This window comes from Homo sapiens, chromosome 5 (assembly GCF_000001405.40).
Source record: "Homo sapiens chromosome 5, GRCh38.p14 Primary Assembly".
Taxonomy (NCBI): domain Eukaryota; kingdom Metazoa; phylum Chordata; class Mammalia; order Primates; family Hominidae; genus Homo; species Homo sapiens.
The window spans coordinates 69,133,162-69,349,293 of record NC_000005.10 but is presented as its reverse complement, the minus strand read 5'-3'; the positions used below and the strand labels follow the sequence as shown (position 1 = coordinate 69,349,293).

At 43.2% G+C, this 216,132-nt stretch overlaps 5 protein-coding genes, 1 long non-coding RNA gene, 2 other non-coding genes and 2 pseudogenes across 53 annotated transcripts, besides 15 other annotated features; 4 read left to right on the top strand and 6 right to left on the bottom strand.

The window, feature by feature from the left end:
- Positions 12,958-13,252: a silencer, noted in NCBI's record as "tiled region #11525; HepG2 Repressive DNase matched - State 13:Ctcf, and K562 Repressive non-DNase unmatched - State 13:Ctcf". NCBI's record gives its function as "represses a minimal TATA promoter and a strong SV40 promoter by Sharpr-MPRA in HepG2 and K562 cells {active_cell/tissue: HepG2 | K562}" and the evidence as "EXISTENCE:reporter gene assay evidence [ECO:0000049][PMID:27701403]".
- On the bottom strand, positions 14,675-15,428 carry CHCHD2P2 (coiled-coil-helix-coiled-coil-helix domain containing 2 pseudogene 2; annotated as a pseudogene).
- Positions 16,493-76,255, top strand: CCDC125 (coiled-coil domain containing 125). 33 transcript variants are annotated; one of them, XM_011543258.3, is made up of 13 exons: positions 16,493-16,645; positions 28,714-29,057; positions 35,248-35,309; positions 38,090-38,176; positions 41,266-41,343; positions 42,392-42,477; positions 45,365-45,447; positions 49,167-49,282; positions 54,394-54,501; positions 56,932-57,106; positions 63,827-63,957; positions 66,260-66,404; positions 75,815-76,255. In XM_011543258.3, the coding sequence occupies exons 2-13, from the start codon at positions 28,754-28,756 to the stop codon at positions 75,853-75,855; spliced, it is 1,416 nt and encodes a 471-aa protein (XP_011541560.1). In that variant the 5' UTR covers positions 16,493-16,645; positions 28,714-28,753; the 3' UTR covers positions 75,856-76,255. The 33 variants fall into 33 exon arrangements, with proteins under 33 accessions (XP_011541560.1, XP_047272857.1, XP_047272855.1 ...); XM_047416901.1 differs by lacking the exon at positions 75,815-76,255 and adding an exon at positions 68,156-69,435 and having other exon boundaries at positions 16,493-16,529; positions 35,251-35,309; positions 56,947-57,106; XM_047416899.1 differs by lacking the exon at positions 75,815-76,255 and adding an exon at positions 68,156-69,435 and having other exon boundaries at positions 16,493-16,529; positions 35,251-35,309.
- On the top strand, positions 35,341-36,476 carry CFL1P5 (cofilin 1 pseudogene 5; annotated as a pseudogene).
- Positions 71,864-114,499, bottom strand: CDK7 (cyclin dependent kinase 7). 12 transcript variants are annotated; one of them, NM_001324069.2, is made up of 13 exons: positions 114,253-114,408; positions 113,841-113,900; positions 98,463-98,549; positions 96,843-96,876; positions 94,625-94,692; positions 93,766-93,834; positions 91,141-91,251; positions 89,358-89,476; positions 86,990-87,089; positions 80,001-80,087; positions 76,253-76,402; positions 72,604-72,751; positions 71,864-72,187 (listed from the first exon to the last, which is right to left on the bottom strand). In NM_001324069.2, the coding sequence occupies exons 3-13, from the start codon at positions 98,463-98,465 to the stop codon at positions 72,159-72,161; spliced, it is 918 nt and encodes a 305-aa protein (NP_001310998.1). In that variant the 5' UTR covers positions 98,466-98,549; positions 113,841-113,900; positions 114,253-114,408; the 3' UTR covers positions 71,864-72,158. The 12 variants fall into 12 exon arrangements, 11 of the variants coding, with proteins under 11 accessions (NP_001310998.1, NP_001311006.1, NP_001311001.1 ...); NM_001324077.1 differs by lacking the exon at positions 98,463-98,549 and having other exon boundaries at positions 114,387-114,499; NM_001324072.1 differs by lacking the exon at positions 98,463-98,549 and having other exon boundaries at positions 94,627-94,692; positions 114,387-114,499.
- Positions 82,992-83,492: an enhancer, noted in NCBI's record as "H3K27ac hESC enhancer chr5:68561629-68562129 (GRCh37/hg19 assembly coordinates)". NCBI's record gives its function as "activates a minimal SCP1, AML or CMV promoter by ChIP-STARR-seq in naive H9 embryonic stem cells {active_cell/tissue: H9 hESC(naive)}" and the evidence as "EXISTENCE:reporter gene assay evidence [ECO:0000049][PMID:30033119]".
- Positions 98,234-98,734: an enhancer, noted in NCBI's record as "H3K27ac hESC enhancer chr5:68546387-68546887 (GRCh37/hg19 assembly coordinates)". NCBI's record gives its function as "activates a minimal SCP1, AML or CMV promoter by ChIP-STARR-seq in primed H9 embryonic stem cells {active_cell/tissue: H9 hESC(primed)}" and the evidence as "EXISTENCE:reporter gene assay evidence [ECO:0000049][PMID:30033119]".
- Positions 98,735-99,235: an enhancer, noted in NCBI's record as "H3K27ac hESC enhancer chr5:68545886-68546386 (GRCh37/hg19 assembly coordinates)". NCBI's record gives its function as "activates a minimal SCP1, AML or CMV promoter by ChIP-STARR-seq in primed H9 embryonic stem cells {active_cell/tissue: H9 hESC(primed)}" and the evidence as "EXISTENCE:reporter gene assay evidence [ECO:0000049][PMID:30033119]".
- Positions 111,946-112,446: an enhancer, noted in NCBI's record as "H3K4me1 hESC enhancer chr5:68532675-68533175 (GRCh37/hg19 assembly coordinates)". NCBI's record gives its function as "activates a minimal SCP1, AML or CMV promoter by ChIP-STARR-seq in naive H9 embryonic stem cells {active_cell/tissue: H9 hESC(naive)}" and the evidence as "EXISTENCE:reporter gene assay evidence [ECO:0000049][PMID:30033119]".
- Positions 114,158-114,686: an enhancer, noted in NCBI's record as "H3K27ac hESC enhancer chr5:68530435-68530963 (GRCh37/hg19 assembly coordinates)". NCBI's record gives its function as "activates a minimal SCP1, AML or CMV promoter by ChIP-STARR-seq in naive H9 embryonic stem cells {active_cell/tissue: H9 hESC(naive)}" and the evidence as "EXISTENCE:reporter gene assay evidence [ECO:0000049][PMID:30033119]".
- On the bottom strand, positions 119,136-131,534 carry KGD4 (alpha-ketoglutarate dehydrogenase subunit 4). Its single transcript, NM_033281.6, has 4 exons — positions 131,423-131,534; positions 122,893-122,956; positions 120,907-121,094; positions 119,136-120,086 (listed from the first exon to the last, which is right to left on the bottom strand). Exons 1-4 carry the CDS (start codon positions 131,462-131,464, stop codon positions 120,069-120,071), a joined length of 312 nt encoding a protein of 103 aa, NP_150597.1. The 5' UTR covers positions 131,465-131,534; the 3' UTR covers positions 119,136-120,068.
- Positions 128,685-129,309: an enhancer, noted in NCBI's record as "H3K27ac hESC enhancer chr5:68515812-68516436 (GRCh37/hg19 assembly coordinates)". NCBI's record gives its function as "activates a minimal SCP1, AML or CMV promoter by ChIP-STARR-seq in primed H9 embryonic stem cells {active_cell/tissue: H9 hESC(primed)}" and the evidence as "EXISTENCE:reporter gene assay evidence [ECO:0000049][PMID:30033119]".
- Positions 130,958-131,252: an enhancer, noted in NCBI's record as "tiled region #69; HepG2 Activating DNase unmatched - State 1:Tss, and K562 Activating non-DNase unmatched - State 1:Tss". NCBI's record gives its function as "activates a minimal TATA promoter and a strong SV40 promoter by Sharpr-MPRA in HepG2 and K562 cells {active_cell/tissue: HepG2 | K562}" and the evidence as "EXISTENCE:reporter gene assay evidence [ECO:0000049][PMID:27701403]".
- Positions 136,936-137,145: an enhancer, noted in NCBI's record as "active region_22641". NCBI's record gives its function as "activates an Ori minimal core promoter by ATAC-STARR-seq in GM12878 lymphoblastoid cells {active_cell/tissue: GM12878}" and the evidence as "EXISTENCE:reporter gene assay evidence [ECO:0000049][PMID:35858748]".
- On the bottom strand, positions 138,937-159,711 carry CENPH (centromere protein H). Its single transcript, NM_022909.4, has 9 exons — positions 159,526-159,711; positions 157,444-157,499; positions 154,599-154,647; positions 153,503-153,577; positions 152,185-152,241; positions 146,725-146,788; positions 146,324-146,375; positions 140,935-141,098; positions 138,937-139,587 (listed from the first exon to the last, which is right to left on the bottom strand). The coding sequence occupies exons 1-9, from the start codon at positions 159,657-159,659 to the stop codon at positions 139,495-139,497; spliced, it is 744 nt and encodes a 247-aa protein (NP_075060.1). The 5' UTR covers positions 159,660-159,711; the 3' UTR covers positions 138,937-139,494.
- Positions 159,638-159,932: an enhancer, noted in NCBI's record as "tiled region #51; HepG2 Activating DNase unmatched - State 1:Tss, and K562 Activating DNase unmatched - State 1:Tss". NCBI's record gives its function as "activates a minimal TATA promoter and a strong SV40 promoter by Sharpr-MPRA in HepG2 and K562 cells {active_cell/tissue: HepG2 | K562}" and the evidence as "EXISTENCE:reporter gene assay evidence [ECO:0000049][PMID:27701403]".
- Positions 159,638-160,099: a biological region, named in NCBI's record as "Sharpr-MPRA regulatory region 51".
- Positions 159,660-159,779: a silencer, noted in NCBI's record as "silent region_16077". NCBI's record gives its function as "represses an Ori minimal core promoter by ATAC-STARR-seq in GM12878 lymphoblastoid cells {active_cell/tissue: GM12878}" and the evidence as "EXISTENCE:reporter gene assay evidence [ECO:0000049][PMID:35858748]".
- On the top strand, positions 159,817-167,840 carry LOC112267932 (uncharacterized). Its single transcript, XR_002956215.2, has 2 exons — positions 159,817-160,303; positions 167,292-167,840. It is a non-coding gene; the product is annotated as an uncharacterized LOC112267932 (long non-coding RNA).
- Positions 159,860-160,099: an enhancer, noted in NCBI's record as "active region_22640". NCBI's record gives its function as "activates an Ori minimal core promoter by ATAC-STARR-seq in GM12878 lymphoblastoid cells {active_cell/tissue: GM12878}" and the evidence as "EXISTENCE:reporter gene assay evidence [ECO:0000049][PMID:35858748]".
- A 3,208-nt stretch (positions 167,841-171,048) lies between the features above and the next one.
- On the bottom strand, positions 171,049-182,144 carry CCNB1 (cyclin B1). 3 transcript variants are annotated; one of them, NM_031966.4, is made up of 9 exons: positions 182,011-182,144; positions 181,216-181,386; positions 180,951-181,121; positions 177,842-178,024; positions 174,885-175,043; positions 174,181-174,417; positions 173,757-173,897; positions 171,945-172,055; positions 171,049-171,770 (listed from the first exon to the last, which is right to left on the bottom strand). In NM_031966.4, exons 1-9 carry the CDS (start codon positions 182,029-182,031, stop codon positions 171,663-171,665), a joined length of 1,302 nt encoding a protein of 433 aa, NP_114172.1. In that variant the 5' UTR covers positions 182,032-182,144; the 3' UTR covers positions 171,049-171,662. The 3 variants fall into 3 exon arrangements, with proteins under 3 accessions (NP_114172.1, NP_001341773.1, NP_001341774.1); NM_001354844.2 differs by lacking the exon at positions 171,945-172,055; NM_001354845.2 differs by lacking the exon at positions 174,885-175,043.
- LOC124901203 (small nucleolar RNA U13) lies at positions 173,367-173,470 on the top strand. The gene has a single exon (XR_007059167.1). It is a non-coding gene; the product is annotated as a small nucleolar RNA U13 (small nucleolar RNA).
- Positions 181,499-182,464: an enhancer, noted in NCBI's record as "NANOG-H3K27ac-H3K4me1 hESC enhancer chr5:68462657-68463622 (GRCh37/hg19 assembly coordinates)". NCBI's record gives its function as "activates a minimal SCP1, AML or CMV promoter by ChIP-STARR-seq in primed H9 embryonic stem cells {active_cell/tissue: H9 hESC(primed)}" and the evidence as "EXISTENCE:reporter gene assay evidence [ECO:0000049][PMID:30033119]".
- Positions 181,889-182,118: an enhancer, noted in NCBI's record as "active region_22639". NCBI's record gives its function as "activates an Ori minimal core promoter by ATAC-STARR-seq in GM12878 lymphoblastoid cells {active_cell/tissue: GM12878}" and the evidence as "EXISTENCE:reporter gene assay evidence [ECO:0000049][PMID:35858748]".
- SNORA50D (small nucleolar RNA, H/ACA box 50D) lies at positions 188,355-188,486 on the bottom strand. The gene has a single exon (NR_145732.1). It is a non-coding gene; the product is annotated as a small nucleolar RNA, H/ACA box 50D (small nucleolar RNA).
- Between the last annotated feature and the right edge of the window lie 27,646 nt (positions 188,487-216,132).

Sequence of the window (216,132 nt, the reverse complement as noted above, 5' to 3'; positions counted from 1 at the left end):
TACTAGTGGGTGAGTAGTATATCACATTTTGGTTTTGATTTACATTTCTCTAATGATTTATGATGAGCATCTTTTCATGTGCCTATTGGTTTATCTTCTTTGGATCCCTCATCTTTTTAATGTTTGCATAAAATGGCATTAATGAGGCTAGGCCCAGTGGCTCATGCCTGTAATCCCAACACTTTGGGAGGCCGAGGTGGGTGGATCACCTGAGGTCAGGAGTTTGAGACCAGCCTAACCAACATGGTGAATCCTTGTTTCTACTAAAATACAAAAATTAGCCGGGCGTGGTGGTGGGTGCCTGTAATCTCAGCTACTTGAGAGGCTGAGGCAGGAGAATCGCTTGAACCGAGGAGGTGGAGGTTGCAATGAGCCGAGATTGCACCATTGCACTCCATCCTGGGCAATAAGAGTGAAACTCCCATCTCAAAAAAAAAAAAAAAAAAAAAAAGCCATTAATGATATGCCAAGTACCCAGGCACTGTGGCTCACACTTGTAATCCTAGGACTTTGGGAGGCCAAGGCGGGCGGATGACTTAAGCCCAGGAGTTTGAGACCAACCTGGCCGACATGGTGAAACACTGTTCCTAAAAATAAATAAATAAATTAATTAATTAAGTAAATAGGCCAGGCCGGGCGCGGAGGCTCACGCCTGTAATCCCAGCACTTTGGGAGGTCGAGGCAGGCAGATCACGAAGTCAGGAGATTGAGACCATCCTGGCTAACACGGTGAAACCCCGTCTCTACTAAAAATACAAAAAATTAGCCAGGCGTGATGGCAGGCACCTGTAGTCCCAGCTACTCGGGAGGCTGAGGCAGGAGAATGGCATGAACCCGGGAGGCAGAGCTTGCAGTGAGCCGAGATAGTGCCTCTGCACTCCAGGCTGGGCCACACTCTGTCGCAAAAAAAAAAAAAATAGGTCAGGCATGGTGGCTCACTCCTGTAATCTCAGCACTTTGGGAGGCCTAGGTGGGAGGATCACTTGAGCTCAGAAGTTCGAGACCAGCCTGGGCAACATAGTGAGACCTCGTCTCTATTTAAAAAAAAGAAAAAAGAGGCTGGGCATAGTGGCTCATGCCTGTAATCCCAGCACTTTAGGAGGCCAAGGCAGGTGGATCACTTGAGATTAGGAGTTCGAGACCAGCCTGGCCAACATGGTGAAATCTCGTCTCTACCAAAAATACAAAAACTAGCCAGGCATGGTGGTGCATGCCTGTAATCCCAGCTACTCCGGAGGCCGAGGCAGGAGAATCGCTTTAACTCAGGCAGCGGAGGTTGGAGTGAGCTCAGATTGTGCCACTGCATTCCAGCCTGGGCAACAGAGTGAGACACTGTCTCCAAAAAAATGAATAAATAAATAAAAATAAAATAATAGCCCAGAGTGGTGGCATGCACCTATAGTCCCAGCTACTCAGGAGGCTGACGCAGGAGGATCACCTGAGCCTGAGGAGGTCGAGGCTGCAGTGAGCTGTGATTGAGCCACTGCACTCCATCCTGGGCGGACAGAGTGAGAACTTGTCTCAAAAAAAAAGACATGCCAAGTTTGATTTAATCAGTCCTCTCACTAATGGACATTTAGGCTGTTTCCAGCTTTTTACTATTACAATGATGCAAGAATAATAAAGAGTAAATATATTACTATGACATAAACTTCTAAACACATTTCAAAAGTGAATTCTTTATCCACATGACCACTCTCTGAGGTAGATGTTATTATTATTTCCATTACAGGAACCAAGGCACAGAAGAGTTAAGTGGCTTATCCAAGATAATAGCTAAAAAGTATTAGCTTCAGTGTTCTATCTTAGGCAGGCTTTCACTCACTAAGTTGTGTTCCCTAATGCATATGCGTTATGCATATGAGCAAGTTTATCTGTTGAGTAAATTCCCAAAGACAAATTGTACGCAAGCTTAACATTTAGTAGACTAATTTTTTTTCTTTTTTTTTTTTGAGACAGGCTCTTGCCATGTCACCCAGGCTGGAATGCTGTGGCACCATCATAGCTCACTGCAGCCTCGACCTCCTGGGCTCAAGTGATCCTCTGACTTCAGCCTCCCAAGTAGCTAGTGAAACCCTGCCTGTACAAAAGATACAAAAATTAGGCCAGTGGTTCATGCCACTGCACTACAACGTGGGCAACAGATGAGGCTGCATCACAAAAAAAAGAAAAGAAAAGAAAAAAGAAAAACCAACAAAATTAGCTGAGTGTGGTGGCATGTGCCTGTAATCCCAGCTACTCAGGAGACTGAAGCGGGAGAAGCGCTTACACCCAGGAACTCGAGGTTGCAGTGAGCTGAGATCGCACCACTACACTCCAGCCTGGGTGACAGAGTGAGACACCATCTTAAAATTTTCAAAAAGGCCAGGCACGGTGGCTCCCGCCTGTAATCCCAGCACTTTGGGAGGCCAAGGCTGGTGCCTGAGGTCAGGAGTTTGAGACCAGCCTGGCCAACATGGTGAAACCCTGTCTGTACTAAAAATGCAAAAATTAACTGGGCGTGGTGCTGGGTGCCTATAATCCCAGCTACTCAGGAGGCTGAGGTAGGAAAATTGCTTGAACCTGGGAGACGGAGGTTGCAGTGAGCCAAGATCACGCCACTGCACTCCAGCCTGAGCGACGGAGCAAGACTCCGTCTCAAAAAAAAAAAGGCCTGGCCAAAATGGTGAAACCTCCTCTCTACTAAAAATACAAAAATTAGCCGGGCATGGTGGCACACATCTGTAATCCCAGCTATTCCAGAGGCTGAGGCATGAGAATTGCTTTAACCCAGGAAGTGGAGGTTGCAGTGAGCTGAGGTTGCAGTGAGCTGAGATTGCACAACTGCACTCCAGCCTGGGCAACACAGACAGACCCTGTCTAAAAAAAAAAAAAAAAAAAAAAAAGCAAAGAAATCTGCACATATGGGCACATTTTTAAAAATGTTTTCTTTTTAAAGTTTTTCCCCCGCGCCCCCCACCTGAAGCTGACAGTAGTTGATGGGCCATTTTTTTATTTTGAGACAGGGTCTTGCTCTGTCACCCATGTTGGAATGCCATGGCATGCTCTTTGCTCACTGCAGCCTCAATCTCCCCAGGCTCAGGTGATCCTCCCACCTCAGCCTCCAAGTAGCTGGAACTACAGATGCTCGCCAGTACACCTGGCTAATTTTTTAACTTTGTGTAGAAACAAGGTTTCACCACGTTGCCCAGCCTGGTCGGGAACTCCTGGGCTCAATGAATCCTCCTGCCTCAGTCTCCCAAAGTGTTAGCGTTACTGGCGACAGCCACCGAGCTCTGTGGCAATTTTTGATGGAAGTCCAAAGGCAAGTCAATGGGGGAAAGAATAATCTTTCAACAAGTGAAAAAATTTAGTGTCTTGGATTAGAAAAAAGATTTTTCTGATAAGACACAAAAAGCACAAACCATAAAGGGACTGATACATGGGACTTCAGCAAAATTCATAACTCTTTCTCTCTTCAAAAGACAATGTTAAGAAAATGAAAGCACAAAGAGCCAGGGCAGCAGTGCTCACCCTAGTCCAAACTACTCCCAGCTACTAGGGAGGCTGAGGTAGGAGGATCACTTGAGCCCTGGAGTTGAAGGTTGTAGTGAGGTATGACTGTGCCTGCAAATAGCTACTGCATGCCAGCCTGGGCAACATAGAAAGACTCCATCTCTACAAATTTTAAAAAAGAGAAAGAAGATGAAAGCACAAATCACAGATTGGAGAAAATGCAAAATGAATATCTGATATCAGGTGTGTATCTAGAATATGTACAGAATTATCAAAATAATAAAACAACTTGATTTAAAAAAATCAACAAAATCGGCAAACCTTAATCTAGATTAACAAAAAAGAGAAGGGAGGGGATATCACTACTGACTACGGAAATCAAATGGATTATAAAGGAAAACTATAAACAACTGTATGCCAACAAATTAGATAATTTATATTAAATGGACAAATTCCTAGAAATTCACAAACTTCTGAAACTGATTCAAGAAGAAATATAAATTATGAATAGGCCTATAACAAGAAAATATAATAAATTAGTAATTTTAAAACTTCCTACACAGAAAGGTCCAGGCACAGATGGCTTCACTGGTGATTTTTTTAAATTAATTAATTAATTTATTTATTATTATTATTTTTTAGATGGAGCTTCACTCTTGTTGCCCAGGCTGGAGTGCAATGGTGACATCTTGGCTCAGTGCAACCTCCGCGTCCCGGATTCAAGCAATTCTCCTTCTTCAGCCTCCCGAGTAGCTGGGATTACAGGCGCCCACCACCACACACAGCTAATTTTTTGTATTTTTAGTAGAGACGGGGTTTTACCTTATTGGCCAGACTTATCTTGAACTCCCAGCCTCAGGTGATCCACCCACCTTGGCCTCCCAAAGTGCTGGGATTACAGGTGTAAGCCACCACACCTGGCGATTTTTTTTATTGTTTATAAAGAAAAGAGGTTTAATTGGCTCATGGTTCCACAGGCTATATAGGAAGCATGGCTGGGGAGGCCTGAGGGAACTTATAATCATGGTAGAAGGCCAAGGAGAAGCAGGCACGTCTTACATGGCTAGAGCAGGAAGAAGAGAGAGCCACTGGTGAATTTTATTAAATGTTTAAAAAAGAGCCAATACCAATTATTTTAAAATTTCTCCCAACAAATAGAAGATAAGGGAATAATTCCCAACATATATTAAAAAGTTTACATTCAGGATGAATTGCTGTTGGCCCAGCACAGTGCCTCATGCCTGTAATCCCAGCACTTCGGGAGGCCAAGACAGGCAGATCACCTGAGGTCAGGAGTTTGAGACCAGCCTGGCCAACATGGTGAAACCCCATCTCTACTAAAAATACAAAAATCAGCCAGGGATGGTGGCAGGCGCCTGTAATCTCAGCTACTCCGGAGGCTGAGGCAGGAGAATTGCTTGAACCCGAGAGGTGGAGGTTGCAGTAAACTGAGATTGTGCCACTGCATTCTAGCCTGGGCAACAGAGCAAGACTCCATCTCAAAAAAAAAAAAAAAAAAAGATGAATTCTGTTAAGTTGAAAAATAAACAAATAAATAAGGCTGGGCATGGTGGCTCATGCCTGTAATCCCAGCACTTTGGGAGGCTGAGACAGGCAGGTCACCTGAGGTCAGGAGTTCGAGACCAGCCTGGCCAACGTGGCAAAATCCCATCTCTACTAAAAATACAAAAATTATCTGGGTGTGGTGGTGGGAGCCTGTAATCCCAGCTACTTGGGAGGCTGATCCAGGAGAATCGCTTGAATCCACGAGGTGGAGGTTGCAGTGAGCTGAGATTGCCCCACTGCACTCCAACCGGGTGACAGAATGAGACTGTGTCTCAAAAAAAAAGACCCGGCCGGGTGCAGTGGCTCATGACTTTAATCCCAGCACTTTGGGAGGCTGAGGTGGGTGGATCACGAGGTTAGGAGTTCGAGACCAGCCTGACCAACATGGTGAAACCCCGTCTCTACTAAAAATATAAAAATTAGCTGGGCCTGGTGGTGCATGCCTGTAATCCCAGCTACTCAGGAGGCTGAGGCAGGAGTATTGCTTGAACCTGAGAGGTGGAGGTTGCAGTGAGCCGAGATTGCGCCACTACACTCCAGCCTGGGCAATACAGTGAGACTCCGTCTCAAAAGAAAAGAAAAAAAGAAAAAGAAAAGAAATTAGCTGAGCATGGTGGTGCATGCCTGTAATCCCACCTACTCAGGAGGCTGAAGCAGGAGAATTGCTTGAATCCAGGAGGCAGAGATTGCATTGAGCCAAGATCGCACCACTGCACTCCAGTGTAGGCAAAAGAGCAGGACTCCATCTCACACACAAAAAAGAAAGCTATCCCATCTTCATGCATCAGAAAACTTAACATTGCTAAAATGGCAATACTTGCCAATTGATGTACAGTATTAGCACAATCCATATCATAATTCCCAGCTGGCTTCCTTGTAGAAACTGACAAGCTAATCCTAAAATACATACGGAAATTCAAGGGACTCAGAACTGCCAAAACAAAGTTGCAGGACTCACATTTCTTGATTTTCAAACTTACTACTAATGCCACATTAAGACAGGGTAGTACTGGCATAAGAATAGACATATAGATTAATGGAATAGGATTGAGAGACCAAAAATAAGCCCTTATATTTATAACCAATTAATTTTCATAAGCTTGCCAAGACAACTGAACATAGAAAGAACAATCTTTTTTGTTTGTTGTGTTTTGTTTTTGTTTTTTGTTTTTTTGTGTGTTTGTCTTTTTCTTTTTTTAATTATACTTTAAGTTTTGGGATACATGTGCAGAACGTGCAGGTTTGTTACATAGGTATACATGTGCCATGGTGGTTTGCTGCACCCATCAACCCATCATCTACATTAGGTATTTCTCCTAATGCTATGAAAGAACAATCTTTTAAACAAATAGTGCTGAAACAACTGGATAACTACACACAAAAGAATAAAGATGACGCCAGGCGCAGTGGCTCACGCCTGTAATCCCAGGACTTTGGGAGGCTGAGGCGGGCGGATCACCTGAGGTCGGGAGTTCAAGACCAACCTGACCAACATGGAGAAACCCCATTTCTACTAAAAATACAAAATTAGCCAAGCGTGGTGACACATGCCTGTAATTCCAGCTACTCAGGAGGCTGAGGCAGGAGAATCGCTTGAACACAGGAGGTGGAGGTTGCAGCGAGCCATGAGTATGCCACTGCACTCCAGCCTGGGCAACCAGAGCAAAACTCCATCTCAAAAAAAAAAAAGAAAGAAAAAGGAATAAAGATAAATCCTTTCCTCACACATACACAAAAAGTAACTCTAAAGCTCTAAAGGATCACAGATCTAAATGTAACAGCTAAAACAATACATTCTTAGAAGAACATATAGGAGTAAACCTTCATCAGCCTTTGTGAGGCAAAGCCTTCTTAGGTATGACACCAAAAGCATAAGCAACTAAAGAAAAAAATAGATAAATCAGACTTCACCAAAATTTAAAAACTTTTGTGGTTCAATAGACACCCTTAAGACTGTGAAAAGACAACCTACACAATGGTAGAAAATATTTGTAAATTATATCTGATTAGAGTCTAGAACTCTAATCAGATAACAAATTATATCTGATTAAGTAAGAACTCTTATAACTTAATCATAAAAAGATAAATAACCCTGTTGAAAAATGGACAATGAAATTTAATGGACATTTCTTCAAAGAAGATATGCAAATTGCCAATAAGCACATAAAAGATGCTCAACATCATTAGTCATTAGGAAAAATGCAAATTAAAACCATCATGAGAGATTGTTTCACACCCACTAGAATGACTAAAAGCAAAAAGACAAACAATAACAGGTGTTGGTGAGGATGTGGATAAATTGGAACCCTTACACATAACTAGTGTTAATATAAAATGGTGTAGCCACTTTGAAAAACCACTTGGCATTTCCTCAAAATGTTAAATATAGAGTACTATATGGCCCAGCAATTTCACTCCTAGTTCTATACCCATGAGAAATGAAAACATACACCCATACAAAAACTTGTCCATGACTGTTTATAGCATTATTCATAATTGCCCAGAATTGGAAACAATCCAAATGTTCATCAACTGATGAATGGTGTAATTCTTTTTTTTGAGTTGGAGACTCACTCTGTCACCCAGGCTGGAGTGCAGTGGCACGGTCTTGTCTCACTGCAACCTCCACCTCCCGGGTTCAAGCGATTCTTCCACCTCAGTCTCCTGAGTAGCTGGGATTACAGGCACTCGTCCACACCCAGCTAATTTTTGTATTTTTAGTAGACATGGGGTTTCACCATGTTGGCCAGGCTGGTCTCAAACTCCCGACCTCAGGTGACCCGTCCACCTCAGCCTCCCAAAGTGCTGGGATTACAGGCGTAAGCCACCACGCCCGGCCTGAATGGTATAAGATAATTGTGGTATGTCCATAAAACTAAATATTATTTGGCCATAAAAAGAATGCAGTACTGGCTGGGTGTGGTGGCTCACACCTGTAATCCCAGCACTTTGGGAGGCCGGGGTGGGCAGATCACCTGAGGTCGGGAGTTCGAGACCAGCCTGACCAACATGGAGAAACCCCATCTCTACTAAAAACACAAAATTAGCCAGACGTGGTGGCACATGCCTGTAATCCCAGCTACTCGGGAGGCTGAGGCAGGAGAATTGCTTGAACCCAAGAGGCAGAGGTTGCAGTGAGCCGAGATTGTGCCGTTGCACTCCAGCCTGGGCAACAAGACTGAAAATCCATCTCAAAAAAAATTAAAATAAAATTTATTTTTAAAAAACATGTGCTCAGGTAACAAAAAAAGACAAAAAATACATGTACAATGCTGCTAAACTATTGCTTAACAAATATATGCCGAAAGTCTTTAAAAGCTATATGTACAATTTGAGTACGTCTCAAGTAGCTGGGATTACAGGCACCTACCACCATGCCTGGCTAATTTTGTGTTTTTAGTAGAGACAGGGTTTCCCCATGTTGGTCAGGCTGGTCTTGAACTCCTGACCTCAGGTGATCTGTCCGTCTCAGCCTCCCAAAGTGCTGGGATTACATGTGTGAGCCACCGTGCCCGGTCCAAAAATAAATTTTATATCCATGCCTCCACAGTTCTAAATTTTGGAAAAGTTTTGACAAAGAAATCAGGGTTATCTTAGAGGTTATCTTAAAGTTTTTTTAAGGGGGACAGGTGGGAGTAAGCCTTGAAATATTTTTAGAGTGAAGACTGTTGTTTTAAATACATGTCAGAGTTTTAAGTGAAGAAAAATTATTTTTGGTTTGCAAAAGCTATTTGATGTGCCTACTCTACCATAATAGATACTAGGCAAACTGACTTTAAAATTATAAATGTATTAATCTTTTTTTTTTTTTTTGAGACGGAGTCTAGCTCTGTCACCCAGGCTGGAGTGCAGTGGTGTGATCTCGGCTCACTGAAACCTCCACCTCCTGGGTTCAAGCGATTCTTTTGCCTCAGCCTCCTGAGTAGCTGGGATTACAGGCACCTGCCACCACGCCTGGCTAATTTTTGTATTTTTAGTAGAGACGGCGTTTCACTGTGTTGGCTAGGCTGGTCTTGAACTCCTGACTTTGTGATCCACCTGCCTCGGCCTCCTAAAGTGCTGGATTACAAGCGTGAGCCACTTCACCCAGCCTATGTATTAATCTTTTAAAATAATCTTAAATCCTTGAGCATCTAATGTGCACATAGCATTGACCTTATTTATAATCAGGAGAAATTTTAGAGCCTCAATTTTAAGTCTCGTATATTTCCCAGTATACCTAGATATGTTTACTTTTGGGGTATAAGTGGTTAAGGCAAATGTGAGCTGGATCTGGAGAAGAGAAAGAATAAAGAGGTTTGTCACTGCGAGGAAAGTGTTTATTACTTGTCTTTGTTGTTAATGCAGAATGATCTTTAGACCCAGCAGTTTTTTGACCACTACCACGTCCCTTTGGTTATTCCAAGGTTGTAGGATATTAGGAAATAAAACCAAAATTATTTCACCAAGGTAATGAAGTTATGATGCAGCATGTTTTCATGGGGTTATAGGTAGGTAGCACCCATCTCAGAAAACCACCAGGAATAGGTAACAGTCCCCAGTAGTAGCTTTCTAAGCCCACAGGGCCATTCCTGTTGGTTTCCACTTCCATGACTTTGCTCCAGGAATTCCTTTGGCCTACAATGCCTGCTTGGTTTCTCAGTAATGAAAGCCTGCTTTTCTTTTGTTCTTTTTTTTTTTAAATTATCAGGGATTTTATTGATTTTACAAAGGATGATGTAGTTTCACTGACACTGCAGTATAAGAAATATAACAGCAAAAAGATACTGCCTTCCACCTCCCCCAACCCCAAGAACTTTCAGTAATGGAATTTCAGACTAAACCTTTCCTTTTATTTTCTTATTTTCTCTTCTCTTCTCTTTTTTTTTTTTGAAACGGGGTCTCACTCTGTCACTCAGGCTGGAGTGCAGTGGTGCAATCTTGTCTCACTGCAACCTCCACCTCCCGGAGTGATTCAAGTGATTCTCCTGCCTCAGCCTCCCAAGTAGCTGGGACTACAGGTCCGCACCACAAGGCCCAGCTAATTTTTGTATTTTTAGTAGAGACGGGATTTCACCATGTTGGCCAGGCTGGTCTCAAACTCCTAACCTCAGGTGATCAACCCACCTCGGCCTCCCAAGGTGCTGGGATTACATGAGTGAGCCACCACGCCCAGCCAGACTAAACTTTTCTAAATGTCATGTGGAAGATAAAATTATTTGTACAAATGTTTTCATAAATATATTAAAGCATTTCAACACCTAGCAATCCATTACTAAAGACATTAATTTAAAAAAATTATTGCAATATTTGGTGCCATTATATAATGGAAAATAAGGTAAACATGCAGACTGTATATAGTCTAATTCAATTAACAAATATAAGGAAAACCTATTAGCTAAATTTCTGGCATTTTTGAAGAAACTAAAATCAAGTTAACAGCACCCCATGGTCTCAATGTAACAGGAAAGGGAAGGGATGCTAAAACCCACCTCCTTTGATAACTTCCAAGTAGATGACCATCTGGCCTGATTTGCGTGGGATTGAGGGTTATCAGGATGTGGGACATTTAGTGTTAAAACCAGGGCAGTCCTGGCCCAGTAGGGACAGCTGGTACTCTTCACCCCTCCAGTTCTTTTAAAAATGTGTGCAATTGGCCAGGCGTGGTGGCTCACACCTGTAATCCCAGCACTTTGGGAGACCAAGACGGGTGGATTACAAGGTCAGGAGATCAAGACTATCCTGGCTAACATGGTGAAACCCCATCTCTACTAAAAATACAAAAAATTAGCTGGGCGTGGTGGCGGGCACCTGTAGTCCCAGCTACTAGGGAGGCTGAGGCAGGAGAATGGTGTGAACCTGGGAGGCGGAGCTTGCAGTGAGCCGAGATTGAGCCACTGCACTCCAGCCTGGGTGACACAGAGAGATTCCATCTCAAAAAAAAAAAAAAAAAAAGTGTGCAATATCCACATTGCTTTATTCTGGGACTTTTCTGCTTGCATATAAGGCTCTCCAGGAAGTCACGAAGCTGCATGATGGCGGGGCTGGAGGAATCAGCCACATCTCCGGGGCATCCACCTCTTGCATTAGAGGTGTCTTCAACTCTATCTTCAGGTGTCCAGGCTGCCACCAGGTAGCTAACAAAGAAATGTCCTGGGTGACTTTTGTCTTTGGTACTCTGTGCTTTCCCTGTTGACATCCTCAGCTCCTACCTCCACAGGCCTCGCACTGTATTCCCTGTGGCTCATGCCCGTGGACACTCTCTACAGGGACTTGCTCTAAGCACACTGTTAACTAATTGACAAAAATGCCAGCTATTGGCCGGGTACGGTGGCTCATGCCTGTAATCCTACCAATTTGGGAGGCTGAGGCGGGCAGGTCACCTAAGGTCAGGAGTTTGAGACCAATCTGGCCAACATGGTGAAACCCTGTTTCTACTAAAAATACAAAAATTAGCCGGGCGTGGTGGCGGGCACTTGTAATCCCAGCTACTCGGGAGGCTGAGGCAGGAGAATTTCTTGAACCCAGGGGGCTGAGGATTCAGGGGGCTGAGGATTCAGTGGGTCGAGATCGCGCCATTTCACTCCAGCTTGGGCAAAAGAGCGAAACTCCGTCTCAAAAAAAAAAAAAAAGGCAGTTATTGAAGCTCAAAGTGTGACCTCTTCTAGGAGTGTTGAGAGGTTTTAAAACGGCATTCTTAGACCTCAAAAATCTTTCAAAGACACAAAGCTAGACAGTAAAAATTGTTAGCTCTGTGAAAACCATTAGCTCTGTGAAAACCAAAGTGCAAAGCACTTAATAATAGCAATAGTTGTTTCTTACTGTGAACCATGTGTCAGGCACCATTCTAAATATTTCACAAACAATTCATATAGCAGCCCTGTGTGGTAGGTACTGAATCAAGCCAATTTCACAGGTAGAGACGCTGAGGCTGAGCTTGGTAATTGTCAGAGCTTGATTTGAACCCAATGCCATGCTTATATACCTCCAAAGTCAGGCTCTTTTTTACTTCACGATGAATAGTTTTTTTTTCTGATATCACACACACATACACACACTAAATATATATTATATATATAATGTATATATTATATATATTATGTATATATTATATATATATATATGATTTTTGTAGAGAGAGACAGGGCTCACTGCATTGCCCAGGCTGGATTGCAGTGGTGCAATCATAGCTCACTCTAACCTCAAACTCCTGGGCTCCAGCAGTCCTCCTGCCTTAGCCTCCCAAGCAGCTAGGACTATAACTATGCTCATCCAATTTTTTTTAAGAGACAGGGTCTTACTATGTTGCCCAGGCTGGTCTTGAACTCCTGGGCTCAAGCAATCTTCCAGCCTCAGCCTCCCAAAGTGCTGGGATTACAGGTATGAGTCACCATGCTGGGCCTCACATGTTAGGTTTTAATGAGGTCTCTTAGTTTGCCGCTAGGATCAAGTCCTCTCTCTTTTTTTTTTTTTGAGACGGAGTCTCGCACTGTGGCCCAGGCTGGAGTGCAGTGGTGCAGTCTCAGCTCAATGCAACCGCCGTCTCCCGACTTCCAGCGATTCTCTTGCCTCAGCCTCCCGAGTAGCTGGGATTACAGGTGCGTGCCACCACGCCCGACTAATGTTTTGTGTTTTTAGTAGAGATGGGGTTTCACTGTGTTAGCCAGGATGGTCTTGATCTCATGACCTTGTGATTCACCCACCTCAGCCTCCCAAAGTGCTGGGATTACAGTCATGAGCCACCGTGCCCGGCCTCAAGTCCTCTCTCTTACCTCTCACTGATTCAGCCACATACAATTATTTTGATCACCTGCTATGCACCCATGGTGTTCTTGGCACTAGGAATCCTGCTGTGAGTGAAGCTGAGCTCCTGCCTGGGTAGAGCCTGGGCCACATGGGTCTCCCAGCTGTGCTTTGAAGTCACTGTCAAAAGTCCTGGGCACTGGAGAATTTCATGTGTCTGTTGCTAAGGCAAGATGCCAAATTCCACATTTGCCTCCAACAGGAACAAATGTCAGTTTCCACCAAGCCCCACCTTGTTCAGGTGACTCCTGTTGTGAGTCTTTTCATACCATCTCCCCTTCACCCACAAGTGCCACCAACAGGCAGAGGTGGGGAGCTGGGTTTGGAGATACTGGTCTGATCCTTAGGTGAACTCCTCTCCCCTGATGTTGCAGGAGAATGGGTGCTCAGATGGAGAATCAGCACTCTTCTCAGGATTGGAAGGTGCTGTGGCTGGGGGAGTCTGCATTATGTTCTGGGCTGTGAGCTTTTCCAGAATTCTGCTCCACAGGCACACATCTGCTGTGTATGTATTTCATGGTATAAATCAGATGTCCCTGAGTTCTCTAGTATTGAATGTCTATGTAAAAAGTGTCTAGCCCCAACTGAGGATGCTGGAAGTCTAGTCTGTTAGGAGGCCCCTGAATATGTGCTTGTCTTGTGTGACCTTCCAGGAGGTGACTCAGTTCTCTTTTGTTCTGTTTCTTGCTCTAGGCTATTGCTCCATTTTTTTGTAGGTCATCTCCTGCCACTTCTTCTCTAGGGTAATGCTGTTTGCAATACACAGTTCCTTGTCTTGGTTTCCCAAGCATCTTAGTTCTGAAAGTGAGATATGGGCTTGTCTGGGACGTGGGGGACAAAGATCAGGTGCCTCCACAAGTGACTCTCCTCAGCTCCCAGCCAGCTGACAACTGCATGGACTGATGGTCTCTTTCTTTCCTTATCTGCATGCTGGTTTCCAGGACTTTGCGCACCCTGAAGGAGCCTCATATGACCCAGTAGTTTCATTCCTAGGCAGCTTTTATATCTTTTATCATTTTTCTAAGCTTAAGACACCTTTGGTCAGCCACGGTGGCTCACGCCTGTAATCCCGGCACTTTGGGAGGCCAAGGCGGGCGAATCACCTGAGGTCAGGAGTTCGAGACCAGCCTGACCAACATGGAGAAACCCCCTGTCTACTAAAAATACAAAATTAGCTGAGCGTGGTGGTGCAGACCTGTAATCTCAGCTACTCCAGAGGCTAAGGCAGGAGAATCACTTGAACCCGGGAGGCAGAGGTTGCAGTGAGCTGAGATCTCGCCACTGCACTGCAGCCTGGCAACAAGAGAAAAACTCTGTCTTTAAAAAAAAAAAAAAAGACTCCTTTTCTTTCCTCATTAATTTGGCGGCCACGTCTGTCCGGAACTTGTGGGACGTCCTCGTCTTCATCAGGTTGGCAGATACTCCAGCATGGCCTGCCGGCCGCCGAGGCCACCATCCACAGGCTCAAGGGCTCCGTGGTCGCTCCTTCGTGCTCCCGCCTCCAGAGGGAGCCAGACAGTGCATCCTTGCAGTGGACGCCGCCCGCCCGCAAAAGCCTGTTTTTCAATGACTGCCTCTACCTCTGAACCTCAGCTTAGATTTCTCTCTCTCTCTCTCTCCCTCCCTCTCCCTCTCTCTCTCTCTCTCTCTCTCTCTCCCACCCCCACCTCCTCTTTTTAAGACAAAGTCTTGCTCTGTCACCCAGGCTGGAGTGCAGTGGCGCGATCTCGGCTCACGGCAAACTCCGCTTGCCGGGTTCAAGAGATTCTCCTGCCTCAGCCAAGCAGCTGGGAATACAGGCACCTGCCACCACGACCGGCTAATTTTTTTTTTGGAAGAAAATGACTTTATTCTAATTAACTCACAAAGAATAAAATCATAACAGCTAGTTTAAGGAGGCCACACAAACATTTGCCCTGTCACAGATTCTACAGAGTAGGAACACCCCCCTTCCATTTCAATTCTGAAGCAAGGAAGCTAGGAATGACAGGAGAGGTTTAACTCATGGTTACACTTTATACCCTCACTATCAATTCTATTTTTATACTAAATTAACTTAGTTATGAGAGCTGATTTTCCATCTCTCCAGGTTGAACTTCTTGATTAGGCCAATCCGTTTGCAAGTCGGCACTGTTTCAGCACCTCATTGAAACCCTCACAGAGCTTGATGTCACCCTGGTTCTGGGCACACTCCAGAAACTGATCTCATAGAAGCAAGGCTGCTGCTGCTGTGCCGGCTGGGTTCCCTGAGGCTCCTGGTAAGTGATGTCAGGCCTCGCAGGCTCAGCATTACTTCCTCCCCTGAAAGCCCCAGTAATGGCGTGACCCACAGCAGAGCCCACAGCCACGCCAGCTGCAGTGGTTGCCATCTGGGCCATCAGACCTGGCTGCCGGGGCGCAGCAGCAGAAGAGCCAACTACAGATGGGGGTGCCGCTGCTGGTGGCTGAACGACTGGTACTGGCCTGGGTGCAGCTCTCATCTGAGGGGGCCTGGCTGGCCGGAGGGGCCATGCGGGAGGTGCGGCTTCGGCTTCCACGCGGCATCCTAGGTACGCGACGGCTCGGCCTCCGGACGTGTGACGACCGGCTAAATTTTGTATTTTAGTGGAGATGGGGTTTCACCATGTTGGCCAGGCTGGTCTCAAACTTCTGACCTCAGGTGATCCACCCACCTTGGCCTCCCAAAGTGCTGGGTTAACAGGCGTGAGCCACCGCACCTGGCCCGATCTACCCTTCTCTTACAGGATTCCTAGAGACTTAATATTTTGGTTTTGGTTTGTTTCTTTTTTGAGACAGGGTCTCCACTCCGTCGCCCAGGCTGGAGTGCAGTGGTCACTGTAGCCTGGATCTCCCAGGCTCACGGGATCCTCCCACCTGACGGCCTCCCGGCCTCCTGAGTAGCTGGGACTACAGGTACGCACCACCACACCCGCTACTTTTTAATTATTTTTTTTTTTTGAGACGGAGACTCGTTCTGTTGCCCAGGCTGGAGTGCAGTGGCACGATCTTGGCTCACTGCAAGCTCCGCCTCCCGGGTTCACGCCATTCTGCCTCAGCCTCCTGCGCAGCTGGGACTACAGGCACCCGCCACCACGCCCGGCTAATTTCTTGTATTTTTAGTAGAGAAGGGTTTTCACTGTGTTAGCCAGGATGGTCTCAATCTCCTGACCTCGTGATCCACCCGCCTCGGCCACCTAAAGTGCTGGGATTACAGGCGTGAGCCACCGCGCCCAGCCCTACTTTTTAAATTTTTTGTAGAGCGGGGTCTCACTATGTTGGCCATGCTGGTCTCGAATTCCTGGCCTCAAGCGATCCTCCCGCCTTGGCCTCCCAAAAGCTGGGATTACAGGTGTGAAACCCCGCGCCGGTCTGAACCTCAATGTTTGAACCACCAAATTTTACCTGTATTGACACAGGCCCCGTCTTGTTGTTTTTCTAAATCTCATGTCATTGTTTGCATATTGGTTACCCGTGGTTGGCTTTGGAGCTGAAGGTGGACAGAGCTAACATCAGGTTGCACACAGGAACACAGTGAGGTCGCGAAAAAGTAGCGCGAGCTGCCTCCATGGCCCAGGGCGACCTCACCGGCGTTTCCTGTCTGGGACTGCGCCCACGCGGTCACGTGGTGGCCCGGAGGACGCGCGGCGGCAGCGGCGCACGCGCACGGAGAGGAGGCTACTTGCCAGGTGAGCGAGCTGAGTGGGGCGCCGGGGCGGTAGGAGGGTGCTGTTCGCTGAGCTGGAGTCCGGGCTCCGGTCCCCGCCACGGACCTTGAGAGGGTACCCGGGGTCAGACCTGGCAGGTGGGAACCGGGAGTGGGGAGGACCCAGGGCAGGGGCGGGATGCGCAGATTCGTGGAAACTCTGCAGGTTGTGGACAAACTGCCCAAATCCTTTTCCCTGAATGCCAGTTTAATGGCCTCGTCTGATAAGAAAAAAATAAGAAATAGATTTCAGAGACCCTATTTCTCTCTCTGCCTCTCCACCTGCTTTACTTTTTTTCTCTTCTGTTAATTTTGAGCCTTATAAAACTATAGCGCCAGTATCCTGGTTTGGATCCTGAAACAGAAAAAGACATTAGTGGAAAAAATAATAAAGGCTGTGGTTTAGTTAATAGCACGTACCCATGTTAATTTCTTAATTTCGACAAATTGTACACAAATGTTGACATTAGAGGAATTTGGGTAAAAGGTACACAGGAATTCTTAGTACTATCTTTGCAATTTACTGTACATCTAAAATTATTCTAAAATGAAAAGTTAAGAAACAAAATCCTAAAGCAAAGTGCAGCAGGCCATTGTTCACCAGGGAGGGCTCAAGTTAGTTCCTCTTTGTCATGGAGTTAGGCATGTTTGACCAACTTGTTTGCTAAGGCAGAGTTGTCAGGCTACTGAATGTAGATTCTTCTGTCCAAAGGTTTCCGGGCAGGAATCGGTTTTCTCTTTCGATTCTGTCAAATATCTTTGGAACACATGTTGTGCATAAGCAAACGAGACACACAAAGTCTCTGCATAAGGGAATATACAGTCAGTCTAGGTCAGGTAGGAAGTAAGCACTATTAAAAAGATTCAGTAAAACCTCCCAGAACTGGGAAGACTCAGATGTGGAAGAAATCACATCTGGTCCAAGGGAGTCAGGAAGGCTACTGGAGGGAGTGCTGTCCTGAACTGAGGGGGCTCTGAGAAGAAACAGCATTCCTGGGGTGAAGAATGGCACCAATAGAGGCTTGCAGGTGACCAAGCTGAGCTGAGGGAGGAGCCCTGGGAGCAAGTGCAGTTCCTCTTACGTGGAAGCGCAGAGTACATCCAGGGAGTACTGCCAGATGAAACTGGAGGTGAAAACTGTAGCTTTGTTGTAGAAAACAGGGTGACACTTCAGTTGGATACATTATTTTTATTTTTATTTTTTTGAAACGGAGTTTCGGCTGGGCGCAGTGGCTCACGCCTGTAATTCCAGCACTTTGGGAGACCGGTGAGCAGATCTCCTGAGGTCTGGAGGTCTAGACCAGCCTGGCCAACATGGTGAAACCCCGTCTCTACAAAAATACAAATATTAGCCGGGCATGGTGGTGGGCGCCTGTAATCTCCGCTACTGGGGAGGCTGAGGCAGGAGAATCGCTTGAACCCAGGAGGTCTAGGTTGCAGTGAGCCGAGATCGCACCATTGCACTCCAGCGTGGGTGACAGACAATAGTGCTGTCTCAGCTCACTGGAACCTCCACCTCCCAAGTTCAAGCGATTCTCCTGCTTAGCCTCCCAAGTAGTTGGGATTAAAGGCGCCCGCCACCATACCTGGCTAATTTTTGTATTTTTAGTAGAGACGGGGTTTCACCATGTTGGCCAGGCTGGTCACAAACTCCTGACCTCAGGTGATCTGCCCGCCTCAGCCTCCCAAAGTGCTCGGATTACATGTGTGAGCCACTGTGCCCAGCCTACATTTTTTTTAAAAAGGAAAACAGGGTGACATTGACTACAATTATACATGCCATGGGAGCCATGGAATGTTTTACAGCAAGAGAGAGACATCATTCGGTTTGCACTTGGATATTATTGACTTGGCAGCAGTATGTAGGTTGGCTTGAAGTAGACCAATTAGGAAATTATCAGGCTAGCCTTGGGGAATTAAAGAGACGTTCCACCAGGGCAGTGAAATTAATGTGCAAAGAATGACATAGTTTGGGGAGATTTTTTTGGGTCTAGAAGACCTAGCAACTGAAGGCATGTGAAGACCAAAGAGGAAAAAACAATTCCAAAGTTTTGCTCCTGAGTGTTTTGGAGCATAGTTGATGCATTTGCAGAAATAGAGGACTCAGAGGGAGACCTGGAATGGGGGCTGGGAGGATAGTGAATTTTTTTTTTTTAGATGGAGTCTTGCTCTGTCACCCAGGCTGGAGTGCAGTGGTGCAATCTCGGCTCACTGCAATGTCTGCCTCCCGGGTTCAAGCGATTCTCCTGCCTCAGCCTCCCGAGTAGCTGGGACTACAGGTGCACACCACCGTGCCCAGCTAATTTTTGTATTTTTAGCAGAGACAGGGTTTCACTATGTTGGCCAGGCTGGTCTCGAACTCCTGACCTCATGATCCGCCCGCCTCAGCCTCCAAAGTGCTGGGATTACAGGCATGAGCCACCGTGCCCGGCGGTGAATTTGTTTTTGAGCAAGATGTGCTTGGATTGCTGGTGGAATATCCAGTTGGAGATGTGTATTTAAGATTAGTAAAAGAAGCCAAACATTTACAAAAGGGACAGGAAAAAGAAAAAGAGCCTTAGAGGACAGATATGAGAAGATATGAGTCAGGGAAGGAGGAGGATCAGATTTCTATTTCTAGGGGCTTCAGGAGTCAGGTGGACCTGGACTTAGTGAGTCAGTAGTGTCACAGCTCCTGCAAAGGTAGAGGAGACTGAGGAATGAAACTTGATCTTGGATTTATCTATGAGGAAGTCACTGGTCATCTTTTAAAGAGTTGTTTTAGTGGAAAAGTGAGACGACTGCTAACAGACTGTAATCTATTCATCCTACAGCCTTTCCCAAGTGGCCAGAGGACTGGACAAAGAGCCAGAAATATTGTTTCTAGTCCTGGCTCTGCTGCTAATTACCATTGTATTTGGGGCAAGTCACGTATGCCTGGGCTGGAATAGAAAAAAATACATCCGAGCTGGGCTCGGTGGCTCATGCCTGTAATCCCAGCACTTTGGGAGGCCGAGACAGGTGGATCATCTGAGGTCAGGAGTCCGAGACCAGCCTGGCTAACATGGTGAAATCCCATCTCTACTAAAAATACAAAAATTAGCTGGGTGTGGTGGCAGGCACCTGTAATCCCAGCTACTCAGGAGGCTGAGGTGGGAGAATCACTTGACCCAGGAGGCAGAGGTTGCAGTGAGCCGTGATCACGCCATTGCACTCCAGCCTTGGTGACAAGAGCAAAATTCCGTCTCAAAAAAAAAAAAAAAAAAAAAGACTTGAATCCTGGCTGGGCATGGTGGCTCACACCTGTAATCTCAGCACTTTGGGAGGCCGAGGCAGAAGGATTGCTTGAGCCCAGGAGTTTGAGACCAGCCTGGGCAATATAAGGAGACCTCGTCTCTACAAAAAATACAAAAATTAGCTTCTACAAGAACAAAAAAATTAGCCAGGTGTGGTGGCACATGCCTGTAGTCCCAGCTACTCGGGAGGCTGAGATGGGAGGGTCACTTGAGCCCAGAGGTCGAGGCTGCAGTGAGCTGTCACTGCACTCCAGCCTGGTCAACAGACTGAGACTCTGTCCATATAAAAATAAATACTTTAATCCTAAACGTTGACACATCTATTTTAGACAGCATATATTGATATGTTGGTTCAAGTCGTCTTTTAAAAGTCAAAGGTAGGCCGGGCGTGGTGGCTCACGCCTCTAATCCCAGCACTTTGGGAGGCCGAGGCCAGCGGATCATGAGGTCAGGAGATTGAGACCATCCTGCTTAACACGGTGAAACTCCATCTCTACTAAAAATACAAAAAATTAGCCGGGCGTGGTGGCGGACACCTGTAGTCCCAGCTACTCAGGAGGCTGAGGCAGGAGAATGGTGTGAACCCAGGAGGCGGAGCTGGCAGTGAGGTGAGATGGCGCCACTGCACTCCAGCCTGGGTGACAAAGCGAGACTCCATCTCAAAAAAAAAAAAAAGTCAAACGTATAAAGTATGAAGGAACCTCTGTGTTTATCTATTCAAGATTACCATATAGTACAGAATCAGCTGTAGATATTCTTAGATTTTGTAGTACTGTTAAAATACAATATTATAAAAATGGTATATGGAAAAATACTCTAATCCTACTAATTTATTTTTATCTTTTGTTTTTCTTCTAATCTTTGTTCTAGTACAGACAACTTTGAATTCTGCTTTTTATGTTTTACACTTGTATATGTGAGCATTTATCATGTTGCTGCCTAGTCTATACTACATAGTATTTTTATTTTTATTTTTATTTTATTTTTATTTTTTGAGATGGGGTTTCACTCTTGTTGCCCAGGCTGGAGATTATTCTTAAACTATGTTAAATACACTATAACTCTAATACTTATTTAATTAATTTTGTTTAATTACATAGTATTTTATAAAGTTGTTAAACCAAGATTTAACTATTTCTTTATTGTTCAACATATTTTATTATTTTCTAATTTTGTCCAATTAGAAATTAAATGGTAGAGTAAATTGCTGAATGCATTGAACATAAAACAGGCATAAATACAGACTCATTTTAATTTAAAAAATTAAAACAAAAAAAGTCCAGGCTTGGTGGCTCACGCCTATAATCCCAGCACTTTGGCAGACAGAGGTGAGCGGATGGCCTGAGGTCAGGAGTTTGAGACTAACCTGGCCAACATGGTGAAACCTTGTCTCTACTAAAATACAAAAATTAGCTGGGCATGGTGGCAGGTGCCTATAATGCCAGTTACCTGGGAGGCTGAGGCACAAGAATTGCTACAACCTGGGAGGCGGAGGTTGCAGTGAGCTGAGATTGCGCCATTGCACTCCAGCCCTCAATAAAACCAAAAGGACACTTTTATTCCTAGCAAAACCTAATAGTCTGGAGAACATGTTCCATGGAGCACACTTTGGAAAATGCTGATACAGAAACAATTTTAGAGCTCTGAAGAACCAAAAATCTAGTCCCCTAAATTGACAATTGAAGAAAATAGTATTCAAATTCAATAAACATTGATTTGGCTACCATAGTTGATTTCAAATATATCAGTGGTGCCCAAAAATGTCCCAATAAAGTAGTTATGCTTAAACCCCTGTTAAGAAATAAAACAGGCTCTAAGAAGTTAAATGACTTACCCAAGATCAAAAAGTGGCAAGTGGTGAAGTGAGATTTGAACCCAGACCTCTCGAGTCAGTGCCTTCTCCGTTAACACATCCTGCTGCTTCCCTGGTCATCAACCCTGAATACATTAAACTGGTTGGATAGTTTAGTGACTTCAAATATTTTCACTTTCTTGGAAGTAATGTGTTTCAAAAGTGAAGTTTAATTTGTATGGTATTTCATGTTACCTTACTATCAGCATATAAAAAGTGGGAGAATAGGCCAGGCGGGGTGGCTCATGCCTGTAATCCCAGCACTTTGGGAGACCGAGGCAGGCAGATCATGAGGTCAGGAGATCGAGACCATCCTGGCTAACGCGGTGAAACCCCATCTCTACTAAAAATACAAAAAATTAGCCGGGCGTGGTGGCGGGCACCTGTAGTCCCAACCGCTCAGGAGGCTGAGGCAGGAGACTGGCATGAACCCGGGAGGCGGAGCTTGCAGTGAGCCGAGATCTCGCCAGGGCACTCCAGCCTGGGCGACAGAGCAAGACGCTGTCTCAAAAAAAAAAAAAAAAAAGTGGGAGAATATACAGTCAGCAGTCCCTGAAGTTACATTTTATTTTATTTATTTTTAGAGACAGGGTCTTGCTCTGTTGACCAGACTAGAGTGCAGTGGCGTGATCACAGCTCACTGCAGCCTTGACTTCCCACCTCAGGCTCCCGTGTAGCTTGGGACTACAGGTGTGCACCACCATGCCCAGCAGTTTTCTTTTTTTCCTTTTTTTGTAGACATGAGGTCTCACTGTGTTGCCCAGGCTGGTCTGAACTACTAGGCTCAAGCAGTCCTCCTTCTTTGGCCTCACAAAGTTCAGGGATTACAGACATGAGCCACCATTCCCAGCCTGAAGTTAAGTTTAAGAAACAGTAGGCAGGGATAAAAAACAAACAAAACAACAACAAAACCTCATTATATTCAACTCTGAATAGCAGGAAGGCGTACCCATGATGCCTGAATTTATGTGGTGCATTGAAAAATATTCTTAGCTAACTCTACAATTGCTTACTCTTTCCTTTTACAGCTTTTCCCCCTTATATTGACCAATTCCATTTTCTTCTCTGCTGCCTGCCTAATCCTGACCACACCCTTCTTAACACAGGCCAGAGGTTGCCCTTAACAAGCAGGAGTCTACTGCACTAGAGGTAAAACACAGCCTCTCAAGGGATTATTCTTTGATTCAATAAATATCTTCTTATCTACCTTGACAAAATAGGTAAATCTCCTTTTTAAGGAAATAATCTTGTAAAAGAACCAAGATGATTTTATAAAAATCTGGGAAAAAGTGGATCCAGAATCTGTTAGATGTTGCTCAAACTAGATATTTTAGACTTTTACTTTAAGTTCTATTTGAAGTCATAAATAATAGAAACTTGGTATACTCTGATGTTAATTTCATTGAAATTCTCCAAATAATACAAAACAGTGGCTAAGAGTGTTGGCTCTGACATCAGATATCTGGATTAAAAATCTGTCTCTGGGCCAGGGGTGGTAGCTCATGCCTGTAATCCCAGGACTTTGGGAGGCTGAGGTGGAAGGATCCCGTGAGGTCAAAAGTTCAAGACTGGCTGGCCCGAGACCCTGTTTCTACAAAATGAATTAAAAATTAGCCTGGCAAGGTGGTACACATCTGTAGTCCCAGCTACTTTGGAGACTGAGGTGGGAGAATCACTTGAGCCTAAGAGGTCGAGGCTGCAGTGAGCTGTGGATGCCATCACTGCACTTCAGCCTAAGCAATGAGCAACAGAGTGAGATGCTGTCTCTCTTTTTTTTTTTTTTTTTTTTTTTTTTGAGACAGAGGGTTTTGCTTTTTCACCCAGGTTGGAGTGCAGTGACACGATCTTGGCTCACCGCAACATCCACCTTCTGGTTTCAAGTGATTCTCCTGCCTCAGCCTCCCGAATAGCTAGGATTACAGGCACCTGCCACCACACCTGGCTAATTTTTGTATTTTTAGTAGAGATGAGGTTTCACCATGTTGGCCAGGCTGGTCCTAAACTCTTGACCTCGTGATCCGCCCACCTCGACCTTCCAAAGAGCTGGGATTACAGACGTGAGCCACTGTGCCCAGCCCGAGACCCTGTCTCTTAAAAAAAATCCATCTCCACTTCTGGTTGACTGTGTTACTCAGTCTCTGTCTGCTTCAGTTTAATTTTCGTACTTAATAATGGTATTTTCTTGCAGAGTGTTTGTAAAGAATAAATATAATCTAAGGCACTTAAAACTGTCTAGCACATGGAAAGCAGGCAACAAGTGCTAGGTATTATTACATCTTTTTTTTTTTTTTTTTTGAGACAGAATCTCACTCTGTTGCCCAGGCTGTAGTGCAGTGGTGCAAGCTCGGCTCACTGCAACCCCTGCCTCCCGGGTTCAAGCCATTCTCCTGCCTCAGCCTCCCAAGTAGCTGGGACTACAGGCATGCACCACCACACCTGGCTAATTTTTTGTATTTTTTAGTAGAGATGGGGTTTCACCATGTTGGCCAGGCAGGTCTTGAATTCCTGACCTCACGTGATCCGCCCACCTTGGCTTCCCAAACTGCTGAGATGCAGGCATGAACCACCACACCCAGCCTAATGAGTTTTGATAAGTGGCCACTGTGGTGAAGATATAGAAGTTTTCCATTACCCCAGAAAACTTCCCTCATGCCCTTTGTGGTCATTTCTCCAATGCCAAGCAACCATTAATTTGTTTACCATCATTGTGTGTTAGTTTTCCCAGTATTTCATACAGTATGTGCTGTTGTTTATTTATTTATTGTTTTAATTAGTGATGGGGATCTCGCTATGTTGCCCAGGCTGGTTTCGAACTCCTGGCCTCAAGTGATTCTCACACCTCAGCCTCCCAAAATGCTGGGATTACAGGTGGGAGCCACCACATCCGGCCTAGTATGTGCTTTTTTGTTAGCGTAATGTCTGGGAAATTCATTGCATATATCGGAAATGCATTGCATGTGTAATGCATATGTCAGAAATGCGTTGTTCTTTACTGACAAATATATTCTGTTGTATGGACAGACCACAGTTTCTTTGTTTTACTGCAGATGGACACTTGGGTTGTTTCCAATTTTTGACAAATTGAGTGATGTATGAATATTCATGCACACATCTTTGTACGGACATGGGGTTCTGTTTCTCTTGAGTAAATCCTGAAGAATGCAGTTGCCAGGTCACATGTTTGTAAGAAGCTATCAAATTGTTTTCCACAGTGGTTGTACCATGTTTTACTCACATCACCAATGTATGAGAGTTTCAGTTACTCCACATCCTCAGCAGCACTTGGAATTGTCAGTGCGGTGAGGTGGAATCTCACTGGGGTTTAAGTTATAATTGCCTGATAACTAATGATGCTGAGCATCTTTCCATCCATGTATCTTCTTTGATGACATATCTGTTCAAATCTTTTAAGGGTATTTGTTTTTAACATTGAAAATATATGGCATTTTGATCCTAAAAATGACAGAAATTCCTTAATACATGGTCAGATTTATTTGGTGTCTACATAAGGTTTAATAGTGGAAGAATAGAGAGATCTCCACAACAAATGCAAGACTGAGATTAAATGTCTTTCGAAGTTTTGGAAGCAACTACTTAAACAGCAGGATATTTAGAGAAAAATGTTAGACATGTTTATACCCCCACACCCCACTTTTTTTTTTAATGAGCCTTGAGAGAAGGATGAAATATTTCTAAATAGCTATAGCAAAGCAGCTGTTTTGAAATGCCTGGTGGTGAAAGTCCCTCTTAACTGCACTCTGTCCTGGAGGCACAAGGTTGAGCATTTCTGCTTCTCCCGGCTGCTTCACTGTCACCAGGTAGGTGACTAGGGTGGTCTCCACATGGGGAGGGCTCAGTGATACTAGTTGATCTGTAGGCATTTTTGCCAGGAGAAGTTTTCTGCTGGGAAGAAAGGCAGGCATAACTCCTCTGTATCTGCTGTGGAGTCCTGCTAGGGTGCCGGTTTTGTTTTTCTGCCCTAAAAGCAAGTACAGTCTAACCAAACCTGCTGTGCGTGGCCTGAGGTGGGATAGGAGCTCCGTGAGTTCCACATTGGTTGATTCAACCAACCAGGGTTGAAAATATTTGGAAAAAAAAATCCACAGTGTTCCAAAAACAAAGACGAATTTGCAGGACTCAGAGTACGAGGTTAAATCCACGGGAATGAAGTGATGTATAGGCAGTGTATTAGATATTATACGTAATTTAGAGACAATTGAAAATATATATAAAGTACACAGGAGGATGTGCCTAGATAATATGCAAATATGATACCTTTTTGATTAACAAATTAACAAATTTTTTTTTTTTTGAGATGGAGTCTTTCTCTGTCGCCCAGGCTAGAGTGCAGTGGCGCAATCTCGGCTTACTGCAACCTCTGTCTCCCAGGTTCAAGCAATTCTTCTGCCTCAGCCTCCTGAGTAGCTGAGATTACAGGCACACGCCACAATGCCCGGCTAATTTTTTTGTATTTTTAGTAGAGATGGGGTTTCACCATATTGGCCAGACTGGTCTTGAACTTCTGACCTCAAGTGATCCGCCCACCTTGGCCTCTGAAAGTGCTGGGATTACAGGCATGAGCCACCGCGCCAGGCCGAACAAAAAATTTTTTGAGATAGAATGTTGCTCTGTAGCTTAAGCTGGAGTGTGGAGGCACAGTTATGGCTCACTGCAGCCTCCACCTCCCAGAGCCAAGCAATTCTCCCACCTCAGCCTCCTGAGTAGGCGTGTGCCACCAGCTAATTTAAAAAAAAATTTTTGGGCCAGTGCGGTGGCTCACACCTGTAATCCCAGCACTTTGGGAGGCCAAGGCGGGTGTATCATGAGGTCAGGAGTTTGAGACCAGCCTGACCAACATGGTGAAACCCCGTCTCTGCTAAAAATACAAAAATTAGCCGGGTGTGGTGGCGCGTGCCTGTAATCCCAGCTACTCAGGAGGCTGAAGCAGGAGAATTGCTTGAATCCAGGAGGCGGAGGTTGCTGTGAGCTGAGATTGCGCCACGGCACTCCAGCCTGGGCGACAGAGCAAGACTGTCTCAAAAAAAAAAAATTTTTTTTTTGTAGAGACAGGTTCTCACTGTGTTGCCCAGGCTGGTCTCAAACTCCTGGGCTCAAGCAATCCTCTAGCCTCAGCCTCCCAAAGCCTTGGTATTACAAGTGTGAGCCACCATGCCTGGCTAAGAATTTGAGGATCCAAGGAAATACACAGGGGTCCTGGAACCAGTTCCCCTTGAATTCCTTGGGATGATTGTATTTCAGTTTGTTTCTTTATTCCTCTCTTCCTTTATTCAGTTACTAAACAAGTATTTATTGAATGTAGAGTATATCTGCTCCCCACCCCCACGTGGTGCCTCACTCCTGTCATCCGAGCTACTCCAGAGGCTGAACTGGGAGAATCACTTGAGCCCACGAGTTGGAGACCAGCCTGGGCAACATGGTTAGACCTCATCTCTCAAACAAACAAATGAAAAAAAAAACCCAGCTGGGCGCGGTGGCTCATGCCTGTAATCCTAGCACTTTGGGAGGCCGAGGCAGGCAGATCACCTGAGGTCAGGAGTTCGAGACCAGCTTGACCAACATGGAGAAACCCCGTCTCTACTAAAAAAAAAATAGAAAATTAGCCGGGCATGGTGGCGCATGGTTGTAATCCCAGCTACTTGGGAGGCTGAGGCAGGATAATCGCTTGAACCCGGGAGGCGGAGTTTGTGGTGAGTCAAGATTGCGCCACCACACTCTAGCCTGGGCAACAAGAGCGAAGCTCCGTCTAAAAGAAAAAAAAAAGAGTTCTGAAATGTTAAATACTTATAATTGGATTGCAAGGGCATTTATGTGCGAGTGCATTGCTAGGATATTCATGCCTGTATAATACAGAAAGAAACTTTTTTCCCTGAAAAATTCAGCTTTATTATACAGTTATGCACCAAATTATGTTTCAGTCAATGACAGACCACATAGACAGTGGTGGTCCCATAAGATACTATTGTATTTTTACTGTTCCTTTTCTATGTTTAGGTATGTTTACATACACAAATATTGACCCATGTGTAACGATTTCCTACAGTATTCAGTGCTATACCATGTTGTACAGGTTTGTAGACTAGGAACTATAGGCTCTACCATGTAGCCCAGGGGTATAGTAGGCTATACCATCTAGGTTTGTGTATGTATGCTCTATGGTGTTCACACAACGACAAAATTGCCTAACAACACATTTCTCAGAATATATTCCCATCATTAGGTGACACATGACTTTACTGATGGGTTTTCTTCATTTTGTTTGTTAGGTTTTTTGTTTTTTTAATTGAAAATTGACAGATTATGGCTGCCTATATTTATGAGGTACAAAGTGATGTTATGATTTATGAATACAATGTGGAATAATTAAATCAAGTTGATTAACATATCCATCATCTCAAATACTTATCATTTTTGTGGTGAGAATATTTGAATTTTATTCTATGAGCAATTTTGAAATGTTCAATACATTTTTGTTATATTCACCATGCTGTGCAATGTATTGCAAAGGAAAAAACCTTATTCTTCCTGTCTAACTAGGACTTTGTGCCCTTTGACCATCATTTCCCCATTCCTCCCATCCCCCAGCCTCTGGTAACCACCATTTTTCTTTCTGCTCCTTTGAGTTTGATTGTTTTTTATTTTATACATAAGGAAGAACGTGGTATTTGTCTTTCTGTGTCTGGCGTATTACACTTAGCATAATGTTTTCTAGTTCCATCCATGATGTCCCAAGTGACAGGATTTCCTTCTTTTTCAAGGCTGACTAGTATTTCATTGTGTACACACGCACACGCACACACACACACACACACACACCCCACACCATATTTTCTTCACCTGTTCATCTTTGATGGACACTTAGGTTGATTCCATATCTTGGCTATTGTGAACAGTGCTACAGCAAACATGGGAATGTAGACATCTCTTTGACATACTGATTTCAAATGTTTTGGGTAAATATCGAGAGGTGGGGTTGCTGGATCTACTGATGTTTTCCTAACTACTGTTTTTCTTAACTACAGACAGCCCATTTTTTCTTATGATAAAGACGGCATTTGGCTCATGAGCAAGGTGGCAAGATCATCAAGTGAGTCAGACGTGCAGCTCTGGGAAACAGAAGAGGATGACATGACAGAAGGTGATTTAGGGTATGGCCTCGGAAGGAAACCTGGTGGGATTTATGAAATAGAATTTTCACATAGGTCTAGAAAAAGATCAGATGGAAAGAACTTTAGCCCTCCTCCATTTCCGAGAAAGGGAGAAGAAAGAAATGAAGCGAGTTTTCAGTATTCCAAGCATAAGAGCCAGCAAGATACATTCCCTCAAGTGTCCAGAATTTCCAATTACAGACGACAAAGTAGCACTGGTAAGAATGCTGAATTTCCTCTCCTTTCTTTCTCCTGTGCATAGTATCAAAGCTATAACCCTTCCAAAATCTAAAATAAATAACCATATTGGATTTTAGATTTTCTTTTTTTTCTGGACGGAGTCTTGCTCTGTCACCCAGGCTGGAGTGCAGTGGCACGCGATCTCGGCTCACTGCAACCTCCACCCCCCGGGTTCAAGCGATTCTCCTGCCTCAGCCACTGGAGTAGCTGGGATTACAGGCATGCACCACTACACCTGGCTAATTTTTGTGTTTTTAGTAGAGGCGAGGTTTCACCATCTTGGCCAGACTGGTCTCAAACTCCTGACCTCAAATGATTTGCCTGCCTCGGCCTCCCAAAGTGCTGGGATTACCGGCATGAGCCACTGCACCCAGCTTTTAGAAATTTATCTTTATTCATCTCTTGGGATTGGTGGTAGTATAAAAGTAGTTGATAGCCGGGCGTGGTGGCTCACGCCTGTAATCCCAGCACTTTGGGAGGCTGAGGCAGGTGGATCACAAGGTCAAGAGATCGAGACCATCCTGGCCAACATGGTGAAACCCTGTCTCTACTAAATATACAAAAAATTAGCCGGGCGTGGTAGCAGGTTCCTGTAGTCCCAGCTACTCGGGAGGCTGAGGCAGGAGAATGGCATGAACCCGGGAGGCGGAGCTTGCAGTGAGCCAAAATGGCACCACTGCACTCCAGCCTGGGCGACAGAGCAAGACTCCATCTCAAAAAAAAAAAAAAAAAGTAGTCGATGTTTATATTTCTAAATATTGTACAGTACAGTAGTTATGCATCTAATATATTAATGATATCTATAAATGATTACCAACCTTGCCTTTTTTGTGAAGTACTTTTTTTTGCAGTCAAATATTTACTGGGCATCATTAGGTGTCAGGCACAGGTCCAATTTCTGAGAATAATGTCAGTAAACAAAATAGACAAAGGCCCTAATGTCATGGATTTCACATTCTAATAGAGGAGATAGAAAATAAACCTGCAGGCCGGGTACAGTGGCTCATGCCTGTAATCCCAGCACTTTGGGAGGCTGAGGCGGATGGATCACTTGAGGTCAGGAGCTTGAGACCAGCCTGGCCAACATGGCAAAACCCCATCTCTACTAAAAGTATAAAAATTAGCTGGGTGTGGTGGCACGTGCTTGTAGTCCCAGCTACTCGGGAGGCCGAGGCACAAGAATTGCTTGAACCCGGGAGGTGGAGCCAAAATTGTACCACTGCACTCCAGCCTGGGCAACAGAGCAAGACTTTGTCTCAAAAAAAAAAAAAGAAAAAAAACCAAAACCCTGCAAATCAACAGATGTGTAACATTGGGCAGTGGTAAGTGAAGGGATAGTGAGTGATTATGGGGAATGGGGTGCTAGTATTTCAGGCCAGGGTTAGGAAGGCTTCTGTAAGGAGGTGACATTTTTTTTCTTTTTACTTTTCTTTTTATTTTTTATTTTTATTTATTTATTATGAGGTGGAGTCTCACTCTTGTCGCCCAGGCTAGAGTGCAGTGTCACAATCTCGGCTCACTGCAACCTCCGCCTCCTGGGTTCAAGGTATTCTACTGCCTCAGCCTCCTGAGTAGCTGGGATTACAGGTGCCCGCCCCCATGCCTGGCTAATTTTTTTTTTTTTTTGTATTTTTAGTAGAGATGGGGTTTCACCACGTTGGCCAGGTTGGTTTCAAACTCCTGACCTCAAGTGATCCGCCCACCTCAGCCTCCCAAAATGCTGGGATTACAGGCATGAGCCACCGTGCCTGGCCTTTTTCTTTTTTAAAAAGAGACAGTCTCACTGTGTCACTAAGGTGGAGTGCAGTAGCATGATCACAGCTCACTGCAACCTCAAAGTCCTGGGCTTAAGCAATCCTCTTGCCTCAGTCTCCTGAGTAGCTGAGACTACAGGCATGTTCCACCATATCCGGCTAATTTAAAAGAAATTTTTTCGGCCAGGTGCTGTGGCTCACGCCTGTAATCCCAGCACTTTGGGAGGCTGAGGCGGGTGGATCATGAGGTCAGGAGTTTCAGACCAGCCTGACCAACATGGTGAAACCCCATCTGTACTAAAAATACAAAAATTAGCCAGGCATGGTGGCGTGCACCTGTAATCCCAGCTACTCAGGAGGCTGAGGCAGGAGAATCACGTGAACCTGGGAGGCGGAAGTTGCAGTGAGCCGAGATCGCACCACTGCGCTCCAGCCTGGCGACAGAGCAAGACTCAGTCTCAAAAAAAAAAAAAAAAAAAAAAAAAAATTCTAGAGACAAGGTCTCACTATGTTACCCAGGCTGGTCTCAAACTCCTGACCTCAAGCAGTCCTCCCACCTTGGCCTGAGCACCAGAATGAAGGGGAGAGTAAGGCAGTGGATCTTTGGGAAAGGAGTGTTCCAGGAAGAACAGAGATGCTTCTGGTTATTTTAGGAGGTCATGAAACTCTCAAAAATTGTCAAAACAGTTAGTCTTAATTTATCATAACCAAAAAGAAATTATACCTTACCTTATGGAAATAATAAAATTTAGCATCGTATTTTGATAAAATGTTACAACTCCAAAATGATCGGGAGTCTGTGGATAAGCCCATGCCTGTACCATGGCACCAGCTGTTATCTGGCTAAATATTTTGTAATCTATGTTGTAAAACTTCCTCTTCTGAAACTTCCCCTCAAAGTTGAACAAACACAAATTAGAACAACATGAGAGTGATTTAAGAAACATGGTTTCAGATTTACAAAAATACGTGGTAGCTCGTGGTAGCTCAGGGTTCATCCCCATCCTTCAACATCCCTCTTGAAATCAGAATGGGATTATTTTTATATTTTTCTTCCAATTCCTTATTGTGTATAGAGAATGGATACTGTTTTGAAAGCAAAATGTTGGAAACTGAGCATGATGCTAAGATGCCTTTATAAAAACATGAAGATGCCAGGTGCGGTGGCTCATGCCTGTAATCCCAGCACTTTGGGAGACTGGGGTGGGTGGATCATGAGGTCAGGAGTTTGAGACCAGCCTGGCCAAGATGGTGAAACCCCGTCTCTACTAAAAATACAAAAAAATTAGCTGGGCATGGTGGCAGGTGCCTGTAATCCCAGCTACTTGGGAGGCTGAGGCAGGAGAATCACTTGAACCTGGGAGGCGGAGGTTGCAGTGAGCCAAGATCACACCACTGCACTCTAGCCTGGGCAACAGAGCAAGACTCCATCTCAAACAAACAAACAAACAGCATGAAGAAACACTGGGGTATAAATAAGATTTAAATAGTAATAGTATGAGTTCCCATTTTGTTGGGTTATGAACTTTTCTTTTTATTAAAGTTGGCCCTATCACTAATAGATAATTTCCAAAATACCACACATTTAATGGCTTAAAACAACACAAATTTATTATTTTACAGTTCTGTAGGTCAGAAGTCCCAAACAGGCTACGTCTGGTAGCTGATGCCTATAATCCCAGCATTTTGGGAGGCCGAGGTGGGAGAATCACTTGAGGCCAGGAGTTCGACACCAGCCTGGTCAACATAGAAAGACCACACTCCACAAAAAAAAGTTTAAAAATTAGCAGGTGTAGTAGTGTGCACCTGTAGTCCCAGCTACTTGAGAAGCTGATGCAGGAGCACTGCAGCCTGAGCAATAAAGCAAGACCCTCTCTCTGTGGGAAAAAAAGTCCCAAATAAATTTCAGTGGGCTAAAGCCAGGGTGTTGGCAGGGTGCGTTCCTTCTGGAGGTTCAGTGGGAAGACTCTACTCCTTTGCCTTTTCTAGCTCCAGAGGCTACTGCATTCCTTGGCTCATGGCCCCCTCCCCATCTTCAAAGCCAACGATGGCTGAGTCTTTCTCACATCATATCACTCTAACATTTACCTTCTCGTCTCCCTCTTTCATGTATAAGGACTCTTATGAGTACACTGGACTCACTTGGATAATCCAGAGTACTCTCCCATCTCAAAATCCTTAATCTCATCACATCTGCAAAGTTCCTTTTGCCATGTGTTCACAGCTTCTGGGAATTGGCATGTGGACATCATATTCTGCCTACCACAAGTATTAATAGAACAGAACTTGTCACTGCCAACCCAGAGTCACTCTGCCCTCCTTGGAAGCCTGTATCATCAATCACAGTACAAACATGATTTAGGTTTTGCCTTAGATACTGTCATGTTAATGAAATTTCAGAATAGCAAAGAAAGTTGTTTTGAGAAATATTTTTTCAAAGCAAACATTCTTCTCAATAAAATTTTTTTTTTACTTCCTATACTCTTGCTTATAACTTGCCACTTTAATTTTTTTTTTTTTTTTTTTTTTTACTGCCGTTGAGGCAGAAAGGAAAATGAAGCTCTTAGGAAGCTCAATTTAAATTCTCAGTTGATCACATTAAGGAGCAAATAATTGAAGTTACAGGACTCTTCTAGTCATTCTTTTTGGAAAGAAATTAAATTTAGGTTTTTTTTTGGTTTCTTTTTTTTTTTTTTTTTTGAGACGGAGTTTTGCTCTTGTTGCCCAGGCTGGAGTGCAATGGTGCGATCACAGTGTGCACTGCAACCTTTGACTCCCGGGTTCAAGCGATTCTCATGCCTCAGCCTCCTGAGTAGCAGGGATTACAGGCGCCCGCCACCATGCCCGGCTAATTTTTGTATTTGTTAGTAGAGATGGAGTTTCACCATGTAGGCCAGGCTGGTCTAGAACTCCTGATCTCAGATGATCCACCCTCCTCAGCCTCCCAAGGTGCTAGGATTACAGGTGTGAGCCACCACACCTGGCCTTTTTTTTTTTTGTTTTTTTTTTTGTTTTTTTTTTTTGAGACAGAATCTCGCTCTGTTACCTAGGCTGGATTTTTAGTAGAGACAGGGTTTCACCATGTAGACAGGCTGGTCTTAAACTCCTGACCTCAGGTGATCTGCCTGCCTCAGCCTCCCAAAGTGCTGGGATTACAGGTGTAAGCCACCGTGCCCAGCCTTCAGGTTATTTTTTTTATTTTTTCGAGACAGAGCCTTGCTCTGTCTCCCAGGCTGGAGTCTAATGGTGCAATCTCAGCTCACTGCAACCTCCGCCTCCTGGGTTCAAGCAATTCTCCTGCCTCAGCCTCTTGAGTAGCTGAGACTACAGGCAGGCACCACCATGCCCAGCTAATTTTTGTGTTTTTAGTAGAGATGGGGTTTCACCATGTTGGCCAAGCTGGCCTTGAACTCCTTACCTCAAGTGATCCACCCGCCTTGGCCTCCGAAAGTGCTGGGATTACAGGTGTGAGCCACTGTGCCTGGCCAAAGTTATTTCTTACATATTTATACCACTACATCATTCAAGCTTAAGCCAAAACACCAAAATCTATTTATTTTACTCACCAATATTCATGTTTTTCTTTATTTTTGTTTGAATGCAGTAATTAACCAACTCATTAACATCAGTTTTATTTTAGAGTCCTTTTTTGTTTTTTTTAGATAGTCTTGCTCTGTTGCTCAAGCTGGAGTATAGTGGTACAGTCATAGCTCGCTGCAGCCTCGAACTCCTGGACTTAAGTGATCCTCCCAACTCAGTCTCCCACGTAACTGGGACTCCGGCACATCACCACATCTAGCTAATTTTTTATTTTATATTTTGTAGAGACGGAGGTCTGTGTTGCCTAGGCTTGTTTCTAACTCCTGGCCTCAAGCGAGCCTTAGAGTCTATTCAAAAAATTTTTTTATTCAAAAGTACAGTATATGTCTTTTCATTTGTGAAATGTTTTACACTCCTATTTTTACCATAATTTGGTCTGTTATAATTTTTTTTTTTTTGAAACAGAGTTACTCTATCACCCAGGCTGGAATACAGTGGCACGATCTCCGCTCACTGCAACCTCCATGTCCCGGGTTCAAGTGATTCTCCTGCCTCAGCCTCTCAAGTAACTGGGACTACAGGCAGGCACCACCACGCCCAGCTAATTTTTGTATTTTTAGTAGAGACAGGGTTTTACCATGTTGGCCAGGCTGGCCTTGAACTCCTGACCTCAAGTGATCTGCCCGCCTCGGCCTCCCAGAGTGCTGGGATTACAGATGTGAGCCACCGCACCTGGTGTTCTATTATAATTCTCTTCTCTTTGCAATTTAGGGGATACCTGTATTTGGTAATTTGTAAACAAATGTCCTATGTTTAATTAGTTAAAATATTCAAAATTTTTCCCCTAATAGATTCTTTTCTCCTCCCTCCCAAGTAGATTCGAATTCAGAATTGTCAAATGAAGAATTAAGGCAATGTCTTAATGAAACTTTAGAGGTAGGTACTCTGGCTAATATAAAAATTATCAGTTTAGCTGGGTCCCAGCAGCGGCTGCAGTGCTCTCGTCTTCTGCAGCTCTCCATGCCCTCTCCTTTTTGCTTCTGGAAACATGGCCTCTGTTGTGGCTGTCTCTGATGGTGTCATCAAGGTGTTCAACGACATGAAGTTGTGTAAGTCTTCAACACCAGAGAAGTTGAAGAAGCGCAAGAAGGCGGTGCTCTTCCGCCTGAGTGAAGACAAGAAGAACATCATCCTGAAGGGGAGGGCAAGGAGATACTGGTGGGCAATGTGGACCAGACCATCGACAACCCCTATGCCACCTTTGTCAAGATGCTACCGGATAAGGATTGCCTCTACGCCCTCTATGACGCAACCTATGAGACCAAGAGAGCAAGAAGGAGGACCTGGTGTTTATCTTCTGGGCCACTGAGTCTGTGCCCCTTAAGAGCAAAATGATCAATGCCAGCTCCAAGGACGCCATCAACAAGAAGCTGACAGGAATCAAGCAAGAATTACAAGCAAACTACTATGAGGAGGTCAAGGACCACTGCACCCTGGCAGAGAAGCTGGGGGGCAGTGCCATCATCTCCCTGGAGGGCAAGCCTTTGTGAGCCCCTTCTGGCCACCTGCCTAGAGCATCTGGCAGCCCCACACCTGTCCTCGGGGGTTGCAGGCTGCCCCCTTCCTGCCAGATAGGAGGGGCTGGGGGAATCCCAGCAGGGGAAGGGCAATCCCTTCACCCCAGTTGCCAAACAGACCTCCCACCCCCTGGATTTTCCTCCTCCCTCCATCCCTGATGGTTCTGGCCTTCCGAAACTGCTTTTGATCTTCTGATTCCTCTTGGGTTGAAGAAGACCAAGTTCCCCCCAGGCACCCCAGTTATGGGGGGGCCTGTATTTTCTTTAACAACACCCCCACTCCCCACCTGTTCCTCCCCCTCTTCCCTTGCTGCTGACTTGTAACTGCAATAGTGACTCTGTGCTTGTCTGTTTAGTTCTGTATATAAATGGAATGTTGTGGAGATGACCCCTCCCTGTGCTGGCTGGTTCCTCTCCCTTTTCCCCTGGTCACTGCTACTCATGGAAGCAGGACCAGTAAGAGACTTTCGATTACAAAAAAAAAATTCTCAAGTGAATAAAGTCCATTGATAGATATTTTGTTTAAATGGTACCAAATCTGTGTGGAAGGCAAATTTTGGCTTTCCAGACATTCTTGCTGAACTTGAGAGCTCATCTTTTTCAACTGGCCTCCTCTGTTTCTTATCCACCTCATCTCTTAAAAGAAGCTACTTATGTAAACATGCCCACCGGTTCTCCTTTCCACCCCACTTCTCTTATCTCCTCCTTGAGAAAGTAAGTTATCACTTCCTTCCACCGGCCTTCCCCGTATGTGTGGCTTCAAACAATCTGACTTAATTTAACCTCATTAAAGTCAGAAGCCCAGAGTCTCAGGTGGCCTGAGTAGCCCACTGCCTTGGTGGAAATAGCAGTTTCTGCGAGGGGTGTCTGTCCTTTGGGAAATAGGAAGCCCACCTTACTGTGTGTTTGGGACTCTTCCCGTGAAAGCTACTGTATTTGGCTGCCGAGACAATGTACCACAAACTGGTGGCTTAAAACAGCAGAAATCTGTTTGCTTTTAGTTCTGGAGGCTGAAGTTTGAAACCAGAGTTTCAGCAGGCCGTGCTCCCTCTGAAGGCTTTAGAGGAGAGTCCTTTGCCTCTTCCTAGCTTCTGATGCTTGCTGCAATCCTTGGTGTTCCTTGGCTGGTAGCTGCAGAAATCCAGCCTCTGCCTGTCACATGGCCTTCTCCCTATGAGTCTGGGTCCAAATTTCCCTCAATTTATAAGGACACTAGTCATTGGATTGGGGCCTGCAGCTGCCTCCTCACCTTGAGTCCCTACATAAGGAACTACAACCTCAGTATGTAAACAACATGAAAGCCAACTGAGGCTGGGGGCAGTGGCTCATGCCTGTAATCCCAGCACTTTGGGAGGCCAAGGCAGGTGGATCATTTGAGGTCAGGAGTTCGAGACCAGCCTGGCCAATATAGTGAAACTCCGTCTCTACTAAAAATACAAAAATTAGCTGGGCAGTAGTGGCACATGCCTGCAATCCCAGCTACTCGGGAGGCTGAGGCAGGAGAATTGCTTGAGCCTGTGAGGCAGAGGTTGCAGTGAGCTGAGACCACGCCACTGCACTCCAGCCTGGGTGACAGAGTGAGACTCTGTCTCAGAGACCTTCCTGGTTCAAGCAATTCTCATGCCTCAGCCTCCGGAGTAGCTGGGATTACAGGTGTGAGCCACCATGCCCAGCTATTTTTTATTTTTTTAATTGAGACAGAGTCTTGCTGTCACCCAGACTGGAGTGCAGTGGCTCAGCCTCGGCTCACTGCAACCTCCGCCTCCCGGGTTCAAGCGATTCTCCTGTCTCAGCCTCCAGAGTAGCTAGGATTACAGGCATGCACCACCACGCCCAGCAATTTTTTTGTATGTTTAGTAGAGACGGGGTTTCACCATGTTAGCCAGGCTGGTCGTGAACTCCTGACCTCAGGTGATCCACCCACCTTGGCCTCCCAAAATGCAGGGATTACAGGTCACACCACCTTGCCCGGCCGAGGCTTTCAATTTTAGTATGTCTGGTTCACTCACTAAGTCTAGAAGAATTTTCAGCCACATTTGTAAGTGGTTTGAGCCAAGGGTAAATGTAGACTAGCCAAACTGATAATTTTAGGGTTGCATATCTTGCAGATAGGAAGACTAATTTTCTTTCTGTCCTCAGGAGGTAGAAATGTTAAAAACTGAACTTGAGGCATCTCAAAGACAACTCAGAGGTAAAGAGGAAGCATTGAAAATTCTTCAAAGCATGGTAAGAAGTTGTTTTTAAACTTTCACCATTTACACATTCCAATAATAATGTTGGTATGGTTTTAACTTTTAAAACCAAGGCAGAAGGACTTAATATAGTTGAGGGTTTTTTTAGGTATGTATATTTTTAAGAGCTTTATAATTTATATATCCTGAAGTTCACATGTAAATGTACACTACAATTCATTTTTACTAGATATAAGAGTTGTACCACCATCATTATAATCTAATTTTAGAATATTTCCAACACCAGAAAAGGGACTTGGTGCCCATCAGCAGTCATTCCTCATTCCCACCCCTATCCCCAGTAATCTATTTTCTGTTTGTAGATTTGCCTTTTCTATTTAATATAAATAGAATCATAAGATATGTGACTGGATTCTTTTGCATTGAGATTCTTTTAGTTAGCATGTTTTAGAGGTTCATACATGTCGTAGCGTGTATCAGTACTTTCTTCCTTTTTATTGCCAAGTAATACTCCATTGTGTAGATGCACCATGTTTTGCTTATGCATTCACCAGTTGATGGACATTTGGGTGGTGTATTAGTCCATTTTTATGCTGCTGATAAAGACATACCCAAGACTGGGGGAAAAAAAGAGGTTTAATTGGACTTACAGTTCCACATGGCTGTGAAGGCCTCAGAATCATGGTGGGAGGTGAAAGGCAGTTCCTACGTGGCAGCAGCAAGAGAAAATGAGGAAGATTCAAAAGTGGAAACCTCTGATAAAACCATCAGATCTCATGAAACTTATTCACATACCAGAACAGTATGGGGGAACCACCCCCATGATCCAAACTATCTCCCACTGGGTCCCTCTCACAACACGTGGGAATTATGGGAATACAATTCAAGATGAGATTTGGGTGAGGACACAGAGCCAAACCATATCATTCCACTCCAGCCCCTCCAAATCTCATGTCCTCACATTTCAAAACCAATCATGCCTTCCCAACAGTCCCCCAAAGTCTGAAATCATTTCAGCATTAACCCAAAAATCCACAGTCCAAAGTCTCATCTGAGACAAGGCAAGTCCCTTCTGCCTATGAGCTGGTAAAATCAAAAGCAAGCTAGTTACTTCCTACATACAATGGGGATGTAGGTATATAGCCATTCCAAATGGGAGAAATTGGCCAAAACAAAGGGGTTACTGGGCTCATGCAAATCCAAAATCCAGCAGGGCAGTCAAATTTTAAAGCTCCAAAATGATCTCCTTTGACTCCAGGTCTCACATCCAGGTCATACTGATGCAAGAGGTGGGTTCCCATGGCCTTGGGCAGCTCCGCCCCTGTGGCTTTGCAGAGTACAGCCTCCCTCCTGGCTGCTTTCACAGGCTGGCATTGAGTGTCTGCGGCTTTCCCAGGTGCACAGTGTAAGCCATGGGTGGATCTACCATTCTGGGGTCTGGAGGATGGTGGCCCTCTTCTCATAGCTCCACTAGGCAGTGCTGTAGTAGGGACTCTGTGTGGGGGCTCCAACCCCACATTTCCCTTCTGTAGTGCCCTAGCCCCGGTTCTCCATGAGAGCCCCATCCCTGCAGGAAACTTCTGCCTGGACATCCAGGCATTGCCATACATCTTCTGAAATCTAGTGGAGGTTCCCAAACCCCGATTCTTTACTTCTGTGCACCTGCAGGCTCAACATCATGTGGAAGCTGCCAAGGCTTGGGGCTTGCACCCTCTATATTCACAGACGGAGCTGTACCTTGGCCCCTTTCAGCCACCGCTGGAGTGGCTGGGACGCAGGGCACCAAGTCCTTAGACTGCACACAGCACGGGGACCCTGGGCCCTGCCCACGAAACCATTTTTTCCTCCGAGACTTCTGGCTCTGTGATGAGAGAGGCTGCTGCAAAGGTCTCTGACATGCCCTGGAGACATTTTCCCCATTATCTTGGGGATTAACATTTGGCTCCTCATTACTTATGCAAATATCTGCAGCTAGCTTGAATTTATCCTTAGAAAATGGGATTTTCTTTTCTATTGCATTGTCAGGCTGCAAATTTTCTGAACTTTTATGCTGTGCTTCCCTTTTAAAATGGAATGCCTTTAACAGTACCCAAGCCATCTCTTGAATGCTTTGCTGCTTAGAAATTTCTTCCACCAGATACTCTAAATCATCTCTCTCAAGTTCAAAGTTCCACAGATCTCTAGGGCAGGGGCAAAATGCCACAAATCTCTTTGCTAAAACATAACAAGAGTCACCTTTACTCTAGTTCCCAACAAGTTCCTCATCTCCATCTGAGACCGCCTCAGCCTGGATTTCATTGTCCATATCATTATCAGTGTTTTTGTGAAAGACACTCAACAAGTCTCTAGAAAGTTCCAATCTTTCCCACATTTTCCTGTCTTCTTCTGAGCCCTCCAAACTGTCCCAATCTCTGCCTGTTACCCAGTTTCAAAGTAGCTTCCACATTTTTGGGTATCTTTTCAGCAATGCCCCACTCTACTGGTACCAAATTACTGTATTAGTCCATTTTTATGCTCCTGATAAAGACATACCCAAGACTGGGAAGAAAAAGAGGTTTAATTGGACTTACAGTTCCACATGGCTGGGGAGGTCTCAGAATCATGGTGGGAGGCGAAAGGCACTTATAACATGGCAGCAGCAAGAGAAAATGAGAGAGATGCAAAAGCAGAACCCCTGATAAAATCAACAGATCTCTTGAGACTTATTCACTACCATGAGAACAGTATGGGGAAAACCACCCCCATGATTCAGATTATCTCCCACCGGGTCCTCTCACAACATGTGGTAATTATGAGAGTACAATTCAAAATGAGATTTGGGTGGGGACACAGAGCCAAACCGTATCAGATGGTTTCCACTTTTTGACTGATGAATAGTACTGTTCTGAACACTTTCTTTGTGTGGAAAATTCATCCATTAATTCCCACATTCATTGGAAAAGAGCCAAACCAAGATCTCCTGACTTTTGAACTATCAGACTCTCCATAAAAGGTGGTCACTGTGAAATTCTTATGTCAATTCATCTTAATTTTCCATTGCCTTAAAATAAAAGAGAACTTCATGATGTACATAGGAGTGATTACAAATTTAATTTATACTGATGCTAGTTTTATTTTTCTTAGGCAATACTGGGCAAAGCCACAAGTCATACGCAGGCAGTGCTTCAAAAAACTATGGAACAAAACAGATCCTTGGAGAAGGTATTTGGTGCTTTTAGTGTAGACTTATTGAATCCAATAAGCTGTTAAATATAATTTCCCTAAACTCACCATACTAATGGATCTGTCACTTGTGCCTACCTTCTGCTAGGTGTGCTTCAGTTCTGATGGTCTTCCCTTTTGGAGTTTACAATCTAAAACAGATTGTCATGTGCACAATGAATTCAGGTTATTTTTATTTCCCCATGTTAAGGTAGTAGGAGGCCTGCCAAATTGGTACTTCTCATTTCTTCTTCTTTTTTTTTTTTTTTGAGATGGAGTCCTGCTCTGTCGCCCAGGCTGGAGTGCAGTGGCGCGATCTCTACTCACTGCGAGCTCTGCCTCCCGGGTTCACGCCATTCTCCTGCCTCAGGCTCCCAAGTAGCTGGGATTACAGGTGCCCGCCACCACGCCCAGCCAATTTTTTGTATTTTTAGTAGAGACAGGATTTCACCATGTTAACCAGAATGGTCTCGATCTCCTGACCTTGTAATCCACCCACCTTGGCCTCCCAAAGTGCTGGGATTACAGGCGTGAGACACCGTGCCCAGCCCATTTTTCTTCTTAAAAAAAATTTTTTTTTTTAAATCCTTATCGTTGCCTGGCAGGACGTACGTCTTTCTGACCATCTCATCTTCACTATAAAGGTAGTTAGGAATCATCCTAGATGGTCATGTCTCCTGTGCTTGGTGTGTTCTCCCTTGATGGGACCATTGAGTTAAGATTTCCAGGAGTGGATTTTGCTTGAGGTCTCTACATGCAGCGGAGGTGGGCACTGAGAAATCTAGGTGTAGCAGCCCAGCAAATTTTGAAGGCAAACAATTTGAAATTTTTTCTATATTAAGTGAGTTTTGGCAGAGTTGTTTTGAATGCTAAAGAGGCATGTTATATGTGTTTGCAAATGTCAGAGATACTTTTAGAGCAATAATTAATTTTTTCTCTTTAAACCATTTCTGAGAACTGATTATATGATTTATTTCAGCTATTCACAATGTCCTGAAATGATTTATTTGTAGTAATTTGCCATGAAGGTACTATTTTCTTTCCATAGGAAATAAATGCCTTGCAGTGGGAAATAGAATTTGATCATAATAGATTTAAAAATATAGAGGAATCTTGGATCCAAAAATATGACAGGTTTGTATATTACTCCATTATTTTTCTTTGACAACCTTTAAAATCTATGTAATTCAAAAGTAATTTATGCTTTCTTCTTTGAGCCAAGTGCAAAATATTACAAAATTTTTATTGCTTATCCACTTACTAGTCGCATATTTTTGTTAGTGTTAATTTTCCTTAAAGAAAAAAAATAGCATAGGCTGGGTGTGGTGTCTCACACCTTTAATCCCAGCACTTTTGGGAATCTTTGGCACTTGGATCTGAGGATCACTTGAGTCCAGGAATTTGAGACCAGCCTGGGCAACATGTTGAAACCCTATCTCTACAAAAATACAAAAAGTAACTGGGTGTGGTGGCTTGCACCTGTAGCCCCAGCTACATGGGAAGCTGAGGTGTGAAGATCACTTGGGCCTGGGAGTTGGAGGCTGCAGTGAGCCATGATTGCGCCACTGCACTTCAGCCTGGATGATAGAGTGAGTCCGTGTCTCAAAAATAAAACAAAACAAAAAAACAAAAACCAAAATAGTATAAACTCTATCTTAAAATACAGTGTAAGAATTATTTTAGAATTGGAACTATTTGTTTTTTTCAAACAAAATCTTTTGAGGGGCTGGGCATGATGGCTCACACCTGTAATTTCAGCACTTTGGGAGCCTGAGGTGGGAGGACTGCTTTGGTTCAGGAGTTCAAAACCAGCCTAGATGACATAGCAAGATCCTCATCTTGTTAAAAAAAAAAAAGATGAAAAATAAGATGGTTAAGATGGTAAATGTTTATGTTCTGACAATCAGCTCCAAAAAGAGAAAAAATATCTTTGGAACAACTTTTATTTGTGTGAGTTTATTTAATAACTTTAAATTATACACTTACTATAAAGTCAGTCATTTCAGTTGGGTATGGTGGCTCACACAATCCTATCGTGGCCCCAATCCCTGTTGGACTGAACAAAGGGAGACGAACGTGGGAATAAAAATAAAGACAAAAGAGTATATTTGGAAGAAGGGGTCAGGGGGCTCCTTGCTCCAGTGAACAAGGGTCCTGAGCTTTTAGCACCCTTCGTATTTATTGAGTAAAGGAGATAGGGAGGAGGTGGTTGTCAGTCAGCTGCTTGACTCGGTGCAGGCTTGCACAACTGCATTCTCTGAACAGTAGTCTCCAGATGTTCCAGTAGATAACCTCAAGGAGCACGGCGCCAGAGAGTGACTGCCCTCAGCAAACCTTCTGGCGGCAGGTGCAGATGTGAGTTTGCCTACATCCTGCATTCATGATAAACAGTTTGCTGTTTGATCATATAGCCTCAGTGGAATGCTAAGTTGGTCACGATCCTCTGGCTTTCGGCTCTCTACATAATCCCAGCATTTTGGGAGGCTGAGGCAGGTGGATCACTTGAGGCCAGGAGTTCTAGACCAACCTGGCTAATGTGGCGAAACCCTGTCTCTACCAAAAATACAAAAATTAACTGGGCGTGGTGGCACACACCTGTATCCCAGCTACTCAGGAGACTGAGGCAGGAGAATCGCTTGAACCCAGGAGGTAGAGGCTACAGGGACCTGAGACTGGGCCACTGTACTCTAGCTTTGATGACAGAGCGAGACCTTGTATCCAAAAAGAAAAAAAAACCAGAAAGACTGAATAATATTCCATGTTATGTATGTACGCCATTTTGTTTATCCATTCATTCCTGATGGACACTTGAGTTAACTCTACCTTTTGGCTATTTTGCATGATGCTGCTATGAACATGGGTGTACCCTATGTATCTTTTTTTTCCATGAAATACTTTGTTGGTTTTTTTTTTTTTAGAGCAGTTGTAGATTCACAACAAAATTGATCAGAAGGTACGGAGATTTCCCATATACACAGCCTCCCCCACTGACAACATCCCCCACCAGAGTGGTACATTTTTTATAACCAATGTTGATACATCATTATTACCCGAAGTCCATAGTTTACATGAGGACCTGTGTATGTAAGTTTCTGAAGGTGACCTAAGCATATAGTTGAAATTCAAATGGTTATTAAGTAAAGAGAATGAGTATGCAAAATGGATGGTTTAAAAATATTTCTGGTTCTGATTATGTCTCAGCTAAGAAGGGTTAAGAGTATGTTTAGTCCAGGCGCAGTGGCTCACGCCTGTAATCCCAGCACTTTGGGAGGCCGAGGTGGGCAGATCACTTGAAGTCAGGAGTTTGAGATCAGCCCAGCCAACATGATGAAACCACTTCTCTACTAAAACACAAAAATTGGCCGGGCGTGGTGGCGGGCGCCTGTAATCCTAGCTACTCAGGAGGCTGAGGCAGGAGAATCACTTGAACCTGGGAGGCGGAGGTTGCACTGAGTCGAGATCACATGACTGCACTCCAGCCTAGGTAACAGAGCAAGACTCCGTCTCAAAAAGAAAAAAAAAAAAAAAGGGTATGTTTAAAATCCTGGCCGGGCATGATGGCTCACAACTGTAATCCCAGCACTTTGGGAGGCTGAGGCGGGCTGATCACTTGAGGTCAGGAGTTCGAGACCAGCCTGGCCAACATGGTGAAATCCCGTTTCTACTAAAAATACAAAAATTAGCCAAGTGTGGTGGCAGACACCTGTAATCCCAGCTACTTGGAAGGCTGAGGCAGGAGAATCACTTGAACCCAAGAGGTGGAGGTTGCAGTGAGCTGAGATTGTGCCACTGCACTTCAGCCTGGGCGACAGAGTGAGACTCCATTTCAAAAAAAAAAAAAAAAATTCTTACCACATTCCTTTAAATTGTTTTTATTTTTGTGATACGTGTAAATTCCAGACTATTTTGAAGTAGGAAAAACTATATTTAGATTTTTGTGTTCCAATTATGGCAATAAAAATATTCTCGCTCAGCAAGGAAATATTAATGTTTTAGTTATTTGAAAGCCACTTTTTTCCAGGCTAAACTGTGAAAATGCAGTCCTCAAAGAGAATTTGAAAGTGAAAACAGAAGAAATTAAAATGCTGAAGTCTGACAATGCAGGTAATGATGATTTTTGTATTAAGAGCACATGTATCAATAAAGATAACATGCTAGTATTTTGAAATAATATACATTAAGTATAATAGAGGGGAGAAATGTATCATTTAGGTTTTTTAAATTTAAGAAAATTTATCAAGGTGAAATTCACATAACATAAAACTATTTAAAAGTGAACAATTCCTGGCTGGGCACAGTAGCTCATTCTTGTAATCCCAGCACTTTGGGAGGCCAAGGTGGGCAGATCATCTGAGGTCAGGAGTTCAAGACCAGCCTGGCCAACATAATGAAACTCCATTTCTACCAAAAATACAAAAATTAGCGAGACATGGTGGTGCGCACCTGTAGTCCCAGCTACTCAGGAGGCTGAGGCAGGTGAATCGCTTTTACTCTGGAGGCCGAGGTTGCAGTGACCCAAGATTGTGCCTCTGCACTCCAGCCTGGACAACAGAGTGAGACTCCATCTCAAAAAAAAAAAAAAAAAAAAAGTGAACAATTCTTGCCAGGCACAGTGACTCATGCCTGTAATCCCAGAACTTTGGGAGGCCAAGGCAGGAGGATCACTTGAGCTTAGGAGTTTGAGACCAGCCTGGGCAACATAGCAAAACCTTGTTTCTATTAGAAACAAACAAACAAACAACAACAACAACAGAAAAACCAAAATTAGCCAGATGTGGTGGCACTGGCCTGTAGTCCCAGCTACTTGGGAGGTTGAAGTGGGAGGATTGCTGGAGCCCAGGAGGTTGAGGCTGCAGTGAGCCATGATTGTGCCACTGCACTGCAGCTTGGGTGACAGAGCGAAACTCGGTCTCGAAAAAATAAGTTAACAATTCAGTGGCATTCACAAAGTTGCCTAACCACCACCTCTGTCTAGTTCCAGACAGTTCCAGTACTCCAAAGTAAAATCTCCTACCTATTAAGCAATTTCTCCCCATTTTCTCCTTTTTATTTAGTTTTCACTTAAAGCAAAATGGTAGAGCACCTGATATTTGAAGAACCTAAGTAGAAATGATATATATGTGTGTATATAATTTATATGTTATATATCTCTTATATAATGGTCTACCTTACGATGAAAGTTGATGCAAGGATAATAAGATATTTAATGTTAACTTTTTTTTTTTTTGAGACAGAGTCTCACTTTATCGCCAGGCTGGAGTGCAGTGGTGCAATCTTAGCTCACTGCAACCTCCGCCTCCTGGGTTTAAGCAATTCTTCTGCCTCAGCCTCCTGAGTAGCTGGGACTACAGGTGCATGCCACCACACCCAGCTAATTTTTGTATTTTTAGTAGAGACAGGGGTTTCACCATGTTGGCCAGGATGGTCTCAATCTCCTGACCTCGTGATCCGCCCGCCTCAGCCTCCCAAAGTGCTGGGATTACAGGTGTGAGCCACCGCGACTGGCCTTTTTTTTTTTTTTTTTTTTTTTGAGATGGAGTCTCACTCTGTTGCCCAGGCTGGAGTGCTGTGACGCCATCTTGGCTTACTGCAACCTCCACCTCCCAGTTCAGGTGATCCTCCTGCCTCAGCCTCCCAAGAAGCTGGGACTACAGGTGCCTGCCACCACACCTGGCTAATTTTTGTATTTTTAGTAGAGGCAGGGTTTCACCATGTTGACCAGGCTGGTCTCAAACTCCTGACCTCAAATGATCCACCCACCTTGGCCTCCCAAAGTGCTGGGATTACAGGTGTGAATCACCATGTCCAAACTGATGTTAACTTTTTACATATTTTATTTATTTATTTGTTTATTTATTTATTTATTTTCACACAGGGTCTTGCTCTGTTGCCCAGTTTGGAGTGCAGTGACACAATCTCAGTTCACTGCAACCTCCACTTTCTGGGCTCAAGAGATCCTCCCACCTCAGCCTCCCAAGTTGTTGGTACTACAGGCATGTTCCACCATGTCCAGCTAATTAAAAAATATATTATTATTATTATTATTATTATTTTGAGACAGAATCTCACTCTGTCGCCCAGGCTGGAGTGCAGTGGCACAATCTTGGCTCACTGTGACCTCTGCCTCCCAGGTTCAAGTGATTCTCCTGCCTCCACTTCCTGAGTAGCTGGGATTGCAGACACCCACCACCATGCCCAGATTTCTTTTTTTTTTTTGAGACAGAGTCTCACTCTGTCACCCAGGCTAGAGTGCAATGGTGCAATCTCACCTCACTACAACCTCCTCCTCCCGAGTTCAAGGATTCTCCCGCCTTGGCCTACCACGTAGCTGGGATTATAGGCACCTGCCATCATTCCCAGCTAATATTTTTGTCTTTCTGTAGAGACGGGGTTTCACCATGTTGACAAGGCTGGTCTTGAACTCCTGACCTCAGGTGATCTGCTCGCCTTGGCCTCCCAAAGTGCAACATTAAAAAAAAAATTTTTGTAGACATGGGGGTGACTCACTTTGTGAGGGCTCAACTCCTGGGCTCAAGCAATCCTCCCACCTTGGCCTCCAAAAGTGCTGGGATTACAGGTGTGAGCCACTGCACCCAGCCCTAAAAATTTAGAGAAGAGGCTAGTTCTTCCTTCTTAGCAGAAATTAAAGAGGTGGCTTGAAGAGGACAAATCACAAGCCAGGCGCTGTTGCTCATGCCCGTAATGGCCAGTGCTATGGAAAGCCAAGGGGAGAGGATTGCTTGAGGCCAGGAGTCTGAGACCAATCTGGGCAACATAACGAGACTCTTCCTCTACAAAAAATAAACAAAAATTAGCCAGGCATGGTAGCATGCACCTGGTTTTTTTTTTTTTTTTTTGAGAGGGAGTCTTGCTCTGTCGCCCAGGCTAGAGTGCAATGGCGCAATCTCACCTCACTGCAACTTCCTGGCTGATTGGGAGGTTAAGGTGAGAGGATCCCTGGAGCCCAGGAGTTTGAAGTTGCAGTGAGCTATGATTGGACCACTGCACTCCAGCCTGAGTGACAGAGCAAGACTCTGTCTCTTACACAAAGAAAAGGAAGGAAAAAAAGAAGAAAAGAAAGGAAAAAAGAAGAAAAGGACAAAAAAAGCTCTAAATTAGGCCCTGGGGCTGAGAGCGGCACTTTATGCTGTGTCTTAGCTGAGTTGTATAAACGCCTCCAGCTGAGATCTGCACACACAGCTGGAGCTTCTCAGCACCAGGGACTCCAGCTGATAAAGATGTCTCCTGTGTGAGATAAGTTCAGGACAGAAGCTGCTCATGATCATAAGTCCTCCCCTTCTGTCCTACCACTCTACCCTGCAGTGACAGGGAAAAGATACTGTTTTCTGCTCTCCAGTAGACAGCAGGACCCCTCTCTAAATGTTTGGTTTGAGATCTTCTTGTGAAAACTCCTAATACAAAAACCTGATAGAGCTTGGATAGCTGGTATGTTTGATATGGATACAATATATGAGATCTCACCATCCAGTTTTCTCACTAACCATAAAGTCTCTGAATAATTTGCTTTTACATATTCCCTTTTGGAAAAATCCTACAAATTTTCCAAGAGGAAACAGGAATCCGACTTCAGTTGCAAAGTTAAGATGCTTTTCCATTAAAAATGACACCATCTCATCTAGTATTACATATATATGATCTTACGTGATACTCACTATTCTATCAGATAGGTTTTCTGAATGGAGCCCGATGTTGTGGGTAGTGTATTGCTTGTACGAAATGAATATGTCATGTTGGGGTAACTAGATTGGATGAGGGTGGAGTTAGGCTTCATAATGAATACTTTCTCATATGGCCCTTCCTAGTTTTGAATCAACGGTATTTGGAGGCCCTCGCCATGCTTGATATCAAACAGCAGAAGATGGCTCAGGAAAACATGTGCTGTGATAAAAGTGGCTTTGCAGAGGCTTCAGGTCTTGAGGTAGGTAAGCATGCAGGAAAGCTGAACAGAAGGGACATTTGCTACTTTCCTTTCTTTCTCCCATTGCCCTTGTGTACACATTGTAGGATAGCACATACTTAGCAATTTGAGGATGGGAGTGAGAGACGCCCCTGGGCCCAGGTTGGTTCTTCCAGTTCTGCTGGTTCCATGCCCTTCATACAGGACATTCTTGGACATGAGGGAATGTGCTGGCCACTTCTGCCCCGTTTATTTCTCATCTTTACAGTTCTAGCGGAAGCTGTGTTGGGTAATGTCTCACATGTGGGTCGGGGCTTACCGTTTGAGTGCTTTCATACAAATTGTTGTATCTGATCTTCATCGGAGTCTTGTGAGGGCTGCAAAGCAGATATTATCCCCATTTTAGAGAAGAGGAAACTAAGGCTCAAATTAGTTCAGTTACTTTCCTGAGGTGGCAAGGTCAATCTGTGGTAAAGCCAGGTTCAGAACAAAAATCTGCTGGTGCAATGCCAATGGCTGGCAATGTGGGAGTTTGGCTAATGAGGTCAGAAGGGGCCTCACAAAAAAATAATGGAGCAGTAGAGTGATAGGGGGCAGCCATGCACTTCTTGTAGAACTTAAGAAGGCCGGGCACGGTGGCTCACGCCTGTAATCCCAGCGCTTTGGGAAGCCGAGGCGGGCGGATCACAAGGTCAGGAGATCGAGACCATCCTGGCTAACATGGTGAAACCCTGTCTCTACTAAAAATACAAAAAATTAGCCAGGCGCGGTGGCGGGCGCCTGTAGTCCCAGCTACTTGGGAGGCTGAGGCAGGAGAATGGCGTGAACCCAGGAGGCGGAGCTTGCAGTGAGCCGAGATCGCGCCACTGCAGTCTGGCCTGGGCGAAAGAGCGAGACTCCGTCTCAAAAAAAAAAAAAAAAGAAAGAAAGAACTTAAGAAAAATTGGTAATAATAATAGCAAATACCTGCATAGTCCTGAGCAAGTTCAGATGATGTTCTAAGAACTTTACATACATTGACATATTTAGTCTACACAACTACCCCATAAAGTGGGTACTGTTAAAATCCCCACTTCACAAATGAGGTAACAGAGGCATTGCGGGGTTAGGTAATTTGCCTGGTGTCACACAGCTAGTGCGTGGTGGAGCTGGGATTTGCAGCCTGTAGACAGAGCTTAGAGTCTGTGCTTTTGAGCACCATGTTCTACTGCCATGGGTGGAAAACTAGTATAATAGCAAAAAGGAAAAATGCAAGAAACAGCTTAAAGAAAGTTTAGGGACAGGGTGTTTTATGATAGTCTCGAGTAGACTATGGGCCAGCCTTACCTCCAGCCAGGCAGGAACAAGGGCCCCGACACAGCTGGTGAGGGAGCACTGAGGTGAGGAAGTAGCACCGGGAGTCAGGGGTCCTGGCCGCAACCCGTTGTGATTGATATTGGCCCTTCCCAGGTCTTAGTTGCTTTTGGCAACCTAGGCATGGGAGATTATCAGGAGTAGGAAAATGAAAAGGGAAAAGACCTTTCTGCCACAGATCCACCATTTGTACATTCAGCTCAACTGAAAGCTCACTCCGTGCTTCACGGTTATCACTGATGTGAGAAAGAATGTTCCGAAATGGCCTTTACACTAAGGGAGGCAGTGGAATTTTCCTCTCTGAAAAGCCTCTTAAAAAGGATTGTATTTTATGTCAGCTCATCCATGTGAAAGTACAGCAACAGGGGCCGGGCGCGGTGGCTCACGCCTGTAATCCCAGCACTTTGGGAGGCCGAGGCGGGCGGATCACAAGGTCAGGAGATCAAGACCATCCTGGCCAACATGATGAAACCCCGTCTCTATTAAAAGTACAAAAATTAGCTGGGCGTAGTGGCGTATGCCTGTAATCCCAGCTACTCGGGAGGCTGAGGCAGGAGAATCGCTTGAACCCGGGAGGCAGAGGTTGCAGTGAGCCGGGATTGTGCCACTGCACTCCAGCCTGGTGACAGAGCGGGACTCCATCTCAAAAAAAAAAAAACTTTATTTTTAGTTTAATTTTATTTATTTTTTTGTTTTGTTTTGTTTTTGAGACAGGGCCTTACTCTGTAGCTCAGGCTGGAGTACAGTGGCACAATCATGGCTCACTGCAGCTTAGACCTCCTGGGCTCAAGTGATCCTCTGACCTCAGCCTCCCAGCCAAGTACCTGGGACTACGGGTGCACACCATTATCATACCCAGCTAATGTTTTTTTTTTATTTTTTGTAGAGACAGGGTCTCATGTTGCCCAGGCTGGTCTTGAACTCCTGGGCTCAAGCTATCTGCCTGCCTCAGCCTCCCAAAATGCTGGGATTACAGGCGTGAGCCACCATACCTAGCCCATATGAAACTTTAAAATATATGGGCCAGGTGCGGTGGCTAACGCCTGTAATCCCAGCACTTTGCGGGGGCTGAGGCAGGTGGATCACCTAAGGTTGGGAGTTTGAGACCAGCCTGACCAACACGGAGAAACCCTGTCTCCACTAAAATACAAAATTAGCTGGGCGTGGTGGTGTATGCCTGTAATCCCAGCTACTTGGGAGGCTGAGGCAGGAGAATTGCTTGAACCTGGGAGACAGTGGTTGTGGTGAGCTGTGATCTCGCCATTGCACTCTAGCCTGGGCAACGAGAGCAAAACTCTGTCTCAGAAAAATAAATAAATAAATAAATAAATATGGCACAGGCCAGCCGCAGTGGCTCACATCTATAATCCCAGCGCTTTGGGATGCCGAGGCAGGTGGATCATTTGCGGTCAGGAGTTCGAGACCAGCCTGACCACCATGGTGAAACCCCATCTCTACTAAAAATACAAAAAAAAATTAGCTGGGTGTGGTGGCATATGCCTGAAATCTCAGTTTGAACTTGGGAGGCAGAAGTTGCAGGGAGCCGAGATTGTACCACTGCACTCCAGCCTATGTGACAGAGCGAGACTCCGTCTCAAAAATAAATAAATAAGAATAAAATAAAATATATGGCACGCTATGTTGTGTAGATTGCCCCTGTGAAATTGGTACATACTGGAATATGTTGGGAAAGTATTTGTGGTTAGCTTTGTGTTTGAGACAGAGTCTTGCTCTGTTGCCCAGGCTGGAGTACAATGGTGCAATCTCAGTTCACTGCAACCTCTGCCTCCCGGGTTCAAGCGATTCTCCTGCCTCAGCCTCCCGAGTAGCTGGGATTACAGGCACCCACCACCATGCCCAGCTAATTTTTATATTTTTTAGTAGAGACAGGTTTCACCATGTTGGTTAGGCTGGTCTCGAACTTCTGAACTCAGGTGATCCACCTGCCTCGGCCTCCCAAAGTGCTGGGATTATAGGCATAAGACACCCTGCCTGGCCCACTTGTAGTTAGCTTTTAAAGTGGAGTTTTAAAAAGTAAAATTATTATACTACTTTTCTTCCAACTACAGTGGTCAACCAAGTATAAAAATAAAGGAATCAGAATCTAGTTTATTATTTATTTATTTTTGAGACAGAGTTTTGCTCTTGTTGCCCAGGCTGGAGTGCAAGGCATGATTTCAGCTCACTGCAACCTCTGCCTCCCAGGTTCAAGTGATTCTCCTACCTCAGCCTCCCAAGTAGCTGGGATTACAGGCATGAGCCACCACACCCAGCTAATTTTTGTATTTTCAGTAGAGATGGGATTTCACCATGTTGGTCCGGCTGGTTTCGAACTCCTGACTTCAGATCATCCACCTGCCTTGGCTTGCCAAAGTGCTGGGATTACAGGCATGAGCCACCGCGCCTGGCCAGAATCTAGTTTAAAGAGTTTATTCAAGTACAAAAGTTGAGGATGGATCACCCAAGGAGCCACAGATTCCAAAGAAGTCAGTGTTTTAGGCCGGGTGCGATGGCTCATGCCTGTAATCCCAGCACTTTGGGAGGCTGAGGCGGGCAGATCACGAGGTCAGGAGATCGAGACCATCCTGGCTAGCACGGTGAAACTCTGTCTCTACTTTAAAAATACAAAAAAATTAGCCGGGCGTGGTGGCGCCTGTAGTCCCAGCTACTCGGGAGGCTGAGGCAGGACAATGGCGTGAACCCAGGAGGCAGAGCTTGCAGTGAGCCGAGATCGCGCCACTGCACTCCAGCCTGGGTGACAGAGCGAGACTCCATCTCAAAAAAAAAAAAAAAGAAGTCAGTGTTCTAAAGTGTAGAAGTTTGTGCTGGCTTATATGGACAATGTTTAGGGAAGTATGGACAATGTTTAGGGAAGTTTAACAGAATTTCAACATCTTTTGATGGTATGGTTTAGTGCATAGTTACAGAGATATTAGTTGAGGTGATCGTTTTCTTTTGGGGAAGGTATATTTAACATTCCACACTGAAGATGTAACAGCCATGGGGTTCTTTTCGAAGTCATCTGCTCTGAGTTAGGTATAAGAAGATAAGACAGCTAATCTGTAACGGAGGTCAGTGATGGAAGCAGAAAGGTCTGGTCTCTGGTCTCTCCTCCTCATTTACAGAACAAGAGCAACGAGGAAGAGGGTTACTCTCTAATCTAGAAGCAGCATTTCAAACATGCTACCTGACTGAGTCTCCAGGGCTTAACTTCACCCTTGGCATAAGTTTGGATGGTGCTGAAGTTTTATTCTTTTACACAGGAATCAATCGTATTTTTTTATTTTTTTTAGGAGTGGAGGGATGACTGTTTTTCTCATTATATATTACAATTCCCTCGTCATTTCTGAGTAGATGACTCAGCTTAGAGGAAACTGGCAGTAGTGAATGCCGGGCATCAGGGCCACACTGTTACAGGAAAGGTATGCTGTGGATGTTAGCGTTAACCATATTGTTAGGCTAAACTCCTGCCAAGGACTCAGACCTATAGGAGAGTGGCGCCAGGATTAAAGGTTTTAAGAGTGAGATGAAGGAAGGTAAAATTCCCTTTTGTTTGTGTTCCAAGTCATGACATTCTTTTTGTCGTTTGTAGTTAATTTCTATTTGTATTCTGAGATCCCAGTCTCAGCTTTCTTCTATTTTGTTTTTCCTTTCCAGTTTTTTTGGATCAGATGCCTGAGTAGTAGTGTGCATGGGTATGTGTGTAAATGCCCCTGTGTTTGTGTGCAGCTAAAACAGTGTGACACTTAATAACAGGAGCAATGCTTTTCAATTTAAAGCTTGCGGTCCTCGGAGCCTGCCTTTGTCATGGGCCCGGAGGGAACCCCTGTTCTTGTGCCAGAATGGCAGCATCCACTCGGAAACTGCTTCTTCAGCTCAAACAAGAGGTATTGCGTTATCACAACAGCAAAAGCTTTAGTTTTGTTTCTCTGTTAATAGTAGAATAAATGGAAATGTTTGCAATAATTAACTTCATTTTAGTAGTTATTGCCTATGGAACTTATGCTTAGTTTTTATGTGATAGCATCAACTTATCAACTGGATTTTGTTTACCTGGTTCCAAAATACAAATATTAATAGTACTTGGGGCAGGGTGCGGTGGCTCACGCCTGTAATCCCAGCACTTTGGGAGGCTAAGGCAGGCAGATCACCTGAGGTCAGGAGTTTAAGACCAGCCTGGCCAACATGGTAAAACCACGTCTCTACTAGCCAGGCATGGTGGCGGTCACCTGTAATCTTAGCTACTTGGGAGGCTGAGGCAGGAGAATCGCTTGAATCCGGGAGGCGGAGGTTGCAGTGAGCCGAGATTACACCACTGCACTCCAGCCTAGGCAACAAGAGTGAAACTCCATCTCCAAGAAAAAAAAAAAAAGTACTTGGCATGATATTTGAAGCTACCTAAAGTCATTTGCCTAAGTTCATAATTAATATTCCTAAAATTTATATGTTCTCATCTATACATGTCCCTAAAATTACTATATAATAGAAGGAAAATGTACATTTATGCTTAAAATCACTAGGATCAGCAACACTGATTAATGGAGAGATAAGCATGGAATGTATTTGAACAGCAGCAAGGCACAGTGAAAGGAACCTTTGTCCCAGCCAGACCTAGGTTTGCATCTTTGCTCCACCATTTACTAGCTGTGTGGCTTTGGACGGGGTAGGTCTTAGTTTTCCTACTATATTAAGTGGAGGGTAATAACTACCTTGGATGATTGTTGTGAGGAAATAGACATAAAATGTTTAGCACAGCACCATGAACATGCCAGACATTAATTCAAATGATAGCTGCCATTATATTTGGTCTTTACTTACAAATACAGTAGTACATGGACCATAATTCTAAAATGTTTTACCTTTATTGAAGGTATGGAATTTAAAGTCCTTAGGTGTGGCAAACCACCATGGCACACATTTACCTAGGTAACAAACCTGCATCCTGCACCTGTATCCTAGAACTTAAAATAGAATAAAATAGGACAAAATTAAATTTAAAAAAATTAAAGTGTTTGGGTTTTTTTTTTTTTTTGAGACGGATTCTTGCTCTGTCGCCCAGGCTGGAATGTAGTGGTGCAATCTCGGCTCACTGCAACCTCCACCTCCTGGTTCAAGTGATTCTCTGCCTCAGGCTCCTGAGTAGCTGGGATTACAGGCGCCTGCCACCACTCCCAGTTAATTTTTGTATTTTTAGTAGAGACGGGGTTTCACTATGTTGGCCAGGCTGGTCTTGAACTCCTGACCTCGTGATCCACCCGCCTTGGCCCCCCAAAGTGCTGGGATTACAGGCGTGAGCCACTGAGCCCAGCCAAAATAAAATCTTTAAAGTATATAGGAAAGCCAACATTTGGACAGTAGCCATTCATTAAGAAAAGCATGAGGGGGCAATGGGTTACACCTGTAATCTCAGCACTTTGGGAGGCTGAGGTGGGAGAATCACTTGAGCCTAAGACGTCACAGTTACAGTGAGCCGTGTTCACATCACTGCACTCTAGCCTGGGTGACAGAGTGAGAGACCCTGTCTCCAAAACAAAAAGAAAGACCGGGCGCAGTGGCTCATGCCTGTAAACCAGCACTTTGGGAGGCCGAGGCGGGTGGATTACCTGAGCTCAGGAGTTCGAGACCAGCCTGGGCAACACAGTGAAACCCCATCTCTACTAAAATACAAAAAATTAGCCAGGCGTGGCAACATGCGCCTATAGTCCCAGCTACTCGAGAGGCAGAGGCAGGAGAATTGCTTGAACCCAGGAGGCGGAGCTTGCAGTGAGCCGAGATCACGACACTGCACTCCAGCCTGGGCGACAGAGCGAGACTCCATCAAAAGAAAAAAAAAAAAGAAGAAGAAGAAAAAAATAGAAGAAAAGAAAAACATGAGATTACATTGATCAAAGTCAAGGTCATCTATAAGACGTATTTGAAAGGTCGTATTCATCATTATTTTCAGTGGTGTGGTCTGGAATGGCCCAAAGCTGAGTTGAAATGCAGCCTTTGGTATCCTCTTATCTTTCATGCTGGGCCCTTTGTCCCAGGACTTGAGCAGGACACACACACAGGGCCTGCATGGGGTAGTGAGGTCCAGGGGTTAGGTTAGCAGGCAGTTGACAGGCACCACAAGGGAAACTGATAATCTGGATCAGAGTAAGTTGCTACTGCAGAAATAGCAAGCATTAATTAGCGTAATCAGATAAACTAGATCAGACCACAGGCAATAAACCAGTGCTAGGCAGTGAGATTGCATATGTTAATTTGATTCCCCATTCAGCAAGAATTGTTCTGGTTTTGCCTCTGACACCTCCCAAACTGTCTTTCAAAATCAGTTGGAAATTTTGCAGAAGAGTAAAGAAGAAGCTTACGTGATGGCAGATGCTTTCAGAATTGCATTTGAGCAACAATTAATGAGAAAAAATGACCAGGCACTACAATTGACACAAATGGATAAAATGCATAAAAAAGCAACAAAATGGATGAATTGGAAGCACCTTAAAGAGGATGGTAACTATGAATTATAATGGCAATAAGTGGGTGTAATTTTAGTTGTTTTGTTTATAATCCAAGTTGATGAAGCACACTTAATCCAATGTGGGCAAAAATAATTGAAACTTCACATATGGTTGTGGTTTACTTAAAAACTTAGCAACTATGGAAAAAAAGGAGTCATTGGATATTACATGTGCAGGTGAACTACTGGAATCCATAAACCATAACATAACAGGAATATTTATTTTCTAGTACTCTTCTGTTTCATTTAAATAAGACCATGTTTAGTGAAAAAACTTTACAATAAAAGTGCTAGGTGATTAAAAGGAAACTGCCAAGAAGGAAGTAATGTGAAAAATGTCACTTAAACATGACATTAAATGTATCTATCTAATTAAACTTTATTGAAATGTATGCTTTTGAGAAGGAAATTGAGGAATAGAGGAAAAACCTTAAGTTGGACAAATTAATAAAATATTCTTAGAAAAAATGAAGCAGAAGTTTAGGTTTAGGTTTTGGTTCACGAACCCATCAAAAATTTATGGCCAGGCTGGGTGTGGTGGCTCACGCCTGTAATCCTAGCACTTTGAGAGGCCAAGGAGGGTGGATCACCTGAGGTCAGGAGTTCGAGAACAGCCTGGCCAACATGGCAAAACCCCATCTCTACTAAAAACACAAAAATTAGCCGGGCGTGGTAGCACATGCCTGTAATACCACCTGCTCAGGAGGCTGAGGCAGAAGAATCGCTTGAACCCAGGAGGCAGAGGTTGCAGTGAGCTGAGATCGCGCCACTGCACTGGGCGACGGAATGAGACTCCATCTCAAAAAAAAAAAAATGATCAGTATTGAGTATTATTATATCTGTGTATTAAAAAATATATTAAAATAGCATGAGAGAATTGAAGTAGATCTTCCAGTATGAACAAAGTAGCTGTTATTTTTTAGAAATCTGTTTCTCTAAGTAGTTCATACCAATTTTTATTCATCAGTATTATTCTGTAGAATTCATATTGCTTCAGTTTAAAATGTCAAATTATAATTTGAAACCATTTATCAGTTGAGAAAGAATCAAGTGAAGTTTATAAGAATTTTAAATGTTTTGTAGAAAAATTCTAGGATGACTGTATTTCTAAATATTTTCTTATCTGTCAGATCTATAATTCTAACATCTCTTATATTCAGGTGAATTTAGAAAGACTAATACACATCTTGTAATATTTAAAATGATCTTAGGGGAACACCATCATAGAAAATATTTAAAATGGAACCTGTTGGCTGGGCGTCGTGGCTCATGCCTGTAATCCCAGCACTTTGGGAGGCCGAGGTGGGTGGATCATTTGAGGTCAGGAGTTTGAGACCAGCCTGGCCAACATGGTGAAACCCTGCCTCTACTAAAAATACAAAAATTAGCCGGGCTTGGTCGCAGGCGCCTGTAGTCCCAGCTACTTGGGAGGCTGAGGCAGGAGAATTGCTTGAACCTGGGAAGTGGAGGTTGCAGTGAGCCAAGATTGCACTACTGCACTCCAGCCTGGGGGAAAGAGCAAGACTGTCTCAAACAAAAAAAAAAAAAAAAGAAAAAAAAGAAAAAAAAAAGAAACCTGGCCATGTGCGGTGGCTCAGGCCTGTAATCCCAGCACTTTGGCAGGCTGAGGCAGGCAGATCACCTGAGGTCAGGAGTTCAAGACCAGCCTGGCCAACATTGAGAAACCCCATCTCTACTAAAAATACAAAAATTAGCTGGGTGTGATGGCACTCACCTGTAATCCCAGCTACTCGGGAAGCTGAGGCAGGAGAATCGCTTGAACCTGGAAGGCAGAGGTTGCAGTGAGCCAAGATTGCGCCACTGTACTCTAGCCTGGGTGACAGAGCAAGACTCTGTCTCAAAATAATAATAATAATAGTAATAATAATAATAATAATAAAATGAAAGCTTTATAGTAGATAGCCATTTTGTTTGAAATATTTATTTTCAAACAGTATATATTACTAATAGTATAGGAGTCAGCTGTCGTGAATTTTAGTTTCATTAACTAAGCTTTCCCCCTTTTCTTTGCTGAAAAGGGTAAGAAGTGATGCAGAGGGATGATAGAAATAGAAGCAGTAAATCAGAACTACAGAGTAGGGAAATGCAGATCATAGAAGCTACATGTTTGGAGTGTTCATTAGATGGAAGCCAGGACAAAACAGGAAAATATAATGTTTTGTAACACTTATTCTGAGAAAGTCATTCATATTTTCTTGAAATTAATTTCTAAAAATGTTTTCTGACACGAAACTTTTGAGAAAATATAATGGCTAAATTCCCGACAGTGTTTTAGTAGCTTTTTTTTTTTTTTTTTTGAGGCAGCATCTTATCCTGTTGCCCAGGCTGGAGTGCAGTGGTGTGATCATGACTCACTGCAGCCTCTACCTCATGGGCTCAAGCAATCCTCCCACCTCAGCCTCCCTAGCAGCTGGGACTTCAGGCATGTGCCACCATGCCAGGCTAAATTTTGTATTTGTTTATAGAGATGAGGTCTCACTGTGTTACCCAGGCTGGTCTCAAACTCCTGGGCTCAAGCGGTCCTCCCTCCTCGGCCTCCCAAAATGCTGTGGTTACAGATGTGATCCACTGCACCTGGCCAACAATGTCTTATAATAAATACAAAATAATGTATTTAGATAATATGGTCATTTTCTATAATAAACTCTTCATAAAAGCTGAAGGTACAACTTTAATGTTCAATCCAGGTTAGGTGATTTTGCCAGGGAAAAAGCTAACATGGTCCATGTATTTAGCCTTTTAGGAACCAGTGGAAAACACTAAGAATACCTGGTTCTACCACGGACCACAGCTATGTGTAGATAATCTTCCTCAGACACCTCCTCTCTCAGCTAAGCCCTTAATAGCAGTTGGATTGTAAAATCCTCTTTGAGGACAGCCCTGGTGTTTTGTGCTAATTGAAGGCAGATCTTCTTAGAAAGTCAGATTGTAAATATTTGTTTGTTTTGATAGAGGTGGAAAGAAAAGTGATGGGAAAAAGAAGAGACGAAGGGGAAAGTCAGGGTTAAAGTAATCTTAATCTTACGAATGCCTGTCAGACCCTGTCACCTGCCTGCAAGGCCTGCAACCCTGTGTGGAGCTTGGCCATTAGGATAGTGCAGTGTAGACAAAGCTGCATTTTTCTCAAGAGCTAGATTCATACTCATTTCAGCACTTGAGAATATGTGCATTTGATGTTCCATAATTCCTACCTTCCACAGTGTAAGAGACAGGGGAAACCAAAGTGTTTTCCTATTCACACAGCACTTACCACTCAGCTCAGCGCTTCTGACACCAGATGCTAGGGGTGGGGGATTCCCCACACACCAGCTGGGTATCCTATCATTTCCCTCAATTCTCACACTGTCTACCTGGAGTTAGAGTCAGATCCCATAAGTTAAAGGCTCAGTCCCACAAGATGGCCTGCACTCCAAATGCCAGTCAAAAGCACAGAGTTGTCTCTGCTGCTCCTGACTGACTGGCTGTATGTACATTGGGACTCCCATGACGCCCTCCTCAGGCTCCATTGATTTGCTAGGATGCCTCACAGAACTCCGGGAAACACTTCCGTTTACCAGTTTATTATAAAGGATCTTACAAAGGATGCAGATGAACAGCCAGATAAAGAGATGGACAGGGCAAGGCACGTGGGAAGGGATGCTCTCTTTGGCGTACCACCCCTCAGGAACCTCACATGCTCAGCTATCTGGAAGCTCCCCAGACCCTTTTGGGTTTTTATGGAGGCTTCATTACATGGACACGGTACATCACTGGCCATTGGTGATTACATCATTGGCCATTGGTAATCAACTCAACCTTCAGCCCCTCTCGCTTCCCTGGAGTTTGGGGGCTAGGGCTGAAAGTTCCAGCTTTCTAATCACAAGATTGGTTCCCCTGGCAACCAGCCCCCATCCTGAGGCTATCCAGGAGCCCATCAAGAGCCTCATTAGAACAAAAGATGCTTCTATTACCCAGGAAATTCCAAGGGATTTAGGGGCTCTGTGTCAGATGCTCCTAGCACTGAGGAAATTACAGTCTTAAGAATTGTGTGTTAGGAACTGGGGTCAAAGACCAACTATGAGAAAAGATTCACCTAACACCCCTATCTACTAGGATTTTAGGAGCTCTATGTCAGGAACTGAGGGCAAAGACCAAATATATATTTCTTATATTACAATATCACATTCAGCTATTGACAAATCTAAGGAAGATTCCCACAAAAAATGCAATTCAGAGGGGTATAGCTCCCAATCTCTGAGTTCCAGTAAGGCACTGAGAGAGACTGAAGGCAGAATTTTAAATAATTGATATAGGCAGGGCACAGTGGCTCATGCCTGTAATCCCAGCGCTTTGGGAGGCTGAGGCAGGAGGATTGCTTGAGCTCAGGAGTTTGAGACCAGGCTGGGCAACATAGGGAGACCCTGTCTCTATTAAAAAAAAAAAAATAGCCAAGTGTGGTGGTAGATACCTGTGGTCTCAGCTACTAGGGAGGCTGAAGTGGGAGGATCGCTTGAGCCTGGGAGGCTGAGGCTGCAGTGAGTCATGATCCCACCACTGCAGTCCAGCCTGGGTGATGGAGCAAGACCCTGTCTCAAAAAAAAAAAACCACCAAAAACTGATGGCCGGGTGCAGTGGCACGCCTGTAATCTCAGGACTTTGGGAGGCTGAGGTGGGTGGATCACTTGAGGTCGGGAATTTGAGACCAGCCTGACCAACATGGAGAAACCCTGTCTCTACTAAAAATACAAAATTGGCTGGGTGTGGTGGCACAAGCCTGTAATCCCAGCTACTCGGGAGGCTGAGGCAGGAGAAATGTTTGAACCCGGGAGGCAGAGGTTGTGGTGAGCCAAGATTGCGCTGTTGCACTCCAGCCTGGGCGACAAAAGCGAGACTCCATCTCAAAAAAAAAAAAAAAAATTGATTAATCTCGCACAGCTTTTATAAATCTATACAAGTTTGAGTAGTTCTTTCTCAGTTTCTCAGTGACAAGACTTTAATTCATTTTATTAGTATATTTCAGTAATCTTAAGAGGTACAGGGTGATACAGATTATTTTATGTTTAGTAACACTTAATATCAACTTTCTTTTTGATATGGCAGTTTAGACAAGTTTCCGGAAGTAGTTTATAGGCATACTTCTTTCTTTCTTTGTATTTTTGCTTTTGGGTTTTTTTTTTTTTTTTTTTATCTTAAACTCCTGGGCTTAAGCAATCCTCCAGACTACCAGCTTGAGCCATCACACCAAGCTATTTCTTTTTTTAGACTGAAAATAGGGACACAGATTCATCTACTCATCAAAGTGTCAGTTTCTCTGACTTCTGTTTGCCACAGCTCCTCGTGGAAGGGGTCAGGGCCGCCCTCGTCACTGTGGTCTGTCAGGATTGGTGGGAAGGGGATCTCCCCTCATCTGCTCTCAGTTTCCCACTAAACCACTTTTGGAGAATATTCCAAAAACATTCTTGAAATTTTCCTTGTACAATCTGAGATTTTATAACTTCTGCAAATTACTTTCCTTCAATGGATGAAGAAGGACATCAATGATGTCAGCACGTGAAATATTAAATATTATGCTAATACCTGAGCAGGGCCTTTGACAATTGTGGTATTTTTTGTTGTTGTCGTGATGGTGGTAAAATATATCTAAAGTTGGCCGGGCGCGGTGGCTCACGCCTGTAATCCCAGCATTTTGGGAGGCCAAGAGGGGGCGAATCATGAGGTCAGGAGATCGAGACCATCCTGGCTAACACAGTGAAACCCCATCTCTACTAAAAATACAAAAAAATTAGCCGGACGTGGTGGCGGGCGCCTGTAGTCCCAGCTACTCGGGAGGCTGAGGCAGGAGAATGGCGCGAACCCGGGAGGCGGAGCTTGCAGTGAGCCGAGATTGCGCCACTGCACTCCAGCCTGGGTGACAGAACAAGACTCCATCTAAAAAAAAAAAAAAATTATATATATATATATATATATATATATATATATATATATATATATAGTTTACCATTTGAACTGTTTTTAAGTGGTATTAAGTATATTCACATTGTAATGTAACCTTCATCACCATCCAGCTCCAGAACATTTTCATCTTTCTTTACAGAGACCCTGTCCCATGAAACAGTAACTCCTCACTTCCCCTTCTCCAGCCCGTGTGATTTATTATTTAATGGCACAGTTCCCTGAGAAGAAGGTAATGCTATTCTCATTTTAGAGATGAGGAAATCAAGCTGAGAAAAGTCACCCGAGGTCATACAGTTAGTAAGTGGCTGAATGAGGATTCAAGTCCAGGTCTTTGCTGTTCGGAAGCAGAGTTTGCATGGCTCAGAGGCCCCCTGTGGCCTGCAGACATGTTTTGTTAGGTTGGCTTAGTGTAGTCAAACAATAAGACTAGTGGCTGACATTTAGAATTGGAAGATGTCATGACAGATCTGCATTTCTGGCTGCTCTTGAAGACTGTGATGATCCAGTGACATGGACTGTGTTCTTGTGTGGCCTGTGTGTCAGCTGGCACAGAGGGGTGGCTGTGCCGCATGGCAGGGCGGCACTCTTGCTGCCTCTCACCTGCATTGCTCCTGGCTCTGAAGGCTGTGCTCTGCTCACTACATTCCACTGTGTGCTCCTGGACTCACTTGTCCTAGAGATCAAGTTACCTCTTTTGCTGGAAGTATATCAGTGAGGATATTTTAATGTCTCAGCTGGATTCTCATGTTCAATTTTAGGATTTCCATCACCAAGGAGTAAGAAGACCTTCGGGCAGAGACTGTTGGGTATGCTCCCTTCAGAAAACAGTTCTAAGAGGATGGAAGACCAGGACAGTCCTCAAGAGGTCCTTAAGATGCTCATAGATTTGGTTAGTGTCTTTGCTTTTTTTTGCAGGTTATGGTTAAGCCAAGCTTGTCCAACCCACGGTCCGTGGGGAGCATGCAGCCCAGAACAGCTTTGAATGTGGCCCAACACAAATTCGTAAACTTTCTTAAAACATTATGAGATCTTTTTGATATATATATATATTTTTTTAGTTCATCAGCTATCATTAGTGTTAGTGTATTTTTTTGTTTTGTTTGTTTTTTGGTTTTTTTGTTTGTTTGGTTTTTGAGACAGAGTCTCTGTCACCCAGGCTGGAGTGCAGCGGCGCGATCTCGGCTCACTGCAACCTCCACCTCCCGGGTTCAAGCAATTCTCCTGCCTCAGCCTCTAGAGTAGCTGGGACTGCAGGCGCCCACCACCACGCCTGGCTAATTTTGTGTGTGCGTTTTTAGTAGAGACAGGATTTCACCATGTTGGCCAGGCTGGTCTCAAACTCCTGACCTCAAGTGATCTGCCCACCTCGGCATCCCAAAGTGCTGGGATTACAGGCGTGACCCACCATGCCCAGCCAGTGTTAGTGTATTTTATGTGTGGCCCAAGACAATTCTTCTTCTTCCAGTGTGGCCCAGGGAAGCCAAAAGATTGGACACCCCTAGGTTAAGCTAATCTATTTGCTTCCTGTTAATTCAACTCTTTATCTCTCTAGACTTGCACTTGCCTTCTATGTCCTTTTCCCAGTTGGAGTACCAGACTCTACCTTCATGATCTTTATCTCCCTCAGCTCATCTTTTCTCGTCATTCATATTCTTTCTGTGCAGGTTTAAAGGCTCCATCTTGGAAAACAGGGGGCTCCTGTAGTTAACTCCAGCCAGCTTTGCCATCTACATTTATATATATACAGTTTGTGACAAGTCTGCCTGTTTATTGAGGCATTTTTAAAGTGTTCAAGGCATTTCCTCACACATTATATCCTTTACAGTCCTGCTACCCACATTCCACATGGAATGACTAAACTAAGACACTGAGACTCAGGTTATATGAACATACTTATCTCTAGACTGTTATATATTTGCATACAAATATATGAAAGCAATTTTATATACAAATAACTTCAACATTATTTTATAAATATGCACGTTGATATATTTTTTATATGTTGATATTATATACCTATATATACACACTTCATATAGATCTATATTTTCCCTTCATTTCCAGATGACTTGCAAAATTTTCAATGCTGTCTTCTGTTTTTTTTTTTAAAAAATTATTTTTAAAAAATAATCGTCGGGGCTGGGCACAGTGGCTCATGCCTGTAATCCCAGCACTTTGGGAAGCCGAGGCGGGTGGATCATGAGGTCAGGAGATCGAGACCATCCTGACTAACACGGTGAAACTGTCTCTACTAAAAATACAAAAAATTAGCCAGGTGTGGTGGCTGGCACCTGTAGTCCCTAGCTACATGGGAGGCTGAGACAGGAGAATGGTGTGAACCCAGGAGAGCGGAGCTTGCAGTGAGCCAAGATCATGCAACTGCACTCCAACCTGGGTGACAGAGCGAGACTCTGTCTCAAAAAAAAAAAAAAATTGTCAGCCTGGCATGGTGGCACACATCTGTAATTCCAGCACTTTGGGAGGCCGAGGCGAGTGGATCACTTGAGGCCAGGAGTTCGAGACCAGCCTACAAAAATTAGCAAGGTGTGGTGGTGCACGCCTATAGTCCCAGCTACTCTACTCGGGAGGGTGAGGCCCAAGAATCACTTGAGCCTGGGAGGCAGAGGCTGCAGTGAGCCAAGATGGCATCACTGCATTCCAGCCTGGGCAACAGAGCCAGACCCTGTCTTAAAAAAAAAAAGAATTGGCCGGGCACGGTGGCTCACGCCTGTAATCCCAGCACTTTGGGAGGCCAAGGTGGGCTGATCACAAGGTCAGGAGATTCAGACCATCCTGGCAAACACAGTGAAACCCCGTCTCTACTAAAAAATGCAAAAAATTAGCTGGGTGTGGTGGCGGGCACCTGTGGTCCCAGCTACTTGGGAGGCTGAGGCAGGAGAATAGTGTGAACCTGGGAGGCAGAGCTTGCAGTGAGTGGAGATAGTGCCACTGCACTCCAGCCTGGGTGACAGAGCCAGACTCCGTCTCAAAAAAAAAAAAAAAAAGATTCATGAATAACATGTAGTATAATGTTTGGGGATCAGGTGATACCTAATTTATTCATACTGATGGACAGATCAGTATGAATATTAGGGTTGAATAACTTGATAAAATAGTACAATACTCCTTTCTCTGAATATATTCTGTGATTTATTGACTAACTTGTACATGTTTAATTTCTGTGCATGCAGCTTAATGATAAAGAAGAAGCTTTGGCTCATCAAAGAAAAGTTAGCTACATGCTTGCTCGGGCATTGGAAGACAAAGACACTGCTTCAAACGAGAATAAAGAAAAAAATCCTATAAAAGAGAATTTCCCTTTCAACAACCCCTGGCGTAAGACTTCAGAATTCTCTGTTTTGGGTGATCCTATACATTCAAGTGTCTGCATTTTAAATTCTGTGGGCTGCATTTGTTCAATCCAGCACTCTCAAATAGATCCAAACTATAGAACTCTTAAAAGATCCCATTCTTTGCCATCAAGTATCATATTTTAAAGACAAGCCAGTTGAAATTGGAACTGAGAGTTGTTTATATCGAGATACTTTGAAAAATGATTTTGTAAATTTTGCTGCATCTTGAGAAGTTGTATGTTTCCTAGGTATTTCTAAATTTTAGGAGGTCACTTAAATCAAATATTTTCTACATTTTCTTTTTCTTCTTTTGAGATGGAGTCTTGCTCTGTCACCCAGGTTGGAGTGCAGTGGTGTGATCTCGGTTCACTGCAACCTCCGCCTCCCGGTTCAAGCAATTCTCCTGCCTCAGCCTCCCGAGTAACTCGGATTACAGGCATGTGCCACCACGCCCAGCTAATTTTTGTATTTTTAGTAGAGACGGGGTTTTACCATGTTAGCCAGGCTGATCTTGAACTCCTGACCTCAAGTGATCCGCCTGCCTTGGCCTCCGAAAGTGCTGGGATTACAGGCGTGAGCCACCACACCCAGCCTATTTTCTACATTTTCTACAAGAAATTAGTATTCTGTGTTGACATTTTATTTATAAATTACATTACTGTATTTATAAATTACATTACAGGCTGGGCATGGTGGCTCATGCTTATAAATCCCAGCACTTTGGGAGGCCAAGGTGGGTGGGTCACCTGAGGCTGGAGTTCAAGACCAGTCTGACCAACATGGAGAAACCCCATCTCTACTAAAAATACAAAAAATTAGCTAGGCCTAGTGGCGCATGCCTGTAATCCCAGCTACTTGGGAGGCTGAGGTAGGAGAATCGCTTGAACCTGGGAGGCGGGGGTTGTGGTAAGCCGAGACTGTGTCATTGCACTCCAGCCTGGGCGACAAGAGCGAAACTCTGTCTCAAAAAAAAAAAAAAACACATTACAGTGTTTGCCAACATCCTAAAACAAAAAATAATGATTTTTGGGAAAAACAAAAAATTATTTAACTATTTTGATTGACTATAGGGATCTTAGCTTGGCTAAATCAACAATATAGCAATGTATCTTAATGCTCTAAAAAGTAACAATACCTAGGACTGACTGAATGTTAATTTCTGGAATTCATTTATCTTGTTTTATTTGCCTTGTTCAGTATTTTTCATTTACCATATGAAGTTTAGAAATAACAATTTCCTTAAGTTAACTTCAATAAGACAGTTTTGATGGTGGGACCTTGGCAGAAGTATATTGAGTCAGTGCCGGCTGCGTTCATGGCTTCTTGTCAGGGTAGTAACATTTTGCAACCAAATCTGCACAGATTTGTAGCCAAGTCTACAAAGTGCTTAACAGCTCTTTTCATTGCATCCTGTGAGATGGTTGTGATGATCCAGGAAATGGGGTCTCAGGAATCTGAAGAAGCTGCCTGAGCCAAGGTGATTTCTAGGAGTTTTTTTGTTTGTGGTATGTGAATTGGGGTGTGTGGGGGTGGGGTGTGTGTGTAGACAGGGTCCCACTGTGTTGCTCAGGCTGGTGCCAAACTCCTGGCCTCAAGGGATCCTCCTGCCTCAGCCTCTCAAAGTGCTGGGATTACAGGCATAAACCACAACTCAATAAAAAAGTTTTTAAAAATTTACAAAGCTCATATTTGATCCAGCTAGGATTTTACCCTGTACATTTGTATTTCTTGTAGGCTGGCGCACAGATATCTTAAATGGCTACTAATTGCTGCTGTGTATGAAAACAAATGGCTATCAAGGCCGGGTGCAGTGGCTTACAGATCTGGTCTGAATCTCAAGTCCAGACCAGTCCAGAGTTCAAGACCAGCCTGGGCAACATGGTGAAACCCCATCTATACAAAAACTCGGCAAGGCATGGTGGCATGCACCTGTTGTCCCAGCTACTCAGGGGCTGAGGCAGGAGGATGGCATGAGCCCAGGAGCTTGAGGCTGCAGTGAGCTGTGATTGTGCCACTGCACTCCAGCCTGAGTGACAGAGTGAGACCCCCATCTCCAAAAGAAAAGGCTATCAATACAAAAGTTTATCTAAATTACTGTACAGCTATACAATGGAATACTCTACAAAATGGAGAGATCCATAAGATAAAGCAAATGAATAAAGCAAAATGCATGTGTTGACAGCTGTTGTGATACCTCAGTTCTTGTCTTCTTGGTTTAAAAGAATTTAAATGAGACAGCAAAGGAGATGCAGCATAATTTATTGCAAAAGAAAAGGAGTATTTTGAAAGTTAGGTGCAGAACAGACAGTACACCTGAGAGAGAGAATTCAGGGCCGGCTGCTCGTAAGGGTGAGACAGCATTGATTATTGCTGGAGAAACTCCCTTTATGGGAGTTTTGCATTATTATTCATAAGGAGGTGAGGTGTTGCAGTAATCATGTCCTGGGTGGTCCTCTGCACAGGTGCAGTAGCTGTTAATGCTTGTTCATACACCACATGTCTCAGTAGCATCTTAAATTTCCACCTAGAGGTGTGTTTTTTATTATTATCATGTGCAAAGGATCAGTTTGAGGACAGGTAAAATCAAAATGTGTATGCTCTCTAGAAGGGAAAGTCCCTACTGAAGATAGCTTTGCTTAAATGAGCTCAATTACAATGTGAATGCTGAGGTTTATTGTGTTGGCTGTATGGTCATGAGAAAATGGTCATTTCCTTGACTACCTGATACGGTTTGGCTGTGTCCCCACCCAAGTCTTATTTTGAATTGTAATCCCCATAATTCCCACATGTTGAAGGAGGGACTTGGTGGTAGGTGACTGGATCATGGGGGTGGTATCCCCCATGCTGTTCTCATGATTGTGAGTTCTCACGAGATCCAATGGTTTTATACATGGTAGTCTCTCCTGCTGCCATGTAAAACATGCCTGCTTCCCCTTCTGCCAGGATTGTAAGTTTCCTGAGGCCTGCCCAGCCATGTGGAGCTATGAGTCAATTAAACCTCTTTCCTTTATAAATTACTGAGTCTTGGGTAGTATTCTTTATAGCAGTTTGAGAACGGAATAATACACTCCTATCCTGCCTCACGTGTTAGACACATTTTGAGTGTCCTCAGATCCCTTTGGCGCTATTATCTCCTGGACTCTTAGCTGCTTGGCTGCTTCTCCCTTGGCAGCTCCCTGTCTACACACACACACGAGGAAGTCAGACAGATTTGAAGCACGAGTGGGTTTGATGCACTGCTGCTGTCCTGTGGTGAGTGCCACAGGACAAAGGCATGGAAGTTTCCTTAAGAAGCTGAGAGAGGCCCTGGGCTAACAGTCAAAAGGGAAATGGGGGCAATGGAGCACAAGAATTGCAACTATAAGAACTGCATGAGCGGCCGGGCACGGTGGCTCACGCCTGTAATCCCAGCACTTTGGGAGGCCAAGGTGGGCGGATCACGAGGTCAGGAGATAGAGACCATCCTGGCTAACACAGTGAAACCCCGTCTCTACTAAAAATACAAAATATTAGCTGGGCGTGGTGGCGGGCACCTGTAGTCCCAGCTACTCGGGAGGCTGAGGCAGGAGAATGGGTGAACCCAGTGGGCGGAGGTTGCAGTGAGCCGAGATCGTGCCACTGCACTCCAGCCTGGGCGACAGAGCAAGACTCCATCTCCAAAAAAAAAAAAAAAACAAACCTGCATGAGCTTGGTAGCAGATTCTTTCCAGGGGCCTCCAAATAAAACTAGTTTGACTAACACCTTGATTTTGGCCTTGTGAGACCCTAAGCAGAAAACACAGCTGAGCCAGATATATGGCCTACAGAACTGTGAGCTAATACATTTGTGTTACTTTAATTAGCTGGGCATGGTGGTACACATTTGTAATCCCAGCTACTTGGGAGGCTAAGGTAGGAGGATCACCTGAACCCCAGGATGCAGAGGTTACAGTGAGCTGAGATTGCACCACTGCACTCCAGCCTGGGCAACAGAGCAAGACTCTGTCTCATTAAAAAAAAAAAAAAAATTAACCAGGCATGGTGGTATGCACCTGTAGTCCCAGCTACTGGGGACAGAGGTGGAAGGATGGCTTGAGCCCAGGAGTTCGAAGCTGCAGTGAGCCATGATTGCACTACTACACTCCAACCTGGGCAACAGAGACTATCTCACAAAAAAAAAAAAAAAAAAAGGAGAGAGAGATTCTATCAATTTATATACAATTTTGAGACCCAAAACAATGCTGTACATTGTTATGCATCTCACTACATGCACTCTTACAGAATACTAGCATAAAATCATGGAAAGATACACACCAATTTCATAGAGTCATTTCCCTCTGGGGAAAGTGAAAAGGAAAAAATAGAAATAAAGTGAAGTATTGGCTGGGCGCGGTGGCTCACACCTGTAATCCCAGCACTTTGGGAGGTCAAGGCAGGTGGATGAAAAGGTCAGGAGTTCGAGACCAGCCTGGCCAATATGGTGAAACCCCATCTCTACTAAAAATACAAAAAAAAAAAAAATTAGCCAGGCGTGGTGGCACATACCTGTAACCCCAGCTACTTGGGAGGCTGAGGCAGGAGAACTGCTTGAATCCAGGAGGTGGAGGTTGCAGTGAGCCAAGATCGCACCACTGCACTCCAGCCTGGGTGACAGAGCGAGACTCCATCTCAAAAAAAAATAAAATAAAGTGAATTTTTAAGAGGGAACCTCTGGCCAGGTGTAGTGGCTCATGCCTGTAATCCCAGCACTTTGGGAAGCCGAGGTGGGCAGATCACTTCAGGTCAGGAATTAGAGGCCAGCCTGGCCAACATGGTGAAATCCTGTCTCTACTAAAAATATAAAAAAAATTAGGCAGGTGTAGTGGTGCGTGCCCATAATCCCAGCTGCTCAGGAGGCTGAAGCAAGTGAATCACTTGAAGGCAGAGTTTGCAGTGAGCTGGGATTGTGCCCCTGCACTCCAACCTGAGTGACAGAGTGAGACTTTGTCCCCCGCCTCAGAAAAAAGGTTGGGGGGAATCTCAATTTTATCTGTAATGTTTTCTTTTTTTAGTACATTCCGTATATTAATATTTGTTAAGTTTGGGTAGTATTTACTACACCACTACTACATTTTTTTTTTTTTTGAGACTGTGTCTTGCCCTGTCACCCAGGCTGGAGTACAGTGGCGCCATCTTGGCTCACTGCAAGCTCTGCCTCCCGGGTTCTCGCCATTCTCCTGCCTCAGCCTCCTGAGTAGCTGGGACTACAGGCGCCCACCACCACGCCCAGCTAATTTTTTTTGTATTTTTAGTAGAGACGGGGTTTCACCGTGTTAGCCAGGATGGTCTCGATCTCCTGACCTGTGATCCGCCCGCCTCGGCCTCCCAAAGTGCTGGGAATACAGGCGTGAGCCACCGCGCCCGGCCAACATTTTTATTTTTAAACACTACCCATGCTACTACAGATTTGTGATACTATATGGGTCAGATCTTCCAAATAACTGGTAATAATTTTTATTAAGTTTTCCCTAATGCATTTTCAATTCTACATTTCAAGAGTATTGAACTTTTCTCACTTTTGCACTCTAATCAGAAAAACCAGAATTAAATTTTTATTTTAAAATACATTTAATAAAAATAACCCATAGTTTTACATATTTTACATGTGTAGAATATTTACAAACTCACTTCTACAGCATTTACTTAATGTTTACTATTTTTCCATTATTTGCCTTTTTGGCTATTTCCCTCAGTAGTAAAATGTTGTCCAGTGTTCTCTTTAAAAAATTAGTTTCTTGGGCAATCCTCCTAGGAAGCAAAAAGAACAAGAAAAAAAAAAGTTGTTCACATTTAACAAAGTTCACATTCTCATAGCAATTTTAACCAGTCACTGCATTCCAACTACATTATTTCACTGACACATTTTTTCCAGTAGCACTTGTTAAACATTTAGCATGTAGTTTACAGAAGGAATTTATGAAGGGAACAAGGTACACATACATAGTTCCCATAATTCTGAGGTATACACAAAAGCTGCCGAAGTATTCACAATGAAAGTAAACATACCTAAAACGGCACAGTCTCTCTACTTTATACAATTAAATTTATAAAAATTAAATAGCTAGCAAGCTACATTTCTTTGCTGTTGTTCAGTCGCTAGCCATACACGAGCTATTTGGAGTTTTCTAAATTCATTTAATTTCTTTTAAAAGTGGGAATCTTACCTTGTTCTAAGGCCTCTGTTCTTTTCCTTTTTATTGCCAAAGCTGGATTTGATTGCTCCTTTAAGGTTTCCACTGGACAGTTTGGTCTTGGCAGCTGACATCCAGGTGTTGGCCCTGGCCGATTACTGAAATACTTCATTTTCAGTGCCTTTTAAAAGAAAAGATACCAAAAGTAAGGTAGGTGAGTATCTGAAATGTGTTAAGGAAAATCTTACCTTCAAGATTATAGGGAGCATTAAAAATACTATGTGAATGCCCTCATTCCCAACAAAACAAAATTAATGTCAAGTATTTGCAAATGGAAATTACTACAAATAAATACCTAGGATCCTAAGATTGGCTGATAATTCCATTAAAAGACTGGCCGGGCACAGTAGCTCATGCCTGTAATCCCAGCACCTTGGGAGGCTGAGGCGGGTGGATCACATGAGGTCAGAAGTTCGAGATCAGCTTGGCCAACGTGGCGAAACTCCATCTCTACTAAAAATACAAAAATAAGCTGGGCGTGGTGGTGCATGTCTGTAGTCCCCACTACTCGGGAGGCTGAGGTAGGAGAATCGCTTGAACCCAGAGGCAGAGGTTGCAGTGAGCCGAGATCGCACCACTGCACTCCAGCCTGGGCGACAGAGCAAGGCTCCGTATCAAAAAAAGAAAAGAAAAAAAGACTCCCTTCTAATTTTTCCATAATTAAATAGCCTATACAGGCTGAATATATCTTATCTAAAATGCTTGGGACCAGAAGTGCTTCAGATTTTGGACTGTGGAATATTTGCATATACATGACGTACCTTGGGGATGGAAGCCAAGATTAAAAATGAAACTTATGTTTCATATACAGCTTATACATATAAACTGAAGGTAATTTTACACTTATTTTTTGTGGAGAATGGGGTCTTGCTATATTGGCCAGGCTTGTCTTGAACTCCTGGGCTCAAGCTATCCTCCCGCCTCCGCCTCCCTAAGAGCTAGGATTACAGGCGTGAGCCACCGCGCCTGGCTGAAGGTAATTTTATAAAATATTTTTAATTTGACAAAATTTTTAATTTTGTACATAAAACAAAGTTTTGTTAATGTCCTTATGTGTAGAATTTTCCACTTGTGGCATCACGTCATCATTCAAAAAGCTTTGGATTTTGGAGCATTTCAGATTTCGGATATTTGGATTAAGGATGCTCAACCTATACTAATTATGAGCTATCCTTAGTGAAATATTGTACATTTCCATTCTCTACATATTGAACTCTACAGTTCAAAATGCAAAGAGAGAAACTTAAAAAGAACTTACAAGTTGGCCACACTATCCATATATATTCAAATTCCAAGTCATGTAAAATATAAATTCTTAAAAAATAAGGCTTTTTAAAAAATACAGTAGGTTGGAACCAATGGATTCTAATTCAACAATCCATTGCAAATGGACAGAAATTTTACTTGGAAGGGCTTCTCCAAGATTATTTCTATTAATTACCAGGCCAATGTTCTATAATACATTTTCTCTTTTTTTCCCCCTACTATAGTGCTGTAGATACAATACATTTTCTTGACTTGGGTCCACAATTCTGATAAAAATAATTATATCCTAAATGACAAGTTTGTCAGGTCATGCTTGTCTTTTTTTTTTTTTTTGGATACAGAGTCTCACCCTGTTGCCCAGGCTGGAGTGCAGTGGCACAATCTTGGCTCACTGCAACCTCCACCTCCCGGGTTCACATGCTTGTCTATTTACATCAGCAGCATAGTGCTGTCCAGTGGCTACAATGATTTAAAATACTTCTGGCAGGGCGGGGTGGCTCATGCCTGTAATCCCAGCACTTTGGGAGGCCGAGGCAGATGGATCACCTGAGGTCAGGAGTTCGAGATCAGCCTCGATAACATGGTGAAACCCTGTCTCTACTAAAAATCCAAAAATTAGCCAGGCATGGTGGTGTGCACCTGTAATCCCAGCTACTAGGGAGGCTGAGACAGGAGAATCGCTTGTACCTGGGAGGTAGAGGTTGCAGTGAGTCAAGATCGTGCCACTGCACTCCAGCCTGGGTGACAGAGCAAGACTTCGTCTCAAAAATAAATAAATAAATACTTCCTTTAGGATAATCCTTTAAGAAAGATGAAGCCCATATAAACTTTGCAAGCATTCCTCACCACTCCCAATATTATTTGCAGTAATTTAGAGATTCCTTACTTCAACAGTTGCATTTTCATTTTTTATTTATTTACTTTTTGTAGAGATGATGTTTTGTCATGTTGCCCAGGCTGGGCTCCAACTCCTGGGCTCAAGCTATCCTTGCTCCTTCACCTCCCAAAGTGCTGGGATTACAGGTGTGAGCCGATGCACCGGCCTACAGCTGCATTTTTAAAGCATTACTTCTAAATCACAGCAGTTCTATATGCAAATTAGGCTAATTCTGGGCTAAAGATCTAAGAAAATACCTCATTCCAACTTTAATAAAGACATCCATGAAACAAAACTCACTTTAAAAACTTCATTCTATTAAAATACAACCCAAATACAACAACTAGTATTTTTCTGTTAAGTTTCAAACTATACTACCAATGAAAACAACTTTCTAGATAATTAAATGTGGTCTCAAGTTTATTATGATGGAAATAATATACATAGAAGTATGAGTGAAAAGGCAACAAATTACTTGTTTGAAATTAAAAGAGTATGTGTACACATGGACATAAAAATAATAAAGAAAAATTTTTTAAAAAAGAAATTAGGAGAATAATTCTAATGGTAAATACCCAGCATATACCTACCTACCTATCCATCTATATCTATCTATCCTTCCATCCATCCATCCATCTCCATATATATTCACATAGCACACATTGCTAAAAAGAGAAGGCTTATACAAGCAAGTGCATTAAACAATGATTTTGTAGCCTGGAACAAACCTAAAGAGAAAAAAATCTATTTTGTATGCTTAATATTACTGTACATTAATATGTTTCCATAAAGACCTGTGATCTCACTTTCATTAGTCTCTCCCTTCATGAGGTAAAATCACTGCACTGTGTTGTACAGTGCTCTGCCCTAAGTTATTCTAGGTCTTCCAAATTTTTCATGAGTTTGTTATTTCCTTTAAACAGCAGTTAGTTTCAGTTTTTGTTTTATTTCAAATATTTTTCAAGCTTTTGTAAGCATACAATTATATCTGACTATACCATTTCCTCCCCATTACCATGTTCTCAATGTGAGAATGATCAGCATGCATACCTGGATTGCATTATATAGGAAAGAAAAAATAAGCCGAACAAACTACTTTCAGCATTGCTACAAGATTTAAATGAATTTGTAAGAGCTCAACTGAAATATACCAGTTTCTTAACAAATAAAAAGCCTTGGTTTTCTTTTTCTAAGTAAAGTATTTACAAGCCAATTATGTGAAATAGACATGTATTTAAATGTCCCTAAGCAAGTGTAATAAGTGTAAACTCTCCTGTATCTCTGTGTGCATATAATTTAATCTCAGTCTTAATAGTGTTTGTAGTTTGGGGAAAAGATACAAAGTTTGTTATTTCTTAAAACAAAAACACATCTTTCCAGTATTTAAAAAATGTTAATTTTATGAAATTCTATTTTTATCAATGCTACAGTTAAGATTATTTTTATATTTCCTAGTATAAAAAAGATACACCAAAATACCTGTGTGGCCGTAATTCGAGCACATGGATTAAATAAGAATAAGCCTTGTATGAGATCTAGTAAGTCGTCTCCTGCTGCACTGAAGATGTGATGCAAAGGTATTCCAGGGAAACTCTTAAATGTCACATAATCTGGAAGACTACACATGTCCTGTAAAAATAATTTTGTAATTCAAACTTAAGGATTAAAGGCATATAGATTGCAAATGAAATAAATCATTTTCAGGTGATATGATGGTTTATATAGAAAATTCCAAGAAATCTATTAAAAAGTCCTAGAACTAGTAGTAAGACAAGGCTGAAAAGGATATAAATTGAAAATTTAAAAATCAATTGTAATTTTGTACACTAGCAATAAATATGTGGACATCAAAATTAAAAACACAGTACTATTTATAATCACCCCAAAAAGAAAAATGAAACAGGTGAAAAATGTAACAAAACATGTATAGGGTAATATACTATAAGCTATACAATGCTGATGAAAGTCATCAAAAGATCTCAATAAATGGTGAAACATATCGTGTTCACATATTGGAATATTCAACAGAGGAAGGATGTTAATTATCCTCAAATTGATTTGCAAGTCTAATGTAATTTTTATCAAAATCCTAGCAAAATTATCTTAGATATAGGACCAATTATTCTACAATTTATATGGAAAGGCAAAGGACTACAGTAGCTAAAATGATTTTGAAAAAGAACAATAAAGTGGGAGGACTCATTTTACCTGATTTCAAGATTTAACATATAGCTACTTTGATTAAGACTCTGTTGTATTGGCAGAGAGAGAGATACATAAATCAATGGAACTCAATAAAGGACTTAGAAATCCACACAAATCTGCCAAAAGGATTTTTGAAAAAAGTGAAAAACTAAATCAATGAAGAGACCGTCATTTCAACAAATACTGCTGGAACACTTCGACATACATGTGCAAAAATCTGAACTTGGCTGGGTGTGGCAGCTCACGCTTGTAATCTCAGCACTTTGGGAGATTGAGGCAGGAGGGTCACTTGAGCTCAGGAGTTCGAGACCAGCCTGGACAAGAAAGTGAGACCCCACTCCAACCTGGGGAACAGAGTGAGACTGTCTCAAAGAAAAAAAAAAACAAAAACTGAACCTTGCCCTAAGTCTCACACATCATATAAAGGTAAACTCTAAACAGATCTTGGACTTAAGTATAAAACTACAAAACTTGTAGAAAAAAATACAAAAAAAATTGTCACAGCCAAGGGCATAGTGGCTCATGCCTGTAATCCCAGCACTTTGGGAGGCCAAGGTGGGCAAATCGTTTGAGCTCACGAGTTTCAGACCAGCCTGGGAAACATGCAGAAACCCTGTCTCTACAAAAAACACAAAAACTAGCTGGGCGTGGTGGTGCATGCCTACAGCCCCAGCTACTCAAGAGGCTGAGGTGGGAGGATGGCTTGAGCCTGGGAAGTGGAAGTTGCAGTGAGCTGAGATCACACCATTGCACTGCAGCCTGGGCAACAAGCCAGATCTTGTCTTGAAAAAAAAAAAAAAAAGAAAAAAAAATTGTCAAAAAATCTTTGGGCTGGGCAAAAGAGCTCTTTGACTTGACACCAAAAGGATGATCAATTAAAGAAAAAGTGACAAACCTGATTACAATTTTGCAGAGGATGAAAAGGCAGCACGAGGGAAAACATCTGCAAACTACATACACTTTTTGGACTACTATCTAGAATATATGAAGAGCTCTCAATACTCAACAGTCAAAAATCAAAGAATCCAATCAGAAAATGGGGAAGAGACATTTAACTAAAGATGGCAAATAACCACAAGAAAAGATATTCAACACCATTAACCATTAGAGCAGTGAAAATTAAAATCAAAATGAGCTATCATGACACACTCATTAGAATGCCTAAAATTAAAAAGTGACAACACCAAATGCTGGAGAGGATTCCAAGAAACTGGAGCATTCATTTACTGCTGATGAGAATGTAAAACAGTATAGCTGCTCTGGAGTTTTGCAGGTTATTTAAAAATTAATATGTAACTACCATATGACTCAAGAACTGAACTCCTGGGCATTTATCCCAGAGAAATAAAAATATATTCTTATATAAAAAACTGTACATAAATGTTTAGAGCAGTTTTATTGGTAATAGCCCCACATTGGAAACAACACAAATATAGATGTCCTTCAATGGGTGAACGGTTGAAGAAACTGAAATAAATCCACACAATACTCAGCAGTTAACAAAAGAGAGAATGAATTATTAACATGCAATGACCTGAATGAACTTCCATTTATGATGGATATGAAAAAGTTAATCCCACAAAGTTATATATTGTGTGATTCCATTTATCCATTTACATAACATTCTTGAAATGACAAAATTACAGAGCTGGAGAACAAATTAGTGATTGCCAAGAGTTAAGGAGTAGGTAGAAGGAAAGTAAGCATAGCTATAAAAGAATACCATGAGAGATTCTTGTGGTGATATTCTGTATCTTGACTGTAGCATCCTGGTGTGATACTGTACTGATTTTATAAGATGCTCCCATCTTGTAAAAGCTAGGTAAAGGGTCCGTGAAATATGTCTGTAGTATTACTATTATAGTTTTGAGACAGGGACTCACTCAGTTACTCATGCTGGTAAAGCGCAGTGGTGCAATCACAGCTCACTGCAGCCTTGACTTCCTGGGCTCAAGCAATCCTCCTACCTCAGCCTCCTGAGTAGCTGGGACCATAATGTGTGCACCACCAAGCCTGGCTAAATTTTTTTAATTTTTGTTTTTTATAGACACGAAGTCTCACTATGTTGCCCAGGCTGGTCTTAAACTCCTGGGCTCAAGTGACCCATTTACCTCAGTCTCCCAAAGTGCTGGGATTACAGGCGTGAGCCATTGTGCCCAGCCACAATATATAATTGTGAATTATATATTCACAATTGCACGTGAATAATATTCTCAAAATAAGAAGTTTAATTTTTTTTTTTTTTTTTTGGAGACAGAGTCTCACTCTGTAGCCCAGGCTGGTCTCAAACTCCTGGCCTCAAATGATCTGCCCGCCTCAGCCTCCCAAAGTGCTGGGATTACAGGCGTGAGCCATCGCACCCACCAAGAAGTTTAATTTTTAAAAAATCAAAGAGAAACATCAGTAAGCAATTACTATTTAGAAAATCATGTTAGCCAAGTGCGCTGGCTCATGCCTGTAATGCCAGCACTTTGGGAGGCTGAGGCAGAACTGCTTGAGACGAGGAGTTTGAGACCAGCCTGGGCATCACGGTGAAACCCCATCTCTATTAAAAAAAATAATAATAATTTAAAAAAATCTAAGAGAAACATCATATATACATATATGTACACCTACATGTGTGCATGTGTGTGTAATGGGTTTTATATATATAATGGCTTCACACCGTGTATATATACGACGTGAACCCATTTTTGTCAAGGAGTCAAAGAACATGCAACCCTTTTATGTTCGTAGTGTGCTTATAAACTCCTAACATGACTTTACAATGAATTGTTAATAGTGATTACCCTGAGGTCAGGATTACTGGGGTGGGGGGAAAGGACTACATGTATACAAGAGGTTGATGGTATATCACAATTGTAACTTCTTACTTTATATACTTTATCATTTAAAGTGTTCTGAGTACATATTATAATGAATGTCTTTAATATTCACGTGACAGCACTATATAAAGTATATGACAGTTTAAGAACTTTACAGAGTCCTAATTACATTTCAAAGAAAATGCATAAAGGCTTACCGGCCACTGTTCCTCAGTTGGTGTGCCCAAAGTTTCAAATATTCTTGTTAGCTGATCAAGGTCTGAATCTCCTGGCAAAAAAGGAACCTGAAAGAAAGTAAGAGGGAGACTTTTCAAGGTGGGTTTTTTTTTTTTAATTTTTTTCTTTTTTTAGAGAGACAGAGTCTCGCTCTGTCACCCAGGCTGCAGTGAGTGATGCAATCCTGGCTCACTGCAACTTCCTCCTCACTTCAAGCGATTCTTCTGCCTCAGCCTCCCGAGTAGCTGGGACTGCAGGGGCATGCCACCATGCCTGGCTAATTTTTGTATTTTTAGTAGAGATGAGGTTTTGCCATGTTGGCCAGGCTGGTCTCGAAGCCCTGACCTCAAGTGATCTACCCACTTCAGCCTCCCAAAGTGCTGGGATTACAGGCGTGAGCCACCACGCCAGCCTTAGAGATGGGTTTTTTTTTTTTTTTTGAGACAGTCTCGCTCTGTTGCCCAGGCTAGAGTGCAGGAGTTCAAGCTCCGCCTCCTGGGTTCAGGTCATTCTCCTGCCTCAGCCTCCAGAGTAGCTGGGACTACAGGCGCCCGCCACCACGCCTGGCTAATTTTTTTGTATTTTTAGTAGAGATGGGGTTTCACCGTGTTAGCCAGAATGGTCTCGATCTCCTGACATTGTGATTTGCCCGCCTCGGCCTCCCAAAGTGCTGGGATTACAGGCGTCAGCCACCATGCCTGGCCTTCAAAGTGGTTTTTGATACCTGTTAGACAAATACTATAAATTTAATAAGAAAAACTTAAAAACTCTGCAACGAATATTGAAAATTTAGTACAAAGTGTATTGGGTACGTTATTAGATCCTACCACTGCTAACCAACAAAACAGCACCTTTACTATCCATTTTATTCACTCCAAATTTTAATAAACACTTCCCATATAACAGGCCTTGTGCTAAGCCTCAGGAATTAAAAGAGGAAAACGAGACATTCCCTGCCCTCCCCTTAGGTGGAGGTGGTAAGCAGTGCTGATACACATAAACAAGCATTTACAATTCGGTGTGTTGAGTAAGTACGAGATCCTAGACCACATGGAAAGAGCACCTAACTTACTCTAGATGGGTCAGGAGTTCAAGACCAGTCTGGCCAACATGCTGAAACCCTGTCTCTCTACCAAACATAGAAAAATCAGCCAGGCGTGGTGGTGCATGCCTGTAGTCCCAGCTCCTCAGGAGGCTGAGGCAGGAGAATCACTTGAACTGGGAGATGGAGGCTGCAGTGAGCAGAGATGGAGCCACTGCACTCCAGCTTGGGCGACAGAACAAGAATCCATCTTAAAAACAAAAAACAAAAAAACTAAAAGGATATTAAATAATATTACAACTATTTTTAGACATGCTAATTTTCTTCTTAAACCCAAAAGGATTATCTTTTGTTTTTTGTAGGGCACCTGTACCCTCACTTTGCAGGCCAAATTGTGGACAAGGTTGTAATTTAAACAAATTTTAAGAATTGGTGTGCTTTTGTATGATGTAAAAATGAAACTAAGCTGTCTGATGTATGGATTTCACACTCCAATTTGAACAAGCCTATGTAAAAAGACATTTATGAGAAAAAGTAGGAAAATCTGAATACAGACTTGATTTTATTAAGGAATTAATGTTCACTTTTTTCAGATGACAATGGTATTGTGGTTATGATTAAAGAATCCTTATAGATGGCCAGGTGTGGTGGCTCACTCCTGTAATCCCAGCACTTTAGGAGGGTGAGGCGAGTGGATCAATTGAGGCTAGGAGTTTGAGACCAGCTGGTCAACATCACAAAACCATTTTTACTAAAAAATACAAAAACTAGGCGGGTGTCATGGTGCACGGCTGTAATCCCAGCTACTTGGGAGGCTGAGGCACGAGAATCACTTCAGCCTGGGAGGCAGAGGTTGCAATGAGCTGAGATCACGCCACCGCACTCCAGCCTGGGCGACAAAGACTCTGTCTCAAAAAAAAAAAAAAAAAAAAAAAAAAAAGGAATCCTTATAGAGAAAAATACTAAAGAAACATGGATAAAATTACATGTTTGGAATTTGTGGCAAAAATATCTAGTGTGGGAGAGTACTGATAAAATGAATCATATGTTGAAACTATTGAAACTGGTTGATGAGTATAGATAGAGGCTCATTTTACTAGTCTTTGCTTTTGCATGTTTGAAAATATCCATACTAAGAAAACTATTTTTCCCTAAAGAAAGAGCTGCTTTGGGACTTAAGCTGTGTGTTTAAAATGTCTTATTTGTATTAAATACATGAACCTTGTTAAAACACTAAATAGTACTAAAGACTTATAATAAAAATTGGTTCTTTGACCCATCATCTCCCTCTCATTTTTGATAATTACGTAACTTTTGCTCAGTGCAGAGCCAAAATTAAGATTAATTCCCCTTCTTATACAATTTGGTTTTCCTAAAGGTAATGATTTCCTAGCCCTCCGCCACCAACTCCTAATGCCTGCTCTTTGACAACTTGGTTTATATAAAAGCTAAATATTCCAGTTATTAAATATCGATTTCTATATGACTAAACCAATCATATCCATCGGTTCCTTTTTTTTTTTTCCTGGAAGCCACCCCTGCTGAAGTCCTCACCCCACCTGCTCCAATCTGGACTAGCTACTCTCCAGGCCTGATGCATACCTGCTTTCCCAGAACTTTCCTTCACTATTAAATGAGAATTTGAACTGCCTTTTTCCTGTGTTGAATCTTATGTTCCCTGCATCTCATGTCTTCCCGTTGGTTTACTCTCTGCAACCTCTGCCTTGTGGGTTTAAGCACCTCACCTTCCCGAGTAGCTGGGATTACAGGCGCCCACCACCATGCCCAGCTAATTTTTGTATTTTTAGTAGAGACCGGGTCTCACCATGTTGGCCAGGCTGGTCTCGAACTCCTGACCTCAGGTGATCCACCTGCCTTGGCCTCCCAAAGTGCTGGGATTACAGGCATAAGCCACCGCACCCAGCCCTAAACTTTTTTTTTGAGACAAGGTCTGTCTCCTCTAATTCGGTGTGAATTTTTCGGTTCTGTTTTTCTCCTGTGCTGTCTCTGCACCAGCTCAGCTCAGCTCCCCAGCCTTCGCCGCCGCAGCCTCTTCAGCCTGCTGACCGCAAGTGCGCCCTCTAAAGGCCCCAAATGCCCTATACACACCAGGTGGAGAGTGCGGCAGCGCCTGCAGAGCCCAATTAAAGGTGAACCCCAGCCTGTTACCCAGGCTGGAATGCAGTGGCACAAACGTGGCTCACTGCAGCCTTGACAACCAGGCTCAAGCAATCCTCCCACTTCAGCCTCCCAAGCAGCTGGGACTACAGGCATGCACTACCAAGTCTGGCTAATTTCTTGATTTCTTTTTTTCTTTTTTTTTTAGCTAGTGTCTTGCTCTGTCACCCAGGCTGGAGTGATGTGGCACGATATCACCTCCTTGCAGCCTCAAATTCCCAGGTTCCAGTGATCCTGCCAACTCAGCCTCCTGAGTAGCTGGGAAAACACGCACTCAATACCATGCCCGGCTAATTTTTGTATTTTTGGTAGAGACAGGGTTTCACCACATTGCCCAAGTGGGTCTCAAACTCCTGAGCTCAAGTGATCCACCCGCCTTGGCCTCCCAAAGTGCTGGGATTACAGGAGTGAGCTGCCCTGCCTGGCCTAGATGTAAATTTCTGATGTAATAAATTGTAGTTACCCTCAGAGCAAACTGAAAATATGAACAGGCAAAGAATTCTAGGTTGAGCATCATTTTCCCTCACAATGTGAACACTTCCAGATTCCAGTGCTGCTGTTGAGAAGGCTCATGCCATTCTTTTTCCCTAATACTTTATTTTCTTTTCTATGTATGCTGCTTTTCTTCTCTGTGCAAATAAAATATTTTTCTTACCCCTTCGTATTCTGAAATTTCACAACAGTGTGTCTTGGCACAGGTTTTTTTTTTTCATGCAGAGCCTTTAGAATTTTTTTTTGAAAGTTTTCTTTGTAATTTTCATAATTGTACTCATTTTTTTTTTTATTTTTTGAGACGGAGTCTCGCTCTGTCACCCAGGCTGGAGTGCAGTGGTGCGATCTTGGCTCACTGCAAGCTCTACCTCCCAGGTTCATGCCATTCTCCTGCCTCAGTCTCCCGAGTAGCTGGAACTACAGGTGCCCGCCACCACGCCTAGCTAATTTTTTTTGTATTTTCAACAGAGACGGGGTTTCACTGTGTTAGCCAGGATGGTCTCTATCTCCTCACCTCGTGATCTGCCTGCCTCAGCCTCCCAAAGTGCTGGGATTGCAGGCGTGAGCCACCGTGCCTGGCCTTTTTTTTTTTAGACGGAATTTCACATTTGTTGCCCAGGCTGGAGTGCAATGGTGTGATCTCCAGCTCACTGCAACCTCCACATCCCGGGTTCAAGCGATTCTCCTGCCTCAGCCTCCTGAGTAGCTGGGATTACAGGCATGTGCCACCAAACCCAACTAATTTTGCATTTTTAGTAGAGATAGTGTTTCTCCATATTGGCCAGGCTGGTCTCAAACTCCCAACCTTGGGTGATCCACCCACCTCGGCCTCCCAAAGTGCTGGGATTACAGGCATGAGCTACTGCGCCCGGCCTCATAATTGTACTCTTCATGGCACTTTTAGTCTGACGATTCACATCTAGCAGTGCTTCACTATTTTGAGATTTCCTACCCTCCATTTTCCTTGTTTTCTGTTGGTACATTCTAGAATCCTGGATCAATCTGTTAATTTTATCTTTTCTCTACTATAGTCCATCTATCTTTTTATTGAGACAGGGTTTCACAATGTTATCCAGGCTGGTCTTGAACTGCTGGGCTCAAGAGATTCTCCTGCCTCAGCCTCGCACGTAGCTGGGACCACAGGTATGTACCACTGTGCCTAGCCATCTCTTCATCTTTTGATTTTAGTTAATGAAAGAGTTTTGCAGCTTACTTTCCCATTCCTTTCACTGTTTTTGTTTGCTTTTGGCTATCTTCTATTTTTAATAGTTCAAGTGTCTCTTATTTTATTGTTCCCCTTTTAAAAAAGTATGGTGTGCTTATTCTATAGATGCACTATAATCTCTTAGATCTCTGAATATTTGGAAAGGGGGCTGGGGGCGGTGAATTTTCTTCTGCTTTGGTTGTTTCCATTTTTTCCAAGTTTCTTTTTAGTTTGTTTCAGTCTGCCTTTCATTTTGGAAGTATTCATTACTATCTGAAGATCCTTAATAACTATCTGGTGATCCCTGGCTAAGCATTCATATGGGCAACATTTCTACCTTTTCAATTGAGCACAAGAACAGCTTAAAATAGGACAAAAGGTATGGCAGAAGAGTACAATTCTTTAGTCTGCATGTCATTTTCCTTATAACTTTAAAGATGATTCCAGCAACAATGCCAATGGCTAATAAATTTCCAAGTATGATTGTTAACAGGTCCACAATCTCTAACCTGTCTACTCTCAACTGCTGTCTCTCTTCATTTGCTTTCTCAATGGAGTGATCAGTCATAACATTAGGGGCTATGGAATTCTGTTTTCTTCTTGGCCATGAATGGATTGTGGTGGTTGATAAATTCTCAGTGTGAATTTCTGGTATACTCTATGTTCAGGTAAGTAGCAGTTATCATGCCAGCTGATTCACAGGACCCCCTGTTAGCACTGTGATTCCCATATTACCTTCCAAGTTTGAATGTGTGGGTTTCTTCTACAAATGCCCATTGGGTAAGTTTCTCAAAATGATGCACAGAATTTACTTTTTTTTATTTTAAGAGATTGGGGTCTTGCTATATTGTCCAGGCTTGCCTCAAACTCCTGAGTACAAGTGATCCTCCCACCTCAGCTTCCCAAGTAGCTGGGACTATAGGCGTGAGCCACCACTATGCTTAAACTAAACATTTTTAGTTTAGTGTTTTTCTCTTTGGTGTACAAAAGTTGTTTTCTGTGTTCAAGGAGATAAAAAAGCTATTCAATCTTGGTTTGAATTTCTTTAAATACATATGGCTTAAGGAGAGGGAGAGCAGGGGTCAGAATATGGAGAGAAAAAAACTAGCTTCAGAAGGATTCCCCTGTATCCCTTTACCTTCATCATTCGTAAGGGCTAGTCTTTCTGGAGATCTAAACTTCATAGCTAAAGAGAAGTTTCCAAGTCAGCATCTTTCTCTCTGGTGAGGGGAAGCAGGGGATTTTTTTTACTGTAAGATGATGGTCTCAGTCACAGAAATGCTATAGTAACATTGTATCTGTTCTGTTTCAACAGAACTAAAATAATGGTCTCACACAAGGCTTAAGTTATACAGAGTAGTAGCTGCAGTGGTTGGTATTATACATTTCCTAAAGCGCACTTAAAACAGACCCAAACAAAAAAACCCTCAGGAGGACAAAAGTTTATCTGAACATATTTAGTTGTTATAGAGATACTGCCATATTACAAGTGAATTTCTATGTTCTGAAGTATAAAACTTCTACAGTAAAGTTCTTATTGTCCTAAATGGAAGATATTCTCATTTCATATTAACATTAAAAAATGCTACATTTGGCTTTTTAAAAATTGGACTATTTGTAGGCTTTTTGTTGTAAAGACATTGGCAGGACAAGAATTCTTTTCTTTTTCTTTTTCTTTTTTTTTTTTTTTGAGATGGAGCCTTGCTCTGTTGCCCAGGCTGGAGTGCAGTGGCACAATCTTGGCTCATTGCAACCTCTGCCTCCCAGGTTCAAGCGATTCTCCTGTCTCAGCCTCCCGAGTAGCTGGGACTACAGGCACCCGCCACCATGCCCAGCTAATTTTTCTATTTTTAGTAGAGATGGGGTTTCACCATGTTGGCCAGGCTGGCTTCGAACTCCTGACCTCAAGTGATCCACCTGCCTCGGCCTCCCAAAGTGCTGGGATTACAGGCGTGAGCCACCATGCCTGGCCTAGGACAAGAATTCTTATACAAACTGTCAGAACAAATAACTGCAACAACAATATTAAAGTGCGTACATTAATTTAGACTTACCCTTAGAAGTAACTCTGCTAATATACAGCCAACAGCCCACATGTCCACACCTACACCATACATCCTAGCTCCAAATAGTAACTCGGGGGCCCGATACCACCTAAAGAACAAAAAGAATTAGTATCATTTTAGCATGAAATTATCAAAGCACTTCTATCTCTAGGGATGAACGATCCTTGTCTGTTTTCTGTTTTTAAAGGCAATCCCTTACTTTAAGGACTAGATACCATACTCTTTCATGAAGTTTTAAATATAATACTCTTGCAGTTCTCTCCTTTTTCTCCTACAGCAGTCTTTTGTTTTCTACTAGACTTTTCCCAACAATGTACAAACATACCAGTATTTTTCCAGTCTTAAACTTCTCTGGACCCTACCTCCCCTAATAGGTGCCTCCTCATTCTCTGCCCAGTTCAAAGAATTGTCTATTCTTACTGTCTCCAATTCCTTTTCTTCCATCCTCTCTTAAAACCTTTTCAGGCCGGGTGTGGTGGCTCACGCCTGTAATCCCAGCACTTTGGGAGGCCGAGGCGGGCGGATCACGAGGTCAGGAGTTTGAGACCAGCCTGGCCAACATAGTGAAACCCGTCTCTACTAAAAATACAAAAAATTAACCAGGCATGGTGGTGGGCGCCTGTAATCCCAGCTACTTGGGAGGCTGAGGCAGGAGAATTGCTTGAACCCGGGAGGCAGAGGTTGCAGTGAGCAGAGATCGCGCCATTGCACTCCAGCCTGGGCGACAGTGCCAGATTCCGTCTCAAAACAAAACACCACACACACATACACACACACACACACACACACACACACACACACAGAGAACCTTTTCAATCAGGCTTTCATCCTTACCATTCCATCAAAACTGCTCTTATCAAGCTTATCAGTCATGTCCACACTGCTAAATCCCATTGTCAATTCCCAGAGTCTTCATCTTAATTTGATTTACCAGCAGCATTTGATTTACAGACAGAGAAAATATGAGAAACTGGTAGATGAGAAAGCTCTGTTAACAATGCTCTTGTACACAGGTCCCTGTTTCTATGAGTTCCTGAATGTTGAGCTTAACTGCTCTAGCAATTACATAAACAATTACTCACATCCCCTACTTCTTACTCAGGGCTTAGGTGATTTATACTCAGTGACATCTATTTGGAAGAAGGTGGCAAAATAATTTAAAATAGAGACTTTGGGGCCAGGCACAATGGCTCACACCTGTAATCCCAAAACTATTGGAGGCTGAGGTGGGAGGATCGCTTGAGTGCAGGACTTTGAGACCAGCCTGGGCAACATGGCGAAACCCATCTCTATAAAAACTTTAAAAAATTAGCCAGCCATGGTGGGGCGTGCCTGTGGCCCCAGATACTTGGAAGGCTGAGGTAGCACGATTGCTTGAACCCAAGAGGTCAAGGCAGCAGTGAGTACTGTTTGCACAACCGCACTTCAGCCTGGGCAACAGAGCGAGATCCTGTCTCAAAAAAGAAAAAGAAAAAATACAGAATTTGAAAATCTTTGCAGATCCTTAAAACGGTCTTGGAAATTAACAAAATGCCACTGGGACAAAAATTATAAAATCTATCATTCCTATTTAATGTGATTTTCTGTTTTTTCACATCAAAAATACAAATGGAAAATATAATTACCAATATGAAAAATTCAAATATCAAGACATTGCTCTGTTTAGAGAATTTTCATTTACATAGAAGGATACAGAATCAGCACTGACCAACATAATAAAAATGGGTCCAATAAATCAGATGATTAGGTAGAAGAATATCCACTGAAATTCTAGATTATCTAACTAAAATGTTAAAGTATAAATTGTTCCCATTTACAAGGTAAATGTCTTAGGATTAAGTTAGACTCTGTTTGAAAAGGGGCTATGTATTTTTTCATCGTGGTAAAGTATACCTAACATAAAAATGACAGGTTTTTTTTTTGTTTGTTTTTTGTTTTTCCCTGAGAGGGAGTCTTTCTCTGTCGCCCAGGCTGGAGTGCGGTGGTGCAATCTCTGCTCACTGCAACTTCTGCCTCTCTGGTTCAAGCAATTCTCCTGCCTCAGCCTCCTGAGTAGCTAGGATTACAGGCGTGCGCCACCATGCCCAGCTAATTCTTTTGTATTTTTAGTAGAGACGGGGTTTCACCATGTTGGCCAGGCTGGTCTCAAACTCCTGACCTCGTGGGTCTGCCTGCCTTGGCCTCCCAAAGTGCTGGGATTACAGGCATGAGTCACCGCGCCTGGCCAAATGGCAGTATTTTTTAAGACGGTATCTATCAACAATGATTCCTTAACTCTGCCAAGATAGTTCAGAGAAGCCAGTTGATGCTCATTTCTGATCAAACTCCTGCACATGTAGCTTTAAGAGATTCTTACCTGGTTACAACCTGATGTGTATAAGCTCTATTGGGGCTCCCAAAAGATTTGGCCAGGCCAAAATCTGCCAGTTTTAGAACTCCATTTTCATCTAGCAACAAGTTGTTTGGTTTCAGATCCTATATGACGGAAGTTTTAAACAAACAAATAAGCAGGGTAGGGGAGAACACTGTAGTGCTACATTTAGTTGGCATAACTTTAAACTTAGCAAAAACAAGGTAACACCTGAAATCTAAACAATCAATTTTTTTCCCACTGATATAAAATCCCATCAAAGCAAAATTGGATTGGTTATAATATATAACCTTGGTAAGGAACTTAATTTCACTAAGCCATAATTTACATACTTCATAGAGTTTCTGTGAGGATTAAATCTGATATTTTCTGTAGTCTAGTGTAATAACTGGCTCATAGTAGGCACTCAATAAATGGTTCCTACTATTAATAATAAATATGAACTTTCATAATATACGTTGTTAATGTATAAGAATGAGGATGACATTCTTCAAAATCCATGCTAAAAAGACATCAGCAATAACCTAAGAGGGATTCCAAACTTACGATATGAGAATTACTAGTTATAAATTATATATTCTTAGCTACTTATCTAAATAGCTAGGTAGCTAGCATCTACCTAGCTAAATTATCAGCTTTGTTCTAAAAGCTGAATGTTCCCACTATTTCATAAACTGTATTTTGTACCTTGAATTTTAGAGCTACAAGAAACATTACTTTTCTAGTATTTTGGCATTGTATGAGTTAATCCAAGACCATCTCTATATTTTTTTCCCCACAACAACATTGTAGCACAAAGAATACTGAACTTAAAGCCAAAAGACCTATGTTCTTTTTTTTTTTTTTGAGACAGGGTTTCACTCTGTCACCCAGACTAGAGTGCAGTGGTGAGGTCTCAGCTCACTGCAACCCCCACCTCCTGGGCTCAGGTGATCCCCCAACCTCAGCCTCCTGAGCAGCTGGGACTACAGGTGTGCACCACTGCACCCAGCTAATTTCTGTATTTTTTGTAGAGATGAGTTTTCACTATATTGCCCAGGCTGGTCTAGAACTCCTGGGCTCGAGATATCTACTTGCCTCAGCCTCCCAAAGTGCTGGCAACACAAAAGTGAGCCACCATGCCTGGGTCAAAACCTATGTTTTAATACTCTGTCCATTATCAGCAGCCAACCTTGAAAAAAAATATAACCATGGTCAGGTCACTTAGCAACTTAGCTCTTCATCTATTAAAAAATGAGGAGGCCGGGCGCAATGGCTCACGCCTGTAATCCCAGCACTTTGGGAGGCCAAGATGGGCAGATCACGAGGCCAGGAGATCGAGACCATTCTGGCTAACACGGTGAAACCCCGTCTCTACTAAAAAAATACAAAAAATTAGCTGGGCGTGGTGGCGGGCACCTGTGGTCCCAGCTACTCGGGAGGCTGAGGCAGGAGAATGGCATGAAACCAGGAGACGGAGCTTGCAGTGAGCAAGAGATCGCGCCACTGCACTCCAGCCTGGGTGACAGAGCAAGATTCCATCTCAAAAAAAAAAAAAAAAAAAAATGAGGGACTGGATCTCTTCCAGTTCTAAATTTCACAAAGTAATATGGAGTCCTTACAGCACCAACTGCTGGAACAAGTGAAGGGAATAATATATAGCAAAAAGATGGGATAAAACAGTCAGCTATAAATTCATTGTTAAACAATTTACATATTCAGACCACTATGTACCAAATTGGCTATATAAAACTTGACTAGTATAAAGAAGCAATATTAAAAACCTTACCCTATGTAGGATCCAATGTTGATGTAAATATTCTAATCCTTGAAGAGTCATCAACATGTAGGCTTTGATGTGTGATGGTGTCAGCACAAGACTATTATCCTTTATTATAACCTGTAAAGCAAGTATACAATATACAGGTACCCTTTATTATTTCAAATAAACTCTACCACATAAAACAATTTACAGACTTAAAATGTAAGTATCAATACAGGAGACTCTCAAAAGAGGTTATCTAAGTTTCCTCAGGAAGCCCTGTCAAAATCTCCAGAGTTAGATGGGTAGGGAGAGCATTTCTGGTTTGAAAAGAAAGCAGTGCTTTGTCCTCTACTGCTTTCGCATGAAAGTAGCAAACACCTGTTGTTTCTGCTTGCATCTTCTGACAATAGCAGTTAGTGTTCCTTTGGGAAGCCATCTCTTCTCAGCTTAGTCCACATGGTTAAGGTAGGACTGAGTCAACCTAAGGCCTCCAGAGGTAGGCACATGACCCAGGCATCCCCATTATCACACTGCAGTCTCCTGGCCAAGTGATTGGTTCAGGGATACAAGACAAGTCAATCAACCAGGCCAAGTACTTGTGCTAGAATCAAAGAAAAGAAAGCACTTTCGTTCCTCAGGTATTATTAAACTCTACAAACATATACCTAGAAGCATCTGGAACACCATATTGAGAACTGTACACATGAAGAATGCAACAGAGAAGAAAATGGAGCTTAGTTAAAGCGTAAGACTGAGTTTTGATGGCATTATTTATGAGCTGTGCCTAATGTCAGTTTATTCTAGATTTATCAGTTAGGAACTAAAAGTTCCCCTTTTCTTTTTTTAAAATCAGATTTAAGGTAAAGCATACCCTTTTTAGTGTATAGTTCCATGAGTTTTGACAAATGCATCCAGTCATGTAACCACCACTATAATCAAAGCATAGTTCCGTAACCTCCCCAAATTCCCTGAGGCCCCTCTGTACTTACTCCTTTCCTTTACCCCAAAGCCCCCATAACCGCTGATCTGGTTTCTGGTTCCTTTCATTTTGCCTTTTCCAGAATATCATATAAATGAAATGGTTCAATACATAGTCTTTTTAGCCTGGCTTCTTTCACTTAGTATAATGCATTTCAGATTCATCTATGTTGCTGCATTTATCAATAGTGTGTTTCTATTCCTGAGTAGTATTTCAGTTTGTTTGTACAGTTAGAATGAGGGATGTTTGGATTGTTCCAGTTTTGATAATTATTAATAAAGCCAAACATCTGTACCAACTGAATTCTGGCATACGTTTTTGTTTCTTTTTTTTTTCTTTTTTCGAGATGGGAATCTCACTCTGTCACCCAGGATGGAGTGCAATGGTGCAATCCATAGCCTAGTGGTGAGTCCATAGCCTATTATGATAGGTCCTTCCAGGATCAATACCATTAGTATTGTGATCTATAACAGCATCACTAATATTGTGATCGATACCACTAATCAATAATCTTGTGATCTAGCAATACCACTGCTAGGTATTTATCTAAAAGAAAGAGGCCGGGCATGGTGGCTCACGCTTATAATCCCAGCACTTTGGGAGGCTCAGGCAGGTAGATCGCCAGAGGTCAAGAGTTTGAAACCATCCCGTCCAACATAGTGAAACCCCATCTCTATTTTAGCTGGGCATGGTGATGGGCGCTTGTAATCCCAGCTACTCAGGAGGCTGAGGCACAAGAATTGCTTGAACCTGGGAGGCAGAGGTTGCAGTGAGTTGAGATCGCGCCACTGTACTCCAGCACGGGTAACAAAGCAAGACTCTGTCTCAAAAAAACAAAACAAAAACAAAAACAAACAAAAAAACTTGGCTTTCAAAAGAATGACATTACTCTGATTATATGGAAATAAGTTTCTTTATTTTTTAATATAATTTGTAAAGCTGAGACAGGATCTATGGGGTCCAGGCTGGTCTTGAACTCCTGGGCTTAAGCAATCCTCTTGCCTTGGCCTCTCAAAGTGCTGAGATTACAGGCGTGAGTCACTGCACTGGCCAGAAATAAATTTTAAATTCTTATAGGTTGCTAGGCATGGTGACTCATGCCTGTAATCCTAGCACTTTGGGAGGCTGAGGCAGGCAGATCACTTGAGGTCAGGAGTTCAAGACCAGCCTGGCCAACATGGTGACACCCCGTCTCTACTTAAAATATAAAATTTAGCCGGGCGTGGTGGCACCTGTAATCCCAGCTACTTGGGAGGCTGAAGTGAGAGAATCACTGGAACCCAGGAGGTGATGGCTGCAGAGAGCCGAGATCACGCCATTGCACTCCAGGCTGGGTGAACAGACTGAGACTCCATCACAAAAAAAAAAAAAAGCAAACAAATCTTATAGGTCTAATGCTCATTTCTCCAAAAATGACGTCAACTAGCTATGGGAACTTAGAAGGCAGAAATGCCAATGAAATCCAAATCTTTGTATGTAACACTGGGGATATCACTAAATGATTAGAAGAAAATAACTAGAGATCCTTTTGCCTCAGAGTACATCCAAATTTCAACAAAATTAAGCTTTTTTTCTTTTACTACCAGTATCTTCTTGGGTAGAAAACAAATATTTAGGTTCTTGTTTGATAAACTGGGACAAAGGAATTTCTCCAGGAATCTTAATCTTACCTCTAGATCAGTTTCCATAAAATCAAAGACAAGGCTAATATTAGATTTATGTCCAAAAGCATCAAGGAGCTGCAAAGTTAAAAAATTAAAATGTGATTCACTATTTAATACCTGACAGTATCATAGCAACTGAGGCAATTTTTAAAAATTTAAAAAGCATTTAAACTGTTGGTAATTCCCTATAAAGCTTAAATCATTTGATTAAATTTGACATTTGTCCTTTTTTGGACAGTACTAAAGGAATTAGTATTTTGAAGCATAAAAATATTAAATTTTACTTAAAAAAATACCCAACCTCTTTCCCCAAATATTTGGAGTTAGAATTAAGAAATTAACCAATGAAAACCTCATTCCAGTCTCCAATTCAAAAGAAAAGTCCCAAATGTGATTCTTAAGAAATCCTCTAAATAACAGCAGCTATCATTGAATGAATGAATACATTTTCTATGGTAGGCACTATTCCAGATACTTTACATCTATTCAATTGGCTAGTCTCACAACTTCCCTATGAGGCAGGGACTCTGGGGAGTTGTGAGTGAACACACTCAAGGTCTCACACAGGCAGAAAGAAAGGTTTTGAATTCAGGTTGACACTCTCAGCCACTACATGCTAGAGCTCCCTAGACTTCAAAATTATTTCCGACAAAATTAGCCTACATGTCAATATTTCATTTATTTAATCAGTGGTATAGTTTTGAAGACAATGCCTACCAAAACAACTGGGATAGAAAATGTATTTCCTTTAAGCTTCTACAAGGCTCATCCAGAACAAGTCATCTTGCTGAGCCTTTAATCAACATCCATTATATTAAGAAAAGGCAGAGTCCCAAATCCCAGTAACAGTTTTGATCATACTCACACCAATTATATTTGGATGACTTAGCTCCTGTAATAATTTTATCTCTCTTAAGGCGGTTCTATTTATACCTATATAAAAAGGCAAAGCAAAAAGTGAATAATTCTGAAATCTCAAACCTTACAAACACTTCTTTTTTTTTTTTTTTTTTGAGATGGAGTCTCGCTCTGTCGCCCAGGCTAGAGTGTAGTGGCGTGATCTCGGCTCACTGCAACCTCTGCTTCCCGGGTTCAAGCAATTCTCCTGCCTCAGCCTCCAGAGTAGCAGGGATTACAGGCACGCGCCACCACGCCCGGCTAATTTTTGTATTTTTAGTAAAGGCGGGGTTTCACCATGTTCATCAGGCTGGTCTCCAACTCCTGACCTCGTGATCCACCCGCTTTGGCCTCCTGAAGTGCTGGGATTACAGGCGTGAGCCACCACACCCAGCCACAAACACATATTTTTAAAGAAAGGTTAGTAATCTCAGAAAATAGTGAACATTACCCACAAAAATAAGGGCTACTTTGACAATTTTTATGTCAAATCTGTTGTTCTTTTACATTGCTTTATTTTTATTTATTTATTTTTTTTGAGATGGGGTTTCACCCTGTCAGCCAGGTTGGAGTGCAGTGGCATGATCTCGGCTCACAGCAGCCTCCACCTCCCAGACTCAAGTAATTTTCCCACCTCAGCCTCCCGAGTAGCTGGGACCACAGGTGTGCACCTCCACGCCTGGCTAATTTTTTGTATTTTCGTTAGAGATGGGGTTTTGCCATATTGGCCAGGCTGGTTTCGAACTCCTGAGCTCAGGCGATCTACCCACCTCACCCTCCCAAAGTGCTGGGATTACAGGCGTAAGCCATGGCACCAGGCCAATATTGCTTTACTTTTAAAATAGCTTAACAAAGACTACGACAAATGGTGAAAAATATTTCACCTTATCTATACCAGGATCTGAACACCACTACTAGACTAACAACATATATAAGTGTGCAGCATATAGGTGATAAGCTTCCCTACTCTTGCCCTACAAATATTAGTGGCATATTGTTTGTGCTAAAAGCAAACTAGTGATAAGATAGTATATTTTCCAATACAAATGACAGATTTCAAAATTAAAAATTAGATACAGGCCGGGCGCGGTGGCTCGTAATCCCAGCACTTTGGGAGGCCTAGGTGGGCAGATCACTTGAGGCCAGGAGATCGAGACCAGCCTGGCCAAGGTGGCAAAACCCCATCTCTACTAAAAATACAAAAAATTGGCTGGGCATGGTGGTGTGCACCTGTAATCCTAGCTACTCAGGAAGCTGAGGCAGGAGAATCGCTTGAACCCGGGAGGTAGAGGTTGCAGTGAGCCGAGATTGCGATACTGCACTCCAGCCTGGGCAACAGAGCATGACTCTGTCTCAAAAAAAATAAACAAAATAAAAATAAGATATAGTATTGGCACTTACACAGACAATGGGTCTCTTTTGTAAGAGCTATTTTATGATGAATCCTAATAAATAAGACTTTGGAAGAAAGTTTAATGAAATAATTTCCTCATGTATCTATTCCATAGTAAGCTTTATGTACTTTCATGAAAATGTATCCTGAATTTTCAAAGTAATTAGAAACTCAGAAACAGAAAAAACAATGGCTTGTAACACCTAAAACAGTAATGAAGACAGAAAGACAAACTAATTAAGCTTGCTGCCTTCCATTTATGTGGGTGATTTGGAATGTTTCTCTGAATATCCAGTAAGTAAAAATCACCAAATACTCCTTCTCTATGCTGAGTCTATCTTTACTCTTCGGGGACCCTGCAGTAACTCTATCCAGAACCATTACTAACTTATTAATTCATACTTTGCTCGTTTCTTCAGTGAGAATGAAAACTTTATGCTGGGCATGGTGGCTCAAGCCTGTAATCCCAGCACTTTGGGAGGCCGAGGTGGGAGGATAGCTTGAGGCCAGGAGTTTGAGAGAAGCCTGAGCAACACAGCCAGACCTCATCTCTACAAAAAATAAAACATTAACCACAAGTGGTGGCACATGTTTACAGCCCTAGCTACTCAAGAGGCTGAGGTGGGAGAACTGCTTGAGTACCTAAGTTTGAGGCTGCAGTGAGCTACGATTGTGTCTCAGTACTCCAGCCTGGGTGACAGAGCAAGACCCTGTCTTTTTAAAAAAAAAAAAAAAAAAAAAAAAAAAAAAGGAGAAAACTTTTCCTATCTGTCAGATTACATGAAATACTTACCATCTTTAGCTTCTGATCTATGTCCAAGTTTGATCTGGTAGAAACGGAAAAAAACCCAAATATATTAAAAATGTGTTAAATTATTTAGAATCAATGAATAATGTGTAAATACTTCAAATACTTCGCCACAGAAAAAAAAACAATTAGCAACCAATATGTACCTACTAGGCAAAAAGAGAGTAGGAATCATGATCAGAAAGATAAAATTAACAATATAAGAGAGAATCAAATACCTACCCTTGTCCCTTAAGTTTCTGAACTACACATTCAAATAATAAAATTAAGAAAAATCTATTTTACCTTTTCAAGGTTCAATGTGGACCAAATAACTAAGGGTACCCTGATTAAAAATAAATACGTAACTTCAAATTAGGCTACTTGGGAGGAAAGATACAGAAAATAACATGCTGTAGAGTTGGTAATAAGCCCAATAATATGCTCTTAGACACCACATTTTTCAAAAAGCAAAATTACAAATTGTGATGGTTAAAATGTTGTTACTCTGAATAAACATAACAAATTACATTAACAGGTTTAGTCTTACACAAAATAAATTACCTGGGTAAAGAACATTCTCTCACTGCTTTTTAGAAAACTGTCAGTAATCAAGAAAAGACTGGCGGGGTGTAGTGGCTCACACTTGTAAATTCCAACACTTTGACAGGCCAAGGTGGGAGGATCGCTTGATCCCAGGAGTTTAAGACCAGCCTGGGCAACATAGCAAGACCTTGTGTCTACTCAACATTTTTAAAAATTAGCCAGGAGTGGTGGCACGTGCCTACAGTCCCAAGTACTCAGGAGGCTGAAGCAGGAGGATTGCTTGAGCCCAGGCTACAGTGAGCCATGATCACACTGCTGTACTCCAGCCTAGGCAACAGAGAGAGACTGTCTCAAACAAACAAAAAAACAAAAACACAAGTGGCTCATGCCTGCAATCCCAGTATTTTGGGAGGCCTGGGTAGGAGGATTGCTTGAGTACAGGAGTTAAAGATCAGTCTGGGCAACATAGCAAGACCCCGTCTCTACAAAAAATGTAAAAAGTTACTGGGGCATTGGCTGGGTGCGGCGGCTCATGCCTGTAATCCCAGCACTTTGGGAGGCCGAGGCAGGTGGATCACGAGGTCAGGAGTTCAAGACCAGCCTGGACAATATGGTGAAACCCCGTCTCTATTAAAAAAATACAGAAATTAGCCAGGCATGGTGGCACACGCCTGTAGTCCCAGCTACTTGGGAGGCTGAGGCAGAAGAATCGCTTGAACCCAGGAGGCGGAGCTTGCAGTGAGCCGAGATCGTGCCACTGCACTCCAGCCTGGGTGACAGAGCGAGACTCTGTCTCGAAAAAAAAAAAAAAAAAGTTACCGGGGCATGGTTGCATGTGCCTGTAGTTCCATCTACTTGGAAGGCTGAAGTGGGAGGATTGCTTGAGCCCAGGAGTTCGAGGCTGCAGTGAGCTATGATTGCACCACTGCATTCCAGCCTGGGCAACAGAACAGGCGATTCTACTTCTAACAAACAAAAAAACCCACAGAATTTCTTAAAGTAGACCATTTAGGATTCATGATTTGCTCACTATAGAGCCCCTGGGCCCTGAATAATCAGCAGTGGTAACCAGGGCCTCACCATGGGCCTCAGGTGAAACTCCGAGACATATTGGCTTCAGGTATGACACAGCACATTCACAGCTGTAGTGGCTACCAGCAGAGACTCCTGTTTGAGAAAATGAGAGGGAAGAGTAAAGGAGATTCTGTCTTGCAGCTTAGGGACCAGCTTGGTTGCCCTGGGGAAGAGCACCAGGTGGGCTACTAGGGTCCATGAATCCAGGCCTTGGCTCTTGGATGGCATTTCTGGACCTACCCCTGGAACAGAGGGGAACCCACTACCCTGAAGATGAGTCCCAGGCCTGGCAGCATCCAGCATAAGCTGACTGAGGAGCCCTGGGCCTTAAGTGAACACTGGTGGTACCCTGGCAATAATCCCCTCTTCATGGGCCTGTGGTGCTGATGGACACAGGAGCAACTCCTCTGCCTGAAGAAAGGGGAAGAAAGAATGGTAATACAGAGTCTGGTAATACAGAGAATTCTGGACCTTATCCAAGACCACCAAGATGGTACCTCTATAAGTCTATAAGAACTACAGCATTACTGGGTTCGGGGTACCCCCTAATGCAGATACGATTACAGTGACCAAAGACATAGATTGCAACACTCTATTCCCTTTGAATACTTGGAATACCTTCCAATAAGAATGGTACAAACAAGTCCAGACTGTGAAGACTATAATAAATACCTGACTCTTCAATGTACAGATGGCAGTGAACACTCACAAGCATTAAGGCCATCCAGGAAAACATACCCTCACCAAATGAACTAAATTAGGCACTAAGGGTCAATCCTGCAGAGAAAGATATGTGACCTTTTAGTCAGAGAATTCGAAATAGCTGTTTTCAGAAAACTCAAAGAAATTCAAGATAACACAGAGAAGGAATTCAGAATCCTATCAGGTAAATTCAACAAATACTTGAAAGAATTAAAAAGAATTAAGCAGAAATTCTGGAGTGGAAAGATGCAAGTGACATACTCAAGAATGCATCAGTCTTTGTTTTTTGGAGACGGAGTTTTGCTCTTGTTGCCCAGGCTGGAGTGCAATGGCACAATCTCAGCTCACTGCAACCTCTGCCTCCTGGGTTCAAGCAATTCTTCTGCCTTAGCCTCCCAGGTAGCTGGAATTACAGGCATGAACCACCATGCCCAGCTAATTTTGTATTTTTAGTAGAGACGAGGCTTCACCATGTTGGTCAGGCTGGTCTCGAACTCCTGACCTAAATGATCCACCCACCGTGGCCTCCCAAAGTGCTGGGATTACTAGTGTCAGCCACCATACCCACACTTTTTTCCCTTTTTTGAAACAGAGTCTTGCTCTGTCACTCTGTCACCCAAGCTGGAGTGCAGTGGTGCAATCTCGGCTCACTGCAACCTCCGCCTCCCAGGCTAAAGCCATCCTCTCCACTCAGACCCCCCCAAGAAGCTGGGACCACAGGCACAAACCACCATGTCAAGCTAATTTTTCTATATTCTGTAGAGATGGGGTTTCACCATGTCTCCCAGGCTGGTCTCAAACTCCTGAGCTCAAGTGATCCACCCACCTCGGCCTCCCAAAGTGCTGGGATTACAGGCATGAGCCACTGTGTCCAGCCGCATCAGCCTTTTAATAGCAGAATTGATAAAGCAGAAGGCAGAATTAATGAGCTTGAAGACAGGCTATTTGAAAACAGAGGAGACAAAAGAAAAAAAATAAAGAAATGAGACGTGCCTACAAGATCTAGAAGACAGGCTCAAAAGGGCAAATCTAAGTGTTTTGGGCCTTAAAAAGGAGGTAGAGAGAGAGAGGCAAAGAAGAAAGTTAATTCAAAGGGATAACGGGAAACTTCCCAAATGCAGAAATAGGTACCAATATTCAAGTACAAGAAAGTTATGGAACACTGGGACCTGGGGACGGTGGCTCACGCTGGTAATCCCAGCTACTCAGGAGGCTAAGGCAGGAGAATCACTTGAACCCAGGAGGCAGAGGTTGCAGTGAGCCAAGACTGTGCCACTGCACTCCAGCCTGGGCAAGAAAAACAAGACTCCGTCTCCAAAAAAAAAAAAAAAAAGAAAAAAAAAAAGAAAAGAAGGTTATAGAATACCAAGCAGGTTTAACTCAAAGAAGACTACCTCAACATATTTAATAATCAAACTCTAAAAGTCAAGGAATAAGAAAGGATCCTAGGCCAGGCACTGTGGCTCACACCTGTAATTCCAGCACTTTGGGAGGCCGAGGAGGGTGGGTCACCTGAGGTAGGGAATTCAAGACCAGCCTGACCAACATGGAGAAACCCCGTCTCTACTAAAAATACAAAATTAGCTGGGCGTGGTGGCACATGACTATAATCCCAGCTACTTGGGAAGGCTGAGGCAGGAGAATCGCTTGAACCCGGGAGGAGGAGGTTGCGGTGAGCCAACGACATGCCATTGCACTCCACACTCCAGCCTGGGAAACAAGAATGAAACTCCGTCTCAAAAAGAAAAAAAAGAAAAGAAAAAGAAAGGATCCTAAAAGCAGCAAGAAGAAAAAAGAAACCAGTAACATATAATGGAGCCCCCAATATATCTGGCAGCAGACTTTTCAGTAGAAACTTTACAGGACAGGAGAGACTGGCATGATATAAAGTGCTGAAGGAAAATAACTTTTAACCTAGAATAGTATATTCAGCAAAATTATCCTTCAAACAGGAAGGAGAAATAAAGACTTTCCCAGACAAACAAAAGCTGAGAGATTTTATAAACACCAGGCCTGTCCTACAAGAAATGCTAAAGGGAGTTCTTCAATCAGAAAGAAAAGACGTTAATGAGCAATATGAAATCATCTGAAGGTACAAAACTCACTGGTAATAGTAAGTACACAGAAAAACACATAATATTATAACACTGTAATTGTGGTATGTAAACTACTCATATCCAGCAGAAAGATAAAAAATGAACCAATCAAAAACAATAACAATTTTTCAAGACAGTACAACAAAGTGGGGAGACAAAGTTAAAACGCAGAGTTTTATTAGTTTTCTTTTTGCTTGTTGGTTTGTTTATGTAATCAGTGTTGTCATCAGTTTAAAATAATGGGTTATATTATTTGCAAGCCTCATGTAACCTCAAATCTAAAAACATAACAATAGATACACAAAAAAATAAAAATTAAGAAATTAAAACATACCACCAGAGAAAATCACCTTTACTACAAGGAAGACAGGAAGAAAGGACAGAAGGAAGGAAAGACCACAAAACAACCAGAAAACAAGTAAGAAAATGGCAGGAATAAAAGTTCTTATCAATAATATCACTGAATATAAATGGGCTAAACGCTTCAATCATAAGACACAGAGTGACTGAATGGATAAAAAAAAAAAAGAAGCCCCAAAGATCTGTTGCCTACAAGAAGCACACTTTAACTATACAGACACACACAGACTGAAAGACATGGAAAAAAGATATTCACTGCCAATGGAAACCAAAAAAGAACAGGAGTAGTTATATTAAATAAAATAGATTTCAAGCAAAAACTGTAAAATAAGACAAAGTCACTATATAATGATAAAGGCGTCAATTCAGTAAGAGGATATAAAAATTGAAAATATATATGCACCCAACAATGGAGCACTCAGATATATAAAATATTTTTAGCACTAAAGAGGCAGACCCCATACAATAATAGGTGGAGGCTTCAACACCCCCACTTTCACCATTGGACAGATCAATGCAGAAAACCAACAAAGACACATTGGACTTAATCCGCACTACAGACCACATGGACCTAATAGATATTTATAGAAAATGTCATCCAATGGCTGTAGATTAAACATTCTTCTCCTCAGCAAATGAATGATTCTCAAGGACAGACCATATGTTAGGCCACAAAACAAGTCTTAAAACATTCCAAAAAACTGAAACCATATCAAATATCTTTTCTGACCACAATGGGATAAAACCAGAAATCAATAACAAGAGGAATTTTGGAAACTATGTAATACACGAAAATTAACCAATACACTCCTGAATGACCAGTGGGTCAATGGACAGATGAAGAAGAAAATTGAAAAATTTCTTCAAAGAAATTATAACGGAAACACAACATACCAAAAACCTTGGGATACGGGGAAAGCAGTACTCAGAGGGAAGTTTATAGCTGTAACTGCCTACATGAAAAAAAAAAACCAAAAACAAAACCTTCAAATAAACAATGATGCATCTTAAAGAACTAGAAAAGCAGGAGCAAACCAATCCCAAAGTTAGAAGAAAATAATAAAAATCAGAGCAGAAATAAATGAAATTGAAACAAAAAAATACAAAAGATCAACAAAATAACAAGTTGGTGTTTTGAAAAGACCATCAAAATTGGACACATGTTCTTCAAGTTGCCCACTTGGATCTCTCCCAAGTGCACTTTCATTTCTTTCCTACTCTTCTAGAGCTTTTTAATAAACTTCTGGCCGGGTGCGGTGGCTCACACCTGTAATCCCAGGACTTTGGAAGGCGGAGGCGGGCAGATCACGAGGTCAGAAGATCGAGACCATCCTGGCCAACATGGTGAAACCCCATCTCTACTAAAAATACAAACATCGGCCAGGCGTGGTGGCATGCGCCTGTAATCCCAGCTACTCAGGAGGCTGAGGCAGGAGAATCACTTGAACCTGGGAGGCGGAGATTGCAGTGAGCCAAGATCGCGCCACTGCACTCCCAGCCTGGCGACAGAGCGAGACTCCATCTCAAAAAACAAACAAACAAACAAACAAACTTCCACTCCTGCTCTAGAAAAAAAAATCTCTCCTGCCACCATAAGAGGTGCCTTGCTTCCCTTTCACCTTTCGCCATGATTAAGTCTGGATTTTTGGTACATGCCAGGCAGAAAATGCCTGCATGACCAGTCCCAATAAAAACCCTGACCACTAAAAAACTTACCCAACCTTTAGACTAAAAGAAAAGGAGAGAAGATGCAAATAAATAAAAACAGATGTGAAAAAAGGGGACACTACAACCAATACCGCAGAAATCCAAAGGATAATTAGTGGCTACTATGAGTAACTATACGCCAAGAAACTGGAAAACCTAGAAGAAACAGATACATTCCTAGACACAAACAACCTACCAAGATTGAACCATGAAAAAACTGAAAACCTAAACAGGCCAGTAACAAGTAATGAGATTGATGCCATAATAAAAAATCTCCCAGCAAAAAGCCCAAGACCTGATGGCTTCAATGCTGAATTTTACCAAACATTTGAAGAAGGGCTAGGCTGGGCACAGTGGCTATCCCAGCACTTTAGGAGGCTGAGGCAGGCCGATCACTTGAGGTCAGGAGTTCGAGACCAGCCTGGGCAATATAGTGAAACCCCATCGCTACTAAAAATATAAAAAGTAGCCAGGCGTGGTGGTGCATGCCTGTAATCCCAGCTACTTGGGAGGCTGAGGCAGGAGAATACTTGAACCCAGGAGGTGGAGGTTGCAATGAGCTGAGATGACGCCACTGCACTCCAGGGCCTGGGTAGGCGATAGAGCGAGAAAAAAAAAATTAAAAAAATAAGAGGGTAGGGTAAGGGAGGGGAAGGGGAGGGGGAAGGGGAGGGGGAAGGGAGGGGAAAAGGAGGGAGGACGGGGGAGGGGAGGGGGCTAATACCAATACTACTCAAACTATTCCAAAAAAACAGAGAAGTAAATACTTCCAAACTCATTCTATGGGGCCAGTATTACCCTGATACCAAAATCAGACAAAGACACATCAAAGTAAGAAAACTACAGGCCAATATCCTGATGTACATTCATGTAAAAATCCTCAAAAAATACTAGCAAACTGAATTCAACAATACGTAAAAAGATCATCATGACCAAGTGGGATTTATCCTGGGGATGCAAGGATGGTTCAACATATGCTATAATCAATCAACGTGATATGTAATATCAACAAATGAAGGACAGAAACTATATAATCATTTCAATTGATGCTGAAAAAGCATTTGATAAAATCTAACATCCCTTCATGATAAAAACTCTTAAAAAACTGGGTATAGAAGAACATATCTCAACATAATAAAAGCCATATACTACAGACCCATGGTCAGTATACAGAATGGGGAAAAACTGATTTCCTTTAAGAGCTTGAACACACCAAGAATGCCCACTTTCACCACTGTTATTCAATATAGTACTGGAAGTCCTAGCAAGAGCAAGCAAAGAAGTGAAATTCTTCTTGTTTGTAGACGATATGATCTTTTTTTTTTTTTTTTTTTTTGAGACGGAGTTTTGCTCTTGTTGCCCAGGCTGGAGTGCAATGGTGTGATCTTGGCTCACCACAACCTCCACCGCCCAGGTTCAAGCAATTCTCCCTCCTCAGCCTCCCAAGTAGCTGGGATTACAGGCATGCGCCATCATGCCTGGCTAATTTTTTTTGTACTTTTAGTAGAGACGAGGTTTCTCCATGTTGGTCAGGTGATCCGCCCACCTCGGCCTCCTAAAGTGCTGGTATTACAGGCATGAGCCACCACACCTGGTGACAATATGATCTTATATTTGGGAAAACCTAAAGACTCCACCAAAAAACGACTAGAACTGATAATTCACAAAAGTTGCAGGATACAAAAATCAACATACAAAAATCAGTAGCCCTGCTATATGCCCACAGTGAACAATCTGAAAAAGAAATCAAGAAAGTAATCCCATTCACAACAGCTACAAATAAAATTAAATATCTAGGAATTAACCAAATTAAGTGAAAGATCTCTAAAATAAAAACTACTGAACGGGTATGGTGGCTCACGCCTGTAATCCCCGCATTTTGGGAGGCCAAGGCAGGCGGATCACGAGGTCAGGAGTTCAAGACTAGTCTGGCCAACATAGTGAAACCCCGTCTCTACTAAAAATACAAAAAATTAGCCAGCTGTGGTGGTATGCGCCTGTAATCCCAGGTACTCAGGAAGCTGAGGCAGGAGAATGGCGCAAACCCGGGAGGCACAGGTTGCAGTGAGCTGAGATTGCACCATTGAACTCCAGCCCAGGCAACAGTGCGAGACTCCATCTCAAAAAAAAAAAAAAAAAAAAAAAACAACTATCATTGGTGAAAGAAATTGAAGACAACACACCAAAAAAATGGAAAGATAATTCATATTCATGGATTGGAAGAATCAATATTGTTAAAATGTCCATACAACCTAAAGCAATCTATAGATTCAATGTAATCTCTATCAATATACCAATGACATTCGTCATGGAAATAGGAAAAACAATCCTAAAATTTGTGTAGAACCACAAAGACCCAGAATAGCCAAAGCTATCCTAAGAAAAAAGAACAAAAGGGAGGAATCACATTACCCGACTTCATACAACAAAGCTATAATAACCAAAACAGCATGATATTGGCATAAAAACAGACACACAGACCAATGGAACAGAATAGAGAACCCAGAAAAAAATCCATACATCTACAGCAAACTCATTTTCAACAATGGTGCCAATAACATACAATGAGGAAAAGACAGTTTCTTCAATAAATGGTGCTGTGCCTTAAGCAGAGGTTAGGTTTGCTGTACAGACTTAAGTTGATGCCTTCTGCATTGACAGTCTCTAGAGATTTAGTCTTTCTAGTCTTTCTTCTCTTCCTGGTGCAGAGAGGGAGACACCCTGTCAAAGAGATACTCCTTTACAAACGTACACTTCCCTTAAAAAAGGGCAACTTTTCAGAACTACTCCTGTATCTGCAGTTTCTCAGGATAACCAGCTCACAACAATCAACATGCCAAAAAGGCATATTTTTGAAACCACCTTTGCAAAAATTACAACAGTGAGTAAAACGTGATATAGCTGACTCCATCTTTGCTTTTTTTTTGAGACACAGTTTTTGCTCTTGTTGCCCAGGCTGGAGTGCAAAGGTGCAATCTCAGCTTACTGCAACCTCCACCTCCTGGGTTCAAGCAATTCTCCTGCCTCAGCCTGCAGAGTAGCTGGAATTACAGGCATGCACCACCACGCCCGGATAATTTTGTATTTTTAGTAGAGACAGGGTTTCCCCATGTTGGTCAGGCTGGTCTCAAACTCCCAACCTCAGGTGATCCGCCTGCCTCCGCCTCCCAAAGTGCTGGGATTACAGACATGAGCCACTGCGCCTGGCCCTATCTTTGCTTTTAATCTCACAAGCTCTTTGCTCATTCCTGAGTGTTGGCAATGCTAACTATGGGAGAAATTCAGTTTAAAGTTTAGCTTTAAAACAAAGATGATTAACAGTCCTTTCCCAAAATTAACCCACTCCTTGCTCAGAGACTAAAAGCATCTTTGTAAAATTACACGAGGTTAGAATTATTGTTTAGGAGTTATGTAGCCAAAAGTAACAAGAATTTTGCAACCTCCACAATTGCTCCTATAGATAACATCACTATTGTAAAACGTAAAACTGGTGGTTGGGGTATCTTTCAGACCTTGCATTTTGATGGACCAACTGGTGCCACTTGGACCAGGAGCCCATATGAAGAAACTGACTCAACTGGTTCTGTGACCACTACTTAGGAACTGAGTCAGGGCAAGAAGACAGTTTCAACTCTCTACAATTTTATCCAAGACCCAACCAATCAGCATTCCCCATTCCTTAGCCCACTGCCTACCAAACTATCCTTGAAAAACCCTAGCCCCCGAATTCTCAGGGAGGCAGATTTGAGAATTATCTACTGTCTTCCTCACTTGGTTGGCCCTGTGACAATTAAACTCTTTCTTTGTTGCAAACAAAATAAATAAGTGGTGCTGGGAAAATTGGATATCCATATGCAGAAGAATGAAACTAGACCCATATCTCTCATCATATACAAAAATCAAATCAAAATGGATTAAAGACTTAAGTTGAAGACTTCAAACTATGAAACTACTAAAAGAAAACAGTGGAAAACCTCTCCAGAACATTGGACTGGGTAGAGTTCTAGAGTAATACCCCACAAGCACAGGCAACCAATGCAAAAATGGACAAATGGGATCACATCAAGTTAAGATGCTTCTGCAGAGCAAAGGAAACAACACAGTGAAGAGAAAACCCACAGAATGAGAGAAAATATTTGCAAACTATCCATCTGATAAGAGATTAATATCCAGAATATATAAGAAGCTCAAACAACTCTATATGAAAAAAATCTAATAATCCAATTTAAAAATGGGCGAAAGATCTGAGTAGGTATTTCTCAAAAGAAGACATACAAATGGCAGACAGCATAAGAAAAGGTGCCAACATCACTGAGCATCAGAAAAATGCAAATGAAAACTACAATGAGGGCCGGGCCCGTTGGCTCATGTCTGTAATCCCAGCACTTTGGGAGGCTGAGGCAGGCGGATCACGTGGTCAGGAGTTCGAGACCAGCCTGGCCAACAAGGTGAAACCACGTCTCTACTAAAAATACAAAAATTAGCCGGGTGTGGTGATGCAGTGTGCACCTGTAATCCCAGCTACTCAGGAGGCTGAGGCAGGAGAATTGCTTGAACCCAGGAGGCGGAGGTTGCAGTAAACCGAGATTGCGCCACTGCACTCCAGCCTGGGTGACAGAGCAAGACTCCGTCTCAAAAAAAAAAAAAAAAAAAAAAAAGAAAAAACCTACAATGAGAGAGCATCTCACCTAAGTTTAAATGGCTTTTATCCAAAAGATAAGGATGAATCCTGGTGAGGGATGTGGAGAAAAGGGAACCCTAGGTACATTGTTGGTGGGAATGTAAATTAGTACAACCACTATGGAGGACAGTTTGGAGGTTCCTCAAAAAACTAAAAATAGAACTATCATTTGATCTAGCAATTCCATTGCTATGTATATATGCCAACAGAATCTGTATGTCCAAGAGATATCTGAACTCCCATGTTTATTGCAGCACTATTCAGAATAGCCAAGATTTGGAGGCAATCTATGCGTCTGTCAACAAATGAATGAATAAAGAAAATGTGGTGCATATACACAAAGAGTACCATTCAAAAATAAAAGAGGCCAGGTGCGGTGGCTCACACCTGTAATCCCAGCACTTTGGGAGGCCAAGGCAGGCAGATCACTTGAGGTCAGGAGATAGAGACCATCCTGGTCAACATGGAAACCCCGTCTCTACTAAAAATACAAAAAATTAGCTGGGTGTGGTGGCATGTGTCTGTAATCCCAGCTACTCGGGAGGCTGAGGCAGGAGAACTGCTTGAACCTGGGAGGCGGGGGTTGCAGTGAGCCGAGATCGCGCCATTGCACTCCAGCCTGGCGACAGAGGGAGACTCCGTCTCAAAAAAGGAAGGAGCTAAGAACAGTTGATTTTAAAATTCTTAACATTTTCCCACATAATAAAAAATAGAGTAATTTCATAAAGCCCTCTACTCCATCACCCAGATTCAACAGTGACCAATATTTTGCCACACTTACTTCATTCATCCAACCTCTCCTTTTTGTTGCCTAAAATATTTTAAAACCCCAGACTTCATGTCATTTCACTCCAACGTACTTAAGTAAGCATCTCTAAAATACAGACATTCTTACATAACCATGCCATTTTGACACCTAACAAAATTAACAATAATGCCACAGTAGCATCTAATATCTAGTTCCTATTCAAATTTTCCTGATTCACATTTCCCAACTGTCTCATAGAGTAGCCAAAATGATTTTGAAGAAGAAAAACAAGGTGTATGGAAGTTGACAGATTTTAAGACTTCTTAAAGTCACTGTAATATTTCAACAGCAATGGGAAAAAAAACAAACAAACCCACCACTGGAACAGAATAGTGTGCCCAGAAATTGGACCCAAGTTCCAATACTGGAACTTGGTATTGCAAGGGTATGGGGAATTTGGCATTACAACTCATTGGGAAAAGGACAGACTATTAATAGTACTGGGACAACTGAAGAAAAAATACTCAATCTTAGCCAGGCACAGTGTCTCATGCCTGTAATCCAAGCACTTTGGGAGACTGAGGCAGGAGGATGGCTTGAGGCCAGGAGTTCAAGACCAGCCTGGCCAATATAGAAAGACCCTGTCTCTATTGAAAAAAAAAAAAAATACTGGATCCTCATATCATACAACAAAGGAAAAACTTGTTGATGGAATAAAGATCTAAGTATTAAAATCAATATTTTAAAAATTTTACAAGTACAGAATTCTTTGTAATCCAGAAACAGGAAAGCACATAAAAAGGAAGCCTTTAAAGATTTCAAAAAAATTAACAAATTCAATCATATTAAAATTTAACTTTCAGTACCTCAAAGATACCATAAATAAACTAAAAGCCTTGCCAAAGACTGGGAAATGATATATGCAATGTGTATTTCTGACAAAGGATCAATATCCAGAATATAAAAGAATTCTGGCTGGTTGCTGTGGTTCACACCTGTAATCCCAGCTCTTTGGGAGGCCGATGCTGGAGGATTGCTTAAGGCCAGGAGTTTGATACCAGACTGGACAACAAAGTGAAACCTTGTCTCTATTAAAAAAAACAAAAAGTATGAATAAGTCCAATAAATCAATAGGACAAAAAAAGTACGTAATCCAACAGAAAACAGGAGAAAATCTAAGAAGCCAGTAAGTGTAAGAAAAGATGATGAACTTTACCAGTAATCAGAGAAATGTTAATTGAAACAATAAGTACATACCATTTTCAATCTACGTAATTGACAAACGTTTTAAAGTCTGACAATGCAAATGATGTTGAGAATGTGGTGGGACAGTAAACTGGTCCAATCATTCTGGAGAGCAATTTGACCATATCTGGTAAAGCTGATGGTTGTGATACTCTGAAGCATCAATTCATAATTTGTTTCAATTATAGATACATTCTCTAGAGAAACTCAAACCTGCATACAAGATGACTCACAGATGACTATCCAGAGAAGGAATGTATTAAAGGAAAACATTAAAAAGCAGCCTAAATGTTTATCAACGAGAGTTTGGATAGAAAATTTCAGTGTAGTCATATAATGGAATCTAATAATCAACGAGCATGAATCAACTGGATCTACATGTATCATACGATATAGAGGATTTCGGAAATAATGTTGACTCAGAATAACAAGTTGCAGGCTGGGTGTGGTGGCTCAAGCCTGTAATCTCAGCACTTTGGGAGGCCGAGGTGGGCAGATCAGTTGAGGTCAGCAGTTGAGAGGCTGCGGCAGGAGAACTGCTTGAGCCTGGGGAGGTGGAGGTTGCAGTGAGCCGAGATCACGCCACTGCACTCCAGCCTGTGCGACAGAGTGGGACCTTGTCTCAAAAAAAAAAATAAAATAAAAAAAAAAGAATAACAAGTTGCAGAAGAATATGCCAAATATACATATATAGCTTAAAGTATGCAATACTGGCTGAGTACAGGGGCTCACACCTGTAATCTCAGCACTTTGGGAGGCTAAGGTGGAAGGTTCACTTGAGCCCAGGAGTTGAAGACCAGTCTAGTCAACAGAGTGAGACCCTGTCTCTACAAGAAGAACAACAAATTTAGTGGGGCACGGTGGCATGCACCTGTACTCCTAGCTGGTTGGGAGGCTGAAGCAGATGGAATGCTTGAGACCAGGAGGTCAAGGCTTCAGTGAGCTATGATTGTACCACTACACTCCAGCCAGGGAAACACACAGCAAGTTGCTGTCTCAAAAAAAAAAAAAAAGGAAAAAAAAAGTATGCAATACTATATATTGTTTTGAGATACACAGATTTAAGACACACACTGAAAAATGAGATATAACCCAAAAGGCCATCAATAGGTGATTGGTTAAATAAATTGGGAAACAAATTCCACATAATCTTTTTAAAAGGATGAGATACATCAGTATTTCTAAAGTCCAAGACTCAACAGGTGAATGAGTACAGAGTAACTTATTTATTGATTCCTTCCCTTTTTATAAAATTAAACACATCCTAGCAAATGAACGGGAGTAGAAATTATGAGTGTTGGAATAAGGTCTACAACACCAAATCCTCAATGTTCATAGTAGAAAGTATAGACAACGTCTAAAACTGGGGGAGAAAAAACACCTCAAGAAATAGGCCAGGCATAGTGACTCACACGTGTAATCCCAGCAATTAGGGAGGCCTAGGCAAGGACAATCACTTGAGGCCAGGAGACTAGCAGGGGCACCATGCCTGGCTAATTTTTGTATTTTAGTAGAGACAGGGGTTTCGCCATGTTGACCAGGCTGGTCTTGAACTCCTGACCTCAGGTGATCCGCCTGCCTCGAGCTCCCAAAGTGCTGGTATTACAAACATGAGCCACCGCGCCCAGCTGAAAGGCCAATACATTTTTAACAGTGTCTACAAATGTACTAGCCATGGCCCTAGGTACAGTGTGAATGGAATTAAACAGACAATAAACTCATAGATAGGAGGATTTCAAATTTCGACAAATGCCACATCGATGACAGAAATATAGCAAAGCATAGGGAAGGAGGGAGGCATACATGTAGCTGGAATGAACAAAGGCCTCTATGGAGGAGACATTTGAGTGAAGCCTGGATGATAAGGAATCAGCCATGCCATGTTCTAGACGGAAAATATACCAACCAAGAAGCCAGACCAAATGCAATGATCCTGTGATTCTGGGACTGGAATAAATTTAATTTGTACAGGGACAGAAAAGTCAGTGTGGCTATGATATAGTGAACCAGAGACAGAATTAAAAAGATGACTAGGCCAGGCTTGGTGGCATGTGTCTATAGTCCCAGCTACCTTGGAGGCTGGGGTGGAAGGATTACTTTAGTCCAGGAGTTGGTGGCTGCAGTGAGCTATGGCTGTGCCACTGCACTCTAACCCTTCCACCTGGGCGACAGAGTGAGACCTCCTCCTGCCCCGCCACCACAAAAGAAAGAAAGATGAAGAAAGATTCAGTAGAGTTAAGGGTTTTAAAGGGAGTGGCTGTAGTGGTGGATCATAAAACATAAACCAGAAAACACGGACATAAAAAAAGTAAAAAAGTTAAAAAAAAAAAAAAAAAAAAAAAAAGAAGGCCAGGCACAGTGGCTCACACCTGTAATCCCAGCATTTTGGGAGGCCGAAGTGGGTGGATCAACTGAGGTCAGGAGTTCGAGACCAGCCTGGCCGACATGGCGAAACCCTGTCTCTACTAAAAATACAAATATTAGCTGGGCGTGGTGGCAGGTTCCTGTAGTCCCAGCTACTGGAGAGGCTGAGACAGGAGAAGTGCTTGAACCCGGGAGGCAGAGGTTCCAGTGAGCCGAAATCGCACAATTGCACTCCAGCCTGGGCAACAAGCAAAATTCTGTCTCAAAAAAAATAAAAAATAAAATAAAATAAAAAATAAAAAAATTATGGCAGGAATAATTGAGAAGAAGTAGTCAGTCAGGTTTTAAATGAATGCAAGACAGTACTTGGAGGCTGGAAGATGACCAAAAAAAGGGGGAATTAATGTTAAATATGGATAACTTCCAAGGAGTTAGGGTTTTTGAAGCAGGAGAAGCAGATTCAAAGTAGCAACGGTAACAAAAGCAACATCAGGACACCTGGATTTAAATCCCAGCTTCAGCAATCACTAGCTGTGTGATCTTGACAAGTCACCTAGTCACTCAGTCTCAGGTACCTCAAGTATAAAATAGGGTTACTTTTAACCACTTTATAGATTGTTTTGAAGGTTAAAAGAAACAATGTAGGTGAACGTGAGTTATGTAATTATGACCCAAATCTTTTTTTTTTTTTTTTTAAGATGGAGTCTCCCTCTGTCACCAGGCTGGAGCACAGTGGCACCATCTCGGCTCATTACAACCTCCACCTCCCAGGTTCAAGTGATTCTCCTGCCTCAGCCTCCCGAGTAGCTGGGATTACAGACAGGTGCCACCACACCCAGCTAATATTTGTATTTTTAGTAGAGACAGGGTTTCACCATGTTGGCCAGGATGGTCTGGATCTCTTGACCCCAAGTGATCCGCCCACCTCGGCCTCCCAAAGTGCTGGGATTACAGGCGTGAGCCACCGCGGCTGGCCCGACCCAAGTCTTTTGAATGAATATAAGAAGCTACTGAATCCGACCCAGGTCTTTTGAATGAATATAAGAAGCTACTGAACTCATTTTAGACCTCACATCAATGTTGTTCATGCTAGTGAAAGTCTTTCATGGTAAATCCGTACACAGAAAATACAGATACGACACACTGAGTGGATGCAGGTGAGGTATAAACAGTGACCTAGAAAGATCATGGTATCCAATAGTTCTGAGGACCGAAAAGATGGGCAGTACTTGCCCACAACATATGAATTTATGCAGTAAAAATAACATACAGCTTCTTCTTCATTTCAATAGAAATTAAAACGGGTTCAACCCTAGAGTTCCGTTTGGGAACACAAAGCACTAATTAATTATTTTGTCTCTGAAAATGACATGAGTAACTCATTATCAGAGTATGGTCAAGACTAATAAAATGGCTATCAGTCAATTAATAATACAGACATCTTCAAGGAGACTTAAAAACAACATAAAAAGGTAACTCACTTTCTTAATGGCGACAATTTGGTTGGTGTTCTTATCTCTGGCCTTGTAAACGGTGGCAAACTAGAAAGAAAAATAGAAATAACATAAGTTTATGGGAGTTTTTGTGTTTGCCTTTTTGCATTTTTACATTTCGCGAAGCAAAGAGCCCAGAGTTCCTGAGCAGACTCGCGGCGGCTGGAAACGTGGCGGGTCAGTCTCCGTCCAGCTCCAGGCTACTCTTCAGCAAGGAGAGGCCCCTCAGGGATTCACCCCCAGGATGTAAAGAATGGGCAGCAAGTGCGTCTGGACGGTTTCCCCCAACGAGAACGAGCAGCCAAGCCAGACCTCTGGCCTCCACGGGAAAACCCGCAAAGGTGGAGGCGGCGCGGGGCTGTCCGCTTGGGGCCCTCCCCGTCCTTCCAGAGAGCCTCACCTGTCCCTCCCCAAGGAAGTCCAGCTTCTCATAACGCTTTGCCCGAGACTTCACGTCCAGAGCCATCCGGCGCCGTAAAGCCCGACTCCAGCCGAAAAGGGCGAGCTCCCAGGACAACACGAATTTAAAGCTACCTTAAAGCCTCCAACACCCACTTCCGTCCACCGGGCTCCGTCGCTTTAGTATCCCCGCCTCACTTCCGTGGTGGGCGGAGGAAGCTGCGCTAGGCCCAGGCGGTTGGCGTTCCCCACCCGTCACGTGACGCCTGTCGGTGCCTGAAGTGGGGCATCTTCAATGGCTGCTGTGTCACTCTGTTGCCGTTTTAACTTGGGTGTTTTCTACATTACCAGGAACTGGTCAGCGTTCTAATTTGGTGTTCCATGTTCGGGGTTTGGTAGGTGTCTGTGAATGTAGAAAGTTTGGCCTTGTACCTGTTCTCGCTTTTTGGTTCTTGCTCGAGCGCGTCCTGTCGCCGTGGTTGCTATGGACGCCAAACCCTGCTATCTCAGATTACTGAGACGAGTGCCAAGTTCTTACGGGCTGGTCAAGAGTATTCTTAGTCCAGTCCCTTTATGAAGAAGCAGGCCCAGGAAAACAAAATCCAACTCAACTGAAACGTGCTGTGGGAATCAGCTTCTAGTCCTCAGTTTTCTACTCGGTAAAATGGAAAAAATAATGAACTACATCACAGGAGATTGTGGGTATTAAATGAAACATGCAGAAAGCTTAGACATTAACTCAATTAATTGAGACAGTGCTCAATTAACTTAGCAGTAATGAGTACCCAACCCCTTGATTATCATAAATTGTCATAACAAACACACTAATTCATTTATTCAAAAACATATTGAGTGCTTTTCCTTTTTCATTTTTCTCTCTCTTAGGATGCTGATATTGAGTGTTATCTATGTGCCAAGCACCATTGTAGAATCTGAGATAGCAGGGAGCAAAGATCCCTGCCTTCCAATGGGAGGAGATAAAAAAACAAGTCAAATATGTGTTATGATACATAGGTGATAAGTGCTATAGAGATAATAAAGCAGATAAAGGATAACAAATCAGGGCAGGGGCAGGGATGGAGGTTTTAAATAGGGTGGTACAAGAAAGTCATCACTGAAAACCCACTGGAGGGATTGGAGCAGACAAGTGATATGACCTGACTCACTTTTAAAAGGTTCACTCTTGCTGTTGGGAGACTATATTATAGATTTTGAGGGACAAGAAAAAGAAAGAAGGCCTATTAGAGAACTATTGCAGTAATCCAGATGGCTCTACTAGTGGATAATTAAAAGTTTCTGAGCCAGAGCAGCTGTCAACATGGAAATGTGCCCCCCTCCCCCTGCCTTTGTTTGTTTGTTTGTTTTTGAGACAGTCTCACTCTGTTGCTCAGGCTGGAGTACGCTGGCCCGATCTGAGCTCACTGCAACCTCTGCCTCCTGGGTTCAAGCGATTCTCCTGCCTCAGCTTCCCGATTAGCTGGGATTACTGGCCTGCTCCACCACACCCAGCTAATTTTTGTATTTTTAGTAGAGACGGGGTTTCACCTTGTTGGCCAGGCTGGTCTCAATCTCCTGACCTCAGGTGATCCACCCTCCTCGGCCTCCCAAAGTGCTGGTATTTGTAAGTGTAAGCCACTGCGCCCAGCCTATATTTGTTATTTCTAAGAGTTGAAAATCCTAAGTTTCAGAGATATGTTGAAGAAAGTAGCAAAATACCAAGGCCAATAATTTAGTTATTTTTTTTAACTCTGGAATCAGACTGCTTGCATTTGAATAGTGGCCCTATCAGTATTCAGCCACTAGATACAACTAGGGCAAATTACTTACTTTGTTTCCAGTTTCTTCATCCCTAATAGGATCTACTCAAAGGATTGTTCCAAGGCTTAAATGACCTCACACCTGCAAAGCCCTTAGAATAATGTTTGACAGTTAAGTGTTTACTATATGTTAGCCATTATCTTTCAGTCCCTTGTCATTACTTGGGTCTAGGCAAAACTCACACATTGCAGAAAAGACACCATCTCTCTTGAGGCAAGTCATACCTAGTGATGCTGTTGTCATAGTTTCTTCTGACAGGTATCATTGAAATAATAATTTAACCTCACTTGTAGAAATAAGCTAGTGAGCGGCAGGTGCAGTGGCTCACACCTGTAATCCAGCACTTTGGGATGCCGAGGCAGGTGGATCACCTTAAGTCAGGAGTTCCAAACCAGCCTGGCCAACATGGTGAAACCCCATCTCCACTAAAAATACAAAAATTAGTTGGGTGTGGTGGCAGGCACCTGTAATCCCAGCTACTAGGGAGGCTGAGGCAGAAGAATCACTTGAACCCGCGAGGCGGAGGTTGCAGTGAGCAGAGATAGCACCATTGGACTCCAGCCTGGGCAACAAGAGTGAAAACTCCGTCAAAAGAAAGAAAGAAGGGAAGAAAGGAAGAAAAGAGAGAGAGAGAAGCTAGTGAGCTAAATCTGATGATGCCGTTGTGAGACTTGAGGTCCCCAAGTGTGCCATGGCGTATGAGTTGATAATCAGTGTATTACAGCGTGCTGCTGACAAGTAAATTCCCATTCTGGGACATTTAAAATAGGATAATGAAGACAGCGTTTAGATGATATTCTGAGACAGTGAGATACTGTATATATAAAATATCATTTGAGCACTTTGAACCAAAAGAAAAAAAAAGAAAATAGCATTACACATTTGCAAAGCATTTTTCAGTTTAAAGCACTTCCATGCATCTGTATTAGCCAGCTTGTAAGATGGCCATGATGATCCTTGCCTTCCGGTATTAATCCTGTTGTGTGGTCTTCTCCCACAATGAAACAGGTTGTTCTGTGTGACCAATAGAATATGGCTGAAGTGTGATTTATGAGGCTAGAACATAAAAGGATGCTGTTGACTGGCATGCTTGGATTATTTGCTCTGGTGAAAGCCAGCCATGTCATGAATTCACTCAGGCAACCATGTGGAGAGAAACTAAGGCCTCTTGCCAACAGCCAGCATCGGCTTGTCAGCTCTGTGAGTGAGCCATCTTGGAGGTGAATCAGCCAGCCTCAGCCAAGCCTTCAGATGACTGTAGCCTCAGTGGCTTCTAATTGCAACCGCATTAGGCACTAAATCAAAACTGCCCAGTGAAGCTGCTTCTGAATTCCTGACCCAGAGAAACCAGAGAAATTAAGAGTTTAGCCACTTAATTTTGGGGTCATTTGTTACAAAGTAATAGATAATACACTAATTTGATCCTGACTATCCCACTGTGTAGTACTGGAAAGAAAAACGGAAACTTGGACAAATTAAGCAATTTGCTGATTACATATATTTAAGTGCCTAACCTCTAAATGAAAATACAGGCTATTTAACTGTAAGCCTCACCAGAAGTCTATAATACTCTCCTTGGGAGCTCATCCTGTGACAGCAATTCCCACTGGCGTACCTTTTGCCATACCTATACTCACAAATTCTGTAACAGTGACAGATTTTCTTCATTCTGACTTTCACGGCAGCAGCTGTAGTAAAGATTGCCCTCAGATATACATCCACAGTTCGGTATTAGGATTTCTAACTGTTGGCTCACAGTATTACTCATACCACTCTTCACTACCTGAATCCGAATGTATTTCTGAAAGCAAAATAATGGTCCTGGGCTTTTTTTTTTGAGACGGAGTTTTTCTCTTATTGTCCAGGCTGGAAAGGCTGGAGTGCAATGGTGCAATCTCAGCTCACCGCAACCTCTGGCTCCCAGGTTCAAGCAATTCTCCTGCCTCAGCCTCCTGAGTAGCTGGGATTACATGCGCCCGCCACCACGCCCAGCTGATTTTTTGTATTTTTAGTAGAGATGGGGTTTCACCATGTTGGCTAGGCTGGTCTTGAACTCCTGATCTCAGGTGATCTGCCCGCCTCGGCCTCCCAAAGTGCTGGGATTACAGACATAAGCCACCACACCCGGCCTGGCCCTGGGCTTTCTTTTGCTAAAGTAATTTTCCCAAATAATTGTTTTTTTTTTAGACAGAGTCTTGCTCTGTCGCCTAGGCTGGAGTGCAGTGGTGTGACCTCCACTCACTGCAACCTCCACTTCCTGGGTTCAAGCAATTCTCCTGCCTCAGCCTCCTGAGTAGCTGGGATTACAGGCGCCTGCCACCATGCCCAGCTAATTTTTGTATTTTTAGTAGAGATGGGGTTTCACCATGTTGGCCAGGCTGGTCTTGAACTCCTGACATCAGGTGGTCCACCTGCCTTGGCCTCCCAAAGTGCTGGGATTACAGGCGTGAGCCACTGTGCCTGGCAATAAATTTTTAAATAATAAAAAAAAGAAATGAATTATGTTTTTCTTTTTTTTTGGATGGAGTCTCACTCCGTTGACCAGGCTAGAATGCAGTGGCACAATGTTGGCTCACTGCAACCTCTGCCTCCTGGGTTCAAGTGATTCTCTGGCCTCAGCTTCCCTGTAGCTGAGATTATAGGTGTGTGTCACATTGCCTGGCTAATTTTTGTATTTTTAGTAGAGGCGGGGTTTCACCTGCCGGCCAGGCTGGTCTTGAACTCCTGACCTCAGGTGATCAACCTGCCTTGGCTCCCCAAAGTGCTGGTATTAACAAAGCATGAGCCACTGCACCTGGCCTGAATCATGTTTTTCAATGAGTCACCTGAACAGCTTATTGCCAGCATCAAACTCTCATATTTGTGCTGAACAACATTTACACTAGGCCACAGCAAAAAATTTATAAGAGAAGTAGATCAACTCTGTGGAGTAGTAGAAATAAGTAAAAATTAACCCACAGTCAACTGAGTAAATACAGAAGCATACTCAAAGCCAATTCTATTTCTTGCTCATGACCTACCCTTAACTCTCAGGGAGGACTTCTTTAAAGCATATTCTAGAAATCATTAAAGGTATGGAAGAGAATTTATTTAGCTTTGTGAGGCTTTACTTCACAATATACGTACCCTTGGCACAGGAGGGGCCCCATTAAAGTTTCATAAACTGCTTAATAAGTAAATATGTTGATTTTATGAGGCTCTCAGACATTAAGTTTGAGAAGGTTAATGGTTATCAGGATTTGCATACAAGATCACAAAACAGTAAAATAAACCAAAAAACAAGACTTCCTTACAACCTCCAAAACATAATAAATTGCAATTTCTAGTGAAATCTTTATTCCTATGCTATATTCATTTTGATCTCTTATTTTCCATTTTACACTTTTTGACTTTCTTTGGAATCTTTTGTATGATCTCTATCTTAATAGTATAGTCACCTATTTTAGCTTGACTATATTTTTATCATTCAGAGTAGGATATACTTACTAAGCCAGTTATACTCCAGTAAACTTGTGAATGAAAAAACATTAGAGAACAGAGAATTAAGAACAAGTAATAGAGTAATTATTTCACTGATCCTCACCCAATTTCAGGAAAATCATGTCCCTAAAACAGCAATTCTGACTGATAAATTTTTCCATGCCTAAACAGAAAGTAAAGTGAAATTATGGGAATCCTATGATAGTTTACTACACATTGTGTGCTTTTAATAGTTCAACACTGGTAATGTTTGATAATCAAGAGTAAATTAATAGGCTAACATTTAAAAATGTATACTTTAATAAGTATAAAGTATATAAACAATTAGGTAAGCTTGTGGAGAAGCTGACCAAGATACATAAATTAGGAAATACAAGTGTCCATCTAAATTTTCTATATTTCATTTTTTTCATAATATTTATTAAAGGTGTTTAATATACAGTTTCTCATCTGTCATTTTGGAAGTCCTTTATTGTAAAGACAATTCTATTGTCTGATGACAAACAGCAGCCACCATGGTTATTCAGGACCTCCACGCTGAAAAGGAAAAAATAAAGCAGTAAGATTAGATGTTAAATTGACTCAGGAAATGTTTTGATGGCAATTTTACAAATTTATACAATCTTCAGTAAGTAATCTTTGGTTTTTAAAAAATAGTTTTGAATTAGTCAAAACTTTTGGGTACTCATATCAATTCTTTTTTTTTTTTTTTTTTTTTTTTTTGAGATGGAGTTTCCGGAGTTTCACTCTTGCCCAAGCTAGAGTGCAGTGGCGTGACCTTGGCTCACTGCAACCTCCGCCTCCCGGGTTCAAGAGATTCTCCTGCCTCAGCCTCCCGAGTAGCTGGGATTACAGGTACCCACCACCACACCCAGCTAATTTTTGTATTTTCAGTAGAGACGAGGTTTCACCACATTGGCCAGGCTGGTTTCCAAGTCCTGACCTCAGGTGACCCACCTGCCTTGGCCTCCCAAAGTGCTGGGATTACAGGCATGAGCCACCATGCCCAGCCCTCTTATCAATTCTTATAATTTCAGACCTGGAAGGGACTCAAGGTTGACCTGTCCTTAAATTTCTTGGTATCAGAAGCTCTTTACACTCTGAAAAATTATTCAGGACCCCAAAGAGCTGTTTTTTATGTGATTATATCTATTGATATTGATATATCATGCATATTTACAGAGGGATTTGACTATGGTTTCTTTCTCATAGTCTTGGCCTACCTGACCATCCTGTCTTAGCTCTGACCACACTCTGACAAGACAATAGGAATAGCATGTAAATCAGCAAATGAAATCCCCAAAGCCCAAATGTTATGGTGTTTTGCGTAGTCTTGGGATAAAGAGCAACGACATACTTGGATAAATTCCATTTCTTCTTGAGACACAAGTTTCCTTCTGTATTTCTGAGGTAATGTTTTTATTATTTCTGCAGTGTCTGGTGGACCCTGATACATCAGCAAATCTGGTGATTTACTTCCTTTAGAATGTTGTGAAATTACAGAAGAGTGAGATGGTAGCCCTGCTGATCTCAAAGCTTCTGATACTGAAATTAAAAAAAAAAAAGACCTTATTAGAGAAATTGTTCAGATGTCAAAATACTGAGTCTTAAAATACTATCAAATAATCAAGTCATTCTTGAAATGAAGTCATTCTTCAAATAACTCTTGAAGTATTATAATTCCAAAAGGTAAATATTGTAGAGTAACTCAGTTGGCTATATATAATTTCATAAAGGTTTTTAAAAACAAATAAGGAGGTAGCTTTAAAATTTTTATACATTTATTGTTTACAGATGGGGTCTTGCTTTGTTGCCCAGGCTGATCTTGAACTCCTGGGCTCAAGCAAACATCCTGCCAGCCATCCCACCTCAGCCTGTGAGTAGTCAGGATTATAGGCATGTGCCACTGCACCCAGCTAAGGGGCAGTCTTAAGTAAATGAATTACAAAAATGTAAAATAATGAAATTTCTAGTTAGTGGAATTCAACCCTTTAGGGGAACCTACACTACTTAAGCTTATGTCACATAACCCCTCATAGGCCAACACATGGTGGAGTTTACAGGTAATATCTTACAATAAGGAATAAGAAAGTCAGTAAATGTAAATGAGGGTAGTTTTCTCAATATCTTTACACTTGTTTAAACATCTTAATTCTTCAATAGTTACAATAAGTTAAAAATATACCTATAAAATGTGTTAAAATTGCCTGAATTAAAGATCAAGAGAGGCACAGAGGATCTGGTTTTTTTAAAAAAGGGCGGGAATCAGAGAAAAACAGAACCCTTTCAGAATCTTCTCCCATTAATTTTGAATAAATGCTAAGGATTAAGGCAATCCAAAAAATATTTACTGACTAGATGAATAGATAAATGAATGAATGAAAGAAAAGATGGTTGGTGAGGAGAGAAACAGGAATGGTTATTATTTTCCCAGTCTCTGCAAATGTAAGCATGGGAGAATCTTCTAAAGGATAGGAGAGAATAAAGGTAGGACAAAATTTTGCCCATATAAACTCACTAGAAATTCAGAGACATCTTCTGTTGAGTCACTACCTTTTAAAATAGGGGTAATAAAGGCCAGGTGAGTGGCTCATGCCTGTAATCCCAGCACTTTGGGAGGCGGAGGCAGGCAGATCACCTGAGATCAGGAGTCGAGACCAGCCTAGGCAACATGGTGAAACCCTGTCTCTACTAAAAATACAAAAATTAGCCAGGCGTGCTAGTGTATGCCTGTAATCCCAGCTACTAAGGATGCTGAAGCACGAGAATTGCTTTAACCCGGGAGGGGGAGACTGCAGTGTGCCAAGATAGCACCACTGCACTCCAGCCTGGGCGACAGAGCAAGACCCTGTCTCAAAAAATAAAATAAAATAGAGGTAATAATTTTTTTTTTTTTTGAGACAAAGTCTTGCCCTGTCACCCAGGCTGGAGTGCAGTGGCATGATCTTAGCTCACTGCAACCTCCGCCTCGTGGGTTCAAGCAATTCTATGCCTCAGCCTCCCGAGTAGCTGGGACTATAGGAGCCCGCCACCACGCCTGGCTAATTTTTTGTATTTTTTAGTAGAGACAGGGTTTCACCATGTTGGCCAGGCTGGTCTTGAACTCCTGACCTCAGGTGATCCGCGTGCCTCGGCCTCCCAAAGTGCTGGGATGACAGGCGTGAGCCACCGCTCCCAGCCATAAGTTAATTTCTACTTGCATGCTACATAAGGCACTATTTTGATCTAAGCTACAATAGTCTTAACTGATTTTAAAATGAGAAATATTGCCTATAATAAAATACTCATTTATAAATATTCATGTACACAATTTTAAAAGAAATTTAAATAAAATACAACTCACCATTGGGTTTAGGATTGTCTCTTCTGTCAGGAAACCTTATTAATGGAGTGTGTGGTTTGACTACCTAAATGAAAAGTAATATGCATGAAAAACAATCTCATTAACTAAAAGAAATGATCTACTAAACCTCATAAGTAGATACGTTTGTTAAAATTACTATTTTACAGCAACTTTAAATTATACTCTTCCCCAACCAGGAAAGCTGGTCTATGAATTATTAACTTGTCTACCCGGTAAACACAACTTTGTACTTTATATATCACAAGACTTCATTGTACTATCGAAGGTGTACTTCACTTCAAAGCAACCCAATGGAGGAGATGATGTAGAGTTTATGTTGCATGACTTATAGATTGGTAAGAATGAAAGCTGGCTGGGTGCAGTGGCTTATGCCTGTAATCCCAACATTTTGGGAGGCCCAGACAGGCAGATTGCGTGAGTGCAGGAGTTTGAGACCAGCCTGGGCAACATGGTGAAACCCCGTCTCTACCAAAAATTAAAACAAAAACAAAAAGAAAAACAAGGCCCAGTGTGATGGCTCACGCCTATAATCCCAACACTTTGGGAGGCCGAGGCGGACGGATCACGAGGTCAGGAGTTCAAGACCAGCCTGGCCAACATGGTGAAACCCCATCTCTACTAAAAATACAAAAATTAGTTGGGCATGGTGATGCGTGCCTGTAATCCTAGCTACTTGGGAGGCTGAGGCAGGAGAACTGCTTGAACCAACCGGGACTCCGGAGGCAGAGGTTGCAGTGAGCTGAGATCGTGCCACTGCACTCTAGCCTGGGCTACAGAGTGAGACTCCATCTTAAAAAAAAAAAAAAAAAAAAAGGTGGCTGAGCATGGTGGCTCACACCTGTAATCCCAGCACTTTGGAAGGCTGAGGCAGGTGGATCACGAGGTCAGGAGTTCGAGAGCAGCCTGACCAACAGGGTGAAACCTCGTATCTACTAAAAATACAAAAATTAGCAGGGCATGGTGGTAGTGCACACCTGTAATCCCAGCTACTCAGGAGGCTGAGGCAGGAGAATCGCTTGAACGCAGGAGGCAGAGGTTGCAGTGAGCAGAGATAGTGCCACCATACTTCAGTCTGACCACAGAGCGAGACTCCGTCTCAAAAAAAAAAAAAAAAAAAATGTGGTGCTATGTGCCTGTAGTTCCAGCTACTTGGGAGGCTGAGGTGGGAGGATCACTTGAACCAAGGAGGCAGAGGTTGCAGTGAGCTCAGATCTTGCCACTGCACTCCAGCCTGGGCAACAGAGTGAGACCCCATCTCAAAGAAAAAACACTGGAAATTTACTGCCTTTTTTTTTTTTTTCTTTTTTCAGACGGAGTCTCACTCTGTCGCCCAGGCTGGAGTGCAGCGGCACGATCTCAGCTCACTGGAACCTCCACCTCCTGTGTTCAAGCGATTCTCCTGCCCCAGCCTCCCGAGTAGCTGGGACTATAGGCACGTGCCACCACGCCCGGCTAGTTTTTTTCACTTTTAGTAGAGACGGGGTTTCACCGTGTTAGCCAAGGTGGTCTCAATCTCCTGACCTCATGATCCGCCCACCTTGGCCTCCTAAAGTGCTGGGATTACAGGTGTGAGCCACCGCACCCGGCAGAAATTTACTGACTTTTTAAATTTTTTGTTGAGACAGCGTCTGGCTTGTTGCCCAGGATGGAGTGCACTGGCATGATGTGGCCTTACCGCAACCTCCGCCTCCTGCTCCTAGGTACAAGCAATCTTCTTGCCTTAGCCTCCCAAAGTTCTAGGATTTCAGGCATGAACCACTGCACCTGGCCTCCTGACTTGTTTTGAGTGTTATTTCCCTACTATATTAATACCTAACAGGGAAGAAAAAACAATCATTTTGAAAATTAGAAAATTAAAGAATACTTTTTTTGACTACAAAAGTAACACAAATTCTGTGTAAAACATTTGGAAGAACACAGAAGAGCACAAAGAAGAAAACACTATAATCCCAAGACCCACGTAAAACAAATAAAAGACTTTTTTTTTTTTTGAGATGGAGTCTCCTCTGTCACCCAGGCTGGAATGTAGTGGCGTAATCTCTGTTCACTGCAACCTCCGCCTCCCAGGTTCAAGCAATTCTCCTGCCTCAGCCTCCTGAGTAGCCAGGATTACAGGCCTGCGCCACCACACCCCGCTAATTTTTGTATTTTTAGTAGATATGGAGTTTCCCCATTTTACCCAGGCTGGTCTTGAACTCCTGACCTCAAATGATCCACCTGCTTCGGCTTCCCAAAGTGCTGGGATTACAGGCATGGGCCACCATGCCCGGCCCAAATTAAAACATTTGATAGCACTTTATTTTAGTCTTTTTCCTATACCCATAGGAATACTTTTTTTTTTTTTTTTTTAGACAGAGTCTTGCTGTGTCACTCAGACTGGAGTACAGTGCCGCAATCATGGCTCACTGCAACCTCCGCCTCAAGGGTTCAAGTGATTCTCCTGCCTCCGCCTCCCAAGTAGCTGGGATTACAGGTGCCCGCCACCACACCCGGCTAATTTTTATATTTTTAGTAGAGACAGGGTTTCACCATGTTGGCCAGGCTGGTTTCGAACGGCCTCCCAAAGTGCTGGGATTACAGGCGTGAGCCACCATGCCTGGCCTGGAATACATATTTTTGGAATACTGTTTTTGGAACAGATGTTTGAAAAGTATTAACATTTTTGTCCGTAAAATTCCAGATAGTGGTACAGAGGACCTTAAATGGACCTGTCAATATGAAATCTTCTGAATATACAATGCTAAGAATCTAATGAACAAAGTACTATTTTCAACTAATCTATAAATTGCTATGTAACGAATAAGACTGAGGTGGGTTTATCTGCAATATATTTATATATTTGTAGTACATATTATGCATTTTATGTGGGCACAGAAGCAAATAGGTATGGGATTGGCCTAAAAATTCACCACTGTAATTCTGTGGCTGTGAGAAAATGCTGGAATGTGTTCTCTCCCTCACCATAAAATCATGCTCAAGTCTTCCATGCTAAAAAACTTCTCGGCCGGGCATGGTGGCTCACACCTGTAATGCCAGCACTTTGAGAGGCCGAGGTGGGTGGATCATGAGGTCAGGAGATCGAGACCATTCTGGCTAACACGGAGAAACCCCGTCTCTACTAAAAATACAAAAAAAGTAGCCAGGCGTGGTGGCACACACCTGTAGTCCCAGGTACTCGGGAGGCTGAGGCAGGAGAATCGCTTGAACCTGGGAGGCAGAGGTTGCAGTGAGCCGAGATTGTGCCACTGCACTCCAGCCTAGGTGAAAGAGCAAGACTTTGTCTCAAAAAAAAAAAAAAAAAAAAAAGCTGCGCACCGTGACTCACGCCTGTCATCCCAGCACTTTGAGAGGCCAAGGCGGGTGGATCATGAGGTCACGAATTCAAGACCAGCCTGGCCAAGACGGTGAAACCCTGTCTCTACTAAAAAAATAAAAAAATTAGCCGGGCGTGGTGGTGGGCGCCTGTAATCCCAGCTACTCGGGAGGCTAAGGCAGAAAATTGCTTGAACCCTGGAGTGGAAGTCCGAGATCGAGCCACTGCACTCCAGCCTGAGTGACAGAGAGAGGCTCTGTCTCAAAAAAAAAAACTTCTCTATTAACTGTTTCTTCACTTTCATAGCCAAGCTTCTTAAGAGAATGTTCTATCTATCCTATCATCACTCCCCTATTTAGAAGTTTGAAAACTGGCTGAGGTCAGTGGCTCATGCCTGTAATCCCAGCACTTTGGGAAGACGGCTTGAGCCCAGGAGTTTGAGACCAGCCTGAGCAAGAAGATGAGACTCCCTCTCTACAACTTAAAAGAAGAAAAAAAAGAAGTTTGAAAAATGTTCCACAGCTTTCAGGATAAAGTTCAAACTCTTCTTTGGCACTCACAACACCCATTGTGATCTGGCCTCTCCCTACTTTGCCAGCCTTTCTCCCCTACTGTCTTATGTACCCATTGCTCCAAGTATTCTGAAGTATTTTTCCTTTCCCCAATTCATCCTATTTATCCTCATTCCATCTACAGCTTACGTCCTCTGCCATGAAATCTCCCTCCTATCCCATTCCACTTCCATGCCTATCCTTCTGACTGCTTATCCTTTACAACAGCTCAAATGTCACTCTTCTCTAAGAACCTTTCCCAAATTCCAAAGTCTGAGTTAAAAACTCTCCTTATGTTTTCAGAGGACAGATAAGTTAGCCAATGATTATAGAAGAGCACTAAGCTCCTGGACAGTCAGAGACAGAAAACTAAGCACTTCTGCAGTAGCATTCCTGTTACATGGTAAATGCCCAAGTAACAGTTGCCAAATACGTGAATAAACCATTTGTAAGTTAGGTCTAACTGTATAGGCATGTAAATATGTATTATATACTTATACAAATGTACTTTTAATAGATATGGGGTTTTGCCATGTTGGCCAGGCTGGTCTCGAACTCCTGACCTCAGGTGATCTGCCCGCCTTGGTCTCCCAAAGTGCTGGGATTACAGGCATGAGTCACCGTGCCCAGCCTTATGTTTTCTATAATAGTCTTTTATCAGATATGTCTTTTGAAAGTATTTTCTCCCAATATGTGGCTTGCCTTTTTTTGACAGTGTCTCACAGAGCAGAATTTTTTATTTTAATGAAGTCCAGCTTATCAATTAATTTTTCATGGATCATGCCTTTGGTGTTATATCTAAAAAGTCATTCCTAAACCTAAGGTTATTTTTATTTTCTCCTATGTTATATTCTAAGGGTTTTATAGTTTTGCATTTTGCATTTAGGTCTAGGATCCATTTTGAGTTAATGTTTGTGAAGAACGTGAGGTCTGTGTCTAGATGGATATCCAATTTTTTCAGCACCATGTTGAAAAGACTATCTTTTCTCCATTGTATTCCCTTTGCTCGTTTTGTCAAAGATCAGTTGACTATCTCTTTATTTTTACCTTTCCAAATCTTAGTTTTAGCTATGCCTCTTATAAATAGCATAGCACTGGATTTTCATTTGTTAGCCAGTCTGAAAATGTTTTACTTTATTATTTATTTTTTGAGACCAGGTCTTGCTCTGTTACACAGGCTGGGGTGCAGTGGAGTGATCGTGGTTCACTGCAGCGTCAAACTCCTGGGCTCAAGTGATCTTTCCACCTCAGCCTCCTAAGTAGCTAGGACTACAGGTACACACCCACACACTACCCCTCCTGCCTGGCTAATTTTTTTTTTTTTTTTTAGTATTTATTGATCATTCTTGGGTGTTTCTCGGAGAGGGGGATGTGGCAGGGTCATAGGATAATAGTGGAGAGAAGGTCAGCAGATAAACACGTGAACAAAAAGGTCTCTGGTTTTCCTAGGCAGAGGTCCCTGCGGCCTTCCGCAGTGTTTACGTCCCTGGGTACTTGAGATTAGGGAGTGGTGATGACTCTTAACGAGCATGCTGCCTTCAAGCATCTGTTTAACAAAGCACATCTTGCACCGCCCTTAATCCATTTAACCCTGAGTGGACACAGCACGTTTCAGAGAGCACGGGGTTGGGGGTAAGGTTATAGATTAACAGCATCCCAAGGCAGAAGAATTTTTCTTAGTACAGAACAAAATGGAGTCTCCTGTGTCTACTTCTTTCTACACAGACACAGTAACAATCTGATCTCTCTTTCTTTTCCCCACATTTCCCCCTTTTCTTTTCGACAAAACCGCCATCGTCATCATGGCCCGTTCTCGATGGTTGCTGTCTCTTCAGAGCTGTTGGGTACACCTGCAGAAAGGCTGTCACTTCACACTTGGAAGATTGCACTGCGGCCAGGCAGAGGCGCTCCTCACTTCCCAGACGGGGTGGCGGCCGGGCAGAGGCGCTCCTCACATCCCAGACGGGGCGGCCGGGCAGAGGCGCTCCTCACTTCCCAGACGGGGCGGCTGCCTGGCTAATTTTTATAGAGATGGGGTCTTGCTATGTTGCCTAGGCTAATCTTGAACTCCTGGCTCAAGCAATCTTCCCACCTTGGCTTTCCAAAGTGTTGGGAGTACAGGTGTGAGCCACCGTGCCCAGCTGGCTTTGTCTTTACTTAATGTTCTGAGACCACGCTTTGTGACTTCCTATCAGTTTGTACCAATCAGTCTTTTGGCACTCTTCTCTTCCTTCAAGATATGGATCAACAACCAAATTCTAAGCTCTATGTTTTTTTGTTTTTTTTTTTTGAGTCAGGGTCTAGCTCTACTGTCCAGGCTGGAATGCAGTGGCATGATTATGGCTCACTGTAGCCTTGATCACCCAGGCTCAATCTTCCCACCTCAGCCTCCTGAGTAGCTGGGACCACAGGTGCACATCACCATGCTCAGCTAATTTTTTAAAATTTTTATAGAGATGGGGTCTTGCTATTTTGCCCAGGCTGGTCTTGAACTCCTGGGCTCAAGCCATCCTCCTGCCTCAAACTACCAAAGTGTTGGGATTACAGGCATACATCAGTGAGCCTGGCCTAAACTCTAACTGGCACTGTAGTCCTAGCTTTATAGGCCTGTCACAGAGATACTCAACAAATTTTGCTAATGTTATATGTAATTATTACATAATATTAGCACATACTTTATTATTTATTTTTCGAGACCAGGTCTTGCTCTGTTACACAGGCTGGGGTGCAGTGGGGTGATTGTGGTTCACTGCAGCGTCAAACTCCTAGGCTCAAGTGATATTATATTAGCATATTGGTTGTATTCTCTCTTTTTTTCTTTTTTTTTAAGAGCGCAATCACGAACCTGATTTGAATTCTAAATAGGTGAGTACAGGTCTTTGTTCCTATGTTAGAAGGGCACAGACCATTCCTTACTGTATATCTCACAGTTTCTTCATTTGTTTGCACACATCAGCTGTTAGTATTGCTTTGGACTGTACTATTTTAACAAACTACCACAATTTGTTTATGCAAAAGACAGACATAGAGATTGTTTGTGGTTTGGGGGCTATCAGAAATAGAGCCAGGGACCCCATGGCAGTATATATAGTACCTGCCTGCTGAGATGCCACACTCCTGCTGCCAGGCTGGAACCCCTCAGCTCTGGACCCCAGTTCTTTGCTAGTAACTCTTTTTTTTCTGTGAACATTTACGTACAGAGACAGTATGTGCATTCACTTCTCTTGGGCAATAAACCTATGAGTAGAATTGCTGGGTCATACGGTAGATACATGCTTAACTATTAGAGACTGACAGCTTTCCAAAGTGGCTATAACATTTTATATTCCCACCAGCAATATTGAGGGTTTCAGACGCTTCACATTCTCATCACCACTGACGTCTAAATTTTAGTCATTTTGGTGGATGTGTAGGACCTCATGGTTTTAATTTTTATTTTCCTGGCAAGTAATGATATTGAGCACCTTTTAAAATGTTCATTGCTCATTTGGGTATCTTTTGTGCAACACGCCAAGTCTTTTACCCATTTTTAAATTGTTATATATTATTGATACATATGGTTATATATTATGGATAACAGACCTTTGTCAGTCTCTCAGTCCTTACAGAATCTTTAACTAGTTGATGCTCAGTAACTACCTACTGAATAAGTAAGGATCATTCATTGCAATGGGACCAAAGACTGGGATCTAGGATTATCATTCAGACAACAATTTCAGGAATTTAGAAAAAGGTCTTTTAAGAGATGTACTTATATAAAGCGGAATGTACTTCTCATATCAAAGATAAAAGTCAATTATAAAATAATATAGTTTCAGGGTTCAAAGACTATGTAAACCAACCACAAAAGTGGAGGTTGTGTTCCACTTATATAATAATTTTACCTAAGTTAGAACCACAGCTGAAGAAACAAATAAAAAGGCTATCAGGAGTTAGTAGCTGATAGGTGGATTAACAAAGTTACTTTAGCTGTCTATCTAAACCAGGGGAAAATAGGCTTGTGAAACCAACGCTTATACACACACACACACACACACACACACACATTAATATACACACACACATACTAATTAAACTTAAGTTTACTTTTCTATTTCCCTCATCTGGCCTGTAGCCAGACGCTTGGAGAGGTTGGGGAGAACCCGCTCCGGCGAGGACGCAGTACGCGGGGCCAGTTGCCCGACCATTCCCGAGACCTTGAAGGGACAGTGGGTCAGATCCAGGGTTCGCTTCCTTCCACGCCCCGCTACCGCCTTCCTTCCGATTGGCTGATCGGGGGCACCACAGCCAATCCTAGACGGCGATTGGCCAGGCTACCGCCAGGGTCGCCTCACCCGCACACGCCTAAGACTAACAAGGTCCTGGCGGAGGAGCGGGGGATCCCGGCAGTAGGTACAGGACCTACCTGCCAAGATGCTGCACGGTTGCCGCAAGGCTCGAACCCTCGGCGCCGGACCCACCTCACTGCCCGGTCCAACAGGCTCAAAGTCCCATCCTCACACACACCCGCGGGCGCCGTCACTGGCCCTCCGCAGAGGCGCGGTCACCGCTCTGCCTCTGCCACCGCCTTTACTCCCCGACGCCGTCGCCATAGTCAGCACCGTCCCTACCGCCCAAGATGCGGAAACGCGACAAATTGCTTTACCTGAACGACCCTACTAGCAGACGCCATCTTGCTGCCCATCATGACCCCCGAGAAGGGGCAGTTTCCGGGGCGCGAGCGAGCCGCGGCGATCACTGGAGTCCCGGGCAGCTGTGGGCGGTGCTTCCCGGGACGTCACGGAGGCGGAGACCGGACTGGGCTCTCCTCCGCCGTGGGGCTGGCTCCGCCCCCTGTGCCTGACCCCGCCCACCCCTTCTCCCTACTAGGATCCACCCACGTGTGTTCTATTGTTTCGTTTTGGGGACAAAATTTTGTTAAGGTGGGTCTCTGCTCATTAGCCTATAAATTGTCTAGGACCATTTCCTTTCCAGAAAGCCAGTCTATAATTTCGATATAGTTCAAAATTTTATCTGGAACCAAATAAATAATACAACCTTCTTATCTGACAGCTCTTGCAAAGATTAAAAAAATTAAAGAAAAACAAAAAAAAAACCTTGCGGTTTCCTAAAATGAATAATTTCGTTAAAATGGGAGTTAGTGGCAAGCTCACAAGAGTTTACTCTGGCTTAAAAAGGGCCATGTCACACTCTCTTGCTGATTGGCATTGCTTGATTGTAATTTGTTTCTGTTTTCTTTACCGTTTATTACTCCTGATATCGAACTGCTGGGCCTTTGCTTCAAGTTGAGATAACTCAAAAATTCAGAAATATTTGAAATGTAAGCCACTCATATCTTTCCCCCAAAATTACATTACGGGCGGGGCGCTATGGCTCACGCCTGTAATGCCAGCACTTTGGGAGGCTGAGGCGGGCGGATCACTTGAGGTCAGGAGTTCGACACCAGACTGGCCAACATTGTAAAACCCTGTCTCTACTAAAAATACAAAAATTAGCCGGGCGTGGTGGCGGGCGCCTGTAGTCCCAGCTACTCAGGAGGTGAGGCAGGAGAATTGCTTGAACCCAGAAGGCAGAGGTTGCAGTAAGCCGAGAGTGTGCCACTGCACTCCGGCCTGAGCGACAGAGGGAGACTCCGTCTCAAAAAAAAAAAAAGTTACATTACGTTCTGTGATAATGCTTAGGTTATATATAGTATTGTAAGCTTGACCAATGTGTTTGATGATATACATCAGTGATTTCTAAGTCTTGGGATCTTTTTAGAAATATAAATTACTGAACCCAGGTATGGTCTATTGGGATTCAGTGACTACAGAGAGGCCATTAACCCGTTTTGTTTTGTTTTGTTTTTGTGGTTTTTTTTTTTTTTTTTGAGACGGAGTCTCGCTCTGTTGCCCAGCCTGGAGTGCTGTGGCGTGATCTCAGGTCACTGCAACCTTTGCCTCCTGGATTCAAGCAATTCTCCAGCCTCAGCCTCCCCAGTAGCTGGGATTACAGACGCCCGCCACCACGCCTGGCTAATTTTTGTATTTTTGGTAGAGACAGAGTTTCACCATATTGGCCAGACTAATCTCCAACTCCTGGCCTCAAGTGATCCACCCACCTCAGCCTCCCTAAGTGCTGGTATTACAGGCGTGAGCCACTGCGCCTGGCCCCATTTTAATTATTTTCAAATGTGCAGTTCAGTCACATTAAGTACATTCACATTGTTGGGCAATTGTTACCATCTTCAGAAACTGTACCCATTAAACAAAAACTTATTCCTCCTTCCCTCAGCCTCTGACAACTATCATTTTACTTTCTGTCTATGAATTTGACTACTGTGGGTACTTAATGTACGTGGAGCCATAACAGTATTTGTCCTTTTGTAATTAGCTTGTTTCACTTAGCATGTCTTCAGAGTTCATTCATGTTGTAGAATGTGTCAGAATTTCTTTTTTAAGGCTGAAAAAATCCCATTATATGTGTATACCACATTTTGCTTATCCATTCATCTGTGGTAATTCTTTTTTTTTTTGAGACAGAGTCTTGCTCTGTCACCCAGGCTGGAGTGCAGTGGTGCCAACTCGGCTCACTGCAAGCTCCGCCTCCCTGGTTCACACCATTCTCCCACCTCAGCCTCCCAGGTAGCTGGGACTACAGGCACCCGCCACCACACCAGGCTAATTTTTTTTGTATTTTTAGTAGAGACAGGGTTTCACTGTGTTAGCCAGGATAGTCTCCATCTCCTGACCTCGTGATCTGCCCGCCTCAGCCTCCCAAAGTGCTGGGATTACAGGTGTGAGCCACCGTGCCCAGCCGATAATTTTTTTTTTTTTTTGAGACAGAGTCTCGCTGTGACACCCAGGCTGGATGCAGTGGCATGATCTCAGCTCAATGCAACCTCTGCCTCCTGGGTTCAACTGATTCTCCTGCCTCATCCTCCTGAGTGGCTGGGATTACAGGTGCCCACCACCACGCCCAGCTAATTTTTGTATTTTTAGTAGAGACAGGGTTTCTCCGTGTTGGCCAGAATGATCTCAAACTCCTGACCTCAGGTGATCCGCCCACCTTGGCCTCCCAAAGTGCTGGGATTACAGGTGTGAGCCACCGCACCTGGCCCAGTTCAATGCTTTTTAGAAAATTTTCATTTGAGACTCCTTTGACCTATGCCTCATTTAAAAGTGTGTTCAGTTTCCAAGTATTTGGAAATTTTCCTGTTATCTGACTGTTACTGATTCCTCATTTGATTCCCTTGTAGTCAGAACACAGTCTGTATAATTTCAATTCTTTTATATTTGTTGATATTTTGTCATCCAGGATATGGTCTATGTTGTTTATGTTCTGTAAGCACTTGAAAAGAGTGTTCTGCTGTTGTTTGGTGGAGTATTCTATAAATGTTGATTAGCTCCTCTGTTAGTCCATGTGTGCTACTGTAACAAAATACCTTAGTATGGGTAATTTATAACCACAGAAATTTATTTCTCATGTTCAGGAGGCTCAAAAGTCTAAGATCAAAGTACCAGCAGTTTCGGTGTTTTGTGAGGGCTCAGTCTTTTCTTCCAAGATGGTGCTTTGAACACTGCTTCATCCGAGGGGTTTAACACTGTGTGCTCACATGGCAGAAGGGCAGAAGAGAAGGAACCCATTCCCTCAAACTTTTTTTTTTTTTTTTTTTGAGACAGTCTTGTTCTGTCACCCAGGCTGGAGTGCAGTGGCACAATCTCGGCTCACTGCAACCTCCATCTCCTGGGTTCAAGCGATTCTCCTGTTGCAGCCTCCCAAGTAGCTGGGATTACAGGCGCCCTCTACCACACCCAGCTAATTTTTGTATTTTTAGTAGAGATGGGGTTTTGCCATGTTGGACAGGCTGGCTTTGAACTCCTGACCTCAGGTGATCGGCCCACTTTGGCCGCCCAAAATGCTGGGATTACAGGTGTGAGCCATTGTGCCTGGCCCTCAAACCTTTTTTTAAGGGCCTTAATCTCATCCATGATGGTTCTGTACTCATGATTTAATCATTTCCAATACCTTTTCGTATTGTCACATTAGCAATTTTCAATAGATGAATTTTGAAGGACACAGTCAGACCATAGCTTACCGCCTTTGGCCCCCCAAATTTATGTCCTACTCACATGCAAAATACATTTATCGGACGCTTGTTGCTCACACCTGTAATCCCAGCACTTTGGGAGGCTGAGGCAGACGGATCACTTGAGGTCACGAATTCCAGGCCAGCCTGGCCAACACGGTGAAACCCTGTCTCTACTAAAAATAAAAAAAATTAGCTGAGCGTGGTGGTGTATGCCTATAATCCCAGCTACTTGGAAGCCGAGGCATGAGAATTGCTTGAACCTGGGAGGCGGAAGTTGTTCACAGTGAGCCAAGATCGTACCACTGCACTTCAGCCTGGGGGACAAAGGGAAACACTGTCTCAAAAGACAAACAAAAAAAACCCAAAAATACATTTATCCATCCCAGTAGCCCCAAAAGTCTCAACTCATTCCAGCACCAACTCAAAACTATAAAGTCCAGAGTCTCACCTAAATCAGATATGGATGAGACTCAAGGCCATGACTCATCCTGAGGCAACTTCTCCTGCAGCTGTGAGCCTGTGAAATCAAATACATGTGCTTCCAAAACACAATGATGGGTCAGGAACAGGACTGACATTCCCATTCCAAGAGGGAGAAATAGGCAAGAAGAAAGGAGTAATAGGTCCCAAGTAAGTTAAAAACCCAAAAGGCCAACAACATTAACTCTTGAAGCTTGAGAATAATTCTTGACTCAGTATCTTGCCTTCAGGATGCATTGGGCTGGGGGTTGGACCCCCAAAGCCCCGGGGCAGCCCTACCCCATGGTTTTGATGGGCACAGTTCCAACCCAGCAGCTCTCAGCAGTTGAAGAGAGGTACCTGGGCTCTCTCAGGCAAGTATTGCATGCTGATGGCTCTACAGGTCTGGAGTCTGCCCTCCATACAGGGGTGGCCCTGCCATACAGCTCTGTAACAGCCTTTTATTGTTAGCCTTAGATAGCAGACAACTACCACTGAGGTTTTTTGAGATGGAGTCTCGCTGTCACCCAGGCTGGAGTGCAGTGGCACGATCTCGGCTCACTGCAAGCTCCGCCTCCCGGATTCACGCCATTCTCCTGCCTCAGCCTCTGGAGTAGCTGGTACTACAGGCGCCCGCCACCACACCCAGCTAATTTTTTGTATTTTTAGTACAGACAAGGTTTCACCGTATTAGCCAGGATGGTCTCAATCTCCAGACCTCATGATCTGCCTGCCTCAGCCTCCCAAAAGTGCTGGGATTATAGGCGTGAGCCACCGCACCCAGTTTTTGTTTTTGTTTTGAGACAGGGTCTCTGTCACCCAGGCTGGAGCACACTGGCACCATTATAGCTCATTGCAGCCTCAAACTCCCCAGTTCAAGCAGTTCTTCTGCCCCAGCCTCCTGAGCAGCTGGGACTACAGGCACATACCACCATGCCCAGATCACTGAGTTTGTTAGTGATACGATGTCATCTTAGCAGGTTAGTTCTTCTGTCCTTTTTGTAGAATATAATCCATGGGTAGGTTTTCTGGCCTTAGAAAATGTATCTACTCCATATAAAGAAAAAAAAACACATAGATAATATATCTACTGCAAGCCTGGGGACAGTGGCTCATCCCTGTAATCTCAGCACGTTGGGAGGCTGAGGCAGGCAGATCTCTTGAGATCAGGAGTTTGAGACCAGCCTGGCCAACATGGTAAAACCCCATGTCTACTAAAAATACAAAAAAATTAGCCGGGCCGGGCATGGTGGCTCACACCTGTAATCCCAGCACTTTGGGAGGCCAAGCCAGATGGATCAGCTGAGGTCAGGAGTTCAAGACCAGTCCGGCCAACATGGTGAAACCCTGTCTCTACTAAAACTACAAAAATTAGCCGGGCACAGTGCCGCATGCCTGATTATAATTCCAGCTACTTGGGAGGCTGAGGCAGGAGAATGGCTTGAACCCAGGAGGCAGAGGTTGCAGTGAGCTGAGATTGAGATTGTGCCACTGCATTCCAGCCTGGGCAACAGAGTGAGATTCTGTCTCAAAAAAAAAAAAAAAAAAAAAAAAAAAAAGCCAGACATGGTGGTGTGCACCTGTAGTCCCAGCTACTCAGGAGGTTAAGGCAGGAGAATCCCTTGAACCTGAGATGTGGAGGTTGCAGTGAGCTGAGATGGCACCATTGCACTTCAGCCTGGGAAACACAGTGACTCCGTCTCAAAAAAACAAAAACAAAACCAAAACCAAGACTGTGACTGTTGTACACGTAAAAAGATCTGTGTCCCCAACTTCAGAAAGCTGCTCAGAAGGACATACTCTCTAATGCCCTCTTCAGAGATATGGCTGACATTGATAATGAAAAAGGTAGAACCTCCCCACTGGCAGAGTGAAGAATCTGGATGAAGTGCCTCCAGAAAACAACACAAGAGCCTCATCAGTGTCATTCCCTATCCTCTAGGAAGGGGAATCTCCTATCATTTGCCAAGTAATACTTAAGATTTTGGCTGGGTGTGCTGGCTCACACCTGTAATTCCAGCACCACAGGAGGCTGAGGTGGGTAGACGGCTTTAACCTAGGAGTTCGAGACCAGCCAGGAAAACAAAGTGAGACCCTATCTCTACCAAAAAAAAAAAAAAAAATTGCTACAGACTGCAGACCTATTCCACTATTGCTTGCTGGATGTGTGAGGTGATACAATTTGTCTGAAAAGTTCACAGGTCTCTAGATGAAGGGCCACATCTGGACCTGATATGAAAGACTGAACTTTGAAAAAAATGTAACAATTGGATGACACTATTAGCTTATTTCTTGTCTTCCTTGGGAAGTGTCTTTTGCAGGCAGAATGCAGAAAGGATTCTGCATTCTGCATGAAAGGATGCAGAAAGGATTCTTGGTCATATTTATGACCAAGATAGCTGAGTTTAATAAATTATATTCTTTCAGTAAAATACCCACTTTCTCCAACTCTGAAATCCACCACTCCCCTGCAATGGGAGAAGTATACTTTCCTGCCTCAATGACGTTGGGTTTTGTCAATGTCAGCCTCTTTCAAACAGAAACTTTAATCATACTGGTATAATTGGACTTGACGTCATAAGCTCCTGCCCTGTGCCATGAGAACATTTCAGATTGTGGTTGTTCCCTCAGCCTGAGTCCTAGAATTATCAGCTGAAGGACAGACCCAAAACAGAAATGTCTGTTATAAGCCACTGAGACTTGGGGTTATTATTCAGCATGATTTTAAGAAAAGCTAATACAATTTCTCTCTCAGAATTGATCCTTAAGAAGGAACTTGGCCAGGTGAGGTGGCTCACACCTGTAATTCCAGCACTTTGGGAGGCCAAGGTGGGTGGACTGCTTGAGCTCAAGAGTTTGAGGACCAGCCTGGGCAACGTGGCAAAATCCCATCTCTATCAAAAACACAAAATTAGCCAGGCATGGTGGCACGTGCCTGTACAGGTCCCAGCTACTAGGGAGGCTGAGGCAGGATAATTGCTTGAACCCAGGAGGTGGAGGTTGCAGTGAGCTGAGATCGTGCCATACTGCCCTCTAACCTGGGCAAAAGAGCCAGACTCCGTCTCAAAAAAAAAAAAAAAAAAAAAGAAAAAGAAAAGAAAACAAATGCTAGCATCATTTCAAGTTTCAAGTCCTTCTAAAAAGAATGTTGAGGCCGGGTGCAGTGGCTCATGCCTGTAATCTTAGCAGTCTGGGAGGCTGAGGTGGTCAGATAATTTGAGGTCAGGAGCTCGAGACCTGCCTGACCAACATGGTGAAACCACCGTCTCAACTGAAAATACAAAAAATTAGCTGGGCATGGTGGGCCACACCTGTAATCTCAGCTACTCAGGGGGCTTAGGCATGAGGATTGCTTGAACCCAGGAGGTGGAGGTTGCAGTGAGCTGAAATAGCACTAGTGCATGCCAGCCTGGGTAACAGAGCGAGCCTCTATCTCAAGGGGAAAAAAAAATGTTGAAAATACTACATTAGCTGTAAAAATGTTCAACAGCTCCAAATTAATAAAGTGTTCAAATTAGAGTTTTTCAAAAACGGATTGCGATGCTATAAAAAGTGACAAGTTCTATTTTATAATTACTAAGAGTACTACTGTTTGTAAAGGGCACGAATTAAAAAAAAATAAGACAGAGTAACATTAATTCCTTTTATTTCTTAACTTATAAAACTGATAGAAAAAAAATGCAAACTAGACCAGGCTCGGTGGCTTACGTCTGTAATCCTAGCACTTCGGTAGGCCGAGGCGGTGGACTGCCTGAGCTCAGGAGTTCTGAGAGCAGCCTGGGCAACACGGTGAAACCCCGTCTCTACTAAAATACAAAAAATTAGCTGGGCATGGCGGCGTGCACCTTTAGTCACAGCTACTTGGGAGGCTGAGGCAGAACTGCTTGAACCCGGGAGGCAGAGGTTGCAGTGAGCCGAGATCGCGCCACTGCCCTCCAGTCTGGGCAACAAAGCGAGACTCCATCTCAAAAAACAACAACAACAAAAAAACAAACTAAATATAGAAATATAAAAAGAAAAAAATTACTTTCAATCCCACTACAAATAACTAACCACAACTGTACTACAACTGTAAACGTTATGGATATGCTTTTCTAAAATTACGGTGGACAGACAAATGCACAGAAGTATTCCAAATAAGAGTTGAGATTGCCAGAAATGTAAAATATGTCAGAAATGAATTCTTATTACATCATGTCAACATTCTTCTCAAGCTGCAGAACAATTTCCTTAAGGGCAGGATCCTCTGCCCAATTGACTTTACTCCCCAAAATAAGGTTCTGTAAAGAAAAAAAATTGTTTTAAAGTTACAAGTACTTTAAAAATTTAACAAGATTTTAGAATATCATTTTTCATGAATCTTATCAAGTAATTAACATTTACTACATGTGTAGCTCTGTGATCATAAGAAAAAAATGATAATACATTCTTCTATTTTTTTTTTTTGAGTCGGAGTCTTGCTCTGTGTCACCCAGGCTGGAGTGCAATGGTGCGGTCTTCAGCTCACTGCAACCTCCGCCTCCCGGGTTCAAGCAACTCTCCTGCCTCAGCCTCCCGAGTAGCTGGGATTACAGGCGCCCACCACCACACCCGGCTAATTTTTGTATTTTTAGTAGAGACAGGGTTTCAACGTATTGGCTCAGCTGGTCTCTTGGCCAGGCTGGCCTCAAACTCCTGACCTCATGATCCACCCGCCTTGGCCTCCCAAACTGCTGGGATTACAGGCATAAGCCACCACACCCAGCAGCATTCTTCTACTTTCATTTCCACTTTTAGTAAGGCTTTAGCCTTGATCTCCATAATGTTAGGGAATATTTACAATGTTTACAATAATTTTTTATGCCTCGTCAGTTTCCATGGATAGGTTTTACTTGTTAAAAATACTTGCAGCGTGCTGGGTGCGGTGGCTCAAGCCTGTAATCCCGGCACTTTGGGAGGCTGAGGCAGGTGGATCACCTGACATCGGAGTTCGAGACCAGCCTGGCCAACATGGCGAAACCCCATCTCTACCAAAAAACACAAAAATTAGCCAGGTGTGGTGGCAGATGCCTATAATCCCAGCTACTCAGGAGGCTGAGGCAGGAGAATCGCTTGAACCCAGGAGGAGGTTGCAATGGACCGAGATCATGCCACTGCACTCCAGCCTGGGCTACAGAGCAAGACTGCGTCTGAAAAAAGAAAAAAGAAAAATCAAGACCTTAAACATTAAGTATACACACATTCCAGATATATACAAACAGACCAATATTAAACATTGAATTATTTCATCAAGATCAAAAACTAGCTGAAAGTTAAGTCAATACTGTATGATAGCATCATCAAATAGTTGGCCAGGCGCAGTGGCTCATGCCTGTAATCCCAGCACTTTGGGAGGCTGAGGCAGACGGATCACCTAAGGTGAGGGGTTTGAGACCAGCCTAGCCAACATGGTGAAACCCCGTCTCTACTAAAAATTAAAAAATTAGCCGGGCATGGTGGTGGACGCCTGTAATCCCAGCTACTCAGGAGGCTGAGACAGGAGAATTGCTTGAACCAGGAGGCGGAGTTTGCAATGAGCTGAGATCGAGCCACTTCACTCCAGCCTGGGCAACAAGATTAAAACTCTTGCTAGTTTATATAAATGTTACCTGGAACACATGTTGAATAACAGTAGTAATTTTTATCTCCATCTGTAGGTTTTGTCGTATGATCTTTATCCTCTCTGAGTTTTCCATACTGTCCAAATCAATCTTCTGTTTGTTCTTTTCAGTCTGTATTTCTAAAAGCTTACTTTCTGAAGCTTGTTTTAATTCTGTTAGGTTAAAAATAAAATAATATACCATATATAATACCTCTATAAACAAGGATCTTGAAAAATTATGAAGCAGATCACTTCTTGGTTATTTTAGTCAAGAGAAAAATTTTAATAAGCAGCATTTTAGGTTGCAACTTTATTACGATCTGAAAATGACTTCCCTGGTGCAAAATAACAATATTTTAATTTCGTACTTAGCAATGCCCTTAGTGAAATGTTCCAGGTATTTCTGTATGACAATAACAGCTGTCTACAGATGTTTCAAGTGGCATCATGTAATGAGGGCTTATTTTGGGTTGCCAAAATAGGTAGGAAATACATATATTTTTCCCTCTTAAATTACAAAAATGAAACATATAAACATTTATTTTATTATTATTTTTTGAGATGGAGTCTCACTGTTGCCTAGGCTGGAGTGCAGTGGTACAATCTCGGCTCACTGCAGCCTCCGCCTCCCAGGGGTTCAAGTGATTCTCCTGCCTCAGCGTCCTGAATAGCTGGGATTACAGGCGCCCACCACCACACCTGGCTAATGTTTGCATTTTTAGTATAGATAGGGGTTTTGCCACGTTGGCTGGGCTAGTCTCCAACTCCTGACCTCCAGTGATCCACCCGCCTCGGCCTCCCAAAGTGCTGAGATTACAGGCGTGAGCCACCGCGCCCGGCCAAGGAATCTTACTTTTCATTTAAAATTAATCTTATTTGGCCAGGCACGGTGGCTCACACCTGTAATCCCAGCACTTTGGGAGGCCGAGGTGGGCGGATCACCTGAGGTCAGGAGTTCGAGACCAGCCCCGCCAACATGGCGAAACCCCATCTCTATGAAAAATACAAAAATTAGCTGGGCATGGTGACATGTGCCTATAATCCCAGCTACTCAGGAGGCTGAGGCAGGAGAATCACTTGAACCCAGAGGCAGAGGTTGCAGTAAGCTGAGATTGCACCATTGCACTCCAGCCTGGGCAACAAGAGTGAAACTCTGTCTCAGGAAAAAAAAAAAAGTAAGATTCCCCTCTCCAGGGATAAACATCATCAATCATTTTTTGTATTACTGGAAATAGTCTAAGAATTAAACTACTTGGAAATATAAATGGATGTATTTCAGGGGCCTGTTCTTCAACATTAATGTATATTAAAGGAGGTTGGAATGCAGTGGAGAAAATGAATCATCAAAAGGGTATAGCCTGAGCATGGGTGGCTCATTCTTATAATTCCAACACTTTGGAAGGCTGAGGCAGGAAGATTGCCAGAAGTTCGAGACCACCCTGGGAAACATAGCAAGACCCTGATTCTACTTAAAAAAACATGGGGGAATAGACAAGATGACCAATACTACTAATGACCCTGAGATTATTTGCTAACAGGCAAATCTATATAATGTTTACAAATGACAAATCTGAGCAGGGTGCAGTGACTCATGCCTGTTATCAGCACTGTGGGAGGCTGAGGAGGGTGGATCACCTGAGGTCAGGAGTTGGAGACCAACCTGGCCAACATGATGAAACCCGTCTCTACTAAAAATATAAATCAGTGGGGCATGGTGGCAGGCGCCTGTAATCCCATGTAATCCCAGCTACTCAAGAGGCTGAGGTAGGAGAACTGCTTGAACCTGGGAGACAGGGGTTGTAGTGAGCCGAGATCACGCCATTGCACTCCAGCCTGGGTGACAAGAGCGAAACTCCATCTCAATAAAAACAAACAAACAAAACACCGGCTGGGCACGGTGGCTCATGCGTATAATCCCAGCACTTTGGGAGGCCGAGGTGGGTGGATAACCTGAGGTAGGGAGTTCGAGACCAGCCGGACCAATGTGGAGAAACCCCGTCTCTACTAAAAAGACAAAATTAGCTGGGAGTGGTGGCGGGCGCTTGTAATCCCAGCTACTCGGGAGGCTGAGGCAGGAGAATCGCTTGAACCTGAGAGGCGGAGGTGCAGTGAGCCGAGATCACGCCATTGCACTCCAGCCTGGGCAACAAGAGAGAAATTCCGTATAAAAAAAAAAAACCCAACCAACAAATCTGGCCAGGCACAGTGGATCACAGGATCCCGTCTGTAATCTTAGCACTTTGGGAGGCCAAGGTGGGCAGATCACTTGAGCCCAGGAGTTCTATACCAGCCTGTGTAACATGGTGAATGAATCCTGTCTCTATAGAAAAATAAATTTAAGAAATCTACAGAAAAAAAGGCCGGGCATGGTGGCTCATGCCTGTAATCCCAGCACTTTGGGTGGTCGAGGAGGGCGGATCACGAGGTCAGGAGATGGAGACCATCCTAGCTAATATGGTGAAATCCGGTCTCTACTAAAAATACAAAAAAATTAGCCGGGCGTGGTGGCGGGTGCCTGTAGTCCCAGCTACTCAGGAGGCTGAGGCAGAAGAATGGTGTGAACCCGGGAGGTGGAGCTTGCAGTGAGCTGAGATAGTGCCACTGCACTCCAGCCTGGGCGACAGAGCGAGACTCCGTCTCAAAAAAAAAAAAAAAAAAAAAAAAGATATCTACAGAAAAAAAACAATTAGCCAGGCATGGTGGCATGCACCTGTAGTCCCAACTATCAGGGATGCTGAGGTGAAAGGATTGCTCGAGTCCAGGAAGTTGAGGCTGTAGTGAGCCATGAGTGTGCCTCCAGCCTGAGTAACAGAACAAGACCCTGTCTCAAAAAACAAAAAGGCCGGTCACAGTGGCTTACGCCTATAATCCCAGCACTTTGGGAGGCAGAGGCGGGGAGAACACTTTGAGGTGAGGAGTTCGAGACCAGCCTGGACAACATGGTGAAACCCTGTATCTACTAAAAATACAAAAATTAGCCAGGCGTGGTGGCACGCCTGTAATCCCAGCTACTCGAGAGGCTGACGCAGAAGAATGGCTTGAATCCAGGAGACAGAGGTTGCAGAGAGCCAAGATCGCGCCACTGCACTCCAGCTTGGACAACAGAGCGAAACTATTTCAAAACAAAAACAAACAAACAAAAAAAGGTTGGCCAGGCGAGGTGGCTCATGCCTGTAATCCCAGCACTTTGGGAGGCTGAGGTGGGTGGATCACGAGGTCAGGAGATCAAGACCATCCTGGCTAACATGGTGAAACACCGTCTCTACTAAAAATACAAAAAATTAGCTGGGCGTGGTGGCGGGTGCCTGTAGTCCCAGCTACTCAGAAGGCTGAGACCGGAGAATCACTTGAATCCAGGAGGTGGAGATTGCCATGAGCTGAGATCGCACCACTGCACTCCAGCCTGGGCGACAGAGGGAGACTCCATCTCAAAAAAAAAAAAAAAAAGAAAAAGAAAAAAAATGGCTGGGTGCGATGGCTCATACCTGTAATCCCAACACTTTGGGAGGCAGAGGTGGATGAATCACGAGATCAGGAGTTCAAGACCAGCCTGGCCAAGACAGTGAAACCCTGTCTCTACTAAAAATACAAAAAATTAGCCAGGCATGCTGGTTGGCGCATGTAATCCCAGCTACCCGGGAAGCTGAGGCAGAGAATTTCTTCAACCCGGGAAGCAGAAGTTGCAGTGAGCCGAGATTGCAGCACTGCACTCCAGCCTGGGTGACAGAGCAAGACAGCATCTCACAAAAAAAAAAAAAAAAAAAAAAAAGAAATACAAGCCAGGTGTGGTAGCTCATGCCTGTAATCCTAGCACTTTTGGGAGTCCAAGGCAGGAGGATCGTTGAGGGCAGAAGTTCAAGACAAACCTGGGTAACACAGCAAGATTCGATGTCAACAAAAAACAAAAAAGTTAGCTGGGCATGGTGGAGTGCACTTGTATTCCCAGCTACTTGGGAGCTGAGGTGGGAGGATGGCTTGAGCCCAGGAGTTCAAAGCTGCACTGAACTGCAAAGAACTATGATCACGCCACTGCACTCCAGCCTGGGTGACAGAACAAGACCCTTATCTGAAAAAAGCTTTGAAGACTGATTATCTTTTGATGGAAAATAAAAAAAATTTAACTTTTCCTTTGTATACCTTTATTTCCAAATGTTCTACAGTGTGTATTGCCTTTGAAATAAACATTCCAACAGTTTCAATACAAAAAACCATCTCATGTCATGATAAATTAAGTGATAAGGCTGTAGATCCATACATATCATTTGATCATTTAGAAATTATATATATTTATATATTATATATATTTATATATATAATATATAAATATATATAATTATATATATAATTTATATATATATAGAAATTCTCTCTCTATATATATATATAGAAATTTCCATGTCCATATAAATGTTTATATGGATATGGAAAAGTCTAGACTGATAAATACCAAACTGTGGTCACACAGAAAAGAGGCATGACTTTTGCATTATAATTTACTACATCCTTTTATTTTTCCCCTTCTGAGAATGTATTAATTTTGTGATTTAAAGTTCTAAACTAATGAGGCACAGCACTGTGGCTCACGCCTGTAATCCCAGCACTTTGGGAGGCCAAGGCAGACGGATCACTTGAGGTCAGGAGTTTGAGACCAGCCTGACCAACAAGGTGAAATCCCGTCCCTACTAAAAATACAACAATTTGGCCAGGTGCAGTGGCTCATGCCTATAACCAGCACTTTGAGAGGCCGAGGCAGGTGGATCATCTGAGGTCGGGAGTTCAAGACCAGCCTGGCCAACATGGTGAAATCCCATCTCTACTAAAAAAATACGAAAACTAGCCAGGTGTGATAGGACATGCCTGTAATCTCAGCTACTCTGGAGGCTGAGGCACAAGAATTGCTCAAACCCAGGAGGCGGAGGATGCAGTGAGCCGAGATCGTGCCACTGCACTCCAGCATGGGCGACAGAGTGAGATTCTGTCTCCAAAAAAAAATACCATATTAAAAAATTTTTTTTAACATAAAAATACAAAAATTAGCCAGGCATGGTGGTGGGTGCCTGTAGTTCCAGCTATTCAGGAGGCTGATGCAGGAGAATCACTTGAATTTGGGAGGCAGAGGTTGCAGTGAGCCAAGATCAAGTCACTGCATTCCACCTGGGTGATAGAGCAAGACTGTCTCAGAAAAAGCAAACAAAAAACGAAAATAAAGTTCTAAAACAATGAGAATAAACAGAACAAAATGTACTTTATATCACTTTTTAAGTTGCCATGTCAAAAATTTTAAGGAATTTTGGAAGTCGGAAATTAGGAAATTTCTCAGTGGCTAAGAGATCTGGCCTTATCAATCTATAAAGTAAGCAAAATGTGTTCTGCCAAAAAAAAAGTGTTCTACATACGCAATCTCTTCTTTCTAATATCAAGCAGTTTTTCCTCTAAATCCCAAGATTCCTGTTATTAAAAATAAAAAAGTTAAAGCACATTACTGTATGTAAGGACAAACCTGTAATACTTAAATCACTGAGTTTATCTACTAGCCTTAGTTATCTAAAGTTCCAGTTTTCAATTCCTCTATTTCCAGACAGCAAAAGGAAGACAGTAACTTAAATTATAAGTAGATAATGTTCAACATTAGTCAGAAATAATAGAATTTTGAAAAAAAGAGAGAACTCAAGGACAGCGAATTCCAATCATAGCATTCCCTTTGGACAATCTATTTAATCATATACAATACAGTTACCAGCAAGAAGTTGAGAGTAAAATCATGAGAATGCATAATCAGCCTAATGTGTAAGTTTACCTGCTGTGATTTCATTATTAATTTATTTAGCTCTAATAGGTGTTTCATGTTATCCATGAGCACACTGAAAAGGAAACAAAAAGATGATTTATTAAGGTTATTTGTAACTTAATTAAAAATAATAGCTGTCATTAATGAAGGAATCAATGAGTGAAAACTTACTTTCATTAAATCCACCGTACACTTGGATAAAAAGTCAGTTTAACAAAATAAATCTGGAAAAGTTTGATGTAAACTAAATTTCTGTTAAAACTAGATATGCATTTCCCTAGAAAAATGTTTGGTCACAGACATTGAAGAATACCAAATTTAAAAATGTGGGAACATTTCTAAAAATTTCATATTTAGAGAGGAAACACCCTAATAACTTCCTAACAAGCTGCTTTTGTTTTGAATTTATTTTTTAGAGCAATTTTAGTTTTTATTTTGAATGTATTTTTTAGAGCAATTTTAACAAGCTGCTTTTGTTTTGAATGTATTTTTTAGAGCAATTTTAGTTTCACAGCAAAACCGAGTGGAAGGTACAGAGATTTCTCATATACACCCTACCCCTGACACATGCATAGCCTCTCCCATTATCAACATCCCCTACACCAAAGTGGCACATTTGTTACAATCAACAAACCTATATCGACACATCATTGTTACCCAAAGTCCGGATTTTACATCAAGGTTCACTCTTGCTTGTGTATAGCCTACGGGTTTGTTTTCTGTGACAGGGTCTCGCTCTGCCACCCAGGCTGGAGTGCACTGGCACAATCACAGCTTCCTGCAACCTCACCTCCTGGGCTCAAGCGATCATCCTGCCTCAGCCTCAGAAGCAGCTGGGATTATAGGCATACACTACCATGTCCCACTAATTTTTACATTTTTTGTAGAGACGGGGTCTCCCTATGTTGCCCAGACTGGTCTGGAACTCCAGGGTTGAAGCAATCCTCCCTCTTCAGCCTCCCAAAATGGTAGGATTATAGACATGAGCTACTGAGGCCCCACCCATTCTTTGGGTTTTGACATATGTATAATTACATGCATCCACCATTATTGCAGCATACAGAATAGTTTCAAGGAACAAACTGCTTTTTTACTTCTTTAACAAATATTTTTGAGTACTTACTACATGCTTTCAAGAACTATGCCAGGTGCCAGGAATGTAAAATAAAATAAAACACAGTATCTGTTTTCAAAGAGGAAAGAATCTAGTGGAGAAAAATAAATCCACAATCATACTATAGCGCAGTAACAAATATGAACCAGAGTTATGCACAGGGTGGAATAAGGATATGAAGTAATTGCCTAGATCAAGTAGTTTGGTATGGCTGGAGCAAAACAGTATGGAATAAGACTGCGCAGAGCAGTGGCTCTCATACTTCAGAGTGCCACAGTCATCTGGGAGGTTCGTTAAGTAAGGATTCCTAGTTCCTGACCTTCAGATATGCTGATTCGGGGCCTGGTTCAGTGGCTCATGCCTGTAATCCCAGCACTTTTGGAGGCTGAGGCAGGAGGATTGCTTGAGCTCAGGAGTTTTGAGACCTGGGCAATATAGCAAGACCACATCTCTATTTAAAAAAAAAAAAAAGGTCAGGTACAGTGGATCCCTTGAAGTCAGAAGCTCGAGACTAGCCTGGCCAACATGGCAAAACCCCATCTCTACTAAAAATACAAAAATTAGCCAGGTGTGATGGTGTGTGTCTGTAATCCCAGCTACTCAGGAGGCCGAGGCAGGAGAATCGCTTGAACCTGGAGGCAGAGGTTGCAGTGAGCCAAGCAGATCGTGCCACTGCACTCCAGCCTGGGTGACAGAGCAAGATTCCGTCTCAAAAAAAAAAAAAAAAAAAAAAAAAAAAAAAAAAGATACGCTGATTCAGAAAGTTTGGGATAGGACCAACAATGTGATCACTATAATAGACATTATTCTGATAATCAGCCAGGTGTGAAAAACACTGTAGAAGCAACTAACTGAGAAGGTCAAAAGGGGAATATGCACAAACCTGGGAGAGCTGAACTCATTTTTCTACTATTTACAGCTATATTTGGTTGTCTTAAAAGATAAATTTAGGCATATTAAAATCTAACAAGTTTATTTGAGAAGACAATTCATGCATCTGGCAGCACAGGATTATAAGCTGTTAAGTGCTCTACTGTGGGAGTTGAGTGAGGAAGCTTTTATAAGGTGTTCATAGAAGACAAAATGTAATTGGTTGGTTAAAGTGGATCATCTCTAGTTAGAAGTTAGTTGGCAGTTTCTCATTGGGTAAGCTTAAGTTCCATTTTACTGTTTACATCAGGCTTACATAGGAATCCCAAGGTGATGGAGCTCAAGGCTAAAGATGGTTCTGCCTAATGGCATTCCAGTTGCATCCCAATTAATTTTTTTTAACAGTTATAAACTTTAAAATGTGCTAATAAAACACTGCCTCAGCCTATTTGACCTTTCTGTTTTTTTTTTTTTTTTTTTTTGAGACAGAGTCTCACTCTGTTGCCCAGGCTGGAGTGTAGTGGCACAATCTCAGCTCACTGCAACCTTCGCCTCCTGGGTTCAAGCGATTTTCCTGCCTCAGCCTCCCGAGTAGCTGGGATTACAGGTACCTGCCACCACGCCCGGCTAATTTTTGCATTTTTAGTAGAGATAGGGTTTTACCATGTTGGCCAGGCTGGTCTTGAACTTCTGATCTCAGACGATCCGCCTGCCTCGGCCTCCCAAAGTGCTGGGATTACAGGCGTGAGCCACCGCACCGGCCTGACCCTTCTGTTTTTTGGTGTCAACAGTGAAACTGGCCCAATTGTCCCACAGAACTGATGTTTATGATTTCTTTTGAATAAACATAGAAACTGACCCTCCCAGTCTTAAAGCTTGAGAAAGTTACAACTGTCTTACCTGAGTTCCCTTCTCAGGAAACCATCAGGACTCCCAGATAGTATCAAGGAACTGAAACTTATAAGATCACACCCTCTAGACAATAAGACATCAGACCCCTCACCCATCATGATTGCCTAACCTGCTTCCTATTGACTAACTCCTCTTCCTTACCCCTCCCTAATTCCTGTCTTCCCATACATGGGTACATATCTTCCCTGCTATATAAACCCTTAATTTGGCAGGGTGTGGTGGTTCACACCTGTAATCTCAGCACTTTGGAAGGCCAACGCAGGTGGATCCCTTTGAGCTCAGCAGTTCGCGACCAGCCTGGGCAACATGGCAAAACCCCATCTCTACAAAAAATACAAAAATTAGCCAGGCACGGTGGTGGGCACCTGTAGTCCCAGCTACCTGGGAGGCTGAGGTGGATCACTTGAACCTGGGAGGTGAAGGTGGTAGTGAGCTAGGATCACGCCACTGCACTCCAGCCTGAGCAACAGAGTGAGGCCCTGTCTCAAAAAAACAAAACAAAACAAAACACCTCCTTAATTTTAGTCCATCTAGGAGATGAGACTGATCTCCCCTCTCTTTGGCTACAGTACTCAAAGCCTTCTTCCTGACAACACTCATGTCAGTGATTACATTTCTGTGCAGCAAGCAACAGGACCTAGACCAAAGCCCTGACATTTCAGTAACAATGTGATGAATCTGTCCTGCTCTCCTGCACCCCACACCTTTAACTCAAGAATGTCTTTTTTTTTTTTGTTTTTGAGATGGGGTCTTACTATTGCCCAGGCTAAGGTGCTGTGGCAAGATCACAGCTTACTGCAGCCCCATGACCTCCTAGAATCAAGGCAGGAGGCTGATCCTCTCCCCTCAGCCTCTGGAGTAGCAAGGACTACTGGTGGCTCCACCATGCCTGGCTAATTTTTAAAAATTTTTTGTAGAGATGAGGCCTCCCTATGTTGCCCAGGCTGATCTCAAATGCCTGGGCTCAAGCTATCCTCCTGCCTCAGGCTCCCAAAGTGCTGGGATTACAGGCATGAGCCTCTGTACCCAAGCTAAACTCTCCTTTTATGGGAGAGAAAAAGTTATGAGTGTTCAAATTCAGATTTTTGGATTTATGTAATCCTGGATTTAGCTGGAATATGGGAAAATGTGTAGCAGTGTGGGCTAAGATACTCAAGATAGAAGTGCCTAGGTCAGACCAGCCTGGCCAACATAGTGAAACCCCGTCTCTACTAAAAATACAAAAATTACCTGGGAGTTGTAGCAGGTGCCTGTAATCCCAGCTATTCAGGAGGCTGAGGCACGAGAATTGCTTGAACCGCAGAGATGGAGGTTGGAGTGAGCTGCACTCCAGTCTGAGTGACAGAGCAAGATTCCGTCTCCAAAAAAAAAAAGTGCTTATACCCATGCAGGAATTTTTCTGGTGCTCAAGGGAAGGGGATATTTTATCACAAGAACTTTGGGAGATAAGATCATAGGTAAGAGGCCGGGTGCGGTGGCTCACACCTGTAATCCCAGGACTTTGGGAGGCCGAGGCGGGTGGATCACGAGGTCAGGAGATCGAGACCATCCTGGCTAACACAGTGAAAGCCCGTCTCTACTAAAAATACAAAAAATTAGCTAGGCGTGGTGGTGGGCGCCTGTAGTCCCAGCTGCTCGGGAGGCTGAGGCAGGAGAATGGCGTGAACCCGGGAGGCAGAGGTTGCAGTGAGCCGAGATCGTGCCACTGCACTCCGGCCTGGGCGACAGAGCAAGACTGTCTCAAAAAAAAAAAAAAAAAAAAAAAAAAAGATCATAGGTAAGACCTCTGAGGCCAGACACCAGGATACAGAGGACCTGACCTGCTAGTCTTTTTTTTTTTTGCTCATAATAATTTTTATTTTTTAAAAAATTTTATTATTATTATACTTTAAGTTTTAAGGTACATGTGCACAACGTGCAGGTTTGTTACATATGTATACATGTGCCATGTTGGTGTGCTGCACCCATTAACTCGTCATTTAGCATTAGGTATATCTCCTAATGCTATCCCTCCCCACTCCCCCAACCCCACAACAGTCCCCAGTGTGTGATGTTCCCCTTCCTGTGTCCATGTTTTCTCATTGTTCAATTCCCACCTATGAGTGAGAACATGCGGTGTTTGGTTTTTTGTCCTTGTGACAGTTTGCTGAGACCTGCTAGTCTTTATATTATATCCCTTGGAAAATTGTTGGATCCGAATAAGCTCATTTCTACCAATAAAAAATGAGGAGTATATTTCCTATCTCACTGTGTTTTGGATGGATTAAATGAGATAGCCCTGTTCCTGATTTATAGTAAATACTGAAGAAAATGAACTTTTAAAGCTTTCCCTTAAAATTTTCCAATCTTCTGGATAAACTCTTCTGCTTCTTACAGTTACAATCCATACGGAACAAAATATAATTAGAACTATAAAAGTTGCTGTAATTCTGGGGAGGACCTACAAAAATTTCATCACTTTCCTTATTCCCCAGACAAAGGTAGTTGGCAGTAATAATTTTTTAAAATTCACAAAACTAAAGTCACTATGCAGATCCCATCCTTACCGAATCCAGAGAAAAAAAAAATCATACCTAGACTGTCTGCTAATTTTCTCCAGGTTTTTTTTAAGTGCAGTTGAAAGTCTCATCCTATGAGAGGGAAAAAGCTTGCATTATAAAACATGGATAACATTTGTGGTACATTAAAAAAATTCAAAACATGAAAAAGATTGATTTCCCTTCAAATATACATAAAACAGAAGTAGGTTTTAAAATATTATTATAAGAGAAATACTTTGAGAAATAAAACACAAAAATATGAAATAACACCAAGATGGATAGGGCTGTTGCGTGTGGGTATACACTGCCAGAATGAGGGGCCAGGTGAATCTGAAACCTGGCCTGAGCTGAATGAGTTCTCTGAACCATCTACTTTTGTGCAAAGCCACTGGAAGGATTAAGGCACTACAAAGATCAGGATGGGCCTGAAATGAAGGACTTAGGGAATACAAAACCATATATGACTATAAACTTTAAAACTTTTTTTTTGTTTTTTGAGAGGGAATCTTGCTCTGTCACCCACAATGGAGTGCACAGTGGCGTCATCTCGGCTCACTGCAACCTCTGCCTCCTGGGTTTAAGTGATTCTCCTGCCTCAGCCTCCCTAGTAGCTGGGATTACAGGCACACACCACCACACCTGGCTAATTTTTGTATTTTTAGTAGAGACAGGGTTTTGCATTGTTGGTCAGGCTGGTCTTGAACTCCTGACCTCAGGTGATCCACCCACCTTGGCCTCCCGAAGTGCTGGGATTACAGGCGCGAGCCACCGCGCCCAGCCAGGTTAGGTGTATTAAATGCATTTTTCACTTACCATATTTTCAACTTACAATGGGTTTATCAGGACCTAAACCCACTGCAAATTGAGGAGCATCTGTAATGCAAATTTTCTCTCAGGGCTCAAAATCTGTGTGACCAGGCTGGGCTTGTGTAATCCCAGCATTTTGGGGAGGCTGAGGTGAGAAGATCGCCTGAGCCTAGGAGTTCAAGACCAGCCTGGGCACAGTGAGACCCCATCTCCATAAAAAATAAAAAAAATTAGCCAAGCGTGGTTTTGCATGCCTGTAGTCCCAGCTGCTCCAGAGGCTGAGGCAGGAGGATTGCTTGAGCTTGGGAGGTTGAGGCTACAGTGAGCAGTGATCATGTCGCTGTACTCCAGCGTGGGCAAGAGTGAGACCTTGTCAAATTAAAAAATTATAACAATAATAAAATAAAAATTTTGTGTGACCATTATCTAATCATCACTGTGCTTGACTAATTCACTCAGCCCAGTTAAAAGATTCCCTCCACTTTCCCCTCATACCCATTTTGCAGTCAGTTCACAATGCTTATATTTAAAATGTAATAATTACCTGTCTAATGCAAGCTTTTTTATCTCAAAAGCAACTTTTACCTCTTCAATTTCATTTTCCAGGTCTTCAATTTTACTATCAAAGAAACATGAGCAAAAGAATTTCAGCAATATCAGAAAAAGACATTATTGAAATAAATGTATAAAATAAGCCCTTAAAAAAGTAAAACACCTCTATCTAAATACAAGTATTCTACAGGCTCAATATACCAATGTGTATTTACACATTTGGTAAACTAATGCCCCTCAGCTACTTCACTTAGTATCTTATAAAAAGGGAGGCCAGAAAGTTCTAATGTGATCACTTGTGTACATATAAATCTCCATCCCAAATTAACAACTTCCCAATATATGCATCACAAGTTATTTGGAAAAATAAAGGAAAGGAAAAATAAAAACAATGCTATAGCATAGAAAAATGAGATTATGACCAGGCTCAGTGGCTCTTGCCTACAATCCCAGAACTTTAGGAGGCCAAGGTGGAGGATTACTTGAGGCCAGGAGTTTGAGAACAGCCTGGGCAACAAAATGAGGCCCCATCTCTACAAAATATATATATATTTTTGAGGCGGAGTTTCGCTCATTGCCCAGGTTGGAGTGCAATGGCGCAATCTTGGCTCACCGCAACCTCCGCCTCCCGGGTTCAAGCAATTCTCCTGCCTCAGCCTCCCGAGTAGCTGGGATTACAGGCATGTGCCATCACGCCCGGCTAATTTTGTATTTTCAGTAGAGATGGGGTTTCTCCATGTTGGTCAGGCTGGTTTCGAACTCCCGACCTCGGGTGATCCACCCACCTTGGCTTCTCAAAGTGCTGGGATTACAGGCATGAGTCACCGTGCCTGGCCCTAAAATATTTAAAAAAAAAAAAAAAAAAGAAAGAAAGTCAGGTGTGGTACAATGAGCCTGTAGTTCCAGCTACTCAGGAGGCTGAGGCCAGTGGATCCCTTGAGCCCAGGAGGTTGTGGCTTCAATGAACTATGATCACACCACTGCACTCTAGCCTGCATGATAGTGAGACTCCATCTAACAACAAAATAATAGAAAATATGATTAAATCTTAGTAAAGACCATAAACAAAATTTTTAAATATAACATACGCTTCGATTTGCTTTTCTTGCATAATTTGTTCTGGAGTTTTTTCTTCACCTGCAAATAAATAATTTTTTGAAGTTACTAACATTTTAGAGAGGTGCTGTCCAAAAGGAATATAATGTAAGCCACAAGGGCAAAAGACATCATTTAAAATGTCGTTTTCACATTACAGAAAAGAAACAGTGAAATTTAATTTTAATATACTTATTTAACCCAATAGATCAAAAATATTATTTCAATGTGCAGTCAGTTTAACATTACTAATGACATATTTCACATTATTCTGTCTGTATTTTACATTTACAGCCCATCTCAATGATGATTAACCTTTTGAGACCAGCCTGGGCAACATAGTGAAACTGTCTCTACTGAAAATTAGCCAGGCACAATAGTGCATGCCTGTAGTCCCAGCTACTCGGGAGGCTGAGGTGGGAGGATCGCTTGAGCCCACGAGGTTGGGGTTGCAGTGAGCCAAAATCTTGCTACTGCACTCCAGCCTGGGTGGCTGAGTGAGATCATCTCAAAAAAAAAAACATCAACCAACAAAGACAATGTGGCACTTGTGTAGGGATCAACAAATACCTCAATGGTACAGAAAAAAGCCTAGAACTTCCTGTGATGATGGAAATGTTTCCTATCTATGCTATCCCATAGGATAGCCACTGGCCACATGTGGCAACTGAGCATTTGATATGTACTTGATTTTAAATTTTATTTCATTTTAATTAGCTTTAAAAAGCCACGTGTGGCCAGGGGTGTGATGGCTCATGCCTGTAATCCCAGTACTTTGGGAGGCCGAGGCAGGTGGATCACCTGAGGTCAGGAGTTAAGAGACCAGCCTGGCCAACATGGTGAAACCCGTCTCTACTAAAAATACAAAAATTAGCCGGCCATGGTGGCAGGTGCCTGTAATCCTGGCTACTTGAGAGGCTGAGGCAGTGAATCCGGGAGGCGGAGGTTGCAGTGAGCTAAGATTGCGCCGCTGCACTCTAGCCTGGGCGACAGAACAAGACCCCGTCTCAAAAAAAAAAAAAAAACAGAAAAAACAAAAAAAGAAAATGTTCTGTATCTTTTTTTGGGGGAGACAGGGTCTCCTGTCACTGTCACCCAGGCTGTAGTGTAGTGGTGTGATCTCGGCTCACTGCAGCCTTGATATCCCAGGCTTAAGTAATCCTCCCACCTCAGCTGGGTGGGACTACAGGCACATGGTACCACATCTGGCCAATTGTTTTTTTTAGAGGTGGGGGTCTCGCTATGTTTCCCAGGCTGGTTGCCCTGGGCTCAAGCAATCCTCTCGCCTTGGCCCCTCAAAGTGCTGGGATTACAGATTGATCCACCATGCTCAGCCGAAAATGTTCTGTATCTTGATTGTGGTAGTGATTATACAGATTTAGAAATTTGTCAAAACTCATCAAATTGTACCCTTAAAATAGATGCCTTTATTGTAAAAAACAATCCTTTAACCAATAAAGTCTCAGTCACATATATATACATATACATATATATACATATATACACATACACACACATATATATACATATATATACATATACGTATATGTGTGTGTGTATATATATATATATTTTGTTTGTTTTTGTTTTTGAGACGGAGTTTTGCTCTTGTTGCCCAGGCCAGAGTGCAATGGCGTGATCTCGCGTCACTGCAACCTCCACCTCCCAGGTTCAAGCGATTCTCCTGCCTCAGCCTCCCCGAGTAGCTGAGCTTATAGGCATGCACCACCACGCCCAGCTAATTTTGTATTTTTAGTAGAGACGGGGTTTCTCTACGTTGGTCAGGCTGGTCTCGAACTCCTGACCTCAGGTGATCCGCCCACCTCGGCCTCCCAAAGTGCCGGGATTACAGGTGTGAGCTACCAAGCCCAGCCATATATATATTTTTTAAATGGTAAAAGAATCAATACTTATTTCTCTGTTGATTGCCTGACAGTCTCACTCTGTTGCCCAGTGGAGTGGAGTACAGTACAATCACTCAATCACTTGAGCCCAGGAGTTGGATGTTGTAGTGAGTCCCAGCTGGGACTATAGGTATGTATCACCATATCTGGCTACGTTTTTTTTATTTTTGTAGGGACGAGGTCTCACTTTGTTTCCCAGGCTAATCTCAAACTCTTAGCTTCAAGTGATCTTCTTGTCTTGGCCTCTAAAAGAGCAGATAGTCAATTTTAGATAAACATCTTCTTTCAAAGGCTACAACTAAACTTCCTGTGGCCTGCCTTACATCTGTCGTCTCCTAGGTATAGAAATTCTACAGTGTTAACTAAATCTAGTTTTTGGATGTCACAATCCCTTAAAAATGGTACTAGCTATATAGAGAACAAAAAGACTATTGGAACGTAAACTTTCTTCTCATTTGGATCTGAGCTCTAAAATCATCTTCTTAGAGAAGCCATCCCTATGAAAAGAAGCCCCTCCCTCTTATCATGCCTTTGTTTCCTTCAGCACACTTAGCATACTTCATAAATATCTTGCATGTTTACCAGTTTTGCCACACTATAACATATATAAACAATTTTTGGTAAAGTTAATTTTATTTTCACTCGAGTACTGTTAATCATCAAACTCACAAAATCTTATTTGAGGCCAGGTGTGGTGGCAAAACCCTGTGTCTACAAAAAAAATACAGAAAATTAGACGGGCGCAGTAGCATGTGCCTGTGGTCCCAGTTACTTGGGAGGCTGAGGTGGGAGGATTGCTGGAGCCCAGGAGGCTGAGGCTGCAGTAAACCAGAGACTGCGCCACTACATTACAGCCTGGGTGATAGCAAGACCCTGTCTCAAAAAAACAAACAAACAAACAACAAAACCCTAATTTGAAAATGAAAATACTTACTTGCATCAACCATTGATTTATATTCTAAGAGTTGTTGTTTTGTCTGTGCTCTCAGCCTGAAAACAGATAAAGAGAATATAAAGTCACATATTTATTGATTAAGGTTTTACTCATTACCACATGACGAACCAACTCATTCTTTTTCGGAAGCTGATACAACAAAATAAATATAAATAATTAAACTCCTAATTACAAACTTCTAATTTGGCCTCATTTTATTTAAAATGGGTATAAAGAACTTTAAGGCCTCAGAGGAAGACACAAAATGGAATACACTGGGAAAACAGCATCTGTCAGGAAAAGTTAAAAAATTGGTGTTTAAGATTTTTTTCTTTTTTTGAGACGGAGTCTTGCACTCTTGCCCAGGCTGGAGTGCAGTGGCGCAATCTCGGCTCACCACAAGCTCCGCCTCCCGGGTTCACGCCATTCTCCTGCCTCAGGCTCCCAAGCAGCTGGGACTACAGGCGCCTGCCACCATGCCCGGCTAATTTTTTGTATTTTTAGTAGAGATGGGGTTTCACCGTGTTAGCCAGGATGGTCTTGATCTCCTGACCTCGTGATCCACCCGCCTCGGCCTCCCAAAGTGCTGGGATTACAGGCGTGAGCCACCGCACCCGGCCGCTTAAGATTATTTTTAATAGGCCAGACTGAACTGAGGATGCTATACAAAGAATAGACCAAAATGATTAAACCCCAAACCACTGTATTTACAAACACAGATTTTTATCAGGAGATACAGAAAAATAACAAAGATACTAATCCTTGGATTACTAATTCATATAGTTTTTCAGTTGTTCTATAAATCCAAAAATCATACATAAGTAGAAAAACTATGAGCAAATGGTAATTTAAGATGACAGCAAGGGTGAGGAGGAAAAAACAATAAAAAAGAAATAGACATCTTTTCATTTTTCAAAACATTTAAGAAAGAAAAAAATGGTAATTAATTTTTTTTTTTTGAGTCAAGAGTCTTGCTCTATTGCCCAGGCTGGAGTGCAATGGCACAATCTTCTGCTCACTGCAACCTCTGCCTCCCGGGTTCAATCAATTCTCTTGCCTCAGCCTCCTGAGTAGCTGGGATTACAGGCGCCCGCCACCACGCCCAGCTAATTTTTGTATTTTTAGTAGAGACGGGGTTTCACCATGTTGGCCATGGTTGGCCAGGCTGGTCTTGAACTCCTGACTTAAGGTGATCCGTCTGCCTCGGCATCCCAAAGTGTTGGGATTACAGGCGTGAGCCACCGCGCTCAGCCAATAATGATTTTTTTAAAACTACCTCTGTTATGATATAGAACAGAGGACCGCAAATTTTTTTCTGTAAAGGACCTGATAGTAAATTTTTTAGGGTTTGTGAGTCACACGGTCTCTGTTTTAGCTACTCAATTCCACCCTTGTGGCAGGAAAGTTGTACTCCAATAAAACTGTTTATGGAAACTGAAACTTGAATTTCTAATAGAGTTCACGTGTTATGAAATATTTTTATGATCTTTTCCCTGCAACACTTAAACATAAAAACTATTCTTAGCTTGAGTGGTCACACAAAAATAGGCAGTTAGGCAGATTTGGCCCAGGACCTTCTCCTGCTCACTAGTTTAGAAGACGAATGTCCCTTCTCATCGAATCTTCCCCAGCAACCGCTTAGTGGAAAAGTATAAACACCGTCCGCTTAGTAGAATTTATAACATATAAAGCTTCTGGGTTACAAAGGGTCGTAGTTCTAAAAGAAATGGTAGGGGCACCTTCCTTCCAGTTTAGCTCTGGCATTCAATTTGTCTGTAAACCAGAGAGGTAGGGGGAGGGCGGGGAAACAGGAGGAGAAATTACAGCTTCTAAGGGCCCGGGGCACTGTGCTCAACACTTTCCTAGACTATCTCATTTAACCCTTGTAACCTCTCTCCAGGGGGTCATTTTTCTCTCCTTTTCGCTGATGAAGAAAGAGCTTCAACAGTTTAAGTGAATGAGGCAATCACGGAGACCTGACGTGACCGAGCGTGAATTCGAACCCTAGCCCTTCTGAGCAAGGGCGGAGTTCCGGGCCACAACGCCCACTTGGCCCCGGCTGAGGAGGCCAAAGGGAACAACCTGAGGAGCAGGGTCATGCGGTCCTCGCTGCACGCCGCCTGGGCGCCGGCGACCTGCGGTGGCCCGCCTGCCCGGCCTTCCCCTCCGGAGTCCGCGGGCTCGTCGGCGTCTTGCATCTGGGGCTGCTCCTCCATTGCTGGTTGAGGGGAAAGGCTACCACTCAACAGGCAAACGCGCTCAGAAAAGGTCGCTTTTCCCGCCACTAAATGGACGCCGGGAAAAGGCCCGAGGGCCCCGCCCCTTCCGCCCAGGGCCCCACCCTTTCCGCCTTGTTTTTCGGTTGCCGTGGTTACTACGGGCTCCTCTTTCATCCGGGCTCTACTGGTGAAAATAACTGCAGACGGCTGGTAAAAAGTTGGAATAGCTTTCGTTAAGCGTCGGATGTGTAGAGTGCTGAGTTAGGGGCTGGACTAGAGACGTTGGGACATCTCCCGGGAACAGCAGCCTGGAGGGGAAAAATCTCCTGACCTAAGTGGTCATTCGGCCTTGGCGCTTGGACACGGGAGTGCGGCGACAGCCATATGTCCATCCATCTTGGCACTTTTCCGTCCTCTGCCTTTGAAGATGGGTGTGCCCGGCAGGCTGTGAAAGATAAACATTAGAGGGTTGTTTAGAAGACTTTTTTGACCTGAGCCCATGAGGTGCATACCCTTTGTTTGGCGGAGAAACCAGTGGCTTCTGAAGATCAGGGACGGGCCACAAGTGCGAGGCATTGCAGACATTTCGAACCCAGACTTCCAGCCTGGAGACATCCACACGCTTCCAGTTTCTTGCACTGGTACTTCATTCTGTCATTATGATTGCCACCACTCGTAACTGAGAGTTGCGTGCCCTCAAGTTTTGAGTGTCTGCAGGGTACCTTTGAGCTTTCTTAGCTGTGTAGTGAGTGGGGGGAATGGAGAAAATGAAGGACAGATGACTGATTTGTAGTTTTTCATTTGGACACTGTCCTTGCCGCACAAGCACAGCAGCTTGAACCTCTTTGAACAAGAGTCGAGAGTTCTTTTACAGCTAATTACCCACTAGTTAAACTTGATCATACTGTGCTGTTTTCTTCCTCTCCATTGTCAATGTAATACGGCTCCTGACAAAAGTTAAATTCGCTGGGCGTGGTGGCTCACCCCTGTACTCCCAGCACTTTGGGGGCTGAGGCGGGTGGATCACCTGAAGTCAGGAATTCAAGACCAGCCTGGCCAACATGGTGAAACCCCGTCTCTACTAAAAATACAAAAGTTAGCTGCGTGTGGTGGCGGGCGCCTGTAATCCCAGCTACTCAGGAGGCTGAGGCAGGAGAATCGTTTGAACCCGGGGGGGCGGAGGTTGCAGTGAGCTGAGATCGCGCCACTGCACTTCAGCCTGGGTGACAGAGTGAAACTCCGTCTCAAAAAAAAAAAAAAAAGCCGGGCGCTGTGGCTCACACCTATAATCCCAGCACTTTGGGAAGCCGAGGGGGGAGGATCTCGAGGTCAGGAGTTGGAGACCAGCCTGACCAACATGGAGAAACCTCGTCTCTACTAAAAATACAAAATTAGCCAGGCGTGGTGGTGGGCACCTGTAATCCCAGCTACTGGGGAGGCCGAGGCAGGAGAATCCTTTGATCCCGGGAAGCAGAGGTTGCAGTGAGCCGAGATCACACCAGAGATGCACGCCAGCCTGGGCAACAGAGCAAGATTCCTTCTCGAAAAACAAACAAACAAACAAAAAAACAGTTCAAAAGACACAGAATGGACTGGTGGCGATGGCCCACGCCTGTAATCCCAGCACTTTGGGAAGCCAAAGCGGAAGGATCGCTTGAAGTCAGGAGAACAGCCTGGGCAGCATAGTGAGACCTCGTTTCTACTTAAAACAAAAACAAACAAACAAACAAAAAAACAACAGGTGTGGTGACTTAGACCTGTGGTCCCAGCTACTCAGGAGGCTGAGATGGGAGGATCACTTGGGCCCCAGCCGTTGAGGACTGCAGTGACCTATGATCGCACCACTGCTCTCCATCCTGGGTGACAGAGTGAGACCCTGTCTCAAAAAAAAAAAAAAGCACAGGATGTAAAATCAGGCATTAGGTTTGCTATTCCTACATGTAAACTTATGGAACATTTTCTTGTTTCCTTTCATTTTGTTTTACAAAAAGGATGATCCCATTGTTAACTTTTTCTCTTTACCACTTAGTGGATGCCTTCCACTGTCTCACCACAATCTTATCCTTTTAAGCAGTTGCCTATCAGGTGTCTCCACTGCTCACATTTGGGACAAAAATAATGCAATGTGCAGTCGCTCACGCCTGTAATCCCACCACTTTGGGAGGCCAAAGTGAGCAGATCACCTGAGGTCAGTAGTTTGAGACCAGCCTGGCCAACATGGTAAAACCCCATCTCTACTAAAAATACAAAAAAGACTGTCTCAAAATTTTTTTTTATAAAAATAATAATGCAATGGTTATCCAACCGTGAGAATTCGGAGGAGACCTTGTTAAAACACATTTCTGGGTGTCTCTAGGATTGTTTTGCATTTGTAACAAGTTCCCAGGTAAAGTTGCTCTTGCTTATTGAGGAGGACACTTTGAGAACCACCACCATAAAGGGTCATAAAACGCAATTAAAAAAAAAATTCACAGTAAAACAAAAAAGGGTGGGTGTAAGGCCCTGCATGGTGGCTGATGCCTATAATCCTAGCACTTTGGGAAGGCGAGGCAGGCAGATCACTTGAGGCCAGGAGTTTGAGGCCAGCATGGCCAACATCGCGAAACCCCATCTCTACTAAAAATACAAAAATTAATCAGGCACAGGGGCACACGCTTGTAATCCCAGCTACTCGGGAGGCTGAGACAGGAAAATCGCTTGAACCAGGGAGGCTGAGGTTGCAGTGAGCCAAGATAGCACCACTGCATTCCAGCCTGGGTGACAGAGTGAGACCCTGTCTCGGGGGGTGGGGGGAAAGGGTGGGTGTGGGTAGGGAGCTATCCATTAAAAAGTCAATAATAAAGATAGAAGAGATGATAGAATTAGAAAACTACCATCTTACCACTCCCAGGGAGATAAATGTCAGGAAAGTATAATTAATGAGTGCTAAAACTAGAGACCAGCACTTCAGAGGAATGTTATAGCTAGTGGTTACCACCTTAACCAGATGGTCAAAATTGGTATCAAAAATGGTATAACAATCTGATGTCTGATTCTAATATAATGCATGAGTTGTACACATCACCTATATTGCCAAATGTGTAACCTGAACTTAACTGTGCTGAAAACATGAGACAAGAAATCCAGACTGAGGAACATTCTACAAGACAATTCATGTCTATGTCCTGAAACACAGAAAACAGGGCAGTTGTTCTATATAGAAAAACAAACCATGATTGAATCTTGGATTGGAAAAGGAAAAAAAATAAAAGCCCTAATACATTTTTGGAACAACTGAGGAAATTTGAATATGTTCTGCATATTAGATATTAAGTTACCAATTTTCTTAGTGTGATAGGATTGTGGCAGGGTTTTTTTTTTTTTTTTGATTTTTAGAGTCATGGTCTCACTCAGGTTGAACCACAGGCCACCATGCCTGGCTAATTTTTGTAGAGACAGTGTCTTGCGCTGTTGCCCAGGCTGGTCTTAAACTCCTGGCCTCAATTGATCCTCCTACCCTGGCCTCCCAAAACACTGGGATTACACCGCTGGTGTGGTGGCTCATGCCAGTAATCCCAGCACTTTGGGAGGCTGAGGCAAGAGGATCTGTGGAGCCCAGGAGTTCGAGACCAGCCTGGCCAAGATTTAAAACAAAAACAATCATGGGATTACAGATGTGAGCCACTGTGCTAGCAGAAAGATGCCTTTTTAACATGCCACATCTTCAGTAACATTAAAAATCACCAGGCACACTTGGTTTATCAACCAAGGAAAGCACATACCTTTCCTTCTTTTCTTTACTTTCCTTCCTTTCCTTACTGTTCTGAGGCTTTTTAATAAAATTTCACTCCTGCTCTGAAACTTGCCTGGGTTTCTTCTTCTGCCTTATGCCCCTCAGTCAAATCCTTTCTTCTGAGGAGGCAAGAATTGAAAATTCTTAAAAAAACACCCAACATCAAGCTGACAAAAAATAAATAAATAAAATCTCAAAAGATATTGACTGGCCAGGTGCGGTGACTCACACCTTTAATCCCAGCACTTTAGGAGGCCGCGGTGGGCAGATCACGAGGTCAGGAGTTCGAGACCAGCCTGACCAACATGGTGAAACCGCATCTCTACTAAAAATACAAAAATTAGCCAGGCGTAGTGGCATGCGCCTGTAATCCCAGCTACTCAGGAGGCTGAGGCGGGAGAATCACTTGAATCTGGGAGGTGGAGGTTGCAGTGAGCCAAGATTGCGCCACTGCACTCCAGCCTGGGTGACAGAGACACCATCTCAAAAAAAAAAAAAAAAAAAAAAAAGAAAAGAAAAGAAAAAGAAAAAGATATTGACTGGCCAGGTGCGGTGGCTCATGCCTGTAATCCCAACAGTTTGGGAGGCCGAGGCTGGCAGATCACTTGAGGTCAGGAGTTCGAGACCAGCCTGGCCAACATGGTGAAACCCCCTCTCTACTAAAAATACGAAAATCAGCTGGGCATGGTGGTGAACACCTGTAATCCCAGCTACTCGGGAGGCTGAGGCAGGAGAATTGCTTGAACCAGGGAGGCAGAGGTTGCAATGAGTCGAAATTGTGCCAGTGCACTACAGCCTGGGCAACAGAGGGAGACTGTCTCAAACAAACAAACAAAAGTACACTCCACAGGGTGGTAGCAGGCCAAGCATAGGGTCCCAAGAGCCAGGTTACAGAATTTTCTGGGGTTTAAATACCCTCTAGAGGTTTCCCATTGGCCACTTGGTATACACCCCATGCAAATAAAGTAGTGTCCCACAATTAGTATGATTGGTTGTAGAAAGCAGCCAATCAGAAGTACTTTCCACTTTCCATCTGCCACACAGGAAAAGGGGGGTGGGGGTTTGCAAAGGGAGTACCCTCAGGTCCATTTGTTACTTAAGTGTGGAAAGTTGGGGTTTTCCTTTTGATTTAGTTCTAGGAAGTCAGCGTGAATCTGCCTTAGGTTCCCTGCCTCCAGACCCTATTCTATTGCCTCACTTTCATGACTAAAATATAGAAAATATTTAAACTAGAAAATAAAGGAGATGGTGGGAATAATGTAAAAGCTACAACCACAAAATAAAAATGGTAGAAATGGTAACACCAAAAACTAGTTCTTTCAAAAGGCCAATGAAATAATCTCATGGGCAAGTCTGATTAGAAAACAAAAGTACTCAACATCAGGACTGAGAAAGAAGATATAACTGTACATTCAGAAGAGATTAATTTTGTCATGGTCCTCTACAACTATAACTTTAAAAATCTAGAATGGATGATTTTTTTTTCTTTTTTTTTTTTGTAAGAGGCAGGGTCTTGCTGTGTCACCCAGCTTGGAGTGCAGTAGCATGAACATAGCTCACTATAGCCTCAAACTCCTGGGCTCTAGTGATCCTCCTGCCTCAGCATTCTAAGTAGCTAGGTCTACAGGCACATACCACCATGACTGCCGGGCTAATTTTTTAAATTATATATATATTTTTTCTAATAGAGACAGGGTCTCACCATGTTGCCCAGGCTGGTCTCAAATTCCTGGGCTCAAGCAATCCTCCTGACTAGGCCTCCTAAAGTGCTAAGATTCGATTTTTTATATTTTTTTAGAGACAGGGTCTCACTATGTTGCCCAGGTCAGTCTTGAACTCCTGGCCTCAAGCAATCCTCCTGCCTCAGCATCCCAAAGTGCTGGTATTATAGGCATGAGCCACCAAACATGGACATAATTTTCTATTGTTGCAGGGTGGGGGCGGGGGCCAGGGGAACATCTCTAAAAGAGCGATTATATCATACAGAGAGAAAAATTTTTAGAGACCAAAAAAGCATGGAATATCTACCATTTTATTTTTTGAGACAGGGTCTCACTCCCACACCCAGGCTGGAGTGCAGTTGCGTGATCTTGGCTCACTGTAGTCTTGACTTCCCTGGCTCAGGGATTCTCCCACCTCAGCCTCCTGGGTAGCTGGAATCACAGGTGCACTCCAGTACGCCTGGCTAATTTTTGTATAGATGAGATTTCGCTATGTTGCCCAGGCTGGTCTTGAGCTCCTGGTCTCAAGCAGTACACCCGCCTCAGGCTTGAAAAGTGCTGGGATTACAGGTGTGAGCTACTGTGACTGGCCTATTATATTTAATAGCTCCAGGACAAAGGACTTTACTGTTTAATTTAGCTAGTTTCCAACGAATGAATGGGAACTTCAAATGATTTAAGGCTTTAAAAAGATGAAACTGGCCGGGTGTGGTGGCTCACGCCTGAAGTCCCAACACTTTGGGAGGCCCGATCACCTGAGGTCGGGAGTTCGAGACCAGCCTGATCAACATGAAGACACCCTGTCTCTAATAAAAATACAAAATTAACGGGCATGGTGGTGCATGCCTGTAATCCCATCTACTCGGGAGGCTGAGGCAGGAGAATCCCTTGAACCCAGGAGGCAGGGGTTGCAGTGAGCCGAGATTGTGCCATTGCACTCCAGCCTGGGCAACAAGAGTGAAACTCCGTCTCAAAAAAAAAAAAAAAAAGAAAGGAAGAAACCGGCCAGGCGCAGTGGCTCACACCTGTAATCCCTGCACTTTGGGAGGCCAAGGCAGGCAGAACATGAGGTCAGGAGATAGAGACCATCCTGGCCGACATGGTGAAACCCTGTCTCTACTAAAATAAAAATTAAAAAAATTAGCCAGGCGTGGTGGCATGCGCCTGTAGTCCCAGCTACTCGGGAGGCTGAGGCACGAGAATCACTTGAACCCGGGAGGCAGTGAGCCAAGATCGTGCCACTGCATTCCCGCCTGGCGACAGAGCAAGATTCTGTCTCAAAAAAAAAAAAAAAAAAAAGATGAAACCCTCTCTAATCTACCTTAAGGCTAGTAAAATAAAACATGAGACAACAGTAGCAACAAAAATCAAGCAAATTTTCCATGAGCTGCAAAAAAAAAAATTTTTTTTTTTCGAGATGGAGACTCCCTCTGTCGCCCAGGCTGGAGTGCAGTGGCACAATCTCAGCTCACTACAAGCTCCGCCTCCTGGGTTCATGCCATTCTCCTGCCTCAGCCTCCCGAGTAGCTGGGACCACAGGTGCCCACCACCATGCCCGGCTAATTTTTTTGTATTTTTAGTAGAGACGGGGTTTCACAGTGTTAGCCAGGATGGTCTCTATCTCCTGACCTCGTGATCTGCCCCTCTCAGCCTCCTAAAGTGCTGGGATTACAGGCGTGAGCCACCACGCCTGGCCCGAGCTGCAAAAATTTGTAAGTGAAGTATTAGCAAATTAAATGTATATACCATAAGCAAGAATTCATTCCACCATAGTGAGATATGAAGCCGACTGGGCTTCTCTGTCTAGCTAATCAGGTAAAGGACTTGGAGAACTTTTCTGTCTAGCTAAAGGATTGTAAACACACCAATGAGCACTCTGTGTCTAACTAAAGATTTGTAAATGCACCAATCAGCACTGTGTAAAAACGCACCAATCAGTGCTCTGTGTCTAGCTAAAGGTTTGTAAACGCACCAATCAGCACTCTGTAAAAATGGACCAATCAGCACTCTGTAAAATGGACCAATCAGCAGGAAGTGGGCAGGGCGAAATAAGGGAATAAAAGCTGGCCACCTGTGCCAGCAGGGGCATGGGTTCTATTCTATGCTGTGGAATGTTTGTTGTTTTGCTCTTTGCAGTAAATCCTGCTGCTGCTCACTCTTTGGGTCTGCACTGCCTTTATGAGCTGTAACACTCACCGGAAGGTCTGCAGCTTCACTCCTGAAGCCAGCGAGACCATGAACCCACCGGGAGAAGAGAACAGTGCTGTCTTTATGAGCTGTAACACTGTAACACTCACTGCAAAGGTCGAAGGTCTGCGGCTTCACTCCTGAAGTCAGCGAGAACATGAACCCACCAGAAGGAAGAAACTCCGGATACACCTGAACATCAGAAAGAATAAACTCCGGACACACCATCTTTAAAAACTGTAACACTCACCGCGAGGGTCCGTGGCTTCATTCTTGAAGTCAACGAGACCAAGAACCCACCGGAAGGAACAAATTTCGGACACAATAGGAAATCTCTAAGGTGGAATACTATATCAAAAGAGAGAAGCCAAAATGATATCATACGCTGAAAATGTTAATGGAATTCCACAACCTTGCCTATTAAAAACTCCACAGTTTGAGCACAGCATGGAATCAAAATTTAAAAAATAAACATGACATAGTATTTTTATCATTTGATATTTTTTGCTATTTAATTGGTCTTTGTAGTTTCTATTACTGTGTGACATCAATTCAGTGACAGGAAACCATTTATTATCACTGATTATTTCAGAGATTCTAATATTATAAAATAGGTGAAACTTTTGGATTTAAGGACTAGAAAATTCTCCAATAAAAAACACTCAAGAAGGGCTGGGCACAGTGGCTCACACCTGTAATCTCAGCATTTTGGGGGGCCACTGCCGGGTGGATCATGAGGTCAGGAGATCGAGATCATCGTGGCTGGCACAGTGAAACCCTGTCTCTACTAAAAATACAAAAAATTAGCTGGGCGTGGTGGCGGGCACCCCTAGTCCCAGCTACTCGGGAGGCTGAGGCACGTGAATGGTGTGAACCCGGCGGGGCAGAGTTTGCAGTGAGCCGAGATCGCGCCACTGCACTCCAGCTTGGGCAACAGAGCTAGACTCTGTCTCAACAACAACAACAACAAAAATATTAAAGAAGGAAAACTGATGTCAACTGGATAAGATATTAAAAATAGAAGTGGGCGTCAGGCGCATTGGCTCACGTCTATAATCCCGGTGCTTTAAGAGGCTGAAGTGGGAGAGTCACTTGAGGCCAGGAGTTTGAGACCAGCTTGGACAACATAGTGAGACCCCATCTCTACACAGAAAAGGAAAAAATAAAATATTAGCCAAATGTGGTTGGCCCACCTGTAGTGATAGCTACCTAGAAAGCTGAGGTGGTAGGATAGCTGGAGTTCAGGGCAGCAGTGCACTATGATTGCACCACTGTACTCCATCCTGGGCGACAGAGAGACATTGTCTCTATTTAAAACTAAACAGGAGTGGGATACACTACTAGGGAGATGAAGAAAAAAATTTAAAGAAACAGAAGTGGGAAATATATCCCATTCACAATAACGACAAAAGGCAAAAGGCATAAATCCAACCATAAATTTAAGAAAGTTGCAGAATTATACAATTAAATTCCAACGTTATTGAAGGGCATGCAACAAGGATTGATAGTTTCTAGATGGTAAGATAATATGTCAGTCTATCCCAAGCTAGTACATAATGTATAGTCAAAATCTCAAAGGAGGGTCGGGCGCGGTGGGTCACGCCTGTAATCCCAGCACTTTGGGAGGCTGAGGCGGGCGGATCACCTGAGGTCAAAAGTTCGAGACCAAACTGCCAACGTGGTGAAACCCTGTCTCTACTAAAAATACAAAAAAATTAGCCAGGCATGGTGGCCCGTGCCTGTAGTCCCAGCTACTCCGGAGGCTGAGGCAGGAGAATCACTTGAACCAGGGAGGCAGAGGTTGCAGTGAGCTGAGATCGCACCACTGCACTCCAGCCTGGGCAACAGAACGAGACTCCCTCTCAAAAAACAAAACAACAACAACAAAACTCAAAGGAACTTTTTGGTAACTGTACACAATTTTAAAGTTTTTATAGAAAAGTGTTCAGTAGTACTCCCATATATTTGGTAAGCCTCATCTTAACTGATTAACTGGTAAAAACTATTGTATTATCACAGGAAAAAACAAGATCAAGGAAGAATAGATGGGCATTGAAGATATTTCAAGTTGGACAAGCAGGGTTTCAGTCATGGCACTGGCATAAACGGGTATCCATCTGTAAGAATTCTACTTTATACCACATATAAAAATCGCCTACTGAGGGCCGGGCGCGGTGGCTCACGCCTGTAATCCCAGCACTTTGGGAGGCCGAGGTGGGCGATCACGAAGTCTGGAGATTGAGACCATCCTGGCTAACACGGTGAAATCCCGTTTCTACTAAAAATACAAAAAATAAGCCGGGTATGCGCCTGTAATCCCAACTCCTTGGGAGGCTGAGGCAGGAGAATCACTTGAACCTGGGAGGCGGAGGTTGCAAGTGAGCTGAGATCATGCCACTGCACTTCAGCCTGGGTGACAGTGTGAGCCTCCGTCTCAAAAAAAAAAAAAAAAAAGTTAACGTGGCAAATATCTTTTGCCAGTTGGAGTCATAGAAATAAAAGACTGATTACCTTCAGTTTTAATAATGCAGAGAAAACTGGCACCTTTTGACTCCGTCTCAAAAAAAAAAAGTTAAAATGGCAAATATTTTTTGCCAGTTGGAGTCATAGAAATAAAAGACTGATTACCTTCAGTTTTAATAATGCAGAGAAAACAGGCACTTTTGTATGTCATCTGGTTCTATCAAAATTTAAAATGCATGTTTGCTTTAGGGAACCTAGAATACACACAAAAAAGCATGGTATAAAACAGTAAATTGGCCAGGTGTGGTGGCTCACGCCTTTAATCCCAGCACTTTGGGAAGCTGAGGCGGGTGGATCACCTGAGGTCGGGTGTTCAAGACCAGCCTGACCAACATGGTGAAACTGCGTCTCTACTAAAAATACAAAATTAGCCGGGCGCGGTGGCGCATGCCTGTAATCTCAGCTACTCAGGAGGCTGAGGCAGGAGAATCGCTTGAACCTGGGAGGCAGAGGTTGCAGTGAGCTGAGATAGCGCCATTGCACTCCAGCCTGACGACAGAGTGAGACTCTTGTCTCAAAAAAAAAAAAAAAAACAAAAACAAAAGCCCCAAAAAACAGTATTATCAACAAAATTGTAGGGGCAAAAAGAAAAAGCAATCTGAACGAACAGGGGAAATGGTTGAATCCATTAGTCATGTGTTGCTTAAGGACTGGGATATGGTTTGAGAAACCTATCATTAGGTGATTTTATTGTTCAAACATCAGTGTACTCACACAAATCTAGATGGCATACCCTCCTGCACTCCTAGGCTATATAGTATAGGTTATAGCTCCTAGGCTACAAATCTATACACCATATTATTGAATACTGCAGGCAATTATAACACAAGTCAGTATTTGTGTATCTAGGCACAAGAAGAGGTACAGTAAAAATATGGCATCATAATCTTATGGGACCACCATTGTATCTGTAATCTATCTTTGACCAAAATGTTCATGGGGCACATGACTATTTATCTGTACCATGTAATATAATGCACAAATACAGGTAGGCTTATGTATGTTGAAAGTAATTGTTATGTATATAGAATGAACCACATTTTTAAAAAACCCATAAAAATTCATATGCACATCTGTATTTATACAAGGCATGAAGGATAAATCCATAATTGATGTCCTTCAGGTGGGTGGGATTTAGAAAGAGCCTAAGGAAGCAGTAAACTAACTTTTTAAAAAAGATACCTTTTGTATTTGAGTATTGTTTTATTAACCAAAACACAAAACCAAAATGAAAACTGGCTTAGAATATAAAATTCTCATTTTTCAAAGTGAAAGTTTGAAGATACTAGCTAAAGTTGATAACTTAAATAGTGGTAAAAGTAAATAACTTAGAATTATGGCAGCAATCACAAGAAGAAACAGAAAACAGGGGGACTAGGGATTCGGTGGTAGACTTTTACTTTAAAATAGAGCTATGCAGCAGATTCTCCATGACTTGGCTTACATGCAGTATGTCCTATGGAAGTAAAATTTTCAAATACCTCCATCACCTTCAGTAACTCATATTAATAAAGTAAAAGCCAGGTATATAAAACAAGAACCCAGTATATAAACATATACATCAATTGGATCCCCAGGTAAACCAAAAGGAGTTTTTAAAAATATCCCCACCATACCTTTTAAGACAACTTTTCCGCTACCCTACAGTAGGAAGTAACCACATTCAAATTAGTTAAGCTATAAAAAAGTAAAAGGGGCCACAAGCTTTATTAAAAGTAAATGCAACAGTAATATGTACAGATGGCACATGGTGCCAATTTTATTTGTAAATATAGTACTCCAACTCAAGTTTACAAGTTACACCTTTGCCACAGCCTTGGCTAAATCTTGAACTAGTGCAGAATTCAGCTGTGGTAGAGTGCTGATCTTAGCATGCTTCGATGTGGCATACTTGTTCTTGACAGTCTGGAAGACAAAAAGATAGCAATTAAAGAGGCAAAAGAAAAAAAATCACAAGATGCAATGATACAGGTATTCATTTAAAACATTAACTCATTAAAAATAAACCAGGCATTTGCAGGCATTAAGTTTGAATTATTACACTTTTCAGCATCTTACAATGCCACTATATTGACTCACCATGTGCTTTGTAAGTCCTTGATTTACCATGACTACATTCTTAGCCAGGTGCTGCATAACTGGAAGAAGAGATTCTTCAGTATATGACAGGTAATGTTGTAGAGTTGGTGTCTAAGGCAACAAGTTAATGTTAAAAATGCTCAAATCAATAATGATTTTCATAAAGTTTCTAGATGTTAGATGTTATTCAGGAGTGGAAAAGAGATGGGTACTGTATAATTAATATAACTGAAATTTAAGACAAAGCTAAAGACTCCTTTCCTAGGTGCTCTCATGCTTCCTCTGCTCAAACCTAATTGCACTTTTGTAATTGCTGACTTGCCCACCCTAAAACTAGACTCCACTTCCTTGAGGCCAACTTTGTAATTTTTTTTTTTTTTGAGATGGAGTCTCGCTCCAGGCTGGAGTGCATGGTATGATCTCGGCTCACTGCAACCTCCGCCCCCAGGTTCAAGTGATTCTCCTGCCTCAGCCTCCTGAGTAGCTGGGATTACAGGCGCGCACTGCCACACCTGGCTAATTTTTGTATTTTTAGTAGAGATAGGGTTTCACCATGTTGGTCAGGCTGGTCTTGAACTTTTGAGCTCGTGATCTGCCCAACTCTGCCTCCCAAAGTGCTGGGATTACAGATGTAAGCCACTGCACCCAGCTACATAGTTCTATTCTTAAGACCTAGGGTAGGCCGGGCACAATGGCTCACGCCTGTAATCCCAGCACTTTGGGAGGCCAAGGTGGGCGGATCACGAGGTCAGGAGATCAAGACCATCCTGGCTAACACGGTGAAACCCCATCTCTACTAAAAAAAAATATATATATATATATAAAATTAGCCGGGCGTGGTGGCAGGCACCTGTAGTCCCAGCTACTCGGGAGGCTGAGGCAGGAGAATGGCATGAACCCAGGAGGCGGAGGTTGCAGTGAGCCGAGATCACGCCACTGCTCTCCAGCCTGGGCGACAGAGAGAGACTCCGTCTCGAAAAAACAAAAAAAGACCTAGGGTAGTGCCTGTCACATAGGAGAAGCATTTGTTGAATCAATGAATATGAATGAACTACTAGTATGTCATTTGACCTTCAAGTTTCTCCATCTGTAAGGAGTAAAAGTTGCTCTACCTTTCTCAAAGGGAATAAAGTTGAAATCAGGGAAAGAAATGGAAACACTCGACTGGTTGCAATGGCTCACGCCTGTAATTCCAACACTTTGGTAAGTGGAGGTGGGTGGATCGCTTGAGCCCAGAGTTTCAAGACCAGCCTGGGTAATATAGAGAGACCCCATGTCTACAAAAAATACAAAGCTCAGCCTCCAGAGTAGCTGGGACTACAGGCGTGTGCCTGTATATATATATATATATATATATATATATATATTTTATATATTTTTTGTAAAGATGAGGATTTGCTATGTTGCCCAGGCTGGTGGGCGACTCTTTTGTAGTTCATAAGTGTGATGATTTGGTGTTCATGTGAACATGTGAAACGTGCCACCCTCAAACCTTGTTACAATGTGGGCATATTACCCATCTGACATGAAAAAAATTTAAAAACTAGACAGACACCTGTAATCCCAGCTACTCTGGAGGCTGATGTTGCAGTGGGCCAAGACTGCACCACTGCACTCCAGCCTGAGTGACAGAGCGAGACCTTGTCTCAAAAACAAAAAGATGTGGAAACATTCTAAGACATCTTTTTTAACTATTCCTTCAGTAGATCCCATATTTATGAACCACTTGAATTGCCTTTTAATAACAAAAGTTCTGTATTTAGTCACTCTTTAAAATTTAAAAGCTTAGGAGTTCTGTGGGACACAGCTTACCCATTCACCATTATCCAGAATTTTCAGTGCTAAGCAAAAAGCTCCTGCTGCAATTTGAGAAGGAGGAAAGTGCACCATGTCATAGTCCAACATAGTTAGTTCCATCAGGTATTTGGCCAAAGTATGTTGCTCGACATCAACCTGAAACAAAACCCATGTTACTGAGTTTCTTTCAGAAAATTTTCCTTTGGCACTAACCTGCATGCCCATATGTATCTTTAACTACAAATGTTTGTCTACAAACTCTCAAATGCCCATGGAAAGTCCTAATATTAACATGCAGCCTGACTAGAAATAAAGAACAACTTTATCCCTTCCCCATGTAGTTAGGTATAATACAGGTCAGTTGAATTCAACGTGCTTGGTCAGCAGCAGTGTTCCCCCTAATGTACCCATACGGAGAGGTTTCTCAAGAAACCTGTACCTCTCCAATCTTAGATGCTCTCCGAAGGAAGTGCAAAGGTAGAGGCCGACCCAGACCAAAGTTTAAAGCTCTTAGAATCTTCATTTCCATCTGTCTGATTTGGTGCTTAGTATAAGTGTTGTCAGTCACAAAAGCAAAGTCACCAATTTCTGGAGGGTACATTTCTTCATATTTGCTTGCAATAAACATGGCAGTGACACCAACCAGCTGCAGCATCTTCTTGGGCACACAATTATTCTGCAATGGGAATTTCAATAGGGTGAATAAAATGTTTGAAAAGGAGACACAGAGCTATGATGAAGGAGAGGTAGAAAGACATTCTCCCATAGCAAAATCTTAATGACACCATATCCCCCAAGAAAGATTTTAGTTGAAAAAGTCAGTTTATTTCTTTCTTTTTTTTTTGAGTCTCGCTCTGTCACCCAGGCTGGAGTGCAATGGCGTGATCTCAGCTCACTGCAACCTCCGCCTCCAGTAGCTGGGACTACAGGCGCCCGCCACCATGCCCGGCTAATTTTTTGTATTTTTAGTAGAGACAGGGTTTTACTGCGTTGGCCAGGATGGTCTCGATCTCCTAACCTTGTGATCCACCCGCCCGCTGGGATTACAGGCATGAGCCACTGCGCCCAGACTGGCCTGAAAACATCAGTTTCTTATGACTCGGCTAGAATCCTGGAAGGGAAAACTCTTACTGAAATGCTCACCTGCATGAACCGATCAATAATGGAGACAGTCATGTACATGGTCTCCTGCAACAACCTGAATTTCATTTGAACCTGTACTAGCCAGTCAATTAGGATGGCTCTCATGTTTCCAGTGACTTCCCGACCCAGTAGGTATTTTGGTCTGACTGCTTGCTCTTCCTGCAAAAGAAAATGCTGATTATTCTTAGAAACATGACTCCATGTGACACATTTATGTCCAGAAAGATCAGTTAGTTCCTACAGTAGCACTGGGGCATTTATAATCTATATCAGTTCTTAATTCAATTATTCATATGGTCAACCACAAACAACACCATCACCAAGAAATAAAGCAAACATGAAGGCTGGCGTGGTGGCTCACGCCTGTAATCCCAGCACTTTGGGAGGCTGAAGTTGGCAGATTGCTTGCAGCCAGGAGTTCGAGACCAGCCTGGCCAACATGGCAAAACCTGTCTTTACTAAAAATACAAAAATTAGCTGGGCATGGTTGCGCACACCTGTAGTTCCAGCTACTTGGGAGGCTGAGGCAGGAGAATTGCTTGAACCTGGCAGGTGGAGGTTGCAGGGAGCCGAGATTGCACCACTGCACTCCAGCCTGGGTGACAGAGTGAGACTGTCTCCCCACCCCAAAAAAAAAAGAAAAAAAAGGCAAACATTAGATAGGACAGTATGACAGCTTTTTTATATTGTCAGGTCTTACGATATTCTTCACCACAACTGCTGCTGGTCCACTCCCTTCCAAATAAAGATACTACATTATCATCTCAGATCTTTTCACTTAAGCCTCTAAACTTAGAACCTGAGCTTTATGTAGAGAAAATATCAGTAACTCCCAGGGCAGCTGGAACCCATGTACTACAACACTCCTGCCTGCTCCTGGGTTAAATCCCAACAGCAACATAGCTAAGAACTGTGGGGACAACAGTGACTTTATTTTAAATACTAATTCAATGTGACTTCTGCCTATTCACTTTAAGTTTGGCCTTTCCTCCAAAACAGCCCTTGATATTATTGTATACATTATAGGCTGTGATGTCTGCAGCATTCTGTCAGCCACCCACACATTGATTCTAGAGCATGTATACTTTGCCCAAGAAAATGTATACATACCCAAGCCGTGGGTACGAGGGGTTACAGTGCAGAGATCTACATCTTACAGCCATCAAAGACCATACTTATGTCTGTAAATTCCCCCTCATCAGTCACCCAATACCAGCAAACTCCATTTATCTGCCTAATTCCTTGGTTTCTCAGCTCCTCTGCCACTTGAGGGGTTGCTTTGCATAAATGGCCTTGCACAGAACAAGAACGAAGCATCAAGAAACAGCACATTTACAGGCTGGGCGCGGTGGCTCACACCTATAATCCCAGCACTTTGGGAGGCCAAGGCGGGTGGATCATGAGGTCAGGAGATTGAGACCATCCTGGCTAACACGGTGAAACCCCGTCTCTACTAAAAATATAAAAAATTAGCCAGGCGTGGTGGCGGATGCCTGTAGTCCCAGCTACTCAGGAGGCTGAGGCAGGAGAATGGCGTGAACCCGGGAGACAGAGCTTGCAGTGAGCCGAGATTGTGCCACTGCACACCAGCCTAGGTGACACAGCGAGACTCTGTCCCAAAAAAAAAAAAAAAAAAAAAAGAAACAGCACATTTACTAAATTGAATCCTCCAAAGTTAGAACACAACTTTAAAAAGCACTAGAAAGATGGAAGAAGAAACTAAAAGCAGAAGGCTGCTCCTGGCAAAGAAGTCTTGCAGAAGAATCCTATAGAAAAAGGAGAGGCCAAAAAGGAGCAGGCAAGAGATGAACATGTCAGTGATGACATAAGACAACACATTAGAAACAACTGGGGGCTGGGTGCGGTTGCTCAGGCCTGTAATCCCAGCACTTTGGGAGGCCGGGATGGGTAGATCATCTAAGGTCAGGAGTTCGAGACCAGCCTGGCCAATATGGTGATACCTCATCTCTACTAAAAGTACAAAAATTAGCTGGGTGTTGTGGTGGGCACCTGTAATCCCAGCTGCTCGGGATGCTGAGGCATGAGAATCACTTGACCCGAGGCGGAGGCTGGACTGAGCCGAGATTGCACCACTGCACTCCAGCCTGGGCAACAGAGCAAGACCCTGTCTCAAAAAAACCAAAACCAAATAAAAATACAAAAAATTAGCCAGGCATGGTGGTGTGTGCCTGCAACCCCAACTACTTGGGAGGCCGAGGCAGGAGAATTGCTTGAACCCAGGAGACAGAGACTGCAGTGAGCTGAGACCGCACCACTGCCCTCTAGCCTGGGCGACAGTGTGAGACTCCATCTCAAAAAAACAAAACAACAACAACAAAAAAACTACGTAAATGTGGTAACAGTATAATTTATGTTACTATGTTTATGCTGCCATAAAGAGTGCTTGTATTTGTAGGGAAAGGGCAAATGCCATTAATAGAAAGTTTCAAAAGTGGGATCAAATTGAAGTGAACCAAAAAAGTAGCTTTTGAGTGTACTCCTTTTGGGCACAAATAATTTCACCAACAACTGGATGCACATCAGCCACACTAACACAAAATGCCTTGTGTTAGGGGTGGCTGTAGTCTTTGAGTATATTCTACATCCTCATCCACTTCCTGACCCGTTATCACCTAAAATGCAGAGTTTGGGACTTAACCATTCCAAACGTGGTGGAGATCGCATATATACATATCAAATTCAATCTGTGGATTTTCCTTTAGAAAGCGATAGTAGTATCCACCCTAACTTCGAACTTTCCTGCACAAAGTGACAAATAGACTCCATTGGTTTATTTAGTGACTTTTTATTATAGGTATTCCATGAAGGAGAATTTGAAAGTGCGATCTCTTAAGAAATGCTGCCCACGTCCTGCTTGTATTATTATAAACTATTGATGGAAAATACTTTCATAAAGTTAGATGCAGTTTAGAAAAAAAACGAATGATAATACTTACCTCAAGTTGTCTCAGATAAGCATAAATATCTTTCACATATTCACTACAAAGGTTTGGATCAGCTCCATCTTCTGCATCCACATCATTTACTGCAAGAATTACATCAGAGAAAGCCTGACACAGGTCTTCTTCTGCAGGGGCACATCCAGATGTTTCCATTGGGCTTGGAGAGGCAGTATCAACCTTGAAACAAAGAGATATCTTGAAATAGCAAATAGAAGTAAGCACTATAGTTTGGGCATGAAGTTCAGGTTATTGGTACCAACTCAAGCTAGTATTCTGCTGAATCGGCATACAATTCATTTCCTTAAAGGAAAAGTATCTTTTCAGATTTATTCCATTTCTTTTTAGGAAGTGATTAACATCAAAAGTGATCATTTGGGTTGGGCGCGGTGGCTCACACCTTTAATCTCAGCACTTTGAGAGGCTGAGGTTGAGGCTAGGAGTTCAAGACCAGCCTGGGCAACATAGCAAAACCCTGTCTCTGTTAAAAAAGAAAAAAGTGATCATTTAATTCCTCAATTAAAAAGAATGAGGTTGGGCATAACAGCTCAAGCCAGTAATCCCAGTACTTTGGGTGGCTGAGGTGGGAGGATCCTTTGAGACCATGAGTTCCAGACTAGCCTGGGCAATATAGCAATAACTCATCTCTACAAAAAATTAGCTGGGCATGAAGGCAGCTGCCTACAGTCCTAACTACTCAGGAGGCCCAGGCAGGAGGATCACTTGAGCCCAGGAGTTTGAGGATACAGTGAGCTATGATTGCGCCATTCTACTCCAGCCTGGGCAAAAAAAAAAACAGTGAAATGCCAACTTAGAGTGAGTCAGTTTAAAGTTGGAAGCAAATAAATTCACATTCTAGACTTTGCTGCAAAGGAAACTGAGAAGTAATTAATTTTTATCAGCAACATGTGAAGTTAGTCCAAATAAATGACAATTCAGTCTTTAGTCTTTATTTCATAATATAAACTGCTTCTCACTACTCAACACAAATTCTATCCTGACTACTAAGGATTAACTAACTTCATCGCCATTAACCATTTCCTTCAAGCTCCCTTTATCCCATTGTTCAAACATTTATTGAGCACCTTCTTGAAGTCAAACTCTACAAGGCATTGACTTCATGGCATCCTCAAAGGACTCTGAATTTAGTAGACAAAGTAAAGAAATAAGGTCGGGCATGGTGGCTCACGCTTGTAATCCCAGCACTTTGGAAGGCCGAGGCAGGCAGATCACGAGGTCAGGAGTTCGAGACCAGCCTGGCCAACATCGTGAAACTCCATCTCTACTAAAAATAAAAAAATAAAAAAATAATAAAAAAATTAGCTGGGTGTGGTGGCTGGCACCTGTAATCCCAGCTACTCAGGAGGCTGAGGCAAGAGAATTGCTTGAACCCAGGAGGTAGAGGTTGCAGTGAGCCAAGATCGTGCCATTGTGCTCCAGCCTGGGTGACAGAGCAAGACTCTGTCTTGGGAAAAAAAAAATAAACAAAAATAAGACTAAGGCTGGGCATGGTGGCTCACACCTGTAATCCCAGCACTTTGGGAGGCTGAGGCGGGTGGATCACGAGATCAAGAGTTCGAGACCAGCCTGGCCAACATAGTGAAACCCCGTCTCTACTAAAAATACAAAAATTAGCCAAGCATGGTGGCATGTGCCTGTAGCCCCAGCTACTTGGGAGGCTGAAGCAGGAGAATCACTGAACTCGGGAGGCAGAGGTTGTGGTGAGCCAAGATGGCACCACTGCACTCCAGTCTGGGCAACAGAGTGAGACTCTGTCTCAAAGGGAAAAAAAAGACTGATTCTAGGAACAGGGGGTGGAGATGGGGGAAGTTTGGGAAAGCTTCAGGAGTTGATGCTTGAGCTGTTTTCAAGGATGAAAAGGTTATTAGCTAAATGAAAGACAGGGTGGGGAAGGCATTCTTACTAAGTGGGAAAGCAAAGGTAAGAATCAGTATGGGCCTTCCAAGAAAGCCTCACGTAGTTTGATATGCCCAAAGACTGTGCTGGCTACATATTTCATGTGCTATGCCCAGAAATTCAACACTAAAGCAATAGCTTTCAATCTCTTATCCTTAGATATAAGAAGCTGAACTGGCTGGGCGCCGTGGCTAACGCCTGTAATCCCAGCACTTTCGGAGGCCGAGGCGGGCGGATCATGAGGTCAGGAGTACACTAACATGGTGAAACCCCATCTATACTAAAAATATGAAAATTAGCTGGGCGTGGTGGCGTGCGTCTGTAATCCCAGCTACTAGGGAGGCTGAGGCAGGAAAATTGCTTGAACCTGGGAGGCAGAGGTTGCAGTGAGCCAAGATCACGCCACTGCACTCCAGCCTGGGCAACAGAGCCAGACTCTGTCTCAACAAGTTTTTTTCAGATAATTTTCCCAACTGGTTTTAACTAAGTTTAAAAAAACAGAGCTTCAGAATACAGTTCATTGCAATTTCATCAAAGCAGCCTCCTCTACATGACCTACCTTTCCTTCACAGGTAGGTCTATCATAGAATACATTTACATACCTTATATTTAATAAAAAGTTATTATTTTTGAGGCTAAGTGTTAATTCATCTTCTTAACCACTCCCTGAAAAGTTGCCTTCTTCCTGTTTTACTCCTTTGCATATTCCAATGTTACAGGCTTATTATTTAGTAGCCATATGCAGCAGTAAAAAAATTCAAGAGAACATTCTATGTTTACGCCAATAAATTCTGCAGAGATGGCTTGTAGTTGGATAACAAAGCCTTTGGCTCAGACAGCTACTACTTAATATCATTAACGAAGGAATATAAGACAGTTGACAATTAAAAGCATAGATTCTGAAGCCAGACAGCCTGAGCTTGAATCCCATATGGGCCACTTACCTGTGTGACCCTGACATAACCTCTCTAAAGCCATGATTTAAATAGTAGAGGTGACAATACCTCAGAGAGTACGTGTAAAGATTATGTGAGTTAATGCATGTAAAATGTTAGGCAGAGCTTGCCTCATGCTAAGCACTCAATAAATGGTATTAATATTACTATTCATTTGAATGCTCTTGCATGTATCAGTGAAATAAGGGACAAGAAATAATCAACAGACTCTACAATGGTAAGAATAAGTTTACCAAAATAGGCTCAGGCGAAAGTTTTTCTTCTTTAACAGGCTCAGGTTCTGGCTCAGGTTCTGGCTCTGGCACTGGCTCAGACACTGGCACTGGCACCAGCATAGGTACCTTTTCAAGAGGTTTTGGTAGTTTTTTATCAATGACTTTTCCAGTAGCTGAAGGTTTTGCTTCCTGTAGATGAAACAGAGAGAATGAAATGTTTCTGCATCAAAGGCCACAGTTGGAAGGCGGGCTCTTACAGAAGTTAGGTCAGGAAGAGAGTTACCTTCTTCATAGGCATTTTGGCCTGCAGTTGTTCACTGACTTTGTTACCAATGTCCCCAAGAGCTGTTCTTGGCCTCAGTCCGGGCTTGGAGGTTGCAGCAGGGGCCGTAGGAACGCGCTTTGCGCCTGCCATGTTGATCTTCGCCTTATTTTCAGCATTAATTTTCGAGTTCTGAAAGAAGCAAGACCACTTTAAGAGCTGATCCACGAAGGCTCGAGTAAGTCAAGGGTTAATTAAGGTGGGGCACAAGGAGAAGTTCCCAGAAAGAAAGCCGACTAAAAATGGGTTCCGAGGGAAAACATGGGTCCCAGAGTCTACTCTGCGGCCGTGACAAGTCAGTTTCCGCCGACCTCTACATTTACCAATTGAGGGATTCCCTGATTAGTCCTGGCCAGCCCTAAAATACCGAGAATTTACATTTGAAAGGAAACCGAAAAAGCCTCCAATTGCAGACACCTTCTCTCTGGGAAGGGGGTTACAGAGTTGCTGGCGGGCCCACTCAGGGACCCTCTATCACTTTTTCAAAAGGTTCCCAGTCGACTCTCCACCTCCCCAAAACATTTATCCAATATCCGTCCAGTTCTCTTTCTCACCTTCCTCCCTCCATCCATCGTCCCCCACACTCTCTCACCAGGCCTGGGCCCACCTCGGCGCTCTCTTGGTGAGTCCCCTCCCACCTTCCTCCCCAAATCGCTCCTGCGGCCCTCTCCCGCTCGGGAGGCTCCCGCAGGCGAGGCAGGGAGAGCAGGCAGCAGCTAAGAAGGCCGCGTTAGTTCGCAGTCCGAAGCGGCTCACCCTGGTGACTCGGAGCGCCATGGCTTCCTCTTCACCAGGCAGCAGCTCAGCGGGGAGAAGCAGAACACCGGAGGCCCGACCAGCCAAGGACCTACACCCAGCAGAAACCAACAGCCGTTCCGCCGCAGCACGCCGAGAAGAGCCAGCCTAGCCTCAGATTTAAACCCCGCACTGCTCCCTCCTTATTGGCCTGTTCGTGGCACTCACTCCCTTCCCATTGGCGGCTGCCGGTCGCAGAGAATGCGTTTCCAGGGCGATCGCGCGAAGGCGTTCGAGAGGGGCGGGGCCACAGTGAGGCTAGGCCGGAAGGCCTGGCCAGGCTCTCACGTGGTCTGCCTCTGCGCCTGCGCTCTCGGGCAGCTGCAGCGGCCACCTGGAGAGCAGTGAAGCCAGTGCGCCGCCCACCTGGAAAGGTTAGCCGGGCAAGAGTGTGCGTTGCCAATGCCAGCTCAGGAAAGGCCTAGTGGCCTTTGGAAGGTGACAGAGGCGCGGCCACAGTCTCAGAAGTGTCAAAAGTAGTTTTGGATCTAGTGTTGCACACTTTCCATTTCTACGGTAGCAGCAATAATATAGTTCATGAAAGGCTTTAATAGACATTCTTTCATTTGATCGTTGCAACAACTCTCTGGGTTGGAGGAACTGAAGCTCAGCGACTTAGATGACTTTGCCAGGGTCACACATTAGCAACGGGGGAACTGAATTTAGGGTTTTTTTTTTTGAGGGGGAGGGAGGGGGTGTATCCGTGTTGTTTTCACAACACTGATTGTCCCTTAACAATATTACTTGATTACTTCAAGATTGTCCAGTTTCCCAAGGCCAATTGTTTTGTTTGTTTTAGCTTTCTATTTGGAAATAATTTCATACTTAGACCAGTTGCCAACAAAAATCTTGTAAGGAATATTTCTATGCCCTTTACTCAGATTCAACTATCCTTAACATGTATTTGCCTCTCATGGGAAAATCAGGAAAAACTAAACAAAAAGACATTTTACCCCATTTGCTTTGTCATTTGCTCAGATTCTCTCTAGATCCAAAGAAAAACAAGAGGGTTCTTTTTGCCTTCTACTCCTCAAAACACACCAGCAGCTCAGCAATTGGAGGGGAGGCTGAAGGACAAAAACATTGCTATCCCATAGAGCAACGGTATAAGAGCCAATAGAGACTCCTGGCGCTGGAAGTCACGGATCCGAAAGAAGGCGCCCAATCATTTGGTTTCTTTGGATCGTTATTGAGTCTTCTGTCATCATAGTTCACCCTCCTACTCGAATGCCTCCCGTGGGGCCCTTACCCTTGCTCTCCTCTGCCTGGAATGCCCGCCTCTTCTTGCATTCAAGCCCCTGGGTTCTATTCAGGTAACTCCCATTCATCCTTCAGTTCTGTGTTCAACATCCATTCTCACTCAGTCTTTCTGGGTTTGATCAATCCTTCCTCGCCCCATGCAGGGGCGAGAGGCAAGGGGCGAAGCAGGATTACTTATCCTCTGTGTTCCAGTTTAAAAATTTTTTTTTTTACTTTTTTTTGAGACGGAGTCTCGATCTGTCGCCCAGGCTGGAGTGCAGTGGTGCGATCTCGACTCACTGCAACCTCCACCTCCAGGGTTCACTCCATTCTCCTGCCTCAGCCTCCCGAGTAGCTGGGACGGCAGGCGCCCGCCACAACGGCCGGCTAATTTTTTGTATTTTTGGTAGAGACGGGGTTTCACCATGTTAGCCAGGATGGTCTCGATCTCCTGACTTGGTGATCCGCCCGCCTCGGCCTCCCAAAGTGCTGCGATTACAGGCGTGAGCCACCACGCCCGGCCAAATTTTTCCTTTTATATGCTTTATTTTTTAGAGCAGTTTTAGGTTCGCAGCAAAACTTAGCAGAAAGTATAGAGCATTTCACCTGCCTTCCCCACTATTGACACCCCACATTAAAGTTGTACTTTAATTATAATCTGTTAACCTACATTGACACCACAGTATTACCCAAAGTCCATAGTTTACATTAAGGTTCACTCTAGGTGTTGTGTCTTCTACGGGTTTTGACAAATATATAATGACGTATAATGTCCACCCGCCTCAACCTCCCAAAGTGCTGGTATTGAAGGCGTGAGCCACTGCACCTGGCGGTCAGAATGGTTTCTTTTACTCAAATATGCATTTAAGGTTCTTCCATGTTTTTTTCATGGGTTGGGATCTCATTTTATTTTAGCCCTGAATAATATTGCATTGTCTGGATGTACTAGTTTATTTATTCAGTCACCTACTAAGTGACATCTTGATTGCGTCCAAGTTTTGGTATGAATATAACTGCTACTAACATCTGTGTGCAGATTTTTGAGTGGACGTAAGTTGTTTTTGTTTTTCGTTTGTTTGTTTGTTTTTTGAGACGGAGTCTTGCTTTGTTGCCCAGGCTGGAGTGCGGTGGCGCCATCTAGGCTCACTGCAAGCTCCGCCTCCCGGGTTCACGCCATTCTCCTGCCTCAGCCTCCCAAGTAGCTGGGACTATAGGCGCCCGCCACCAGGCCTGGCTAATTTTTTGTATTTTTAGTACAGACGAGGTTTCACCATGTTAGCCAGGATGGTCTCGATCTCCTGACCTCGTGATCCACCCTCCTCGGCCTCCCAAAGTGCTGGGATTACAGGCGTGAGCCACTGTGCCCGGCTGAGTGGACATAAGTTTTAAACTCATTTGGGTGAATACCAAGGAGCAAGACTGTTGGATCATATAGTATGTTTACTTTTGTAAGAAACCGCCAAACTGTCTTCCAAAGCTGCTCTACCATTTTGCATTCCCATCAGCAATCCTCACAAGCATTTGGTGTTGTCAGTTTTTAAAAAAATTGTAGCCATCCTATTAGGTGTGTAGTGGTAACTCATTGTTTTTTGATTTGCAGTTCTCTAATGACATATGATATTGAGTATCTTTTTCTGTGATTATAATCTGTATAACTTCTCTGTTGAGGTATCTGTTCAGGTATTTTGCCTAGTTTTTGTTTTGTTTTGTTTTTTGAGATAGGGTCTTACTATGTTACCCAGGCTGGAGTGCACTGGTGTGATCATAGCTCACTGTAACCTCAAACTCCTGAGCTCGGGCAATTCTGCCTCAGCTTCCCAAGTAGCTAGGACTGTAGGTGTGAGCCACTGTGCCCAGCTAATTTTTTTATTTTTTATTTTTTGTAGAGATGGGATCTCACTATGTTTCCAAGGCTCATCTTAAACTCTTGGCCTCACAAAGCACTGGGAATATATATATATATATATATATATATATATTTTTTTTTTTTTTTTTTTTTTTTTTGAGATGGAGTCTTGCTCTGTCGCCCAGGCTAGAGTGCAGTGGCTCGATCTCGGCTCACTGCAACCTCTGCCTCCCGAGTTCAAGTGATTCTCCTGCCTCAGCCTCCCGAGTAGCTGGCACTACAGGCGCCCACCACCACACCAGCTAATTTTTGTATTTTTAGTAGAGACCGGGTTTCATAATATTGGCCAGGCTGGTCTCAAACTCCTGACCTTGTGATTTGCCCGCCTTGGCCTCCCAAAGTGCTGGGATTACAGGCATGAGCCACCACGCCCGGCCGCACTGGGAATATTATAGGCATGAGCCACTTTGCCCAGCCTTTGCCCAGTTTTATTTTTGTTTTGAGACAGTGTCTCTATTACCCAGCTAGGGTGCAGGGGCGCAAACATGGCTTACTGCAGCCTTAATCTCTGGGTTCACCAGAGCCACCGCACCTGGCCTCAGACTAATATTCTTCTTTTTATTTTTTTTAATTATTTCTTTTTTTCTTCTTTTGTTGTTTTTATTTGTTTTTTGGACTAATATTCTTAATAGTACATTTTGTCATGTTTATTTTTAATTTTTATGCATACATAATAGTTGTACATATTTATGGGGTACATGTTATATTTTGATACAAGCATGCAATGTGTAATGATCAAATCAGAGTAATTGGGATATTTATCTCCTCAAACATTTATCATTTATTTGTGTTGGAAACGTTCCAACTCCACTCCTTTAGTTATTTGGAAATATACAGACTGGGTATGGTGGCTCATGCCTATAATCCCAGCACTTTGGGAGGCCAAAGCAGGAGTATCATTTGAGCCCAGGGGTCCGAGATCAGCCCGGGCAACCTGGCAAACCCCATCTCTACAAAAAATACAAAAATTAGCTGGGATTGGTGGTGTATACCTCTAGTCCTAGTTACTCAGGAGGCTGAGGTGGGAGGATCGCTTGAGTCTGAGAGGTTGAGGCTGAGTGAGCTGTGATTGCACTACTGCACTCCAACCGGGGTGACAGAGCAAGACCTTGTCTCAAAAAAAAATTAAAAAAGGCCGAGCATGGTGGCTCATGCCTGTAAGGAGCTCAAGGATTGCTTGAGCTCAGGGATTGCTTGAGCTTAGGAGTTCGAGACCAGCCTGGCCAACATGGCGAAACCCCATCTCTACAAAATATACAAAAATTAGCCAGGCATGGTGGCACAAGCCTGTAATTCCTGCTACTCAGGAGTCTAAGGCAGGAGAATCACTTGAACCTGGGAGGCGGAGGTTGCAGTGATTTGAGATCGCGTCACTGCATTCCAGCCTGGGCGACAGAGCGGACTGTTTCTCAAAAAAAAAAAAAAAAAGGAAATATATAAATATATACAATAAATTATTGTTAACTATAGTCACCCTAGGCCAGATCTAGGCTACGGAACACTAGATCTTATTCCTTCTATCTAATAGTACTTTTGTACCCATTCACTGTGATCTTTTTTTAAAATTTTAAAATTTTTGTATTATACTTTAAGTTCTAGGGTACATGTGCATAATGTGTAGGTTTGTTACATAGGTATGCATGTGCCATGTTGGTTTGCTGCACCCATCAACTCGTCATTTACATTAGGTGTTTCTCCTAATGCTATCCCTCCTTCAGCCCTCCAACCCCACTGACAGGCCCTGGTGTGTGATGTTCCCCACCCTGCGTCCAAGTGTTCTCATGGTTCAATTCCCACCTATGAGTGAGACCGTGTGGTGTTTGGTTTTCCGTCCATGTGATAATTTGCTGAGAATGATAGTTTACAGCTTCATCCATGTCCCTGCAAAGGACATGAACTCATCCTTTTTATGGCTGCATAATATTCCATAGTGTATATGTGCCACTTTTTTTTTTTTTTTTTTAGATGGAGTTTCACTATTGCTGCCCAGACTGGAGTGCAATGGCAAGTGATTCTCCTGCCTCAGCTTCCCAAGTAGCTGGGATTACAGCCATGTGCTACCACCCCTGGCTAGCTTTGTATTTTTTTTTTTAGTAGAGATAGGGTTTCTCCATGTTGGTCAGGCCGGTCTCGAACTCCAGAGCTTATGTGATCCACCCACCTCGGCCTCCCAAAGTGCTGGGTTTACAGGCGTGAGCCACCATGCCCGGTGCCACATTTTCTTAATCCAGGCTATCACTGATGGACATTTGGCTTGGTTCCAAGTCTTTCCTATTGTGAATTTCTGTTCTGACAAGTCTTTTTGATATTCCTTTCTTCAAATTCAGGCTGTATATTTGGAATTATGAAATAATTAAGATGACTTTTACACCCTTTAAATGCCTTAGGCGTTTCCTGGGTTTCCATTGTATTTCAAGGAAACTACAAAAATTTACTACTTCATCTTATAAGAGATAATGACAATAATTAGATTTGCTTGGCATTTTCTAGATTTTAACTAATCCAAAACTTTTGTCAGAGCTATTTTATCTGCCAAACCCGGAATATTTTTTTAAATGGACAATTCAAGAGCTCTATTTTGCTTTTCTCTTTTATTTATTTAATTTGTTTTTTTTAATGGAGATAGGGGCTCACTATATTGACCAGGCTGGTCTTGAACTGGCCTCAAGTGATCCTCCCATTTTGGCCTACCAAAGTGCCGGGGATTACAGGCATGAGCCATCACACCCAGCTCTATTTTGCTATTTTTTTAGTGAAAATATACTTTAAGTTTGAGAGACATATTTATATTCATTTATAAAAGTTGACACATTAACTATAGGCCAGGTGTGGTGGCTCAGGCCTGCAATCCCAGCACTTTGGGAGGCTGAGGTGGGCGGATCACCTGAGGTCAGCAGTTCGAAACCAGCCTGGCCAACATGGCAAGACCCCTGTCTACTAAAAATACAAAAAAATTAGCCGGGCATTCTAGTGCACGCCTGTAGTTCCAGCTACTTGGGAAGCTGAGGCAGGAGAATTGCTTGAACCTGGGAGGCAGAGGTTGTCCAGTGAGTGGAGATAGTGCCACTGCACTCCAGCCTGGGCGACAGAGCCAGGCTCAGTCTCAAAAAAAAAAAAAAAAAAAAGGCGGACACATTAACTATCAATTTTTTTTTCGCCTCCTTGTTGCTCGCGGTTAAAAGGACCATCCGCAGGGGGCCAGGCTGCCCCATTTATGCGCAAGCACGTGCTCTGGCACTGCAACCTGACCCCAGACACCAGGCGGAGGCACGGTGGGGTACAAAGGCAGCGCTTTTTTTTTTTTTTTTTCCTGCACGGAGTTTCACTCTGTCGCCCAGGCAGGAGTGAAGTGGCATGATCTCGGCTCACTGCAACCTCCACCTCCCGGGTTCAAGCGATTCTCCTGTCTCAGCCTCCAGAGTAGCTGGGATTATAGTCACATACACCATGCCCGGCTAATTTTTAGTAGAGACGAGGTTTCGCTATGTTGGCTAGGCTGGTCTCGATCTCCTGACCTCAAAGTGATCCACCCCCCTCGGCCTCCCAAAGTGCTGGGATTACAGGTGTGAGCCTCAATTGGTTTTAAGAAAAATTTTTGTTTTTATGATTAAATAACCTTGTGAATTGATATCATAATATACTTTGTGGTATAAATTAAGGAAACTCGTCTGGGCGCAGTGGTTCACGCCTGTAATCCCAGCACTTTAGGAGGCCGAGGCGTGCGGATCTCCTGAGGTCAGGAGTTCAAGACCAGCCTGGCCAACATGGCGAAACCCCATCTCTACTAAAAAATACAAAAATTAGCCGGGCTTGGTGGCGGGCGCCTGTAATCCCAGCTACTAGGGAGGCTGAGGCAGGGAGAATTGCTTGAACCCGGGAGGCAGAGGTTGCAGTGAGTTGAGATGGTGCCACTACACTCCAGCCTGGGTGCGATAGCTAGACTCAATCTCGATTTTTTTTTTTTTTGAGACGGAGTCCTGTTCTGTCGCCCAGAGTGGAGTGCAATAGTGTGATCTCGGCTCACTGCAACCTCCGACTCCTGGGTTCAAGCGATTCTCTTGCCTCAGCCTCCCGAGTAGCTGGGATTACAGGCGCCCACCACCACACCCAGCTAATTTTTTTGTATTTTTAGTAGAGATAGGGTTTCACTATGTTGACGAGGCTGGTGTCGAACTCCTGACCTTGTGATCTGCCCGCCTCAGCCTCCCAAAGCGCTGGTATTACAGCTGTGAGCCACCGCGCCCGGCCTTAGACTCCATCTTAAAAAAAAAAAAAAAAATTAAGTAAACTAGCAGTTGTCAATACTCTCACAGTTGATCCATATTGTGTTCCTTTTTTTGTAGGATGAGGTCTTGCTATGTTGCCCATGCTGGTCTTAAATTCTGGGCCTCAAGCAAGCCTCTTGCCTTGGCCTCCCAAAGTGTTGGGATTACAGGCATGAGCCACTGCACTGGGCCCGTATTATGTTCTTATTGACTAAATACTTATAAATTGATGTGTAGTATACTTTAACAGAGGATTCTAGCTTTTTTCCATTCTATTATTATTATTGTAGTAAATCAACTACAGCCATTAAGTTTTATTAACCACAAGAGACCTCTGACTTTTTTCTCCTTGTATTTGCCTAGATGCTCCAGTTACAAATGATAGATCCAAAATTGTCTTCTGGAAGAAACATCACAAAACTTCAAAGGTATGTTGTCAAACTCTTGAAGAGCAAGAAAAAGGAAAAAAAGAAAGGAAATTAAAAAGCTTCAAAGGGTTAGTTAGTCTTAGTTGTTGCTATTACTGAGAATACAGCTATGGGTGCAGGCTTCTCAGTTTTAGCTCACGTTGTTACCCATTGTATACATGCATGTCAGAACTCAGGTAATTGAGTCAGGAATCCCAGGAACTTTTTGGTTCTAGGAGTAGATGAGTTTGTGGAAGCAGATTGCTTAATTCAAGACATTCCAATCAAGATTGGTGCTTATGAAATTGGGCTACAGGTTTACATTCAGTTTGATTGGATTAACTGCATATTTGGTTTAAATGACTCTTAGACACTTGGAAGCATACCTACAAAATTTACCAAAATTACGGGTTGTGTCCCTTATGCTAATGTAATGTTACTGGTTTTTTGTTTGTTTGTTTGTTTTGAGATGGAGTCTTACTCTATTGCCAGGCTGGAGTGCAATGGTGCAATCTCAGCTCACTGCAACCTCCGCCTCCCGAGTTCAAGCGATTCTCCTGCCTCAGCCTCCTGAGTAGCTGGGACTGCAGGCGCACGCCACCACACCCGGCTAATTTTTGTATTTTTAGTAGAGACGGGGTTTCACCATGTTGGCCAGGATGGTCTCGATCTCTTGACCTTGTGATCCACCTGCCTCGGCCTCCTGAAGTGATAGGATTACAGGCGTGAGCCACCCAGCCCGGTCAGTAATGTTACTATTAATGTAGGTCTTGACCAGAAGAAGGAATGAGGCCTCTGGAAGTGGTTTATATGCCATTTTGGGAATTTAATCATATTGCTAGTCTTTCAGATGACTGAATGTTCTGTCAACCCTATGCCTGTTGAAATACAAATCTTCAATTAGCAGTCAGACACAATGGTTTCCATTCCTTCATGTACTAGTCTCAGCCTTGCATTGGAGGTGCCTAGTTTAGAATGCTGTGTTAGAAACTGCCCTTTACAGTGGAATTGGCAAATGAAATTGTGTAGACAAGATTGTCTGCTATACTTGCTGAACAAAAAAAAGCTTTAATTCATTTGCTGCAATCATGCTAGACAACAGAATCACTTCAGGTTATTTACTGACTAAACAAGGCAGTGCTTAATACCAACTACTAACAACTGTTGCATTTGGAGAAGTGCTTCAGACTAAATCAATAGATCTCAGTGTAAAATCCAAGAATAGGCTGGGCGCGGTGCTTCATGCCTGTAATCTCAGCACTTTGGTAGGCCGAGGTGGGAGGATTGCTTGAGCCCAGGAGTTCCAGACCAGCCTGGGCAATGTAGTGAGACCCTGTCTCTACAAAAAATAAAAATTAGCTGGGCATGGTGATACAATGCCTGAGTAGTCTCAGCTAATCAGGAGGCTGAGGTGGGAGGATTAAATTAAATAAAATCGAAGAGCTAAGCCAATCCAAGTCAAGGTGGGGAAAACCAATCTGTGGAATTCTTTTTTCTTTTCTTTCTTTTTTCTTTTTTTGAGGCAGGGTCTCTCTCTGTCACCCAGGCTGGAGGGCAGTGGTGCAACCACAGCACACTGAAGCCTGGACCTCCCAGGCTTAAGCAATCCTCCTGCCTCAGCCTCCGAAGTAGCCGGCACTGCAGGTGTGCAACACCATGCCCAGCTAATTTTTAAACTTTTTGTGGAGACAGGTTCTCGCCATGTTGCCCAGACTAATCTGTGGAATCTTTTAGCAGGATTTGGGCTTTTGCTGATTTCGGATATACTGTAAACATTATTTAAGTTGTTACTAATGGTTGCTGTTGTCAAGTTATTGTTAGCAGGTATTTTTTTTTGAGATGAAGTCTCATTCTTGTGGCCCAGGCTGGAGTGCAATGGTGCGATCTCAGCTCACTGCAACCTTCACTTCCCGGTTCAAGCGATTCTCCTGCCTCAGCCTCCTGAGTAGCTGGGATTATAGGCGTCTGCAGCCACAGCCAGCTAATTTTTGTATTTGTAGTAGAGATGGGGTTTCACCATGTTGGGCAGGCTGGTCTCGAACTCCTGACCTCAGGCGATCTGCCCGCCTTGGCCTCCCAAAGTGCTGGGATTACAGGCGTGAGTCACTGTGCCCGGCTGTTAGCAGGTTTTTTTATTTTATTTTTTAAATACTTGCCCACCCTTCATCTGCTGAATTTTTTTTTTTCTTTGAGACAGAGTCTCATTCTGTTGCCCAGGCTGGAGTGCAGTGGCACAACTTCAGCTCACTGCAACCTCTGCTTCCCAGGTTCAAGTGATTCTCATGCCTCAGCCTCCCCAGCAGCGGGGATTATAGGCATGTCCCACCACGCCTGGCTAATTTGTGTATTTTTGGTAGAGATGGCGTTTTGCCATGTTGGCAAAGCTGGTCTTGAACTCCTGACCTCAGGTGATCCACCTGCCTCGGCCTCCCAAAGTGCTGGGATTACAGACGTGAGCCATAGCACCCGGCCGTGAAATTTTATTTTACTTATTTGCTTGTTTATTTTTTGTTAGCACGTTGTAGTTTTTAAAATGTATTTTAGTTTATTTTTTTGAGACAGTCTCCCTCTGTTGCCCAGACCAGAGTACAGTAATGTGATCTCAGCTCACTGCAACCTCCGCCTTCCGGGTTCAAGCGATTTTCGTGCCTCAGCCACCTGAGTAACTGGAATTACAGGCGGGCGCCACCACACCCAACTAATTTTTGTGTTTTTAGTAGAGACAGGGTTTCACCATGTTGCCCAGGCTGGTCTGACTCCTGGCCTCAAGTGATCCACCCACCTCGGCCTCCCAAAGTGCTGGGATTAAGGCGTGGGCCACTGCGCCCGGCTTGTACACAGGTTTTGAAGTGCCAGTTGTTGTGCAGCCACCATCCTGTTTTACGCATTCAGGAATTCTACAACAAAAAATTAAGATTATTCTGATAAACAAGATGGAATCTTGTGAGAATGACATCTGAAAGAAACTAAGATGGTAGCTAAGATTTCAGAACCTGATCATGTGTTGACCCTTTGTGAGGTCATCCTGTTGTCTCAGGAAGAGGGACTATAAAAATTAATTTTTCACTTACAATAGCATTTGCTTAGGAATTATCGAAACTATTGCTTCATTGCCATAGGATCTAACTACTGAAGCTGATAAAATACCATGAACTTTGAATGACCCTCGGACGCCAGGCTTTTACTAGACCAAAGTGAAGACTCATTTTTGACTAATGCAAAATGGAACATCTTTTATCCTTTATTTTTTATTTTTTATTTTTTTTTGAGATGGAGTCTCACTCTGTCGCCTACCCTGGAGTACAGTGGCGCAATCTTGGCTCACTGCAACCACCGCCTCCCAGGCTCAAGTGATTCTGCTGCCTCAGCCTCCCGAGTAGGTGGGATTACAGGTGCCCGCCACCATGCCCGGCTAATTTTTGTATTTTTAGTAGAGACGGGGTTTCGCCATGTTGGCCAGGCTGGTCTCAAACTCCTGACCTCTGGTGATCTGCCCACCTTGGCCTCCCAAAGTGCTGGGATTACAGACATGAGTCACTGTGCCCAGCCGGAACATCTTTTAATCAAGTAGTTCTCAACTGGGGAATGTTTTGTCCCATGAGGGACATTTGGTTATGTCTAGAGACATTCTGAGTTTTCCCAACTGGGATGGCATCTAGTGGGTAGAAACTAGAGATGCTGCTAAACACCTTGTGATGCACAGGACATCCCTCACGGCCACCCACCATACACAAAGAATTATCCAGCCCAAGATGTCAATAGTGCCAATAGTGCCGAGCTTGAGAAATACCGTCAACTATGTACATACTCATACACAGACTCATTTCTACTCAGAATGCTAATTATCAGTGCTTAATTAGCATAACCACTGTGGATTACCTGCTCTCTTTATAACACTTAAAACTTCTGGCCAGGTGCTGTGCCTCACGCCTGTAATCCCAGCACTTTGAGAGGCCAAGGCAGGTGGATCACTTGAGGTCAAGAGTTTGAGACCAGCCTGGCCAACATGGTTAAACCCCGTCTCTACTAAAATACAAAAATAAGCTGGGTGTGGTGGTGCACGCCTGTAATCCTAGCTACTCGGGAGGCTGAGGCAGGAGAATCGCTTGAATCCGGGAGGTGGAGGTTGCAATGAGCCAAGATCGTGCCACTGCACTCCAGCCTGGGCAACAGAGCAAGACTCTGTCTCAAACAACAACAACAACAACAGTGACAACAACCAAACAAACAAACAAAAACTCCTGCATTTCTCCTCAGGGAACTATTAATATTCAATGTTCCCTCTCCTGACCAAGTTAATAATGTCAACTTCATACCAGTTACTGCTCTAGATGCTAAGGATATTGCTCTGAATATAACAGATCAGATCCCCGCTCTCATGAAGCTTACACTCTAGTCGGAGAGGCTAAACAAATGAATAAATAAGTAGAGGGAACAAACCAGGTAAAACTAAGTGGTAGGCAGAAAATTAAAAGAAAGTGACACAAATAGACTGGTTTGGTAGCTACTTTAGACTTTGGTCAGGAATTGTCTCTCTTGAGGAGGTGACATTTAAACTGAGGCTTAAATGACAATAAGGAGAACATCCCAGATAAAGGAAGTAGTCCGTGAAAAACACAAAGATAGAAATGAGCTTGTCATATTCAGAAAAGCCAGTGTGGCTAGAGTATAGAGGGGAAGTAGTAGAGATGCGGTTGAAGATGTTGGAAAGGGTAGGATTATACAGGTACTGTAAACCAAGGTAAGGAGTCTGGGCTATGATAAGTGCACTGGAAGCCTTTGCAGGGTTTAAGCCAAGGTGGGACATGATCTGGTTTATCTTTCAATCAGAAACTTAAGCATCATGCAATATACCTTTGTAACAAATCTGCACATGTATCCCCAATTCTAAAATAAAAGTTGAAAAAGAAAAAAAAATAGGGTAAATATGAAAAAAAAAGAAAGAAAAGAACAGTTAGAAGTAATATAAGAATGATAAAGTAAAGCTGGGTGCAGTGGCTCACGCCTGTAATTACAGCACTTTGGGAGGTTGAGGCAGGTGGATGTCTTGAGCCCAGGAGTTCAAGGTTAGCCTGGGCAACATGGTGAAACCCTGTCTCTATGAAAAATACAAAAATTAGCCAGGTGTGGTAGTGCACACCTGTAATCCCAGCTACTTAGGAGGCTGAAGTGGGAGGATTGCTTGAGCCTGGGAGGTCAAGGCTGCAGTGAGCCATGATCACACCCCTGCACGCCAATACTCCAGCTTGGGTGACGGAACAAGACCCTGTTAAAAAAAAAAAAAAAAAAAAAGAATGGCAAAGGGCAAATTATATGAAAATAAGGTAAAAATAATAACAAATGAACAAAAATATTACCTTAGCCACTATGGGGAGAATATATGGGGTAAGGGGAGGATGAAGGAGAGGTGGGAGGAGAAGAGAAGCAAGGGGGCCAGAAAGAGGCTATTGCAAGAGACCAGGAAAGATGATGGCTTGGATGGACTATTAGAGGTGGACAGAAAGGGATGGGCCAGCATATGTTATGGAAGTGGAGTTGCTAGGTCTTAATGGTTTGCATGCTTGAGTGAGAGAAATAGGAATCAAGGATGACTCCTGGGTTTTGGCTTGAGTAACTGAAATAGAAAAGACCAAGAGAGGACCACCTTTTAGAGGGTAGCAGGTTTTGGATAGGATATTATGAATTCTGAGGCCAGGCATGGTGGCTCACGCCTATAATCCCAGCACTTTGGGAGGCCGAGGTGGGTGGATCACCTGAGGTCAGGAGTTCGAGACCAGCCTGGCCAACATGGTGAAACTCCATCTCTACTAAAAAAACAAAAATTAGCCAGGCGTGGTGGTGGGCGCCTGTAATCCCAGGTACTTGGGAGGCTGAGGCAAGAGAATCGCTTGAATCTGGGAGGCAGAGGTTGCAGTGAGCTGAGATCGTGCCACTGCATTCCAGCCTGGGTGACAGAGTGAGACTCCCTCTCAAAAAAAAAAAAAAAAGAAAGAAAGAATTCTGCTGTATTTGGAACGCTTAGAGATATACAGGACCCAGCCAGGGCAACATAGTGAGACCTCATCTCTACAAAAAACTCTTTAAAAAATTAGCCTGGTGTGGAGGCATGCACCTGTGATGCTAGCTACTTGGGAAGCTGAGGCAGGAGGATCATTTGAGCTAAGGTGGTTGGGGCTGCAGTGAGCCATGATCACACCACTGTACTCCAGCCTGAGCGACAGAGTGAGACCCTGTCTCAAAAAAAAGATATACAAGAGGCGAGGTCTACTAGTCTACTAGACAGAGGTCAGGATGGGAGATATAATCCCTTTTTGCTGTAGAGGGCCTTTTATGCCTGACACAGATGAGATCATCTAGGGAAGGAACATACAGAAGAGTAGATGCCCAGAAGCAAGGTCTGGGCCTTCCATATTTAAAGATGGAGCGGAGGAAGAAAAGCCATCTAAGAATATTGGGCAAGAACACCAGAGAGGCAGGAGAACTGATTGTGGTATCTCAGAAAAGAGAAGTCAGTGTTTCACAGAGGGAGTAGTGATCTAACATGACAGACTAATACACACGTATCTTGGTTACTTCCTCAAGCTCTGCCAAAACAATGGTTTTTAAAAGATGCATGATGGCCAGGCACGGTGGCTCACACCTGTAATCCCAGAACTTTGGGAGGCTGTGGAGGATCACTTGAGCCCAAAGGTTTGAGACCTAGGCAACATAGTGAGACCCTGTTTCAAAAAAAAAATTAGCCGAGCATGGTGGTGGGCGCCTGTAGTCCCAGCTATTCAGGAGGCTGATGCGGGAGGATTACTTGAGCCTGGGAGGTTGAGGCTGCAGTGAGCTATGATCATGCCACTGTACCCCAGCCTGGGTGACAGAGTGAGACCCTGTCTCAAAAAAAAAAAACCGAAAAAACAAAAACAACAAAAAAGAATTGGTTGTTGATATTTTTAGCTGGATGAAAATATTTTTAAAATATAAAAAAGAATTTAAAAAAGAAAAGAATTGGTTGATTCCATCCTGCTCAGCTGAGTGCAGTAAGAGCACAACCTCTCCTTGGTCCTGGCAGACGACTAGAGGTTTATGTTCTGGAGTGGCTGAACTAAAGGGGTTCTGGATTTCAGGAGACCAGGCAAGCTGAGAGGGGCTTTAAGTAAAATTGTGCATACCAAATGGTAAGACCTCCAGTCGCCTTCTCCTACCCAGTCCCCAAAAGGCTGGCAGCTGGACTTATACCCTTCTAAGTGAAGTAAGAGAATGGTTTCTGGGGAATGGATCAGCCCAACAGAAAAAGTTCTAAAAATATTGATGGTTAGGAAAGGTCCCCATGAAATGACTGGGCCACCGCTTGGTTACCCTTATACTGAAGCTCACCACTTGACATGCTTGCACACTGACACAGAGCTTCTAATACATATATATGGAGAGAGAGAGAGAGAGAGAGAGAGAGGATCTTGCTATACTGCCCAGGTTAGTCTTAAACTCCTGGGTTTAAGTGATGCTCCTGTCTTAGCCTCCTGAATAGCTGGGATTACAGGCATGAGTTACTATGCTTGGCCTAATCTATATGTATGTATATCTTAGCCTCTCAAATAGCTGGGATTACAGGCACAAGTCAGTATACCTGGCCTAATCTATATATACAGATATATATAGATCTACAGCATTACTGGGCTTGGGGTGTCCCCTGGAGAGATAAAGAGAGAGAGGCAGACAGAGTCTCACTCTCTGGCCCAAGCTAGAGTGCAGAGGTGCGAACATGGCTTCTTTGCAGCCTCGACCTGCCGGTCTCAAGCCATCCTCTCACCTCAGCCCCCCAAGTAGCTTGGACTACAGGCAAGCACTACCACACCCCACTCATTTTTGTATTTTTTGTAGAGATGGTGTTTCACCATGTTGCCCAGGCTGGTCTCAAATTCCTGAGCTCAAGTGATCTACCTGCCTTGGCCTCCCAAAGTGCTGAGATTACAGGTGTGAGCCACTATGCCTGGCCAATATGTGTGTTTTTTTTTTTTTTGAGATGGAGTCTTGCTCTGTTGCCTAGGCTGGAGTGCAGTGGGCACAATCTCAGCTCACTGCAAGCTCTGCCTTCCGGGTTCATGCCATTCTCCTGCCTCAGCCTCCCAAGTAGCTGGGACTACAGGCTCCCGCCACCACGCCCAGCTAATTTTTTTGTATTTTTAGTGGAGATGGGGTTTCACTGTGTTAGCCAGGATAGTCTCCATCTCCTGACCTCATGATCCCATGATCTGCCCACCTCAGCCTCCCAAAGTGCTGGGATTACAGGTGTGAGCCTGGCCTGTTTTTTTTTTTTTTTTTTTTAGACAGGGTCTTACTCTATCACACAGGCTGGAGTGCAGTGGTACAGTCATGGCTCACTGCAGCCTTGACCTCCTGGGCTCAAGCAGTCCTCCCATCTCAGCCTCCCAAGTAGGTGGGACTATAGGCGTGAGTCACCACATCTAACTTTTTAATTTTTTGTAGAGATGAGTTCTCAATATGTTTCCCAGGCTGCTTTGGAACTCTTAGGTTCAAGCAATCCTGCCTCAGCTTCCCGATGTGCTGGGGTTACAGGTGTGAACCACCATACCCAGCCTTAATCAATATATTATTATTTTTTGAGACCGAGTCTCACTCTGTTGACCAGGCAATAGTGTGATCTTTGGGCTCACTGCAACCTCTGCCTCCTGGGTTCAAGCAATCCTCCTGCCTCAGCCTCTTGAGTAGCTGGGACTACAGGAGCCTGCCACCACGCCTGGCTGATTTTTGTATTTTCGTAGAGATGGGTTTTCACCATGTTGGCCAGGCTGGTCTCGAACTCCTGACCTCGTGATCCACCCGCTTCAGCCTCCCAAAGTGCTGGGATTACAGGTATGAGCTGCCGCACCTGGGCTCAATATTTTATTTTATATTATCATTTATTTTATTTTATTTTTGAGACAGAGTCTTGCTGTCGTCTAGGCTGGAGTGCAGTGGCACGATCTCAGCTAACTACAACCTCCGCCTCCTGGGTTCAAGTGATTCTCCTGCCTCAGCCTCCTAAGTAGCTGGGATTACAGGCCTGCGCCATCACGCTTGGCTAATTTTTCTATTTTTAGTAGAGACGAAGTTTTGCTTTGTTGGACAGGCTGGTCTCAAACTCCTGACCTCAGGTGATCCGCCTGCCTAAGCCTCCCAAAGTGTTGGGATTACAGGCGTGAGCCACCGTGCCTGGCCCTAATCAATATTTTAATGCCTTGGGATAGGAGGAGGAACAAGATGACTGAATAGAAGCCTCCACCTATTGTCCTCCCCGAAGGAACGCCAAATTTGACAACTGTCTTACACAAAAAAACACCTTCATAAGAACCAAAAATCAGTTTAGGTACCAGCTTAGCCACAGTGGGGAAGAGCACTGAGTGGGCTTTTGAGGTCCTTGATTCCAGGCCTTGGCTCTTGAACAGCATTTTTGGACCTACCCCGGGCCAGAAGGGAGCCCACTGCCCTAAAGCATGAGTCCCAGGCCTGGCAGCATTCACCACAAGCTGATTGAAGCGTCCTTGGGCCTTAAGTGAACTTCGTCAGTACCCTGGCAGTACTCTCTGTGGGCCTGTGGTGGTGGACATGGGGAGAGACTCCTCTGCCTGGGGAAAGGGAGGGAAGAGTGAGAAGAGCTTTGTTTCGTGGTTTCAGTGCCAGCTTAGCTGTAGTAGAATAGAGAACCAGGTAGATTTCGAAGGTTTCCAACTCCAGGCCCTGCTACCAGACAACATCTCTGGACCTGCCTGGGGTCTGGGGTAACTCATTGCCCTGAAGAGAAGGACACAAGCCTGGCTGGCTTCACCACCTGATGATTGTAGAGGCCTCGGGCCTTGAGCAAACATAGGCAGAAGTCAGGTAGTGGTTGCAGCAGGCTTTGGGCAAGACCTAGTATTGTGCTGGCTTCAGATGTGACCCAGAGCAGTCCTAGTGGTGGTGGCCACAGGGATGCTTGTGTCACCTATTCCCCCAACTCCAGGCAGCTCAGCAGAGAGAGAGAGAGACTCCATTTATTTGGGAGAAAGTAAGGAAAGAGAACAAGAATCTCCTCCTGGTAATGCAGAGAATTCTTCTGGATTTTAACCAAGACCACTAAGGTGGTACCTTCATGAATCTGCAAGATCTACAGCTTCACTGGGCTTGGGGTGTCCTCTAATGCAGATACGGTTGCAGTAACCAAAAACTTAGATCACAACACCCAAGGCCCTTTGGGAAGCCTTTCCTAGAAGGGCAGGTACAAACAAGCCCAGACTGTGAAGACTGCAAAAAATACCTAAGTCTTCAATACACAGACACTGACAAACATCCACAAGCTTCTAGACCATTTAGGAAAACATACCCTCACCAAATTAACTAAATAAGGCACTGGGAGCCAGTCCCAGAGAGACAGAGATAAGTGACCTTTCAGACAGAATCCAAAGTAGCTGTTTTGAGGAAATTCAAAGAAACTCAAGATAACACAGGAAAGGAATTCATAATCCTATTAGGTAAATTTATTTATTTATTTTTATTTTTTGGAGACAGAGTCTCTTGCTCTATCCCCCAGGCTGGAGTGCAGTGGCGTGATCTCAGTTCATTGCAACCTCCGCCTCCCAGATTCAAGTGAGTCTCATGCCTCGGGCTCCCACCAAGCAGCTGGAATTACAGTCACCTGCCACCACGCCTGGCTAATTCTTGTATTTTTAGTAGAGACAGGGTTTCGCCATGTTGGCCACACTGGTCTCAAACTCCTGACCTCAGGTGATCTGCCACCCGCCTCAGCCTCCCAAATTGCTGGGATTACAGGCGTGAACCACCATGCCTGGCCCTATTAGATAAATTTAACAAAGAGATTGAAATAATTAAAAAGAATCAAGCAGAAATTCTGGAGTTGAAAAATGCAATTGACATACTTAGGAATGTGTCAGAGTTGCTGCAGCAGAATTGATTAAACAGAAGAAAGAATTAGTGAGATTGAAGACAGGTTATTTGAAAATACACAGAGGAGACAAAAGAAAAAGGAATTTTAAAAAGTAAAGCATGCCTACAAGATCTAGAAGACAGGCCGGGCGCGGTGGCTCATGCCTGTAATCCTAGCACTTTGAGAGGCCAAGACGGGTGGATCACAAGGTCAGGAGATTGAGACCATCCTGGCTAACAAGGTGAAACCCCGTCTCTACTAAAAATACAAAAAATTAGCCGGGCACGGTGGCGGGTGCCTGTAGTCCCAGCTACTCGGGAGGCTGAGGCTGGAGAATGGCGTGAACCCGGGAGGCGGAGCTTTCAGTGAGCTGAGATTGCGCCACTGCACTCCAGCCTGGGTGACAGAGCGAGACTCCATCTCAAAAAACAAAAAAAACAAAAAAAACAAAAAAGAGATCTAGAAGAAAGTCTCAAAAGGGCAAATCTAAGAGTTTTTGGCCTTAGGAGGTAGAGAGAGAGAGAGATAGGGGTAGAAAGTTTATTCAAAGGGATAATAACAGAGAACTTCCCAAACCTAGAGAGAGATATCAATATTCAAGTATAAGAAGATTGTAAGGCCGGGCGTGGTGGCTCATGCCTGTAATCCCAGCACTTTGGGAGGCCGAGGCGGGCAGATCACCTAAGGTCAGGAGTTCAAGACCAGCCTGGCCAACATGGTGAAACCCTGTCTCTATTAAAAATACAAAGATTAGCTGGGCCTGGTGGCAGGCGCCTGTAATCCCAGCTATTCGGGAGGCTGAGGCAGGAGAATCACTTGAACCTGGGAGGCAGAGGTTGCAGTGAGCTGAGATCGTGCCATTGCACTCCAGCCTGGGGGACAAGAGTGAGACTTCATCTCAAAAAAAAAGAAAGAAGATTGTAGAAAAAAGAAAAAAAAGAAAAAAAAAAACCCAAAAAACAAACAAACAAAAACGAAGGTTGTAGAACCCTAAGAATTTAACCCAAAGACTACCTCAAGGCATTTAATAAACTTTGAAAGGTCAAGGATAAAGAAAGAATCCTAAAAGCAGCAAGAGAAAAGAAACAAATATTAATAACATACAATGGAGCTCCAGTTCATCTGGCAGCAGAATTTTCAGTGGAAAATTTGTAGGTCAGGAGAGAGTGGCATGACATATTTAAGTGCAGAAGGAAAAAAACCTTTTACTCTAGAAATAGTATATCCAGCAAAAGACATCCTTCAGACATGAAATAGAAATAGCCTTTCCCAAATAAACAAAAGCTGAGGGATTTCATCAACACCACACCTATCCTACAAGAAATGCTAAAGGGAGTTCTTCAGTCTAAAAGAAAAAGATGTTAATGAGCAATAAGAAATCATTTGAAGGAACTGGGTGCAGTGGCTCATGCCTGTAATCCCAGCACTGTGAGAGGCTGAAGAGAGAGGATCACTTGAGCTCAAGAGTTTGAGACCAGCCTGGGCAACATAGTGAGACCTCATCTGTACAAAAAAGTTAAAAGAGTTAGCTGGGCGTGGTGGCGCATACCTGTAGTCCCAGCTACTTGGGAGGCTGAGGTGGGAAGAATGCTTGAACCTGAGAGTTCAAGGCTGCAGTGAGCTATGATTGTGCCACTGCTCTACAGCCTGGCTGACAAAGCAAGACCCTGTCTCAGCAACAGCAACAACAACAAAAGAAATCATCTGAAGTTACAAAACTCACTGGTAATAGTAAGTACACGGAAAAATACAGAATAATATAACACTGCAATTGTGGTATGTAAACTTCTCATTTCTCAAGTAGAAAGATGAAAAGATAGACTGATCAAAAATAATAACTGCAACAAATTTTCAAGACATAGTACAGTAAGATATGACTAGAAATAGCAAAAAGTTAAAAAGTGAGGAGACAAAGCTAAAGTATAGAGTTTTCTTTCTTTCTTTTTTTTTTTTTGAGACACAGTCTTGCTCTGTCGCCCATGCTGGAGTGCAGTGGCGCCATCTCGGCTCACTGCAAGCTCCGCCTCCTGGGTTCATGCCATTCTCCTGCCTCAGCCTCCTGAATAGCTGGGACTACAGGCGTGTGCCACCACGCCTGGCTAATTTTTTGTATTTTTAGTAAAGACAGGGTTTCACCGTGTTAGTCAGGATGGTCTCGATCTCCTGACCTCGTGATCTGCCCGCCTTGGCTTCCCAAAGCGCTGGGATTACAGGCGTGAGCCACCGCGCCCGGCCCTAGTTTTCTTTTTGCTTGTTAGTTTGTTTATGTTCTGTGTTATAATCAGTTTAAAATAATGGGTTTTTAAGGTATTATTAGCATGCCTGATGCTAACCTCAAATCTAAAAGCATACAACACAAACATGAAAAGTAAAAAGCAAGAAATTCAACATATGACTAGAGAAAATCACCTTCACTAAGAGGAAGACAGGAAGGAAGAAGGAAAAGAAGACCACAAAAGATTCAGAAAATAACAAAATGGAGGAATAAGTTCTTACTTACAAATAACATTGAATGCAAATGGACTAGACTCTCTAGTCAAGACCCAGAGTGGCTGAATGGATTAAAAAAACAAGACCCAAAGATCTATTGCCTCCAAGAAACACAATTCACCTATAAAGACACCCACAGACCGAAAATAAATGGAGGGAAAAAGATATTCCATGCTAATGGAAACCAAGAAAGGGTAGGAGTAGCTATACTAATATTAGACATAACAGATTTCAAGGCAAAAACTATGAAAAGACAAAGGGCCAGGCACGGTGGCTCATGCCTGTAATCCCAACACTTTTGGAGGCCAAGGTGGGTGGATCACCTGAGATCAGGAGTTTGAGACCAGCCTGGCCAACATGGCGAAACCCCGTCTCTACTAAAAAAAATGCAAAAATTAGCCAGGCGTGGTGGTGGGCGCCTGTAATCCCAGTTACTCAGGAGGCTGAGGCAGGAGAATCACTTGAACCTGGGAGGCAGATGTTTCAGTGAGCTGAGATCGCACCACTGCACTCCAGCATGGGCGACATAGTGAGACTCTGTCTCAAAAAAAATAAAATAAAGTAAAATAAAAATAATAAAAAGAGACAAAGAAGGACATTATATAATGATAAAGGGGTCAATTCAGCAAATGATATAATAATTGTAAATATATATGTACCCAACACTGGAGCACCCATATATATATATAAAGCAAATTTTATTAGAACTGAAAAGAGAGATAGACCCCAATACAATAGTAGCTGGAGATGTCAGCACCCCACTTTCAGCATTTGACAGATCATCCAGACAAAAATACAACAAAGAAACTTTGGACTGAATCTGCACCATAGACAGTGGACGTAATAATATTTACCTAACATTTCATCTAACAGCTGCAGAATATACATTCTTCTCCTCAGCACATGCATCTTTTCAAGGACAGACCATATGTTAGGCCACAAAACAAATCTTAAAACATTCAAAAAACTGACGTAATATCAAGTATCTTCTCTGACCACACTGGAGTAAAACTAGAAATCAGTAATAAGGATTTTTGGAAACTATACAAATACATGAAAGTTAAGCAATATTGCCGGGCGTGGTGGCTCATGCCTGTAATCCCGGCAATTTGGGAGGCCAAGGCAGGCGGATCACCTGAGGTCAGGAGTTCGAGACCATTCTGGCCAACATGGTGAAACTCTGTCTCTACTAAAAATACAAAAATTAACCGGGCGTGGTGGCAGGCGCCTGTAATCCCAGCTGCTTGGGAGGCTGAGGCATGAGAATTGCTTGAACCCAGGAGGTGGAGGTTGCAGTGAGCTGAGATTGCACCATTGTACTCCAGCCTGGGCAACAAGAGCAAAACTCTGTCTCAAAAAAAAAAAAAAAAAAAAAAAAGTTAAGCAATATGCTCCTAAATGACCAGTGGGTCAATGAAGATATTAAGAAAGAAATTGAGAAATTTCTTGAAAGAATTGATAATGGAAACAGAACATACTAAAACCTATTGGATACAGCAAAAGCAGTACTAAGAGGGAAGTTTGTAGCTGTAAGTACCTATATCAAAAAAGAAGAAAAGGCCGGGTGCGGTGGCCCACACCTGTAATCCCAGCACTTTGGGAGGCTGAGGTGGGCGGATCATGAGGTCAGGAGATCAAGACCATCCTGGCCAACATGATGAAACCCTGTGTCTACTAAAAATACAAAAATTAGCTGGGTGTGGTGGCACGTCCTTGTAATCCCAGCTACTTGGGAGGCTGAGGTGGGAGAATCGCTTGAACCCAGGAGGTGGAGGTTGCAGTGAGACAAGATCGTGCCACTGAACTCCAGCCTGGCAACAGAGCTAGACTCCGTCTCAAAAAAAAAAAAAAGAAGAATGACATGCAAATTCGTGAAGCATTACATATATATATATATATATATATATATAAAAGAAGAAAAACTTCAAATAAATAACCTAATGATGAAGCTTGAAGAATTAGAAAAGCAAGAGGAAACCAAACCCAAAGTTAGTAGAAGAAAAGAATCAATAAAGATCAGAGCAGAAATAAATGAAGTTGAAAGCAAGAAAATACAAAAGATCAATGAAACAAAAATTGTTTTTTAAAAGATAAAGAAAAATGAAAAACCATTAGCCAGACTACAAAAAAAAGACAGAAGACCCAAATAAATAAAATCAGAGTTGAAAAGCGAGACATTACAACCAATACTGCAGAAATTCAAAGGACCGTTAGAGCAACTATATGCTGTGAGCAACTATATACCAATAAATTGGAAAATCTAGAAGAAATGGATACATTCCTAGACACTCATGCAACCTACCAAAATTGAACCATGAAGAAATTCAAAACCTGAAGAGACTAATAACAAGTAACGAGATTGAAGCTATAACAAAAAGTCTCCCAGTCAAAAAAGCCTGGGACCCGATGGCTTCACTGCTGAATTTAACCAAACATTTAAAGAAGAACTAATTTCAATTTTATTCAAACTATTCTGCAAAGTAAGGAAGCAAGGAAACTTCCAAACTCATTCTTCGAGGCCAAGTATTGCACTCATACTAAAACCAGGCAAAGACACATCAAAAAAGAAAACTACAGGCCAATATATCTGATGAACATTGATGTAAAAATCCTAAACAAAATACTAGCAAACTGAATTCAACAATACATTAAAAAGATCAATCATCATGACCAAGTAGGATTTATCTCAGGGATGCAAGGATGGCTCAACATATGCAAATCAATGAATGTGCTACATTATATCAACAGAATGAGCCACAAAAACCACATGATTATTTTTATTGATGCTGAAAAAGCATTTGATAAAATTCAGCATCCTGGCTGGGCGCAGTGGCTCACGCCTGTAATCCCAGCATTTTGGGAGGCCGAGGTGGGCGGATCATGAGGTCAGGAGATTGAGACCATCCTTGCTAACATGCTGAAACCCCATCTCTACTAAAAATACAAAAAATTAGCTGAGCGTGGTGGCGGGCGCCTGTAGTCCCAGCTACTCGGGAGGCTGAGGCAGGAGAATGGTGTGAACCTGGGAGGTAAAGCTGGCAGTGAGCCGAGATTGCGCCACTGCACTCTAGCCTGGGCAACAAAGCAAGACTCTGTCTCAAAAAAAAAAAAAAAAAAAAATTCAACATCCCTTCATGATAAAAAATCTTAAAAAACTGGGTATAGAAAGAACATACCTCAACATAATAAAAGCCATATATGGGCCTGGTGCAGTGGCTCATGCCTGTAATCTCAGCACTTTGGGAGGCCAAGGCAGGCGGATCACATCTGAGGTCAGGAGTTTGAGACCAGCCTGGCCAACATAGTGAAACCCCGTTTCTACTAAAAATACAAAAAATTAGCCAGGCGTGGTGGTGCATACCTGTAATCCCAGCTACTCAGGAGGCTGAGGCAGGAGAATCGCTTGAATCCGGGAGGCCAAGGTTGCAGTGAGCTGAGATCGTGCCATTGTACTCCAGTCTGGGCAACAAGTGTGAAACTCCATCTCAAAAAAAAAAAAAAAAGCCATATATGACAGACCCACAGCTAGTATCATACTGAATGGGGAAAAACTGAAAGCCTTTCTTTAGATCTGGAACACACCAAGGATTTCCACTTTCACCACTGTTATTCAACATAGTACTGAGAGTCGTAGGCACAACAATCAGACAAGAGAAAGAAATAAAGGGCATTCAAATTGGAAAGGGAGAAGTTGAATTATTGTTGTTTGTAGATGATATGATCTTATATTTGGAAAAACCTAAAGACTCCACGAAAAAACTATTAGAACTGATCAATAAATTAAGTAAAGCTGCAGGATACAAAATTATCATATGAGGCCAGGCATGGTAGCTCACACTTGTAATCCCAGCAATTTGGGAGGCTAAGACTGGAGGATTGCATGAGTCCAGGAGTTTGAGACCAGCCTGGCCAATATGGAGAAACCCCTGTCTTTTATAAATATTTAAAAAAAAATTATACAAAAATCAGTAGTTTTTTTTTTTTTTTTTTGAGACACAGTCTCACTCTATCATCCAGGCTGGAGTGCAGTGGCACAATCTCGGCTCACTGCAACCTCCATCTCCTGGGTTAAAGTGATTCTTGTGCCTTAGCCTCCTGAATAGCTGGGATTACAGATGTGTGCCACCACACCCGGCTAATTTTTGTATTTTTAGTAGAGACTGGGTTTCACCATTTTGGCCAGGCTGGTCTCAAACTCCTGACCTCAGGTAATTCGCCCACCTTGGCCTCCCAAAGTGCTGGAATTACAGGTGTGAGCCACTGCGCCCAGCCTATTTTTTTTTTTTTTTTTTGAGACAGAGTCTTGCTTTGTTCCCCAGGCTGAAGTGCAGTGGCCCAATCTCAGCTCACTGCAGCCTCTGCCTCCTGGGTTCAAGAAATTCTCCTGCCTCAGTCTCCCAAGTAGCTGGGACTACAGATATGCATGGCCAGCTAATTTTTGTATTTTTAGTAGAGACAGGGTTTCACCATGTTAGCTAGTCTGGTCTCGAACTCCTGGCCTCATGTGATCTGCCTGCCTCGGCCTCCCAAAGTGCTAGAAGTACAGGCGTGAGCCACTGCGCCCAGCTGAAAATCAGTAGTATTTTTATATGCCAACAGTGAACTAACTGAAAAAGAAATTGAGAACATAATTCCATTCACATTAGCTACAAATAAAATTTAAAACCCAGAAATTAACCAAAGAAGTGAAAGCTCTCTACAATGAAAACTATAATCATTGGTGAAAGAAATTAAAGAAGACACAAAAAAATGGAAAAATATTTCATGTTCATGGATTGCAAGAATCAGTATTGTTAAAATGCCCATACAACCTAAAACAATCTACAGATTCAGTGCAATCCCTATCAATATACCAATGACATTCTTCACAGAGTAGAAAAAAATGAATCCTAAAATTTATGTGGAATCACAAAAGACTCAGAATAGCCAAAGCTATTGTGAGCAAAAAGAACAAAAGTGGAAGAATCACATTACCTGACTTCAAAATATACTACAGAGCTACAATAACCAAAACAGCATGGCACTGGCATAAAAACAGACACATAGACCAATGAACAGAATAGAGAACCCAGAAACAAATCCGTACATCTACAGTGAACTTATATTCAACAGAGGTGCCAATAACATACAATGGGGAAAGGACAGTCTCTGCAATAAATGGTGGTAGGAAAACTGGATATCCATATGCATAAGAGTGAAACTAGACCCCTATCTCTTGCCATCTATGAAATCAAATAAAAATGTATTAAGGATTTAAATCTAAGACTTCTAAACTGTGAAACTACTAAAAGAACACACTGGGGAAACTCTCTAGGATCATTGGACTGGGCAGAGTTCTTGAGTAACATACCACAAACACAGGCAGCCAAAGCCAAAATGTACAAGTAGGATTACATCAAGTTAAAAAGCTTCTGCCGAGCAAAAGAAACAATCAACAAAGTGAAGAGAAACCCACAGAATGGGAGAAAATATTTGCAAACTATCCATTTGACAAAGGATTAATAACCAGAATATGTAAGGAGCTCAAACAACTCTATAGTAAAAAATCTAATAATCCGATTTAAAAATGGGCAAAAGAGCTGAATAGACATTTCTCAAAAGACATACAAATGGCAAACACATTTAGGAAAGGAGCTCAACAGCATTGAGCATCAGAGAAATGCAAATCAAAACTGCAATGAGATATCATCTCACTTCAGTTAAAATGGCTTCTATTGGCCAGACTCATGCCTGTAATCCCAGCACTTGGGAAGGCTGAGGCAGGCGGATCACTTGTGTTGAGGAGATCGAGACCAGTCTGGCCAACATGTCAAAACCCTGTCTCTACTAGTAATACAAAAATTAGCCAGGCGTGGTGGCACGCACCTGTAATCCCAGCTACTTGAGAGGCTGAGGCAGGAGAATTGCTGGAACCCAGGAGGCAGTGGCTGCAGTGAGTTCAGATCATGCCACTGCACTCCAGCTTGGGTGACAGAGCGAGACCCTGTCTCAAAAAGAAAAGAAAAGAAAAGAAAAGAAAAAAAAGGCTTATAGCCAGAAGACAGGCAATAACAAACACTGGCGAGGATGTGGAGAAAAGGGAACCCTTGTCCACTGTAGATGTGAATGTGAATTAGTACAACCACTATGGAGAACAGTTTGGAGGTTCATCAAAAAACTAAAAATAGAGCTCCCATATGATCCAGCAATTCCCCTGCTAGGTATATACCCAAAAGAAAGGCTGTCAGTATATTGAAGAGATATCTTCACTCTCATGTTTATTGTAGCACTATTTACAATAACCAAGATTTGGAAGCAACGTAAGTGTCCATCAACAGACCCAGAGAGCAATCAGTGAAGGCTGAAGTAGAATGACAAGGACGGTAGGCTCTAAGAGGGACGTCGCCAAGCAAAAAATAAATAAATAAAATTGGTAGCTGATGTATTGGAACAGGCTGAGAAGAAATTTATAAAACTAGGCAAATGATAAAAAACAAGGCCATGGCCGGGCGCGGTGGCTCACGCCTGTAATCCCAGCACTTTGGGAGGCCCAGGTGGGCGGATCACGAGGTCAGGAGATCGAGACCATCCTGGCCAACATGGTGAAACGCTGTCTCTACTAAAAATACAAAAATTAGCTGGGCGTGGTGGTGCATGCCTGTATTCCTAGCTACTCAGGAGGCTGAGGCAGGATAATCGCTTGAACCCAGGAGGCTGAGGTTGCAGTGAGCTGGGATCGCGCCACTGCACTCCAGCCTGGCAACAGAGTGAGACTCTGTCTCAAAAAAAAACAAAACAAAACAAACAAAAAACCAAAACCAAACAAACAAACAAAAAAAACAAGGCCATATTAAACCTGGAACAAACTAGAAGTTAATATGGAAAATGGAAATATAATCATAATATGTTACATAGGGCATTGTGGCAATTTATAGTCATAATGTTGGAAACACTGAATATTGGTTTTACAAAAGGTTATGATTTACATCAGAGAAATGCAAATTAAAACCAAATGGAGATACTATCTCACACTGGTCAGAATGGCTATTATTAAAAAGTCAAAAAATAACAGCTGTTGGCAAGGATGCAGAGAAAATTGAATGCTTATACACTGTTGATAGGAATGTAAATTTGTTAAATCCTGTGGAAAACAGTATGGAGATTTCTCAAATAACTAAAAATAAAACTATCATTCTACCCTGGAATCCTACTACTGGGTGTCTACCCAAAGGAACAGAAGTTGTTTTATCAAAAAGATGCCTGGCTTGGCTGGGCGAGGTGGCTCACGCCTATAATCCAAGCACTTTGGGAGGCCGAGGTGGGTGGATCACTTGAGGTCAGGAGTTCGAGACTAGCCTGGCCAACATGGTGAAACCTCGTCTCTACTAAAAATAAAAAAATTAGCTGGATATGGTGGTGCACGCCTGTAATCCCAGTTCTTTGGAAGGCTGAGGCAAAAGAATCGCTTGAACCTGGGAGGCAGAGTTTGCAGTGAGCTGAGATTGCGCTATTGCATTCCAGCCTGGGCTACAGAACGAGACTCTGTCTCCAAAAAAAAAAAAAAAAAGAAAAAAGAAGACATCTGGCTCATGCCTGTAATCCCAGCACTTTGGGAGGGCGAGGTGGGCAGATCATTTGAGGTCAAGAGCTCGAGACCAGCCTGACCGACATGGTGAAACCCCGTCTCTACTAAAAATAAAAACAAAACAAAACAAAACAAAACAAAAAAATTAGCCAGGCATGGTGCCTGTAATTCCAGCTACTTGGGAGGCTGAGGCAGGAGAATCTCTTGAACCCGAGAGGCAGAGGTTGCTGTGAGCCGAGATCATGCCACTGCATTACAGCCTGTGCGACAGAGAGAGACTGTCTCAAAAAAAAACCAACAAACAAAAAACTTAAAAAAAGAAGACACCTGAACTCATACGTTTATCGCAGCACTGTTTACTATAGCAAAGTCATGGAATCAATCTAGGTGCCCATCAACAGTGGATTGAATAAAGAAAATGTGGTACATATATACCATGAAATACTATGCAGCCATAAAAAAGAAGAATAATATCCTTTGAGCAACATGGATGGAGTTGAAGGCCATTATCCTAAGTGATCTAATGCAAGAATAGAAAACCAAATACTGCATGTTCTCACTTCTAAGTGGGAGCTAAACAATGAATACAAGTGAACGTAAAGAAAAACAGACACCGGGGATCACTAGATGGGGAGGGAGTGGGATGTGGGCTGAAGAACCACCTGTTGGGCACTATGCTTACTGCCTGAGTGATGGGATAGTTGGGACCCCAAGCCTCAGCATCACACAATTTACCCATGTAACCAACCTGCACACGTACCCTTTAATCTATTATAAAAGTTGAAATTTTAAAAAATTTAGGTTTTAGATGCTGTTTATAATGATCGAGGAGGTTGTACAATAAAAAGTCCTCCTCCACAAAGGAAAATATATTAAAAGTTTCTTGGGAGCTGGGCACAGTGGCTCATGCCTGTAATCCCAGCACTTTAGGAGGCTGAGGTAGGAGGATCAGTTGAGGCCAGGAGTTCCAGACCAGCCTGGGCAACATAGTGAGACCCTGTCTCTGTTTTAGTCAAAAAAAGAAAAAAGTTTCCTGAGTATCATTTAAGAATATTCTGTGGGCTGGAAGCAGTGGCCCATGCCTGTAATCCTAGCACTTTGGGAGGCCAAGGTGGGAGGATCACTCGAGCTCAGGAGTTTGAGACCAGCCTGGGCAACATAGTGAGACCCCATCTCTATTACAAAAAAAATTAATTTTTAAATAAATAAGAATATTCTATGAAAATGTGAGAGTACATAGATTCTAAAAGAGTCTTTAAATCATTTTTTTAACTTTTAAAAAAATTATTTTTGGCCGGGCCCGGTGGCTCATGCTTGTAATTCTAGCACTTTGGGAGGCCGATACCGGCGGATCACCTGAGGTCAGGAGTTCAAGACCAGCCTGGTCAACATAATGAAACCCTGTCTCTACTAAAAATAGAAAAATTAGCCAGACGTGGTGGCACATGCCTGTAATCCCAGCTACTTGGGAGGCTGAGGCAGGAGAATTGCTTGAACCTGGGAGGCAGAGGTTGCAGTGAGCCAAGATTGCGCCACTGCACTCCAGCCTGGGTGACAGAGCAAGACTCTGTCTCAAAAAAAAAATGTATATATATTTTTATTTTTTAATAGAGTTGGAGATCTCAATATGTTGCCCAGGCTGGTCTTGAACTCCTAGAAACAAGGGATCCTCCTTCCTCGGTCTTCCAAAATGTTGGGATTAAAGGCATTAGCCACCAAGCTTGGCCAAGAATCTCTAAATCTTTAGAGAAAAAATCAAGTAACAGAATATCGTATTGAGGCATGAAGTTTCAAGACATATATGACCCTACTGCCATCCCAGTGTACGCGTGTGTGTGGGCATGGAGAATATGCAAATTGGCTTAGAGGTAAGAGTGTTTTGGAATCAGCACTTGAGAAGGTAGTGAAAGCTGTTTTTGTTATATTTAGAATGTGGTCTGTATGTATTTAAATTTTTCTTGAATTGATTCTTACGCAAAAAAGCCTCCTTTGCATGGAGGCTCTGTTTATTGTGGTTAATTATAGTGCTCCAGCAAGGGGAACTTGTTTCTCTTTCTACAGAGACTGCTCTGGGACATAAGTTATGTCCCCTGAGGTGAAGTATTTCACAAGTAAATATCTTACATATTTGAGAAATCTTCCATTACAAGGCTTAAGTTTAATCCTTGTAGGGCCTTCAATTTGCTTAGTTAAGTGATGACAAGAAGACAGAGGCAGCTAAAAGGAAATGAAGAGAGAGGGCAAGTAATAAAAGAGAAGGCCTGAAAGAAAAGTGGCGGAGATTGAGGGCCTTTTACTGGACCTGGAAATTGAAGTAAGGGTTCTCTTCCACAGTCCGCTCCTAGTGTATCTGATGCTACTCTGTTCGCACAGAGAGTAGTTAGTCTTCATGGAAGGTACAGTAGTCCGAGGTTCCAACGCTGGGGCTGAGTCACATGGGATTCAGTAACAGAGGAGACTTGCAAGCACAATTTAATAGCCTTACACTGGTGCTCACCTGTGCTTTACAATCTGCTATTTGGTGGGGTCAAGGGTGGGAAGAGGTGAATGGTGCCATTGATCCAAAAACTAGTGTGCATAGTTGGGGAACTTGAAGCTCTGAGTTTAAGTTGAATTTGCCATGGAGCCAGGATATGGTTGAGTCAATCTTCATAATCGTAGCTTAATCCATTGCTTTTTTCTGATTATCAACAATGTATGCCGTCTCCTCCATAAAGCTTTTTTCTAATCTCCCAGGAGAAGGGGTTCTTGTCCTCTTCTGAACACAAAACAATATTACTTTTGCCTTTCTTCCAGCATGCATCTCTTCATGCCCTCTATTTTTACATATTTGTATATGCTTAATAAACAGTGCTTTCGTGTGAGGGTCAAACCATATCATACCTCTTTTGCATCATACACACTGCTTTACATATATTAGGCCTTTAACGCATCCGTTGACTAAATGGATACCTTTAACAAAACAGTTCCCATAGATTAATTTGGGACTATTCCCTTGATTTCATGGGACTACAAGGGATCTACCTTATATTTACTGAATCCAAACCCCATGACTTAAAATGAGGGAATAAGACACTGGCAGGTAGATCACTACTATGGTGGGGAGTCTTATTCCTAGGCCAGCCCATCCCACTGTATCAATTGCAGTCTTTCATATTAGGCAAGCCTATCCTGTTCTTAAGGAAAATCGAGGCAACCAACAACAGGAGAGTCTACTTGAAGTAAGGCATTTGTAAAGTGTAAGTTAGTATAATTTACCTGATGCTTTTTTACAGGGTTAGACAACTAACCCCCTTATGGTTACCTAACATGTCTATGGTTAACTTGTATCAAACAATAGAGGAAGAATAATAGATCTTATTTTTATTTTATTTTATTTTATTTTATTTTTTCAGATGGAGTTTCACTCTTTGCCCAGGCTAGAGTACAGTGGCACAATCTTGGCTCACAGCAACCTCTGTGAGAGTAATAGTTTTTTTTTTTTTTGAGACACAAGTCTCGCTTCTCGGCTCACTGCAACCTCCACCTCCCGTGTTCAAGCGATTCTCCTGCCTCATTCCCCCTCCCCTCTTCCCCCAACCCACCCCGAGTAGCTATCCCCTAGATCCTGTAATCCTGCCATCATGTCTGGCTAATTTTTGTATTTTTAGTGGAGACGGGGTTTCACCATGTTGGCCAGGCTGCTCTTGAACTCCTCACCTCAGGTGATCCGCCCACCTCGGCCTTCCGTAGTGCTGGGATTACAGGCATGAGTCGCCATGCTGGGCCAGAGAGTAATAGATCTTTAAACTGGTATTCAAATACCCTCAAATCCCTGCTCCTAAGCTTCCTAACTGTAGGCCTATTTATCCCATGTCTGAAGGCCAAGATTATGCAAAACTGAAGTGCCAATGGGTTTACATGGTTCACTCCAGGTGGAATGAATCCCTTTACCATCATACTTCCATGGTAAGTTTACCAGTCCCCTAGGTCTATCAAATGCCACTTCCTCTTTGAAGCCTTGCCCTCTTCCCTTCAGCTAAAATTAACCTCTGCCTGGCTTAATGGCTCATTCCTGTAATCCCAGCTTTTTGGGAGGCTGAGGTGGGAGGATCGCGGGAGGCTGAGGTGGGAGGATCGCGGGAGGCTGAGGTGGGAGGATCGCTGGAGCCCAGGAGTTTGAGACCAATCTGGACAACATAGAACCTGTTTCAACAAAAAATAAAAAATTAGCCAGGCGTGGTGGCATGCACCTGTAGTCCCAGCTACGATAGGGAGGCTGAGGTGGGAGGATCACTTGAGCCCAAGAGTTCAAGGCTGCAGTGAGCCATAATGATGCCACTGTACTCCAGCCTGGCAACAGAGCAAGACCCAACTCATAAAATAAAAGTAACCTCCACATTCTGAAGTTTGCTATTTGCTTGTGGCATCAAATCTCTCTAATCTCTCAGTTACTTATGTCTTCTCTTCCCTACTGTAACAAGCATATTGAAGGTAGGGTTTGTATCTGATTCATCTTTCAAGTTTACAAATAAGGGGCCATGAATATGTTACTTAGTTCAAGTCACCATCCTCTCTCATTTCAGCTTCAGCAAAAGCCTTCCAACTGTCCCCTAGATTCCACTCTTGCTCTCCTACCCTGATTCTTTTGAAACACATTGGCTCAAGTCAGTACCTTATTTGGAGCCATCCACAGACTTTCCAAGTTCTCAACATGCTGTCTGTCTAAGTTTGCTGCGATCACCGGCCTCTTGCTTCTTTTTTTTTTAATCATGCTAAGCACCTCCTGTCTCAAATGTCCTTGCATTTCATTTGATGTTCTCTCAGTCTAGAATAGTAGCTGTTAGTAGAAGATGGTTTAGAATCCTGGAGATTGTTTGCCTCCTGACTTCAATGCAGTGCTGAAGTCTTCTTCCATAGAAATCCTCTTCAACCACTCTCTGGCACCTCTATAACTCTGTCCTTGAACGCTGCTTTAGTTGAGTCTCAACCCTGAATCCAGAGTGCCTAGTTGAGAAAATTGGCTTTCCCACTTATAACGTGTATGATTTGGGGCAGGTTAATTAACCTTTTCCTGCCTCAGTTTCTGCATCAGTAAAATGGAAATAATAATTACACATATTTATTGTTTAGAACAGTGTCCATCTGGAACATGGCAAAAGTTCAGTAAGTTATTGCTTTTCTTCACAGCACTTACTACATTTTATTACATACTGGTCTTGTCTTCTACATTAGAAGTAAGCTCCATTAGGGCAGGACTTTGTATTACTGAGGACTTTATCCCTAGCTCCTAGTGCAGTGTATTTAGTATAAAGGCCTTCAGT

Excerpts from the sequence above, each read along its gene's own strand:
- CCDC125 (XM_005248458.6), top strand. The coding sequence starts at position 28,754 with ATGAGCAAGGTGGCAAGATCATCAAGTGAGTCAGACGTGCAGCTCTGG. Across the intron at positions 45,448-49,166 it reads GCTGAAGTCTGACAATGCAG|TTTTGAATCAACGGTATTTG; the intron begins GTAATGATGATT and ends GGCCCTTCCTAG. Across the intron at positions 49,283-54,393 it reads CAGAGGCTTCAGGTCTTGAG|CTTGCGGTCCTCGGAGCCTG; the intron begins GTAGGTAAGCAT and ends TTCAATTTAAAG.
- CDK7 (NM_001799.4), bottom strand. The coding sequence starts at position 114,318 with ATGGCTCTGGACGTGAAGTCTCGGGCAAAGCGTTATGAGAAGCTGGAC. Across the intron at positions 113,901-114,252 it reads ACTTCCTTGGGGAGGGACAG|TTTGCCACCGTTTACAAGGC; the intron begins GTGAGGCTCTCT and ends TTTTCTTTCTAG. Across the intron at positions 80,088-86,989 it reads TAGCAGAGTTACTTCTAAGG|GTTCCTTTTTTGCCAGGAGA; the intron begins GTAAGTCTAAAT and ends ACTTTCTTTCAG.
- KGD4 (NM_033281.6), bottom strand. The coding sequence starts at position 131,464 with ATGATGGGCAGCAAGATGGCGTCTGCTAGTAGGGTCGTTCAG. Across the intron at positions 122,957-131,422 it reads CTGCTAGTAGGGTCGTTCAG|GTAGTCAAACCACACACTCC; the intron begins GTAAAGCAATTT and ends CTTTTCATTTAG. Across the intron at positions 121,095-122,892 it reads AGACAATCCTAAACCCAATG|TATCAGAAGCTTTGAGATCA; the intron begins GTGAGTTGTATT and ends TTTTAATTTCAG.
- CENPH (NM_022909.4), bottom strand. The coding sequence starts at position 159,659 with ATGGAGGAGCAGCCCCAGATGCAAGACGCCGACGAGCCCGCGGACTCC. Across the intron at positions 146,789-152,184 it reads AAAATTAGCAGACAGTCTAG|TGTGCTCATGGATAACATGA; the intron begins GTATGATTTTTT and ends TTTCCTTTTCAG. Across the intron at positions 146,376-146,724 it reads TAATAATGAAATCACAGCAG|GAATCTTGGGATTTAGAGGA; the intron begins GTAAACTTACAC and ends TTTTAATAACAG.
- CCNB1 (NM_031966.4), bottom strand. The coding sequence starts at position 182,031 with ATGGCGCTCCGAGTCACCAGG. Across the intron at positions 174,418-174,884 it reads TTATTGATCGGTTCATGCAG|AATAATTGTGTGCCCAAGAA; the intron begins GTGAGCATTTCA and ends TTCCCATTGCAG. Across the intron at positions 172,056-173,756 it reads TTCTGGATAATGGTGAATGG|ACACCAACTCTACAACATTA; the intron begins GTAAGCTGTGTC and ends TTGTTGCCTTAG.